General features: G+C 38.1%; 14 protein-coding genes, 1 long non-coding RNA gene and 2 pseudogenes across 23 annotated transcripts; 10 read left to right on the top strand and 7 right to left on the bottom strand.

The window, feature by feature from the left end:
- The first annotated feature begins 14846 nt into the window (after window positions 1-14846).
- LOC143359025 (enhancer of split m7 protein) lies at window positions 14847-17207 on the top strand. The gene is made up of 2 exons (XM_076796643.1): window positions 14847-15533; window positions 15716-17207. Exons 1-2 carry the CDS (start codon window positions 15459-15461, stop codon window positions 16262-16264), a joined length of 624 nt encoding a protein of 207 aa, XP_076652758.1. The 5' UTR covers window positions 14847-15458; the 3' UTR covers window positions 16265-17207.
- A 3772-nt stretch (window positions 17208-20979) lies between these two features.
- LOC143358921 (uncharacterized) lies at window positions 20980-23849 on the top strand. Its single transcript, XM_076796461.1, has 8 exons — window positions 20980-21142; window positions 21618-21812; window positions 21915-22099; window positions 22171-22291; window positions 22465-22672; window positions 22832-23160; window positions 23240-23407; window positions 23510-23849. The coding sequence occupies exons 1-8, from the start codon at window positions 21017-21019 to the stop codon at window positions 23645-23647; spliced, it is 1470 nt and encodes a 489-aa protein (XP_076652576.1). The 5' UTR covers window positions 20980-21016; the 3' UTR covers window positions 23648-23849.
- A 445-nt stretch (window positions 23850-24294) lies between these two features.
- Window positions 24295-26377, top strand: LOC143361623 (mitochondrial 2-oxoglutarate/malate carrier protein). The gene is made up of 6 exons (XM_076801183.1): window positions 24295-24368; window positions 24494-24709; window positions 25073-25209; window positions 25308-25478; window positions 25641-25740; window positions 26179-26377. Exons 1-6 carry the CDS (start codon window positions 24295-24297, stop codon window positions 26375-26377), a joined length of 897 nt encoding a protein of 298 aa, XP_076657298.1.
- A 593-nt stretch (window positions 26378-26970) lies between these two features.
- LOC143361628 (mitochondrial 2-oxoglutarate/malate carrier protein) lies at window positions 26971-28914 on the bottom strand. Its single transcript, XM_076801195.1, has 6 exons — window positions 28844-28914; window positions 28515-28724; window positions 28206-28339; window positions 27869-28039; window positions 27249-27348; window positions 26971-27175 (listed from the first exon to the last, which is right to left on the bottom strand). Exons 1-6 carry the CDS (start codon window positions 28912-28914, stop codon window positions 26971-26973), a joined length of 891 nt encoding a protein of 296 aa, XP_076657310.1.
- Window positions 28915-29604: 690 nt separating this feature from the next.
- Window positions 29605-34643, bottom strand: LOC143361635 (IQ motif-containing protein H). The gene is made up of 7 exons (XM_076801208.1): window positions 34492-34643; window positions 33520-33945; window positions 32634-33135; window positions 31276-32446; window positions 30533-30791; window positions 30041-30236; window positions 29605-29862 (listed from the first exon to the last, which is right to left on the bottom strand). Exons 1-7 carry the CDS (start codon window positions 34641-34643, stop codon window positions 29605-29607), a joined length of 2964 nt encoding a protein of 987 aa, XP_076657323.1.
- A 407-nt stretch (window positions 34644-35050) lies between these two features.
- LOC143358647 (dymeclin) lies at window positions 35051-39425 on the top strand. 3 transcript variants are annotated; one of them, XM_076795945.1, is made up of 12 exons: window positions 35051-35452; window positions 35723-36026; window positions 36405-36608; window positions 36820-37064; window positions 37301-37516; window positions 37624-37799; window positions 37902-38027; window positions 38128-38241; window positions 38327-38542; window positions 38623-38805; window positions 38885-39001; window positions 39159-39425. In XM_076795945.1, the coding sequence occupies exons 2-12, from the start codon at window positions 35740-35742 to the stop codon at window positions 39333-39335; spliced, it is 2061 nt and encodes a 686-aa protein (XP_076652060.1). In that variant the 5' UTR covers window positions 35051-35452; window positions 35723-35739; the 3' UTR covers window positions 39336-39425. The 3 variants fall into 3 exon arrangements, with proteins under 3 accessions (XP_076652060.1, XP_076652068.1, XP_076652076.1); XM_076795953.1 differs by having other exon boundaries at window positions 35051-35315; XM_076795961.1 differs by having other exon boundaries at window positions 35051-35315; window positions 35726-36026.
- A 4631-nt stretch (window positions 39426-44056) lies between these two features.
- On the bottom strand, window positions 44057-76463 carry Cals (calsyntenin 1). Its single transcript, XM_076795934.1, has 4 exons — window positions 76195-76463; window positions 55621-55900; window positions 47845-48656; window positions 44057-47615 (listed from the first exon to the last, which is right to left on the bottom strand). Exons 1-4 carry the CDS (start codon window positions 76298-76300, stop codon window positions 45961-45963), a joined length of 2853 nt encoding a protein of 950 aa, XP_076652049.1. The 5' UTR covers window positions 76301-76463; the 3' UTR covers window positions 44057-45960.
- LOC143358661 (uncharacterized) lies at window positions 72887-74824 on the top strand. Its single transcript, XR_013082984.1, has 4 exons — window positions 72887-73151; window positions 73828-73865; window positions 74333-74445; window positions 74731-74824. It is a non-coding gene; the product is annotated as an uncharacterized LOC143358661 (long non-coding RNA).
- Window positions 76464-79324: 2861 nt separating the features above from the next.
- On the bottom strand, window positions 79325-82947 carry Fer1hch (ferritin 1 heavy chain). Its single transcript, XM_076796631.1, has 5 exons — window positions 82675-82947; window positions 80604-80719; window positions 80356-80514; window positions 80122-80247; window positions 79325-80031 (listed from the first exon to the last, which is right to left on the bottom strand). The coding sequence occupies exons 1-5, from the start codon at window positions 82742-82744 to the stop codon at window positions 79876-79878; spliced, it is 627 nt and encodes a 208-aa protein (XP_076652746.1). The 5' UTR covers window positions 82745-82947; the 3' UTR covers window positions 79325-79875.
- A 47-nt stretch (window positions 82948-82994) lies between these two features.
- Window positions 82995-84841, top strand: Fer2lch (ferritin 2 light chain). 2 transcript variants are annotated; one of them, XM_076796595.1, is made up of 4 exons: window positions 82995-83134; window positions 83699-83829; window positions 83916-84202; window positions 84324-84841. In XM_076796595.1, the coding sequence occupies exons 2-4, from the start codon at window positions 83703-83705 to the stop codon at window positions 84624-84626; spliced, it is 717 nt and encodes a 238-aa protein (XP_076652710.1). In that variant the 5' UTR covers window positions 82995-83134; window positions 83699-83702; the 3' UTR covers window positions 84627-84841. The 2 variants fall into 2 exon arrangements, with proteins under 2 accessions (XP_076652710.1, XP_076652718.1); XM_076796603.1 differs by having other exon boundaries at window positions 83699-83817.
- Window positions 84665-94362, bottom strand: Sl (small wing phospholipase C gamma 1). 3 transcript variants are annotated; one of them, XM_076796140.1, is made up of 20 exons: window positions 94259-94362; window positions 93310-93505; window positions 92389-92538; window positions 92100-92238; window positions 91329-91491; window positions 90710-91023; window positions 90308-90514; window positions 89659-90079; window positions 89277-89588; window positions 89021-89202; window positions 88776-88953; window positions 88645-88710; window positions 88242-88433; window positions 87940-88161; window positions 87659-87865; window positions 87193-87574; window positions 86984-87123; window positions 86799-86906; window positions 86649-86729; window positions 84665-86577 (listed from the first exon to the last, which is right to left on the bottom strand). In XM_076796140.1, exons 2-19 carry the CDS (start codon window positions 93482-93484, stop codon window positions 86709-86711), a joined length of 3579 nt encoding a protein of 1192 aa, XP_076652255.1. In that variant the 5' UTR covers window positions 93485-93505; window positions 94259-94362; the 3' UTR covers window positions 84665-86577; window positions 86649-86708. The 3 variants fall into 3 exon arrangements, with proteins under 3 accessions (XP_076652255.1, XP_076652266.1, XP_076652272.1); XM_076796151.1 differs by lacking the exon at window positions 94259-94362 and adding an exon at window positions 92996-93115 and having other exon boundaries at window positions 93310-93448; XM_076796157.1 differs by lacking the exons at window positions 93310-93505; window positions 94259-94362 and adding an exon at window positions 92767-92962.
- Window positions 94363-95110: 748 nt separating this feature from the next.
- On the bottom strand, window positions 95111-97734 carry LOC143358916 (rac guanine nucleotide exchange factor JJ). Its single transcript, XM_076796448.1, has 9 exons — window positions 97508-97734; window positions 97330-97429; window positions 97127-97257; window positions 96825-97046; window positions 96560-96746; window positions 96060-96472; window positions 95854-95991; window positions 95588-95752; window positions 95111-95510 (listed from the first exon to the last, which is right to left on the bottom strand). The coding sequence occupies exons 2-9, from the start codon at window positions 97424-97426 to the stop codon at window positions 95343-95345; spliced, it is 1521 nt and encodes a 506-aa protein (XP_076652563.1). The 5' UTR covers window positions 97427-97429; window positions 97508-97734; the 3' UTR covers window positions 95111-95342.
- Window positions 97735-97846: 112 nt separating this feature from the next.
- Window positions 97847-233105, top strand: LOC143358792 (membralin). Of its 4 annotated transcripts, none has more exons than XM_076796265.1 (13): window positions 97847-98045; window positions 98856-99274; window positions 99366-99601; window positions 99697-99916; window positions 100621-100759; window positions 100849-101083; window positions 101175-101265; window positions 107509-107566; window positions 131515-131598; window positions 150122-150254; window positions 211878-211977; window positions 222762-223056; window positions 227474-233105. In XM_076796265.1, the coding sequence occupies exons 2-13, from the start codon at window positions 99002-99004 to the stop codon at window positions 227692-227694; spliced, it is 2085 nt and encodes a 694-aa protein (XP_076652380.1). In that variant the 5' UTR covers window positions 97847-98045; window positions 98856-99001; the 3' UTR covers window positions 227695-233105. The 4 variants fall into 4 exon arrangements, with proteins under 4 accessions (XP_076652380.1, XP_076652362.1, XP_076652389.1 ...); XM_076796247.1 differs by having other exon boundaries at window positions 97848-98045; window positions 227468-233105; XM_076796274.1 differs by having other exon boundaries at window positions 97849-98045; window positions 99697-99844; window positions 227468-233105.
- On the top strand, window positions 108415-110545 carry LOC143358663 (cytochrome P450 9e2 pseudogene; annotated as a pseudogene).
- On the top strand, window positions 111861-117939 carry LOC143361644 (uncharacterized). The gene is made up of 2 exons (XM_076801218.1): window positions 111861-113545; window positions 116058-117939. The coding sequence occupies exons 1-2, from the start codon at window positions 112013-112015 to the stop codon at window positions 117630-117632; spliced, it is 3108 nt and encodes a 1035-aa protein (XP_076657333.1). The 5' UTR covers window positions 111861-112012; the 3' UTR covers window positions 117633-117939.
- LOC143358670 (cytochrome P450 9e2-like) lies at window positions 122030-125057 on the top strand. Its single transcript, XM_076795995.1, has 2 exons — window positions 122030-123949; window positions 123983-125057. The coding sequence occupies exon 1, from the start codon at window positions 122099-122101 to the stop codon at window positions 123650-123652; it is 1554 nt and encodes a 517-aa protein (XP_076652110.1). The 5' UTR covers window positions 122030-122098; the 3' UTR covers window positions 123653-123949; window positions 123983-125057.
- An 11345-nt stretch (window positions 233106-244450) lies between the features above and the next one.
- Window positions 244451-246272, bottom strand: LOC143358677 (cytochrome P450 9e2 pseudogene; annotated as a pseudogene).
- Between the last annotated feature and the right edge of the window lie 42086 nt (window positions 246273-288358).

Consider the following 288358-nt stretch of genomic DNA (forward strand, 5'->3'; position numbering starts at 1 on the left):
TTGTCGGGCACGATTTGCGGTTCGGGATCATTGTTTCTAGTGTTTATCGTCGGCTTAGAGCTGGGAACCTGAATCGCTTCGCCGCAAAACTGCTCGTTTTATGCGCGAGCCGATGCAGAGCGATCCTCTAATGCAGTCCAATGGTGTTAGCTCGTGGCCTGGTTTATCGATCTTGGTTTGCTCGGAATTTATTAGCGACGAAACCAGCACGCGTTAACACTCGTTCACTGCCGCACTGTCTGAAGTAATTATGCGACAGTTTTTTCCATCAACGTCCAAAAACGTTGTTACGACATGCTCCTGCGAATTTTGTTAGAATCTTAACCCGCAGCACGTTCCCTCGGATCAAAATTCACGTAAAAGGATCGATCAGGGGTTGATATATTGATAGAGCTGTACCGCTCTCAAAATCACAGAGGGCTGAGGGTTGAATGCTTATTGACCCTTGTACTTTTTTCCTAAGAAACTATTAGGGGCGAAGAAGTTCCGATAATCATAAAAAATTGTGCAGCGTTCAATACGGGCATCGAGTGAAGATGCACCTCCCCCCAAAATTAGAGATGGGGATGCAACTCCCACATTGACTGACCCTTGTACTTTTTTCCGAAGAAATTAGTAGGGAGAAGTGCTAATCATTGTTACTCCGAAGAAAATTGTGCAGCAAAGGGTTAATATAGCCACTGAGTGGTGAAGATGTACCTCCCCAAATATTGGAGGCTTTAGATGGGGATGCAACTTCCTCATTGACTGACCCTTGTACTTTTTTCCTAGGATACTAGAAGAGATCAAAGAAGTGCTAATTACTACGAAGAAAATTGTGCAGCATAGGGTTAACCACTGAGTGATAAAAATGTACCTCCCCAAAAATGATTGGTTTAGGAATGGGGATGTAACTTCCTCATTGACTGACCCTTGTACATTTTTCCTAGGAAACTAGTAGGGATCAAAGAAGTGCTAATCATTATAACCACGAAGAAAATTGTGCAGCATAGGGTTAACCACTGGTAAAGATGCACCTCCCCCAAAAGTGATTGGTTTAGGAATGGGGATGTAACTTTCTCATTGATTGACCCTTGTACTTTTCTCCTAAAAATCTAGTAGGGATCAAAGAAGTGCTAATCATTATAACCACGAAGAAAATTGTGCAGCATAGGGTTAACCACTGGTAAAGATGTACCTCCCCTAAAAGTGATTAGCTTTGGAAGGGGGATGTAACTTCCTCATTGACTGACCCTTGTACTTTTTTCCTAGGAAACTAGTAGAGACCAAATAAGTGCTAATCATTGTAACCACGAAGAAAATTGTGCAGCATAGGGTTAACCACTGGTAAAGATGTACCTCCCCTAAAAGTGATTAGCTTTGGAAGGGGGATGTAACTTCCTCATTGACTGACCCTTGTACTTTTTTCCTAAAAATCTACTAGGGATCAAAGAAGTGCTAATCATTATAACCACGAAGAAACTTGTGCAGCAAACGGGTGAAGATGTACCTCCCCCAAAAGTGATTGTCTTTGGAAGGGGGATTTAACTTGCTCGTTGACCGACCCTCGCGCGTTTCCCCTGAGGAGCTATTAAAGACAAAGGAGTTGTAATATGTAGAGAGATGTATCTGACACTCCCAAAAGAAAACTTAGGGGATCGGGGTAGCGCCCCGCTCGTTGACCCAGCCCACGTACCAAACCCCGAATCACGCGTCTCCGTTCGTCCGGCTCCCTTTCTGGTTTCGTCAACCGGGATCAGAGCTCTGGCTCATTTCTGTTTCTGTCTGACCCTGTTTTTCTCCGTTTCTCTCGACCCTTCTCTCCCGTGTCGGTGGCTCGCGTCGCTGTCCTTCGGCACTCGGAGAGGAGAGGCCGTGCGCCCGTTCCTACACACGCCGTTCCGTCGTCGTCGTCGTCGTCGTCGTCGTCGTCGTCGTCTATCTCATCCGTATTCGAGAGGTTCGCTCTCCGGAGCTCGTGGGAAAATGAGGCAGGTGGTAGTTAGATCTCCGAGTCCAGAAACGAGAGATGTACCTCTCCGCCCGGCAGCGGCATTCATTCCGTGCGGGTATATTGTGTACGTGTGGCCTCACCGCGGTTGTGTGCTCACGGACACACCGGGGCCCGTGTACGGCATTGTGCCTGTAGGCGTGCAAGCGACCAAGCAACCAAGCAACCAAGCAAGCAGGTAGAAGATAGTCTTGTATGCGAGCGAGCTATCGATGAGGGGGCCCCGGGTACATATTTTTGTTCGATGACCAAAGGCCGGGACCAATTAACGGTGGCTCTTAACAGGAGCTTCCGGCACGATTAAAACGAAATTATATGAGCGACTCTTGGCGACGCCTTTTTACAAGCTTGTCACCGAACGTCCGCGTGCTTTAATGCGCGAGTTCACCGCCATATACGGCGCTCCCGAGGGCCATCGGGGGCCCAGGGGACACCAAGAGGATTTACGACGACGCTGGAAACTTGAGAAATTCGGCTTAAGTGGTTCGACGATTACCGATACATATTCACGCTTAATCGTGTCTCGTTCACCATCCGGGGGATTTGTAATTGTAGCCCTCCACCCCAATTATCGCCGGTGTATCGGGGGTATTGTCTTACCTTATCGACGCGTCTCGTTCGAATTAGCCGTTTCACGACTTAATCCCGGGAGTTATGATACGCGTCGTGATATCTTTATTGAAAATTTATTGACTCGGCCGGACGGGCTCTCGCCCCGGCAACGAAGTTGCAACCCGGGCGCAACAGGTGCGATCGAATTTACAACTTTTCGAACCGGTACTTCATTTTTACCCGCACGATATCGCCGGGCGCGCGCGCAAATCTGCTCCCCCGAAATTTTAAATAATATCGCCGCATTAACCGTTTAATGGCAGTAAGCCGCGCGGCGAGCGGGCGTTCAAAAAGTTACAAAAAACGAGAAGAGATAAGTGCGCGGCGCTGTTAATACCATCGCCGGCAAGGTAAATATCGACGATTGCCATCGGACTACATTTCGGTGCGCCGACCGGGCGCAATCGACAACGGCAAAAGTGCGTGAATTACCGCGAATTAAACGCACGAAACGCGCGTTGCAACGCCGCACGATGTATACAGGGTGTTTCACCCAACTCGAGCATCTAAAATATCTCGCCTGTTTTTCATGATAGAAAAAAATTGCAGTGGAAAACATTAGTTGGTTCAGGAGGGCCAAAAGATTTGTTTAAGAATGAATGAATGAATTGAGTGATAGATTTTTATTATCGCTATAGGATAGCCGAGGTCAAGACGAATCGAACGACCTGTAATATTATGACCTTCACGTGACCTTGAGTACGAGACATTCATGAAAGTAGGACACTTGATGTAAATAGTGAAATAACGATGACACGATCCCCCTGGGGTGTCAAGAAATGTTCTTGAACCTTGATCAATGACTGTAAACACGCTCACAATAAATTGTAAACACTGATACAAATTCTTCTCGTTTCGGTGGCTCTAATCAGTACGCTTCAGAAATTCATCACTTCTCTGAAACGATGGTGTACAGTAATGCAGAAAAGATAGAAATGATTTTAGTTTATAGTGAGGCTAAAAGTAACTCGGTACAAGCATCTCAACTGTACGCAGAAAAATACCCTGAGAGAAATCATCCTTCTCTACAAAGTTTTGACCGCATAGTTCAATTGTTTTGTAAAACAGGGAGTATTAAATCACTGAAAAGAAAACGATCAAAGCCTGCTACTGGAGAAGACGCCGAAACTTTTGTATTGGCTACAGTCAATATTGATCCTACTGCAAGTTTTCGAAAAATTGGCCGTCCTTCAGGCATTATCAAAGCAAGTATGTTCCGAATTTTACAATGTTATAAATTTCATCCGTACCATATTTCCTTACATCAGCTTCATGGCAACGACTTTGAGAATCGTGTTGCTTTTTGTACATGGACATTGCAGCAAATACAAAGAAATAAACATTGCTTTTATGACGTTCTCTTTACTGACGAAGCTACTTTTTCTAACCATAGACAACTGAATGCACATAATATGCATCATTGATGCACCGAAAATCCGAAATGACCTCAACAAGTTGAACACCAGCGTCCATGGAGTGTAAATGTATGGTGTGGAATCGTTGGTGATAACAAACTCAAGGTCACGTGATGGTCATAATATTGCACGTCGTTGGATTCGTCTTGACCTTGACTATCATATAGCGATAATAAAAATATATCATTCCATTAAATAAAACTTCGATGACCTTGCAATCTCAAAAAATATAACCATGAACAAACTTGTTTGCCTATCATAATATTTGTCCCTCTGAACCAACTAATGTTTTCCTCTGCAATTTCTTTCTATCATAAAAAACAAGCGAGATATTTCAGATGCTCGAGTTAGGTGAAACACCCTGTATATATATATATGTATGCATGTGTGTATGCATGTGTGTATGTATGTGAGTATGTACGTATGCACGTATTTATGCATGCAAACTTTTTGAACCGACAAGCAAGATGACTTCCTTATAGGGCCCCCGGTCTCAATTTCGAGGAATACTACAAGAAGCATGAGTCAGCCACGCTGGAATTTCGGGGTAAGAAACGGCCACGTCTATCAACCGTGCCTGTGGATATTCGCGGCGTAGGTGGTCCACGGTTACATTTTTCGATGGCCAAGACCACTGTCGAATAAGAAAAAATCGTTCCTAATCTCTCCATCGGTTTTCTTACGAGGACGATCCCTGCGCCATTATTTATTGTTAACGCGCCACCGTGAAATCTGTCGTAACTTCTACTCCGATGTCAAAAGATCTAAATAATCTGTGTCCCGGAACGAGACCTATGCACGCTTTCAACATTTTTAATTTATCTACCCCTGAGGAAAACGAGGACAACCTTAGCAGATTTATAAATCACTACGAGATACTCTTTGCGAATTTTTTATAGTCAGAAAACAACCAAAGTGTCAGAACGTAACTAATGCACTGCGAATCTTTATGCAAAAGAAAAAACTTTTCAAGCGGAGAACGAAAAAGAAAAATGTAAATGATAAATTAAAAAACAATGAAATTGTAAATGAAACTACACCTCCTTTTGCTAACGCAAGCTACTTATAAATAAATCACAAATAAAATACAAATCTACTAATGAACAGGTATTTAAGCCAACAGGATCGCGAAGAAACTAATACATGAACAATGACTATTAACGCACACAAAATTAGCGAGGACCATCGTCGCCGAGAATGTAAGGCTCGATGCAAATAAAAAGTGTACAATGTTAAATTAAGTTTCGCGCGGAGACGTTTCTCGTGTAATTAAATCGAGGAAGATGGCCGGGTTAAGAGCCGATATTGAAAACTAAAGAACACGTGTTTAGCATAACGGACGTTGTAATAATTCGGGTAGGACGCTTTCATTTGCGGGAATCGAAAACGGGAACGATCTCTCGGAATCGTTCGGTTGTATTTCCGCTACCGGCAATTTGTAGTGGTTATCATTCGCCGTGGGAAGAAAGGAGAAAGACGAAAGTGGGCAGACCTTTAATTTCGAATGTCTCAGGCCCGTGTTCAACACAATGCCCCCAGCCCCTTTTCAGTCCTCGGCGTGTTCACCCCTCTGGACGGAGACCGGCTGCGTGCTATACGCGTGGGAAAACCGAGCACGTGCGCAATCTTGAACCTAAGACCCTATAAAGGACGCCTTTGGGGTCCTATCGGGCCCTACAGGGCCCGGCCCCTCTCTCCTTCCAAGATGCTAACCTAACCGACAGGGTCGTTCGTCGATTTTTGCTCTGGTCACGGCTTCCCGTCGCTCTGATCGATCCTTGTTCCCTCATTGAAATGCGCTTGAATGTTCAAAACGATTGACAGACAATAACTGTCCGCATGCACGTTATTAATCATTACGGATTTTATGATAAAAATGAGTTGATGCGATGTAAAATTATAGGCAGATCAAAAGAATTGAATCTTCGAGTTAACACTTTATTTACTGGAAATAAGTCCTTTTTTATCAATCCTGGGAATAATCCTTTTGTTTCTTATAAATTCACGTTTATTCTCTCGTACACGAATTCGAATTTTTAATGTAACTATTGGGCCACCCTGTATCGAAAGGAAGCTAGAATAGAGGAAATAATATTGACGAATAGAATATCTTAGAATACTAAATATAAAAAGCCTTGTTTAAAAATTTAGCTAACTACGCTCCATCATTTCACCATGTTTTCACCCATTTGTACTTGTCGACTCGTTTCAATTGCCCGCACACACATAAAGTTCACTTTAACGAACTTACGTAATTTCTCCCGTACCCAAAAACTGGACACATGTGATACCGAAACACGTGTTTACGATATTAATATCAGTAATCAATGCAGAATCGATTTTTAAAGTGACCCGTGCTCACGGATAATTGATTTTCATTCTATTAATTTTAACATTCATGATGCTTTCAAAATAAGTATAATTAATATAGGCACAGCAGTTGGTACCTCCACAGTGGTGGAGCAGTGGATAGTACCTAGACGGTGATAAAGTTAAATAAAAATTGATTCCAGCCGTTAACAATTTTAACACGACCCAGGGAATATCATCATAAATGCATAAAAATCCGCAGTCTAGATACAATTAAAGAGCGCTAATTAAGAAGGTTCTCAGGTAAACAAAGGATGTTTGGGGATTAGTAGTTGAATTGGCGAGTGGGGAAAAAGAGGGGGGAGGGGGGACGAGAGGAGTCGAAAGTTGCAGGAAGCTAAGCAAGTCCAGCTTTACCGGAAGGTCCCAAGGATGCCGGGGTTGAGGTCGTGTGTACACGGAAGGGATGACGTGTGTCGGTATTGTGAGCACGTGCTACGACGTAGCATTCAATTAAAAACGAGAGGAAAGGTAGAAAAGGCCATTTAAATAGGGCGAAGTGCACACACGGTGCGTGCACACGCCGCCAGGTGAACAACTCGACGTTCCGTGAGAATGCTCTCACTTCTTCGCCTTCTCTCCTCTTCACGTTCCTCGTGGTTGCTCTCTGCTCGAGCAGTAGGTCAGAAGGTCCCCGGCAGTGTTTGTGTTGGGAGAAGACGTAAACGACACGGCATGCAAATTTCATCGTTTCTGAACGGCAATTTCCCGGCCGACTCGGGCCGACTTCGGGCCGACCCGACCCGCGTTCTTCCGTGATCAAACTATCATGCCCCGAGAGTTCGTTTCTTTCGCACAATGATAATTCAAAGTAGCATTTCAACACTAAAATTACCCAGCTCCAAATGCTGGACGATCTATCCGGTGAATGAACACCGCCCAGTTAATGAACATAATTCGTATTAACCATTAGCATTATGCAGCTACGATTTATTTTATTGTTACACAGATTGGAGTTTCATTGACGATCGTATGCCTATTTTATTCTCCAAGGGCTACATAGTGACAATAATAAAATAGAATTTTCTTTCGGTTTAAAAGAAGTTATTAATATATACACTGACTTCGATGAAACTCTTTAAAAAAAAACAGCTTTTAATCAGTTTACCAGATGTAGAAAAAAAATCGTTCAAAAATTGCAATTTGTAAATTCGTCTCGCGTTTTTGTGTGAAATTCGCAGGGCTAGAAATAATGAGACATCATCGAACGAATGCTCGTGCTGCTTAGCAATATTAACACATTGTGAGAAACTCTTTTGGGCACAACCTTATAATCTGTTCTTAATAGCTGTTGATTATAGTAGGTTTGTTTTATTGTAGCTGACGAGTTAATTCGCCAGAAACTGAGTAATCTAATGCCGATTCTCTGGGTCAAAATAAACCCGGCCTTCGCCGTCGGAGGGTTAACAATCCTCGAAACAATGGAAGGGGAATTACCGACGCTTGGACATACCTGGAACAGGAACGGCAAACAATGGGACCCCAAAAGCCTACCCATACGATTCGAGGTTTATGTTGCCATAACTAGCGCCGTGATGACGCCGTAATACCTTTATGACCTGCCATAACGATAGGCGATATTTCTTCTATTCCTTAAGGCTAACTTTATGTGCTCCTTTCCTGAGAAGGTCCCGATTTCACGCCTCTACAACCACCAATAATCTTTATATTTTATGCGGGCTACGTGATAAAAAAAAACAGCGCGTTACATTCAGCTGTTAAGCATCTTTAAATAATGGATCTGTCATTGTACTCTATACCATGCTATCTGTATAGAATCGTCATACCTTTTACTAACTCTCCATTTTACAACTAATGAAGAATCATATTATTTTTTATAAAATCGGAGGTGTAAAGAAAACTAAGTAAAAAGTTGAAACACAGTTTAATGAACATCAATTAGCACGTTAAACGCGAAGTCAATTTCGTCTCCTTCTCCATTTCACATTTTTGAAGCTTAAATACAAAAATATGTCCGTGCATAAACACAAGACTTACTCACATTATTGCTATTTAGTTTAGTTGTTCTATATATTAAGACAGTGTAAAAATATTTTATGACATTATACGAATGATATGTTGTACATTATATATTGACACAGCGTTTATTCTCGAGTAACGTATTAACGCTAGAACTACGGGACCCTACAAAATGGCGGATCCCAAATGTATTCTACAATTACTAAAATTGTAAAGCTGCACACATAGGGAACTGGTCAATGAATTGATTTCTTTGAACATATACAGGGCGTTTCGCCAAACTCGAGCATCCAAAATATCTCGCTTGTTTTTTATGATGGAAGAAAATTTCAGAGGAAAACATCACCGAAACGAGAAGAATTTGTATCAGTGTTTACAATTTATTGTGAGCGTGTTTACAGTCATTAATCAAGGTTCACGAACATTTCTCGAAACCCTGGGGGGATCGTGTCGTCGTTATTTCACTATTTACATCAAGTGTCCTACTTTTACGAATTTCTCGTACTGAAGGTCACGTGAAGGTCATAATATTACAGGTCATTGGATTCGTCTTGACCTTGGCTATCATATAGCTATAATAAAAATATATCACTCCACTAAAAAAAAAAAACTTCATGGTCCTTGAAATCTCAAAAAATATAACCTTGAACACATTTTTTTTTGCCCCTCTGAACCAACTAATGTTTAGCACCCTGTATACTGCAACTAAGAAACCGTTGAGTAAACAAATTTCTGTTATTTCCATGACATCTAGCTAAAATTAAATCTAATAAAATATCTAAAATCTTTATTCTAATTAAATATAATTAACATACATCTACTGTCACCAGCGTAGACCTGCAGTGAATTAAAACCGTAAACACGTACGGAGCCGTCGCGTGTGTCATCGGGTAAATAAAATTGCAAGGGGCGTGCAATTTCTAGGTTTCCGAGTGTCCCATGTTCGGCCACGTTGCAATATATCGGTTTGTTCCGGCGTGGGGCAGAAGAGGGAGACTTATTAGCGAGTACATCAGCTGTTGGAGAACATATGTCGCGAGCCGTTTGGCTCGTGCCAACGAAATCGTGAACCCGTCCTCCCCTATCTAAAATATCGGACGCCCTTTCCCCCCTCCCCTCCCCCCGCCCCCGGGACATTGGTTCGCACGCGTCGATTTCCGCGTGCGCGTACTTAATATCTGAGGGGGGTGAGTTCCATGGGGGCTGTTCATGGGGGCTGCTCGAGAGATAACAACACCGGACGCTTATATTAACTCGGTCGCCCTCCCCGTGAGAACTTTTTTATCTCCGTAGAAACTGTTGCCCGATTCCGCATCGCCCGAGCCTAACCCCTCGAGCACATGTTCCGATGGGAATCGTTCGACCGCGGATCTTTGTGCCAAACAAGCCTTTTTTTCCGCGTTGATTGTAAGGAACGCTGAACGGCAACGTGTTTCCGATTTTGACAATTTTAGTAAGTCGAAAATAATATGACAGCATTCTTGCAGCGCTCTGTCATATAAACGAGACCCGCGGTCTAGTGAGAATTAGCGTGTGGATCTAAAAGTAAAAATTGTATCCAGTTTAATGCTGATCGCTAGACCTCTGTGCAAACTCAAAAATTGTTCGCGCCGATCGCGCTACGCGGGAGCCGATGTTTAATGGATTGGCGAAGATTAAAAATCGCGAAAGACAAATGCACCGTGGTGCGTCATTTGTCTGCTGGACGTGGTGCTCTTCAAAAGGTGCGCATTTGTACCGGGAGAACGGTGATGTAATTCATCAGCGCGCCAGTCCCTTGACTGGACTTCTCTTCCGGTTAATACAGTGCATTAATCTACATGAGCCGCGTACAGTTCCAGCACGTGCGAACGCAGCGCGGAAAGATCGCGAGCGGCGTGTGACCGTGCACGTGGACTAATCGCGTGGCCGGATTAGGTTTATATTAACCGGCGACTCTCGGACTCGGAACTGCGTGTAGCCTGGGTGGAACGTACAAAAACAGGGAACAATGAGCGGCACGTGAGAGGAAGCTGACTCGGGCTGAAATCGAGCCGCCACGTGGCTGCATTAGGTTCGTTTCAGCAATCAGGCTCCGGTGGCGTGTCGGCCGACCGTGATGGTCCTCGTGGGACACAATTTTTTCGGCTAATTCTAGCACTGTTAGGCCACCGCCGATTTTTATGCGAAATTCTACATTCGGAATCGACGGATTAGGGTCCCATAGGTTTAGCTCGCGACTTGATATAATAATATCCGAACAGTGCGCAACTGTTCGAGCTTCAACGTGCCGAAGCTTTCCTTATTAAGATCGAGCATTGATGCCTTTTCACCTGACAGGATACTCATGCAACGGTCTGGTTCTGCGGGGAGGAAAAAGGAACGGAGTGGAAGCCGCTAATAAAATTAATATCACAACGCGATCGTAAAACGTGATCGACACAGGATGGCCGAGTGATCGTCCAGCTCTCGTCGTTTTATTGTAATTAGACCGCATGCTGAAATCGGTTTAACCTGTAATTAAATGGAATTCCTCTCGAGCGGAATACAAAAAAATAATCATCGCCGGGCGCGAGCAGGAGTTTAATTAAGAAAACAGAAAACCGACGAACAACAGATTTTTCGTTTACGAGAACGTTCGCGGGACGGCTGCTACACCGATTGCCGAGCACGCGAAACCGATGGCCGAAGGCATTTCTGATTCGATTTATCACTGTCGTCCGAAGGTTCGTGGGACAACGTCACCAACGTTCAACAAGAAGAACCGAGCCGACGTTTCAACGTTCAACAAGAGGAATCGAGTCGGCGTCAATCGGCCCGTGCGCCACAATCTGACTCCCCGCTGCGAGCCCCTGTCTCTTTATTATGCCAGCAACCGTTGCTCGCTATTAAACCAACCAGAGAGCCTTTGCAAAATCTGCAAAACCGGCCATTCGACTGCGATAGGTTCGGCATTAATCGAGGGGGAGGCTAAAATTAGTGGGGGTGCTGCTCCAGAAAATTTCAGCTTCCTATGCGCGCATGCGCACAACAGTGAAACTCCATGCCGCGGGAACTGTGAAGCTCACAAAGATTTTTCTATCTTTTTATTGTATTAAATGTTATCGACGATATCTAGTGGAAATACAGAGATTTCTCTATATATGTCGTCAAGGCCTGGATGATAAACGTCGCGAAATTATCCCCTCTACCGCGGGGTATACCCCGTGAGGGGTCGCGAAGAACGAGAGGCCTCCTAGACGATATACAAGGTGTTTCACCTAACTCGAGCATCTAAAATATCTCGCTTGATTTGTATGATAGAAAAAAATTGCAGAGGAAAACATTAGTTGGTTCAGAGGGGCACCAGTTCAAGTTGAACACCAGCGTCCATGGAGTGTAAATGTATGGTGTGGAGTCGTTGGTGATAACAAACTCAAGGTCACGTGAAGGTCATAATATTACAGTTCGTTGGATTGGTCTTGACCTCGGCTATCATATAGCGATAATAAAGAAACTTCGATGACCTTGCAATCTCAAAAAATATAACCATGAACAAACTTGTTTGCCTATCATAATATTTGTCCCTCTGAACCAACTAATGTTTTCCTCTGCAATTCCTTTCTATAACAAAAAACAGATGCTCGGGTTAGGTGAAACACCCTGTATGTCTCCTAGGCGGCACACGACGCTGGCAGGACCCGTGTCGTTGACGTATATCGAGAATTCACTGTAGTGCTGCAGTACCATAACGGTCTCCCATAATTGCTAAACAACGCACCGTTCCGAAGACGTCGGACCAACGCGAGGGGCACACTCGAAGCATCGGAGGACACGTTATACGACGCGTTCCGACAAATTTGCCGGAGTCCGTTTATCAAGATCTGACGCGACTTTCATCGCGACATGTTCGCATGTATCTCCGCGAAAGCGACGTTTACGATCTGGCGGAATGACGAAAGGATCGGGCGCCAGATCGTTTCGAACCGGCCGCCGGTGTAATTCGTTCGTCGAAGTGAGCAAATCACTCGGGGGAAACGAGCGAACATTAATTTTGTCGCGGAATCGAAGACGATTCTAGCCGGGAGAACCGGACCGTGTCACCCGGGCCCCGGCGACCCCGTCGAGTTAATAACTTATTTCCTTAAAAACTGAATCGACGGGGACGGACGACGTTCGACACGGCGGATGAAAATAAGGCGAGAAAAGAAGAAGAGGATCGGAGTCACGCGTTATCTCGGCATCGCGTAAGTTTCCACGAGAGAGAAAGAGAGAGAGAGAGAGATGGCCGGCGTCGTTAGGGACACGTGCAATTGGTCTGCTCAAGGGAGCATCGAAAAAAAGAGGAAGTCGAGGAAGGTATGGACAAGAGGAAGAATACGAACAAGAAGAATAAGAGTGAAACGAAGGAGGGGGAACGGGGAGGAAAAGGAGGAGGAGGAGAAGAAGAAGAAGAAGAAGAAGAAGAAGAAGACGAAGGATGGCTCGTAAAGTTGCAGTAGCAAGAAGAGAAGGCGACTGGTCGAGCGAGGACCAACACAGGGGAAGAAGGATGAAACTAGCGTGCGTAATTATTCGGTGCGAACGATGTTTAAGTACTGGACTCTCGGCAGCGGAATAAGCGAGGTAGTTGGCAGGAGGAAGCGAGCCGCAGAGAAAAAAACAAGAAAAAAGGAGAATGCCGGCAGAAAACGAGAAGGATAGAGAGGGCTGGGACGGAGGGGGTACGGAGGGGGGCACCAAGGATATAATTCAGCAAAAGCCTCGGCGAAATTAGTATCTGGAAGTGCTTCCAGCGTCCTCGGGCAGGATGTACCACGTGAACGCGTGCAGAGATATTCATTCGGGACGATGACTACACTGAAACCGAGGGGAACCACGGTCGCGAAATGAAACTCCAATCGGGCCAATCGTATCCCATCTGCGGGGGCCACTTTCGACCAATTTTCGGTAGCAATCCGTTGATCAACGCTGAAAGCCCAAGCTTCTTGCCATCCGCGGGCGCGTTAATGTTGCAAATTAGTTTACTCGTGCTGCGCGAAAAGCATTTTCGGTCGCTCACGATCGCATCGCTCGGACCACTGGAATTGCAGGCAAAAATCAAATTAATTTTAATGGATCGCGTGTGCCACTGGCTTTGCGAAGTCGCGTCTCTTTTTTCCTCGTCGTCTCCCTCTTCTTTTCGGCAACAGAATGATCACAAAACCGGGACAGTGTACGTACTCTGGCCGGAGAGTGATGCTTTCTTCAATAGGCTGTTTCGGACGCGGGCTGTAGAGTTTTTAGCGGATGAAATTGCCGAAGACGAAAACTATGAGATCGAAATCAACATTGTTAACAGGAATGCAGGAAAATTTTTGAAAAACGATGCAACACCTTACTCTCATTTTTGATACACTGTGGACTCGGAATTGCTTTTTAACACATTCTTGCGAAATCCAGAGAACGAACAATAATAATGCACGGAAGTGCTAACAATCTGAGCTTGAAAAATGAATTTACAAGCAAAACTGTATTAAAAAACGATCGAAAGAAGACCATTTCTTCCGACTTCGGAACTTCTTATTTTGTCTAGTGATCAATTTCGAAGCGTACAGGCGTCTTCCTCGAACGGTTACTATCACATTATAAAAACAAGAGGCGAACATTTATTCGGATCACGCGCGCCGGTTATTACGAAACACGCACAAACAAATACGTATGCAGCAATTTCTATGGGCTGGATAGCCGTAAAGTAAAATTCTAATCTCGCCGGCAAGCGTGAAATACGACGGGCAGAAACGAACGATGCCGGGCAAAAAGAGACAGCGAATATAAATCGAGCAGGCGCGTGCATCTCGAGCAATAAGGTGCAATTAGACGGCGGGACAAACGGCGGCGGCTAATTACTAAGTTCGGAAGCGCTGCTGCCGCGGACCCGCGCCCACGCGACAACGACCGGACCATTAGACGGATTCATCACATCCTTTTCAGAACGTCGGGTTTTATCGCTTGATACTTGTCTCCTCGTCTGCGGCGGGTTTCTCACGCGACGGTTAATACGTGCAGAAAATGATTGATCAATTACGGAGAGGAAGCGACAGGAGAGACGAGAGGAAGCAGAGGTTGCCCGCGCGAGAGAGAACGCGGCCGAGTGAACACGCGCGCGCGCGCTCGCGCTCGCGAGCGGAGATATACGCGCGCGGTGTATCGTTTCGCGGTGGCTTGGCAGCATAGACACACGTACCGTGATTCAGTAACGTGTAACTAGCGGGATTGCAATCGGGAGAACGCTGGACTTGTGCCCAGCACGCTCCACCGGGCTGCTGTTCCGACAAGGACGAGACTATGGTGGCACGCCGGGGAGAGAAGGAGACACGGGATCTCGATAAGAAGATGTAGCACGAGTACCCTCTTCGGGTACTAGAATGGAAAAAGAGGAGGAAGACTAGGTGGAACGAGGGAGCCGCAGATCGTGGTCGTCGTCGTCGATCGTTTCTCTCTCTCCGGCTCCCCTGTCGGCCCGGAGCCGAGGAAAGGACGACGATATCGGGAGTCCTTCCGTATGAGCGCACGTTCGTGAAATAGCAAGCCGAAAGGAGCAAAGAGAGAAAGAGAGGCAGACGTTAAGCCGTGCATACCGTGGCACGGCTAACCGAGGAGGATCAGAGGAGGTAGGAAATACGGGTTCAAACGGTAGGTGCAACGAGGACAAAGAAACGGTGACGATGGCTTGGTGTGGGCGCGTGTCTGGCAGCTGCCGCTTACAGGTGGTGTGCTTGCTTGGGAACCAACCTCTACGGACCGTTCCCACGGAAGGCCTGTCCCCCACTAGGGACCCTGGCTAAAGCCCCTTGCCCCACCCTGCCGAAGGGCCCTTGACTATATAAGCTTCAGCCACGGCCGTGCAGCCACCACAATCACTGTGATCGTTCACCAAGTTCGAACAGGAGACGCGTCGGAAGATAGTCGATACGTTTCCAACGAATTTTCGAGTGAACGGCTCTCTAGACAAAATTCCAAAAGGCCTGTAACGCCTCTGTGACACAATCCAAAGGACATTCGAAAAGTGTGCATCATCATCCGTCTCTAAGTGCAGTTTATATCGTTATCGGTGTGTGAGAAGGTACCCTCGCCAAAAGGATTAACCCGACATGCAGATGCACGAGCAGATCATGATGGTCGACGGGCAGGAGCAGCCCATCTCCAGGACCTATCAGTACAGAAAGGTAAGCGTCGTCCTTAGAATCCCTTCTTCGCGACAACCACTTGTTGCTTATCCGAGAAAATTATATATATTCTTCTCTGGCGCTTCTTGTCAGAATCATCAAAGTTCTTCCGATGAATTGTGTGTCACCCGAAGGCAACAACCAACCTCTCTATAACGGCTCCCTCAATTTTTGATTTACAGGTGATGAAACCTATGCTCGAACGGAAACGCCGAGCGCGCATCAACCGGTGCCTGGACGAGCTGAAGGACCTCATGGTGACGGCGCTGGCCTGTGACGGCGAGAACGTCGCGAAGCTCGAGAAGGCCGATATTCTCGAGCAGACCGTGCGTCATCTGCACAAGTTGCAACGGCAGCAGCGTCTCTCCGCGAACCCTGTGATCGACGCCGATCGCTTCAGAGCCGGATACACGCATTGCGCCAACGAAGTCAGCCGCTGTTTGGCAGCCACTCCCGGCGTGGACGTCGCCCTCGGCACCAAACTGATGACCCACTTGGGCCACAAGCTGAACGCCATGGACAAAACTGGCCCTTTGACCATCCACGTGGCCGCGCCGCAGTCCTCTCCATCGTCCAGCAGCGATCTCAGCTCCGACGAATACTCGATGCCTCTGACACCGGCCTCCAGCCAACCTTCTCCCGTCCGAACGGAAATCGAGAGCATGTCTCAAGGACACCAAGGTCTCCTGCAGGTCGCCAAACCTAACGAGCCTATCTGGAGACCGTGGTAATCACGGAGAAGAAGCCAACCAACCTGGCCCTCCCCGACGGAAATCGGTTAGAATCGAGGTTTTTCTTTTTCTCTTTTTCCAACGAACGGATGAACGGACTCCCTGAAAAAGACTCCGGAGAAGAATGATCGGACCCTGGTCGGGCCACCAACCAAGAGTATCCATCGAGCGGGGAAGCCGATACCGGTGTTGCAATTTTGTCTGTGATTCGAGCGAAATGATTCGCGAGCCCCTTCGAAAGCGGGGGCGATCGCGCAAACGCGAAGAAACGTTCTCGAGAAGCTGCGGGGATTATTATTAAATACGCCTACACGGGGTGTGCAAATACGGATTCGTGATCCGAAGAGGAATAGACTTAAGATTTTCTGTTTTTAATTTGCTCAACGAGTGAAACATCGTACGGGGCGGGGTGTTGTAACGAGATGTCGATTCTTTTCGTAATGTCCGCCTGTATTATTGTAAATTCGAATCTCGATTGTCGTCGCGGCAGTCGAAAAACGTAGGATCTCGATGTATAACGATACGCTCGCGTAACAGCGTCGCGCGGCTGAAGCTTTAATCCACTCTACAGATATACATATCTATTCTTTATTTCATACTTTTTATCGAGAAGTTTATTTTGCTGATTTTGGCGCGAGAGGATCGCCGGAGGGTGAGCGACCGTTCGAAGAATGAACACTTCCTTTCGCGAGGAAGAATATTCTTTCGCGCCGACAATGTTGTTATAATGTACATACGTATCTCCTCGGTCTGATGTGAGAGCGTTATACTCGACACGAGAATGTTTATGCTCCCGCTGGGATTGTCGGCGGGAGATTAGTGACCGAGCAGAGAATCTTGTGATAGAGAAACGTGTACCTGTGATATTTACTCTAGACGTAGAGAAACGATACTAGATTTCTAATAAACATGTTTCATTGATCAATCTTGCCCTCTGTCTTTTCACCCTATGCTCACCTATTCACCCTATACTAATGCGTTCCAGACCAAATTGTTAATTAACAGTTTGAGTCTCGTCGTGATACAATATAGATTGCTTGAGATTTTTATTTGCTTGACTTTTTGGAAATGAACACTCGGAGCTTGTATTAATTGAGAAATTTTAGGTGTACTCACATTTTCACGCTTTTCCGAAGCTAAATCGACACATTCCTCTCCCACATATCACCTTCACCTGTAAGGGAACAATTTTAATTTTAATTAAAGAAAAGGTAATAGTATTTATATATTATATACAGCTACTTCGTGTAAGAAAGATATTAACAATGTATATTGTTTGAAAATAATCTTTTCCAAATGTGATTGTTAATATCTAGATCTCAATGTTGATATTTGTAAACATTACAAAATTACGAAAGACACAACTTTGCTTATAAAATAGATAAAAAACAATTTAATTTAAAAATAGTTATTTTAAAAATAATTGTTCTGCAATAACAACATAGATACAAGGTATTTCATAAATTATAATCAGCTATAAATTTTTCATTCTCTGTTTTTCATCTATATAAACAGAAATAGTATTTGATTTTTTCGTGTCTAAATGATTTTCGTATTTTTAATATCAAATTTCTAAAATTCATCCAAGAGAAATTTTAATTAAACAATTATTGATGTATTAAGACAAATTTCACAATAATACTGAAGAAAAATAAGATGAAACTGCAAGAATAATGAAATCCATTTATTTGTTTAATTTTCAAAGTATTGTATTTAAACAACTCGGAGAAATGTCACTAATAAATCGCCAGTAAATTAATATACTTGATATGCGACAATAATTATTTTCTATATCACGATAACCCCATAAATATTTTAAACAATTGATTATTTAATTACTTTCTGTTCATTGACTAATTTCCTGTTTTTCAAGAAATTATGTTTCTTTTGTTAACTGTACAATATCTTGTAAACACACGTTGTACTTGCTGTTACCACATTTTACTTCAAAAGTTGTTTGTACGTTTACATTTTTCAAAATTTTTTTTTAAATTCCAAAATCACGTCACGTATAATTATTTGAATCTAGCAGCCACAGTGATCGAGTAGAAAACGAGATAATTCGAACACAAATTGAATAATGTACTAGAAATTTAAGTACAAAGACAATTTACATAAAGAGTGTCATTGTCGCGACAGCGTAATTAATTTTCCACCTCGATGCACTTTTACAAAGCACAACTAAAAAGCGTGCGCGTGCACTGTGCAAATGCAGTAGACTGATACTGAATTCGGTGGGAAGCATGCGCGGAAATCAAACGAAAAGAACAATGTCACTGCTATGAATTTGACGAAGGTCATCATATTAAATATGCATATCGGATAGATTAAAATCGATAGACATCGGTACGCAATCTCTACCATTAGAATCGATATTTTTAACGTCTTTATTCGCGTATGGCACACTTAGAAATAAAATCACATCCAAAACAACAAATATATATCTCAAATTACACGAACGCCATTGATTGGACAGATCAGGATAAAAATTCGTTTTACGTGCTATGGCGTTCTATTTAACGGATTCGTTAAGCATCCATACTTCGGACGTACGAGTGTAAAGGGTTAGGTTAGTATCGCAGTCATATCTGATTTTCCGTTGGACGGTTTAACAAGAAATATCTGGGCTAACAATATTGTTCCGTTACGATTTTGTGTGACACGAGCGTCTTCGATGAACGAGCACGGGGTCTCTGCCAAGGTTAATTATCAATCTACAATTTACTGCGGAAACATTGGCGGCACACGTGCGAGCGTCGAGTAAATAGAAGATGATTTCGCGGTATACGTTGACACTCGTCGGATTTTGGGCGCACAATTCAAAACACAGCACGGCCCCGACAATGGGCGAACTCCAGGCAGGCCCCAGAAACCGTGAAACATCTTTAGAACACGATTATACTCACTTTTCCGAGATCGAGACCGCCACTCAGGTGTAGCACGTGCTGTCATCACAGGTGCACGACCACGCTCCGCGGCCATCTTGTGGCGATTTTCGGAAGGTACTGGAACTGTAACGGTGTCTTTGTCGGTAAAATGGAATTTGATAGGTTCTGCACCAATTTTGCATTTTGTAAACGGACTGGATACAAATTTGAAAGTTGTTTCTCGCCATAGCTCTCGGTTTTTCAGAAATTTAACGAGAAGGCTGAATTTTAAAATTTAAAATTGCTTTCTGCCTTAGCTGTAAACAAAATGTACAAATGTTTCTTGTGTAGGATGATTCTGTAGACTCCCCTGAGTACAATGGTATATTTTATCAGAAAATATTTAAAAAAACGAGACGTCTGTAATGCATGAATGTTTTGGGATATTTTTCAGTTTATTTTGTAAAATTAAGGATTTCAGATGCAATCGAATTACATCACACAATAAAGTGCACTTTTTTCATTTTCTCAAAAATAATAAATTTGTAACTTAAGCAGGATAATTTTAAATATATTTTATTATTTTTTGGCGATCTTTCACTGATATAATATATACATAAATCTAATTATGTAATGTGCTAAATTTTATACACACGCTAAAGAATTTCGTAGAACGTAATAATGAATTGTTATAAATGTATTACGAATATGTAACGTGTAGTAAAATTGTATTGAACTATTAAAAGATTTATTGTTACATATACATTCAAATTTTATTATAAGCTCACATTTCATTTCTATTTCCTAAACCCGATTGCGATGTATAAATATAGAATTATAGGAAAAATATTATTTCACTTTTTTTGTATATAAATAATTTTTGTAGACCTGAAAGTATGTATGTTTTTTCTTACATTTTTTGACAACTTCATTTAATATTATTCATGCTGAAATTTGTGTTGCACAAATCTATCTTTCGAAAAAGAACGGTAGTATATTCTTTCATGCGGCTAATCGATCGTACGAATCCAGTTTCCAAGACAACGATTCTACCTAAAGTTACCCGCAATGTCATTAAGAAACGAAATCACACGGTTCATCATATCCGTTCTGGTTTTTGCAGCATGTTGTACACGTACAAGTAGACAATTAGTATTATTATTAAAGAATCATATTGTTAGTGCATACTAAAACTGTCCAATTACTGGCATGATATCAAGCCATGAAAAATCCACTGAAGCATGTAATAGTTTTTATCCAATCTCTGTGACACATACATATATATTTTTATTAAGAAATCTTTCGAATTGTTAAAAATTCACAAAATTTTGTATATTTGTTATTCACAGTAACGTACAGTGATATAAATAGTGACATACAGTGATACGTATTACATTTTCGTGAAAAGAATAATTTTCTTCATTTTTCGAACAGATTGGTAAAACTAAAAAAATCAGCGAAAATGATAAAAAGTCGAAAACTTCCCAAACTTCTACAAGTTCGGAAGATTCAATCCATGACATATCGCTTTCGAAAGAATCGATACAATCTTCCTCTAGTTTAAAGGTACATTGTCCGCATATTATTATACTTACAGTGCATATTTATCTTCGTTCAAGAATATTAAATTTCATACAAATTTTTCTACATAATAAACGTATTTTATAACTGTATTTTACGCCTGCTTCGAATATTTCTTATACAGTAAATGTACTTTATTTGCAAATCAGTATACGAAACTTGAACGTTGCATTGTCGGCAGCCATATTGCTCACTATACTTATATTTCACATCGCTTGCTCACTGCTTTATATTATTTACACCGTACTAATTTTGATTATACTATTTCTTCATTACTCTTCCCAAACAGAAATCGACAGGTTGTATGGATCTACTACCTGCAATAGAGTCACAGGGGGTATTAAAAGTCGAAAATAATCCGGAGAAAAAAGAAAACGCTAATGCAAAAAATAAAAAGAATAATCCAAAAAAGTTTACCACCGCCGTAGAGGTATAGTCATATTTTTTACAGCAATCTTGTTGCAATATGTAAACTTAACTAATTAATGTAGAACTGTCTTATAATTCTTGTTCAACATTTTAATATCCCAAAGCTGGATTAACAGTATTAACTGTGTTAATCAATTTGTTAATAAACGATCGTGATCTTATATACTGGTAATACACGTCTTCTGTTTAACAAATTCTATCTAAACCATCTGAATCACATTTTTTTTTATGAAATGTTTTTTAAGAGTGGCTATGAAACAGTAATAACTAATTGCTTCGTTTGATAAATTAATCAGGAAGCAGTCTTATTATTGTGCAACCGTTATCGACAACAGTTTATTTTAATATGTTATTCATTTGTTATTGCATAGTTTCGATTTGAAATAATGTTATTTTGTGTGGCATAAGTTGTGGAAACCAAATGGTTTTAGAATTGCGCGAATACGAATATTTTTACAAACGTATTCACTTGCCAGAACATCAAGAAGAAAAGAATAGAAGAAATATTAGCGAAGAAGAAGCAGGAAGAGGAAGAAAGGGAAAGATTCGTGAAGGAGTCTGCTGAGAAGAAGGCAGCCGAAAAAGCAGAAATAATAAGACAAGCTAAAAGGTTAATTCTGTATAGAAAACCAATGTGCAGGCGCATTAATCGAGCTCTAGTGGTTTCTGAGGTAATTCGTATGGTATTGGTATAGTTCAGTACAGAACTAAACAGTAAGTATGTACTGTTCCGTACCGATTGAATGTGAAGCGATTAAAAATTTGTTTGGCAGTGCTACAGAGAGCTGGACGCTCAAGTGAAGTTTCAAGAAACCATTAAACGCATGGATCAAGAAGAAGAGGAGAGGTATGTGAATTTGATGAAGTCTGACGTAGCAAAGTACGAGGAGGAGGAACGAGAAAAAGCGAGACAACAACTCGAGAAGCAGAGAAAGTATGCTAGTGGATTAAGAGAACAGTAAGTTCGGAAATGTTTGAACGGAAGTTCCTGCGCAATGTTTGTACGATAAAGTTCACCGGCGACCGTAGGATCGAAGAAAACGAGAGGAACGCGAACGAGAAGAAGACTGAAGAATTCGAGACTGGGAAACAGGATCAAATCAATATAACCAAATATCTGCAGGATATAAAGGAGCACGAGGAACAGGAAGTTCGTATCTCTGCTTATTCGCATTCGCGCTACCACTTCAATATAAGATTCTGTTGAAACAAATGTGAAAAAACGTCACAGAAAAAATGGAATATGTCCATCATGATAAATGTCACAGAAAAATTGTTATAACATCAGAATGTTATACATATCTTACTGATATGCATTTGCAGTTGCTGAATAAGAAGCAGAAGCTGAAGCAATTCTTCAGAGACGCCATCGAAGAGAAGAAACGGTTCGATCTGAAGCTCAAGCAGGAAGAAGAGTTCGAGGATCGAGCGATCGAAGCGTATCAGAATGCCAGGACACGAATCAATAAGATGCACAAGGAAATTCCGTTGAAAAGGAAACAGAACGTTGAGCTGAAAGCTCGAGCCATAGGTAATTCTGATCGTTTTACATTAAATTATTTAACACATTAATTGCCGTATCAATCGCGTACGGACTGATTCTTTGACTGGCTCCACAAGCTCCAAGTAGACGAATAAAATTTCACGACTTTTTTTTTAGTAATAAGCGGTATTTGGTTTTTCCATTTAGCGGAGAAGCATCAGATGTTCATGCACTCGACGGAAGAACTGGAGAACAAAATCTTCGAGAAAGCCACGGAGGAGCAGGAGGCGTTGTACAAAGAGAAGGAGAGGAATCGAAAGGATCGCGAGGACCGTATGCGGAAGCAGTTGCAGGATCTTCGAAAAGAAACGGCGCACGCGAAATTGGAGCAATTTCGGAAGGCGAAGGATCTGAATGATTGGGAAATGCTGCAGAGATTCAAAAGGGTGGAATACAACGAGGACTGGGAGCTGAAAGAGCAACGCGCACAATGGGATAAAAAGATGGAGTACGGAAACTCGTTGCGGAGATGTGTCGTGAGTGATTCGAATTGAAGAGCGTCGGTAGTATGAATTCGCTTCTCCTAAATCACTGTAATCGATGGTCTGTTTGTAGAGTCAGAAGGAACTTGAACGACAACAGGAGCAGATTTTAGAAGAGAAAGCTGGAGACTTGACGGAAGTCGTCGAAAAGGAGAACCAGAGAGTCATCGATTACGCGAACGAAGTGATCGATGAATCGAGAAATGTGCGACCTCTGTACCCGATTCTCAAAGCTGTGGAGGTATGGGACGAAATATGGATTATTGCATTTTTCTCCAACTAGTTACGCAAGATAATTTATAATAATATAATCGTGTTGTTACGCGAATGTTAATCATTTTAGGAATGTAAAAAGGAGATGGGTCTGGTACCATTAAGGAAAAAAGTGGAAACGGTAACAGCAACTGGGCCGAAAAGAAGGCAAAGTCGCCTTCGTGTTTGTACAAAGTTCGTTCCGGAGGAACAAATTTGTTATTTATAAGGAGCAATAAAACCGAGAAAACATTGATTAAAATTTCACCGACAGAAATTATCGCTGAAATTTTTTATATAAATCAAGGAATATCTACGCTTGCTCTTTAAAGTGAATTCTATTCAGTATCCCAAAGAACTCGCATAGATTATGTGCAAGTGATAATACTGATAATAGTGTATGACAAAACTATGCTTTTTACGGTTGATTAGTCTGCAGAGTTTATACGTTTATAGAATTTACAAATATGTATACAAAATATCGTACAATAAAAGTTTAAAAATCAATCAATTCAATCTCTACTTTCAATTGAACGCGTTCCGTGCCAGCGGCGTTTCAAAAAAAAAAAAAAAAGAATATCTCCAATGGGAGAAAACCCTCTTCTGTATCACTCATTTTTCGAATCAATATACAATCGTTGCAATGTGAAGTGAACGCCACAGATTATGCCTTTTAGTGCATTAGGTTAACTACTTTTGTAATCAATGTACCCGCTCATGTGTACAATCTCAGGTTCAAATTATTATTGCGAGGAAATTATATTTCGAGGAAATTGTATGGTCGACATTTTTACATGTGCGTGTTGATCTAACTGAAAAATACGAGACGAAAACGCGGCGGTTCGGAAAGTCTATGTCTGTTCGAATTAAGCAGATATGAGCGAACCAGAGAAGAAGCCACCGCAGCGACTGTCACCGGTGTTCACCTTCCTGAACGCAGGACTTTCTGGGTACTTAGCATAATGTTATAAAATTAATATTTCCCTGAACAACGATTAATTAAGGAACAGACCATAGCAATTAACTAAGAGATACGGCAACCGTGTGCTATTAAATTTCCATTAAAATTTCCTAGCATGGCTGCAACTTGCGTGGTGCATCCTATGGATGTAATTAAAAATCGGATTCAACTCCAAGAAGGGAAGACTTCGATTGGTACTGTGATAGGTTCTATAATAAAAAATGAAGGGCTGCTCCGATTCTATTCTGGACTAAGCGCCGGTCTTGTGCGGCAGGCAACGTACACTACTGTAAGACTTGGTATTTATAATCAACTGCAAGAATATTGGAGGCAAGTTGCAAATCGAATTTACTGTGACTTTTTAACGTAAAATATATAGTAGCACTGATTTACGTTGTTTAATCATCGAACCATCAATTTATTTGAATATATTGTGAAATTTCGATTTTTCTGAAGATGACAACTATTCATTTAATGCGATCGCTATAAATTAACTAATCGAAAGACAAGTTTGATACTCCGAGTCAAAGTAGACCCGGACACTGCTGTCGGAGGATTAAATATGTATTTTAATAATTAATATTTGGTATTACCACCTGACTGATTGTGAATCACATTATTATTACGACGCGTAATAGTACCGAAATATAAGAATTGTTTATATTTCCGTTAATTTCTATTTCAAATCGTTAGACAAACACACACTGGTAAACCTAATTTCGGTATACTGTCATTGATGGCAGCCACAGCAGGATCCATGGGGGCATTCGTTGGTACGCCGGCGGAAGTTGCTCTTGTAAGAATGACTGCTGATGGCAGACTACCAAAAGGTTTCCGCATTGTCACTTTCTTAATGTTGCACACATCCCTGAGCTCCTAACAATCAGCTATCTGTTTTAATTCCTCGATGCGTTTTCGTTTCGCGTAGACCAACGAAGAAATTACAAGAATGTGTTCCACGCGTTTGCTATAATAGTTAGGGACGAAGGCGTCACAGCGCTTTGGAGAGGAAGCGTGGCGACAATGGGACGAGCTGTTGTTGTTAATATATCTCAGCTTGCAACGTACAGCCAGGCCAAGTTTTTCATAGCTTCAAAATGTATGATAAAAACTGTATTACTATATATGTTAATTAGAAAACACTTTCCATATTTTCTGTAAACATTGCTGTAAGTAACATTGGCGAGAATTGGTTGTTTTTTTTTGCGTTGCACGATGTAATGCAAGATATAATATAAATTTGAAAATATTTGTTGTGCAGTGCAAATGGAAGACGGTCTAAAACTGCATTTCCTTGCGTCCATGCTGTCCGGATTTCTCACCACCTTCAATAGCATGCCGTTCGACATAGCTAAAACGAGGTAAAACTACATCAGTTTACGTATAAATATATTGTTTGTATATTACAAACTATTATACATACATGCTTTCGAAGTTGCTGAACAAAGTCTCTAACTGTTTGCCTCTAATTCGCTAAAATTTAATTCTTAGATATTAACGAATAAGGAGCCCGGAAAAATAGGGTAAATAGGATAAGGGATTCAATTCCTGTGGGGGGTACCAATTACTGTGCCTATATTAATTATACTTATTTTTAAAGCATAATGAATATTAAAAAAGAGTTACATAATATTGACTGATTTAGTGAAATTGTGATTTAGTGATTTTAGTGAAAAAAATTTAATAACCCTTTTTTAATATTCATTATGCTTTTAAAATAAGTATAATTAATATAGCAACAGTATATGGTATCCCCCACAGTAATTGGGCTCTTTACCCTAGCGTCGTTTCAATTTCAGAATACAAAACTTGAAGAGTACGGGAAAACCGCCAGGCATGTTAACGGTGTTGTTGTCGATAATAAAAACGGAAGGAGTAACAGCATTGTGGAAGGGATTCTTGCCGACTTACTGCAGAATAGGGCCACACACAGTTTTAACGTTGATAATTAATGAACAGATTGTGAAGCTGTACAGGCAGTATTTAGCAGAGAATTGAGTGCTTAAATAAACAAATATGTGCGACGGTTTAAATAGAATATTCAAGCGCTACGTCGTCACGGAAACGTATTGAAACTCGAGTGAGACGGTAAATGACGAACTGAAAATTTTTTAAAGTAAATACCACTGTACAAAACTGTTCACATCCCCCGAAATGTGCAATAAATCAAAAATTGTGGATATAATCCAAGAATATATGTATATGTACCTACATACTCAAATGTTTCTCTACGAATATAATTAATTTACCAATCTACAATAGTTTCATTATACATGATTCTTATCATTTCATGCTTACGAAATTGCAAAAACACCACGCCAAATTTTTAGCAATTTATTGAGTACAAACTTTATTAATCTAAAAATTGTCTTAAATTATTATGTGATAATTCACAGAGTCGCAATTCGAGTACAATGGGGTATTTTATACGATTTTTGGAAAAATTAAATTCTAGTCCTCAAATAATCAACTATGAAAACTTTTGACTTCTCGTTAGTATTAAATTTACAAATACAAGAATGCAAGAAAATCATCGCACTTCAAAAAATATATAAAATTTTTATTCCCCAAGCGGCAATAATATATAAAATTCATTCCTCACGCTGCCAGAATATATGTATGTACAAATTATGTAGCTGTTCAACACTTATCATTGTGAATACAGTATTAGGCGCAGCTCGAGCGTAATAAGGTAAAAATCCTCGCCATAGCGATTTCACCCCCTCTTTCTGCACTATATCGATTATGGTGGCAAAGACATTCGGAGGTTTTGTTGGCCCGGTCCAATTTTGTATTCTATTGAACACAATTATTCATATAGAATAACATTAATGATTCATAACTACGTTCTCAATTAGTATAACAGTACCTAGTTTTAGCTACATCCATGGGAAGCGAAGTTACACACGTCATTAGTCCGGATATCATAGCAGCACAAAATTGCAATAAAACACCATCCTCGAAATGGCCTGCAATTATCAAGATACAGAAACGTATTTTGTCATACTAATAATTAGACTGCGGATCTTTATGCAAAATAAAAAATGTTTGCATTAATTGCTAGACACAGAAGCGAAAGTAAAAATTTTCTTCTTATTTTAATTAGTTTATTAAGCTAAATCCAATACGCGGATGTCCTTAAATCTTTTTAATATGTCCACTGCATTAAATCGTCCTCACCCATTTTTGTCATAAATGCATAAAATCCGCAGTCTACGTTAAATATAGAGAATATAATTTGATACATGAACCCACTGAACCATCAAAGATTATTTTCATGTTTAAAGAAAAATCTATTGTGTCCCTGAAATAAAATGTCCCAGACAAAATTCTAAATAGACAAAATAAAAATGGTTTGCATTAATTGCGAGAAGAGCTACGTGGACATTAATTACCCTTCTTAATAATCTCAATCTGTTGAAAATAATATGTTTGAATTATTTCAATGCTTGTTTTGCGTTATTGGTTGATTTTCAGTTTCAGGAATACCTGTGTCCAACAACATTAATTTGGCCCTGCTGTATGTGCTCAATTGCGTTCCGTTGACAACGCCTCCCCTAACCATAGTTGGCACAGCTCCCCGCCATAGTGAAGTCACGCCGTCTTTCTTTGCGATCTGGATTAATCCGGAAAAGCCATTTCTATAATTCCATCGCTTCTCTAAAAATTGGTCCTTCGGTTTATACACCTTTTTTCAAAAGTTTGCCCGATTAAGAATAGGTCCTACACAATTGAACTGTCTATTGATTCTGCTATGCTATTATTGCAATAAATTATATAACAGTGGCATTATAAACAAAAAATTATAAAAATATTATTAACTCACCAGGAGGTAATTTCATGTCTGCTATCATGCGTACTAAAACCAAATCAGTTGGAGTTCCAACAAACGAACCCACAACGCCGGAAATCGTTCCGATACCGATCATTGTTGGGAAATTCACGCTCCCAAAATGTCGTCTAAATTGCATTAACGAATTAATGTGATTCTACAGCGACTGCACAGGTACAACAAACATGCGCACTCCCCTTAAACTTTTGTATGTTCGAAAATAGTTGTTGAGTTATCAATGAGTATTTCAGTAATCTATATAAATAAAGTAAACGATATAAAAAGGATATTGTATGCACTCACTGGCAAAAATCATATAAACTAGTGTACATTCCGAGTCTAGCTGTGCTGTATGTCAATTGCCGGAGCACACCAGCAGTCCAGCCGACGTAAAACCCACGTGGTCCGACTGTCCGAAAAGTTTCTTGCACCGATGCACCGAGGGAAGCCTTCGAGATCTGCATTCGTACTTTGGTAACATCGAAGGGATGCGTTGTGGTCTGCCCCACGCACCTATTGCAAATAATACGTTTTCATTTTCTAGTTCTTCTTTTTTCGATTTTTCACATAACAGCACCGCCAAGACATATTAATTATCCACGACTGGAATGAAGGTTTAATTATCATTTTACCCGGACACTCCGCCAATGATGAAGTTGACGAAAGTGGGCACTCTCTTGTCTGTATTGGATAGCAGTGACATCGAATCATATTTTGATTTTTATACTTCGTACAATTTGAAAACAATCCTAATAGCAATATGAAAACAACGCTAATACAATTTCAAAAATCCAACTTGCATTTTAACCTTCATTGGGTCCATGTTACATACTCGTGTTGGATTACTACTGAACACAGCAATTTTTGTATCTACAAAATATTTTTTTCTCGTTTCATTTCTTTTCAGTGTCTGTTCTGGAAGATTTCAGTGGAGAAATCTACCCTCGAAAAACTAACGATTATTTATTATACAGCTTCTTTAACAACATTCGTTCAAATAATAACAAGCGATGTTTGGAGTGAGAAATCTCGGAAATAAATTTGTTTCGTAACAGCAGTGTTTGCTTCCCCCTATTTTTAAGTACACTGATTTCTCTATATATGTCGCCAAGGCCTGGATAATAAACGTCGCGGAATTATCACCACTAACGCGGGGTATACCCCGCGAATATATTCTTAACTATGTTAAAAATTAACTTATTTTGAACTATGTCAAAAATAACTATGTTAAACATATTGCAATGTTGACTTTACCACTAAATTTTCAACCTACTCGCAAAGTAGAAAAACCGATAAAGTAAAATTCTATTGAAAAGAAAAAATGTAACGGCCATGGTATGTATGATTGGGACATTTATTTAGAATATTAAATCGTATACAATAATTGAATAATTTATTCGCATGGTTCTGTCGCATAATTCTGATAATCAAGAGATAATTTCATGAAATAGTCTTCGAGTTCGGTTAGATTCGTTTCGACCTTCTTTGCTGCCTTCACGAGAATTTTGTGCAGCTTTGTTAACATATCGTGCACCATGGATATCGTTGAGCTCATGCACGGGCTGACGGCAACCATGAAACCATGAGTTCTAATTACAACGTCGTGTAACAATATGCTCGAACCCTCCTTCGTTTCTGAATTATAAACAATCTGGAAATATAATAGGACGTTTTCGAGCAACTTTTTCCGTTTAGCTCAACTCTTCTACACTTATCTATGCAGACTTATTGAGTATAGCAAAATAATGATCGAAAACTTGACTAAAAAAAAAAAAATAATTTTCTATTAGTTATTGCTGTCAAGAAATTGATAATTGATTCAAACGTACGCCACATCGGTTAAACAAATTCTTCAGTTTTGACCACGAATAAGCAGCGAATCTTGTGTTGTACAGTTCGCAAATTGCTATTCCATATCTCTCCGTTGTTTCGTCCCATTTAGGCGTTTGTTTTGGAACGTCGTAACTGGACGATCTTGTTCGAGTGTGCACCGGAATATTGGCCTTGAAATGATTCTTGTCTAAACTGTGTAAATAACAATGTCATAACTAAGTGATCCTTGTTATAATTATGTGAACAATTACATCGATTTTCCGAAAATTTTGTGTTCTGCCAATTATATTAAAAATAATTATCTTGGCTCAAAATTCTGTAGTTTCATTTAAAACGCTGTGATTATGAAGAGACCGCAAAATAAGGTAAAAAATGTTTTTACAAAAAAAAAGAATGTTTTTACAAAAGAAAAAGAAAAAATTAGAACACTTCGCGCATAAAAATTGTTATCTATTTTCCTGTTTTAAAATCCTCCAGAAATTATTTACTGGTATGTTCCTCCAATTGCAAATTTCATCCAATCTATGTAGCTCTGCACATAGGAATAAAATGGCTCTACATTCTTCACCAAAACCACCACTTTCTCTTTACGTTTGTCCATGTAACAATAACAATCGATGGTCGCATAACCGAAATAGCCTTCATTTTGCATCCCTTTGGCCAATTTGTTTATATCCGGTTCAAGTTTACTATTGTTGAACGATGTTTGCGGCATCATGAAAATGTTCGTCGAGATGGTGCAAATATCTGCCAACGAAATTACTTATTACTTTCCAAAATCGTGATACCTACTCTCCAAATAATCTTCCATACTTCTAATCCTATAAAATAATTCTAATGTTGCAAACAATATTTGTCTATTATCGGAGTCACGAACAATTCGTACCAAACGTTTTGACTGTAACATTGAAGAACAGTGTTGCTACTGTCTGCGATCATTATATTACACTCTTCGAATATTAACAAACGCACCAAATTCGGAATTACAATAATCAACATACTTCTTTTAAAAAATTCCCAGAAGGGGAACTGAGTGAACTAAGAAAATCTGGTCAAAACATTCTAAAAGATGTTACTACAATTATTTCTACCGCTCAATATTATTAAAAAAAAAATAATAATAATAATAATCTGCTAATACTTCGTTACTATGCTACGAAGCAAATCCTAACTCTATCGTTGCTTAGAAAAGGTCAAAACCGGGTGGTTGCAGTGAGACAACAGCACATACCTACACGCACCATGTCAGCGGTACCCAACCACTTCAGCTTCTCTTTAGTCCCTTTCTTGGGAATGAATAAACAAACAGAGATAATTTTAACATCATTCTGAGGTGGTACCGCTTGCACCATGCATCCAAATTTCTGCACGTGAGCGTAAAACTCCGCCCAAGAATCGTACAGCCTGGACAGTCGAGTAACACCGGAAATAACATTCGGCAAATGTTCCTCCAGCTTCGCGAGGAAGTTGTTCCGCACGGTGCAATTCGCGTCCCACTGGTCGCCGAATCTTTTTCTCTCTTTCCGTAGACTCGGCATGAACGGTATACTGATGTGATTAATAAGGAATATACCGCGATGCTTCGAGAACGATCCGAAATTCATTTTGAACACCCACACGCAAACGTCCGTGTGATGAATGATCAAGCGAGCAAGCCCGGTGCAAAGAGTCGCATAGTCGTGTATATCGGCGTGATAAGGAGGCTGCGACAATCCGAACGCGGCGACCATGCGGACTACGTTGGATCTGTGTAAGAACTTGCTCTGAACCTCCATGTCAGGGCTCAATAAGGCAACGCCGAGGTTCCCAGCTAATCTCATGTCGCATTCGTCGATGACCCACGGCAAAAAGTATGCGCGTTTGCCAGCGATCTTCTTTCTGACCTCGTTAAGGGACTCCTCCGAACAGTGCAGAACCCTAGAGATGTTCAACGCGCGTTTCTGGAAGGTGTCCCCTTCGGAAAGAGCGACGAATGTGATCCTCTTCGCGATGTCGTCTTCCGGGGATATCGACTCGATGAAATCGCTGTACATCAACAGCAACTCCCGCGTGGGCTGTATGGGCAGGATGTACACCACTTCGGTGTTCGGATTTCGAACGAAACAGATCCTTAGTATGTTCATGTTTTGCGTCATAGCGAATTTATTCGGGCTATAGCGCTGCCGCAATTCCATAGGGTAGCCGAGAGACGTTAAATGTATAACTACGTGCGGTTTCTTAATCATGGAGCTGAATTCTTTATTCAATTTTGCAGACAGCTCTCGTGTCGCTTGCAAAGACATCAACATGTTCTTCAGATAACGTTCGCGAATCTCTTTCTTCTTCTTCACTGATAGCCAGTTCAGCCATAACACGTTGGCGGCTATGTAGAAATGCTGCGATCCCAGTATTTTCTGACGTAACTTTAACAAATGTTCAAATTTTATTAAAAATGGTACTCGACAATTTTGTATGTGTTCAATGCACATGTATATACAATGTAGGAATATGTATATGTATAGAAGAAAACTATTGTGCTGTTCAAATCTTCGTCCAGACTCACTTCATTTAAACTAATTCAAAATGATTTACTTAAGAAAAATGATTTACCAAATAGCCACGGAAGCAGGTTTGTATAAGTGTCGCAGCTATCCCCTTTCCTAGTTCGGTTTGAAGCTGCAATTTCCAAGATTTCAACCAAACACTCTCTTTATCATTTTGTAAGAGAGATACCAGATTATCCTTCGACAATATAAAGCTCATTCCATTCTCTCGAATATTCGACAAAAAGGTAAAAGTAGCTTTCGGATCGAAGTGTAAAGTTGGTATATGGCGTTTCGATAGAATGTTTTCTATTTGCGGACATAATACCAAGTTCCACTTTGATCCATACTGCTTTCCGTGCAGGTCCAACGTTTTCGTCCAAATAACACAGCTTACGAATTTTCCATCGCTGAACTTTAGATTATTTATCTTCGATAATTCGTGTTCCAGAGAGAACACTTTAAACGAATCGTATTCTTTACGAATTTCGGAAAATGTGTCCGTCTTCGATGGCTGTACTGTCAATCGACGATTCGAACTATCGTATTTGGCATTTTGATCTGATGTTCTAGAATACATATTGCATTGTACTCATTAAATTTAAAAATTAGCATTGCTGGGGAGTAACGTTATACAAATATTCGGTATTAATAATTTCAAGAGAAAATCAAAGTTCGATTTTTTTGGAAAACAAAATCTCAGCCAAAAGAACAGTTTTAATCCTATCTCTCCAAAGAATTTTTAACAATAAAAATCAACCGTATAATATTCAATACATAAATGACATTCGAAACACAGTTACAACAAAAAGAAGTACCTATGATGTGTGTCTGCATTTAAATTAAAACAGAATTTTTTATTTCCCTCCTAACAAATATTTAGTGCTTCATCGAAAAAAGTACCTACTAGTCGTTTAACAAATATTGAGTATCTCGTAGGAAAAATTACCTACTTATGGGTCAGATTTCTGGGCAGAGAAAACATTTTGGATCTAAGGTATATCATGTCTTGCATGAATTTCAAATCAGACTCGTCGAATTCTGTTTGCATGGGCCCCTTCGGTTTAACTAAAATATTCTGAATATTTTCCAGTCTCCATTTCGGTACATTTTCCCAAAAACAGTGACAGGGTATCTCGTCGTTCGTTTCATTGTCCAAATCGTAATAGGGAAACATCTCGCTAACTTTTTTCATGTTCCGCAATGATAAATGAGTTGGTGGTTGCATTTGTCCTTCCGCTGCTGACAGCAAACTGATTTTCAACCATAATAGATGTTCCTCGATCGTTTGTTCTACATCCAGGAGTTCCTTCAATGTGTTTTCATAAAAATTTCGTGTCTTCTCCAAATCTTCCAAGTTGCGTATGTCGTCAGGTAAACTAATCGCGTATAAAATCGGCAATAATTGACCGTACAGTAAAAAATGAATAAATGTTATATAGAACTGTGTGCTTCATATGTGAATACAAAATTAATTTGATTGTTAAAATTGATTTATTACTTGTAAAAATAAAAAAATTATAAATATGTTTTTTTTCATCGATTAAGTAAAAAATGTTAATAAAATAGATAAATGTTAAATTGGTATAATGAAGAGTAGTAACAAATAATGGCAATGTAACAATAAAAATTAAGACTATAGTTTTTTAAACTATACTTTCCAAGGAATTCATATAACATTAAAACAAAAAAAAAAACAAATTCAACCGTGAATAATAATTGACCTTGAAATGACCTACGGAAAAATTATTCACATACGATTGTAATTTCAATTTTTTCCTTAGATGACTCTGAGTAATTATGTTTGTCTTTTGAGACAATTTCTTATCGTCTCTCAGAAATACTTATTTTATATACGTAATGTAACTCTCAGTCACGACTATAAACATAATTACTACAAACGCCGGTGCTAATTAAAAACGCACCTCAGCCGTTTAACAATTTCGCTCCTATGATGACCCAGCAAATGTTTAGCTAGACTAAATTTCCATTTAATTGCTACTAAAGAGTTTTGAATTGCTTCTATGCAGTGCTGATACGGTATTTCCGTTCGTAATGATTTATGAAGTCGATCCATTTTGATAAGTATGGCAGCCTAGTGTGAAGTAAAATTGAATTAAATGAATAGTATATAACTTTGATAAAGTATATTTAAATGAAAGTCTATTTGTAACATTCTCTGAATCTTGCAATTCATGATAATAAAATATTTACAGCTAAATTTATTAACATATTTAGGGTCAAACAGAGAAGAAATTTTCTCTCTGGGTCAAGTGAACATTCAGTCATATTTAATTAAAGTTGTACCTTATATTTCCTTCCCAATAATCTTGTAGATCAAAATTGAGTTTTGTAGTAGTCAATAGGATACGATTTATTTGTTTGAAAATGTATTTCTTTTCGTGCACATATGCAAATGATAAGTAACTTAGGAAACGGATTCGCATAACAGCACACCGGTCATTTGCATGCTTGCATTGATACGTCATCCAAATGTGATGTGGAACCTGTGTCCCTGTGTTGTGACAAGTATACATTGAATCTCATACGTTTTACCACATCTCTAACTAATAAAACTGAATTTAGATATCAATTGACTTGCTGTAAATTGCAAATAGTTTAATATATCTATAGATTTAATCAATCTACAAAGATGGCGCTCATTTTGATTTACCTATATGTTCGTGAAGTGCTTGGTTGACATATGAAGAGGTTATATTTCTTCGTGTCTCTCATTTTATGCCTATGGGTGCGTTATAAAGAAGTTTTATAGTTATTTCATCACGAAAAGCATACAAAACAAAAAGACGATAATATATTGAACCGAACTCCATTATTAGCGATTGTTAAAGAATTACCGAGCTTCTATGACAGTGGATTGTCAAAGTATGTTATTGAATGTTTTAATATTCCTAATCAAATATACAGTTTTGTATTCATTTGTCATTTTATTCGACACTTCTGTAAAAAAGGTGAATCTAGGCTTCAAATAATTATTTCATATTATGTTCATAATCAGACTATAACAATATAAAATTATCAAACGTATAATGCTGTCTCAAATAATGGGAGTAGCTAGTTACTGAACACATTTATCAGTGACTAAAACACAAGAATTTCTTATATTTGAAATTCCATATGTTGCTTTACTTTCAGAAGTTTAAGGGACGGCAATGGGGGCAACACCAAGTCGGAACGACGATCTTTCCAAAAATGTTTATTTGGAAAGATTCTGTGGAAAAAAGAGTATACTGCCAAATGATCCGTTTTGGGATACTTTTCTATCCTATAACATGCGTCCACCTGTTACAAGGAATGATCAAATAGAACTAGACTCTCGTTTGGACTCGTCTTGTCAACAACTGCTTGCCAACAATTTGACCACTGGCAACTTTGGCAGTTTAATACAAGTTGCTCTTACTCGTGCCAGCAACTTGCTTGCACCAACACAGAATCAGAAGTATGGTGTACTCTTTCTCTAAGAATATATACAGTAGGTTCTTGCTTATTGCACTCTCCATCAAATGCTCATTCTTTACACGAACCTCGTCTGTTGCATTTTGTTTGCGCAAGGTGAGGAATGTAGCTTAGTGGAAATGATAATTATTATATCATTGTATGTATACACATTGATCGCTGCTTTGATTCAATAGTGGGAGAGTTATAGGTGGGAATCTTGTATGATTGAGTAGACACCTTTTTCATCGCAATATCTTGTCTGAAATCCTTGTCTGGTTCTCGTGCAACGAGCGAGTACCTACTGTATTTAGAAAAAAAAGTTTAAATGTTTGATGACTATTTATGCCCACAAGTATTTTCATCTAATATTACTTTGTAGAATCATATCAGCATGGCAAACATATAATGCATTGTTTGCGATAAGATGTATATTAAAATATTTAATTGAAACTGTTGGCGAAGAAGAAATGATAAAATACATAGAAGCACCTCAATTACCTGTACCGAATCAAACAATTTCATCTTATAGACTAGAAGACTTTTACGATGCTTTAGCTGATATCATAACAGATGTACCATTATGGTAAGACATTATCTTTTACATTATAACATTTCATTAATATAATACTTCTTAAAATATTAATAAGATCCACTCTAAACTTCATAATCATTACTATAAGCATACATATGAAAAAGAGTAACAATGAACACATAAATGCTTTATATATAATTACTTTTTAGTTAACCATTTATGATAGAAGTCCTATTTTATATCAAAATTTTGTTTTTCACAGTGAATTCACATATGTCGTTCATCTAGAAGCGATAAATTGCTTACTTGTACTACTTTCGGTACAATTATTTTCACAAACTGCGGCTGAATACAGCTCCATTTACAGAATAGCAATGCATTCACATTCTAGTGAACATGCACCAGCAATGGTTTCTACATTATTGCATAATTTTGTGCAGCAAGAACATGCTCCTCCAGGGTTGCTTACTCAACAAGCGGGAGGAAGTATTGTCTTTAGTATAGCGGGTATGTTTGATTATACGATATAGTATCATTAGAGGGTGTGCGAAAACCCGAAAATGTCGGCTCGGGACGGGTTGAGAATTTTATTCAAGGTCAGGACAGGTTCTCGCACACCTCTAATATTGTGTTTGTAAATAGTCTACTACAATGATATTACAAATATTTGTTGTGAAACAAATGTTCTATTTAGTGTACTCAAATTACTACTTACTGTGCGTGACACACAAAATTTATTTCAGCTGGTTTATGGAATGTGATTACAATGGGTATGGGTAGTAGTTTAAAAAATGTACAAGTTTCAAGTAGTAATGCTTCTGAAGCAGAAGAAAGAAAACGTGATACGGAAACACCACTTGCTAGTCAATCTTTATTATTGTTACTGGTTTTAACGAATCATTGTACCGCAACACAGAACCCTTACAGAAATGCTCTCTTCAGTTTTGTTGATATGCAAGGTGAGTACAGTAACACATTAATATAAATTATCTCTAGCATGAAATAATAAAAAATGAAAGAAACGTCTTCATGTGAATAATTTCGAAATAAACGCATGATTTTTTAGAAGATTATTCTGCAATACAAGCAAAAGGTGCATTTAGATTTAATTTAAATAAATTGTACAATACTATATGTAAAATACCAAACACGGATGAAGTTACGTTATTGTTGTATATGTTACTGCATAGAAATTCAAGTGTAAAACAAGACATCATGAGAAGACCAGATATACAACTATTGGTGAATATAGAATAGTTAATTTATTAATAGTATAAGTTGGTACTACAGCAAGTATAATGGAAATAAAAAAAAAATAAATTAGAAATCTCTATGTTTCTACAGGTAACACCAATATTACAAATATTATATCATGCTCCAAACAATACATCTCATCACATTTATATGTCTCTCATCATTCTTCTTATCTTGAGTGAAGATGAAACGTTCAATAAAAGAATACATGAAATAGTAAGTATATTCATGCATGAGCATCAATCAATTTTTGCATTAACTCTCATAATTACACATGAAAAATATGTTGAAGTGCTAATGATGTTATAATTATTAGATGCTTAAAGGTGTAAGTTGGTACACAGAAAGATCAATAAGTGAAATATCACTAGGAGGTCTTCTAATTCTTGTTGTTATAAGGACAATTCAATACAACATGTTTAAAATGAGGGTAAGATTATAAATATACATGCGAATCTAAATATAAATAATAAATGGATACAGGTAACAAAATATTTTTTACTGTCTCATTGTAGGATAAATATTTGCACACAAATTGTTTAGCAGCTCTAGCAAACATGTCTGCGCAATTCACATCTTTACATCCTTATGTTAGTCAAAGACTGTTAAGTTTATTTGAAACTCTTGCGAAGAAGCACGTCAGACTGGAAGCAAAAATACAATCACAACCTTCAATTCCTCCTGACAGCACTGCAATTGCAGTTAATGGGACTACTACAAACACAGACTTGGTATGGTTCAGCAGTACATGGCATCAAATAATTTTATTAAAAAATGTAACCGAGTACAAACGATGTACATTATGTTTCAGATTCAGGATTTAACGATACTCGAAGAAGTATTACGAATGGTATTAGAAATCATAAATAGCTGCTTAACTTACAGGCTTGCACATAATCCAAATTTAATATACACGCTCTTATACAAAAAGGATATTTTTCAACCATTCAGAACACACACAGCATTTCAAGATATTGTGCAAAATATAGATTCTGTGAGTAAAATAAATATTTTTAGTATCTATAGTCGCAATAGTTCGCCAATAAATGAAATAATAACGAACAAAATTGTAGGTCATTAATTTCTTTTCTTATAAATTGGAGCAAAAGGATCAATCTCAACTTGGTGTCAGTCAAGTATTAACTACGATTCAACAAGGTACTAGCGAATGGCCTCGAGATCGGTTAAGGGTAAGCGTAAAATAATTCTATTTGTACAATGTATTATTTTTTCTTCAGTATGCCCCCAATTGCATAAAAATTTAGTTTTAAAATAATAAGCTACTTTCAATTTTTGTTGTATTACATAATGTAATTAGTAATTAGTAGTTACATAATGTAATTACAGAAATTTCCGGAACTGAAATTTAAATATGTGGAAGAAGAACAACCAGAAGAATTTTTCATTCCGTATGTATGGAGTGTTGTTTGTCAAAGTGCTCTCCTGCATTGGAGTGCAGAGAACATCAAATTATTTTCTCCGCATAACAGTGATCAAACAGCGATTATTCTTTGTTTATATTGAGCCACGGACTGCCTGTTGCAGTAATTATAGGTAATTGTAACCAAGCAAGAAATTTGCGAAGCAATATTACATGACGGGACGTTTATTTGATATGGACTGGAACCGATATTTTCGTTATTTATTGTAAAAGTAAACAAAGTTGATGTATAGGAAAAAATTCTAAAAAGTATATGTTCATTTTACATTTGGAATCCATTTAATCGTACTAATATCTTGCCTTCATGGAGATTACGATTAACCATATTAATATTCACTTTTGTAAAATAACTTTCCGTTGTCCATATTTTGCAATAGGTGGAGTAAATACTATTTAACGGTAATAGTGGGTATTAAGAAACACGAAATATTTTAATATTTTTAATTTATGAGCCTAAACAGTAGCATTAATAAGAAATTCAATTTGATATTGTAACGGAGTTCTGTATTGCTAAGACTGGGAACGCAATTCATTATTCTCTGAAGTGCATCATGTCGTATTAAGTATTTATCATAATTAGCGCATGAAAATAACGAAACATTCGACTGAGTGGTTTTAAAAAGCACAGTAAAAAGGTGACCCCTAAATACTAATTATTTCTGCCACAAAAATTCGCTAAAAAAAATGTAAACAAACATTTTCGAATGTCCAGTATCCTAATAAATATGTATGTCATTAAAACATATACATGATTGAATTTTGTATTAGATTTTCTGATCTGGACTAAATTAAAGATCTGGACAAGATTTTTCGTGTTAACTTACTCAAACGCTATTTTGGAGACTACATATAATTATCAAGAAGATTCTAAATATTTTATGTAAAAACGTAGATGAATTCTATTAATTTATTTTTAGGAAAATATCGTTCTATGTCATTATTTATAATAATCACTGATGTTTGTTTACATTTTACAGGACGCATGTTTAATTGTAAATATATAATATCTATTTAAGTACATATAAAAAATATTAAATTAATATCTATTTAATAAAAATTGATAAAATTCCAAAATGCGGCAGCAGTTATATAAACGTGCAATTGATGCTATTGAACGTGTCAGGGAATTTTCATTTGAAAATATATAATGTATAATTTTTAAATAGTATATATGTATATAGTACTCATTATACTATATACACATATACGTGTATACAGAAATAAAAGATTCCGACATTTATAAAGAGTATTAGTCTATTTTATTGAGTATCCTATCTAGAATATTACGAAAAATTAACTTAATATTCCAAATGTATGTAAGATATCACTGAGTAAAAAGTAAAAAATTCTGACAACTATATAAAATGTATTTTTTTCTAAGAAAAATATACAATAAAATAATAATTCAATGCCATAATCCCCGCAGTGTGAAGAATTGGATGGGATATCATAGAATCTTAAAAATAAAATAAAAAATGCCTTAATAACAAATATTTATCGTACACGCGAAATAAATATTTGTTAATAAGGCGTTCTTTGAACAAGCTACAAATGTATAAAATATAGAAGAATGTTCATCTTCCAGAATAGATTATATCTTAAAAAAGTTTGGACCACTGATTTAACAAATACTCTTCAATTGAAATATAATACATAATTCAGAGTAAAAAGGGAGCAATTAATATTCAACTATAATTCAGCCTATAGGACACATTTGGGACAAGACCCAACAACTTTTTGGAATCAGAAACAGAAAATTCGTTGATAGGTAGAACTGAATATAAGTAATATTGTTTAACATTTACAGTCAGCGTTAGAAAGAGATACAACTTCTGAAATTACCTAATCTGTCAAATATGTTTCTTGCGAACCATTTTAGCCGAGTGTCGCAGAAACTGGTGATTTCTACTTCAGTGTATGTCCTCTTGGACGAGATTGTGTCTCATCAACAACGAAATCCCAATGTGTCCCATCGGCTGCAAAGGAACAGTTCATTCGCTTTTTCGAATGTACATCTTTATTAAACAAATACAGTTGACGTCTTAATGTTATTTATAATATGTCGTTATAGATAGTATTTCACTTTCCTAGCCTGTGCAGCGTGTATATGCGGCCGCGTGTTCAGTGTCTTCTGTGTGTATGTCACGTGTATAATAGTCTATTGCTAATATTTTTCTCTGTCGAACGATTCTTCAGGTTGCGGGGGAACAACGATGTTGTAATTTCACGTTTCCGCGCGTCCCGAGCAACTCATCAGCGGTGTCGCGTTGAAACCAAAAGAAATTTTCCGTGTCGTAAACCATTTCTTTCTTTTTCCCTTTTTTGTTCGCGCCTTAGCTAATATACCTCCACGTTACGACCTTGAAACGTGCTTAGCGTACTGATAGTATCGTTATTCATATTAATTAAATTCCTTAACTGTACTATATATCAATTACTTAATCTTATTAGTTAACACACAATCAATCTGCGATGGGAGGGAATTTAGTCGGCCCGTAATCATTTCATTTTACGGCCTAGCTAGTCGGTAGTTGATTTATTTCATTCATTACAACGTCACCGTAGGATCGGCTCTCTCACATTATTTTCCGCTCTTCCCAGCTCGAGAACGTCGAATTTCATCCCGAAAAAAAAAATTACTCGCGGTTACCGCGCACGCGGTATATCATCTTTACCGATTTTATTCTCTTTCTTGTTTTTCTTTTGTTCTCAGACAAACGCGAGATGTATACATACCGCACATTTCTTTACGGATCGGTGGTGAACATATTCGTGTTGCATGTATCTGTCTTTGCGCCCCGGGTGCCCTAACAGAGTCCGAAAAAATCCGAGCAGGTCTCCCGCGGGAACGTAGATCGTCGATCCTCGATCGCGACACAACTGTTCCCACGATCGACGCGGCCCGCGGCTGTGGTGAAATTCAAAATATGTATTCTGCTGACTATTTAGGCGAACGGTACGTGTAAATGTCGAAGAGTATGTATATTCATTATACGTAAACATACATACATACACGGGTACATGTGCATATGTATACGTACACTAGCTGCCTACAAAATACAATAGTACATTACAAATTTCATACCGTCTCGACTCTGTTTCTTTTCATTTTCTTTTTATATCATCATTTGCAAACAGCTTAGATATATTTTTATGTATAATATATATTATAATAGTATAATCTAGTTGGATTTGTTCTGCGTAGTTCCTTTCTTTCCCATAATTAATAATTAAGTACATCTTTAGAGCAAATGTGTACACCTAGTTAGGTTGTAGCGGTGTCCGTTTCTATCTCATCATTTTCTTCTCAATCTTTCTCCATCTTTCTTTCTTTCTTTCTTCCTTCCTTCATTCCTGTTTTACGGATATCGTTGCCGGACGAGAGAGGAGACTACTTGATATCTTCTTCCAAACGACTCGTTAGACCGAGCAACAAAAGAACGCTTTCTTCTCGCCTCCTCGCGATCATCCTCGTCTTCCTTCCGGACTCGCAGAATCCACCGCGATTCATCTTCATCCGACGCTCGCGATAAAGCCGCGGCGGCGCGTTCCTCTTTCTCTTCTTCTTCTTTTTTTTTCTTTCTTTTCTATTTTCTTTTTGTGCAGTTTCTCGGTTTCTTTAGATATCGATACTTTATGCCGTGTAAAAGACTCAAGAAAGGATCCGGCGGTATTGTGCGATCGTGAAGGAATGTCATCGAGTATAATTCCGCGAATACAATCGGACGAACGTTCTCTCAAGGTTTTCGTCGTCGGAACAGGCGTGTTTCTTTTTCGGATGGTCTCCGACAACATTGCACCCCGCCCGGGCGGCGCGGATCATTTTTCCCCGAGTTGTTCCACTGTACATAAGTAAAGTTCTGTATTCGACGGGTCAAACATCGATAGCTTCTCTCTCTCTCTTTCTCTCTCTCTCTCTCTCTCGGTCTCTCTCTGTCTCTCGAGGAGTCTGAACTGAACGCCGCGCAGAAACCGTGAAGCGAAGAGTTCCAAGGTCAAATTAGAGACTCGACAGTGTGTTCGTAGCTTACGTGGTCTAGTCGCGTGGAAGTTAACGAACGAATCGAGATGTGCGAACCGATAACGAGAAAAACAAAAAGCGAAAACAAAAAAAAAACCGAAAAAGACGCAGATAAACAGCGATACATAGTTTTTCTTTCACGCATCCTCTTTCGCCAGAGCGTTAATCTTTCTTTCATTATTTTTTTTTTCTCTTCTCATTTCCCCTCAAAAGCGACATTTGAAACGCTCGAAGTTTGCCCGTTCTCTCTCCTCGAATCCGAGCTCGAGAAACGCGTAAAGATGGCGTCGCGTACCTTTCGTCCGAACGCTAGACTCAAAGAAACGAAAATGATTTGTCGAAGAAGGGGGGGGGGGGGCGGCGATGACGAGAAAACAAAGTCCGCGTTTATGGCAAGTAACATCACGATAGCGAGTTGCTATGTAGGAGCTCTTCACGAAAAGTTTTCAAACTTCCGACGAATCCCTTATAAAAATGATATGATATGCTCGTTGGAAAAATAAATTGTTCATATAGTTTCTATGAATATAGATATCCCGTACACAAACTTTCAGTACTAAATATTCGATCGGTCGGTATAACTCTAAATACATAAATACATACACAAGATCCTTTCATTACTTCGTAGCGAGTATAAATGCGCAGTCAGATTTGCGAGATCATTCGTCGAGATTTAGCTATCCTGCCGGGGGATCATTGCACGTGTTCGATCGACCGAGCGATTTTTCGCGTTCGCAGCAACGGCGGGATTGTGAACGCGCGCGTGCCGAATTTTGGTTTATACGTTTTAGCGACGGCGAGAAAAATCGTCGGTTTCCGCGAATCGGCCGATATCTACTATGCGCTTGTCGCTTAACAACTATGCCGTTTCTAATAGTAATGTTTAAAATACAACAACAGTAGAGCAGTTGCCATCGAGAGCTTACCGAGCGGTACACCTAACATGCGAGATTACTGACGGGTAAATCAGTGTCGAGTTTCGCTATTAAAATATAGAGTAGAATTCAACATACTAATTTGCATAAAGGCACGTAAAAATCAGTTTCTCTATGAAAAGAGTGATTGCACAATAATTATCCTTTAAAAAATAACAAACGATATACCTCAGAAGGTTGATCGCTGCGCATTATTTAGAATAGTCGTCGCGTGTATGTGTGTGTCTGTGTTTATTTTCCTCTTTGTTTCTATTCGTCGCGCAGATGGCTGCTCACCACAGAATAATGATCGGACACTGTATGTATATGTAAGTACACGTGTCCCATGCACATACACATGTACTTCATACAGTCTGTGTACGCAATTGGATTCGCGTACACATCTATATGCATGCGCACACATGTATACAGATATGATATTATACCGTACTTAATGGTGAAGCACTATCATAAGATGCGCGGCAATGTCCTTACTAAGAGCTAAGAGTTTATAGATTGATTAGGAAGGAACATTGTGCAAATTATTACAGGTTTTCACTTACGAAAATCAAACTTGTGAAACTTGGGCAGGTATCATGCCATGGTCATAGGTTCAGCCCGATCCACGCGGTACCGATCCAGAAAGATATATTTTTTTTTTTTTATACAATTTACCCCACCAATGACTACTTTTCCCGTTTTCTTTCTTTCTTTCTTTCTTTTTTTTCGTGAATATTAATCGCGTGAACGTCTCTCTCCAACACAAGAGACACGACCGGTTAGAAAATATACATTTATGAGATCAAACGTTGACTTTAAAATTCATTGAAACGTAAGTAGAGAATCAGTTCGATTGAAAATCAAAAGTTCCAATTACGTTATCGGGCCGTCCTGCGCATCAACGAGAATAATTATAATCAACGATAGCGAATATAGTCGGCGTTAGTTAAATTTACCATAGTAAATAGTGGAATAGAATAAAAATAGAATAAATGTCAAAAGAGACAGTTAAGAGTATAAAAAAGTTCCCTTGTCCTGCTACTACTACCACTAATAATAAAATAATAATAATAATAATAATAATAATAATAGCAGCTGTAATATTATAATAACTATAATAATTAGCAGTAATAAGTGACAAATATAAATTAATTCTTCTCCGTATCTACCGAGAGGACCTCGGTAAATGTTTAAGTATTTCTCTTTCTTTTTTTCTTTCACGTGATTCTCTCGTCTACCAACATCAGCGGCATGTTGTAGAATACAAACTGTTTTAACTATTCGATAAAGCGTCCCGCACTCTTACAAATTTTGCTGGCTGTTAAGAAGAGTACTAACTAGTTGGTGCATTTACGTTTTCACGATGCCAATGTTCATGTGTATGGGGACGGATATTATAATACGACCCGCTTCCGCGGCGGCTGCATAAAAATATCGAATCGGTTTTTATCAAAAATCGAAATATCTTTAAAAGGATAACGCTTCACACTTGCAAACGTTACCCGCGAGAAGGTGTTTGTGGGGAACGATTCGAGTATAATTTACTTGAAGCTCGCTGTAGGCTAGCGTATTATGCGTTTCCATATGAAATTGCGAGAAGCGTTTCGCGCGAGAAAAAGATAGAAAAAAAAAACAAAAGAAACGAACGGAAAGGAAATGAGAGAAAAATGACTATTCGAGAGGGAACAATGGAAAGCAATGGTGAGCTAGTACTCCACTTAATCACCACACAAAGAAAGGGGATGGTGAATGCAGAGGAGGTGGGATTGTAATTTAAACATCACGATGATCCCATTCCAATTCATGAGGCGAAGTGTGGCCACGATGCCGGCCGTTGGCCAGGTCGCAATCGTTCTCGCAGTCCGAGCTATCCAGGTCGTCGTCTCTGTACGATCCATCCTCGGAGTCCGAGCTTCCGGTATCGTCGACATCCTCGTCTCTCTGGCTCGGATGATGAGGGTCGTGTTCCGTGAGCCTCTCCATCGGATTCACGGTGATAGCTAGCGCGGAATCGTCCCAGGCCATCTCAGTCTCGGCAGCTAGTTCGTCGCCGGCGGATCGTCGCCGTTTTGCGGCTCCCCTAACCCTGGCCGCTCCAACAACCGCCATCAACAGCAAGAAACAGATACAAGCGGCAACAACGATCGTCACGGCATGGCTGCCACCTGCACCGAAGCCTCTGGCCCCTTCGCGAAGAACAGTGGTCGCATATTCCTCTGGCAAGTCTGCATGATGAGGAGACAGCTGCGCGTGACCGGCGACAGGCTCCAGGATTCTAGCGATAGGCGGTTCGTCCGGAGTCGAGTGAGGAACAGCGGTGGTTTTCTCTTTCGGATGAATGACAGCCAGCGTCTGCACGTACTCGTTACTTGCAAACCGACCGCTCAGCTCGGAACAGGTCATTTTGAAAACGCGGTCGAGATAGTAAGCCGGCTTGCGGTTCGTGTACATGATCAAACGTATCAATTGTTGATAGTTGTACGGCGTGTCCGCGCCGGAAAGGACAACACCGTCTCGGTCTACACGCGCAGTGATAGAACGGAATCTACGCAGAGCGTCACCAGGCAGACCTAAGCTCTCATGATCGGGGTTCAGACTCGGATAAACGCTGACCGCGCACGCATCCATCCTAGACGTTGAGCTAGCGGTGACACGGGCATCGGGGAACACTCGCACGCCTAAACGGAAATCGGCATACTCCCTAGCTACGTAACCGGTACCGTTCACGGTGATACCCGGATGCGGCGGTATCAAGACAGAGATGTACGATAGAACGGTCGGTACCGGAAGCGGATTGTCCTCGCTGCCCTCGCATACAATCGTTGTCTCTAAACGGAAATTACGGCGGCCTGGGGTCGGGAAATGCCTGGCGTTCGAGTAACCGATACGACGGAGTAGCGTCTCGACGTTGGTGCGATTGTCCCCGTCGATTCGTACCTCGGTCAGCTCGGAATTGGTTAACAATTGGGTACCCGGCTGCAACAGGTCCATCGACGGCACGCGGATACCTTCCTGGCAATGACGCAGGCAAGACAACACTTCCAGTTTCTCGTTTTTTCCAACCAGGACAGCCAATCCGGCCAAGTATCCGCGGTAGTGGTGCTTGGTCTTGTTGTCAGAGCCTTGCCAGCAAGCGCCGACGACCAGGGTCGTATTGACGCCTTTGGCAGGGTGCAACGGCCAGTCGTCGATCACCTCCGGGTTCTTCTCGTCGGTTCGCCATTCTTCTCCGTCGACGTATAAAGTGACATGCGGGAAATCGACCTGAAGGGTATAGTGATGCCACTTGTCGTCGCAAACCTGGCCAAGCTTCCAACGCCATTCTGCAGGTCGGAAGATGTTCGGATCGCCTTCGGAGAAGTCGCGTCTCAGTAGCAAAATCAGTCTGCAGTTTCTGATAAACAGGGCGTAGTGGTGTCTATTCATTTCTGTAATCGGAGAAAGCGATTAGTGGCGGAAACAGTAGAAACAATGGAAAGAGAAATTTAACACTAGAACAACCAAGGGGGGTCAAAACATTGTCTATGGCATGAATGACTTCACGGTTAACGTACAGTAAGTTCGCTTAATATCTATGTGACCGACCCTCGTATATTCTTTAGAAAAATGATAGGCGTCGACTTGAACGCCGACGCAAATGTACATGGTGAAGCTTACTGTGGTCGTCAGCCGCGCACAAGATATGTTCCTTCACGTGGGGGTCTTGTCTGGGACGAGGTCGGTGCTTCATCCAAACGCCGATGCTGAACTTCTGCGCCAAGGTGTGGTCCAAAAGGTGGCTAGGTACAATACCAGCCGTTTCTACACCATCGAATTCGAAGATCTCATCGGACTCCCTGCCGTCGTCGCGGGCCAAAGGCGTTATCCAGGAAGTGTTAGGCCCAGAGGACGGCAGCAAGTCCACGCTGTCGCGAGCTGCGCCGCATATTTTACGTTGGTTGTGAACGCTGTATGTGTCACGGTCGCAACCTTTGCCTATATGGTCGGTATTAAGGCTTAGGGTAGCTCTGACGTTGCGCAACACGCATGGAGCGTCGCAGAGGTCCAGCCTGGCAGAGGGTAGCAAAGGTTGGGAACCGACGCCGGCAGCATAATCAACCCTTTCTGGGATTCCTCTCCAACCAGGTGCGCAGACACGGTTGACCTTGACGGTTACCATCGCCGGCGCAGACTGTTTCATGCCGCAGTCGTACGCAACCACGCTCAAGATGTAATTGTGCGAACGCTCGTAGTCTAATGGTTCGGTGTTGCGGATCGCTCCTTCATTGTCGATGATGAACGGCTGATCGGCGGTCAGGATCTCGTACTTGCAGACGTCGCCGAACTTGGGGGTGCAGTCTCTGTCGGACGCCTCCACGCGGACCACTTCTTCGTACAGGCGACCTTCGTCCACGGTGCTGACGTAGGCTGGTTGCAGGAATTGCGGTGCATACTCGTTGACGTCGACGACAGTAATGTGCACCGTTGCACTAAAAGCAAATTCAAAGAATTCTTTAAGGTTGGTAGGGCAGAATTCGAGTGAAATGTTCATGTTGATGATGTTGCGTTGACCTGTCAGCTGTAGAAATGAGTTCTTTCCACGCAGCCACAGTGAAACTTTTACCGACATATTTGTGACATTTTTCTGATTAAAATGATACCAAACACGATATAGTTCGAAGCATATTTGCCGGTTCTATTGACGATTTAGTAGAACCTCCATTATCCGAACAGTTATTCATGCTCCGCACAATATTCGAGGTTCTATTATATCTTGAATTAAATAACAAAATAGAGACCAAATTGTGTCGTGTTTGGTGTCGTTTCAATCAGAACAATGTTTTACAGAATATGTTGATAGAAGCTTCATAAATAACAATTAAAAACAGGAAAGTCTTTTCACTGGGTTAGCATGTGGTGTGTACATACACTAATAGTCTCTACTTTCAATACAAAAGGCATCGATCATCGTCTTTTTCTTCTTAAAATGTTCCTTGATGTTATTTTTCTTGTTAATCATTCTACAGGTGTCAAATAACATTGCAGAAATAATTAAGGCTGATATGTTCACAACATGTCTTATTCGTTATTATGATATTCAGTGTATATCATGTATATATAAACTTGTTAAACTACTACGAAAGTTACCTTATTGTACATTATAAAATATCTCACTCGTTCCATTCGAGCATAGTTAATTAAATGAACACGAATAAAAACAATTACAAAACCTTTGACGCAATAATATTGTGAAATAATACAAGTATGTTTGCTATAAAAATTATATCAACGTACAAGGAACCCACAGTTTCAGAGAGAATTTCATGGAAACACGTCAGTACAGATTATGAAACTGTTTAAAATCTCTCTGAAAAAATGTGAAAAAGTGAAGATGACAGATTTTTAACTAATTCAGAACAGAGGTAAAATTAAAAACAGTTTACAGAGGTAAAAGTGCAGAATGTAGACATTTTACAACAGAGAACACGTATTTGTTTAACAATGCACAACACTGAAGAAGACACGATGTAGCCTTTATAAATATTAACATTCAACCTTATTTTTTCCTCTGATTATTTGTCTTACCATTAACGGGCGTAATCAGTTAATGCATCATTAAAAATGCATTAAAGCCAACATTGTGAAATCGTTCCAGTCCAATAGAAAAATTGACGCTCAACACGTACCCGACCACATAATTTAAATTAATTACTTTATAATACGAGAGTAGAGAAGACAAAGTTTATCATAGCAATGACTTTTTAAACATTCTCACACCTCATAGACGCTAATAAAATTTGGTTTCATTAGTACATTGAAGGAAAAATTGATTTTCAGGTTTGAAGAAACCGCAATTTACAAAAGAATATAGAAAAGAACAAAAAGTTGATCAGAGACAAATCACTGAGTAGATTTGTGTTAAAGAGACTTTAACGGTCCTTCCGCCTCACATAAAAATTGAAAAACTGTTTGCAAGTCAACGAAGAAAAAGGACTCCATATGGGAAATGTATCATATGGTCTGACGAGTTGAAATTCGAGAGCTACGGGACAAAAAGGAAAGAAGTGGAGTGTCGTGTAAATCGCCGAACCGCTTCAGCATCCGAAATATTCAGTGAGCCGTTAAACAGGGTGTCGGCTCAATAACGCTTCATGGTTGTTTTTCTGTGAAAGGGGTTGTGAATTTAATAAAAGTCGATAGAGCAACGACCGGGGGATGCTATCCATAACAACGCCTTAAATAACACGTTCAACTATTTTTAATTGTACAGTTAACAAACAAATAAAAAATTATGTCTGGCATAAAGATAACAGTGCAAAAAGAACATTCAGGCTCGCGTCGATATTATGCTAGAGGGATGTTTAACATATTGAGTGGCGGACAAATAAATGGATAAGGTTAGTTAAACTTTTAGGATTCTTCTTACAAAAACTGGTTGGCGTATGCTAATCTTCATTAACATTTTGAATATATATTTTATGCACCGTTTTAACTACCATATTTCATTAAAATTTCTAACTCCTTTCTTGTCAGATATATTGAAACACGAATAATTTTTTTACAAATATAAATTCGATTAAACTTTCCTAGTAGGAGAGAGCAAGTGTCAGAAGAAGTTGTAAATAAACGCGTTTACAATGTTATGTTTTATAACAGTAAAATAATAAAAATTACAGTTACTGGAATTAGTAATTATTAGACAGTCGATTTTATGCATTTATGACAAAAATCAGTAGGTGTGATTTGAAACACTAAAAACATTAGAAAAATTTAAAAAATACTGTTATATTAGTTTCAACCTGTTAAACATATTAAGAAAGAAAATAAATTTCTATTTCACCCTGGTTTGTTGCAATTCAGGTAGAGAAGTTTTATTTTGCATAAAGATCCGCTGTACTAAATAGATCAGAACCTTGATCCATTGTGCAATAATATTCTAGGACTAAAAGATTTCGAAGTTTTCAATATACATCTCCGTATCGACTGATTGATGATAACATGACCACACCAATACGTAGCAAACGGTGAAAACAAAGACAAATAAAAATTAATGAAAGAAGAAATGATCCCTGTTTTCTCAACAATGACCCAGCCATATCTGATAATTGTATTTATCAAGAGAAGCCTGCTTTAAGATTGGGTGAAAAATTTATCAGTTAACCATTGTGTGTCATGATTCACGTAAAAAAGTAATGCATCATTTCGTGTTTTGCTTGAACGACTGCAATGAGAACAAAATATATTCTAATAACAATTTCAAAATAGGCGGAAGTGATACAGTGATATAGTTTGTGATATAGTGGTGCAACAAAAATTGATTTGGACGTTTACCACTACAACTGTGCAATACTTTTGTGTAATACGTTTGTGCTAATTTTCACAAATAATTGTTCAGGAAAGTATTGTAACTCCAAATCGAAAGAGCACGCACGTGGAATTCTTTTAATGCAATTGCGTCAATAATTTCAAGCTTTGCATATTTATTGTTCAACTCCCGCCAGAGAAGATCATTGTAAAAAGGTATGTAAAAACATTTATGATTATATATATAAAATGTTAACAAAACAATGACACTTAAAGTGAAGATATTAATTGCTCCGTATTTTATCAAATCAATTAATCAGTTTTTTTACATTTTGTAATAATTTCTCCTGAAAAGCGAAAGATGCTGCAATTTGTCAGAAACAATATGACGGAATTGCAACGGAATCCATGGCAGCGGAAAACTCAAGTTTAAATTAATTTTAATAGAATTATGTAGGATAGAATTAATTTAAGGAAATTCTTCGTAAGTTCGTTCGTTATAAATGTGCACATTTTTTAGATCACAATGTTACATCAACATTTTGGATGTTCAGAATGAAAATCAGAGAATTTAAAATTACCGGGGTAAAGCAACCAAAGGATTTCAAGTTACCGCAAAATTACCAAAAAAAAATTTTTTAAAGGTGAATGAAAGCAAAGAATTTAAAATTGGCGAGAAATTGCAAATGGTGGTGCTTCGTTTATTCGAACATGAAGGACATGATGGTTTCAATAACCGTGCATTTAGTTCATATAGTTCGAGCTCGCCAATTCCCCTCTCTAACTATATACGTATAACCTTTACGTGTTAGTTACGATGAGTTTGTACATCTAGAACTGGACATGGCCTTGTTTTGTTAAATAGAGTACAAATAGACGTTGTTTTCAGGCGTTGTTTGCAAACAAATTATTAGAACTATAGTGTCCTAACAATATTTTCAATGTGATAATATTGCCTCCAAGCGTCACCAAATTTAAATTTGTGAAAACAAACTAATACTTTGGACATTTACTGTATAACTGTGTACAATTAAACAAATTTTTGTCCGACACTATTTGCTCTGTTTTGAGGTGGCAGTATAATTAGTTTGTTCGTAGGTGAACGCATGACGGAAATAGGAAGATTAACTTCATTTCTTCAAAATGGAAACACATAATTTCTTGGGATCGATAATAAGATGTTCCATTTTTTTTAAAGAGTGCAGTTGCATTTCTCCATTTTACCAATTTCGCTTATAGAAACGATAGCATAATAGAGAAAGAAATGAGATACGGTTAAAATTTCTCTCTTTTAAGTAACAATATATAAAAGAAAATAGGAAATTAATTTCTTCTTGAGAGAATACTTTAAAATTTGTCTTCGGTCCGAATTAATTTAGTAAAAAAACCAAAGTGAAAATCGTCTCCCGAAATCTCGTTTGAAATAAACGCGTTGTTTTAACAGATTCGCGGAGTTTCAAATTCGCTATCTCATTACTTAAGGATTAAAGTTATAGCTTCTTTCAATTAATTTCTCAAGTTTGTCATGCAATTCTGAAATTTCCGACTGTAGAGCACCTGCGTTATACGTAAGAACTCTATGAGGAAAAACAGGTTTTATCCTAACGGGCTCCGACTATTATACTTACGGCAAAGTAAGTTCCCCAAAAAAAAAAAAATGTATTTCAAGGAAATCTGCTTACGTAAATGGGATTATTGGTAAAAGTTTCCCGGGATAATATCGAATAATTACACAAAGCGACACTCAAATTACCAAGAGAAAAATGTAAGGAGATTTATTTATCCTTGAGTCTTACGCTTTTCGAAAACTTTTTCCCGAGAGAGGAGAACCATTTTTACAAAGAAATGTTCATGAGCAGCGTGCTGAGGTGTACGGAAAAATTCGATGAAAAGAAATTTGTCGGATCTAATACGAGGTCGCAAATTACTATAATAAACCGGCTGTAAAACTTTGTTGATCACGGTGCAATTGACAAATAATTTGAATTTGTTGGAGATGGAATTCTGCCGAGTTCAAAACAATTATTCGTTCGTCTTACTTAAATTCAAGAGACTGTTCTCGCTAAATAGCGTGAGAAGAAAGCATGCAAAATACTTTCACCGTGATTACATAAGCGGCACACGTGCAGCGTGCATGATCGAATTTGTATTTTTCTACTGGACGGTTGTATATGTGTATAAAAGCTGTTGTTTCGTAATGATACTTTAGAACACAAACGAGTTGTTCACGCCAATGTTCGAGTGCATATTGTAATTCGTTTTTTCGTAGTTATTTTCCTTTTTAAGTATACAAAATGTGCAATTGTAATCGTTAGACTAGCGGGTCTCGATGCAAAAGAAAAGCGTTCGGCATCATTTGCAAGAAGAAGCGAAATAGAAATGTCTTCCTTTCTTTAATAATTTTGTAAGTTCTAAACAATATACAGACGGTTTTTAAATTCTTTTAATCTGTTCACTGTTTTGATTTTACGCATAAAACAAACAAATTTTGGTGATAAATATTACTAGGTCCGTGGTAATTGCCGATTCTCACAAATTTGTGCTACTGATTTTTTGTACATCTTGTAGAGAGTATTAATAATTGTAGTAATAATTGCTTTCAATTTACTCTAGTTTTGAAGACATACAAAGAAATAAGAAACGTTTCAGCATCTGAGAGTATTTTCTCGCCAAAAGATTTCTATTGGGAGATAATAACAGAAAATAATAATAATAACTCAATAATAATGATAATAATATCTCTATCGGGATATAATTTTTCTATTGCAAAAATGAAAACTTTCCGAGGACTAAGAAATGAGAAATTTCGCTGATTCTGTCTCCTATAGCCAGAAATACGAGTGAAACGCAGCAGTGCCACATCTCTGGCGCAATATTTAAAGGACACTCGCGTTTCGTTAATCGGAACGTTCCGAAATTGAAAATAGTCCGCAACGAGAGGGTTTGAGATGATTCCTCGGCTTGGCCGCGTTGAATAAACGAAATAACATATAGAAAGGATAACCTCTGGAGCAAATAAACGGAAAGTAGGACGAACATTGGGGAACTACTGTTCCACTGAAGCAGCTCTTGAAAGAGGGTCTTCAAAAACGCTCCTTTATCAGGGAACCTCGAATCCGTGGAAACGGAAGGTATGAGGAGCTCGTTGAAAATTAAAGTTATATGTAAATTAAAAATCCGGCGCCGGCTTCCGGGCACCTCGATGATCATACGTTAGTGTGTGCGTGCGTGTGTGTGTGGGTGAGTGCGTGGCAAAGTCGATACTTGATGCAGGCCTTAATAGAGCAGAACCTTCGTCGGCCATATGTTACCAGAAGCCCCTTTTGTGTGAGCAAAATGCGCGCTTCTTATCTTCTTGAAGGATACCCCCTTCAACGGTAAGAATTCTGTGTGCATTCAGACGCCACGATGTCGTTAAACCAACAATACGTAATAACATACTATAGTCACATAGTCGATAGAGGAAGGTGAGATGATAGGAATCGAAGTGTTCCAATCGAAAATTGAAATCAGGACACGGGAAATTAACCGTGTCGACAGGAACTTGGTAAACAATCAATGGTGATCAATGTACGAGCACCTTAATCTGCGATAAAATTATGTTTACACGTAAGGATGCTCGACACATGAAGCTAAGATGATAAAGATAAAAGTATCAATGAAAGAGATAAGCAATGTGTTAAATACAATTCAAGTTTAAAAATTACCACGTTGCAATAATCATAAAAAAGAAAAAGCAGGACTTCGAGATTTCGTGGAAACTTTCTTTCTGGAATTCAAGACTGTGCAATTATCAGTGAGTCTACAGAATAAAACCGAAGGTCTTCAGATTTAAAGCTTGGAACCGAGCTTACACTTAACCCTTTGCACTCCCATGTCGAGGCCGAGGCGACATTTAACAAGCGTTTACAAACTTCCGGAATGCAAAGGGTTAAGACTTAAACCTTGGGAATCCTGAGATCCGATGGTCGAAATGTTTTTTATCTCGCGTGCGCGAGATCACAGAATTCTTTGAAACTGGCAAGTTTCGTCGGGGGTTGATGCGACGGGGCGGCGGCAACCGCGTCGGTGAATCCGGAGAAATGTTAGCGGAGGGTGAAAAAAACCGTTCGCGGAAGTTCCAAGAGATTCGTTTCATGCGAGCCATACTTTTCCGATAGTGCGCCGTTGCATCCGACTGCTTCGATGTCGAACTTGTAGTTACGCCGTTTCTCGCAGTTCAGAACTCGCAGCGCTCTCAGCTCCGCGATTCCTTTCTCTTTTAAAACAATGTCGAAGGGTGCATCGCCGTGATGTTTGTTGGCGATACGGAAGGAGCAGACTTTCGCGCCCAAAGCTCGTATCTGTGGCGTGACCTCGACCAGAGTTTCGTTTTCCTTCACCAGACCGTGGTATCCGCTCTCGAGGCTATCCAAATCCAATCGTGGCACTGGAAACACACGTAACAATGTTTAAGCATCAGGAAATATTAACTGAACCGTTATTACAAAGACCATACACACCGGCATGGATATAGAATTTATGCAACAGAAAAATGATCTACGTCGATTGCAAGAGATAGGGGTTGAATGAAAATGCATTCCTTCTTTCAGGAATTTCAATAAATTGCACGAAACGCAACAATATTATTAACCCTTTGCACTCGAGTGGTGACTCTGAAGCACCACTAGAAACTGTTGTGGCATTATTTCAAAGAAATTACAAAAAATATTACGAAATATTTGTTGCATTACAAAATTTGTATTTAATAGATTACTAAACGTTTAAATAATATATGTAGAAATCGGATCAGTTTCATATAAATAAAATTAAAATATTGTAAGACTGAAGAAAAATTTAGTTTTGGATTGAAAATAGCGTACCTATTTTAACTACCAAATGAAACATTCTTTCCGGCCTAGAATATTTCCCTTCTATATATTTACTTTTATGTTATACATACGAAAATGGTACAATTTACTCGTGCAATACTGAATGTTTAGTAATTTATTAAATACAAATAAATTTAAGAATGTAAAAAATATGTTGAATAATGATACAGCAATTTTTAGCGGCGCCTTACACTCGCCATTCGAGTGCTAAGGGTTAATTTCGTCTAATATTAGGGGTACCCATAAGTAATCAATTATTTGCAAAGAATTTGTTTTGCCTTTAGTTTTGCACCGATCGTTGAAGATGAAACACGTATTCTTTTACAGTTTTCGGAAAAGCAGCCTGTGTTCAAAATATTCTAAAAAGTATAATTTTTTTACAACCCTGTAATAACATGGCGGCGTCCGTACCTTCCGAGGATCATATTCGTCGTTGCATACTTTTTCATTTTCATGCGGTATTTAATGCAACGGTAACAACAAAGATAATTTGCGATGTTTATGGAGATGTATTGAAGGTCGACAAGTGTCAACGTTGGTTCGGAAGGTTTGCTGTTGGTGATTATGATCTCTCTGACAGGCTTCGAAGAATTTGATAATGACACCCTAAAATCTCTAGTGGAAGCTGATCCAAAATTAAGTATACAAGAATTATCGAGAATATTGCGCCCTCTAACTATCATCTTTTCAGATCTCTGGTGCATTATTTAAGAAATAAAACATTCATTTCTGTAGAAGTTGTAAGGAGGCTCCTTGAGTCATATTTTGCTTGACGAATCCTGGATTTCTATAAGAGGGGGATTGATAATGATGAAGTCCTTGATAATGATGGAGATTATATAATAAATTAAGAAATAAAAACTTGAATTTACTACAAAGTTTGTTTTAGATTTCGAAATAATTGATTACTTATGGGCCCCCCTAATACTTAGTATTTTAGTTTTCTTCGTAAATGCATGAAAATGCAATTCTAAGAGACGATGAAAATGGTCCTGGGAGTGGCATTGACAGAAATGAATCTGTAGTGACTATAGTGAATTTTTAATATTCCATTCGTTGAATATAAACGCTACATATTTGCAACAAGAGAGGACATTCGTTAGTAGAAGGCAGTCTAGACGGACACTAATGAGGTTGGGTGATCCATTTAGCTGATAAATGTCCAACAGAAAAATTGCTTGTGCATTTTTCAAACGCAGCATACCCCTTCCTCTGAAACCCTGGTTTCACGGTAGTTGATAGCTTCGAGTACCCTAAGATCTGAGGACGCAGGCAAAGACCTTGATACCGCAATAAATAGCTACACTGCGGATTGTTATGTAAAATTAAAGTTGTCTGTTTCGCAAGACGCAGGAGCTAGCATTTATTTATTTTCTTAACAATTCTGCAGAGTTGAAATCTATGGAACACTGTTTGTATATTCTTGAAATATTTTTATTCTAATGATTACACTCTGCCGCCGTTTTGTGCAATTGTTTGTTTCCTATGGACGCGTCGCAATAACTAACATTTTTATCGACTGATAGCATACTTCGCATGTTACGTATAAATAAAAGGAGAACTGGAGAAAGAACTACAACTTCTGCATACATCTAACAAATGCATAAAATCCGCAGTCTAATTATGAGCTTGATTGCTCGCTAAGGCAATTGAGGAGCCCTTTACTTTCACAAAGAAAAAAAAAAGGAAACATAATAGAATGCTTAATTTAACACAATTCTTCGGATCAAGGTGGCTTCACTACAGACGATGTCGTCTTAATTAGATATTAGTTCGTTCGTTTCCAGCACGATTAAAATGGCAAACATTCAAGTTGAAGAACAATAAATACCGAAAGTTGCGACGACAATATCTTGCACGAGTATTTCTTATTTACTTGGAAATAAGAGAGCGCTGTAACGTGGTAAATTGTTGTCGAGGAACACCGCCGGGTATAACATGACCTTTTCACTGAGCAACAAGAAATTTAGAAAAGAATCCACCTACTTATTAATGAACAGCAAACAAGCAGAAATAACAGATCTCTTGGAAACGGAACGGATAACGTTTGCAATAAAGAGCTATTGACAGAAGCTCGAGATGGATATTTTTCAACGAAGAAAACGACAGCCTTTAATAATGCTTAGCAATAATATAAACGAACGAATGATAACGTGAATTTATCATCAGTAGACTGCGGATCTTTATACAAAATAAAAACTTTAATCAAGCACCGAGTAAAATTGAAATAGCAATTACGTAAAGAATATTCAAATAAAACAATAATGAAAATCATTATTATAAAGTACATCCTGTACGTCAACACGTTGTATACACCATTGTATTATTATTATTACTGCGCACCTTTTGTATCGCTTTTACATTATTTATTGCCTACGTTCAATGTATTCAATGTTTAAAACTTTCGAAATTAATTTTAAACGCAATTTCATCGTGAAAATACATTTTTGTTACGTACGCGTTTTATATCGTTTCACAATCTCGGTTTTCCTCTTCCAAATGCGTCTTTGTAGTTTTTAATTTGGTCGAATACTCGTTTTATTTCAAGCAAATACGAAAAATTAAACAAGAGCCTCTAATAAAAGTGCAGTACAGTCTTGATCTAAGCTGCCTCGGTCGCCACTGCATTATAGTGACAACTATATCGGTGTGAACCACTACCAATCCAATCGCAAAACTTCCTTATTTTTCATTATTTTTTTATGGGACTTTCGCCAACTTATTTATGGCATTTTTCTGGTTAAAATTACAATAAACACGATATAATTTGAACTGTATTTAGTGGTTTAATTGACGATATGTAGTGCGTAGTCCATTTCTACGTTCGGCGCGGTCAGAAGAAAATAGTAGCCCTACACGATATATGTCGCAGCACGGACCCGAGGATTGGGCTTAGATCAAGACTTCACTGTATAGGTAAAAAAGAAACTACTTAATTTGCAGCACGAACGTCTTTCTCGCACGGAAGAACAGGTCAGAGGTGTTCGTTTTTATCAATCTGACGCTGCACAGTTTTTAACTTGAAAGAAGAGAAACTTCTCGGTAACTTGAAAAATCAAAAAATGTGTATAGAAGAGGAAAAATGAGAGAAGATAAAATTGCGTATAAAATATGAGCAGCAGCCCGCTACATGCTTCCGTTATTTAATTAGCGTTCCTTGCACTATGGAAAGTCAAGAATATTGGATTTGTATTTGAAGAACAGTATCTCAGAAGTTTTTGCCAAGCACACTATTCTCTTCCCGCGTTGAATGGCGGACTGTCTAAAAGTTAGATAAGAGGAGGATCTGCGTTACGTCTGAGCCACGATAAAATTAACGTTTGTGCATCAAAAAACTAATTTGTCCCAGCACATTCTATCTTATTACTCTCCGAACTTCGTCTTCCAATAAGTTTTCTTCGAAGAAGTGGCATTAATTAAACGATACTCCAATTCCATCATCACATAGCGAAATTTATTTAGAAAAAGTTATTTAGAAAATGTTGACGTAGAAATTTCGGATCTGAGATTTTCCTAAATAAATGAGCCGTTTATTTTGAAAGTGGTCTAAGTCCATTTGTCAATTATTTTTTGTTGCCCGTAATTGCGTGTACAACTTCAAGTTAGCTGTCATAAACAACATTTGCGGTTAAATATATTGAAAGTATATACAATAATTTTGGACACATAAGCATTCGCAGTTAGTTCAATAATTAAAACCATCACTTTGAAAGTGGCCTAAGTCCAATCCATCATTGATAATGTCCGAAGGACATTAAAAAACACATATTATTCACTTAATAATTGCTACTATTTTAATAGGAACTGTAAATTTAACTCTTTTAGATACACTTAAGCAGTATGACACATTGGTATCCTATACGTATATTTTTAATTTTATTGAAACACAAACCCTTAAATATCTCAATTTAAGTATAAGTGGACTCAGGCCACTTTCAAAATAAACTGCTCAAATGTATAAAAACAGAAGCGAAACAGCTATTTGTTTCCACTGCCAGAAGTTTTGTTATCGCAAACTGTAATACTGATCGCATATCTGTGATCGGGAACAAGTGGCAAATATACGTGTACGACATGAGTGCAAAAGTTCCGACAGATTCTCGATAAATGGCGTGATTGACATTGTTATGTGGCAGCAGGATATGTGCAATCTCGTTGAAATGCTCGCGTCTTCGATGCAGAGCGAGTTGTCATTTTCAACAGAAGTTTTGAACAGAACTTCAACGAATAATGTCGTGTTCCAATAAAATTTGAAAACGAACAACGGTAGACACCGAAAACCAAGTTTTAAATGTAAGTTCCCTCTTATATTCAACCGGTTTAAAAAATCCGTTTTAAAAACTGCTATTTAAATAATGTTAAGATTGTTCCAAGCCAATTGTAATAAAGCTAATCTTCCCGAATGAGGATCTTCCTAATGTTCATGTTTAAAACAGCAAATACAAATTGAACAACAAGTTATTTTACGTTTTTTGATATCATGATAGAAAAATTCTAAATGAAATAAAAATGTATATTTTGCGTTATTTTCATATAGAGTATATTTTATCTTGTTATATTTTTTAAATTCCATGTATACTAAATAAATTGAGAAACTTGAACCTCCTACGTCGAGTGTGACGCGATATTTTTAAATTACCCGTTTAAATATGCAGTACATCACTTTATAATATTAATTTTTTCCTAGTTGAATGAGCAGCATACATGTATGGAGTTATTTTCAATCCGCAAAAAAAAATTATTTAAAATCAGTATCATTCAAGGAACTGTCTTTATTTTAAATGAAACCTTTAAAATGGCAGGGTTTTGTTGAAAGAAAAACATTGAAAAAGAATTCAGAGTGGAAAAATATTCAAAATAAAACCGTGCTGTACGGGTTCTGCAAAAGTATCGCAGACACAATAAAACACATTTGCAACGTGTTTGGAGAGGCAGCCTATGTAGATTCCGAGCCGCGAAAGACAGTCTGCCAAATTTAAACGTGGCAATTTTGACCTCGACGATAAACCTCGCTTTGGGTGGCCCCCTGCCACTGATGACGATATTGTGCACAATGTACTGAATGCAAATCCGCGAGTTTCCGCAGAAGCGGTTGCTGAGAAGTTGAACTAGATCAATTGCTAATGAGAGAATCTTTGACCTAGACCAAAATTGTGCATCCTCGTGCCACACGTATTGAACGCGGCACAAAAAGAACACCTATACTTTAATAGAAAATATCGAATTGCATTCTGGAATTTTTACTGGAATTTTCTGTCTTGAAAATGCCACGTGCTTGATAACAGATCGCGAAACTGCAAACGCGCTTATCACGAAACGACATTTTCCAAGTTCGCAGACATATCTTAGAAGCGAATCATCCAATTTATTTCCGACTTGGCAGACATCGTCCGTGGACGTCTCTTTATCGTTTGAACTGGCACTAACAAGTCGATACACGTCAAATTTGATTAGGTCCAGCTGAAAACAAGTCAAAGGGTTCTTGTTAAAATTGTACGCTTCTGTTGCTCCCATTCCTGTATTTTCCAGTTTAAACGACAGTCAAAAAGAAGTCTACGAGTTCTGTGAAAATTGTGCATTCGAGGAACTTAAATCCAAATCATCAAGGAACTGCATACAACGTTCTCCTAAAATGCGCTACAGTAAAACCGTAGGAATAACTTTTTCTAGTGTCATTTGTAACGCGCGAAAAAATTCCTACATGTTCTTCAAAAAAGTGGTCAAACATTCGACAAAGTATGAAATTGGTAGGTTGACCAATCTCGTTTAAAAAAATTCAGAAACACGACACGAATCAGCAACACGCGAAGCAGAGAGTTAAAAGTCGAAGCATTTTTATTTGGCGTACAATTGATTCGTGGCTCTTAATATTAATCGACTGTAAAATCTTGAATTAAAGATGCAGCATAGAAAATGGTGGGCATTATTTTTGAGAATTTAGGTTGTTCGCAAACTGACAGGAAAACGAAGGTACGAATTAACCTGTACAGTTGATAATTCCGATGAAAGCTGGAAAGTGGCTACGATAAAAGAACATGTGTCATAAACGAACGTGGGAACTATCGCGTGTATAGGTGGCCAGCCTGTATTAAAGATTGGATTGCACTCTCGGAAGGTGATGCTGCCTGTGCGGTGGAATGGTGCCGGGAACCTTTTACTGTAGCTCGTCTCGCGGTGGTGAGATAATTAATTCGCTGAAGTACTATCAGTTCGAGAAACTAAGCGAAGAAATTCAAGAAAAACGTTCGGCTCTGGCGCCTGGCAAGGGTGTTATCCTTCATCATGACACTCGCAGACCGCACACTTCCATGTAGATACAAAATAAACTTGGCGAATTGAATTGGACCATTCTGATGCACCCCGTAGTCACCGTTTGTTTGATTATTTTCTGTTCACGCGTTACAAAACCGTGCGAACTTTTATATGCCTGAAACACTTTTATATGCTCAACATGCCTATTAGCAGGGCCCGCTCTAGCGGTTACGACGCCCCGGGCAAAAAAAAAAAACAAATTGCCGCCCCTTTTTAAGCACCGCGCTGAACAGAATGACCTTTTTTTTTTATTTTTTTTTTTTAGCAAAATTGTCTGGCAAGGGTAGTCAGACATTCTCTATTAACTGAATATTTAAAACATCAATATTTTTCTCACACTTGCAGCCAAAGCCAAAATGGCGCCCCGGGCAAATGCCCGGGTTGTCCCCCCCCCTAGAGCGGGCCCTGCTATTAGCGGGCAGGGACGCCAGATGAGGGGAGGGAGCACGCATGGAGGGGAATACAGTTACCCTCTCTCTCTCTCTCTGCCAGTACCGGAGTATGCACGACAGAGATGGAACGCGTCACGTGACCGTTCGCAGCGGAAGCGTGGGGGAACAGCGCGGTAGAAAGGGAAATTAGAGTGGGGGAAACAGTCTTAATGATTTAGCGGAGTGGGGGGTAGGCCGTAGCACAACCGTAGCTTGCTACGTAGACAATGCGTGTGACAAATGCACGCAGCCTTACCCGCAGGGGCGTGGCTTCGCCGTTCTGTGTATGCCCAGGGCAAGAAAATCGTTGCCCGTACGGGCAGGCGCTGATCAGCTCTGCTCTAAAGTATTTTCTGCAGCCAGTATTGTTTCCTAAGCGATCTACGTCGATTAATCGTGCTCTAAATTGTACATTGAAGTCTACTCTCTGAAAGGCTTTCGATCATGGAAACCTATAATTATTTTCCTCTTCTTTGCGTAGTTTCAGCCAATTGTCTTTTTACAATTGTACATGCGATTTTATAACCATGACATAGTCTGCAAATATAATGGCATTTTGAGAAACTTTTATTTGCAGTATAAATTATAGTCTTCAGCAGCTTGCGAATCCTTGAATACGATTATGCTAATACTTTCTACAAACTTGAATGTCCTTGAATACTATAGGAATATCTGGATTCTTTTTGTAATTATTCTAGATATTGCAAGAATGTGTGTAAATGATTTATGATAATTGAAAGAAAGTTTATCAATAAACCGAGTGATACAAGGTTTCCCTTGAAATTACTTGCTTTACAAATACTTTTTACACTATCTGTATGTTACGCTTTGTGAAATCAAACACTGCGGTGTGTTATTCAATGACACAGCTTGCCCACGTACTACTCGGAACGATAAAAGTATTAGTTGATAGAACAGAATTTTAAAACGTAGCATTCGTATCAGAAACAATTAATTTGTACAGGTAATTTGCCTCAACAATTCAGGAGAGGAACGTAATTAATATATTTCTCAGCTCACGAATACCAGCAAATATCCATTTAATTATTATGTTTTAATATTTACATATTGAAAACATTGGTTTTACGCTTGCATTACCAATAAAAGATACTGTATTGAATATTTTCGTAAAAGTGAAAATAAATTTCAACCCATGGTACGTTGATTTTTACATGTATTTTCATGTTTTTTTGAAATGTTTCTATTATAAAGTTCATCGTGTATAGTTTCTCCATCGTTCTCTGTAACATAGTCATACTAACATAAATATCCCCGCACTTGTTTATTTTTGAAGTAATCTGTTCAGTTATTTTATCTTCGAGAAAAACAGTTTTCACTTTGCAAGTACAGCTTTATAAAAAGCATGTGAAGTATTGCTTGAATAATTAACAAAATTAAGTAATCTTTCGGTGTTGCGCAGACGGTGCTCGGGTTTCCATGAAAATTTCTTTGAATAATTTAATCTTTGTACAAAATAAAAACTGCTAGGTCATTTGTAAGAAGCAGAAATTCTTTCCATATTTTCAACCCGTGAAGATAGTGGAATGAGATACAATCTAAAATAGTGTAATGATATCTTGAAACTTTTCTAAAAAGTTCTCACGTTTCAAGTTTTGTTCAAAAATCGTAGCTAGACATTACACGATGTAAATAAATAGGCGAAACAGAAATCTGTGTCAGTTCGCTACAAACCACTGCCAAATAATCGGTAACCAATTCAACACGAGCATCGTCGTCATCGTTTCAAGAAAAACGAAACGACGGTCCGGGTGCGAAACATTATTTTCGTCCACGCACTTCGTGATGTCATCGTTACGCAAGTTTTAAAACTGCATGACTGTACCGAACAAGTATCACGAGCACAAATTGCGTTGCTCTCGATCAGGTAGAAAAGAATAAGAAGACACCGATTGATCTCATTAATAATAGTTGCGTCACTTCCAAGGCATAAAATCGGTCGAGATTTTTCCAACGGGACGAAAATATCTACGCGATGTGACACAATTTCGCAACTTAATCTCGCGGCGTTTTCTTTTCGGTGAAGTTGTTCGAAAAAGAAACAAAGATCTACAGAAATAGACCGGAAAACTTCCCGGAAACTGGAGAACCTCGAGAACCAACCGACGCTAGATGTAATAATTAAACTTTCAGGACGCTTCAGACAAAACTTCGCGGACCGTTTTAATCACCGTGCGAACGCCAACGAAAACTGCGAGTGTTCATTATTCCTACCTTATTAGATTCAGAATAAGATTAATAAATTCACCGCGTTCGCTCGGGGCTGGATCCTGGCGACAGCGATTACTGTTCGATCAACAGAAACAATCTCGTTGATAGAAATTTCCTCGTTGTTCAGCGCAATCTAATTAAAAATCTAATTAAATTTTAGAAACTCGATTAAGCCTGAAATTTCTTCGTTTTTTTTTAATCAGCCTCCGTCCGAGAATATAATCCACTTTCGTCTTTGCTTCTGCATTATATTATTCGGATTAATAATTATCGTTACATTGAAAAATGTATCGATACCCTGTTAATAATTATTCATTGAATTTTCGCCATCTGCAATGCGGATTATTTCCAACTCAACGCCCATACACAGGTTATTATTCGTTTTCGCGTTTCGTGATTTATGAGAAAATTTAATTACGTCTGACCCGATTCCTATATTTTCAGGAATTAATTCAGCCATGAAGTTATGCTTATACGTTTTGTTACACCCATCGACACCTTCTGTTTTCGTTGCGCGAGAGATAAAAAGTGATGAGAACCACGTGGCGTTAGGCAGCCGAAGAAAATGTTGAATATTCAGTACTCGAGTTTATTAACTTTCGAAGGACAAAGCGGCGTCCCACCGAATAATGCGAGGGCTTAACGTACGGTAACATGTAGAAAGAGAAACAAGAATTTACAAAGAACGGCCAGGATTTCTTTCGTTTGTGAACTGCACCATTTTTAAAGGATATTTACAAAGGTAAACGTTGTGAATGAAGGACTTATGTAATTACTGTAGATAATCCGCACTTGTTAATGCTTAATTAGCATAAACGCACAATCATGCGATTTGATCTTTTATTAAAATGGCAGTAACACAATTTGTTTACATAAGTAATATTACTGCTTCACTTCATGATGCTCCAGCAATAATACATTATTTTTAAATGGCCTGTGTGTTGCGGATTTTAAATAATTAATTACGTTCTTACATTGTTATTTATTCGTTTGCGAAAGTAAAAGTAACCGTGTATCACAAAATGATACTATTGTAACTCTTTCCCATTTCTGTCTTTAAAGAAAAAAATTATACAACAAATAATTGAGATAAAAACAATTTATTCGATAGAGATTATTCTGAAACTGTATTTCGCAGGATTCTGTCACTGGCGCTTTTACTATTCGACATAAACCCTCCTAAATTCTGTTATTTATCGTAAGAAGTATAAACATATATGTATATCGAAATAAATTGATGCAATAATAATGTTAATACTCTCAAGAGAAATATTTCACGTGTAATCCTCTCGTTGACGCGCACGTTCTACACAGTTAATGTACAAATCTTGAATCCTCCATTTTACCATAGTTTATAAATAAAGGATCATCAACCGAAATTTTTATATTAAACTTTACAACTATATTATATTATATTATTTTGCAAACGACATTTAAAATGGTTCGTCCGACAGTTCGTTATCTATTGTTGTCAACCAACTGAATATTACTGCAAAATTTACGTTTTTATAGACCAATTTATGAGAACATCAATTAGAGAAGTGTGATTAGCCGAAGAGTAAAATAAAAAGTTTATACAGCTTTATCGACAACCGACATTCTATTATAACTCGCGCATTCGAATTCGCTAAAAACACTGCGAACACGCAGGTTTTAATACAAAACTTCAAGGCAATCATGACTTCCGCCGAACAAATGAAATAATATCTCAGTCGACCGGATTCCACCAATTCATGTACACTCGCTTTTTACTCTCAACAAAAGGTCACATTCTCCATAAAATATTCAGCGTTACGTCAAACGGATTTACTTACTGCTATTCATATTATTCAGCTGTGACTTAAAGGCTGCGATAACAATAACTGTTTTTTAATGACTACGTTGATTTGTGGAAAACCACATTTTCACAGACAAATGCGAGGAAACAAAAATTGAACTAAAATTGTATATTTTTGCTAGTACATTCAACAAATTCAATAAATGACAGAAATTATACATTGTCGATGGGCGGATTTTTATGCAAAGTAAAATAATGTATGTCCCAAATGTCTGGTCTATAATTGTCGTAGTACTTCGCTGTCTTTTTCTACGTTCAGCAGTGGATCAAAGAATACTATCTTCTAGCCGATAATTGTCTGTAGCCAGACCCATGCTTTGGACAATTATCGAGTAGACATTGTACAGTTTTATTCCGATATAAGTCGATTGCTCGGGACCTACTTTCATCTTATTTCGGACGAAGAAGAAGAAGCGGGTATAGCGATCTTCTTATTTGGAAATAAGAAAACAGAAATATATTTTCAAACTCTTTAAATGTGTTTACTGTTTTGCACTCGATCTGCTCATTTTTGCTATAAATGCATAAAATCGTTCAATTAACGTTGTAAATACGTTACCATTTTGTCCACCGGAAGCCTATTAATAATATTATTATAATATTCTTTTGAACAATAATCCTAAAAGAAATGATTAAAATACGTTACTGAAAGTGACTTTTGGATGACAATTTAGATTACAATTGCTGTTAAAAAATTTATTGGGATATCCTGTGAATCACAGGTTTCCAAAGACTATTAAATAGTTGCGATTGGTAATGCATTATGACGTATTCAACCAAGCTTTCTACGATTTTGATGCGCCACGAATGCATAAAAGCCTGCAGAGTTCTAACGTGTTGCAAAAAGTGCATTGGGTCGTCAGTTATCGTTTCGTAAGGGCGCATATTTTCAGTTAATCACGGCTGATTGGATTGGTTTCGATTGGACTATATCGATTTTCTTTGCAGTACATGCAGACAGATGTATATGTATGCATGTACATCGGACGAAATAGTTCGACTACGTCGATGCTGATTTGTTATCGATTAGATTTCTGCGAGTCTTCGGCTGCAAACGCCGGAGAACATACCAACATGAAGCATGCTATTACTTCATTAGCCATAAAAAATTCCGAAATAAATGCTCACATTGAGATTATCTGGTTTCAATAAAAGCAAATAAAAATATATGAATAAAAGATCCCATAAAGATTTCGACAAAACCATTTAAATTAAAATAAACTGTGTTCGAACAATAATTTACCCGGATATTTTGATAAATGTCACCAGCTCGAATCATTTATTAATAACTACATAACGGATCTCTGTGCATTTACGGATTTTAATTCTTCGTTTAAAATGAATGGCGTTTCTTTGTTTCTACCATAAGGAATTTTATTATCTGCTTATCACGGGCTTATTTGCTAATAGATTCTTTCTCCTTATCTCGACCATCGTGAAACCTGTGAAAATGGAAATTTACATGAAGATCCACCGGTTCCGGTGATAACGCGGGCACAATGGTATCGGGCCACATTTATTCGCTTTTGTTTCTCGCCGAGGCGACACTGCAGGAAAATCTGATTATCCTTTAACCATTACGTGTTCAAAAAAAAAAAGCTTAGCACCAACTCGTTCGTTAAAGTACGATTTCACGAACGTTGACCTAACGGTTAAAACAGCTCGAATTACTTGGACTGCGAATTGATTACGAGTTCATCTCGCGTCTATTGATTTAAGAAATGCGCTTGAACTTTTCAGATCTTCTGATTACGTAAATGGAATATTACATTACTCGGAATTCTTATCAAACTGTAATCTCGTTCCTGCCCCAACGTGGAAGAACTTTCAATCGGTTTTTGGTAAGTTGAACACCGCAATATTAAACATTCTTCGATCGAGAGTACGGCTCTCTTAATAAGAGTAATTTCGTACCGGCCTCAGGTATTCCTGTCGAAACCTCCCAAGTGTTTTTAATCATCGAAGGTATTATATCTAGTCCGCGAGTTTTATGAAAATGAGTGATATATAAAACAGCAAAAACTTCAGTTTTCCCGAGCTTATTAAAATTAATGGAATGAGAAATGGATTTTTGTTTATGTGGCTACGATTAGGATTAACTTTAAAGAAATTTTTAATTTTGCATAACAATCCACTACTTGTATCAACTCATTGGTCAATAATATAATACAAATATTTTAACGAATATCTTCCACCAGCAAGTCCATAATTCTCGACAAGGATAATATTCGAATAGTCACGAATATTTCGTACAATTCAGAGTCGAAGCAATAAACCTGTACGGAAATGAGTTTGAACAAACAATCGGATTTCAGATAGCTTTATTATATAGTCCTACTTCGTAGGAATATGGTGGATGATGAAGAAATTACTAGTTTCGTTCACGTTGCAGCCAGCAAACAGCTCTAGATTAATACAAACTGCACGGTGTACGCTTTACGGCCAGGTTTCAACTGATGAGGCGTAATCATTTTAATTATTTCCTTGTAGTCTAATCATCGTTTGACCAATTACTTGGCAAAGTTAAGGGGCTACATGCCCTTCATACAATGGATAAATGAATCTGTCAAAAATTTGTATATTGTGCTAGTGCACAGAACACTTCCTCATGCACCTAAGGGAAACATAATTACTGGCAAGAATAGCATATCAGACACAGCCGCGAAAAACCAAAAAGTTGAAGCAACTTTGCAATGCAATTAAACGAAAGTGTAAAAATGTAAAAATGTCTGGCACCACAAGTGGCGTTTTGCAGAAATCACTTTGGTAAAATGGTTGCCACGTCCTTCCGGTTTGGGACGTTCCGCTCAATTTTTCAGCAAATACTACTTAAACATCACAGAATAAGATGTACATATCGATTTTTTAAAGAATCATAATTTTACATGTAAAAAAAACTTCTTGAATTGACCTTATTTTCCAACGACAAACGGTGTTACGCAGAAATGACTTTGGTAAAATGGCTGCCACGTTCTTTCAGTTTGGGACGTTCCGCTCAATTTTTCAGCAAATACTACTTAAACATCACAGAATGAGATGTACATATTGATTTTTTAAAGAATCATAACTTTACCTGTAAAAAAAACTTCTTGAATTGACCTTATTTTCCAACGACAAACGGTGTTACGCAGAAATGAGTTTGGTAAAATGGCTGCCACGTTCTTTCAGTTTGGGACGTTCCGCTCAATTTTCCAACAAATACTACTTAAACATCACACAATGAGATGTACATATTGACTTAAAAAGAACATAATTTTGTATATCAAAAAAATGTATGAATTTCTCTCTGTTTCCAAGCGTTCGAGGGTACGGAAAATGATAACTACAAAGTAAGGATACAAATTGCCCTAATCGGATATCTACCTTTCAGGTGAGAAACGCACGAACTCTGCGGTGTTTGTCACGGTTGCACTGACGTCAAAATTGACGGACACAGCTCGTGCAACTGCAACCGTTATGCGTTACAGATTGCGGTCGAACAGGCGTTTTTTTGTACCAGGTGTTACGATGGATGCTGCATGTGCATATACGTTTACGTGCACGTAAACATAGGTATGATTACTATAAACAACACCTGAACGTTTCTCAGTTATAGATGTTGAAATCAAGGCCCATGCCATATACATGATTATTATGCCGAGTCGAGAACCATGTCGAGGAACAAAAGCGTATAATAGAAAAACATGCTCGATTCCATTGTTTCTATCAGCAGACTGTTGAAATTTATGCAAATTCGTGTGTTTAACCAGAAAAGAGGAATTAAATCCTCAAAGAATTTGTTTGCTCTGCTTCCGATAAATTAACGATAAAATGGAATTAGGTTAAGTAACGCTTTTAGCACTAATAACCCAACATGCTTCAAATTTAAAATGGCGATAAACAACACTATTTATTATACAAATCAATAATCATCTAGCATTGTAATTAAATATCTGTTTCGTTATGCGAACTCCCATGTTTCCTTGTTGTAGTTCGGATAATCAAGGTTCTACTGTATGTTAATATAAAACAAAAAAAAATATTAGAAAATATTTCAAAATATTTTATTGAAATGTTATAAATATTTTCAAATATTCATGCGTTGAGACGCGCAACGTTTCAGTCTACTGATCAGTACGAACGTGATCTAATTGTAAGCTTGACATCTGCCATCAATATTTATAAAAACGTACAATGAATTGTTATTCGAACGTACACGCAATGCATTGTTGAACGCGCGTTTCGATGAGTAATAAACCGATAGTAGCAGATAGTATGAACTCATTTGACGATAGAAATACCGAGCGACTAGAACAAATTCGATCACAATTTTCTCAAATTACAACAGTACGCTCACCGAAATATGATTTACCGATAATTACCCACCGAAGCAACTTTATGATTTCAGTAATCATCAAATTAAACACCGGAAACGGACCGTTTAGACGGCCGCCGACTGGCCGTCTTTGTTCGAAAAATTGGACTTACGGTGAATTCTTTTGTAAGCAGGAACAGTGAAAAAGTGTTTGAATATTTTCTGCTAAATTTTCTCCGTCAATTAGGGAAATAATAACGTAACATTAAGCCAACATGCGCGGTGTTTCACCTGAAAAATTATTTGAATTTTCCTGTTCAAAGAACGAACACGCTGCGCAGAATATTCTTGTTCCGAGACTCTTTTTTTTCAGCGTAGTTTCGCATAGTTACAAGTGAAAAAAATATTTGCTTGGCCTAAATGAGATGGCTGGTATAATTAATTGGAGATGCAGGAACACGTAGCACAACGCAACAGAAGCGGCAAATAAATATTAATAAAATCCTTTGCAGAATTTTCAAATTATTTTACCAGGAACTTTTGATATATAAATACTAAATATTTTGCATAAACGTTCTCAACGCAATGGTAAATCTATTGCCATACAGAAGCATATACTGTTACATGGAATACTACTATTTCCGATCAAAATTCAGTTTACAATCGATATACATTTACATCCGGCGCGCAAGTATCGAATAGTTACGAACATTACTTAATGTCCGCATAATCAAGTGTAATATAATTAAGAAGCGCTATGAAATTACATTTTATTGTGCAGCGTTGGAACTATTGATTCTCTATTACACCAATTAGCGAAGGTGTGGTATTGAATTATAGCGACGAATCTGTGCAGTAAAATGAATTCCACGTTAAATCTATCAGCGGCGTGCGTCAGCAGAATTTTGTAAATAGTTCATCAAAAACTGTGTAACTATTCGTTTCGTTCGACGCGCGGGTCTAAAATTCATAATTACGTAAACTTAATTATAGGATTATACGGTGGATCCATTTCCAAAATGAAACCGTCTCATTTTTCCCTGCGAGCCAAACTGTGCAATCAACTTTTCTCTTCGTGAGCACCAAAGATAATTTTCGAACAGTACAAATTAGTTGTTGTAAATATTATTTTTCAAATGTATCGACGGTTATGCGTTACGTTTTGATTAATAATTTAATAATCGAGTCTGATACTGATTTCATGCGATGGAACAATTATTTAGATTTTGAACAATTGATCTTCCAGATGATTGGAACTTTAACCCTCCCCATATGTTATGCCGGGGTCATTCATGACCCGATCGCGGTGGGGATAAGCACGACCGTCAATATGTACAATCTTTATCCGATATAAGACGACGCTTGTTTTTTCGAAATAAGAAACTTGCTATCCCCGCTTCCTCTTCTTCTTCTTCATCCGAAATACGACGAAAGCCGGTCCCGAGCCATCGCCTTATATCGGAGGGAAACTGTATTGAAATATCGGCGTGTGTTTGAAATGACTTCGGCATAAGCCTAGAACTCGCAGGAGTCCGAGGGCTAACTAGCACACAACTGACAATATATTTCATGCGAAAACTTCGACATAGTGTTAAGTGACCGCTGCGTTATTTGACAGAATAACGTGATATACAAACACGATAGTTGTCTGCTCTACTCCAAATAAACATATTGTAAGCCTGAAATAACAGGAGTCTAGTGAACAGGTATTACAACTATCATAGTAATCCCTTTTCTTTTTTAAGATAAGCTGAACTTCATTAATATTGAATTTCTGTCGTATAGAATTTTCACAATTTCGTGCATGACATTAATAAACATTATATTTGAATACTATATTGTAATGTACCATTAATATATTATTATTAATACTATATTATATTTGAATACTACTTTAGATGGGACTTGATTCATTCTTTTTATTATTTTCATTCAAAATGATTTTCGGCATCGCTTCCTTTCCACGTCGTCATTATGATAAGTATTTACTTTGGACGTAAAATTTGTAAAAGAACTGACTTGTGAAGATGCACGGGAGATAAGAGAGGAACGGTTAACCCTTTATGTTCCGAGGGTTCTTTAAAGTACCACTTTCATTAAAATGCTGCCGCCAACCAGATATGCTTACGTTTATATACCTAAGTTAATTTAAAGTACCGTTACGTGCATTTCTAACGAATGCGAAATATATTTACGCTTAGCATATGTGTCGTCCAAGTCTTGAAACACTGCGAAAAGAACGGTCATTAAAAGTAAAAATATCAATTCAGGTCACGAGGAATTCGCGAGAAAGTTGAAACAATGGTTTTCACTACACATGATTGAAAGAGTTTCATATAATTTTCGGATTGTATTTGTTCACCTTCAAAATTTGCTTTTCAGTTTTCTGGGCCTGGAAGCCTCGCATTTTTCTGGAAAATGTGAATAAACAACTATAGCTGCAGCATATCGATGCATTTGCCGCAGTGAGTATTACTACATCGCCGGTGGGTCAAAGATGACCCGTTGCGCGATACTGATAACACATCAACATGTAAGGGACTCAATTACTTGTCCTACATTAATTATACTTGTTTTTAAAGCATAATGAATGCTTAAAAAAGAGATATATAACATATATATATATATATATATATATATATATATATATATATATTAACAGATTTTAATAAAAAAAATGTAATATCTCTTCTTTGATATTGGTTATACTTTGAAAATAAGTATATGTAGGCACAGTAATTGGTACACTTACCCTAATGTTTTCAAAGTGTCTTTGAATTTCTGTAATTTTATTTCTGCATCAATCATTTTAAGTATTGCATTCCCTTATAAAAATCAGCATTTTTATCTCGATAAATTCATCAGCTGCCAATTATCCTATTTACAGAACATTTTATTATTTGGGATATATGACGGGAGAGATGAGAATTTGTTGGAAAATATGGTCAACTATGACGGACAGTTATTAATCGATGAGGATTGTTATTTTACTAATTTTTGGTTCGTACATTTAACTAATTGACAACACGTCCATTAATCTTAGTGTATCCTACGAACTAAAAAAAAAGTATAAATTATAAACATTTCAGACCACCCAAAGTTTTTTTTTTAATGTCCAACCTGTTTGGCGAATAATTTTTTAATTGTCGTAACGTAGCCTTTTTGCAAGACGCGTTAGAATTTTCTTCAAAAATACATTCCTGATTTTGTGTCAATTAGAAATCGCAGTATTCGAAGAATTTGTTGAAACACGTATAACACATTTACAAGGACCATATTTTTCAGAAGATTTATTTTCGCTTGTCGATGCAGTGGTTGGCAACAGTAAAAATGGTGAAACTCGTAAATAATTCACGCATCATATATCACCAGTGATCTAGTATATAGGTACAGATCACAAGTGTCGCGTACTTTTCATCGATCATTGATTAAATACTTCATCGAATTTTACATCAATTTTAATTATCGTCCGCAATTCCGAGCAATGTAATTATACTTTTTATCGTTCTCCTGATCGGACAATAATTAAAAATACACACGATACGCCGATCATAATGTGTACAGTCGTATCCATATTCTGTGATTGTTTCCTCTATGTATATGTTCAATCACTCGAGAAACAGACAGCGTATTAATTGATCGGAATGCCCGATTTCACAGCCTCCCATATTTATTATTTACCGAACATGAAATGTAAACAAATTTATCTTCTTACGGCGGAGGTTATTGTTTATATTTGTAAATAACGTGTAAAAATATCGAAATTGTGTATCTGTTTTTGTTTCGAATTAATTATTCCCGAAAAATATTTAATCAGTATATTACAACACAATTCATTGAAAATCGTGCCATTTTTACATTGCAACTTACTGCAACTTATTGATTACGACTTACTGTACTGCAATTATTATTTACCATAAATAAACGTAACATTAAAGTTACAACAATTTTTTCCTTGGACTCACAAACAATAATTATAATCATTTGTTAGCATTCGTGGATGGAGTCGTAATAAAAATCTGTGGAAATACGACAACTGAAAAAATAAATTTTACACAAACATGAATCTTCTAAAACTATGTAACCAGAAATTTCTGATAAACAAATAGAAACTGTTTCAAGTACCGTAAACGATAAAAGATTTCCTATAAAAATGCGTATCGACATTTATTAATACTGAAAAATAATATTATCCACGCAGAATGAAAATATTTGATTATCACAACAAAATATTGCCAGGTAAAAAAATGGCGAACATAATAGGTACTTTTCATAGTATAGAAGAACTTCGCGAGGCGTGCCTAATATCGCGAAAAGCCAGTTAACCCAGTGTTAGAGAAAACCGAGCCGAGTCTAATTGATGTCTGCTTCAAACTTTGTTATCGCGAGGAAGCGTGACTATCTACTGTCATAAGCAGTGATAGTGATACATCATCGGTGTTCCTATCACGAAATTTCTTTGCGGTGTTCATGACACATTGACCGATTCGAGTGCAATACAAACACATCTCGGTGCACCTATTGGGACTAGTCAATGAATTCGCCATAACAGTTTCGATGACTGCAGGTGCTCCCGAAAGTACAATTCCACCTGTGAGTTATCCGTTCGAGCAGCTCTGCACAGGAAAACGAAGCGGGATTCGAGGACGGTGGCGAGAAGGATTCGATATCGATGATTTTTCAAAAATTAGAAGACCGTGCGAGCGGAACAGGTAAATGTAGGACATGAGAAAAGAGAAATGAAATCACCTCCATGATTGTTGAAGGAACTCGGTGTCGACTCGAGGGCTGGGATGCTCGCGTGGGAGAGACCGATGGTCAACCCAAAAAGCACAGCACTAGCCGCCAGTAGCATCGTCCCGTGGCTTCTCTATCCAGAATACTCCGATTATTAGTTCTTCGCCCAACCACACTTGACTTATCACTTCTAAGAACTCCTTTTTTAAAAGAGCATCGCCGTCTACTGCACGACTCGCTTACGACACCACTCACAATCGCGAAGTCAATATTTGAGCAGAATATCGATTCGCCTGAAAATCTAGTGGCGATTCTCGCCGCCAGCTGGCGCGGCCGCTTTAAACTTGTGGCGTCAACCGCGCGCGTCTAATCGACGCCGAAAGCTACACCTAAATCAAAATTGAACCAAACTGATATATACCGTCTAGCTTCTATTATAACGTAACAATTACTTGCAAAATAGTTACTACATATACGAAATGTTTGCGTATAACAGAAATGCGATAACTTGACCATAAATAACGTATTGCCTTGGAAAAAGATTCTAGAATTTTCGAATCTATAAAACACACGATGTTGAAGAAGGCCGGGAGCGAACGAGGGAAATACAGAGAGAAAAGAATTTATTTCACAGTATCCGCAGATGGCACGACGATTACGATGACGATGTACCCATAAATTAAATGTTATTCTACATTCTAACGGAAAGTAAGTCTCGAATGGATGAAATCGTGGCGCGTTTCCAATAACGTTGTCGCTGCATTACATTGTTCAATGGTGCGCCACTGACGCGATCGAGCGACACATCTAGCGTGTTGTATACTTTCTGTAAAAGTATAATACACAAAAAAAAACTAAAACTGCACAGTGCAATATGAGTGTGACAATGAAATTTACTTACACGATAAATTTATTGTTAGAGTATCATATGTTCAAATCGAAAGTATCAAATCCTGGTTAACATATGAAATTTTTATATGAATTATTGTGTTCTTTATATTCGTTTAACGAGCGTTCAATCGCTAAAGCAAGAATTCTCCAATAGCAACACGAATAAACATGAACAGTTTTGTGCGTTATCAGGAGTGTTGCATAAAAATCAATATTTCATCAGATTAACATCAACGGTCTTTCGTCGTTACTTCAGTTTTACAATTTTAATTTGGCGCCACACTAAAATCGTACCATGCGAGCCATCTGTATTTAATATAGCGTACTAAACCTTAAGGCTAACTCAATTGTAACACAACGAGAAAGGATATGAGAGTGCTCAGGACCGAAATTTCGGTGTTCCTGATACAGTGCAGCCCTCTACTCTAATTTTTAGCCTGGATCAGATCCACATCATCTTCTTGCATGGATCAGAACCCACATTATATTTCTAACCAGGATCAGAACGTACAGTTTAATTGTTTTATATAATATATGTAACTAACATATAAATCTAATATACAAAATCTCTAATTAATTTTAATATTTTCCAACTTTTTAGTTGCAAACTTTAGTTGTTGAAAATGGAAAACCCGGAAAAATTCGCACAAATACAGATTTTATATTGAAGTTTAAAAGCGACCATTCTGAACATTAATTTAATAAAGAGGTATTGTCATCAACACTATCTTAAATTTTTTCATATTTTTATATACAGTTATTATTAATTAAAACAAATTTTTCTTTCGTGAATACCGAACAATTTTTGTGAACAAATTTTTTTCGTAACTTCAGTGCGTCACGAGATATTTACGTTTTCAGGTAAACAAAACACCCTGTATAATATATAGAACTAGGCCGTCTTTATATTCGTTCAAACCTATCCGCGCGGTCGAAAACGCGCAGTTTGAACCGCGTGAAAGTTGATAGTTCAAAAAGAGGCGGTGCAGATATGCAGGAGAAAGGTCGAAGCAATTTATGCTGGCACCAGCTGGCACACATCCTAAATGCGCGTAATCCGTCAAACAACTGAATGTTCTCATAAGAACCATAGTCACAGGCTACTCTAGTACCAGAGAGGAAATATGAACGTTAATATGAGTGGCATCAGAAGAATAGAAAAAGTCAGGAATATATTTGGTAGTTGTTTCACGTTTCACAGACGAGTATAGGAGTAGACCAATCACGATTTAGGGTTTTGTGTCCACGATCTGAAATACCGACATCGTTAACAACAATTAGATTTTTTACGCCCTCTACTATGATGAACGAGTTCCACGAGTTATATTAGTTCCACAATATTAGTCCGACCGATAAGATAGCATGTGAGACAGAAATGGTAAGGAGGCTCTAGAGCCCCGCGTACGTGAGACAAAAAAATACATTGGGTCATTGGTCTACTCCTATACCTCGTCTGTGGCTGTTTATAGCATGCTGTCTGAGACCGTAACAGAGAGGACATGAGAGTGCTCACGCTCGGGGTTTTAGTGTCCCCACTTTTCTGCATCATCTTTTTAGCCTGGAACAAAACCTGCATCATCTTCTTAGCCTGGAATAGAACCTGCATCAACTTTTTAGCCTGGACCAGAACCTGCATCATCTTTTTAGCCTGTATTAGAACCTGCATCATCTTTTAGGCTGCATCAGAGCACCGACGAGATATTTAGAAAGACTGCCAGCCTTACGGGAGAATGTGTCGCTCGAAAAATACGGTGTCTTCTACCGCCCTCTAGGATAGATTTTGGCTGGAGTAAGAAACAGAAGGCCAAAGACGGTATCCCGTCTGTGCAGAAGGCCACCAAGGAAAACAAATGGAATGCATGAGTGTAAATGAACGCAACATTTTACTTAGCTGGACTTATCTACAGCTCATATTCATGAGCTCATAGGCTTATTTTCATTTCAAATCATGTAACTTTTATATGGTCATCAAGAAAATTAACAGTAAAGTAAATCCTCACCTACACATTTGCATTTGTTATGAATCATCACTTATGACACATTTAAAAACAATAAACGTTTTTTTAGTATCTTGAGTGTTTTGTAGAAACAACACGTACGATTTATCTTGAGTACGGCTTATTTTTACAAGAGACTAATAAAATGATATTTTATTCGATGCAACAAGCAAGATAAATCTAATGTGCTAAAGTACTATAATCTTCAGTACACAAAATTAGTAATAGTTGAGTAATGAATAAGTGAGAAAGAATAATGAAGAAAAGATTATTTTATTATAACAAATGTTCAAAATGATGTCCATTAACACTAATACATTTTTGTAAGTGACTCATGAAATAAATTACCACAACGTCACAAAACATGGAGAAATGTGATCACAGTTAGTGAATCATTCGTATCATAAGTATGTATGTATTACAGTATAGCATGATAGGGATAACAATGCTATATTTCATTGTTCAACTATTTTGTTTACTCGTAGCATAGAAATTGGATATAGTAATCGAATGTTACATATATACGTTTATATATATATATATATTACATATATATGTTTTTATATGAATCTTAAAATATTGATTTATTCAGTATGAGTAATATATTTATTACAGAGTAACAAACATTTGTAAATATGGTTTTTTTCTTATCTATGTTACAGACCATATTTAGAAAAATATACTATATATAAAACAAAGGTAATGTATATATTTTTTTCAAATTAAACAAATACAAGCTACTCGTTTTATTCTAAATATGGCCATGCATATTTTTTTTAAACAAATTATATTGATCCAAAACAAATTAAATTTCACCATTCAAAAGTTTCTTATCAAATAAGAATTCACCCAACGGTGCGCCCAGTCCATTCATTCCACTTAAAATTGAGATTTTACCAGCAAGATCACGCTGTCCTTTGTATTGCTCGTCCAAGAAGTCAGTAGTGAGGTAGTCTGCCAGCTGAAATCATATAATTGAGCAATTAAAATTTAATAAACTTATTATTACTTCATTTTTCGTAAACATAAAGGTGTAAAGAATTCTACTTACATGATAATCTTTGACTTCTTCACATGTCTTTATGATGTCGTGAATACTATTTGTAACATTCTTTTCCAATTCTAGAGCTTTTTGGAGAGCATCAAAACCGGTTGACCAGGAAGAAATTATGTTTTCCTGGAATTAATATTTTTTTGTTATTATTTCTTTAAATTTTCTTCTACATAAAATTTAAATAAGAATACAATTATTGTAGAAATATTATTGTGATTATAGTACACATACCTTAGTATTCACAATTTGCGAATCACCATCCATCACTTCACCACGCATTAACAAATATTCAATGATTTTTATTGCATGTTCTCTTTCTTCATTAGCAGCATCAAAAAAGAATTTGCTAAATCCAGGACGATGATTTGTATCTTTAGCAAAATGAACGCCCTAAAATAGAAATATATGCAAGTATAATTTTTATTATTACTTGTATAATTCATAGTAACTTGTATTATTATTATTATTATTATAGTTACCATTGAAAGATAAGTTAAAGCAGCATTAATTTCTGTTTTAATCTGGGACTGTAATTTTCCTGTACAAACCTTTTCCATATCTGACAATTCTTTTGGTTCATCAGAGGGATTTTTACCTAGAAATATAAATTGACAATGCTGTATAACAAAAGCAATACATTAAAAAATATATATTAGAAATTTATATGCTAAGAAAGTTTAACAAAATATATTTTCATTATAAAATTTCTATTGTAAGAGGTGATTCAAGATTATTATATCACTCAAGAATATTGCTCAATATTTTCTGGATTTTATCAATAATAGCAAAAATCTTCCGAAATAGATAAGATTAGAATTACGTATCTCTAAAATTACAGAGCCAATTTCAGATTACTTCAATTATTATTTCTTCAACACTTCACCTGTGTGTTATCTTCGGTTCTTATTCTCTATATAATACACGTGTTCATTGTTTTACTTTTATACAAAAACATTTCTTAATACTTTATTTCACAAATATTTTATGAATAATTAACAATAAATCAAACAGTAAATAAGAAATACAAGTATTATTATATGAATGTATGAAATATGTAGATGTATCATTATTCGTAACATGAAATTAGTAGCATACAAGAGGACAATAGTAAGAGTAATTGTTAAGACACAAATTCAATTCTCTTTAAGTTAAAAGTAGTTGGAAACTCATAACAAAACTATGCAAGAGGAAATGATTAATAATATAAAATAGTTATCTAGGTCATCTAACTTCCACGAGCAGTGACTATTACATACACATGCTCATAATGGACTTTAGAATATTCAGTAATCAATATGTTCGCATTGTCATTTGAACCTTATCAAAAGTTATCACTGCGCAAACAAGACCGAATGGTGACCAATAACTGATAAATTCTATAATTTTGAAACTCAATTTAATATAACACTGTATTGTAATTGTGTCTTCCAATGTTTCCAAACTAATAATCATAATATTTTGATTTAATAACTATTACAGGAATGCAATATAATAAGATAATTTATGAGTAAAGTAAAAGTAATTAAATATTTCATTCAAAATTAATATAATCTTTAGTAGCTTCTACAACAAACTGATGAGATATTTCAAACAAATTTTGTAACAGAATTGACGTAAAATTATAAACATTAAAATTAATAATGTAATTCAATAATATCTTTAATATAGAAATTATATCATTTACACCAACGCCACGGTGACAAATATCTGATAAAATCTAGAAATGCAGATAATGGAACAAAGAGACAATGAAATCATGCAATGACTAATAGTTTTTGTCTTTACGAATAAATCACCGCTGATAAAACATGTAAATGGTACCACAGAATTAAAAAAGGGACAAGATAGTGATATCATTTGTGTTCTGTAGAAATGACTAACAGGAAACCCAATATTATAGTTATCATTACTCAGAACTTTATACACTGTGTAAAATAGGATGCGATAAATAATTATAGAAGCTTGCTACATAGATGACTATACGTAGTAAAATGTGAACATTGCACCGAGGCAATATGCAGAAAACTTACATTTTTACAATCGCAGATCGCTAACATTTGCTCCTACGGTCATTCAATTTTTATTCCTTCCTTGTAATATTTGAATTTTATATAACCACATGACGTTTCATTCAGTAGAAACGAATAAAAAATAAAAGAAATATCTATTGTGTGTACATTATATACGAAAGAACCAGTACCGAAGAAAAGTTGTTTATGAAACGTAATGCGTTGTTGAATTTGCATGTTGTGCAACGCGGTGTAATACATACATGCATAAATATTAACGTTCTAACTTAAGAGGTTAATAATAATATTATCATTTGTACCTGGTTATTATTATTAATAACGTGCCTACATATCGAGCACTTTCTTCCTTTTTTTTTTTCATAACATGCGAAGAACAACATCGATCTCGTAAATAGAAAGGATACAGGACAATGGAAAGTATACATAGGAATAAGTAACGTTAACCTCAACAACTGTTTCAACAGAGATACACACGCACAAGGAATATTACAATAATTTAAAAAATATTTCAAACACTTACATTGTAGTTTTTCTCCTAGCGATCCAACAATGAAAAAGAAAGTGACGAATACGACGTAAATCGGCTTCATGGTACTGTAGTATTTATATTTGAAAGGAAGATCACAAGAGAGTAATTATTAAATGTCCGTTTAGGTTGCAACCTTTATACGCACTGGTATAGAAGGTTACGTTTAGAGAAACTAGATAAAAGTTGTACGTGAACTAAACACGATGTACGTTTGCCATTGATCATTTAATAATTGACCAACAAATGCGTATCATTCGTACTTTAATCGACAAGGAGTAAGTGGAATTTTCTATGTATTCCCTTCCTACCGCGCATGCGCCCTGCCTATCAGCTGACCATGACTGCGTTAAAGCTACCAACGGACGGTGTTGTCCAATGTTCATTGTTGGAAGAACGTCGAAACGAGAGTATTCACGTTGCTTCCATTTAAACGAGCACGTCGTTTAAACAGGTATGTAGCATAGATAATTCCACATCGTCGTTCTTAATAACTCGACTAACAAGATTCTATGTACAAAAATAGAAAAGTCAACATCAATAAAATCGCGATATACGGATGTTTGTTGCTATCTTATTACTTTTCTCCGTATATATAAAAGCTACTGCGCATTTCAATGCAACAATAATGAATAATATCACTGTGCAATGTCTGATATCTACAGGCAGTATGAATTTTTTTTTATAGAGGTTCGTGACGTCCATAGATTACATCCCTCTTTAGCAACATTTAGTTTCTATCTTAGATTGCAAGTTATTTATGTAAATCTGTGTTCCTTTTGGTTCTAGCGGTATCATCCGGGAATAGGTTACTATAGATTATTATTATTGGTTAAATACAATTAATATTTAAAATGTAATTTATTGTATGTTGTTTATATTTTAAATTCGTATTTATTATGCCGCAATATCTTCATTTATTGTCCCGTTTTCTGAATTAATGTATTCACAAACCATTATTATTTTGAATAACAAACTGATTTCGATTTAATTGAATTTCTTTTATTTAAAATTGCAGAAAAATGTTGTTCTTCTGTGTATTACCTCTTCTATTGGCAGCTGCGACTGCTGAAAATTGTTATAAACAAATAGGTGAAGATTGTGACACAAAGCATGACCAAGAGGCTAACAAAAAGGGTACCGCTAAAGGTACATAAATGTCAAATATTTTCAAATGGTATTATCAGAGAAAATATTTAAACAATTTAATAATTTATGATTACTAACGTTTCTAGAAAGTTGTACTGCTGTGTATGGAGTATTCTCAAACAATGAATCTAGTAAAACAAGCACATTGACGCTCCTTCAAGAATTACAAGGATTTGCGAATCAGAATATGAAAGAAAGTTTTCATCTTTTATTGATATCTAGTTACTTTGGCAATTATAATGTTCCTCGCGAAGGATTTAAAAAATTATATCGTAAATATTCTGATAAACTATGGGAAGATTCCATTAATGTAATGAAATATATTGCCAAGCGTGGTGGTGTAATGAACTTTGAACAGCCATCGCATTCGGTAGTGAGTAGATTTTTTAATTTCTTGTTTGTTTCTTATAATATCTTCGTTATAGTTTTTATTATTGCAATCAAATATCTTATCGATGCAAAATGATCTCACTTTATCTTATTTTTGTTTAAAGTCCGACAGCAATATACCCAAGAAGATCATTCCATTGTTTGAAATTCAGAGCTTGGCTTTGGTACTTGACAAACAGAAGAACCTGGCTGAGAAAGCATTCCAGATTCATAATAATGCGCTTGCTCACACACATAAGGATCCAGCTATTGCTCATTACATTGAAGAAAGGTTCTTGGAAGCACATACTGATCGTATACGGGATTTGTCCGGCTATATAACTGAATTGAAGAGTTTGTCGCCAGCTAATAACTCTATTTCTTCGTCAATATTCGTATTTGATGAATACCTTCAGAAAAGTTTGTAAATTGCTCTTACCTATAGTTAAAGTCATATAATACAGAATTTTACATTTATTATTATTATTCAAATTTTCTATGTTAACATCTTGTTCACTAAAGTGTATACTCTTATTTCCTAGCTATAAAATGTTCTATATATAAAAATAATGAATGTACCATACAATGTTATTTTGGTTTCTTCTGACAGATTTCATCCAATAAAGATCATACTTTATATTTATTTTCTTTACTTCTTACATTATTAGAATATAAATTAAATATATATGTTCACTCAAAAATTAAATTGATTCTGTGAAAAAAGTTGCTTTTATAAAAGCGCACATTTGAAGAATAACTTTCCAATGAACAAAGAGAATAATTTTCGTTTGACAAAATAAAATTTTCTTGATTTCGAAATAATTGTTACATTTAAAATTTGACATACTTAAACAAATGAAGAAATATCTTTTAGGAGTAAGCTATAGATCTAGTGTGTAAAAATATGAATAGATCCAAACTCTTTTGTAATAAATATATAATAAATATATAATATATATATAATAAACTTGTATTGATATGCAATGTTTTATTTTCGTCTTTTACTTCCACACATTACTGTGTACATTTGTTCAGTTTATCTAATTTCAATTACTATACAAAGATCATTATCTCGATTATAATACAGAGTTAGAGAAACAAAATATATAATTAATGCCAATCATTACATAGGTTTTTCGATAAGCAAGGTACACCCTTTCTGATTATGTCACTATATCAGAAACATTCAGTATATTCAAACCATCAATTCAAAAATAGAGGCACATTAATCAGGTATTATGTATTTAGTAAGTGCCAAATTTATGTATAAAAGGGAATAATTATATTTATAGTTATTAGGCTATTGGCAAAAATGTAGTTTGTAAAAGTTAGATTGGAAGAAGTTAACGTGTAGAATTCAGTATAATGTGGTTAATAAGTAAGGTGTCTATTAAATTATAATTGTACAAAACATTTTTATTATCACTCACTTGCTTTAAACAAGTAACTTATTTCTATCTTAACAACTTGCAATAATCATAACATTGATAAAAAAAGTATTTATTTCATGAAATATAAAACATATCACTTGTACGTATAAATATAGAAAAATGAAAATAATATTCCTATATATTTGTAAAAAATAGTTGTGCAATAATTCATCTTTTTTTGTTCCTTTTGTCATACTGTTGATTGATAAAAATCTCGGATAAAAAATGCTCAGCACTACATTGTCAAACTAAAGCTACTGACTTTTGAAATAATAAATAAATAATATTAACATAAAAACAATATTTCGTCGAAAGTGAAAGAATTGGAAGCACATTATGTATGTTTCAGTCCAAGATAGGTCATAACATAAGGCCTTACAATTTGTTTCTTTTTAACTGATTTGTTCTTCCCTTCGAATTGTAAATATTTATTATTATTAATTATTCCTTATATAGTTAAAAATTTTAAGCAGTTATACTAAGTCACAATTTTTTTCCATTAGAAGTAATTGATTTTTTTTTAATATTCTAAATTAATTATACAATAAGCAATAGATTAGTATTTTGAATATTATTTTGGAAAAACTTGCAAAATGTTTACAGTATAAGATTTACAACTTTTTTAATGCATCACTTTATGATGCAAAATCATTACTGGATCCATAATAACTCTTATAATAACTCTCTTATAAATACATATTAGGTCCATTCGTCGTTCAATACTGTAATAACTATTTTCCCATGATATTTTGGGTATCGTATATGACGATAAAATTCCTAAATTACTTATACAATTGATTGCAGAAGTAATAATATTTCTTCTTGTAATCATAAATTTCAATTTGAATTATAGCCCTTGTACATTGCCAGTCTTCTATGAAGATTTGTTGATCTATGTAAGCTTTTGATCGATACATCTTATGTAGTAGTATTCACATCAATTGGAAACCTGAGCAATGAAATGTTTATTACTATAAATATACAAACGAACTTTAAACTATATTCCAATAAACTATTTACCTCTTTCCAATCCTGATATGCATAAAATATTTTAGGCCTTCATCGCGATTTAGTATTGACTCATAAACTATGCGAATGCGTCTGAAACAATAATATATATATATAGAAAAAAAAATATATATATCAAACGTAATTAACTTTTACGCTTACATTTGATGATGTAATTCGCAAATGTATTAATAATGATGCAAGTTCTAGGTCCTCGCTATAATTATTTTTTAATGTGACACTTCTGTAGCCTGATCGTAAACATCGTACCTAATTACAAAGAAAACATATTTTATCTATATATAATCAGTGATCTTGAAAAAAATACTTTTGTAATTTGTGCATACGGGATATGTGGCTTGCCCAATAAAGTTACTATCCCCAAACATATCCTCATCCTGTACAACAAATCGTATGAATGCAAGGTACGGATTAGCAACTTCAAACTCGCAAGACTCATTCCACATGGGGTTAAATCCGTTATCAGCTACAATTTGAATACAATTTGTATAAATGTCGAAACTGTTACATATACATATAATGTTATGTTACTTACGTATTGTTTTAGTTGCCAATTTTGTACCATTATCAAAATCTGCGCCTATAATTTCAATCTCGACGAATGGACTGGCTATACCTCTTCCCGATCTCATTAAATGTCTTGCGCCAATAATTTTTAAATGAAATTTAAGAGATTCTACACCATGTAAGCAAGATTTATCTTGTGGATTAAAATCGTCCCTAAACATAAATTCGGGTTTTAAAATGTAACCACAGTTGCCATTCTCTCGAAATTTTGTCTGATTGAGCTGCATTGATTTATCGCCAGTTTGATAATTTAATGCTACCATTTGACATCCAGAATTCCATATTGGCACAGGATTATAATTAGATGAATCAATGCGTTGTCCTTTAGGATAGACTCTGCTAAACTGAATCTATAGAATTACACATTTATATTATTGTAGCTTCATTTGACTTTCGAAATTGTAACTCGCATTAATAATTTCGTATCGCTTTACCTGATGATATTTTGAGAAAAATTTGCTCTCTTGTTGACACATAAGTTTCTCAGCCTTTGTTTCAGGAAAGCTGCTCATCTCATTAAATATAAAACCTTTCGTTCTTATCCTTTCTAAATTAAATGCAACTGATCTACAATAAACTATTAAATTTGACATTTCCTTCGCTATTCTCCATGCACGTTCCATTTCTTTGTGCTGATTTTCCTAGAAGAGAGATTGAAAATGTAAGAATATAATTAATCATTACTTTTTGAAATAGCGAAAATATCCATACTCACTCTAACACTAGCATTTTGCGCAGTTTCTTTAATACTAGACATCCATTCTAATGCTGTATCTTTGGATGAAGTTGCGACTTCGAACACTGTACACATACTGGGATTTTGAATTCTTAATATCCATTCTAACCCAGGTCTTCCACCTACTCTTAATTCAACAACAGCGCCCATAATATCCAGCGAACCTTTCTGAAGATTACCAAACATCATTGAATCTGCTGACTGAAGGTGACAATACATTAATAATAATCATTACGTAAAAGTACAAAAAGAAGAATTCATATGACAGGACATGCACTTACATCTCCCTGGTTATCTTGAGGTTCTATTTCCTCTACGTAATTAGCAGGAAACCAGTGCTGTTTTTTACCACCATAATCTCCTCGCCACCAACCACCACTTTCTCGATGTACATTTGTTATTATAGCATGTTTTACTAAGGTTAATTCATCATCTCTTCGGGCTTTGTAATCATAGATAGCTTTCACAGTTACCTTGAAAATAAATTAAATTTAGGTATTACGTTTTTTGAGCTTTCATTTCACTGCGAATTTTATGAATTTGTGTAAAAAATAAGTAGTTGCAACTTGAAACAATAGGCACAGTAAAACAATTGAAAACCTACTCAAATTATTGCAGAACAAAATTAATTTCTAAGTGTTTTCCTTTTCTAAGATCCGCAGTCTATTCACTATTGTGACTTACTTTTGATGTAAAACTTGTAGGATCCATGTAACCGGGAATACCGTAAACAGAACCATCATCAACATCCTGAACGCAAAAGAATAATTCAATAAATATATTCATTTCTGGATGGATAGTATTAAATAACATACCAGTCCCATTCTTCTAATAACATCTTGATTTACAGGATGACTTAATTTAATTTTTTTATACAATGGATTTCTTTCGTAGTAATTGATTAATTCGACTAAGCTTTCAAACTGTACAGTACCAAAAGTATATAAGCGTCCTTCCTGCTTAATTCTACAATGCTTGATCTTTTTCTCTGCTCTGCAGCAAAATAAACAATTTAAGATATTATCATTTTATAAAACGGTAAAACTTTAGGACATTTTACCTGAACGAAATCGCATAAGAGTTGTTTTCTTTTTCACTAGGTCTGACTAAAAATGCACCATCAGTAGGAATACGTTTTAGCATTTCCTCCGCTAAAGTGCGAGTACAATCTGCGTGCCACCATTCTTTCTCTTCGTGTTTATTTGGTTGTGGGACGGGCTCTTGTAGTGTGATTAAAAATTCCTATTATATACACAAGATTAGTTAATTAAATATGTATGTTATCAGAAGCAGAATGATGTATCGTTTGCCCTTACTTGACTCCGCAGTGGATAATTACGATAATGTGTAATTAGACTATATAAACTATCAAAGCAATTTGTGTCAATGAGATAGTATTGTGATTGACCCATCTCTTGCTTGACCTTAATACGACAATGATTCACTTTGCCTTTACGCCAAAATGAAAGACAGTAATCTCCTACAAATGTAACACACTGCCTCACTAAAAAAGTACCATCACCCAGATGCGAATAACGTTGTAGTAATTCCTCTGCTTCCTTTCTGCCTCTTGCTAATTTACCGTGAAACCATTTTTCTCCGAAATGTAATTCATCATTGGGCACACCCTTTATCAACATAAATATTAGAATTTAATTGAGCAACCGTTGTTAATACATTTATAGTATGAGTACATACATCTGTTGACTGTCGAATAATACTTTCTTCGTCATCATCAGGCTCAGTTTCTTGTGTTCTAGAAAACGTATCTGTGTAGAATAACTTTTGTTGAGTGAGCACAAAAAAATGTGGATTCCATTCCCTATCAACAGGATCTTCAAGATAAAGAATACCGTTTGTCACGGTATTTCTGAGATCCATTTCTTGCCTGCTTTCATCATTTCGAACGAGAAACGACGTCTCGTCCACACCATCAGGTAATTTTTTATGTTTTAATATGATTTTTCTTCTTAATGCATGCGGTGATGGCAGACAAGTTTCATTTTTATCTACAGGTTGAGTTAACAGCATGTCACCGAATACTTCCTGCATTGTAATTGCCATTTTACGTTGTTGAGGCAAGGTACAATTGTCCTCGATAGACAAAATTACAGGGTAGCTACGCAAAACATATACTTATTAGAAGGTGTACGAGAACCCAAAAATGTCGGGTCGGGACGGGCTCTCGAAAATTTCGGGATTCGCAAATATTGTTGAGAATCCAAAAAATTCTCGGAAATCCCAATATATTCGAGAATCCCGAAAATTCTAAAAATTTCCGATATATTCGAGAATTCTGACTTTTATCAGAAAATTTGAATGAATAGATAAATTTGTTTACACTTACTCAGAGGTAGCAAAAGCATGCTCTTTAATGGTTTTAATGACATCCAGAAGTTTTATTTTTGTGGTAAGTGTGTGACCATGAAAAATAAATGGCATTCCATCTGGTCCATCCCAGCAATCAAGTTCTATGCATCTGCAACCAGATCTTAAAGCACGTACGTATGCTTGACAACTACTTTCACTGCTAATCTGATCTCCCATTAGATACCTATAGAAACATTTATTTAATTATTTCTCTTCTTCATTGTAATATTTCCAAGGAATTATTTTCTGAACTATTTACTGTTGTATGTTATTCTTTTAAACGAAACTTAATATATTTCGAGAGTTCTACTTGAATCTTTCTCCCAATAGTAAACAATCCAGAAAACAACTATGTTCATTTTAGAAAAAATATTCTTACGTGTTATGCGACGAAGCTATCCAATAATGTGCTAGGGGTTTATTCATGTCTTGGTATATTCGAGAATATTTGGAATCCCAAACAGAATTCTGTTTTGAAAATAAGAAATCGATGAATTCAGAAAACGTAAATTGTGGTTCTTGTACATCTCTTAGAGGATCTTGTAAATAGTCTCTAATAAAACATGAAACTTCTATCTCGTTATTTCCCAGTGGATCCTGCTGTTCAGTCGTTAAGAAGTTTTGGAAGTCATGAACACTAACAAGTGGCCCTGTTTTAGAGTAATTCAAAAGTTTAACCCAATCTGTAAAATTCTGTAAAAATAAACACACAATCTATACAAGAAATAGACAAAGAGATAACATAATAATAAGGAAACTGTATTAGCGCTATCACCTACCAGGAAGTATTTAATAATTCTTCAAACTTTACAATTCATTGCTAAGAATTATTTAATCAATTTTTCAATAGCAACAAGAATTTCTATTGTTATCATTCAAAAGAATACTTTTAAGCTCCTTTTTAATATACTACAATCATTGAGAGTCCTATCAATGGGTTTCTGGTAGGTAAAGTGTTAGGGAATGTATATCAATAGTATGATAATATAAAAACTTACATTTTGATCAAACATAAGTTTCTGGTAAAGTACAACAAAATCATCGAAACCAAGTTCGTTTCTGTTCATTGTATCTATTTCTTGAAAAAGCTCCCGCAGTCTGTTTGTTGCTACTTTACAATTAACTCTGGGTAAAAATGCTTTTACATCCTTCAGTGTAACTCTATGAATGTAAAGTACTAAATTAGACACGTATAAAAATAATAAACTGGTATAAAAACATTGAGAAAAGCTCTGTAAGACAGACACATACACCCACACACAAACATAATAGGGTGCTTCATTTCAATTCATCCATGAAATAATCTTCCAAACTATTCGTTGTAAAATGCAACACGAAAACATACTGGATGTTCCGTTATTACTAGCCAGTGTTTTTCTTGCAAATAATAAATATTAGGAATAAATTAATTATGAAAAAGTAATACTGTTGTTTGCAAGCAATGTAATGGCGTATGTAAATTTGTTGTGTTTACGCTATTTTTTTTAGAAATGAAGGTAACCTTCAATTTTTTAAATGGAATGATATATTTTTGTATCATACAAAAGCATGTGTCACGACAAATTCATTCGTATATGATGTGTACGTCGTTCAAGGCCATACAAGGTCAAAAACCGAAGAAACCATTTTTCGACTAATGAATAGTTTGGGAGATGATTACATAGATGAATTAAGATGAGACATTCTTTCTACATATGTATAATCTAACAGTAAGATTCTAAATAAGTAAAAATCTAAAATTAAGAGTGAAGAATTATAAATATCTTTACGTTTGTCTTGAATTTTCCATTGCATAAAACTCTTTTCTTAGCCATCTTTCAACTTGCAAAGGATATGGAGTTTTTATTGTATCTTGAACTAGACGACGTAGCCCTTTTACCCAAAGTTCACATTCTTTTTCACTAAGGGCTGAAATAAATACATAAAAGCCGGTGCATGCAAAAAATATACTTCGGGTACAATTTATGTATTAACAATAAAAATATAAATACATAAATAGTAAAAAGAAATATTGGGACAGTCATTGACACAGTAACGGATACATAAGAATATATTTACCAGATATTGAGAGTGTTTTAAGTCGGAATTCTGAACCATAATACACAACAAAACATCTAAGATTCTCTGTTCTCTTTGCATCTTCTGGCCATTTTTCAAAGTCCTTAGAATGTTTTCCTACCTTAATTTCCTTAATTTCTCTAATTTCAACTAAAATAAAAAAAAATACAATCTCCTTTAATATGTATGTTGCATACAAAGTAATATCCTTAGATAATACGTATTAAAAACAGGCAGAAATGAAATCTCGGAAGAACTTAAAAATGTAAGAAGACATTTATACCATAGTAAGTATAAAATGTTTCATTTTTTCTGTTTACACGTTATGTACTAAGTACATTGCGGAAATATATGATACTAGAAAATAAAAGTAATTACTTCTATTCCTAAATTAAATACCCATGATGTCCAATAGGGTAGACTTAATATATCAACAGTATCCATGGGCATATTTGTTTGTAGATCAAAAATGAAGGAAATGTCCACTAAGATACATATGATGTAATAGCATTTTATATACTATTCAACTATAGAATTATCAAATTATAGAATATTGCTATATGAAACTCGTTAATTGGTTTAGGTTGTATCTTTGTCTTAAACTCACCCATATACACTATTCACAAGGACCTTTCCTTCACGTTTTTGACCTATAACTAGTATCCTCAGATAATATTTTGCCCATTTTTGCTGTAGATATATCTTCATAACCATGCAAAATGTGTGCCTAGAATGTTAGGTCGTATTTTATTTTAACAATATTGTTACCGAGTAAATGCATATAGCTTAGAAAAAATATTACTTGAAAAGATCAAATGTATAATCTGCTGATAAATAATATCAATAAATATCAGTACAACTACAAATTCGTATTTTCTATTAGATTAATGTTAAATTCTTGAACAGTTTAAATGTTTTTACCTGAACCATCGAAAGGTCTAAATGTTGCACTTCTTGCCCAAACAATTTGTCTAGTTTCTCTTCGTATCATAAGGGTTTTTTTCTCTGGTCTCTTTCTTGGAAAAAATTTTGTTACTATAGTCCCCCTTTCGAGCTGACTGATGACTTGCTCCATTTCGGGAATTATACCGTTCATGTTGGAAATATTTTATGCTCTCTATAACAAAGGTAAATTATTTTAATTATTAAAATAAACAAGCAAAAATTATATATGCAACAGTAATTGATAAAGATGTGGCACATTGGAGGTTGAATATAAATCAAATATTTTCATAAAGCAATCTATTCTTTTATTAATTATAGATAGAAAGGTAGATTGAAAGAATTTTAGATCTTGTATATTCAAAAGGGAAAAAAAAATTCGCTTTTAATAAAAATGCTGCACACAATAAAAAAATTATTATACTTGTTTCAACGATATATTATTTTTATACTTTTTGTTACTCTTCGTAATTATTGAATTACATACATTTGATGTTTTGCCATATGTATGTTTACATACAACTATAAAATACTGTACAGTATTTTTTATCCTTACTTTTTTAAAATGAAATCTATTTTCTTCGAAGCGTAAATATTTATATACGTGTACAATTTTGAAAATGGAATCATATATTTTAAATAAATCAATTTTATTATAATATGTAAACATAACCTGCATAAAATTCACTTGTAAGTTTAATGTAAACGTTAACATATAAATTAAAAAAAAATTACGTTTTCTAACATATAAATCATCTCTATAAATCTACAAATTATGATTTAACATTAAAATTAAATTTCTCTTCGTAATGAGATTATTTGACTTCAGAAAGACTTGACTTTGTCGCATTGATGATTATTATCTTTCTTACGTGCACGTGTTATCTTTCTTATCTATAGTTATGTACTTCTTAAATATCTGTCTTACCTGAATCAGAAATGATATTTTTTTAATTGTATGATAAAAAGTCCGATTCTTTTATCATTTACAGGTATTGGTCATGACTTCGTTTAGACAAGTCTGGGGACTTTTGTTATAAAATGATGTATTTTTATATTCGTCAAAATGGAACGAGCGAGTATCTTTTTGTAATAATCAATACTGAAAAATACATATTATTTGCATTTTTATCTGAATTCAATAACCTTTTACAACGAATCGTAGTACTGTGTCTTTAATCGCACTGACTAGTTATTTGTTTTTTAACATTTCTTACTTGAAGAAATATAGGTATACATAGATATACACGCATTGTTTGTACACACAGTGAAGTACACATATATAAACATACATGTATTGTAAAATGCAAAAATATTCAAATATTCAGAACAATAAGGTACTTATGTTTAACTCTGACATTGTTTGTACTTATATCTCTATTAATTATCATGGAAATAAATTATTATTTATCATCTATCTTGGTTCACAAACACCATATAAAAGTAAAAAATATTTCACTTAACATACATATGTCAGTTTGTGATGTTTCATTGCGAAAGGGAACGATCGTATAATTGTTATTATATTTCATTTAAAATGTGGATAGTGACTGACATCTTCAATCGATTTAAAATCGAAGACCAGAATGTAGCATTTCCGCTAAGCATGTCAACTGAGAATATATAGGGTGGATAACAAATCGTAGTACAGTAATTGTGAAATCGTAACAATTTCTGACCCACCCTGTATATAATAGAAGAAAAGATAATGAAAGTTCACAGACAATATATTCCAACTCAAAAGAATTATGATGGAATGATTACAATTTAAAAAAGTGTTTAATGTAATACAAAAGGTTTTATTTTAAAACATGAATTGTATGTAATACATCACATATGTAAAATACACTACGTTGCTGTACAAATATTTTTATAATTTACTGTATATTTCTTGAATAAGTGAATCATCCTTATTCTTATCTTTGAAATGTTTTTCGTAGGAAATTAGGAAACACACGTATATAAATGAATTGCTTCATTATGACATCATATTAGATTTAATCTCAATTTCGTTATCTAAATCTAAAAAATTCCCGTAATGAAGATCCAATAGATGAAAAAAGTTCAGTGACAGATTTAAATGTTGACGTAGTTTGTTCTTCAAAATTTGAAGATGCAGCAGGAGATAAATATGACGCAGTATTTTTTACAGAATGTTCATTTTCTTTCCCTTCAAAATTCTGTAAGAAATATAAATGAACTGATAGTGCACGTTTCCCTTATTATTGACCAATAATTCTGCTATATCAAAACTTACATAATTAATATTTCTCAAACAGGGTTCAACATATTCTGTGTGATTACCAGTTTTTAATCTCTTCAATTTTTTTAGTAGTACGAAACAATTATTTTCTAACTGGACACCTGCATCTGCTTCTCTATCCTTTTTTAGATACATAATTCTTGATGCATCTAAATTGACCTGTCAATTTAATAACAGTAAAGTTATGTTGATGTGAATTTCTTTAAAAATAGAAAGAAGCACAAAGAACAAATTTTCCAATAAAAGGATGATATATCAACCTCAGTTTCTCCATCGGATCTTTTCCTTTTGCCAATAGCTAGTGGTATATTTTCGGATGGGAATAAATTAAGATTGTTGTGCCTCAATGGTTTCCTTGAACTGCTATCTTTTCGTAAAGTCTGCCTACACTCTGCATACTACAATAAGGAAAGAAATTGCATGTAATTCTGATACGTAAAGTAATTAAGATTATACTTGATTATACCTTCTTTATAGAATTTAGTACTGCTTCTATCCATAAATTACTATCATCTTTCTCAGAATAAAGTAGAAGTGTTTCATTTAAACACGTGACACGGAACAGTCCACCACCCAAAACACGTTCAATTTTACACTTATTCAGTGGTAAAACGCAACAAACAGTTAACGAGTTTTCTGGATCTCCTTTGCAATATAATAAAGTATCACTGAGAAGAACAAAATATCTTCTATATGCAGAATTTCCTCGTCTTGACACTCTCATTAATGCTCCTTGTTTAATCAACTTTCTACCAGGTTTTACCAGATTAATTGGATTTACAATACATTTCTGAAGTTTTAATAATTTTTGCGCTTCCTCGTGCTCTTCGACTAAGGCGTTTATATGTCTTGCTGCTTTTTCAACTTCTACTAAGCACACTATAAAGTTCATTTGGTATATATCACTAAATATTGAAGGAGAACATAGTTGTAAATAAACTATTTTAATTTGTATTTTATATTTACCTTGCAAAAGATTATACTCTCTATGCTTATTAGGAGTATGTTGTAGAACTTCTTGTAAAAGTAATTTGTATCTAGGTACCCTCTGTATGGGTGTAATCAATAATGAAGGTAACTTTCTACCAACCTCTGGTCTAGACTCTTGTTTACTAATAAAATCTTTAAAAGTAAAATCATTTTCTTGTTTCGTCTGAAAAAGATATTTCTTAAATAATGCTCAGCACATACAAATAATTTTCAGTGAAGAAAATTTGAAATAACACGTTACCTGTAATAAAGATAAAATTTGTTCAAAATCATAAGCATAAACAGAGTATAATTTAAAAAATGGTGCAAGTTTATGAAACGCACCAGCAATATTCTGTGGGTCTTGCTTTAATTCCTTTACTAATTCTCCACTAACATTATATAATGTTTTTATATTTTCATACAACGTTGAAAGTAGAATGTGGTCTAACAATTTTCTTTCAATCATAGGTTGTACGAAGAACTGAAAGAACATAAAATTAATTTAATTCCGTTAATAATTATGATCATTATCAAGTATGTATAAATGCGAATAAATTGAACCTCTGTCAATATTTCTAATTGTCGCAAATAAGTAACTTCTGTTGTTAAAATTTCTTGAATAGCTTGATATCTTAAATTCTGTTCCTTTTCTTCTAAATACTTCTGATTATTTTCATTCAGATTATTAAGTACTGAAAACATACACATTAAATTACATATTTATAAATTATTATAGATATATGCGAATAAATTGTGTACTGTACCCTTCATTCGACTTCTCATACTTAATACATTTCTATTGTTTATTATTGCCTTTAATTCAAAACTTAAAGGCGTTTGTGGCGATGTTGGTGAATTCATATTCTAGAAATATATGAAGTAAATGTCTTAATTTTTATGTACGTACATGGTATCTTAAGTCATAAACAAATTTTAATATACCTCAACGATATGTATTTGTATAAAATTATACAGAAATATACTTCATATATATAGTAATACTCTTGCAATAAATTAAAGTAATAATACTTTCAGGAATGTAATATCGGTTGCAATACAAAGTTTGAGGTCCGTGTTGTTGTACATCAGTAAGTTTTGTTCAGTTTTGTTCTCTCGATGTGTTTCGCTTGGATTTGAAATGATCGTATCGTTGAATAGTTTTAGGGTGATCGAATCGCACTATTGGTCAATCAACAATAAAGCGCCAATAAAAAAATGAGACGGAATAGAGATTTTCAGAGTCATCAGTTTATAGAATTTTCTGGTATTATAAAGTTGGCAGCATTACAGAGCTAGGGACTAAATATACGTGTTCCGGAATATCAAAACATATGATGATGAAGTGACAATTTGACGAAAGTCGAATTTCTTATTACTTACAACCTGGATTTTCAAGAATTTGTGATTATCTTTAGTGACATCCAAAGGAACTATATCGTTGGAATATAGCATCAAATTTATTGTTGTGCTTTCAATCAAGGTACGATATGGTTGATTTGTCTTAAAAATTGTCAGCGGTCCCGTGTGTCAGCTGTGAAATGTCATGTCCGGATTTTAATGATTTATTAAAAACCGAATATATGCATAGAAAAATCTACAATAAACAATGTTTTCCAAATCTCTTTGTGATATGTAATTAATATTTTAAACTACTTAATTACGTAACAAAATATTTTGTTGCTACACACTGCTTGTAATAAGTAGTAAATTTTATGCATAATCACAAAAACAGATTAATTTAGTTGAAAGTTGTTATCAGTTTGTAATGAAAAATATAATTGTCAGATAGGTTATGGTCCATTAAATAGCTGTGTTGCAGGTTATGTTCCACGTTGGTTATGATTATGTTCCGAATTTCCTATATGTAATTTATGCAACCTGTTTTACAAAAGTTAAAATTTTGTTTTTGTTCTTCTCACGTATTTAAATATGAAACACTAGGTAACATTGTTTATTTTTTTTCTTGTACAATGTATCCGAAAAAAATAGTTTTTGAAATATTGTACAAAGCAGTAATAAATATGTGACAATCTAATATTTGTTGCAAGTGAGAATGTATTTTTGTTTATACTTTATACTTCTATTGCATTGCAGTCTAAATATATATTCATTATGTCAGGATCCATATTTTGAAATTTATAACTGATATATTTGTAAGAGGAAATCTTCGTTTTATAGTATTCGTCAATTCGTTGTTTATAATATAACGTTTATAATATAAAGCATATATTTAAGGAATATATAAAATATTAAATATTTTATGTTGTATAATCATCTTTCTCTGTTTCAGAATATTATAAAAAAGCGCTTGAATGTGGAAACAAACATGTACATCATGTATATATACTTTTTGAAAAATATAATGGATGAAGCTTGTGCGTGAACAATCTGTTAGATACACCATCACGTATTGAAAATAAATATTATATATTTAAAATGCCACAAGCTGATGGTGGTGCCATACCAGTAATAAATAATCAGAACGGTGCATCTGTACGTAATAACCCTAGTGGTGGTGATACGAGTCGGAGGACTTTAAATAATAATAACATGGATAATAATAATATGAGAAATAATAACAATCTAAACCCACTAGTTAATGTTCGAGACAGATTATTTCATGCAATATTTATCAAGGCAGCATTAACTTATGCGAGGGCATTTCCAAGGCCTGTCAGACGTGTGATAGAATTTATAGTTTTGTTAAAGGTGAATCATCTTTTGCTTATACTGTTAAATTTACAAATAAATAATACAACAGTGATGCAGTTATTATATAATTATGAATTATGTATTTCAGGCTATATTAGCATTTTTTGTGCTGGCTTATATCCACATAGTATTTTCACGTGCACCAATTAATTGTTTAGAACATATAAGAGATGATTGGCCACGGGATGGCATATTAAGAGTTGAAATACTTCGAAATGGAGGAGAAGATTATAGTATAGAAAAAAGCTATGCTAAGGAAGAGAAACTGAGACAAGAAAAAGTTGATAATTTAATCAATGCTTTGGGCATATTACCTACGGATGGGTAAGAGCAAATTCACTCTACAAATATTTAAGAAAAATTTATTGATGTCGGCATTTTATCGAACATACTAATTGTTGCCATTATTTTGTTAATAGATTTATAAATATTGAACCATCTGCCGTTGACGAAGATAGAGATGCTGGTAAAATATCTAACGATGAACACCACGATAATTTACCATTATTTGAGAAAGAAACCGTTACTAAAACTGTTTCTAGTCAGGCACAAGATCCAAATTTAAGTGTAAGTAATACAACAACAAGTCCTTCATATTCAACGAACCTTTGGAATGAAGTAGATACAAACAGTAAGCAAGTAGGTACCAATAATTGAACAACTGTCAGACAATTTACAGTAACTTTTCGAAATATTCGAGAAAATTTCGGATCCGTTATTCGGGCACTTTGAAGCAGGGAATCATTCTAACCAGGTTTACACAGCTTTTTCTAATGCAGAGAAAGATAAAAAACAAGACACTCGAGGAGTAAACGAGATAGGATATTATACGGTAGATGAGCTTGCTAAACGATTCCCAAAACTTCAGATATGAGTTGAATAACCTATTCGTGTACTAATTGCCCAACTGCAATTAGTTTGTTTTATTAAACATTGTTCAAATATTGGCATGCCGATGTTATTTTTATCAGAAAAATAATCTAACAATACATTGATATAGGTAGATGGTGGGCTTTTGTATATTCGGAGCTTTATTTAATAAACCAGCGGAATGAATAAGCAGAAACGCTAAACAATAAACAAATTTCTTACCTCAGCTTTTTCAAATAACATCTGCTCGTGATTCGAAAGATTATATTCTAAATTTATCACTATTCATGTAGGTTTGTTCCTCTTAGGATTGTCTTATCAATTAAAAGATACTCTGTACACATATTTAGAATCTATGTTTGTTGCTGTTGGGTCTAGAGAAATAGTCGAATCGTTCGAAGCGTTACTATGTATTTTTACATTCTTTAGACCCATTATTTTTCATTCATATAATTTCTTACTTAAAATTTCAGACATCCGACGAAAAAATAATACAATTAATAAACGTACTAAACAATACTGGAACAGAAGATGTAAATAAATCTAATACAGAGGATGTTATTCAACCTTTAAAGGAACAGAACTCTGAAACTGATAAAGCATCTAGACCAGGTAGAGTGAATTTATAATAGTAATCATCAGAAGAAGTTTCGTTTGTTTATATACTTGTTATATTTTTTAAAACTACTTACTGTTTTTAGATGATGGTTATATTGTAGAATATTCATTAGAATATGGTTTCTTGAGATTATCGCCTGTTGCCAGACAAAGGTTAAACATTCCTGTCAAAATTGTTACTTTGGATCCTGTCAATGATAAATGTTTTGGCGATGCATTTTCAAGATTAATACTCGACGAATTCTTGGGATACGATGATTTATTAATGGCGAGTATTAAGACTTTGGCGGAACACGAGGACAATAATGGTTTTTTAAGGTACAAAATTTGTGAAGTAATCGTATTTCTTAAATATTTCAACATTTTATGTGGAGTACAGCTCACAGGTTCTTTCACCTTTATTTTACAGAAACGTTGTAACTGGAGAACATTATCGATTTGTAAGCATGTGGATGGCTAGAACTTCGTATCTTGCTGCATTTTTCATCATGTTAGTGTTTGTAAGTATACATTCTCAACTGTAATATATGGAGTTTTGTGCTGTCGTCATGATTTCGACATTTACTTTTTTGCATGCATCGATTGCGTTATCTACCGGTTCAGGAATTTTACACGGTTTTTTACAAATTAGGAAGCCTTTCATTTTCGGCGATGAATCTGGAGAGCTCCTAAAGTTAGATTTAGTTGCATGCGCTACGTGTTTTCGATCCGGATATATTCCTCCCCGTCGAGGGGATGGTATCATACATACCCACGCGACAAACTGGTACGTGTAAAAGGATACGGCAATCAATTCAAAGTAACGCGCTGAGGTAGTCTGCGTTACACCCTCCCAACCCCTGCGTCCTCACGTTCTGCGATCCCTTTGGAGTTGAACCAGCGGGCATAAATCAACGTTATTAGGGGCATCGTATTCGTTACAGAGGCCCCAAGCCGGTAATTTCGTATCAAATTGTCTCCAAATAAGTTGTACTGTTACGTTGTTAGCCAGGATAATGATTGCCAGGTATTTCCAATCAGTAAAATTGAAAACCTTTCACCTCCTCGCATTCGAACCCGATTCGATCGCCTCTAATTAACGCAACGACAATTTATCCAAATTCCCGCTCGAAGAGACAAAAACGTTGATCTATCAAAATGTTTTTTGCTCGCCGGTTAAACGTTCGCTTAGGGCATCCTCGTTAACGGATAACTTTTGCCGTGTAATCAAAGACATAATCATATCAGTGCATTATCGGTAGCCACGTACCAACATAAACAGCGCGGATGCCAGATGGCTCGTGAAATTTCAGGGTATTCCCCGGGTGTTAGGAAGTGATTGGATCATACACAGACCAACGAATAGCTACGCTCGTGTTTAATGGGTTCACACCGTCAGAACAAATGAGTAATACTACATGCCACTAACCATGATTCAAATGCAATGCATTGTACGGCGGGCTACATCTAGTCCATATCTATGTACATATTCACGGCAGATATAGTGAAAAGCCAATTACTCCATGCATGAGTAATTTTACCAGAAGAAACGCTCGAATGTATTGACGAGATGGGAGAGGGAGAAATAGAGAGGGGCGAGGGACGAGAGAGTGAGAGGCAGATTGTTTATTAATCCCGGTTAAATATTCGAGCGAAATACATCGGGTCGCGAGTCGTTCACTTTTACAATCTCGGATTCGAAGCCCTTTAAATTTCGGTGTACAGTAATGTCTCTGTATATGGGAAACAGCTGTACGCGATATTTGTTAAAAATTTATATCCATCGCCGCAGGGTGTAGCTTTTGAGGAAGATCGAGACGAGGTGATCCAAATTTCGTCAAATAATTATGTAATATAACACTGCAGCTATTCAACACTGCACTATTATCCGAAAACTCACGTTTTGTCAATCGGTTCGGATAATAGAGGTTCCACTCTGTCGCGAATAAAACAAGTAAATACGATCGAAATTGTGTCGTGTTTGGTGTCGTATTAATCAGAAAAACGTCACGGATGTATTAACGACAGTTTCACAAACAAAATAATGCAGAACGGGAGAGTTTCCTCACTGAATTAGTATTGTCTCGCGACACCTGCCGGTGCCGACGTTCCGTTTACTCGCTGCCCTCTGCTTCGTTCCACGCGTATCACGGAATACGGTCTGTACCACTGTACAAGCGACACCTCGGCTCTCAAATTTTCCCATATATCGGGGCACTACCGTACAACGCTAGATTACATTGCGCGGTTCATTTAAAATTCAAGCATCTACACGAACAGGGAGTTAGTTACGGCCGTCCACCGTGACGCAACGTTCGCTGCGTCATGATTACGTTGATTGCCCTCGTTACGTTCGCAAATCACGGTTCTGCGAGCGCACCATCCGCAAAAAGCTGAAAGGAACGGTTTTGTTTAGCGTCGGGGCTAATTCTTGCGGGCCCCGGCCGGTTCTACAAGAATTACTAAATCTATCGAACCCCCTCAATTGGATTCTCGTCGGATTCTGACGATTCAATTTGCCCGACAATTATCGTTAGCCCAGTATTTTGAATTAAATACGTTGTTACTCTTTCATCGAGTTTCCGCGTAATATCGCGCGTACAGAGGCCCGGGGAACGCTTTGAATGTACTTGTAGTTGGGCGTGGGGGCGGGTGGAATGGTCGAGGGTCGGAGGGTCGGAGGGTCGGGGACAGAGGGCGAGCCCCGTGCAACAACACGTGAATGTTACTCCAGTGCTTGGAGTGCCACCTGGAACCACCCTCGGTCAACCCACCGTAAAGTCACGTGTACGGCACTGTCGTTATCCGCGGTACTACCCCGTATCTCCTGTGTCATGTGCACACGACATCGGGCCGATCTGTTCCAATACAATCCACCCTGCAACACTATTCTTCTTCGCCTGCCTCCTCCACCGTCCCACCGGCATCCCTTTTTATTCATTGAACTTTTGTCTCCCGTTCCGTCTCCACTTGGAATATTTTCCGCAACCCATATATCGAATGCGACCAGTTCACCGTGATTCGATTCGCTGTAGTCCTCCCGTGACCCGGGAGAACCGGGTGGACCCGAACGTGGTCCCCAGGCTGGCTCGTTTCTTGTATATTAACACTTTATTTACTGGAGGCCTATTAACAGGCTTCTCAATAATCGTGCTCTACCAAATGTGTAGGAATATTTTAAAGGAAACTCCTACGTCCTAGGTGTGACGTAACGGGTGGAGTGATTTCACACCGATTTCACCGAAGTACTTTATTTTACTTCGACAACTCGACTCTCAAACGACAATGTTCAATATCTCATCAACTCACTCTACAGACTCTCTCTGTACTGATTGACTCTCCACCGACTGACCCAACATCCTTTTTTTTTTTGGTTGTTTTTCACTTGTGTGAGGGGTTGTACAGTACCCGGGGAGAAGATTCCCTTCAACCTGTATTAGACCCAACGTTCCTCGCATTCGTCCCTTTTATAATAAGGCTCTCCTTCATTCTTCCTCTCTCGCACTCTCATTCTCTCTCTATCAGTTTCACATCCATTCGGAAAACCCAAACAGTCACGTACGCCCTGCGCTTGGCGCCCCTAAACACTTTACTCTTGCCACCGAGACCCAAACACTCTTCTTTCACACTTCGGCCCAAACAGACTTCCTCTCACGCAGGACCCAAACACGTTGGCGCCACGATGTCGCGTCCACAGTCACTCTAAACAATCATTCTAATACAGTGTCTCATTCACAAGCCTACAAACGGAAGCTTAAAAATCTTGTTTCGCACAATAATTCCAAACAAAATGATTGGATCAATCCGCTCCGCGTGGCATTGTTCTCTAGAGAATATCTCTGGGATATTTCGGAAACGAATCGTGAAAGATGAGCGACGGACATATGTATACGGAAAAGTTGCTCAGAATGTTAACCTTGACAACGGATGTCAAGGTGAAGGTCACTAGAGCTGGGTCCCCTTTCGTCAACATTTACCGGCAATATTGTCCGATGGTTACGGTGTCCTATTCATTGAATTGTTTCTGAACATGCACAATTAATAAACGCAACATACGTGACAAATTAATTCTGTTGCGAAAACATATTTGCACGAAGGCAAATAACAAACGATATCTACGTTGCTTCAAATAATAAACAGGTAATAAACAGTTAATACACGTTACTTGGACAGTGTTTCAATGAACACATAAAAAAGAAAATAACAATTACGTGGGCTTCTGTTTCCTATATGTCGGAAGAGAAAAAACAATAAGTTTAACACAAGACTGAAAATTACTCGATCTTAATCTGAATTGAATTGAATTATTGGAGCTTCCCCTGCAACGATCATTGGCCGTATGATAAATGGGAATTGTTGCAAAAAACAACAGCATTAGGAGAAAAAAAGATACGTTCGTAAGCCAATTGTCGACGGGCAAAACGGAAAATTGGGAGTCGATGCTATTTTTAAATCACAAAAGCCTTGCGACTCGAATACAAATGAAAATTCTACTATCTCAGATCAGAGTAAAACGACTTTGTCATACATGATGGCGCCAATGATGTCATAGAAGACCGTACACATTCGCCGCACTGGCAACGAGCTGTTCAATACCAGCACGAGAATCGTCAAATTACCACGAACGTGGGGTAATAGACAAAGGTATAATTTCGTTCGCTCAAGTACTATCAATTGACGTACGCGGCAGGTCGGAACTCGGTGACCAACAAAAATTATCCGAAGAACTATCGTGTTGCAAACTGTTGCGTCGACAACTGTCTTCAAATATCGGATGTTCGCACGGTGCCCTGTTTCAAAAGCGTTCTCAGCTAAACTCGATGGCAAATTTCGAGTTTACAGGTATTTCTCTTCAAGAGGCGAAGCCAGGGAATAATAGCCAGGGATCGAATCTGTGAAATACAATGTAGGCGAGCATGATTGTTAAAACGTCTACAAAACGGATGTTGCAAATGGTGTTACTTATTACAAGGGGGGCAGCGTTCGATGCGAAAGTAGTTTCGCATAGACCAAACTTTAGAAACATTCCAGCATATGATATTCAGTGAAATGAATGCAAGGAGTCGTGCATTTGACCAAATTCATTGGTATGGTCAATATATATATATATATATATATATATATATATATATATATATATATATATATATATGCATAAAAATCGTCAAAAGTGGTTTAGATACAACGTATTAAGATAGTATAATAATCACGTTTCTCGCATTCTAAGAGTTAAATTTTGATTCCATGTCATCGTGCTGATTGTTCATAAAGGATCGTCAAGGGATTTCAACAATGTTTTTGTGCTTCGTTCGAATCTCTAGAGGCGTGCTATACTTAACCCTCGAACTCCTGCGAGTTCTAAGCCTATGCCGGAGCCATTTCTGACCTACACCAATATATCACTAATACAGTTTTCCTTCGATATAAGACGATGGCGCGGGACCGGCTTTCGTCGTATTTCGGATCAAGAAGAAGAAGAGGGGATAGCGATTTTCTTATTTCGGAATAGAAAGCGTCGTCTTATATCGGAATAAAATTGTACATATTGAGGGTCTCTCGAACGAAGAGTCACGGTGGGGATAATATTTAAAATAAAATCCCTTTTTGAGTGGTGAGGCTATATTTTTTCGTCAGGTCTTTTTTTGCAAATAACACCGGCGCATCTGCAAAGCACGATTAAACGATACCGTCGCTAAGGTCGCTCATTGCAAATAAATAGTAAATTATCGCCGGGGCGTCAGGTGCTAGTTCAATCCGAACCGATCGCAATTCAATTGCACTATTCGCTCCCAACCAAATAACCGTGCGCGTACCGCACGATTCGCAATTTGCCTCGTAACTGTAGCTTTATCGTAATCCCTTTCTTTTTTTTATGAAAAAAAAAAACATATTTTTATTCATGCCGAGTACTGATTTGCGCGATCCGATGACCGGATAATCTCGATCGCTATTACATTTTCGTCCATACGTATTTCAGATCCTAATTCTATTTGAAGAAAATGTTGTGGTTCGTAAAAATTATATACTTCTTGCTATGGCTATTATCCTGTATTAACATATGGTTTGTATATTCAGCTCGAATAGTTCTAACCTTGTGCAATAGAGGTCCATTGCCTAATTTTTATGAAGCAATGCGTTGGTACGTGTTTTCATTGTTCTGTAGAATAGATATAATAAAAAGAAAGTGTACGAAGCGTTTGTACAATTTTCGAAATTAACAAGAGAGACGACAAATATAATACAATTTTCATCGGACTCAAAACGGTTGATTTTACTATCGCCCGTGTAAATTAGTCTGTTCCAACACATAAAACTTCGTTCGCGTGTTATTTGCGAATCTGTTCTTTTCGCTCTTTTCATTTGCAAAATATTTTTTCCGAACAACTCTGCCGTGAAAGCTACGATTTTTTAAAAATTTACGCTCCTAGCTAACAGATAAATCAACGCTTAAATATTGTTTTAAATGCACAGCAATTTTTATTGTATTTGCCTTTGGAATTTCTTTAATAATCGAATCATGATCCGAGCAATATATTGATTGATTTTCGGCGAATGGGATTTTAATAAATTAATGTATACAAATCCGAATTCAGGCAACAGTTACAATTCATCGCTAATTGTCATGGAGTTTTTACTGTTTCTTACAATATTATCGACTAGACACTTAGTAAATAATTTAGAGGGATTTAACACTTAATTCCGATCTAGAGAATTTTACTGTAATATTAACTGTTTACTGTAATATAAAATTATTTTTCTTTCAGACTATCTCCATTTCGATGTTGCTGCGGTATTCGCATCATCAAATTTTCGTGTTTATCGGTAAGTGTTTACAAATGTGTTGATTGTATTAAAAATAGCTTGACGTTCTTTTTAAATTTTATATTTCAAGTTTCAACATTTTCACATTTAATTTCGTTTTTAAAACATGTTATCGTCTTATTGATGAACATTGTTTAATTGTTACTGGTCCATTACCGAATAACAGTTCAATTATTTATAGAGTTATTTATAAACTTTTTATTTTTCTGTATTTGCTAATCTTAGTTGATAAATTGTAATGGATATTTTTTACATTTTTGAAAATGCGATTTATAAGTATGTTTATATATTTATATATTTCAGTAAGTTCAATATCGAAATTTAAAAAGAAATATTAACTGCAACCATACATTTTACTTAATTTTCAACATTTTAGGAGATTCTTTTAAAAAAGCAGACATGATCACTGATCAACCCTGTACAGTTCTTCTGTAATTCTGTAACTTTGAAGTTACATATGTATATATATGTCAATATTTTTGAGTCTAATATATCTTGTTCTGTGTGTCAATTTTTATTTCACACATCTCAGTAAATTCACTTTTTATACAAATGCGAAATTTTGAAATTGCAATGTATCATTGAAGTAGCATTTTCTCATCGATATATCTAATTTCGAACTATGTTACTTGAACTGAAAACTTATCTTTCTGATCTCCTTCTTCATTTTGTTCAAATTGACTACTTTAAACCGGCATAATAAGTTCGACGTGCCTACCATTGGCGCATGCGATAGTTCGCAATCAACGAGAGTAGCAAATCATCCGTCTCGTACGTAACAATAGGGTCAGGGTCTTCACTATACACTGAGATGACGCGTTATCATGTATGTACATATAGTACACGCCCCGTTAATATCTGTCGCGCCTGTGTAATTGTGATCAGTTCAAGAGAGGCCAGCGAGAAGTGTCATAACACGGCTCCAGCCATGGAGTTGATGTCGAATTGGTCCGTGTTCTGGATGCTAGTGGTAACTGTGATCGTCATTTGCTTGACGAAAGTTATATCAGTGATACATCATCAGGCAACCTATTGGAAAAAACGCGGAGTACCTAGCGCGCCAAACGAAACATGGCGAATGTTTTTCCGGCGTGTGACATTCTTGGACATATTCAAAAAACTTTACAACTACCGCACAGACGTCAGATACATCGGGGTGATGGACTTCACTGTCCCAACCGCCCTGATAAGGGACCCAGAATTGATCAAAGAACTGGGCATCAAACAATTCGACCACTTCACGGATCACAGGACCTTCCCAGACGAAAAAGTGGAGCCACTTTTTGGGAAGAACGTGTTCTCCTTGAAAGGTGATCGCTGGAAGAAGATGAGGAACACGTTGAGCCCGTTCTTCACATCCAGCAAGATGAAGTTCATGTTCGGCCTGGTCTCCAAAAGCTCCCACGAATTCTTCGACTATTTGTACAGCCATCCCGAGCTCTGTTCCATGGTGGACGCGAAACAAACGTTCACAATCTTCACGAACGATGTGATCGCTACCTCAGCCTACGGCATCAGTGTGAATACATTGAAGGACCGGGACAATGAATTCTACAGAGTGGGAACCAAGATCTCAAGGTCTTTAGGCTCTCTGAACATAATCAAGCTTATATTGTTACGCACGTTTCCCCGTTTGTCCAAAATGGTCGGGTTAACAGTGTTTCCTCCAGCAGCGATAGACTTCATTCGAAAGATTATCAGGGAAACTGTGAAGAAACGGGAGGAGCTTGGCATAGTCAGGCCAGATATGATACATTTGCTGATGCAGGCTAGGGACGCGCAAACAGATAACAAGATCAGCCTGGACGATATGGTTGCTCAGGCATTTGGGTTTTTCATTGCTGGCTTTGATACAGTGTCCACGGCCATGTCCTTTATGACTCTCGAACTGGCGAATCATCGAGATATTCAAGATAAACTGAGGGACGAAGTAGATCGCTACCTTGCCGAGGATAATGGAGAGATTTCGTACGAGGCTCTGTCGAAGATGGAATATCTGGACATGGTGGTTTCAGAAACGCTTAGGAAATATCCTATAGTTCCTTTTATCGATAGAGTCTGCGTGCAGCAGTACGAACTGCCCCCTGCTGCACCCGGTTACAAAAGTACCACCATATACCCTGGTCAAAACCTTTGGTTCCCTGCTTGTGCGTTGCATTATGATCCACAGTATTTCCCTGATCCGGAGAAGTTTGATCCTGAACGATTCAACGAAGAAAACAAGAAGAATATTGTCCCTTGTACGTACATGCCTTTTGGACTCGGACCTAGAATGTGCATTGCAAATCGTTTCGCGTTGATGGAAATTAAGATTATGATAGTTTATCTGATGCAAAAGTTTGTGATCGAGCCTAACGAGAAGACGAAACCGCTTGTGTCTGATAGAATGAATTTCCAGATGCAACCGATAGATGGGTTCTGGTATACTTTGAGGAAAAGGGATGATTCTCCTTTAGTAAAATAAGTATCTTGTACACTAGTTTTAAGACAACAGAAAGTTTTGATTTAACGGAAGTTAGATGAATGAATTTATTTCTTCTTTTGATACGTTAGGCAAGTCGAAGACAATATGAAAATATTCTTGAATCGATGTCCTTGTTGTCCATATTGTGAAAATTATGTTATTCTTACCTCAAATAATCAGCAAAAAATTTGTAAAACTTTAATATGTATAATTTTTCGGAAAAATCAGTCGTTGCATCAAGGTTTTCAATTCTTCTAATGTTTTCACAGTTTTCTAGTTAGTTTATTCTAATTATCACTTCCGTGATTATTGATTTCTTTGATCGTTATTGTTATTGAGCTAAGATATTCTTAAAATTTAAGAGCGCACAGGTTTGTTTTTTTCTACGTATGATGTCATGAATAAAATTAAGCGGAAGCATTGTGGGTTAGCATGAGTACCCTGTTATGTTGTATCAAGGGAATTGTAAGATTGGAATGTATGTAGAATTTCGAAATTACAATATGTTGGTATACAATCGAAAAGTTATTTATTAATTTTCATTTATTCCTGCGAGGGACATTTAAATTTCTACTTTTTGTGCGACATAAGAGCCTTTATACAAATTTAATGTCGTTCCTTTTTTCTACATGAGAATGAGATTATAGATTGTGTACATTTTCTTTTTTATTTGTAAACCTACTTCTTTGAGATCAACGTTTATCCTTTTATTGCACCCACTATAAATAGTTAACAAATTAAATTGGCTACTCGAGGATCAGAATTTAGAACAAAGTTAGAAATGTCTTAGTTTTACACCCACACTCTAAATTTTGCAGCGTCGATAGTAATTTAAAATGACATTTATCACGTGCTTTGATGTATAACGAGGGAAGTATATTGACGATAATTATACGCAATAACGGACGCGTGTTCAACATCGAGAAGTGTTTACATGCTGATAACAATGATAACTAGATATCTAGATAAACATAATCTTTAATTTCATCATGATTTCCAAGAAATTGAAAACACTTATTGTTCTTTAGGTTTAGAGACGATAAATACTTCAACCCAAAATGATTCATATAGTGTTCTATTATCTGAACACTCATATTCCACTGATTAGTTTGGATATTAAAAAATTGCCCAAATTGCGTCGTGTTTGTTGTCAGTTTTAATAGAAAAATTTCACGAATACCTTGTTAGAATTATCAAGAAAAACTAATTAAAAACAAAAATGTTTTGTCACTGACAACATACGAATCTAGTCTCGACCGAGCAGTATACTATAATAGGAATGTATTTAATTTTCCTGGCTATCTGTGATTTTCAATCGAATAATTAATGTTCACGTTAAGATAAGTAGTTTCCACTGAACAAGTGATTCGCATTAACGTTTTAAACCCATACCTGGAACTGGGCTTGCAAGAATAATAATTTTTTTTATCACTGATCAACCCTGTACAGTTCTTCTGTAATTCTGTAACTGTGAAGTTACATATTTATATATATGTCAATATTTTTGAGTCTAATATATCTTATTCTGTGGGTCAATCGTTATTTCACAAATCACAGTAAATTCACTTTTTATATAGTGTGAAATTTTGAAATTGCAAAGTATCATTGAAGTAGTATCTTCTCATCGATATATCTAATTTCGTACTATGTTACTATGGATTATATATCGAGACATTGATTCAGATCCCTGAATTGAAAACTTATCTTTCTGATCTTCATCTTCATTTTGTTCCAATTGACTACTTCAAACCGGCCTAATATGTTCGACGAGCCTACCGTTGGCGCATGCGATAGTTCGCAATAAACGAGAGTTGCAAATCATCCGTCTCGTACGTAACGATAGGGTCAGAGTCTTCACTATACACTGAGATGGAACGTTATCGTGTACGTATAGTATACGCCTCGTTAATATCTCCCGCACCTGTGTAATTGTGATCACTTCAAGAGAGGCCAGCGAGCAGTGTCATAACACGCCTCCAGCCATGGAGTTGATGTCGAATTGGTCCGCGTTCTGGATGCTAGTGGTAACTGTGATCGTCATTTGCTTGACGAAAGTCATAACAGTGATACATCATCAGGCCACCTATTGGAAAAAACGCGGAGTACCTGACGCGCCGAACGAAACATGGCGAATGTTTTTCCGGCGTGTGACATTCTTGGACGTCATCAAAAACCTTTACAACTGCCGCACAGACCTCAGATACATCGGGGTGATGGACTTCACTGTCCCAACCGCCCTGATAAGGGACCCAGAATTGATCAAAGAACTGGGCATCAAACAATTCGACCACTTCACGGATCACAGGACCTTCCCAGACGAAAAAGTGGAGCCACTTTTTGGGAAGAACGTGTTCTCCTTAAAAGGTGATCGCTGGAAGAAGATGAGGAACACGCTGAGCCCGTTCTTCACATCCAGCAAGATGAAGTTCATGTTCGGCCTGGTCTCCAAAAGCTCCCACGAATTCTTCGACTATTTGTACAGCCATCCCGAGCTCTGTTCCATGGTGGACGCGAAACAAACGTTCACAATCTTCACGAACGATGTGATCGCTACCTCAGCCTACGGCATCAGTGTGAATACATTGAAGGACCGGGACAATGAATTCTACAGAGTGGGAACCAAGATCTCAAGGTCTTTAGGCTCTCTGAACATAATCAAGCTTATATTGTTACGCACGTTTCCCCGTTTGTCCAAAATGGTCGGGTTAACAGTGTTTCCTCCAGCAGCGATAGACTTCATTAGAAAGATTATCAGGGAAACTGTGAAGAAACGGGAGGAACTTGGCATAGTCAGGCCAGATATGATACATCTGTTGATGCAGGCTAGGGACGCGCAAACAGAGAACAAGATCAGCCTGGACGATATGGTTGCTCAGGCATTTGGGTTTTTCATTGCTGGCTTTGATACAGTGTCCACGGCCATGTCCTTTATGACTCTCGAACTGGCGAATCATCGAGATATTCAAGATAAACTGAGAGAGGAAGTAGATTGCTACCTTGCCGAGGATAATGGAGAGATTTCGTACGAGGCTCTGTCGAAGATGGAATATCTGGACATGGTGGTTTCAGAAACGCTTAGAAAATATCCTATAATTCCTTTTATCGATAGAGTCTGCGTGCAGCAGTACGAACTGCCCCCTGCTGCACCCGGTTACAAAAGTACCACCATATACCCTGGTCAAAACCTGTGGTTCCCTGCTTCTGCGTTGCATTATGATCCACAGTATTTCCCTGATCCGGAGAAGTTTGATCCTGAACGATTCAGCGAAGAAAACAAGAAGAACATTGTCCCTTGTACGTACATGCCTTTTGGACTCGGACCTAGGATGTGCATTGCAAATCGTTTCGCGTTGATGGAAATTAAGATTATGATAGTTTATCTGATGCAAAAGTTTGTGATCGAGCCTAACGAGAAGACGAAACCGCTTGTGTCTGATAGAATGAATTTCCAGATGCAACCGATAGATGGGTTCTGGTATACTTTGAGGAAAAGGGATGATTCTCCTTTAGTAAAATAAGTATCTTGTACACTAGTTTTAAGACAACAGAAAGTTTTGATTTAACGGAAGTTAGATGAATGAATTTATTTTTTCTTTTGATACGTTTGGCAAGTGGAAGACAATATGAAAATATTCTTGAATCGATGTTCTTGTTGTCCATATTGTGAAAATTATGTTATTCTTACCTCAAATAATCAGCAAAAAATTTGTAAAACTTTAATATGTATAATTTTTCGGAAAAATCAGTCGTTGCATCAAGGTTTTCAATTCTTTTAATGTCTTCACAGTTTTCTAGTTTGATTATTCATGTTTGTTGGATATGCACGAAATCCGTCAGTCTAATTATCACTTTCGTGATTATTGATGTCTTTGGACGTTATTGTTATTGAGCCAAGATATTCTTATGATAAAATTTAATAGCGCACAGGTTTGCTGTTTTGTACGTATGATGTCATGAATAAAATTAAGCGGAAGCATTGTGAGTTAGCATGAATACCCTGTTATGTTGTATCAAGGAAATTGTAAGATTGAAATCCATGTACAGTTTCGAAATTATGTGTTGGTATACAATTGAAAAGTTATTTAGTGATTCTCGTTTATTCCTGCGAGGGACATTTAAATTTCTACTCTTTGTGCGACATAAGAGCTTTTAAATAAATTTTATGTCGTTCCTTTTTTCTACATGAGAATGAGATTATAGATTGTGTACATTTTCTTTTATATTTGTAATCCTACTTCTTTGAGATCAACGTTTATCCTTTTATTGCACCCACTATAAATAGTTAACAAATTAAATTGGCTACTCGAGGATCAGAATTTAGAACAAAGTTAGAAATGTCTTAGTTTTACACCCACACTCTAAATTTTGCAGCGTCGATAGTAATTTAAAATGACATTTATCACGTGCTTTGATGTATAACGAGGGAAGTATATTGACGATAATTATACGCAATAACGGACGCGTGTTCGACATCGAGAAGTGTTTACATGCTGATAACAATGATAACTAGATATCTAGATAAACATAATCTTTAATTTCATAATGATTTCCAAGAAATTGATAACACTTATTGTTCTTTAGGTTTAGAGACGATAAATATTTCAACCCAAAATGATTCATATACTGTTCTATTATCTGAACACTCATATTCCACTGATTAGTTTGGATATTAAAAAATTGCCCAAATTGCGTCGTGTTTGTTGTCAGTTTAAATAGAAAAATTTCACGAATACCTTGGTGAAAGTATCAAGAAAAACTAATTAAAAACGAAAATGTTTCGTCACTGATAACATACGAATTTAGTCTTTCGACCGAGCAGCATACTATAATAGGGATGCATCTAATTTTCCTCGCTATCTGTGATTTTCAATCGAATAATTAAGGTTCACGTTAAGATAAATAGTTCCCACCAAACAGCTGATTCGCATTAAAGTTTCAAACCCATACCTGGAACTATTAAATCATTTTTTAAAAATTTATTTAATAAAAATAATCGTTTCGCAAGACTCTGGGGATTACCCGAATTGAACGCTTCATATTATTTTGTCAAAATTGTCGCGTTATCGTTTCCTGTTCGCCAATTTATCAATCGATCTATTATATCGCAAGGTGGACGACCTCCGTAGCAGTACCGTTAAAGCAATAGGATCAATTAATCCTCGTGCCTGTTTTAACAATACATCAAATCCAATGTAGTATTTCAAGTATCAAGTTTATCGGTCTGGATCTGGATAAAAATCGTTAACATCTTGGCCGCCGTGCGACACATTGACTTATCTTTTTAATGTAATCGTTGCATCAGTTAAGTACTGTACATTGCTATAACAATTACACTGCGTGTCTTTCTGTGAAATAAAAATTTTCTTTGTCAATTGCAAGAAACAGGAACAAAGTTCAAATTCTTTTGTTTCTTTAATAATTTCAATATGCTGAAGGTAATATACAGCGACGTTCTTAAATTCTTTTAAACTCCACCTAAACGCATAACCACAACAAACTGCTATATAAATGCGTAAAATCCGTAGTAGGTAATTATTTACAAAAGGGTACTCTTCTCCGATTTTGATGACCTTGAAATATGTTGTACGGTAAAAATGTCGCTCTGCCATCGATTTTAGATATTCGCGAAAAAGAGTGTTACGGTGTAACTACAGCAAATTCCGTCATTTCCCAATTAATGGGGTTCGTCCTTTAGGTTACAAAGCCTAAACGTTGGGACTACGGAAGCATCGATGGTGGGGATCAGGACTTTTGGGGGTTTCAGGAGTTTTTTTTCCAGCTCCTAACAGTACTGCCTTTCGGCCTTGTTTCCCGAGATATTAAAAAATAAAAAAATTTTTTAGTCTTTTGCCACCTTTTACCACCTAACATCCTTCTGAGCATGTTCATACCTATTTTAAGAAACGGCGTTAATTTCTGTGAGTAATCGTGGTACAAACTTCGGAGGTCAGTAATCCGATATCTTGTATCAATCCCCTCTTTCGTGGCCAGGCGTGGCTGTGCATACATGCACGCGGTCACTTATAAAAATCGGCAATGAGTGGTCGTCGTTACTGTTGGACATTTCCCACGATGGAGTTTGCTTCAGGCTTGTATGCGTTTGGAATACTGGTGGTCACTCTCGTCGTCGTCTGTTTGACGAAGTTCGCGACATTACTGTACCAGAAACACACCTACTGGAAGAGGCATGGGGTTCCGAACACGCAAGATTTACCAAACTCTGGATGGCGATGGTTGTTCCCGCGAGTAACATTCTTAGAATACATCAAGTTCATTTATACGAATCATACGGAGGCGAAATACTTTGGGATAATACAGTTCTTGCGCCCTACCGTCGTACTAAAAGATCCTGAATTAATCAAAGACATCGCTATAAAACACTTCGACCACTTCACGGACCATAGAAACGTGCTCAACGAAGAGCAGGACCCAATCTTCGGTAGCAACCTGTTCTCCCTAACTGGCAATCGTTGGAGGAAAATGAGGAACACCTTGAGCCCCTTCTTCACGTCCAGCAAAATGAGATTCATGTACGGCCTGGTCTCCAAGTGCTCCCACGATTTCTTCGACTATCTCCACCATCATCCTGAGCTCTGTTCCATGGTGGATGGCAATGCGACATTCAAAAGATTCACAAACGACGTGATCGCGACATCAGCGTTTGGCATCAGCGTGAACTCTCTGAAAGACAGGGACAACGAGTTCTACCGGACAGGAATCGAGATGACCAACCTGATCAAATCGATAACCCCCATCAAGTTCATGATGCTGAGTCTGTCCCCCCGACTGTGCAAGATGATGGGAGTATCGATATTGCCGAAATCGACGAAGAGCTTCTTTCGCAAGACCATTTCGGACACTGTTAGGATCCGGAAGGAGCAAGGTATAGTCAGACCAGACATGATCCATTTGCTGATGCAGGCTAAGGAGGAGCAGAAGCTCGCTGAAATCTCCGTCGACGACATAGTCGCCCAAACGTTCATATTCTTCGTGGCTGGTTTCGACACCGTGTCCACGATGATGAGCTTCATGACTTTGGAGCTGGCGATGAATCAGGATGTTCAGGACAAGCTGAGAGAGGAAACGGATCGCTACCTCGCCGAAGAGAACGGAGACGTCACCTACGAGGCTTTGTCGAAGATGGACTACATGGAGATGGTGATTTCCGAAACGCTGAGGAAGTATCCCACTGTTGCGATCACTGACAGGGTCTGCGTGGAGAAGTTCGAGCTACCACCTGCCGGGCCTGGTTACAAACCTGCTACTGTCTACCCTGGTGAAGATGTTTGGATACCCATTCAAATGCTGCATTGGGACCCGAAGTACTTTCCTGACCCGGAGAGGTTTGATCCAGAACGATTCAGCGAGGAGAATAAGAAGAACATTGTTCCTTATAGTTATTTGCCTTTTGGACTTGGGCCTAGAATGTGCGTTGGCAATCGGTTCGCGTTAATGGAGGTGAAGATCATGATGGTTCACCTTCTGCAGAGATTTGTGATAGAGCCTAACGAGAAGACGAAGCCGGTGGTGTCGAAGAAAAATCTTTTTCAGATTCTGCCGGACGACGGGTTTTGGTATACTTTTAGGAAAAGGGATGCTTAGGGAGGCTCTTGTGCGATTATTGTTGTTCTATCTTGGACTTGGTGTATTTCTGATGAAACTGTAATGGTAGAAGAAGGGATCCGTTCGTTAACCCCTTACTGTACAATTTTTTTTCTTCTAATTGTGTTATTTTACAACTTTTCTATGTGGGCCTATATTGAAAATTTAAACAAATACGTTTTGTAGATCTGTGTCAATTGAAGACTGAAAATTTCATAAAAATTGGTTAGTATTAATCATTGCATAATTTCATCTTTCCGATTATCATGTTTTCTGCAGTTTGTCTCATTGTATCTAATGACTTAGTATTTACCGCATTTGCCTTTTTATAGTGTCGCGTATTCTGAGAAATAAAGACGAACGCAAATAAGTTTTGCTGATTTCCTGTGACGGGATACTAAGTCCTTACGCGGTCTAAGTGCCAGGGACTTTTTGCCCCAATGATACCTTCACACTGCTATCGATATATGAAATAATTATCTTTCAGATAGAAACCAAAGCGTATATAGGTTGCTGAAAGATCTTACAATCGTAGTGTGTATCAGAGTTGGTCAGTAATTAATTACATGAGTATTTAATTACATCTTCAATTACACGAGCAAAAGTGGCCTATAATTTCAATAAGGAAACGGTTAAATGGTCCAAAACATAAAAATTAGTGGTTCGAAAGAACAATTACACTGAAGTAATTGTTGACTCAATTAACTCAATTACTGTAGTCGTGTTAAGTAATTGCAATTACTCCTTTCAGTAATCTCCTATTACTTCTTTCATTGAGGCTCTCCATTACAATTACTTCTTGAAGCTAAGTAATTGCAATTACTTGTAATTTAAATGACCTTGTAATTGTAATTTAAGTCTTAGCAATTAAAATTACATTGTAATTGCAGCAATTAAATTACAAATAACAAAAAAAAAAATTGTCGCATTTCCGCTCAACAACCTCTTGGGTTAAATACATGGGTATCAAAATAAATAGGTATCTAATTACGTTTTTTAGTGAGTAATTGCAAGTAATTGCAACTACCAATTACAATTACTTGTAATTGCATTAAAAATACTTGAAATTGCAGAAACAAAATTACAGTTACATATAATTCTAATTGGTAATTGCAATTAATCTGGCTCAACCAGTAGTTGTAATTGCGGACCACAATTACAATTACAGTGATTCATCAAGTAATTGCGATTACCAATTACAATTACATGTAACTGTAATTTTATTTCTGCAATTTCAAATTACAGTAATTGATAAGTAATTGTAATTGTAATTGAAATTACGTTTTGCCCAACTCTGGTATGTATACTTGTAGTTACATGTCAGCAGCTCGGGTCTTGTCGTCGTCGGGACACTATTCTTTGATGCGGTGTCGAACGTAGAAAAGTGCAGCGATAGTCACCGCCAACACGTCGTAATTCGTGTGTCCTATGAGTTATCTGTCAAAGTCACAGCGGGGAAATGCTGCCGACGAGACCCTGTTATGTTCACACTCCTCGGCGACGGCGGCAGCTCTCGAGCTTCTTGATCCCTCACGGAGTATACCCCGCGGCAGTGGGGATAATTCCGCGACTGCTAACTCAGAAGTCTCGGCGACGTATATCCCGGATTCACTGTATTTACTTCTTACAAGGAGATACAATAAATGCGATTATCTCCAGAACTATTCGTTATTGGAAAAAATGTTTCATACAAGACTGTTTCTGTTTCGAGCGGGATGTAATCCAGTGCCGCTATTTTATTTGTAAGTGTTCGCATGAAGGTGACGTGAAGGTCATCTTTATTTTTTTTTTATGGAACCATATAATTTTGTATGCGCCATTCGATGCATCTCGGTATTCCGAATAGAAATGTATTAATCTATTTATGTCGAAAAACCATTACTTTGGGAGATATTTTAATTTTACGTTAGTTGAAACCCGTAATTATTTTTGCGTCAACCGAACAGTATGACAAAATGAGTTCGCAGGGATGCGGTTCTACTGTGCGAGGTTGTTTTGTATCTAGACACGCAGATAGTGTTGCGCGAGGGTAACGGGACCGGTATTTAGCCGTTTTATATGGTGGTATAGCGAAAATGAAATACATGGGAACGGTGGTATCAGAGACAGTCAGAATGCACTCTCTTGTTGCGTTCATCGATAGGCAATTCACATTGAAATTCGAATTACCTTCGGCTGGATTTGGTTGCAACGGTGTAACTGTACACCCAGGTGAATGAGTTTGATTTTCTGTTCGCGTGTTACACCTGCACCTCAACTATTTGCTTGATTTCTGTGTATCCCGAGCACAATCGAAGCAATAATTTAATTTTTCGCAATTACACGAGCCAATAAATATTCATTTCCATTGTATTTCAATACACTAAAAGTCGAACGTACGAGTAACGCTTGCAAGCTTTAATCAAAAGTATAATAAATTGTTCTGCAATCTCTGCGTTAATTTCAGTTGCATCGGTGATCAGCTGGAATTGGTTTACTACACTGTAACACAGTGTTACGTTACAATGCCAGTTTTCATTATGCCACTGACAATCGTATTCATTATTGTTCTGTCATCCGTATTCGGTTCATACGATTATCGTTTCAAACTCTAGTATGTAATATCGGTTACATAATGTCAACATTAAAAACGCCAAATACTAAACGGAACTGCATTTTAATATGTTTTATAAAAATTTGTAATGTAAGCTTAATGCGCATACGAATAAAGAGAAATTGACTTGATAATTCTCTATAAAAACATGGCTAGTATTCCATTAATTGTAAAATAAAAAACTAAAAATATATACTGACTCTGGGAATTTTACACATCCAGAATGTTATACATTTTGTAAATTTTTTTTTCACAGCTGATAAGATTATATCTTTACGCGTATTATTCATTTAAATATTATTCAACCATGCACGATACAGTTGTATATCGTTACAAAATTACAAACGGGGAAACTCAGTAACATTGAAGCAAAATTTTTCCGATACGTGTTTAATATGATTCGTTTGTGTTGTTTTAAACCTGTATTACAATCGCTTTGTGGTTTATTAATTTGCATAACTTTGTACACACTCGTCTCGCAGAACGGGTGGAATATTGGCGGAGATCATATTTTCAATTTCATTTGCATGCTTTTGCTATTATTTCAAGATCAGTTTTGCAGCACATATCAAGAATAAAATAAAGATAAAATTGTCTGTGACGCATTATTATTACAGTTTAAACGAAACAAGGTTAGCAACAAACAACAATAAATCTACTCGTCGATATAAATTTAAACAAGAGTGACAAAAATCATGTATCGCATGCTCTTCTATGCTTGAAATCCTCGGAGCGTATTGTCAATAACTATTACTTGCATATTGAATAAATTCATTGCCATGCATTATGCACGCCAATTTTGTCGTGAAATGTGGATGATTAATTAAACAGCTGTGGTTCTGGACAAAATAGCATTTCAACTCTTACGTATTCCTTTAAAAATCAAGTATTTGATTAAATCACAATAAGTAGCAATAAAGTTTTTGTAATGGCACCTAAAATCGATACATTGCTGAAAATTTACAGAAAATAGTGGAACGAAGGATTTAAAAAGTTGAAAGATAAAAATTAATTTTATCTCTTTATACACACCTACTCAAAATTAAAATTTTTTTAGAAAAACTGTATAGACAGTTCAGGAACTAGGTGTGTTCTTCAACAAAAGATTGACGAGTTTTTACGATAAATTTTGTTTATACCCAAACGATGTTCACGGCGCCGTGTACATTTCTGTGGACGAATGTAAAATTACAAATCGATCGTCGGGCTCTCGAGTTTCCGAAAAAAACGCGTTCGAAGTTTGAGGTAACGAAAAGTGAAAGTTTTGTGAGACCGAAAGAAGAGGTTTTTGTTAGTCTGCCGTTTCGGCGATGCCACGACGAGCGTTCTCCATTCTTATAAAATTTCTGCAGCTCGATCTGCTCTGCGTCGGAGAGCTTGTTCATCGTGACTTAGCATTGTTACTCAGTTTTCCCGCCGTTGTCAAAGGAAAGCCTAGCCGTCGCGACCGATGCGACCGTTGATCCCGAGGAACCCGAAGAATTCGAAGACGAACGCTATCGACTTCCGCTCCGTCGATAAAACATCGTCAGCCGTCCCGACTGCATCGTATCTTCGCTGACTTCCAAGACGGATTCCGTCTGTGAAAGAAATCGATCAATCGTAACGGATCGGCTTCCGAAAGATAACTCTTTCCGAACACGCCCGTACATCGTGTTTTCCCCTGTGACTTTCATTTTCGCGGCCGTCCGCGAGCTTTTCGGGAAGTATCGATGACAGACAACGCAGATCGTCAAGTGGTTGACGTAACAGTCGTTACTCCCTCCTACGGCAGTTCCCTCGTCCAATGATAAATCCGTGGATATGTTCACTCACGTTTATAACATTGCTCCTAGTCACGAGTTGGAGTCATTCGGTACGCAAACTCGTAACGATGGAGTCACCTTCGATCTCTATATCGTTCAACCTGCTAGTGGTCGGGCTAATAGTCATCGGCTTGGCGAAGCTGATCTCGTTGTTCTACGAGCAATCATATTATTGGACCAGAAGACAGGTGCCGACGGTGTCGTCAATCCCTTTCTTGGGGTCCGGATGGGAGACGCTGGTTCGTCTGATCTCAATGCCGGACATCGTACAGCAGTGGTACAATGCCCACCCTGACGTGAGGTACATAGGGACGATGAACTTCGCCACCCCGTCCGTGATGTTGCGCGACCCAGAGCTGATCAAAGATATAGGCATAAAGCACTTCGAGCAGTTCCCGGACCACGAGAGCTTCATCGACGAGAGGATAGACCCGGTATTCGGCAAGAACATCTTCTCTTTGAAAGGCGACCGCTGGAAGGAGATGAGGAACACCCTGAGCCCGACCTTCACCGCCAGCAAGATGAGGTTCATGTTCGACCTGGTCTCCCAGTGCTCCAAAGAGTTCACCGATTACCTGTACACACATCCGGAGCAGTTCACCTCGGTCGAGACCAAGGATCTCTTCACCAGGTACACCAACGACGTGATCGCCACCGCGGCCTTTGGCATCAGCGTGAACTCCTTGGAGAACCGGGACAACGAGTTCTTCAAAAAGGGTGCAGACGCCACGACGTTCGGCGGTTTCCTCCGGCTGCTCAAGTTCCTCTTCTTCCGTTTGAGCCCCCGGCTCTCGAAGATGATCGGGATCAAGTTCCTCTCGCGAGACACCGGGAACTTCTTCGAGAAAGTGGTTGCCGAGACCGTGAAGACTCGGGACACGCAGAAGATCGTCAGGCCGGACATGATACACCTGCTGATGCAGGCCAGAGACAAGGACAAGCTAACGTCGCACCAGCTGACGATCGACGACATTGTCGCTCAAGCTTTCATCTTCTTTCTGGCCGGCTTCGACACGTCCTCCACGCTGATGATTTACATCGCCTACGAACTCGCTTTGAATCCTGACGTGCAGGAGAAGCTACGGGAAGAAGTTGACAGTCACATGGCGGAAGGGAACGGCAAGATCACCTACGAGGAGCTGCTCAAGATGGAGTACATGGAAATGGTGGTTTCCGAGACCCTGCGGAAGCATCCTCCCGTGGTCCTGATCGACCGAATCTGCGCCCAGAAGTTCGAGCTACCTCCTGCCGGACCTGGTTACGCGTCTGCCACAGTGAATCCCGGTGACGCGGTCACGTTCCCTGTGTTCGGGCTGCATCGCGATCCCAAGTACTTCCCCGATCCGGAGAAATTCGATCCGGAACGATTCAGCGAGCAGAACAAGGACAAGGTCAATCCGTACGCGTATCTGCCGTTCGGCATTGGCCCGAGGAAATGCATCGGTAATCGGTTCGCTCTGATGGAGACCAAGATTCTGATTGCCAATCTGGTGCACAGGTTCGATCTGAAACCCACGGAGAAGACCGCGGTGCCGATCGTATACAGCAAATCCAACTTCTCGATCAACCCTGACGGGGGCATCTGGATCGGTTTGGAAAAGAGAGAGGGCTTGGCTTTTTGAGATTTTAGAGTTCGAACAGAGCACTCGTTCGCTTTTGAAATGATGGTTGACGGGTTCGTTTCATTTGAATACACGGTTGTTCGTTTAGCGAAAAGGTTGAAAATATTGAAAACGTGAAAAGCGGATGTTTGTGTAACAGCACATTTCAACAGTTTTCGCTAAGCATTGAGAGGGTTAAACATTTTTATTTCGTCCTATTTAGAATTAAGTTTCGTTCAGTAGTATTAATAATGTTGTTAATTGTTCCACGACCGGTTATTGTAGTTGCTTTCTATCGAAGTATTCAAAAGAACAGCAGTCGAAACTGAAATACTTGGTGCAAGAATCGAGCAAGTCGAGATGTTGAAAATTGTTTAAATCTTACTTGACACATATTTAAAAACACGTGGAATTTCGGCAGGTACAATTTTCTTTTGAAAAATGGTCTTACTCGGTTTTAGTGTCAAAGTCTACAATCACTGTATCTGGGGCAATTTTTAGTGTAAATAATGTTATTAGCGTCGCTGTTAGTATCGCTAGTTTTTCATGTTTTTGGAGATACACAGGAGATGGACATTCTGCATTTTACAATTATTGTAATTATTCTTGTAAACAAACGTGGGACGTTTCGATAAATGCAGTCTTGTTATTTTGCAATGGCAATACAAATTAGTGACTGTTAATTCTCGGTTGTTTTAGCGTTAAAGGGGAAATATTACACTAATATTATTAGTAATAGGTATTAAAATGGTCATAACATCATTTTGTATATCGAATTTACACATTCAAAGCAGCTATAGCGTGCAGAGTATAAGCAGGTCAATGACCTCTCAAGGGACACTTAACATTATCTCTTAGATAATCGCCAAGGTAACCATAATATTCTACTGAAATGTAATAAGGTTTCCCATGTTCCTAAAGAAGCTACTTAATACATTATCAGGGAAAGAAATTAAAAGTTATTGAACTTACATACGTGCCATTTCTTTCCACTTTCACGCAGAAAGTCCGAACCGTGCGAGTATGTCAGTTTCGTTTCAGTGAATTTGCGAGTCAAATGTGTCGCGTGTCGAAATGGTAATGTTGTGATTTAGTATTTAAAGAGCCGAACGATAAACCGCGCTCGTGATTATGTAATATCGTTCAGGGCATGTCAACAAACAGAGAGTCTCCTTGCGAGAGCATAAATTTCTTGTAAAATTGTATTTCCGAGGACATTATTGTCGAACGAAATAAACGTACACGATTTCTGTTACACCTTTATGATAAGAATTATATAATACAGATTGTTGCATTAACGAAACCGTATGTGCCAAATGAACCGCAGTTGTACATAAAATATCGGATAGGATTATTTTCGTTGAGTGTTACACCAATGCCCATAAAAGTCACACAAAACCAAAGCAACTTATTTAATAACATAAAAGGTGGGAAAAATAAAGTTTATCGTAATAATGATTTTTGTAACATTCTTACACCTCGTAGGTCCTAATAAAATTTGGTTTACTCAATAGATTGCGGTGTAAATTAATTTTCAAGTTTGGCAAAAAGATTTGACCATCGACGTGGCAAAATGTTAACATCGTTTATTTACAAAGGTCGCATTAACAGCGGCGTCATTAGCGACCACGTTGGTTTATATGAAATGAATCAGTTATAAATTAATACATTCGCGTTAACGTTAATGGAAAAATAAATTTCTTAAATTTCGTGGTATGAATCTTTTTTGTAACTTAATTTCATTCGAAGTCAATTTTGGAAACAGCGTCTAATGATATCGACGAATGTGCTTGTTTGCTACATACGAGTATCTTGAACTTCGTCGGAATTGTTACAAACAATGTGTTTATTATCTGTTACAAGGACCACGCGCGTCGTAAATCACAGTTTGCCTAGATTTACGCTTCCGATAGCCTACATAATTCAAGTTCGATCAAGAACGATCAATTTCAACTTGAATTTATTTCGTTTATTGCTATTATTTATTTCGCGCCGGTGGACGATGCTTAGATAGTTTTATAGTTAGCAACGTCGACAATAAAGGACGTACGGACGTAACGACAATCCAGTCTATCTAATCGGAAATAGCGTACTTATGATTTGTTTACGCGCTATATTTTTTCGCTTCCGCGTGACGCTAGTTTGTTTTCCTTGAGAATGTTGCAGTGTATCAGATAGTTGTTTTCCTTGTGTGCGCAGTCATGTTTTCCTGGAACTTCGTTATATGCTCTTATGTAATTCGTCCGTCGCTTTTGCAGAATTGCCGTTAGCAATTATCGCCGAAGAAAATGATATGCACTATTTACATAAAATTATGCAGTTTAAAGCATAAACTACTTAATGGCATGCATACAAACTATATTTAGTACATTATTAATTACAATAAATACAATTAATTTTTTAACAATGTTGATTCGGCAGTTGTTAAACCGAACATATCATATTTTTATTTAGATTTAGATTTAGATCACCAATTCTAGTCGCGACTGCAGAGGAAAAGATATTGTAAATAAATAAGCGATCACTGATCAATAAGTCACTAGATCACTGATCAAATCATTTTAAAGACCATATTATCACATGAGGATTATTTCATTTCTTTTTAGTGTAATAGTTTATCACGTACAGAAGCTACAAAGGCATTTATTTCTTCACTTAATCATCTTATCGAGTTGAAAACAATGCATTTTTAAATGTCTTTGAATGTTTTCACTGTTTTGTATTCGATTTTTTCAGTGTTGTCATAATCGCATGAGATCCGCAGCTCTAATTATTAGTGTTCGTTACGAATTAACTCTTGCTGCAACACGCCTAATTTATACATTAATACTGTCCACGATTATTTGTACTTTATACTTGATTGATTTATACGTGAACAATTTCACGGAAAATACGGATTCGTCCCTTACCATTGTTTCGACGAATCACGTCATACTCTTGGAGCACGATTTAATTTAATTAATTATTATATAAACGCGATCGAGCAATACGCCCACGCACATGCGTGCAGACTTAATCCGATTAAATGCATCAAATTAATTTTTGTTTCAATAAAGTTCGCGTTCTTAACGAACGGCACGTTATTTGCATACGAAGTATCCACGTTTCGCAGATTTTATCGCTGCTTATTATGCCGGTTCGGAACAATTCTGTGCGATCTACGATATGAACAGATAACGCGAGTTCAATGGCTCATTGAGTACTCTTTATTTGAAAGCTTCTAGATGGTCAGCCGTGATTAGTATTGCGTAATCAACGAACTAACTGTCACCAGAAATTTATCGGTGATTCAGCTCCCAGCAAAGTCTCTTATGCTCTGTTGCTTGATTCGGCGAATGCCGCCGATTAATATGCTCGATGAAGAAGTCCTTTGTGCACCGGAACAGATGAAAATTAACCTTTTGCGCTGCACCTGTCTGCGAGAAGTGTAATCGCGATACGAGATTAAATTAATCGGCGTGACGAGGCATTGTTGATTTCAATTATTTTCGTTCGAAACTTTTATCAGCACGTTTGTGATATTTTTCTGATTAGCACTAGGTTCACGGGACCCGTCAAAATGACGGGTTCTAATATTTTTAATTTACAATTATTAAGATTAAGAAAATTTATTCCTTCGGGGAAAAAAATGACTAAAAATTTAGGCAGCACGTTCTCCTTATTTTTATAAAGTAATGTAAAATCAGTCACTTTTATAGCTCCGCAAACCTAGTGTTAAAATCAGACCAAGCATGACACAATTCGAAGTATATTCGCTTGATTGTTCCACGATACAATGGGACCTCGATTATCCGAACCTAATCGGGGGGAAATGCTTGAATCAGATGAAATTGATCAAACTGTGTCGTGTTTGGAGTCATTTCAATCAGGATTATGTCACGAATGTATCGGTAAAAGTTTCATTAAAAAAATCAGTAGTGCAGATTTTTTCGCCAAACATGAGTAGATCAAACGCAAAACCATAAATACGTTTAAAGAATTTACGAACACCGTCGTGCTCTGTTCTAAACATACGTAGTCCACGACAGTTGTACTTACAGAACATGCAAAAAGAAATATCGATTTTTCGAAAATGAAAAACCAGTATGCCCCGGTATATTTGCTCTGGGACAGTGGGGAAACAGTTTGGCGGTACGCTTGGTAGGTTGGTGGTAGAGTTCAGATTACACAAGGCAAGATGGAGGACTGGAGAGTTTTAATGAGCAGTGGGAGTGGCTTAAGTGGGTGATATCTTAAAATCTAAAATTCATTAAATCGAAACAGCAAGGTGGCCGGCGCGTGGAAATGTGTAAACGACGATACCCGGGATGTTATAAAGAAGACACGGCATGCGTCGTCGTTTGGGAATAGCTGAACTTCTTAATTATATTGCCGAGCCTCGATTAAGTTATAGAAGAAAGCACCCTCGCGAAAGTTTTTCAGTCATCCCTGAAGAATTAAGTAACCGGCATACGGGCTCCCGGTAACTAACCCCCGGATGTCAGCCATTTTTAATTTCGGATTCGAATGAGCTACCCGAACACGCGCGGAGCAAGTTTTAATTATACTCAAACATCACCGCTATACTTCGCGCATTGCAAATCGTTATTCAGTATTTCATTGCAGTTAGACGAATTCCGGCGAACAAAGGAGCCGTGCAATCGACGAAGTCCGACGATTGAGTCGGCTTTGTGTCTTCGTTCTCCAAAGTGAAAATCATACTTTCTAAATCGATGTTGGACTGATCGAAAGACCGTTCTGAATATTATTAGTTCGCAAATCTGTACGAAATTCATATCGATGAAAGGTTCCACTTATTTAATTGGTCCTCGAATTTCCATTCTATCGAAAATTCTGCAATTCGTTCCTCCGCATCGTGCTCTTTAAAAAATCGTACCTCAAGTAGTATTACAGATATCAACATGAAACAACCGGAATTACACGCACAAAGGTTGAAAATTTCAGGAAAAAAATACAACAAATTGCACTGTACATTTAAAATTGTTCTAAACAGTTTTCCTTGAGCACAGAGCTAACTCTACTAGGAGCCCCGGATTCTCATTGCAATTTATATCATAACTCAAGTAGTATTACAGATATCAATATGAAACAACCGGCATTACACGCAAAAGGTTGAAAATTTCAGGAAAAAAATACATCAAATTGCACTGCACATTTTAAATTGTTCTAAACAGTTTTCCTTGAGCACAGAGCTAACTCTACTAGGGGCCCCGGATTCTCATTGCAATTTATATCATAACTCAAGTAGTATTACAGATATCAACATGAATCAACCGGCATTACACGCAAAAGGTTGAAAATTTCAGGAAAAAAATACAACAAATTGCACTGTACATTTAAAATTGTTCTAAACAGTTTTCCTTGAGCACAGAGCTAACTCTACTAGGAGCCCCGGATTCTCATTGCAATTTATATCATAACTCAAGTAGTATTACAGATATCAATATGAAACAACCGGCGTTACACGCACAAAGGTTGAAAATTTCAGGAAAAAAAAACAACAAATTGCACTGTACATTTAAAATTGTTCTAAACAGTTTTCCCCGAGCACAGAGTCAACCCTACGAGGGACCCCGGATTCTCATTGCAATTTATATCATAAGTCAAGTAGTATTACAGATATCAATATGAAACAACCGGCGTTACACGCACAAAGGTTGAAAATTTCAGGAAAAAATACAACAAATTGCACTGCACATTTTAAATTGTTCTAAACAGTTTTCCTTGAGCACATAGCTAACCCTACGAGGGGCCCCGGATTCTCATTGCAATTTATATCATAACTCAAGTAGTATTACAGATATCAATATGAAACAACCGGCATTACACGCACAAAGGTTGAAAATTTCAGGAAAAAAATACAACAAATTGCACTGTACATTTAAAATTGTTCTAAACAGTTTTCCTTGAGCACAGAGCTAACTCTACTAGGGGCCCCGGATTCTCATTGCAATTTATATCATAACTCAAGTAGTATTACAGATATCAATATGAAACAACCGGCGTTACACGCACAAAGGTTGAAAATTTCAGGAAAAAATACAACAAATTGCACTGCACATTTTAAATTGTTCTAAACAGTTTTCCCCGAGCACAGAGTCAACCCTACGAGGGACCCCGGATTCTCATTGCAATTTATATCATAACTCAAGTAGTATTACAGATATCAATATGAAACAACCGGCGTTACACGCACAAAGGTTGAAAATTTCAGGAAAAAAATACAACAAATTGCACTGCATATTTTAAATTGTTCTAAACAGTTTTCCTTGAGCACAGAGCTAACTCTACTAGGAGCCCCGGATTCTCATTGCAATTTATATCATAACTCAAGTAGTATTACAGATATCAATATGAAACAACCGGCGTTACACGCACAAAGGTTGAAAATTTCAGGAAAAAATACAACAAATTGCACTGCACATTTTAAATTGTTCTAAACAGTTTTCCTTGAGCACAGAGCTAACCCTACGAGGGGCCCCGGATTCTCATTGCAATTTATATCATAACTCAAGTAGTATTACAGATATCAATATGAAACAGCCGGCGTTACACGCACAAAGGTTGAAAATTTCAGGAAAAAATACAACAAATTGCACTGCACATTTTAAATTGTTCTAAACAGTTTTCCTTGAGCACAGAGCTAACCCTACGAGGGGCCCCGGATTCTCATTGCAATTTATATCATAACTCAAGTAGTATTACAGATATCAATATGAAACAACCGGCGTTACACGCACAAAGGTTGAAAATGTAATGAAAAAATATACGTTTCTCGAATCGTTATAAACAATATTTTTCAAAGCCAGACCTAAGGGGCCACGAAGAAGATCTTCAGAAGAGACGTTCTGTATGAATCATGCGATCGGTTGGCACATGATATCGCATGGGTATGTCACGTTCGACTATTGGAATAATTTGATCGGTTTTCCAATTTGTATTTCCGGGAAACTAACGATTACCACGCGACATGGGATGGTCATAGAAGAGCGAATGAAATAAATTAATCGAGAGTTGTATATGGATTAGGTGCGCGAAGGAGAGCGAAACCTTGCCTCCCCCCCACCCCTGTCTCAGGGCGCCGATCGAAAGTTTGTCGGAACTTAAATCGAGATCGGGGAAGTTTTGAAATTAATTCTTATTGAGCTTTGAACCGACTCGTCGAACGCGACACGATTTCTTCGCGGCTCTCAACTTGTGTAATAACCTGCCGCTCAGAAACTTTTCGTCACTGAGCATCTAATAAATATTAAATTCGTATCGTTCGTCGCCGAGCATAACGATTTCGATACAATATCCTGTCGCTATGCATTCAGCGCGCTAAATATGAAACGAGAATTTTGTATGGATCTCTTTACGCAGACATGTCCACGATTAAGCGCAAATTTATCGTTAGCCCTGAAAGCGTGGTAGGTGCAATATATCGGCGGAGCTGAGCAGCTCATATTTCGGCAGAGACGAATCTCTTTTGTATTATTAACGTGTAGACTTTGACCCATCGGTGCTGACGAAAGTCTCACAAAATCTGAAAAGATAACATTTTTTTTACCAGGTTTTATGCATTTGTAACAAAAATGAGTAGATAAAATATAAAACAGTGCAAGGACTAAAAGGATTGAACATGTACAAATTATTCGAAGTAGAAACAAATATTGATTTGGTCCCTTTAATTAAAAACAATTTTTATTTTCCATAGAAATCCACAGCCTCGTAATTCCCTCTGTACACTTCTTGAATTTTGTAGATTATATAATATTAATATATACATATGAATGTGAATAATGAACGAACAGAATATATACTGAATTGTTGAGATTGTACTCAACCCCAGGAACCAATAATCAATTTTTTCACGTGAAATACTTCTTTTTGCTTTGTTTCAGTGGACTTGCTTCAAATGCTGGAGATGAATTTATCGGTAACCTTCCCGGCAACGTCTCTTCTCACCGTGATTCTGGCTCTAGTCGGTAAGTTATGCAAATCTCATTTTCTCGGCTGAAAAATTAGGCGAACGAATCGGTAAACTTCTACGGCTCCGATTAAGCAACAATTTCAGTTCAAGATGTCTTTATTTTTCTGGAAAATGCAGAATTTTATGGAAAATGTCACCATTCTTACAAAAATCAAGCTTGCGGGGAAAGTAGTAGGTATCGGAAAAAAATACTTGCGAGTTTTTCCTTCGACGCAAATCATAATCTAATTAAACAGTGCAGAATAGAAGATTTTAAGCGTGACACGAATCCTTCATTTTCTTAAATTACTCTTTCGTTCGGAATATGGATCCGCATAAAAAATACGCAGTACCGTTTTCAAAGATTCTAATTAAACAACATGACAATGTATACAGCTATGATATTCAAACTTTTGATTAGTTATTTACTTATTTATTTATTTGGTTAATCATTTTGTTATTTGTTCTGTCAAAATAATTAATCTCCACGACATCTAATCGGAGAACGAACATTACCCTCTCGTTGTATAGCAATCGATACGATAGTAATCGTATCGCCAATACAACGTCGCAGAACAGCGACAGAAAAAAGCGTAGATTATTTTATACAATTCCTCGTCGAGATTAATCGTTGATAAGATTGATTGAATCGTAATCTCAATTAGTCTTACGGGTGTGTAACTCAAACGTCGATAAAGCTAGCTACAGCACCTGCTAATCGCTGAGGTAATTTCGAACGTAGAGACACCCGGTCTACATTCTGGGAATTGTTAAATAAAAATGTGCATTTCAAAAAGATTCAGGGCACCTTAATTTAGCGTGAACCTAACATGGATCTACAAAATGCATATTTAAAGTTTGTAAATACCGCCTTTCTTTTTATTTTTCATGTAATTCTCGTCAATTGCAATTTCTTACAAATCTTTTCTGCGCGTCATTTAGTAAATGAACGCGTTAGAATAGTTTCGTGGGCCAGTGAATATCTCGCAAAGGGAATGCAGGGTTTTCATGGGTTTTCGACGTAATGAAAAGTGAGGAGGTATTCGCGCCTAGGATTATTGTAAAGGCGTGAAGTTTCGCTGTCGCGGCATTAGATCGAAGGTTGAACGCGTGTCAGGGCACCGAAGGTGCAAAATATTAAAGGCCGTTTTACTAAATCAGGGCCTCTCTCGGTTTCGTTCCCCCGCCGATACGACGTTAGCTCAGTTACAAAGCTGATTGCCCGGGACGGTTAACCCAGGATTCTGCATAAATTTCTGATGAAGGCGCAACAGTTGGGTAACCCGCTCGGAGCCCATTTAGCAACGGTGGTGGCGTCGGTGGTTTCCCTACCACGACGCCCATTTCCATTTCAACCTGAATCTCCTCTTCACGCTTCGCATGTCCGTCAGCGCCATCCAATTGACCTGCATAAAGTGCGATATTGCTAATCCTTTTCCGGGCCAATCCGACGTTTCGGAAAATCCTGACGCTATTCAATTTATTGCCCTTCCCCCCCGTTTTATCTCACTGTTTTGCACCCCCCCCCCCCGAAAGCGAATCAACCCCTTAGCACTTGCATTGCCACCCGGACGCCCATTGCAAGATAAACCTTCAGGCTAGAAATCTTAAATACCGAGGCTTTCAAAGAATTTATCTTGTTGCCAACATAAGAGTTAACTCCAAACTCAACACACGACAAACGTCCCTGAAACATGTAAAAATATATTCATAAATTTTGTCTGTAAAGAGTGTTATAATTTTCTTTTTATAAAAGCATCCCCTGAAAGACAAGAATACATTATTCGCTCTAGGGTTTGCCACGTAAGCAGACTGCGAATTTGTATGCAAAATAAACATTTTCCACCCAAGTTGTAAGAAACTGGAGCGAAGTAAAAATTTGATTTCTTTCTGAGTATGTTTAACCCTTTGCACTCGAAGCCATTTTAGCTCTGAAACGAAACATTTCTTCCGACCTAGAATATTTCCCTTCTATATATAATTGTTCATACTATACATACGAAAATCGTGCCATTTACTCGTAGAGTACTGAAATGTTTAGTAATTTATTAAATACAAACAAATTTGATAATGTAAAAAATATTTTGATTAATGATACAGCAATCTTTAGTGGCGTCTTACACTCGCCATTCGAGTGCTAAGGGTTAATAGGTTGAAAATAATGTAACAGTATCTTTAAAGTCCTCTAATCTTTTTACTGTTTTCAATCACACCTACTCATTTGTGTTGTAAACGCACAAAATCCGCAGTCTAGTTACAAGTCCAGCAGTTTCGAAATTTTCCAAACGAAACTCTGGCAGAGCATTCAAGAGTACAAAATGTACCATTTCTGAAAAATCGATTTCCCTTATTTTATTAAAAGTACGTAGCTCCTTACGTTTCATCGCGAAGTGTCCTGGAAATTCTGCAGGGGTGTGTACGGCGCACACATGATCGCAGAGCCCGGGCTCCATACTTTTGACCGGCAGTGTATACATATACAGAGGGCCGAGAAATCGTGGAGGTACTCGCCAGAGAGAGAGAGAGAGAGAGAGAGAGAGAGAGAGAGAGAGAGAGAGAGAGAGAGAGAGAGAGAGAGAGAGAGAGAGAGAGAGAGAGAGAGAGAGAGAGAGAGAGAGAGAGAGAGAGAGAGAGAGAGCTGCAGGATGACGGATGGAGGGCAGGAAACGACACAGGAACCGGAACCCATTACTCCAGATAACAACTTCCCTAAGGCTTCCTTTCCTTCTTCTACATCCACCCGTAAACCCGATATACACACGAGTGTTCCCGCGCGAACTCCAGCCAATCCTTACAGTAGCAAGTACGAATCCGGAAATTTACCACTTCTGTCGCCATTTTACTCGAATGCTGGCCAAGCAACTGGTGGCCCCTCAACGGCATATCGTATAAAACACGAGCCATAAAATAAGAAAACATTGAACGTCCGTGCCACGAAAACTGACCATCCCCGTGGCCACGCGAATCCTGCTATTCCAAAATCAGTGTTTTCTTGAACGTCAACAAGAATTTCGAGAAAACGTTAATCGCGGTCTTAGAATTGACGTCTGTGTTAAAGAGGCACATACTACTGTTAGAGAAGAAGATCAATCTTCTGATCGATCTTTCAACAATTTTCGCCTGTTAGCGTAAACTGTTTAACACTGTCAGACTACAGTTCTACTGTTTTCTAAAAATTACAACATCCCCGAAACTGAATAAATTGACTTCTGTTTAGATTATAATGAAGAATGGACAGGGTGTTTCACCTAACTCGAGAATTTAAAATATCTCGCTTCTTTTTTGTGAAAGAAGAAAATTTTAGAGGAAAGCATTAGTTGGTTCAGAGGGGCAAATATTATGATAGGCAAAAAAATTTGTTCAAGGTTATATTTTTCGAGATTTCAAGGTCATCGAAGTTTTTCTAAATGGAACGATATATTTTTATTATCGCTATATGATAGCCGAGGTCAAGACGAATCCAACGACCGGCAATATTATGACCTTCACGTGACCTCGAGTATGAAATATTCATAAAAGTAGGGCACTTGATGTAAATAGTGAAGTAACGATGACGTGATCCCTCTAGGGTTTCAAGAAATGTTCTTGAACCTTGACTAATGACTGTAAACACGCTTAATTTTGGACAGAGGTCTCCTTATACATTTAAAGGAGTATTTCAGGAAAATTCTGAAACCCCTTAAGAAGGACAAAATAAAGGATTTGAAGTGTAGGCTTAAGTCATTTTGACTCGATGATCCATCATTTTAGCGTTCACAGTCGACTCAGGTGCAGTTTCCCGGTCACTGGCATACCTATCCGGTGATTCATGAAGGTTAGCGTGATTTCGAATCGGATTAGATCGTTCGTTAGTTGACTCTGGCCACGGATAAAGGAAGAACCGACGGAGAATGCGAGTTAGGCGATTCGGTAACGGTTCCCGGCGTGCCGGTACCCCGATAGAAGCAAAGTTATTCCGACGGGGTCGTAAGTAGATAAACGAAATAGCAGCGAGTGCAACGTGTTCTGACCGTCCCTGAAAATGTGTTTACAGCATGTTAGGCGGTTGATCATGCGTTACTGATACGCCGGGGCGCCAGTGACTCCGTTCTTTGACGTTCCATTATGCAAAATCGTCTTGCTCGTCGTTCCCGAGGCCAAATGCTATACGACACGTGGTCGATTTCACGTGAATTCACTCCGACGATACACAGCTTGCGAGAAAATCACGGACGCAACAGCTGTGAACGACAAATGTAACAACGAAATTTTAGAGAGAACACAAAGGGTGGCGCGATAGCAGCGATAAGAACGGTACAAAACTGGAATACGTATACTCGTTGTAAATGTCACACGTTTCTCCAATGTAGAAACGAACGTAATTCGTATTAAATTATTTCATTTGAAATTGATTGAAATTTATACAGTACAGTGATTTCTCTATATATGTCGCCAAGGCCTGGATGATAAACGTCGCGGAATTATCCCCACTACCGTGGGGGCCCCACGAAGGTCGAGAGGCCTCGGACGCCGAAGAGTGTAAACATAACACGGCTCCGGTATGTCTCCTGCACGATACATGACGCTGGCAAGACCCGTGTTGTTGACATATATCGAGAATTCACTGTAATTCTATTGTAAGTTCACAGATGTCTCGCTAAAGTGATTTTCTCTCTCTTTTCTTAAGCTAATTCACTAATAAATTAATTAAGGGTATACCTTGCGATAGTGGGGATAGTTCCGCGACGTTTATTGTCCAGGCCTTGGCGACATATATAGAAAAATCACTATATTGATATATCCGTTCTGAAATTGACTTGATCATAGCGTGAGTTGTAAATTTCAACTAATAACAATGATTAGTAACAACAATTTTCTCTTAAATAATAATCGCAAAGGTGAAATTAAATTTCAAAAATTTGTTGAATCATGAACGAAACTGCTGTCGTTTCTGAACAATTTATTGGGAAGTTCTCGGCCGTTGATTTTCGGCTTTAAAAAGGTTATTGCAAATATTGGTGAAAAATTCAAAATTCCGTTTGAGGACGCGTATCGATTCTCCGGGACAGATGTGAATCATTGAGTCGTTTGGTTTATTAAACCATAACTGTTGTCATGAACACATTTAACGCGAATGGGGAGGAGGGCATCGCATCTCTTCGCATCCGGTGGAAATGCGGCATGGAATCTGGAGTTGTGCAATAGTTACAGAGCAAGTAGTTGGGGTTAGATAGTTGAATCAACATAGAGAGCGTCATTGATCTACTCGTGCTCACAGAGCTTGAAACACGTGTACAATGCGCGTACACGTGTTGCGGCCAAAGCAAACATGCACGTAAACCTGTTTTCCCAGTTTCTGCTTCCTTTGATCATGTCTCGCTTTATATATAATTTGCATAGTTGCATGTGTAGTGAATTGTAAGTGTCAAAATGCAGTGGCTACGGAACCATGTTTCTCGTTGAGCTTGCTGCAGCGATCGATCGACTATGACGATCATTGGAAGTGCCAAGTTGCGCGAGAAAAGTAGTTGCTATGCCAGACCCGGTATACTTTATCCAAAAAATTGGCGAACACGTAACATTTCTAATCCGAACAGACAGACGTATACAGTGTGTTCGCTATAATTTGTAACAGCGGTTTTTTCGTAATGGTAAACATTAGAAACAAACCGAAGAGGAGATAGTTGTACTATATTTTACTAGCAATATGATAGCGTATCTCAATTTTTTGTATTTTTAATATTTTTCTAGGAACAAAGGTGACCTTCATTTTTTAAAATGGAATGCTACATATTTGTTTACAACGGACATTGAGTCAAGGGCAGAAACAAAAGGGCAGAAATAGAGGAAATAGATTCAACATTTCGTAGTATTGTATTTACTTACGTATGTTGTAGTTATAAGACTACATCTCGTGTACACACATACACACAACATACTAGTAAATACAATACTACGAAATGTTGAATGTATTCCTTTTATTTCTGCCCTTGTATGATCCTGAAAACCATAGTATACTGCATGGTTGAACTCGTCTCAATGACCGTTTTCATTTGGTGTAAACACATATATTTAGTTACCTTATTTAGTCACCTTTGTTTCTAGAAAAATATTAAAAATACAAAAAATTCAGATACGCTAACATATTGATAGTAAAATATACTACAACTATCTCCTTTTCGGTTTTTTTCTAATGTTTACCATTTACGACAAAAAAGCTGGTACCAATTATCTCGAACACCCTGTATAGTTCAAAGGGCGTTACATACAATACTTTTGATAAAATTAGCTTATATTAAATTAGTCTCCATGCTGTATTTGAAGTATTACAATTTTTTAAATGATTTTAGAGGGGAGAGTCTAGTATAAAGGGTTGGAGTCCATCAAGAAAAATTACGATCAGATTAATTAGAATATTACCAATTGGATGAAAAATTGTGTCGAATGTCGATTGAAAAGGCGTGGAGGGAATAGCGACAAGAAAAATTGGAATGCGCGAATCCTCATTTTGATTTGATCATAGGGAAATGCGTCCAATCTCGGATTCCATCAAGCTCGAGTGCGCTTAGTATGCTCGGCCAGCAGGAAATATTATGTCCATTAGGTGCTGGATGTTCCGGTTGTCCTGGTGGTCTGCTCGAAATTAGTGTCGGCTAGGCTTTGTTCGATGCCAATGACACGTAAGCGATGGTCGCACACAGTTGACCACTGATTAACCACATTATTAGCAGTCGTTCCTTCAGGAAACGGTATAATTGTGCGTTACCTTTGTTTCGTGTTCCGTTCACCGAGGGATTCTTGCGCAGCCATTTGTTTGCCGGACAAATATGCTTTTGGTATACTTAGCGTCGAGCTGTGAAAAAGGAAACCTGGTTGTTTCGTTGTTCGCGGTTGAAACTGCGGACCTCTGTGCAAAATAAAAGTTGCAACGGTTGCGAGAGACTGGAACCAAATAGATATTTCATTCTTTCACCCTCCGGATGCTATGCCGGAGTCATTCGTGACCCGTGGCGGTGGGGATAAGCCCGATTGACCGTCAATATGTACAATTTTATTTCGATGTAAGATCACGCAGTTTTATTTCGAAATAAGAAAATCGCTATCCCTTATTTTTCTTCTTCTTCTGAAATACGAGGAAAGCCGGTCCCGAGCCATCGCCTTATATCGAAAGAAAACTGTAGCGAAATATTGGCGTGGGTCAGATATGACTCTGGCATAGGCCTAGAATTCGCAGCGGTCCGAGGGTTAATAATTTATGTAGTTGCACGGGGATTGTAACAGGTTCTACACTTTGTTGTTTTGCAAGTGTGTGAATACATATGTAATTTGCTGAAATCGTCGCATATCGAACAAACAGGTCCAAACTATTCCCAACAATTTCCACCAACAGCAATAATTTTATATTGACTTTATTTGGTCACGTTTTCTGAAAATTCCCACGATTTCGCATAGCAACAGGCAAGATGTAGAAATTTAATTTCACTGAAACTATCAAACAAACACGTTCAAACTATTCCCAACAATTTCCACGAACAGCAATAGTTTTATATTCACTTTATTTGATCATGTTTTCTGCAAATTCCCACGATTTCGCATAGCAACAGCCAAGATGTAGAAATTTAGTTTTACTGAAACTATCAAACAAACCCGTTCAAACTATTCCCAACAATTTCCACCAACAGCAATAATTTTATATTGACTTTATTTGGTCATGTTTTCTGAAAGTTTCCACGATTTCGGATAGTAACATCCAAGATGTAGAAATTTAATTTCACTGACGCTATCAAACAAACACGTTCAAACTATTCCCAACAATTTCCACCAACAGAAATAGTTTTATATTCGCTTTATTTGATCATGTTTTCTGCAAATTCCCACGATTTCGCATAGCAACAGCCAAGATGTAGAAATTTAGTTTTACTGAAACTATCAAACAAACCCGTTCAAACTATTCCCAACAATTTCCACCAACAGCAATAATTTTATATTGACTTTATTTGGTCACGTTTTCTGAAAGTTTCCACGATTTCGGATAGCAACATCCAAGATGTAGAAATTTAATTTCACTGAAACTATCAAACAAACACGTTCAAACTATTCCCAACAATTTCCACCAACAGCAATAGTTTTATATTCACTTTATTTGATCATGTTTTCTGCAAATTCCCACGATTTCGCATAGCAACAGCCAAGATGTAGAAATTTAGTTTTACTGAAACTATCAAACAAACCCGTTCAAACTATTCCCAACAATTTCCACCAACAGCAATAATTTTATATTGACTTTATTTGGTCACGTTTTCTGAAAATTCCCACGATTTCGCATAGCAACAGGCAAGATGAAGAAATTTAATTTCACTGAAACTATCAAACAAACACGTTCAAACTATTCCCAACAATTTCCACGAACAGCAATAGTTTTATATTCACTTTATTTGATCATGTTTTCTGCAAATTCCCACGATTTCGCATAGCAACAGCCAAGATGTAGAAATTTAGTTTTACTGAAACTATCAAACAAACCCGTTCAAACTATTCCCAACAATTTCCACCAACAGCAATAATTTTATATTGACTTTATTTGGTCATGTTTTCTGAAAGTTTCCACGATTTCGGATAGTAACATCCAAGATGTAGAAATTTAATTTCACTGACGCTATCAAACAAACACGTTCAAACTATTCCCAACAATTTCCACCAACAGAAATAGTTTTATATTCGCTTTATTTGATCATGTTTTCTGCAAATTCCCACGATTTCGCATAGCAACAGCCAAGATGTAGAAATTTAGTTTTACTGAAACTATCAAACAAACCCGTTCAAACTATTCCCAACAATTTCCACCAACAGCAATAATTTTATATTGACTTTATTTGGTCACGTTTTCTGAAAGTTTCCACGATTTCGGATAGCAACATCCAAGATGTAGAAATTTAATTTCACTGAAACTATCAAACAAACACGTTCAAACTATTCCCAACAATTTCCACCAACAGCAATAGTTTTATATTCACTTTATTTGATCATGTTTTCTGCAAATTCCCACGATTTCGCATAGCAACAGCCAAGATGTAGAAATTTAGTTTTACTGAAACTATCAAACAAACCCGTTCAAACTATTCCCAACAATTTCCACCAGTAGCAATAGTTTTATATTCACTTTATTTGATCACGTTTTCTGCAAATTCCCACGATTTCGCATAGCAACAGCCAAGATGTAGAAATTTAGTTTTACTGAAACTATCAAACAAACCCGTTCAAACTATTCCCAACAATTTCCACCAACAGCAATAATTTTATATTGACTTTATTTGGTCACGTTTTCTGAAAGTTTCCACGATTTCGGATAGTAACATCCAAGATGTAGAAATTTAATTTCACTGAAACTATCAAACAAACAGGTTCAAACTATTCCCAACAATTTCCACCAACAGAAATAGTTTTATATTCGCTTTATTTGATCATGTTTTCTGCAAATTCCCACGATTTCGGATAGTAACAGTCAAGATGTAGGAATCTGACGCGATTCTAGGAGCAAGCTGCAAGGCACACCGATAAAGTGAGGAATCTCGAAGTTCGCCGAAATCGATGTTCACGCATGATTGATCTGCATCACCGTTTCGTGCGCGTAGGTGCAAGACGGTGTAAAACGGATGCGTCGCGCACAAATACGTACGCGTCGCACACGTTGCCAACGGTACATCTATCTTGTCAATCACGACTGCGAATTAGTTTTGATGGTGCCGGGTTCTCGTGAAACCAACGTGGCGGAAATTATAATTATGCGATGGTTACAGGCTGCGCCAAATCTAGGTGACGCCCACGAACCTGATCCTTTCGGCTAGGATAACTTAAGCTTCGGCACAGATTAAACACCCTGCGAACACGAAAATTATACCAGCAAAATGTTTGCTAAAAGCACAGTCCGTCGCAGTTTTTCAATTCGCAGTCTACGTGACAGATACGCGACGTACGAATTTGAAAATGACGCTGTTCTAAGTCTAAAATGTATCCAAATCAAATTAATTGTTCAAACAAAAAAAAAAAAAATTCCCCCAAAAAAATGGTGCATTTTCAACGTTAGTCTAACTCCTAAAGAAAATTTGTGACAATTACAGCGCAGGTCGTATTTATGATAAAAAGGATTGCTCCGATCACGTTGCAAAATATTGTGCAACAACAGCGTCGACAACGTGTTGAAGCTACGATAGTTCCGTAGATTAGTTTATTGACAGCTATCTTATTAAGTGCAGAAACCACCTTGGAACCACTGCAGATATCGTTATCTACACTTGAAAACTGCTGCGACTTAAATTATCAGTTTTTGCCGTCGCAGAGATCATTGCCATTACCATACGCTCGGTTCAATGGCCTCCGCCACTGAGTCAGGATAACTTTTACTCCGGGAGTCAATGAACCCGATCTGGGTTAACGCTTGACTTTTTCAAAATCTCGCTTCGAGGCATCCTGCCTGTATTTGCAAATCGGCTCGGTTGCGCAAGCGAGAACGAGTAAAACGACAACGCGTAATTCTGGGAACTGTGTGCCACCAGCCTAACTGCAAATCGTTAATCCGAGGTTATTCATTTAGTGCGATCATGAATTGTAGATCGACAGCGTGGATCAATTCGATCGAATCGACGTCTTATTGCGTTTATGCGTAAAGTATTCATTTCACCGCGACTTTTTGTTGGCATTCTTTTCGCGATTTATTGCAAGACTGCGCTCACGTTTCTCAGGCGTACGCGAAGCTTGTTCTTAGCTTTTCGAAGTCATTTCGAAGTTCCGACATCTTGAAATCGACGCATGGCATTTTTATTTTGCACGAAGATCTAATATTATTAGAAACGGACGCCAAAGAAAATGGCCCCTTTCGCAGCACATTTCCCGTAGCATGGAAATTTGAATTCCCATGAACGTCTAGCTTGGTGAGAAGCCTTCAACCGGGGGATCAACAGGAGAATGGCGGAGGACAATTTCGGGGGGATCTAACGTCGCAAATATCATGGTTTCGGTAACAACTGGTAGACGCATGAATCAGTTAGAAAACGGGCCTACGCCCCGAAATGATCTTAACGCCGGATAATGCACGGATAATGCACTCATTTAAATGCATACTAGCCGGACATTACCTCAGCCTTCGGGTAAGCCCCCCTCCGGCGGCGAGAAGGCCCTGACCGAGTGTGCCACGACATTTTCCTCTTCCTCTTGACTTTTATAAAGACGTTAAAATTCCTCGAGCAACTGCGACGAACGCTCGATAATCTTGCGCGCCGCTGAAATTGCACGGGGAACGTTCCAATTTATGTCGCCAGCATTTTTCCGTCACGAAAAAACCGATCAAGAGGATCCTCGTTACTTGAGAAAAATTTCTCGGTGTTTCGGGAGACGACGGCGAACGAGTATAGCTCGGAATCCGTGGACGGGGAATTTCCCGACTTTTATGCGAAAAATATAGACAGTTTCCGCCGACCTTAACGGGTTACGTTCACCTGTGCAAAAAAGAATCGATATTTCAGGAATACATTTATGCGAACACGCTATCCCCTCGACTGTGTGTATCCGTAACCGCGCGCGAAACGGTCTTCCCCTTCTGATCCTGTAGCAACAATTTTACTTCCACTTTCACACTTCATTGTATAACAATTATCCTCGCATTAGTTATCGTAATAAATTTCAGACTGCGGATCTCTGTGCAGTCTCTATGCGATCTCTATGCATCCCTATGCGAAACGTTTTGTGCATCAATTGCAGGAAACAGGAGATGGGCATTTATTTCTTCTCCTAATACTAATAATAATAATAATACACTTTATTTCAGCCTCCCTCAGTTTTCTTTGTCTTTTATCCAGTTATTTCTTCTCTTAATAACTTTTACAAGTTTTGAAGACTGTAACCAAATTCTTTAATATTCCTGATATTTTTACAGTTTTGTAGTTCGTCTATTCATTTTGGTTGCAAACAGACTGGATTTTATGCGTTTATGATTAAAACGAATACACAAAACAAATGAAAACGTCTGAATATACAATTTTTATCTAAAAATTTAAACCCTACTTTTGGTAATTGTTGCAGACAATTTTTAAACTTATAGACGAGTGTATAAAATCTTCCATTGATTATATTTGAAGAATTTTACCAGGCTAATTAACTACCGCCATTTATTTCGACTACAAATTTTATAATTGAACGCTTGAAATAAAAAAGATAAGAGACAAATTATTCGGAATATTTTTCGGACAATTTTGTTTATACCTCGTTCGAGCGGTTGTATATCTGTTGTAATCCCCAGTGTATATAAAAGAATGAGGCGAAGTAAAAGAAAATTAAATGGCGCGTCGTATGTGAATGTCATTTTTCTTCCCGCCGTCTTGGAGTCAATAAATATGATCGTAAACCCGATGCATTTGCAAGAGTATAAATATCGTTGTATATATACGCACACTCCTCGTTTCAGGGTGCACACACAAACACACGCACACGCACACGCACACGCACACGCACACGTATACGCGTAGATCACGTAACCTAAACAGTTTAAACTGAAACCGCCTCAAACGACCAGAAAATCGAATAAAGCGCAGTATCCTCGATGGATTATCGCGTGAAACACCGTTCCGTGACACAATTCTCCTAAGTGACTCGATTAATTTCAACGCAAGTCAAATAATAATGGGTAAACCATGAATGTTTATGCAGTTATAGCATGTATTACCGAACAAAACGAAACGAAACACGAGTTATAATCAAATTTCCTGCAATTTCATGACGAATTCGTTTAACGAAATTTCTATTGAAATTCTATTCGGTAAAACTGGAGATTATATTAACATATCCTGCACTGTAATAAATCTTTTATGGTGGATAATTCGTGGGTAATTTAGAAAAATTAGTCTCGAACAACTAGTTAACATATTCGGTTCCAGCCAACGAAACAAGACGACTTTTGCAACTACAATTGTTTGCTACTCGGAGAAGTGCACAGAAAACCATATAAACGCTATAAACAAGTTTTTTTATTTATTACGGAAGAAGTAAAACCTTGATTCACTGATACTATCGTTTTTTCCTTTTTTGTGTATTGACATAATGCGCATAACATTGATACACGAGCGTTGAAGAGTTGTGAGTGGCACGAGATAACTCGGAGGACGATGTTTTTCAAAAACGTTGTTTTTTTAAAGCTTATATAACAGAATGCTTTCTGGTATGCGACACGAATCGTATTCGACCGATAAGAATAGGGTCATTGCACGATAAATGGTCACTTTTTATCACCGACATCAGAAATTTTGTTGGAAATGAGATATGAAAGAGGATTAAAGTCACAATTGGAAGAAAGATTGGAATCATTATCTTGCTCGTTTCAAACTTGCTTCTACAATGCATAGCTTCTAATTTTACAATTTTTATTTACTCTCATGGAGGCGAGCTGCACATGTAAATTTTTATCGAACTGGTAGATCTTTTCACTTTAATCAAAAAGATTATTTTTTCTGGTTTTTTTTTTATTCTAAAAATATCGTTTCAGTCTAAAAATTAATTCAGCATTATCGAGAACTTCAAACATATTTTCATGGTGTACAGTTCGACTTGGACGGCATTTGTCCAACTCGGCAAAAAATTGATATTGGCATAAACATTTGAACGAAGTACAGCCATACTACTCTTCGCCTATAAAGCGGCCCTCGATTCAGGGTAGCGTGAACAAAATTCCTGATCGACAGGAAAAAGTGATCAATTCGGCGTGCAATGAGCTAATATAAAAATATTCGTTGGTTCGCGAGGATGTGGAAATAAATGGGCCAGATGGTAGAGGTTAAATCACGGCCAATAAGCAGCCACATCCCTTTTATACCGTTTCGTGTTTCCGCCGTACTTTTCGTATCAGCGTTCGCTTTATCTTCGCTGGTTAGCTAGACAAGTGGTAGCCCTAATAGTTCCGAGCAAAACGGACAACAAGCGGAGCTTGCGTTACTTATTCCGTCGACACTTTCGTTCTCCAAGTTGCCCATCTGTCCTATGGACCAATGTAATTAACTAACCAGACTGCGCCGGCCAGTAATTCTTCACCCAGCTATTTTCACCGGGGAGGAGTGTGACAGTTCGCGTGCTGGTCGATTTGTACCATTCCCGTGTCGCGTACATTTCGGATGTAAACCGCTGGGAGGACACTCATCAGCATTCCCCCGGCGTTGCGTTGGCTTCTTCTTGTTTCGTCGCACTCTGTCCGATCAAGAAACTAATTATCCGAGGTCACGCCCTCGCTCCACAAACTATTCATTCTGGTCGTCGCGAGCCACCATCGTCCGCTAACATCGTCCTTCCTCTTGCCCCACGTATCGGCACCTATGGTCATTTCGTACACTATCGGAAAAAAAGATCTTCAACACTAAAAAATTGACCCTTTCACATTTCTACAATTTCGTACATACATTATCACGTCGCCATTTACCTTTACGACTCTTCTTAAAGTATCTATACAACGTATTTTTCAGTATTTATTTCTCGTTTCATTTTTTTCCCCAAGAAATATTAGGGTACCCATAAGTAATCAATTATTTGCAAAGAATTTGTTTTGCCTTTAGTTCTGTACTGATCGTTGAAGAGGAAACACGTATTCTTTTACGTTCAAAATATTCTAGAAAGTATAATTTTGTTTACAACCCTGTAACAAAATGGCGGCGACCGTATCTTCCGAGGATCATATTCGTCATTGCATACTTTTTCATGCGGGATTTAATGCCACGGCAACAACAAAGAAAATTTGCGATGTTTATGGAGATGTATTGAAGGTCAACGTTGGTTCAGAACCGCGGCTGGTCAATTTGACCGCACGAGATAATCAGTATAAAAGAAAGTATTCTCCACGTTTCTCACAAATATTATTTACATTTTTGTTTTCACACATACTGAGACATTATTATTATATATAGTCCCTTCCGTGACATTGTGTTTACAGTATACAACATGCCTGCTCATCCCGGATATCTAAGGAGACTGTTCAACAGTTTTATTAATCACCCTACGACCTGTTTCAACTAACTCGCTTTGCGCTTTCGTGACTCGCCTACGACACGCCCTAGGATACTTTTATTATTTCCGACTGGTCTCTTAGGGGGTTTCATATCGTTACAATTCATTAGGAAACGCACCACCGAGCATATGACTGGGTTTTATACCTATTCTTCTAATAGATTAGATCTTTTGCCTGTAATAATGAGTTCAGCACTGTACACATTGCAAATCACATTTTTTTTTCTAAAGTTACTTAACGTTGCCCACCCATTAAATGAAAAAGATAGTATTGTAACATTTAGGAATTCATTGCAGGAAAATTAGCCATAATACTTTTTGCAGTGTATTTAGGCATGAGTCAACATTGCAGATCGACACAGAAAAATTGTATTTCGCATAAATAACTGTATTCTAATTTCCAACAATCCATGTCGATCCACATTTCGGAGCGTCCATTTCCCTTGATACTGTGCTAATTGTTTCAAAGTGGACAGGACCATAATGCCCGGGCAGTCCGTCATCGTCGGCTTCCTAAATTCTCGGTTCGCAACTAGTTCGACGGGAAGTCGTTTCAAGTGAAATAACTTGGACGATGTTTCACCCGATAAGTGAGATTTAACGTTCAACGCCTGCGGAACAATAAAAACCGCCGGCGGAATGCGCTGAACGTACCGTTTTAACAGTATAATGGCCCCTGGGACCGGTATTAAATTTACATGGGGCGAGGTCTTGCACGCTGTACCACGAACTTTTAATTGTGCGGAAAGTATTCGATTAATAGGACAAGCCTGCGGGTTTGATGGCAGACGATTGCGTGTATCGATCCCCGTGAGTTGTTTCGTTATTTTTAAACCTCAAACAACGCTTTTCCTCTCTCTGGCCGAACAATTTTCTGCCCCCACACCCCCGCCCATCTTTTTGCTGTTTTTTTCCCCCATTCGTTACGTGCGAATTAATAATCCCGGCTTTTTTTTTTGCGCGCGCCGCAATGTCAAGTCGTGATAATGAGAGATGGTCTTGCGAAATACCTCGGCAAAGAGATTTTCGGGCTGTTCTAAGTAAGACACGCAAAATCGCGTTTTTATACCGGCTCGGGACGAAGATGAATATTTTTGGAGAATACCAGCAAATGCGAATAGTAATATAGAATATAGAATAATAATATTATCATATTTATAGTTTTATTATATTTATATTATTCTATATTCTATATCACTATTCTTCGCATTTGCAAAATTCTGGATGTATCGCAGTCTAACGTGACAACCACGTGTGCCAACTAGAAAATCGAAGTTGAACAATGTTTCCTCGTGAACGATTCCAGTAAATTAAAGATAATTGGGTCTATTTAATTGGGCTATTTTGTAGAGTTGCACGTTTGCGGGTGTGTATAACGACTACATGTGCACAGGGTATTTTGTAAACAGCTGTTTCACGCTTGCTTTAAGACAGATGATTGCACGTCAGTCTAATTCGGTTTACAATTTCTATCGCATAACAGAGAATATATGCATCCGAGGCTTTAGGTGCCACACCATGTCCCTAAACATATGTGCTCGGCTTGACGCGCGTATATGTATATAACATATATAGCGCACGTTCTCATATGCCCATATAATATATGTATATATGTATACAAGATTCATAGTATTCTTGTATACATGACACGTTTATGCCAGAGTAACCTGTAAGGAACTGCACAAATTGGAGGAGATTTGGAGTAACGATTTTTGTGTGTAAAATATGAACCTCGATATGTCTGTCGTATACGTCGGTCTTGCGGAATTTATTAGTTATTTAGCAACACTGAAACGGAAACATCGAAGCTGGCAAAGATCGTTTAACACCTTATCGTATGATGTCAATTCTACCGATTGGCGTTATATTATCATTCTTGCTTGATTTATCTCACTTTCCTTTCCGCACTAGATCGTATCCATGGTCTTTTCATTTTTTTAAAATAATTATAATACTAGTGGAAGCATATGGATTATCTGACTATACCTTCAATGAATTATATGATAAATCGGGGTACATATGGTTCATTTTATGAATTCAAATATCATCAGTTCGGATTATCGAGGTTCTACTATATCGTGGATTAAACAAACAAATCTGATCCAAACTGTGTCGTGTTTGGTCTCATTTTAATCAGAAAACTGTCGCGAATATATTAATAAAGGTTTCATACAGAAATAATTAAAAACAATACATAAAATATAAAAGTGACTTTTCGGCCTTGAAGTTTTCACGTCCATCATTAGATTGGAGACATTACTGTAACGACGATGTGACAGTTAAGTCGATCGTCTTTAAAAAAAATTTTTTTTAAAATTCCTTAAAAGATTGTCAATTGTTTGTACCGTAAACCGGGTTCGCAAATATCCGAACAATTGCGTTTATTTTACAGGTTACAGGAAAGTCAATATTAGCACTCGATAGTAACCGGTGTCTGGGACCGTAGTTTGTTCTATGCGTGAACTGTTTTGACGTTTGCAACAACGCGTGTAAAATTCACGCTTGCAAATCTCCGGACGCGCGAGCGTAAAAGCGTCTTCTTAGCCTGATTAATCCTGCTTCATGTTCTGCGCCCACGAGATCGGTTCACGACGTGTATAAATTTTCGATTACGACTGAGGGAATTCATAATCTACGAGCACCAGAAAACACAGAAATTCCCCCCTCTATCAGACAATGAACTAAACGTCTCCCCTGTATTACTTCATCCGTCATTCTCACTTTTCTTCTATCTATTGTCCGTATACCAAGAGTTTAGACGCCAGTTCGGATAATCGAGGTCCTACAATGTTGTGAATTAAACGAGTAAATACGATCGATAGTGTGTCGTGTTTAGTGTCGTTTCAATCAGAAAAATCTCGCGCATATGTCCGTCGTAAATCTCTGAACAACCAATTGTTTATTTATGGTTTATGCTATAAACAATGCATTAGGGTGAACATTAGTTAATCTACAAATTCGAAAACCGCTTCTTTCGGAAATATTTCTTTGAAATTAATCTACAAAATGTTGTTACATTAATTGATCTAGTTTTTCCATCATATTTACAACCTTTTACAATCTTTACAGTCGTTTTTATGTCCCATGCTTGGAAAATTCCACTGTGTTTTATTCGAAATTAAGTGAACTAACATACTAAGAAATACTAATTCGTACGCCTAAGAATACACGCAGTATGTTAATATTTTAGACGTTTACGGATTTGTTCGACAATTACAAAAAATAATATTTAATATTTTCACCAAAGTCACCAGATTAAGACTTGCCCCCCACTCTGCCCTTCCCCTTCTGCGACGTTATTCCCCCACGCTTCCGCCACGGCCCGGTCACGTGACCACAACGTCACAATGTCACGTGACTGATCCAGTACTGGCAGAGAGGGGGGGTAACTTTTTCCCCTCGATTCGAGTCAATTCCCCCGATCTGGCGACACTGATTCGCACATTAGTATCGAATAAGGATTAGTTCGACACGATTGAAGACATAAGTGTCTTTACTACAGCAGAATTAATTTTCTGTTACAGGAATGGAGGCGATCATGTCGGAATTCTTCAACGACACCACAACCGCCTTCTACATCATAATGATCGTCTGGATCGCTGACCAGTACGATGCGATTTGCTGTCACACCCCGATTTCGAAACGACATTGGCTGCGGTAAGTGACAGTTCCTAAATTACTATTCGAATAAATTTGCGAAAGTGACATGAAAAATAACGAGAAGCAAAAAAGGCACACTAAATATTCTAAATCATGTGTCGATCAACGATCAGTTATCTAGCATGGATAAAAACGATTTGAAATATTGTATTTCACAGTATGTATGTATTTATGCAATTTATGCTATCAGTGACACCGATGGTAATATCAGCAATAGATCGAAGAATTGTCTACTAAATAAACAAAATTACGTGGAATACTTATATCGTACACAACTGTAAAAGGGTGTAGCCGGGAGGTCAAAAGTGCCCCCAATCCAAATTGAATTTTCCATTCGATAGCTTATCCAAAGAAAATCCTTTGTGCCAATTTTCAACCCTATATATCGACATGGGGGGTAGTAACGGGGTGACAAGGAAAATCAGGTTTTATCGTGATTTCTCTAATCCTCTTCGATTGAAAATTCTGAAAAAAATCAGGCATATTTTAGCTATCAGAACGCACATCTATGAATTTTTTCAGAATTTTTAGCTTCGGAACCGAATTTTAAAAAATAAAAAAAATTTTGAAATGCCGATTTCTCCTCGAATTTACGGAGATATTAAGTTTATATTTTTACAGTTTTAGCATCCCGTTATGGTTGTTAACATATAATTTTATCAGATTTTTCAAAGTGGGGGTACGTAGTTAAAGAACCAATTTTGACCTTCTTATCCGGCTACACTCTTTGGATTTATTAACTTGGTATCCTTTCACGAGGAAGGATACGCAAACATGGTTATCTCGTGAATGAGACCACGGGTGGTTACGAGTTCATTCGTAAAAGTGTCCACGGTCTTTAGGGGTGGGCTGTTTCGGTCAGAACGGAGCGAAAGGATGATCGAAGGAGCATTTAATTAAAGGGGATTAAGCTGTGTAACGGATTAAGTAGCTAGTCACTTGTAGTCCCCGGTACAACGGTAGTCGCGTCTTTTCTCTTTATTCCGGCCTGCTCGTGTCCGGCTAAAACTGAAGCGATCAAAGTATCTGCTGCCGGACGAAAAGAGCCTTTGTTGGACGATGATAAAACGCCCTGCTTGCCTTGTCGGAGCAACTTTGTGAAAGGATCGAGAAGATTTTTGCGCGTCGAGCTGGCTGCCTGTGTGTTCGACGCGCGACACGCGGCGCAACTTCAGACGATGAGTAAAAAGGAAACGATTATCATAATTTTGAAGCTAACGATTTGCAAACTTGGACAGTGTCAGGGCGTGGAAATTACAAAACTTGCTGTTACAAAACGCTTCTGACATTCTTCCATTTTGAAAGTGATGAGTTTATCGCGGATTTTTGTGCATTCATGAAAAAGATCAGCAGATGCAATTTGGAAGAATAGGATGGATTAGAAAAATTCAAGGATATTGATATATTATTTTCAGGTTGATTTAAAGGGAGAAAAAAGTTTCTATTTGGTTATTGTCTCTTACAATTAATGCAGAAAAATTTTATTCTGCATAAAATGGTGCAGCTCGCCACACCACTCGACACTTTGCGTTTTTCTTTAAATACATGTTGTTACAGAGACACAATTTTTTAGTCACTTTACTGTGGCCATAACAACTGTAACAATTTTCTTACTATTGCTTATGCTACAAAAATATCGATGGACACGTTAGTGACCCAATTGCGCTACGGGCTTCAGAGCATTGGAACCCTAATGTGGAAATACTAAACAGGGGCGAACCGTGATATTTATAGACCTTGAGAAATTTCATAATCATCCCATCTCGCATCCTTTTTCGTGGCAATTCAGTTCACGTGAATAGCAGGAGACAAACAGTGTCTCTTTAATTTTCTCTGAACGATTAAGAATTCGCAAAAATAAAAAAGTAGTAATTTGCGAAGAACGAAAAGTTGCCATCCGGTACTGTCCAACTACTCAATAAAACAATTTTGAGGTCTAAATGATTGCTGATAATAGTCAACGATTTTTAAATAGAATAGAATTTTTATTTAGACGAATATTTAGATGTTCTTTTAGCCTAATTTTTATCTTCAATGCGCTGCATCCAAATGTTTCAGAATGATTCTTGGCAAATGATATACTCAGTGGCTTGTTTATCGAAGTGATTTTAATCTTTCTCATAATAAAATATAAATGCATAACGATTTTTTCTAAAATTACATGAATTAAAGTATAGTATAAGGTTCTGTGACACACGTATTATTAAATAATTGCCCGAAAATGAAATGGTATGTGTGAAACAAAAGTTTAAATGTTTCACATTTTTCTAGTTGAGAAGTTCAAGTAATACTGCGATAATTGTGACTGACTGGTTATTTTTTTAAATGTCGATTCCGAACATTCTAACAACATTGAACTTTCTTTATTAGGTGGTGAACATTTCGGAACTAGAAATTCCAGTCTTTGTCACGTACGATTGTGGTGGAATTTGAGCTCCTTAATGGACGCATTCACAATTAATGACGAATACGTACCTTCTATAATTATTAGTGTTCATTGATTATCATGGAACGCTTACATCGTGAGCTCGGTATGCGCGGAGAAATCTTAATTAATCAAACAACGTGGTCTACGGCGCAATAAGCTCACGGGTTCTACTCATCTGTCTATGTGCATTCCAAATGCTATTTGATATATCCTATCGTGCAGTTCATTGTTATATTATCGATCTATGTTTGCACGAAGTGGGTTAGCAAAGGATGAAACGAGAGAATCTGTATCTTAATCTTGTTTGCGTTCTGAAAGAAAAATAAAATTAATGAAATCTCTACGGTACAGTTTACGAAGAAATTTTTTTTATGGATACACTTGCACGTCAATTGACAGATACGATACTAATACGATTTAATCCACAGAACATTTTTAATATAATAATACACTGTTTTATTATGTACACCTATAAGAAATTTTAACTTATTGCTTCATTTAAAATCCGTATTTAACAATAAACCTACCGACACTTCTTGTGTACCTATTTCTACCGTGCACGGTCAAAATGACCGGTCCTTGAAAAAAGTTATTATTAATATAATTAAACGTGGATAATAGTCAATTTGTTGCTGAATGAATTAGCAGATGAACAACAAACAATACAAATTTATTTTTATATAATTTCAATTATATTAAAGAAATATTATATTATCTTAAAGAAAACACGCAATTTTATGCAATTTCTGCTTCTTTCAATTGACTTGGGAAATATTAATTTCGCACAAAGATCCACTGGCACGTTTTATTACACTGTTCCAAGACGATAATTTTCCAAGTGGAGAAAATCAGAAATTAATCTTGATCTATTATTTGCAACGTTGAGGATGGAAATTTAGAATACGAATAGAACGTTTTGGCAGACCTAATGCATTTTTGGTACGCATGTTCGGTTCTTATTTTCCGGAGGATTTTCGTATAATTTCTAGTTTGGCCATTGGTCGTTTCGACAGTTATACGAGGGATGTCAAAGTCGGACAGGGATGAGTTACTCGCAATAGGAATCGAGTTTTACGCTCGATGTGGCTTGCGACGGAGGAAGGGGAGCTGTACTGCAATTTCCTTAGACTGACAAAGGTATAGATCGAGACATTAGGGGCATTAGGTAGCGATTAAACAAAATTGTCGCCGTTGATAGTCCTACTAGCCGGCCTGGATGTTTGAACAGTTCCAGTGACGCGCGAATGAACAGCCACAGCCAACGAAATTGCTCGCGGCTACGGGTCGATACGTTTAAAGCGGAACATTTTAAATTGCCGTGAAACTTTGACAAATAGATCGAACCACCGACGAACGTCCCGGAAATTAGCGAGAGCCGGCCAAGTGATTTTCTCTTTCTATGCCGTGTCGTCGCGCGGATAGAGGGGAATTCGCGAAAAGTATCGCCAGAAAAGTATTTCTTGCGGCTTTCAATCAGTATCTCCCCGCCCCAGAACTAATAATGTTAAACAAAGTCGACTTTCGCTTGCTTTCCCTTTTTATTTAAGCTTATCTAAACCCCCAACTGAGGTTTACAGTAACGTTTCGATAATTGTGAACGAGATTTATCTCGAGCTCCGCGAGGTGCGCCCTTTTAGGCATTTAGAACTTTTTGGTTTTTAATTATTTTCTCGAGAGACTTTGACCAAAATATTCGTGACATTTTCGTGGTTAACATGAGCCCAAACACGATGCAATTTGGATCATGTATACTCGTTTAATCGACGATATAGTAGAGCCTCGATTATCCGAACTGATGATATCTAAATTCTCCGATGCTCGAATTACTGCGATAATCTGTAAATATTTTCATTTTAAACGTGTAAATATCTTATTTGAATTAGTGGAACACTTTTCCGGGTGCGTTGAAGATTAAACCGGAAAAATAGACATTAATAGAATATTATTGACAATGCAAAAAGAATTTAATATCTCATGAACGAGCAACGAGGACATTGTTAAACTGCAGTAAATAGTTTCAGATTCTTTCATAACTTTCAGGAGATTAATAACGCTGCTACACAAACTCCAGCAGGTGTAATAGAATTATAGCTGCATGCAGTCGAAATTTAGTGCCATGGTGTCTCCAAATATAAATTAGAACCGAGAAAGTTGCGTGCATTCCAACAACCTAGGGAACTATTTGAACAATATTAATTGCGCAGGAGCGACGAAATTAGATTAAGCTATTACATTGTGTTACAGAATCTTCAATATTTTGCCAATGAACATGTTTAAACAAAATTGAAATTGTTACTAAAGTTGCTAAAGTTCTAAAAAGAAATTCAAACAAATTCTAAGACAGGTATCAACATGATATTGTACTTTAAAACGACACATGCAATGAACGTATTTAAACAAAAATTGTAAAATTCTGAAAACAATTTTAAACAAATTCTAATATAGATACCGACATGAAGACATTTAAATAAAAATTGCAAAATTCTAAAAACAGATTCTAAAATATTAATATTGCGCTTCAAGACGATACAGTGAACATCTTCAAACAAAAATTCTAAAATTCTAGAAAGAAATTTCAACAAATTCTAAAACAGGCACCTGCAAGTCTAACACAGCAGAAACTGTAGTTCTACTTGCAGGAACTTGACACTATGATATTGCACACAGAAGAAACAAGATGACACCACTGACCCATTTTTCACGGTCCAACCTTCGATTGTCTATCTGCGATAATAAATCCTTCTAGGACACAATGGCGAAAGAATTACCACTCGTCAAACAGCAGCCAACGGCCAGATGAAAGTACGAAATTATTGCATTAGAGTATTATCCGTCCTAATGTCGGTTTTTGCACGAATCCCGCTTGGAGAGGAGGAGCACACGTGTCTTTATGTGCACACTAGCCCGGATAAGTCAGCCAAGTAGAACGCCGAAGGAAGAGACAGCCCTTCCAGGCTCAAATGGGACTGAACGTGCGTTATCTACGAACTGCCGGGAATCCAGACCCACATTATGGATCGAAAGCAAAGTGCACACCCCCCGGCGACGACCCTAACACCGTCGCGTATCGTGAAACTAAGATCCATCCTACTCTTTTCATTCCACCCCCCCCCCCGCCCGCACCCAATCTCGTCCTCTTTTTTTTCGCAAAACCGTATCTTCTGCCTTTTCTCATGTTGTCTTACCCGGCCACTCGGCACCTATTCGCGAGACAGACACGTCATAATTCTGGGGGAAAGCACGATATAACTGCGAATGCGAAAAAATAAAGCGGACTTTAGTGTACAGGGGGTGTGACCGTCTGGTGGTGCAAGCCGCGAGGAGGTGAATGTACGTGAAAAATTAGGTCGAAAAAACCGTATAATCTTTTTTTGTTTAAGGTTTTGTTTTCGAGAAAATCAAGCTTGAGAAGTCAGCGTGCCATTGGATAGTCATTGGTCGATGCGTCTGTTCATGACCGACCTGTACTACTTCCTGCTGACACTAGAGACCTTAAATGAAAAAACTTTTTTTCGACATAATCTTTTACGTAGACTCAGCTGCTTGCGACCTGTAAAAATCTGTTGGGTGTGTACATTGTGATTCGTGGCCCTTTCTTCGTCACGAAGGAATAGAGTGTGCGAACCTAATTTCGCGAAAAGTATGCAAACTTGGTGGATCGTTGAGAATGTGAAAAGGAAGACTGACGTTCGGACCGAAAACGGCCGTCTTAAATGTTCTATGCCGCACTGGACATCGTGTTCAAAATAGTCGTGATTTCTATTTTCCATCGAATCTAATGAATGCAAAAGTTCGTTATTTATATGCGAACAATTAAAATGGAGAAAAATTAGCGGGGTGATAAACTGTTCAATTTGACTTCGAATTGAAATGTTTCGAATCAACAGGCTGAACATCGAACAATTTTGTAATCAACGCGATCCGCAGTTAATTAACCTACTCGGTAAGCGAGTTTCTCAATTCATCAACGGCGGAACGTCGTCGTCACGTTTTTCTTTCTTTAAGTGGCTATTAAAAACACTGTTTTAAGAACGGTGTCGCATGATGAATTAACGTGGAGCTATAATTTCATCCTCTTGACGTGTTTGCGGAAGTAGGAAGTGATATCGAGCTCAAAGACGAGGATATGACGTAATTGCGATAATTTGTTTAAACAGGGAATACTTCAAATATTTGTGAGCACTCGTGAACGGATCATTCCAGTGTCGCCTGTGATGACAATTCACTCGGGGGACCTGTAATACGAAACCATCCACACCCTCGGATCAATCATGCTCGCCATTTACTGTTTCTTTTAACTGGCCACGCTTCATACTTAATTCATACCTGTAAAAATGAGTTTAAAATTTACACGAAAGAGTGAAATACAGCGAAAAAAAAGGACGAAATTCAGGATGAAATAATTAAGACAATTAACAAATACGCTGTACGATTTTAGAAAAATTCACACACTTTGCACGCAAACTATTAATAATATCTTAGCAGTTTAATTAGTTCACTAGGGTACCCAATTACTGGGCTTACCTTAATTACATTTACTTTTAAAGCATAAGGAATATTAAATTAGAGATATATAACTGATTTTAATGAAAAAAATTTAATATCTCTTTTTTAATATTCATTATGCTTTAAAAACAAGTACAAGCAATATAGGTATAGTAATTGGTACCCCCACAGTAATTAGGTCCCTTACCCTAATATACTCGGAACAAATAAACGATTTCAATTGCGTTCCAACGAAAACGAAATGGATTATTAATATCAAATATGGAAGACTTTATAATAAAAATTAACATCGGTCAATTTATATGTTACGTAAAGTGCAGAACGGCGAGCATGAACAATTGCTTGTCTTATTATTGAAAGATTAGAGCACCGCTGTCGCGGGCAATTACGCTTGTTAATTTAAATAATAAAGGTGCCGCGGCATTAAACGCGATTTCTCCGGGGGGATAAAGTTTATTCTTTATCATTCGTACGGGCAACGAAAAGCGCTGTTTGGCGACTCGACCTGAAATTTCCGAATAAACCGGATAGCGAACGTTTAACATCTTCATAAATATTCACCGTATTAACGATCGGCTGAAATTAATATTGCTATTCGCGAATAATTATTTTGTAATTTTCTCTTGCGTTGCCCGCCCCGTCCATCGACTTTATAGTGTACGTGTATGTACCATGTCTTTCGCGTACGTAACGCAACGAACAGGTCAAACAAATAATTCGAGAGGGCCGTAGGAATATAAATTTTACATAATTACGAGTGAGCGTATTTTTAATTTCGCTCGGCCGGAATATATTTCATTCTTTCCGCTCGCTCTACGCCACTTCCGCGTTGCTTTTAATTGCCAAGACGTATCTCTTAATCATCCCTCTTGCTTATTTTTGCGCCGGAATGCGCGAACGCGGTTATGAAAAAAGCCACGATAATAATAAAAGAAAAACATCATTGGATCAACAAATAGAAATGAAATTAAACGAACATTTTTCTCATTATTTTTACTATCGATTGTCCATCTTCGAACTATTAACCCTCGGACTCCTACGAATTCTCGGCCTCTATGCCCGGGTCATTTCTGACCCACACCGATATTTCGTTACAGTTTTCTTTCGATATAAGGCGATTGCTCGGGACCGACTTTCTTATTTCGAAATTCGTTTCTTATTTCAAAATAAAAAGTCGCTCGAGCTTATCTCCACCGCGACGGATCACGAATGACTCCGGCATAGCATACGGAGGGTTAAGAATGATTCAGCGAGGACGCGAGGAATGTTCAAACTAGATTTTCTCGAGAACGGAGTCGCAAAGGAAAAAACAGTTATTCTATTAGGGGTATCCATAGGTAATCAATTATTTGCAAAGAATTTGTTTTGCCTTTAGTTCTGTACCGATCGTTGAAGAGGATACACGTACTCTTTTACAGTTTTCGGTAAACCAGCCGCCAGTGTTCAAAATATTCTAAAAAGTATAATTTTTGTTTACAACCCTGTAATAAAATGGCGGCGTCCGTACTTTCCGAGGATCATATTCGTCATTGCAAACTTTTTCATTTTCATGCAGGATTTAATGTAACAACAAAGAAAATTTGCGATGTTTACGGAGATGTATTCAAGGTCAACAAGTTTGAACGTTGGTTCAGAAGGTTTGCTGCTGGTGATTATGATCTCTCTGACAGGCCTCGAAGTGGACCAGTTGAATTTGATGATGACACCCTAAAATCTCTAGTGGAAGCTGTTCCAAAATGAAGTATACAAGAATTATTGATCTCTGGAGCATTATTTAAGAAATAAAACATTCTGTAGAAGATGCAACGAGGCACCTTGAGTCATATATTGCTTGACGAACCCTGGATTTCTAAAACAGGGGGATTGAAAATTTGCAGGAAAGATGGCAAACTGTCCTCGATAATGATGGAGATTATATAATAAATTAAGAAATAAAAACTTAAATGTACTACAAAGTATCTTTTAGATTTCAAGATAATTGATCACTTATCGGTCCCCTAAATATGTTTTGGGATTCATTTTTCCATAAGGAATCCATGTCCGGTTGTATTATCCGTTCTGTACATGTGAAGTATTATCGAAATTCAATATAGTCTCGCTAGATCGTCAGACAGCGTGAGCGAAAACGATTTGCAGCGGCGGCGGCGAGATGAAGCACTTATTTCATCTCTGTTTGAGGAATCGAGCGTTGAATCGATATTATGCGGGCAAAAAACACAGCTGGGAGCGTTTCAATGGATCACTTTTCTAATTGTTTTCGACAACGAGAACGCGCGCAAACACAGATGTAGCAGCCTCTCCGCCGCGGGTTGCGCAGCGGCGGCAGCAGCCTGCGAACAGCGACCCTTTTAAATCGTTGAACAAATGGATGAAACTCTTACCACTGGGTTGAGGTTTTAACGGGCCGAGCCTGTGAAACCAATTGCTTGATTGCGTTTATTCGCCGCCCTTTAAAAGAAATAAAATCGTATTGCAGATTACTTTTTATGACGACCGGCTAACGCTATCACGTGTTCAACCATCCGACGCGACGGTTTACGCGCCACTAAATCGACCGTCCGGTTCGTATTGGACGTTAATTATTTCTACGTTGCTTGACGAACGTATCATCAACTTCAACGGGATCATTCGATCGAATGTTACCCGCTGGAGACAATAAACTTCTTCCTACTTTATTCGACCGTTTTTTAATCAACTGTGCCGCGCAGACGAGACCCGACGATTTGCATTCCGGAAGTTTCCGCGCTGCGGGGTGCACGATTTCGAAGTTGTTTGCTTTACGTTGTTCCTTCGTGAAAACTTTTGCGAAAACATTCCTGACAGTTTTCCGATTAAAATGACACCAAACACGATACATTTTGGGCCAGATTTACTCGTTTAATACACGATACTTTGGAACCTCGATTATCCGAACTGGTCAGTGGACGTTCAGATTAAATCTTTAGTAAGTTGTACAACGAATCGTTTGGCATATGTATCGCTCTGCATAGAACTGTTTGGCTTGAGAATTCGGATAATGGAGATTCCGTTGAATCCAGGTTCAAATATGCTCCGAATTATGTCGTGTTGGGTATCGTTTTAATTAGAAAAACGTCACGAATACGTTGGTGAAGATTCTATGAAGGAAACGATTAATGTTTCCCCTTTAAATAATAAAAGTGTTTCTCCTTTGCGTCGATTCAATAAGCACGCTTTCTAGAATCGATTTCTTGGAGATTGTACTATCGTACGGGAATGTAGAATCTATTTTCGAATGTAATAGTCGTCGAAGTAAGCGCTAGGTCTAAATCGCCGATTCCACACGACTGAATGAATCAATTAATTCACTCGCAGCTGCGATCACTGTATTTAATTATTAACGCCTCCGCCGCCAGCCGTGACGCGTAACTATACACTCGTGCTTTTCGCGAAGAAAGCAACATTAACCTTATGCATGCTGTTACATTAAGTCGCCCTAATGATCATCAAAATATTCAGAGAATTTATGACTGTTTCTGTGTTGCATTTTTGTTACGGTTCATAAAGGAGTCACGTTTGCATTTCATAAAATGTTGTAACCAGTAGCAAGAGACACCATTCAAAAAAAAAAAAAGAAAGAAGAAAAAAATTAGAAAAACAAATAATGGTAGCAAATAAGCTGAAAGGGTAGAGGATTCTTTTGATCTTTTGCGAAAAAGATGAAAAAGGAACTTTTGTGGAAGCGACACTGGCAGAACGGTAAAAAGACAAAGCATGGTAATGCGAACAATTATAATGTTCCAGGCGAATGTTAGAATATCTTGTTATAAACTGAATAATCTAAATATAAAATCATCAACGTAGTCACGAACACGGATATTTTAATATTTTGTATAAAAGTATGTTAACAGCTTCAATGTTTAGGTAGAATCGGAGACGATCCAAGTGACGCGATATTTGAAAAAATTATTTACGCACAATATAATATTTCATAGAAACTTCTTTTCCGTACTTTGGTGTTTTAAATTGCATTAGAGTGAACTAAAATGATTCATGATGTTGCCCACCCGTTAAATTTTAGTTACTACAACAATAATGTAATTTACTTCAGTCAATGTAGTAACAACGACAATAATGCGATTTAGTAACTATGATGGTAAACCCGAAACTATAAACTGTTACCTGTGACAACCAACTTTATTTACAATAACATGACCATCTTAGTTTACTTTGTCAACGTCACGTTAATTGCTGGAGATAAGCCTATACTATGCAGTTACTTGCTTATCTGAGCATAATTATTGCTAGCTTTAATAAAAAGATAGAAACACCGTGCAATAAGGATCAGTACTCTGATAAACAATACAGTATTTTTTAAAGTTTTAAACATTATCTACAATTAGATATATTGCAATTTGTAAAAAAGTGTGATTAGCGTGAGCTTCGTGGCGACGACTTAGGAGAGAATTATAGATTAGAGCACGTAGATTACGTTCCTATAATTTATCTTGGAAATAATATAGCGCGGCATATATAAGAAGATATACAAAATGCAAGTGGCAGAAGATGCGATCGCGATTAGGAACGTTTATATTATTACCAGACTGCGGAATTTTATGCAAAATTTTCTGGGTCGATGGTAACAAACAGAATTTGAATAAAAATGTACGTGTTCTTTTAACACTTTTAATAAGCCGAATATAATAGGGCCCTACAAACCTAGGTCACATGAAGGTCATAATAGTACACTTCGTTGGATTCGTCTTGACCTCGGCTATCATACAGCGATAATAAAAATATATTATTCGATTTAAGAAAACTTCGATGACCTTGAAATCTCAAAATATATCAAACAATTTTTTTGCCTATCATAATATTTGCCCTCCTCAACCAACTAATGTTTTCCTCTGATATTTTTTTCTATTATAATATACAGTGTGCGATAGAGCTCTCAAATTCTTCTGTCCTCACAGTTTTGTATTTCATCGATTCGGTCTTATCATAAATGCATAAAAGCCGTAGTATAGTTATTTCGGATCGGATTGAAGCATTGAAGGGAAATCAAGGAATAGTCCTCGATAGTCTTCGGTTGGTTCGCGCGCGGAAAATCCTCCGCGACATAGAAGAATCCACATTGCCAGGAGGCAAGCAGGTATTGAAAGTTCAACGATTGCCACCGCCTGATACTAGTTCCTACGCGAAGTTAGGTGTTTTCGAATATTGTCACTTGCTGTTTTTACGCGCCGGAAAATGCAGTCTGGACCCGTATCTTCTCTTTCGTTCCTTCATTCCCGACTTTCGCAAGCGAAACAGCTTCCTGTCTGAATAGGAATCGAGCGGTTCGGTTCTCGAAAATTTTCAAACCCTCCGGATCCTCGTAATTGTCATACGTTCCTTCGGCCACTTGCATTTGCACTCTGGGGACAAGCTGTTATCAATTTCGTTGCTCCAGTTCTAACGAGCAATCTTGAAATTTTCAACGCATAAAATCTGTAGCCCGTTTATGCGATCTCGACACAGTTAAGATCAACCCGGAGAAAATATTGCAACTTCGACATAGTGCAGCCAATGCAGACACTCGAAGGTGGAACTGCACGGTTACTACCGGCGTCAGATCTGCTTAATTGCCGCCAAACATTGGATGTTATAATGATTCGGTAACCGGTTACCCGGTTGGAGGACACACAACCACTGTCTCTTCTACGTTGCGTAAAACGTGCAGTTATACAGACATAATCGTCCTTCTTACATCGAACAAGACAGTTGTGCCAGGTAAGCGTGGGTAAGCAGTATACCGCGGATTTTTTGCATTCATGACAAAAATGGGTGAAAACAATCCGAAGCAGTGGAAAGTTTAACAGAATTGGAGAATATCAAGATATCGTTCACAAATTGATATGTCTACAACAGAGGGAAATAAACTCCTATTTGGTTCCTGTGTTCTGCAATTTTTCTTCTGCATGAAGCTCCGCTTACGTAGATTTCTATTTCTCGGACTGTATCATATATTCAAAAAATCTGAATAAGTCAAAGATAGTACAACAGTGTTTTTTAATTTTTTAACAATACTGTTCGTACGATATTTATATACTACGTATTCTTCGCAAACAATTTGTGTCTCAATGACAGGCTGGGCACGAAGTATTCTCCCTTACCCTCCATTCTGAATCACTTTTTCAAGAATTATTTACTACCTGGTCGCACCACAAGGACAAGCTGTACAAATCGATTGTTCAAATCCTTCGACCACCTTGCAATAAAAGTTCGACCGCCTGAAAAAGTCAGTTCCCGAACAGGCATGATCGCAAGGCAATGATCTCTGCCGGGGTCACGGCGCCATTGTGGTGGCACTGTTGCGCATCTTCCACTTCTGTCCGGACCCGGTCAAAGATCAACCGTCCGTCCGATATCACCTACCGAACCGAATTTCAATCGGAACTTCGGAATGGCAGTGCAGTGCTCTCGGTGCCGCGTCATTTCCGTTCCATTCTACTCATTCCGTATTTACATTTCGCCGGGAACGAATTAACGTGGGCGAAAGGGATCGTCCTCTAGCAGGAGACCGTGTCCATCGCCGGCGTTACGTGTTCCGTACGTTAGCGGGCGTCGACGCTCGCCACGCCATACACGCTGGGAGAGCAGGCACGCCATGCCACGCCATACGCCACGCCGTACGCCAACGTGTCACGCCGTGCCACGCCAGGCCAGGCCAGGCCACGCGTCGCGACGCGACACGGGACGCAACAGCAGCGGCGCGACACGACGCCGGCTCGCAAGTGCCGCGTCGAGTGCTTACAATCAGCTGGGCTTGTCCGCAAATAACACCGGAGGATGATTATGATTGAATAAGGCCCGTAATTGAGGCTATTGAGCAATTATATAAATAATAAGCACATCACGGACACCGATGCACCGGCACACCGCCAGCCGGGGACCCATAAACGCATACCACGAGTGCGGCCGGACTGCCTGGGGTGTTATTTCAGCATGATGGGCGGAGAGGACGGGGGCAGGTGCCACAGGGTGGTCTCTCTTCTCTCTGACTCTCTTTCCGTCTCCTACTCTCTCTGTACAGGACGATTCAGCTAAGTGTGTCACCTAAATTCCTTGTACGGTACTGTTACACTTAAATTTTCACGACCCATCCCCGCTCTTCCCCCACCACTTAGTTGCCTCGAGCTCAGCGGAGCCTTATCTCGGCAGACAAGGGGAGAGAATGAAACTGTGGTGCAAGAGGAAAAGCGACAGACGTACTTCAAAGAGATGCCGCGAACGTAATCGTTAGACAGCGGATGCTTATGCAAAAAAAAACATTTTCGACCCGAATTGCAACAAGCTGGAGTGAAACGGAAATTTATTTTCTCTCTTAATATGTCTAACAGGTTGAAAATAATAGTGTTTTTAAATTCTTCTAATATTTTTACTGTTTCAAATTACGCTCGTTCAGTTTTGTCGTAAATGCGTGAAATCTAAACTAAAGAAAACTTTAAATCGAATATTTTTTGTCTTACTGTTACAAACGTAGTGCCAGGGCAATGTTGAGATTCTTCTGATTAAAATGAGTCCAAACACGACGTAGGTCGCACTAGTATCATAGACTTAATGTAAGTAACAAAATTAGCGGCCGAAAAAAAATTACAAAATAGAAGTGGACGGATTTTGGTCGTGTTTGTGCTCATTTTAATCGGAAGAATCTCAACGACGCACCGGTGGCAAAGGGCCTAGCCGATTAAGATGGTCAAAACTGCCCTTAGAGGTTTTTCAATGATTAATGAACCATTCGAAAGCTGACCCAGAAAAACCCATCTGAGCAAAATTTCAACCCCCTATCTTGCCCGTGAGGGTAGTTACAGGGTAAATTAGATTTCGCGCTTTTCCGCGCATTTCCCACACTCTGATGCTTCCTAAAATTCTGAAAAAAATGTGGCATATTTTGGATCCTAAGACAGATTTTTGAGAATTTTTTCAGATTTTTTTCTTGCAAACTGTGGTCGCAAAAAATTAAAAACCTCAAAAAAATCGGAAAAATGTACATTTCTCAAAAATATGAAAACATGCTATTTTGCTGTTTAGTGCCCCGATAAAGTACCATAACAGGCAGTGTCCTCAATTTTTTTTAGATTTTTTCTTGTGGGCACTTTTTGTCCAGACAAGAAAAACCGAATTTTTTCGCCGTTTCAGCTATTAGGAGGAAAGTTACACTTGTTGGTTTTATCGCAGGTATATATTAAGTCATTTTAAACATTATTACATTGAAACAAGTAAGTGTTTGACCTAAGAAATGTTTTAAGAGAAAAAATGGATTGTATTTTGTGCGGCATATACTAGAATGTTCGTAACGTTTACAAGATCGCCGGTTGGCACAGCGGTTAGGGCGTCGGACTACGGAGCGGATACGCTGGTGTTCGAATCCCGTCGGTGGGAAAGTTTTTTTTCCATACGTCATCTTTATTTTTTCAATTTCTTATATGGTTTATTCATGTGATTTTAACAATATTTTTTTAATGTTTTAAAAATATTGAGGTAACATTTTGAACTAACTTTTATTTATATCACTCCGATTTTACTTCGAATTTAATGATATTATTTTCTTGGATTAGGCAATAAATTAATATTTATATTATTGTGTTCGTCCACGATTTCTGCCTGATATGAAATTGCTTGTGAAAATTGGTAAGATTCCGTGAAAAGAATTTTTAAATCTACTTCTGTCATTTCCGGAAAATCAAGAGTATCTACCGAGGATACTGTTTGAAATGGAGTCTTTTTGCAGTTCCAATTGTTTCCAATTTTTGGAAAGGTTTTGTTGTCTACTTGTTTGTGTAGAAGCTGGTACTTTTGACCTAGTATACTATGAATTGCCTCTGCATCCCACCGAAAATAATGAACTTCCTGATCCGTATCATAAATGTCCACAGAACAAGTCTTTCATTCAAGTAACTATAAACGGGAATTACTTCCTCATGTACCTTACAATAAAGAGAAATGGCTTAGGCTTATTTGTACCTGATACCTCACTTTCAAAATAGTGGTAGTATGTAGCCCTTTTCTCTCAATTTGACAAAAACCAATACTTTGCTGCGTGTTATTTATTCAGAGTTCTTCTTACTTCCTCCCTAATTTCTGAAGACGCAAGGCTTAGAAACTAGATTAATGAATTTTAATATTAACAATGTTAAACAGGACCGCAATGATGAACATATACAATTAGAGAATCGAGGAAATAATAGATACTGCAAAACTATTTTTGTATGTATTTTAGTTAAAAATGTTACCTCAATATTTTTAAAACATTAAAAAAAATATTGTTAAAATCATATAAATAAACCATATAAGAAATTGAAAAAATAAAGATGACGTATGGAAAAAAAACTTTCCCACCAACGGGATTCGAACACCAGCGTATCCGCTCCGTAGCCCGACGCCCTAACCGCTGTGCCAACCGGCGATCTTGTAAACGTCCCGAACATTCTGGTATATATCGCACAACATACAATCCATTTTTTTCTCTTAAAACATTTCTTAGGTCAAACACTTACTTGTTTCGATGTAATAATGTTTAAAATGACTTAATATATACCTGCGATAAAACCAACAAGTGTAACTTTCCTCCAAATAGCAGAAACGGCGGAAAAATTCGGTTTTTCTTGTCTGGACAAAAAGTGCCCACAAGAAAAAATCTAAAAAAAATTGAGGACACTGCCTGTTATGGTACTTTATCGGGGCACTAAACAGCAAAATAGCATGTTTTCATATTTTTGAGAAATGTACATTTTTCCGATTTTTTTGAGGTTTTTCATTTTTTGCGACCACAGTTTGCAAGAAAAAAATCTGAAAAAATTCTCAAAAATCTGCCTTAGGATCCAAAATATGCCACATTTTTTTCAGAATTTTAGGAAGCATCAGAGTGTGGGAAATGCGCGGAAAAGCGCGAAATCTAATTTACCCTGTAACTACCCTCACGAGCAAGATAGGGGGTTGAAATTTTGCTCAGAGGGGTTTTTCTGGGTCAGCTTTCGAATGGTTCATTAATCATTGAAAAACCTCTAAGGGCAGTTTTGACCATCTTAATCGGCTAGGCCCTTTAAAAAGGTAAGACAAAGTATTACTGAATTTGAGCGTAATTTAACAATCAATTTTATTAATCAAAATATGCATATTACGTAGATATTCCTGGCCATGGGAATTAAATTAAAATTGCATGTATGCATTGCCTTAAGTGAATCGTAATTGAGTGATTACATTCCGATCGGGCCTTTCGGGTTTACTAAAAACACTGTCATTGAAATTCAACTTGCGATTCAATCATTTTTTCATGTACCAAATACACGTAATTTGGTTGGCACACTCAGCTGAATCACCCTGTACATCTCTCTCTCTCTCTCTCTCTCTCTCTCTCTCTCTCTCTCTCTCTCTCTCTCTCTCTCTCTCTCTCTCTCTCTGTACCCGGGTCGCTGTCGAACGGGAGCGGCGGCGAGTTGGGTGGAAAATTACAGTGCAAACATAACCTATACCTATATACCGCGAGCCCTCGCCACCTCGCGTTCCTGCGCGCCGTTAGGCGGAGCCGATGATCTCGAATTGCCTTCGTTTCATCCCCTTTCCTACACCCCTCCCCCGACCTTCCGTCTTTTTTCAACTACAGCTTCCCCTTTACCCCCTCCTACGAGGCAGGCTGGAAAATCATGAGCATCCTGAAATTACGTTATAGACCGGGTAAATTGATAGACAGAAAATATCCTGCTCGCTTCCGGGTCAAGCCACTTGAGGGTTGAACGATGAAGTCCGGTCGGCTGCACGATTGTTTGCATGTTCGTCAGCCGGGGTTCTGTATTGTCCATTAACACCGCGTGGCTATTGGTATTGGTATTTTAGGTCACCGCGATTCTCGTTTTCTGCTCGCGGAAAAAGAAATTCATTTTCTACCGTTATTCGAGTACGGAAGTGCCTTGATGCATGCGGAAATTTCGGGACCGAGAAAAACGCGGAAAATATCATAAAATTCAGAAATTCAATGATAAAACTTGTTTATGTCTAATGATCTTTTTTTTTGCCAAACTTTTACCAACATATTCGTGACATTTTTCTGAGTGAAACGATACCAAACACGGCGCAATTTGGATAATATTTACTTGTTTAATCCACGATAGAGTAGAACCTCGATTATCCGAACTCATCAGTGGCACGTGGGCAATATAATTGGCGTGTTCGAACTTCTAACGACGAAACCATAAGCCTAACCATAAACCATACTGCAGAATTCAGGTATCATTGGTTCGGATAATGGAGGTTCTAGAAAATCGTCGATTGAACAAGCAAATCTGCACCGAATTCTGTCGTGTTTGGACTCATTTTAAACAGGAAAATGTCGCAGAGTAGCTAGGAAACTATTCTATTAACCAAACATTCTACTAATTGGTTCGCCTAATCGAGATACTGATGAATTGGTCGATTCATATTTGGTTTGAAAAGTGACAGATCTGGATGTATGAAAATAAATTTCGGAACGGTAACGCTTCTTTGCTCATGGAAAACGAATCACAGTCTCCAATTTGGACGCAACTTCCAGCGGACACGTCGTGTTTTATGATTGATAACGAACGAAAGGGGACCACAATGTCGAAGCCATTGATACAACTTCAGAGTAGAGGTATTAAACATTGTTTCCGTCAAGCCTCGTTGGGATATCTTTAACAGACGAAAAGTTCTAAGGGAGTGAATGTAACTTTCTGATTGACTCCAGTAAACATGGCCGGCTGATGTGTCTGTTTATGGCCGACCAATTCTACTTACCGAGGACACTCGACCATGCGAAGTGACATAACCCGTGGTGGGTTTACAAGTCTGTCTATTCGCTAGATTCTTAGAAATTGCACTATTTTATTGTATATTCGATAGGGGCACTTCAGGTTTGGTTATTTTAATAATAATAAATTCTTTATTTTCTCTCACAGCCAAGAAAAGGACTTGGTTCACAGTTCTAACTTAACCCATTCATTCCATGCTCCTTCCGTTGCTCTTATTCAAAAATTTTCTAATTAATTCCACAAATAATTGTTACATCTCTCGCTCTGTATCAGTCTCTCTCAGCACCCTCTAACCAAGTCCCTAATATTTTAAGTAGTAGTGTATTGATATTTCAAATCAGCGATGCTTTGTTGTGCTCTTTAGCCCTTTGAGGGTACTATAAAATATTTCTTGTTTTCTTCATTATTTAAGATTTTGATACATAGTCTAGAATTTTTGAAAAAATGTCTATAATAATAATAGTTAATTTTATGCCTTTTCATTCGGATGAAATGTCGCAATTTCGAAAATTGTTAAGTGGTCGCAGCGAAGTTAGGTTTACTCTTTTTGACAAGTGTTGCGATTAATGGAATATATGCTTCCCAACTTGTCGTCTTAATTGAAATTGGGATAATACGATGATTTTCGACCGGTTCACCGGAAAACGCTGAGCACCATGAAATTTCGTTACTGCGGTTTAGAACGGTTTCCGGTGTGTGGCACTGATAAATAATGATAATTATTCACGCTGCTGGTATGCGAATTGCGTGTGGTTACGGCCGGTGTTAACACCGCTCGCTGTTTTCAAACCTCTCATGCACGTTTACCTCGAATTTTGTGTCCAAACACGCCACTTTCACCTTATTGGTTTGTATTGCAAAATACCATGCACGCATATTGAATTTCGTTTGAATATCTTCGACCGTTTCGCGCCCATTGTGAACGCGAATGTTTACGCGAGTTCACAGTTTGTAATACGTGAAGTACAATGGTATCTCAGAAAAATGATGGTATCAATTATTTTCGACACTAATCAACGAAAGAGAAATATTTGCCAGCAATTTACAATTAAAAATATACGGGAAACAAGTTAATTATTATTATTACACAATAATAGAAATACTGAGAATCAAAACAAAGGCGCAAACAGTTTTCCAATGCTTTGAGAGAATTACTTTGAAATCAAACTAATTTACAGGAGTGGAATAAAAATCGAAAAGCTCGAGAATAATTCTAACAATATTCGTTCACTCTCCTAGCATTTTGCAGAGCTAAATCACACTTTCTATATTTCATACATTGACGCAAAAATCCAATTACAAATCCCATTCTCTCCTTTTACTGCTTCTGCTTCGGTTACACAACAATAAAATACTCAGCGTTAAATTAATTATTTCTCGTTTCACTTCACTCGATGTTTCACCATTGTGTCGTCAATTTGACGCACGATGGAGGAGGTGGAGGGGGTAAGTTGCGAAAATGGGGGTCAAACAATAGCATCGAAATCGCGCGTGTTTCTGCGCGAAACTGGAAGTACAGGTCGAACAATAGGGCAGCCGGAGTATCTCGGTGGGCGACAGGTAAGCTGATCCGGCTCGAATTTTTCCAGGTACACCGACATCGGTTTCATATCCAGGGCTATCGATCTTCGTAGCGGGGTAAGACGTAAATCCATACGTCGGTAAGGTAAAAGGAACCCCCTGCGGAGGGCGTTTTGGCACCCTGTCGCGCGAACAAAAGCGTTGACCGATCGTATATAGACGGAATGCGAAAGGGCGATTCGTGGAAAATGAAGTCAGCTCTTCGTTCCGGCAGAGCGTCGGAGCCAGGAGCACCGTATACGGCTGGCGCCTGTCTGACGGCCGTTCGCCTCCATGCATCCCGTATCACCCCCCTGCTATTCGAGATACCCGAGACGAACGCGACACCCTGATTAAAACGCCAATTCCGTGTGCATCGAGCTCCAAGTTTCGCTATTTCCTTTGGAAATCCGCCTCCGCGGGACGTACACACATCGGGGGCTGATAGAAAGTAATTATAGCTTCTTGCCGGGAGGCGCCACGTTCTCGGCCGAACAACAGCCGTCTAACTAACACTCGTCGGCATCGATTTAACCCCTTTAAGTTGCCCTACGATTGCCGTCTCGACGGACCACGGTTAACCCCTTCCCGTTTCTTCACGGCTTCAACCTGCACAGTGTGACATTTTCCCGATCTACGTGGACAACCATTATTTCAGCTTGAAAATCGCCTTCTATTCAAGAGATACGTAATTATTGCTAATTCACAACTCAAATTATATTCGTCATTAATTTGACATTATTAATATCATAGTTTATAACAAGGTTATCGGTACGTGACGTATCCTCAGGTTTACGTTGGTTTATCACTTGTTTTAGAAAAGAAATAAACGTATAATATTTATGAGTATATTTACAGTTTTTGAAAAAATAAATAGCATGATAGATGTATACATAATATTGCAATAATACAATATAATACATACAGTAAAAGATAATATAATATTATATATATTAAAATATATATATAAAAATTAAAGATCACTTCAATTCTTTTTAGCTACATTGCGTTTATTTTCATTAATCGATGTAGCTTCGTATCCCCCTTTAAAAAAGTAGTCTTAGGTCGAAAATGGATTAGTTCAGAAGTTATTGATTTTCTGCCGACTGCCATAACAATTCAAACACTGTGAGTAAAAAAATGGTAAAAAAAGTATGATGTGCAAATCTGTGCGAAAGATATTTTTAGTTTTACAGCTCTTGAAAAATAACTCCATTTCCTTGTGTTATTACAGCCTGGTATACTGCACTATATTATTCTACAATTCTATGATTATCTTAAAATTAAATTTCATCATTACGAGTCATATGAAAATGATTTGTTTCGTTGAAACTAGTGAATTAGAATAAAAATATGTTTACTTACCAACAATTAAAATCCAATTAAAGTTTATTTGTGTTGCGTTTTGAATAATTCAAGACCGAAGGGACGGAATTATGCAAAAATATTCGATATCGTTGTGTTCCGCCGAAACGAAACCATAGGTACGTTATTTCCCACCCGAGACGCGTGATTAATCGTAAACAGTGAACGGAAAATTAGTCCCCGCTAAATAATTAGCCAACATAATTAATTTTCTTCACCACCGAGTGCACAGTTCGGAATACTAAACAGAAACTGTCGGTCCGGTTCCGAAAACTGCTTCTTCCGAACGTAACAAGAGTAATCACCATCGTTTTGCCCGGATCTCATTAAATTTATAATCGAGAATCGAATATGAGGCATCTAATGATCGTTTAATTATGAAAAATAAAAATTTTTTTCTTAAATATGTATTTGCTTTCAAAGTATAGGTTTGACACATTTATAAAAGTATTCACACAAGCTTATTTCGTTTTGCACGATTATTTTAAAATTTCTTTTAATTTTCATTTGAACAATCGAAATTTACCGTTTCGCCTTAAATGACTGTTCTTTCCATTTTTGTAATTGTTCCAACAGGATTTACTGTTCATTAGTAATTTTAATTAATCTGTAATATAATTCGTATCATTGTTAAATCTCATTTTAATGGTAGATCTTATAAATCAGCAATTTAATTGTTATTCATTAATGATATGTACAGTTCAAATTATTTGTTGCAAATGGAGAGTCCGCAATATGGCTTCGTTTCGTATATTCGTCATACAATATTAATAATTTTTTTTATATTATCGTAACGTAGTATTGCAAAGTATTACCATAACAATTTTACAGTTTGTTTTTAATCATCATTCTCACTGTAAATTATACTAAAACATCAGATCATGTCATGACTCTGGCATCATTCTTTCACATTGTTATACTGTAAAAAAATTGATCCGTTGTTAATTTAACCAATTTTAATGGTATTGAATATACTTAATACCATGCTTTAATAAATAAATACTAATTGGTGAAAAACCAAAGGAACATGAAGATGAAAAGAATTATAGCAATTATTTCCCAATGCAATGATGATTAAAACTGGTTGTGAGCATTGTAGACTTTTGTCAAAAGATGGCGTTGAAAGTTAACATTGCTGACAGAATTATTATAATTTATATTATCTTTCCCGAGATATCCTGATTACAGCAACATCAGCTTCATTACTTCTTCGATGTAAACGAATTCAAATTGATTAAAATAATCCGTGAGGATTAATGATATAATTTCCTACAAGGTATAATAAAGAACAGAGGAAAAATAACGTCGTTCGGATACGTGTTAATATGAACTAATCACATTTCGATAGAATGATACCTCGAAACGATAAGGTCCCTGCTCACTGATGAGTCACATTTGTATTTCGGCCTCTGGCCGAACCGCAGACCGAAGGAACATCAATCTTCCTGGGCTGTTTCGGCACTTAGTAAGCTGTCTACAACTTCCACCATAATAAATTGTCCACGTTGCATACGTGTATCTTTGTCGTTAGCTTCCACCCTAATAAGATACTTTTCATTAGACACTTTCGTCAGATACTCTTTCGTTTCGTCAGAATGCACTCGTTTATAGAGTGCATTGATTGATCATTGTAGAGATAAATTGTTTGTCACTAGACTACGGATCTATATGCAAAATGCCTATATATACACATGAAAATTGAACCCTTCTTTTACCAGCTTCAATAGGCTTTACTAGCTTAATAAATATTAAATAATTAAATAAATAAAAGTCATGTATTTTTAAATTGACAACAATCAATTTTTAAACGAAAGTCCGCTTACTTTGAATATTTATTATTTTTTATAAAGTGTATAAAAATAAAAAAGAATAAAATCATAAAATATATCATAATATCATGTATCGTAATATGGCATAGCTTTGAAGTGATTATTGAAAATGAAATATGAAATTCATTTCTAACATATTCCATACATTTTTCACATTACATTTACGTGGACCACTCTCGATAGAAAGAGTTACTAAATAACCCCGATTTTTTTTTCACCAATACTGCCGAGCAAATTCAATTTTGCGATCCGTATGCGCGTCCACGAAATTTCAGCGACACTAAAAAAAAAAAAAAAAGAAAAAAAGAAAAAAAAGTATTCTCGCCTTAAGAAGCCTGCTAAGCGCGGTTTCCACGAAGGAATGTCCGATCTGGGTTGTCGCCGAGATGCGCTTATAAAATGAACGGGTAATGAGAATTAACGACGACGATAGCACTCTGCGCGCCATGATATTTTCTTTGTGTTATCGAGCCAGCGCCGCTCGCGGGAGGACCGCCGGAATGAATACAGATTCGCAGTGTTTTAACTCTGCGATAAGGATCGAAAACGAGAAAGTATGCTTGCATTAACGCCTTGAAAAATGCCGAAAGACAAGAAAAATAAATACCGTCGGAGGACCAAAAGTGTTCCATCGGTGAAACTTTACGATTCTCATCACAATTCTATAGGGTAAACCTTTTCAACACTAGATTGCCGAATGTTGCGTATATACCCGTTTTGAAATGATTAAATTTGACTCAAACATCAAAATTGAATTAAAAAAAAAAAATAACATTTTATTTTAAAGAAACTTTATTCAAAACAATTTTTACATATACACAGTGAATTCTCATATATAGAGAAATCACTGTATTCTGTTTTTAATTACTTCTATTTATTTTGCATGATACTTGAACTTGTCAATTCAATCGTTTTTCAATATTCTGTATACAGAGACTCCAACTAATATTCGTACGCTCTTAAAAATCGCATAACTTTGTCAATATTGGACTATGCTACTTGAATATTTTTTGAGAAGTTAGAACAATTGGATCACTACATAACGTGAAAAAAATGTTTGATTAAAATTGCAGAGAAAATACTAATAGTTGTATTTTGCAACTTTTTTATGTGGACTTACATTGAAACTTTAGAAAGTACGATTTGTAGATCTGTATGAATTATACGTATTCTGAGAATTTCACCAAAATCGGCCAACGTTGCAATGAGCTACAGATATTCCAAAATGATCACATAAGGGCGAAATTCCCTGAGAAGGCCAAAATTCTACGACTTTCGCCCTTAAGTTCTCATCGTTAAACGATTGTAGCTCTTTGCGATTTTTAAGAGTGTACGAATATTAGTTGGAGTCACTGTATGTTAGATAGAGGCGTGAAAGTATTTTCGGCTTCATGGTGTCATAGTTACCGCTTAGTTCTTCAGCCAATTGTAAAATAAATTCTTTTCTTGAGATTTTTACTTGTGCGACCTCTTTGTATAAAACATTTAAAAATATTTAAAAGCATTTAAAAATATTTAATAATTTGACTCACATTCGTCAAAATAGGTATAGCACGTATAGACTTTTCGAACTAAGGAGTGGGGAGGGGGAGGAATTAGTATTTGTATAAATTTCATAATTCTATTAGAAAGGAACATATGTTCTAGAAAAATTATTTAAGTTTTTCTATATATATATATAGAAATAAAGCAATATTTCGTATAGCAATAAAATCGTAAATGAGTCAAATTGACTCGCTCCGGAAATCTAGTGTTAAATTACTTCCCTCCAATTTTAAATTCTTTTTAAAATGCATATCGATAGCTATCAAGGTACACGAACTGAACGTAGAACGTATATGAAACGTCTTGCGAACGGGTTAATAATTGTCGCGTATTTCTGTCCCGGAGACCATTCGACACGGTAATTTTATCATCCTTGAAAGTTCGTGCCAGTGACCGGCCCTCTCGGAATTCCGAAGCACCCTCGACAGCACCTGTACTTTAAAGTACCTTTCGTCACTTTTCTGAAAACCTTTAACCGCTCTCGACTGTCTCCTCAAGCGAGCTTCGATACCGTTCGACGAAGAAAAACGTAAAACAAGGGGACACGGGGATCCATCGCGCGTCGCGTCGTCACGGTTTTCCGTCGCGAGCACCAACGATCGAGGAACGTTAATCTTGAAATATTAATATCGTTGGACGGCGGTGATGTGTAAACGTCATTTGTAGAACGCGAAATGAAATAAGCGACGCGGATAGAATATTCTGCAACGAATTAACATTAACCGTCGGATACCAGTCCGTCGTGGAATATTGTTCAATTTTATCGCTAACGCTTGCAACATTTCGTTCGACTTTGTTCCGACTTTTAAATTCGCCCGAGTGCGATTTTCAGTTACTCTAGACGCGGGCTAATTGCGAGGAATCTGTCCACTGTCATTGCCGCTTGCTTGGGTGAATTTTAGTCTAAAAATTAATTTGGGAAATATATTTTCTGCTAGGTTATACGTTCAATACAGGCGCTAATAATATCACCTATCTATTTTTTTAAAAATTCACATATCTATGGGGAAATTCGAATTTTGTGTGGTCCCGGACTTTTGGACCACCTTGTATATTAAATCCGTTTAAAAATCTCTTAACTCTTATCTTCTGATTTTCATTGTTCGGCCGCGAATGTTATTTAATAATTGTAAACAGTGAAGCGACTCGTGTTAAAATAATGTATATTAATACAACGAATTTAAATAACGATTAATCTCAACAAAATTAGAAAATTCTACAAGCAACTCGACTTATCGTACACATAAGTAAAGATAGACGATTGTTGTATTATTTGAAGATTCACGTTCCATTGATTAGTTCGGATAACAGAGGTTCTACTATATCGTGGATTAAACGAGCAGAAATGATCGAAATCGTGTCGTGTTTGTAGTCGTACGAATCGGAAAAGTGTCGAGAGAATGTTGACAAAGGTTTCACAAAAAGATTATTGGAAATTGAAAAGTTTGATTAGTTTATTCGTTTAACGCCAGGCGGCACGAGATTGGAGACTAGTGTCACCACACGATGCAAATGTTCAATTTTCCGTAGAAAATTGCGCTTCATGATAGAATCGCTCGGAATTGGCAGGAACCACGAAATCAGGTAGAAAAAAAAAAATGGAAGAAACAAACGGCAAAAATTGTCGCGCTACCGAATCGTTGTACTTCCGCGCGCGTATATTTGCATTAAGCAGCGCGTATCATCGATACGTTTAAAATAAAGTGGAGAGCACGAACGAAATATGCTGAAGCTATAGTGGGCGGGGACATTAGCGTGATTCGCGAGAAATTTCATCTGATTTTCGGGAAGGGTGGTCTGGGTACGGGCACACGGGCTGTCTCTTTAACGTTTAATAAATCGAAATACACGGGACATATGTAGGTATGTTTGCCGATAAATATTTCGTCGAACCAGTTGGTTGCGCGCGTGTACGAAGCGTCTCCCCCTGAAAAGAGTAATCGTTCGAACGGATATTGCAACATGTCTGCATATTTAATTCGGCGCGTCATTAAAACCTGCCGCGTAAGTTTGGAAATGCGCGCGCGCGCGGGCATGGACAAGTTTTATGGCGTCGTCAAAATGAAATTCCACTTTGTTCACGAGGGTATGCGCGATTCGAAATGGCATTCAGCGTCCTCGGCACGTTGCAAATGTTTATTCCTGGATGTGTTTTTGTCGGAAGACGCCCACCCTTCCGAGAACGACCGTTTGATCGAGCGATTTAAAGCCCCCCTGAATTTTTCAATGCAGCTTGCCGCCCTGTTTACACACGCTAAGCTGCTTAAATTATTCGAGCATACGGAGCATGCGATACAATTTCACCGTACGACGGCTAAACGTTCTAGATCGTTTCCTAAATTAACACCAAACCTGCCACGACCGGTCAAATTGAACTTTTCAAACTTCTCTTATCACATACAGTAGCGGACATAAATTTAAGACGATGATACGCGATTTCGATTATACGCGTAATACACAAGTACTGTCTTTCTATTCTGTTTGATATTTCAAAGTAAGACAGGTATATGTTTCACCTCCTTCATCTCAATGTTATGATCGTCAAATGTACACAATGTAGAAGTTTCAGTCGTTTGTTTCCTCTGAACGTTTGTGCGCAGCGGACATTAGTTTAAGACGATCTGTCTAACAAGCAACATCTATTACGTTCTTTCTATAATTTGCTATATGAATTTTGAAATCGGAGTCTGGCATACCTTTCGTTGGTTGAAGTTTATATACAGGGGAGAAAAGTATGGGTAAAACTCGGAGTTTGCTACCAAACGAAAGAGAGCAAATTGTAAGACTACGAAAAGAAAAAATGATATTTTCCAAAATAGCAAATCTTGTAGATAAATCAGAAACGGCTTGTAAGCAAGGGTGGTACACATTTTTAAAGACTGGTCAATATTCTGATCGATCAAGAAGCGGAAGACCTCGGATAACAACTGCGAAACTGGATCGTCGGATTCACCGCTTATGCGAAAAGGACCGCTTTCGTTCTGCAAGTGATATTGCAGTTGAAATAAACACGAACAGTGACACAAACATTAGTGCTAGAACTGTTAGAAGACGTTTGAAAAACTTCGATTTAAGAGGACGAAGACCCCGGAAGAAACCAATGCTCAGTTCCAAAAATCGGAAAATGCGACTTGCGTTTGCTAAAGCTCACGAACATTGGACGAGTCAAGATTGGCAAAAAATACTATTTTCAGACGAATCAAAATTTAATCGTGTTGCTTCTGATGGGTTACAATATGTAAGACGCCGAATTGGTGAAGATTTGAAACCACAATGCGTTTTACCCACAATTAAACACGCGGGTGGTAGCGTTATGGTGTGGGCGTGTTTCTCTCGCAACGGGCCTGGACCAATACGTCGTATAGATGGAATTATGGACCGTTTCCAGTATATAGACGTGTTGAAGAATACCATGTTACCATATGCACACAATATTATATGACTCATAGTTTCACATTCCAACAGGGTAATGATCCAAAACACACAGCCCGAGCTGTGAAAAATTTTTTTCGTGAAGAAAATATTAACGTACTACCCCGTGGCCTTCGCAGTCACCAGACTTAAATCCAATAGAAAACTTATGGGGTATAGTAAAGAAAAGTGTGGCAAATTATAAACCAACAAATCTTAATGAACTTTACTCTATAATACAAACGGCTTGGAATAACATTCCTGTTGAAAAATGTCAAAAATTAGTAGATTCGATGCCGAAAAGATGTGCCGAGGTGATAAAAAATAATGGATTTTGGACAAATTGTTAAAATAAAACAAATATTTCACACATTTTTCGAATAAAATGTTTCTTTTATACATAGTCTTAAACTTTTGACCATGAAAATATAATATAGATTTGTTTTTCTTTTGCATATTATTACTATTATGCTCAGAAACATAATAAAAATTTTTGTTGTCAATATGTGAACAAACTATTCATCTGTTACCACCAAAACAAAACCTCTGTATTTATGTTTTTCATGTCAATTGAATTATTACTTCCTTCTTTTCTTTTCGTCTTAAACTTTTGTCCGCTACTGTAGCTATTTGTCTTTGCGACTTTTCTTAAAGTATCTATACAATGTATTTTTCAGTATTTATTTCTTGGGACAGTACAATTTTGAAAATTGAGGGGAGTGCATCGCGGTATTTTTTGTATAATTGCAATTATATGAAAACAAATTTGTATCGCCATTTTATGGAAGTTGGTCCTCTACTAATTCATTCAGCAACAAATTGACTATTATCTACCGTCAATGTATTAACAATTTTTTCAAGGACCGGCCATTTTGATCACGCACGGTAGGAACAGGTATACAAGAAGTGTCGGTAGGTTTTTTGTTAAGGGAAACTATGACTTGCTTACCAAATGAATTAAAAATAATTGTCACTCTTAACGACTGGTCTACATTTCCAAAGATGTACATAAACTAAAATTAACCCCTTGCCCTACGACCAATTTTACGGTTTCAGTGATTAGAACTGTTTTGTATTTCGTAATTTCCTAGAAAAAGGAGAAAATTTATATCTCTTGTATATGTTCTTCAATAGCATTAACAACGCCAAAATAGAATTTTATTTCGGTTTAAAGGAAATTAGTACCATACGTGTTGATTGGACTCTGTTCAGGGCAAGGGGTTAATAAGTACTACTTCTCAATTCATCCTAATAATATACTTAACCCTCGGACAGCGGACCTCCTTTGCAACTATAAAATTCGCTGTTTTATTTATCAATCTTTTTGAAACATACCTCCGAAGATATTTCTCGATTAGTCTTTCTGTTGTTCCGAATGTATGTTACTCGTTCAATGTAATGGTGAGAAATTGATTAGCGAGGAGAAGGTTTATGCAGTTTGCAGGATTTTATTAGACGTAGCTCGCGTTTGGTGATGATCGCGCAAAAATGTGACGACACAGTGTCTGTGCAAGCTCTATCGAAAATGCTCGTAGCTTTTCCATTGATTACGCGGGACCGTATTTTTTTTTTTGTTCGTTTCTGGCGAGATAAACGAACGGCGTTCCGTAGGTGCTTTGTATTTTGGATACGTTCGATGGCTCCGCTGACAATATGTAATGTTTGAAATTGTACGCGTATATTTGTACAGAATATTCGCGGAATACGGCGCATGGATTCATGAAATTAAAAATCGCACGTGGTCAAACAACGGGAAAACAAACCAGCAGGGAATACAATACGTGTGCGTAAATAAACTGTAAATCTACCACAGGGAACTTTCGTGATGCTTGTGTTGTCGTTCGTGATCCATCTCTCATCATCCCGTACACACTTTTATCAGCTTTATTCCCTCGCAATGCGCGATTCATTCAAGGTGTACACGACGAAACAAAAAACAAAAAACAAACGAAAAAAGAAAATGTAAAATTTCGCACGGTATAGAATACGCGAAATATCCAAGTTGTCCACGGTCTACCAATATTAGATTCGAAACGAGTTATTCCGCGCGAAATCGCGTTTCGGGTATGGGCCATCGTTGGAAAATGGTAATTAAATGTCGCGCGGGGTTTACCGTGCGACAGAGCAACGAGGAACGTATGTTTTCTCTGTTTTCAGAATTTCATCTGTCCACCTTACATTTTCATTTTAATTATTCCTTTAGTAACCGTCGTTACCTCGTTCTGCCCCGTGAATACCCTTCTTTCCCTTCGATCCTCCTCGCAATCATCGGATGAAGGACAAACGGTCGGGGGTGGGAACGGAGATTTCAGCATACGGTAACACTAGACCTGGTCAAACAAAAGAGGCGAAACTCGTCCGCGGAGAACCGAAAAAGAAGAAAGAGAACGAGGTAGAAGGTTCGCGGGGGTTGGCGGGGGAACGGGGCAGCCATTAGCAGACGCAAAGAGGGAGAGGGGAGAGCGCGGGAAATCTACCCGCGGAGGAATGTCCGTGATGTTTCGTTGCCGGGCGATTCGTCTCTCATCATCTCGTTTATATTTTTATCACGTCTATTTCCGCCCACCCTTTGGGATTCTATGTACGTAGTATACCGTACAGAGCCCGGACGCTCTTTCCCGCCTCCCGACGCCAGGTCCGCCGTCGACGTTGCCGTCGACGCTGCCGACGCTGCCGACGCCGACGCCAACGTTCCCCCTTTTCAGAGGAGGGAACCCGGGTGCGTCGGATCGAGTTTCTGTTTTCGAGAGGCAGCATACGAGCGAGCCGGAGCCGGAGCCGAGCAGAGCCGAGCCGAGCCATATAGGTACTCATTTGTGTACCTGAAATTCCGGCAAATCCTCGGGAATCTGGTTCGCTGCGCAAAAGGCACGCAACGACGTATTCGCTCGATCGCAGAACAAACGTTCGCCACCCCGTCGGTTCATGCATGGACAATTTCATTACCTATATCGGAGCTTGGTGATGGTGTTCCGGTGGTTGTGATGGCGGAAAGAGGGTCGGCCACGGCGACAGAGGGGCAAAGGGGGTAGCGAAGAGAGGGATGGAAGGGAGGTGCAGAGAGGGGGAGAGGATCGGTCGGGTTTCGGCGTGGGTGGCTCGATCAGAGGGCTCGGTCGGCGAGCGCGGCGGCGTGTGCAGGCGAAACTACACTATTAAATGGTGTTCTGACGGGCGCCAGTTAGGTGCACCGGGGTATGGCCCATTCTCGTCGTGTCACTACGAATCTATTTGCATAGTAATGGCGCCCGACCATGCGCCCCCCTCCCCCCCACGCCCCCCGCGCTGGCATCAGCCTGGCCAGGATCTCCGCGTGGCGCCGTTTAACGTATAAATACCGACGCGGAAGCCGTGGCGAGGCTTCCCGAAGGAAGTCGACCGGGTCCTGTTCCTTCATCGAGACAGATTTCGAGCTTGGACGCTAGCCCCGACCAGGATCCTGACAAGTTGCCAACTAACGTTATTCCCGGAGATGTTAGCCGATTCGACACGAGTTTCGAATCCTCTTCCGATCAACCCTTTTTGCGGGCATATGTCGTTCTTTGTTGTCTAAGATATTTTCTCATGATCCGGGGAACGGAAGACACTTTTTTTGGTCGAAAATGCTGTAAATTCCGTGGAAAGATTGAAACATTCTTCTCGAGACTGAAACCACCGCAAATTTAACCCTTGGCACTCGAATGGCGACTATAAATTATTTGTCACTAGACTACGGATCTATATATACACATGAAAATTGAACCCATCTTGTAATAGCTTCAATAGATTATAAGTAATGCACCAGTTACACTAAATTTATCTAATGTTTCTTCTATGCGTTAATAAATATTAAATAATTAAATAGATAAATGTCATGTATTTTTAAATTGACGACTACAAGGCGTCACTAAAAATTGCTATAACATTATTCAGAATATTTTTTACGTTATACAATTTTTTGGACTTAATAAATTACTGAACATTTCAGTATTGTACGAGTAACTTCCACCGTTTTCGTGTGTATAACATGAACAAAAAAAAAAAAATATACACAGGGAAATGTACTAGGTTGGAAGAAATGTTTCGTTTTGGAGTTAAAATATTAGGTCGTCCCATAAGTTCGTGCCGTGGATATGTTTATATTATTCACCATTGAAAAGTATTTCAATGAAAAACCGCAGAAATTTTATAGTGACGGTATGATGTCTTTGCCAAAGAGGTCAGAAGAGCTTGTGGAATGAAAGGGTGATTACATATTTTATTTTTAGAATTTAAATGGTACAAGAGTAAACGGCACGAGCTTATGGGACGACTCAATAGTTTCGAGTGCAAAGGGTTAAAGATTGGAGCTACCCCCTCGCAACATTTGCTTGAAACTTCATCTACGATTTTTTCTGTTCATCGAACTTCTTAACTTAACTTGTTCCCCTTTTTTGTTCTATAAAACAGTAGAAAAGAAATTGTGAATTAAGTTTCAAGCAGTCGTTGTAAAGGGGAATATTCGATCTTCAAATCTGTAATGGATTCATTCCGGGAATTTTTCGCTGAATTTTTTTTCGAATTTTCGACCGGAAACATGTCCTCAGTTTTTCACCTGCTATATCATGCACAAATAACCTAGAAAAAAAAAAATGAATGACGGTGCGCGCAAGTCGAGCGTTAAAATAACTCCAAATTTATTATTGTACTATTTTCTATCATCGGTTCAAATATTGTCAATTTCTCGAGAATCGGAAATTTTGGTGTTCAAGCACTTTTCGGGATCAACGGTATCTGTAACATTGTCGTGGTAACGATAGCAACACCACTGATAGGTATAGCGCTTGCCGACACAGAGAAGAGCACGTAGTTAGTGTTGGTATCATCGTGCACAAACGATATAGTTTTCGAAAGGATTCACACCGACCGATATGGATGGCTTGCACCACGGCACTATCGTGCACTGGTAATACGGGAATAGGTGTTCCAGGATGTTCTGTGTCTGCGAGCATCGATTAGGCGTATCTCAATCCCGCTCTTACGGGGCTGCCTCTGTTGTGCTTAACGGCGGGACAGCTACATTTAATACTATTCGACGTAATGACCATCGTCTGCTACGGTGTCCGCGCAGCGGGCTTCCTGATTCCCACTGATGTAGGCGGCTTACCGGTAACTCGTGGCTCCTTCCGCGTTGCAGCGACCCGAACTGCATTGTGGTCCGGATTCGGGCAAGGCTGAGGAGTTGGTGATCAAAATTCCCCGCTTTGACTCAAATCCACAGTCCCGGATTCGAGAATTTGGTAAACGTCTTGCGAAAAGAATCGACCGCCTCGTTCCAAAAGGAGGATGCAAAAGAATAGACTGCAGATTTTATGCATTTATGACAAATATTAATAGTAAACCCGTTTCTGGACAAACTAACAGAGAAATGAAAGAAAGAAAAATGCAAACTTTATTTTCCAGTCAGAAGTCGATATTTATTTCGTACGCGACACCAAACTGATTGAAAATATAATTGGCATTATATGGTAATAAGAATTCATGTAGCTATGTATTATACAGTGAATTCTCGATATATGTCAGCAACATACTCGAGCCATACTCGAGCCATGTTTACACTCCTCACGTGGTATACCCCGCGGTAGTGGGGATAATTCCGCGACGTTTATCATCCAGGCCTTGGCGACATATATAGAGAAATCACTGTATCGAATAACCATCAACTTGGGAAGTTTTGAATAAAAAACTTTTCCGAAAAGCAGGAAAACCTTTTATTTTTTGATCGGTTCAAAGTAGCTTTTTAATTAAAAACAAGATGTTATCTCACAATATTGTCGAACCGAGTGATTTTGCTATTCTTCAAGTCACTTAGGAACCTAAGTGGATCGGTAATGCCGATTTTTTCTGTATGAAAAAAAGGGCCAATGGTGAACGAAGACGAAGAAAATAATCAGCACGATTTTAATGAGCGGAACGATACCAGGCAGGCATGACGCTAATTTAGTATTGATGCTGTTGCAAATAGTTGTTCAATGAACAGAGTCTGCTCTTCGTTTTTCGTGATGAGACCCTCGAATTATCTGTCTAATAGGATTGCCGTAGCTGAATACGCCGGCTTATGAAGAGTGTATATTTCCTACGAGCTGGCTAATAGTTTGGCGAAATTCTGCACAAGCTAAAGGAGCACGGTAATAGTATCAGGAGTTTGCTGTTATTCCAAGTATTCAGTAAGATTCTGTCGAAAGTGATTACCAAAGATAATGTATACAGGGAACGGAGGTATTGAGTTGTTGGTAATTGCGTTGATACATTGATACAGTTCTCTAATACTATTCAGTTTGATGTCCGTGATCTGCCCTCCTCATACCGAGCGAGTCCAAATTACCAGCGCATTAAGCATCCTATACGTAAAATCTCAAAAAGACATATAAACGCTTCCTAAACCGTTACGCTACCGGGAGGTCGACAAAATGAATTTTTTTCTCTCAAGAACTGCAAGACACATACTTTTTTAATGTAGAAATTTACTGAAAATAAAAATTATTTACTTTAAAGAGTACCGCATCATTTTTTAATTTATTTGTATCAATTACCAAGTAAAATACTGTCAAGCAGATTTTTCGTTTTAGATATTTCATATAGAATTATTGGGATGCTTAAATATGTTATTAGTAGGACAGCCAGAGTGATAATGATCAGTAGACCGAGGATTTCATGCAAAATGGAGGAAACATCGAATAAATTTAATATTACTGGTAATTACAACCTATGATTAAGAGAAGAAATAAATTTTTCTGTGACTCTCTTCGCCTGCAACTGACGAAGACAATTTTTATTTTGCATAAAGATCCGTCGACATGCAGCTTAAATGCTCATTCGCTGGACAGGTCACTCCGGTACGTTTCTACACGAAGTCTGTTAATTCCGACAGATGATGCGCGTCTACAAAACTAGCCTAACAAGCCCGGAACACCGGCCATCATCTCAGGCGCGAGAAAGAGTGATCCGTAAGGGCAATTATCGCGCTCGACGTAATTTCCTCGAGAGCCTTTCGAAACGGTATCGCAGTTTACGTCGACGTGGGGGAGGGGTAAGCTAGTGAAGTTATATAAATCCAGCGTAAATGTGAATCTTCGCGATAATTAGGATTTCATTGTGACCCGGCACCGGTTCTCCCAGGTTAGAGGATAATCGGGGAGTCGGGTTCTTGAAGCTCGCTTGAGCAACGAGTTGAGATCCCCAATTATTTGTCATAATCCTAATTATCTCGTTCACCTTTGATTCGCCCCGCGAAAATCTGCGATGTTGTACACCGGGGATGCCCGTGGAAATGTATATCTTGAGACGGCGTTCGCGATAATTAGGAGCCTGCTCGGGAAGCGTAAGACGATTACGACACGAAGACGCCGTAGACGAGCGACAGGGGGTGGATCCGCGTGGGGGTGGATCGGAGCGGAACAGGAGGCGATGGACTACGAAGATATCTGCTGCTTTCCATTAGAAGAATAATAAACTATCACCGATACCTCGACCGGCTTCCTAGGAAACCGGCAACTCTATCCCACTCGTGGACATCCACGGACAACGGGGTGGCCGGCGGGGGGTGGGAGGGAGGGAGGGTTGCTCTGGCTCGGGGAACGGGTGGGTAACAGAAAACTGCCGTAATGGAGGTTAATTACGAAGGGGTGATTGCGGAGAGGGAAGATTGGTGGAGGTAAAGAGAACATTGAAGGTCCTCCTTCGTCTCCTCCAACCCCCCTCCTTCTCCTCCTCTTCCCTCTCCCCCACGCCTTCTTTTCCTTCCCGTTCTACTCTCTCTCTTTTTCAACTTCATCCTCTCCGCCCCAGCCGTTTGGCACTTCTCGCAGCCCTTCTAAGGTTCTGCGAGAAGGCAAAGGCCTCGCCCGGTTGCCAGGACACCGGCACACCCAGAGTGTCGAAGCTTTCTTCAATTATAAGAATCCGGTTGTTTTCCGCCCTGTAATTCTGCAAGCCTTTTCCTTATTCTTGCCAGCGGAAACATAGTAATCGCCGACGAACCCCGGACGCTGGGCGACTTCTCGTCGGACGATGTCACTGGGACCGAATCCCCTCTTCGACCTTGGTCTTCAACGGAGCGTCTTTGCCATTGGACATTTAATTTTTCAGATTTTGGGATTCAGATAATTGCATGCCTACGTGTTCTCCGATGTATGCACAACAAGATAGAATTTTATTTATCATTATTATGTTATAGCGCAAGGGGTTAAGGAAGTGTCCACATACTTTTGAGTGGCAGTGTTACCATCCAATATTTCCAGCTTATTAACCCCTTGCCCTACAATATCGAGTCATACTACGTGCTCTCCAATGGATGCACAACGAGATAGAATTTTATTTCTGTGTTATAATATTAATATTATTATGTTATAGCGCAAGGGGTTAAGGAAGTGTCCACATCTTTTTGAGTGGCAGTGTCGCCATCCAATATTTCCAGCTTATTAACCCCTTGCCCTACAATATCGAGTCATACTACGTGCTCTCCAATGGATGCACAACGAGATAGAATTTTATTTCTGTGTTATATTATTACTATTATTATGTTATAGTGCAAGGGGTTAAGGAAGTGTCCACATATTTTTGAGTGGCAGTGTTACCATCCAATATTTCCAGCTTATTAACCCCTTGCCCTACAATATCGAGTCATACTACGTGTTCTCCAATGTATGTACAACGAGATAGAATTTTATTTCTGTGTTACATTATTATTATCATGTTATAGCGCAAGGGGTTAAGGAAGTGTCCACATATTTTTGAGTGGCAGTGTCACCATCCAATATTTCTAGTTTATTAACCCCTTGCACTACAATATCGAGTCATACTCATGAGCAGAGTCTAATAAACATGTATGCCATTAATTTCCTTTAAACCGAAATAAAATTCTATTTTGGCGTTGTTTGATGTACAGCTATCGAAGAACATATGGATATAAATTTTCACCTTTTTTTAGGAAATTAAAAATCGCATAAAAGTGCAAGGGGTTAATGTCATTAGAGGAAGAAAGAAATTTCTGCTTGGTCCCTGTTCCTCGCAATCGACGTACACAATTTCGATTTTGCGATCGCGAGCAAAAGGGAGACGCGTTCGTGTTCGGAGGCAAAAATTATAGAAGACGGTTGCTGAAATTGTTCGATTTCCTTCGGAGATCTGCGATTCGAGACCCTTACGAGTTCGTGTCGGGTAACGCGTTCAAATCCGCCCACTCTTTCTCGAATATCTCACGGCTTGCTGATTACCAGGAAGTTTCGTTCTTCGTCTCTCGCTCCCCCTCCCCCTGCCCCTCGTCATCTCCCGAACCTCAACACCTTAGCGGATACCAGCCGAGCAGCGTTACCATGGGACCCGGATCGTCGTTGTGTTTGTACATCGTTCAAATGCTTGTTATTTTCTTGATTTCTCGCGTAATCGCGACGCGCCTGACCGACCTCGTCCTTTCTCACCTATTTATACCGGCTAATGATCGATGCTCTTACCTGGAGCGAAGCAAAAAAAGTCCGTTGAACCGATCAAATTAGCCGACGTTCCGCACGTTCCACGTTGTCTCTCGTTTCCTAGAGACGCCGCTGTTTCTTCTAGCGTGATCATCGACACTTGGGGCAGACCTGCCAGATTAAGACTTGTCTCCCCACTCTACGCTTCCCCCACTCTCCCGCCACGGCCTGGTCACGTGACGCGCTACGTCTCTGTCGTGCACGTGACACAATGTCGCGTGACTAATCCGGTAATGGCAGGGAGGGGGTAACCTTTTCCCCTCGGTTCGACTCAGTTCCCCTGATCTGGCGATTCCGACTCCAGGAGCTCGATCCTTGATTGTTTTATCACCTAACCGGCTCTATGATTGTCGCTGCAAGTTTCTTGGCTAATGGTGGAGGAGGCGGGACGTTGAGTTACAGTTGGATCTTCGTTACGTGAACTAATTGGGGGGTCTGCAAGCATTTAACAATTATTATGTGAGGCTTATGAAAATGTAAAGTACGGTTTCGAATTTGGATCTTCTATCAACTGAAATTCATGTTCCATAAGTTATCACTTATGATACATGCTGAATCGACAATTCGGTTTCACGATCTACAGATAATTATTTTCAATCAGTAGTCGCTTGTTGCACGTGGATTGTCTGATTTTAGAATGCAAATGTTATGAAGAGTTTCGATCTAGAAATTATTATTTATTATTATTTATTATACATCGTTTTGAGGTAGTAAGAACATCGATATTATTTTCAAACGATTAAAATTGTCAGAGCATTTAAAAGTCAATTGAGATATCAAGAAGCGTGTTTTCGTTGTTCATACGAATATAAATATATTTATAAAATATATATATTTATTTATTTATTAAATATATTTATTTGTATAACAGAATCAAATTCCAAATACGATTTATATTTGTACCACGTATTTATATTATGTTAATACGATCCTCTAGAAAATTTTATACTTTGACGTTTATGATGCAGACCACTGAAATCGACTATTTTCGTAGATTTCATTTCGTCTAGTTATCAATTAATTCGTATAACCTTCGGACGAGTAAAGAACGCCATAATGGTTATGGACGTAGTCGTCTCACTGCATGATACGCACGGCCACATACAGTTAGTATAACGAAACGTACGATAATGGACCTCGGATGGGTAGTTCTCTTGCATCCGCCATATTCCCTAGTTTCTCCTGATTTTCACTTATTTAAATCAAAGTATAGCTCTCTTTGACGAGGATGCTTATACCTTTAGAACGACAAAAATTAGCATCCACGCATAGGTTGATGATTTTACGAAAAATAAAATTATTTATACACTGATGTATTGAAAAAGAGCCGTCTAAATGTCTCCTTTAGTTGTGACGTAAAATCTAACTGATTAATATTACGTTTCCATGTATAAAAAAGATACAGTTTTTCATTTTCCTGATGCTCAAAATCGATGAACGTAATTATTTCCCCCTATTTAATAACTGTTACTAGACTATGGATTTTTGTGAAGAATAAAAATTACCTGCGTCAATTACTACAGTCCTGGTACAAAGTATTTGTTCAAACAAATTAAGCATTTAGGTCCCCACCATCAATCAGTCCGTTCCCCCACTACTTAAGCCGCTATTACTGCTACTACTACTGACGATGTGAAATCGATTTGCCATGAGCAGATGGAAAGAAAAACCGTGCTGTTCAGGGGGTATGGTCGTGTCAAAAAGTGGGGGTCATCACTTCGCACCTAAGCGGAAAAAGGAAGTTGGACAGGCCTGTTGCAGCAGTATCTCCGTAACTGTCGTATCGTCGGATCTGCCCAGCAACAGTTCCAGCATAGATGCTACATTCTGTATAGTGTGCCGAATGTAGAGAAGGATAGCGATTGAAATAGAGAGAGAGAGAGAGACAGAGAGAGAGAGAGAGAGAGAGAGAGAGAGAGAGAGAGAGAGAGAGAGAGACTGTAGTTCGACGCTTCGACTCTCTGCTTCTCTTTCTTTCCGCTCGCCGTCCTCTTCCACGATCGACACTTTAATCGCTTATTACACAAGTAATTATGATCGTAACTATATCGTGTTTGGTGTCATTTTAATTAGAAAAACGAGCCGAATAGGATGGTTAAAGTTTCATAAAAGAAATGAAAAATTAGGAAAGTTGCAATCTTTTGCTTCCCTTGCATTAGTGCGAGTCTCACCGATACTCGACCCTTCGCTGGCTAGGTCGTCGAGCGTGTTTACCGCTTGATTGGTTCCAAGGGGGATACCCCCAGCGGTGGGGATAACATTATGACAGTTACGGTAGAGACCTTCGCGACAGTTACGGAGAGAATACTGTACTATACGAATCTAATGAGTAGACTGCGGATTTTAATGTGGGTGTAATTTGAAACAGTATGGAGATTGAAGGAATTTATGAATATGAACACATTTTTTACAATTTAATGAAACCACTAACGAGAGAGTTGATGCAAACAATTTTTATTTTACATAAAGATCCGCAGTCTAGCGATGTTATAAAACGAAAAATCGTTGAAGTTCGAGAAAACCGTAATTTTTGCTGCATCAACATAACAGATGTATCGGATTCGTGTGCTGATAATTGTGTACGACAGATTTGAAGCGCGCCGCGAAGAGATGGAGATTTTTAATACTGCCTGTTTTTTTTTCCTCGTCGTGTTTGAATTTCCGTCGGGGCGAGTTCTGCGAACCAAATAGGCGTCGGTGAGCGTCGAGCTGGAAACGGATGATCTCTGCAAGTTAATTTGTAACTTGAGCATTCCGTCAGGGGGATTGGGGTGGTTTCTGGAAGTGGTTGACAGGGTGGAGGCAGGGTACACGGTACCTTGGGGTTGTTTGTTGCGCTAATGTCTAATTAGAGGAGTGGTATCGTGTCGCAACGAAAGCCGTTGTCGACTCTGTTCCTCTGCTCCGTCGTCATGAAAATAGCTGCCGTTGCAACCTTCACAGGATGCACGGGCATTTCTTATCCTTCTAATTTGCGAGTGCTCTTATCGCTATGAATAATGAATTAATGGCTGAGAACCTGAACGATGACCTACGATTTGATTCCCTTTGATGTATAAATTTTCTGCGGAGATGCAAAATTTACTGCGAATCGCATCGTCTAACGCGTGGTGCCGGTGTTTTCATTATATACGGTGCTCCGTAAGTTCGCGAACGGATTTTTCTGCAGCCGAAAGTAATCAAATGCTAAGAAGAAGATACATTCTAATAGTTTCCGAATTAAATATAATAGTTTTTTTTCAGTTTTTTAAAATATCGGGTAAGGTAAAATAATCTTTTTTTTTTAGCTAGACACAATTTTTTAAATGACACAGATATTATACGGATCACTTTAGATTTTCTTGCACGACTCGTAAACTATGTCTGACAACAGACAATCCATTTTTCCTTATTTCGGTTTCGCTTCTTCTTCGTAACTTGGACGCTCGCTCGGAGTTCAGTTTTTCAGTGTGTACTGAGTTTAAAATTCTGACAAGTATGAATGAATCTTTACCAAATACGCTGCATGCCTTGCAATAAATAATGAAATAAAGAATTATTGATCAGAAATGGAGAATAAAAATTAGTCTGACGGAGATTTAGGGAAAATGAAATTAATCAAATATGTAGTTGTATAGGGTGTTTTATAATCAACGGTATATCTCGAAAAATGTTAATCATATAGAAAAAATAGGCTGCCAATGTACAAACTTGATTTTTGCTCGCTTGTAACAAGTCGAAACAGAGGATAACGAACAAACTTAAGCAAACTATAGTTGATTTTTTAGAATTTCTCGTTAATTTCTTTTTAACCTAAAATCGTAAGATAATGCTCAAAGCATCTGATTTTAGGAACCGACGCGAAATTTTGTTTATAATTTGTAGTCTCTGCGTGGCTTGGCGAACGTGACAAGTTTTTCGTAGACAGCATCTGCGGTGCTAGAAACACGACTTTCAGGTTTTATTTGGAAACAGAAACGAAACAAGTTCTTGAGAGAGCATGAATAAATTTAGCATTGGCTTAGCTAATTATTATTTTATTTATACAAAACGCGACCATACCTCGAAGTAGGACAACCGGGATATTTTGTTCATATTTCATTTTCTCAGAAATATTCATTTTCTCTTCATTTGACTGCGAATTTTGTGTTCCAAATAAAATATGTTTGTACTAGTTGCAAGATGCAGGAGCTACGTGCTATTTCTTTTTTAAATAATTTTACCGTGTTGAAAATAGCACAACAGTATTTTTAAATTGTTTTAATGTTCTTACTATCTTGCAATTGCTCTACTAATTTTTCATTTTTCTGCATAATTTCGGTTGAATTGCCTGTTACAATAAAGGAAAGATTTATTTATCCGGTGCAATTGATTTTAACGATCAGTGTGCAGACAGTAACGATTGAAGCAAACGTATCGTTCGTCGTCAGACGTTATATCGATTTCGTGTATCACGTGGTCAGCGTTGAGGGAAGTTTTGAAGGCGCGACTTAATGCACCATTCATGTCATACCGTATACCACCCGGTGATCAGCATTTTTTAATGCATTTCGACACTATATCGCGCCATAAATTCATGCATCCATTAATAAATTTTTTAGCAGAACGCTGCTTGAGTCACGTGAAAATTATGTAGCTGTAACATTTAAAAATTTCAAACTATCTGAGAGTGCTATAAAATAAGTCAAGATACAATATCTTTTTTTGCTTGAAACATCCTTGAAAAGCAACATGTTAAAACGTCATTGCTTTATTAGCCGTTAATAATGCGAATTATTTTAATATTACCTCGTTTATCTCTTTTTTCATTTTAAACGAAGCAGTTAAGAAATTCAATTATTTAGCTTTCATATTAATTTTAGAAATTAATCATTACGTGAATATGACACCAAAGAATAAGTTCTGAAAATGAGGGATGAATGAGGGTTAATAGTTTTGTACAACAATGCAGTTAGGTATTTGAAAATTTAATATATTCTGGAGGAGAATAATTCAGAGATATTTTTATTTTGAGTATGACTTTTTTTTTTATTTGAAAATTATATATAGGTGATATATTTAGCTATATTTCACATAAATAATAGGATAGTACACTTACTATTTATACTAAAAATATTACTGCCAAAATTCCCATTCCACCTTATCGATGATACAGTCAATGTAGCTGGAAACCGTATTATATACGAATTAATCGCACAAATACACAAATCGCAAAGAATTTTCATAAGGTATCAAACACCGAACGAACGTTCTCGAACGGTGAAATTCGTAGAATCATAGTCGAATGAAAAGTTCTCGGTTCCTTTTCAATCAAGGAATGCTTTATAAAATACACTCTACCCCGCGGTAATAATCTGAGAAGTTTCAGAAAAAGTTTCATATTGTTCGGAAGATCGCGTTTGCGGCGGTATCGCGGGAAACATAGCTGGCGAAACTTTTTTCGCGGAACACCCTGTATATGCCGCGACGACCATCGACAAATCGACGTGCTCCGACTTCGAACACGGCCGCGTTAAATTCGTTCGGATGTTCGGGAGTATTTACAATCGTTTAAGAGGACATGGAAACTCGCCCAATCCAGACCATTGGCGGTTTGCACGAGCAGCTTGCCAATAGCTGGGGCGATCTCTTAAACTCTAATTCAGTCGCGGCCGGCCTCCGGAAAGTGGTCAGTGCGGTGCCTACAAAGACGCGTTTTATCGAGCCGCTGACATCGTATCTGGAAAATAAGCAATTCTGTTTTTACTCTTGGACATCCAGTCTGATCTGCGAGGATATTTCGACACCTGCCTTCCACCTCCAAGCTGACAAAACCTCGCGACGTTTGGAAATACACTAACGTCTCGATACACGTGGAAAAAACGTGACGCGGGATTAGAATTATCGGTGAGAACATTTTTGTTCTGAATTATTTTTTTTGCGAAACTTTTGCCAACGTATTTGCGACATTTTTCCGAGTAAAATGACACCAAACATGGCACTATTTCGATCGTATTTATTTGCTTAATCCACGTTTTACCAGAGTCTCGATTATCCAAATTGAACATTATTGAACGGTGATATGTGAGTTACATACGAAGTGTCACAATGAGGTCAACCTAAAACGATTTACAGTGATTTCTCTATATATGTCGCCAAGGCCTGGATGATAAACGTCGCGGAACTATCCACACTATCGTATACCCCCTGAGGGGCCAGGAAGCTCGAGACTTAATCCAGCACTGTAACACCTCTAACTGTTCTATCATCCGAACACTCAGGTTCTACGAACCAGTTCGGATAATCGAGGTTCTACATTGTCGTGGATTAAACGAGCAAATGTGATCCAAATTCGGTCGTGTTGGGTATCATTTCAATCAGAAAAACATGACGAGTATGTTGGTGCAGGTTTCATGAAAAAATCATTCGGAAACAAGCTTTCGAAATTCATAAATTCGGTTCTTCTCAACGAATATTCAGTTTCTTTAACAAAAAATTCCATAAAATCAAAATTTGGTACAATGAATATATTAACGTAAAAATTCATTTTAAAACCTGGAGAAATAATTCCGTCACCCACATATGGGTGACATGGCAGTCAACGTGTTAAAACCGTTTCAAAAACTGAAATCGATATTATAACAGGTTCGAAGTGTTCTAAAATGTACTCTCGATTTTGAAGAATTTGTTGCAGGCAAATCGCCGTTTAAGCGGTTCTGCGACCGGTATTGTAAGAGATTTTTAACGAGCGCGTAACGCGTTAAATATCGCATGAACGAGTGACGTCTTCGATCAGAGGAACCGTGAGCGCGTGACCGCAAAGTTTCTCGACGTGGCACGATGAAATATTAACGTTATACCGCTCGGTTATCGGATCATCGAATCGTCGGTCTTCCCGAATTTGCTTTGCGACCGTCACGAGTTCGTAAATGCGTGTGGGAGCGCTCGTTCCCAGGCAATCAATACGATCCTCTGGGACGGTTGATTACCATCTCGTACATTTTAGAGAAAGTTTTGAGTTCCGTGACTATCTTACACGATGCTGCTGCCGGCTGCCGTTCCTGATGTCCATTTCGATCCGATCAATTTTAATGTCGCTTTAAACGCGCCGGAGTTTGCTCGCTGCCAAGTTCCCATCGCCGCACATCTTGATCGAGTTTAACACACTGGTTACCGACGGCACATGTGTCTGACGACGCATGATCCCGCATTCCCCGCGATTGGAGTGCAATTCACTTTGTGCACATCGATATTTCATTTTTGGGCCGCTACAAATGAGCCGTTTATTTTGAAAGTGGCCTAAGTCCACTTATACTTAAATCGAAATATTTAAGGGTTTGTGTTCCAATAAAATTAAAAATATACGTATAGGATACCAATGTGTCATACTGCTTACGTGTATCTGAAAGAGTTAAATTTACAGTTCCTATTAAAATAATAGGAATTATTAAGTGAATAATATGTGTTTTCTTACCAAATATGGAGTTAAGCCACTTTGAAAGTTAACAACCAGATTCGTTGTAAAATTTGAAAGAGCCCAAGTCCATTCGACATAATTTGAAATGCTTCAAATTGAAAAAAACAATACTCAATTTACTTGATATAGTTTTACAACACTTCAAAAATACAATTTATACAATTCAGGACATTTTCTAACTACATAAATCACATAACAATTCACTGCTCATCTACATTTTGTGTATGCGGGAGGGATTTGAGGAAGTCATAGTGCTCCGGTGGTATGTATCATAGTAAGTCCATCATGTCCTTGTATATCGCTGTTGAAATTCTCAAATTGAAAAGTGATGTCAATACAATATTTTCAAACTTTCTTGCTCTACCCCCACGTGGTATTAAATTCAGGATTTTAAACTTTGCATTCTCATCCATTGATATTTTATAGAAAATTGTATATGGTTCATTTCTAAAAAAAACGCATCCAGCATATTTTTAACCAATTTATTGTTTCTCCGTTAGAATTCTTTACCCCTTTAAAAATTGCGACCTCCAAAAATTTTGTTGATATGAAATACTCTTGTTTCATTTCATTTAGAATACAGTTATTACCTTTCCGGCACTTTTTGATAATGTTCCTCGGATATTATCAATAATGGATTGGACTTAGGCCACTTTCAAAGTGATGGTTTTAATTGTTGAACTAACTGCGAAAACTTATGTGTCCAAAATTATCGTATATACTCTGAATATACTTAACTGCAAATGTTGTTTATGACAGCTAACTTCAAGTTGTACACGTAATTACGGGCAACAAAAAATAATTGACAAATGGACTTAGGCCACTTTCAAAATAAACGGCTCAAATATTTATTTTCATACTTGCGGGCTAAAATCGACGCACCCGACGCGAAGTACATTATAAACGCATGAAGCTGTGCCCACACTCGAGCGACAACTAGATGCGATAAAAAAGATTGCAATGATTTTATCCCAGGGTTTGTAGAGTGTCCTAATTATGGAGATCGTTGACAAAAGCGACGATGGCGCCGGGCGTGTCGTATTTTTGCTCCGCTGCTTGTGCTTGTCCGGAGTTTTTGGTGAATAAAGCGGAAATTAACAATGTTTTCTGAGTGTGTATACTGATTTGTGAGGATCTATTCGTATTCGTCGTTTGAAATTCCCCTCACGCGCCACTTTCGCGGAACAAACAAGTAGCACGTGTGAATCGACATTCCGTGAGACGCCTTTGGATCTCATTTCCAAGTCTAAGAAATAATCCGTTTATTCTCTGCTAAGATTATTACATTTGTCCATTTGCGTTCTTTTAAAGGGCGCGGACGGCCGAGGGCTACGGTCGGATAGTCGACCACGCTTATGGCGCAATATAAAAGCAAATCAAAAGTGTGGAATAAAATTCTGGTGTACGAGCTGGAGCTTATAAAGCAACCGACTTCTGAGAAAGCATGCTTTTTGAATTTTTATGAAAAAACAAAGTCTAATGAGAACAGCATAGAATATTTATGCTTGTTCCACAAGTTTTCAATTTATTCCATATTTATCAAACCACAAAAACATAAAATAAAGTACAAAATTGAATACACAAAAAAGCTAAGATGACTAAAATCCGTACTATGTTTGAATTTATTTAAAATTTATTGGATTACAAGAATATAAATTTTTATTTTGTTTAGTGTATTTTTGAAAATCGAAAAACCCTAATATAAACATTAATTCTTGAGTAGAATCATCTTATTTATTTGTCACAAGGATGCAATGCTACGAAATTTTTGCATCGGTATATGAAATTTATAAATTTTAATATATATTTCTATATATTTAAGAATTTAATATGTTTACGTCATTGAATACGTAAATCTCAAAATCAATGATTAAATAACTTAATACATTCAATTATAATATTAATGTCGGTAATTTATAAATTTTAATTTACAAATTTGTATGTTGAATAATTCAATGTAGTAAATTATTGCGGCCAGCAAATGATATGTTGTTACACTCATTTATTATTTAACCCACAGACGCTCCTCTGAAATAGTCGTGTAGTACATCGCGGAATAATACTTCACCGGTTTTTATTTCACATTTTATATCAGCAAATTATGTTTCATTTATAATGTTACATTTTAAGAAATCAATCACTAGTAATCAGAATTCATAACTGCGAGTATAACACGATTAAAAAGACAGTTTTTAAAACGATTAAAGTTGTTGCATACGATACTTTCGTTTTGAAAAAGTAAAATTTAATACATTGTTGCACACGCCCGGTCCCGTATAATACAATTATCTAAAATGTGTCTGACCACTTGTGACTATTTCTACTTGCGACCATGACTAGTTGGCACATATCAGACCGACCAATTGTGTCTTTAATTTTTGTGTTCTTTCTTATATTTTCTAATAAATTATGATTTCATCTTTCGTTAATGTTCGTCGATTATTTTAACGCATATCGATTTAAAGGTCTTATAGATGTTAATGTAAATACGTTACCAACATATTTTATATTTATAAATCTATAATTACTGAGAGAAATAGGATTGATAATATTGTCAGTACGAAAGTAACTATACCAAAATGTCCTGCTGATAATTTCTCATTAGATTAGCCTAGATCTCCAATGAAGAAATCCCATTGCCATAAATTACAACTATGCTTTTATTAATACAATATAGATTTTGTACATAACTGGCATAACGCATGGGGTATACTAATGGCCGGATCAACCGTATTATACGTACAATAAACAGGCCCTAGCTTTGGAAGAGTTCTCTTTGTATGACCTTTCTTTTCTTCCTCCCTTCAAATCTCGGTTGTGTCGGACACGTTGGTCTACAGCTGCAATCGCGTGATTAATGATTTCTGCTAACGCGTTGCCTCTCCAAAGCACTAGAAAGAAATCATACTACAACCCTCTGAAAGCCCAGAGTGATTCAATATATGTGTACATCTTTACAATGTTGAAAAAAGAATTTTATTTAGAGGATGAATTTTTTAGTGTTGCTTTTAAATTTCGGTTGCTCTGTTCTTCTATTCGTTCAAAGGAGAACGAGAATCAACATTATTTATGGAATCGTCTGAGAAACAGAGATTGAACGTGATTCGACTTGTGCATAAAGTAAACTTTACATTTCGTTAAACAAGAAAATTGTTTCCAACAGTATAAATGGGACGTCTCTGGCTTTTAACGATGAAAGAGAAGAAGACGTAGTTTACAATGTCGAGGTAAATGCTAGCCAGAAATGAGAAATAAGCCTAAATTTGCGTGGACGAACAAAGTATGTTCAATACCTAATTTGGTAAATTTACACAGAAACATTTAAGCATTTAAAAATAGGGAGAAATAGAGCTACAATCTATTGTCATAAGTAGACTGCGGATCTTTATCCATTTATGACAAAAATGAGTGTCATTTCAAACAGTAAAATCATTAGAAGAATTTAAAAGTACTGTTTATTTAAATGTATATGTATATTAATAAAGAAAATACATTTCTAATTCACTCCAGTTTGTTGCAATGCAGGTAGAAAATGTTTATTTTAGATCCGCTGTCTAGTACTAAGAAAGTAAATAATTCCTTCAAACTTAAAGGATTACAGTTTACGAAAAACCTGAAAATATTTTCAGTTTTGATTCCAAATAAGCCATTGCGTAAACTTAGTAATATTAAATGAGATCACCTTATTCGGAAAAGTCCACAGAATATTGTCATTTGATTTAGAACTGTATTGCTGTCGTCGTCAAAGTACAAGGTTGGTTCAAAGTTGAAATTTTTCGTCGAAATCGATTTCCTCGAAAACTAATAGAAAATTAAAACAGCTGATTGGCTTACGAAGAAGCGTTTCGCCAAATTCTCACGAAAAGTTCAGACCAGCGTCGGGGTTTGTTGAAATTTCGCGAGGATGGCGATCGAATTTAGTAAAAACAGGCGAACAGGAAGCTACGGGGAAGGAAAGACAATAGGAACAGTTTTGCGCGGCTGGGACGGGTCACGGCTTGAGATTCTGTAAATACATTATCCAGATTTGCTATCCGTTTCAACCTCGAAAAATCTGTGGTGTACAAAGAGCTTTGCCACGTGTTAGGATCCCACGACGTGTCTCTCTTCTATTCTTCTACTTCTCTTCTTTCCAATTTCTCCTGGTGCGACCCCGGTCGGTTCCTCCACCGTTTTTCTCGTCTCCCGGCTCTCCTCCTTTTCCCACAGTTCCGTGGTAAACTCTCTTACGTATTTATCCACGGTCTTTTTGGTGTTCAGTCCCGTGTGTTTGCGTCGATATTATTTCATTTTCCGCTAGTCCGAGCCCACCCTCGTCGACGTTCGCGGGGGAGAGAGAAACTTCTCATTGGGTCACAAGGGGCGTGTAACCTTATTTGCTGGTGCATGGGCCGAAGTCATCTACGTTATTCTGCCCGGATAGGACTTATTTCCTCGTGATGCCTCCTATCTTCTATCTCCTGTCCACCCGACACCCGACTTAATCAGTCTCTTCATCAACAACTTTGTTTGGACCGCACCACCGCCATATGTGCCGTTTGCTTTCAACCCCGCGCCACTCGAGGCCGGCTCATTTCCCAGCCGCGTTCCTCGTCCTTGCGCTTCCTTTCTAATATCATCTGGTCGCTCGTTTCGATCGAAATACACCGTTATCCCCCGCCCTTGAAAATATTAGGGGTACCCATGAGCAATCAAATATTTGCAAAGAATTTGTTTTGCCTTTAGTTCTGTACCGATCGTTCTTTCACAGTTTTCGGTAAAGCAGCCTGTGTTCAAAATATTCGAAAAAGTATAACTTTTTTACAACCCTGTAATAACATGGCGGCGTCCGTACCTTCCGAGAATCATATTCGTCATTGCATACTTTTTCATTTCCATGCGGGATTTAATGCGTCTTTTTCTTCTTGATCCGAAACACGGCGAAGGCCGGTCCCGAGCCATCGCCTTATATCGGAAGAAAATTGAATTGGTGAAATAATGGTGTGGGTCGGAAATGATCATTGCCATCACTGGCAGAATTTTTGTCGCGGTGAACTACAAGTGGCCCGGCAAATTTTTAAACGTGCAAATTTGAGAACGAATGGCATCTCGCAGTTGCTTCGGCCGTCTTCGTCGTTGTCTGTACCGGCGGTCAGCCCGATATATTTTCCCAGCACTTCGGGCTCCCCGTGAACAGAACACGTCACCTCCTCGAGGACACCCAGGTCTTCCAGCGACATTTTCAGATATATCCTAGCATCGGCCATATCCGTTCGGTCACGCTGAGTTTCGCTATACCATATACGCGATCACATCCTTACACGTATCCCGAACTCGTCCACGTACACACACGCGCACATAAACGCGTACACGTATATACACGCGTGTCTATAAGCATAGGTATAGGCACCGGGCAGGAGTTTCGTTTCATCCTACTTGTTGGGCAGGGTCCTTCGAGTGGTCAGAGTAAAGGACTTCTCCTTTTCTATCAAGTTCCCTCTCTCGCTCCATCCATCTCTCAGGGAGCGAGAGGGGATTGTTTGCACTCTCCGCCCTCCCTTCTTCCCCCCTCTCCCTCTTTCTCTCTCTTCCCGCTGCTTTCTCCCTGGAGCCACTCTCCTTTCTCTGTTCGCTGGATCCTTAGCTCGATCAGCCCGTCCACGCCCCACGGGATCCCGCCACCCCGTCGACCGAACCTCAGATTGCTTTTATACCGTGGATTGATTGACAATATACTTACGTTAGTCGAGTGGACTGTACAGTTATGGAGACGGCTACATCTCCCCGCTCCTCCCCTTTTTCCTTCCTTCCTTCCTTATCATCATCTTCTTCCACGTCGTTTCCTTCTTCTTCTTCTTCTTCCTGCTCCACCTTCTTCTTCTTCTTCTTCTTCTTCTTCTTTTATACCTTTTCCTCTGTTGGCCCTTGCCACCGACTAATACGATCCTCTTTCCTGTATCGGGACGTCGCTGCAGGATATTCTTTCCCTTCTGCTTCCTCCGCTTTCGCTTTCCGAGCTTCTTTTTTCAGCTTTCGCTAAATGCACCATTTTCTGGTAATATACCGTGTCCCAGCAAATACGCCGGTCAGTGGGCACGCTGAATTGTTTTTTCGACAAATTTTCGGGTCCAAGGTGATTTCAAGGGCATGCTCTTATAAATGGACGAATAATTACACTGTGGATTTCTGATGCACTCGTGACAGAAATGGGTAAGTGAAATATAGAACATTGAAGGCGACAGAAGTATATAAGAATATTGTTATTCGTCGTTTCTGTTTTGTATGTAAATATTTAGTCAGGGTGTTTTATCGTTTGGGCAAGAACGAGGATTTTGTATGAATATAAATATCTATTAGATAGTGAATCCAGCCGGTAGGTTCGACCATCATGAATCGTGCCCTCGAAGAAGGTGAATGAAAGACAAAGTATCCCCTGGCGAATCCATTTCGTGTGATCTCGAATGCCCAGAGATCCCTATATTGCATCGTAAATCTTTCCGCCTCGGGGAACGATGAACTGCAAATTACAAATTTCGTATTGTAGCTTTGACACGATTACATCGCCGTTTAGTCACGGCGCGCAGGATAACTTCGACGAAGCACCGATTTCAGCTGCGTTCATTTTCAGACGTTCGATGTAGCAGTTTTCACCTCTGTGAATAAATTTTCTGTCAGAATTGTGCGGCGAATGTGCCTTAAAAAGAACATGAATTTTAGTAATGATTCGATAACCTAGAACATAACTAGAGCATTAATTTATTTCACTGATGCACTCGATGCAATCGATGCACAGTCTAGTCATCGTTAATAAATTGTTCTATCTATGCATGTAATAAAAATCAGGTTCAAATATTCCATATAATAGTAACGAGTGGGGCGGTGAATAATTATTTATATTAATGTAACTATTAAATTTAATGGGAATTATTTTCTTAGTATCCTATATTATACATAATAATAATAATAATAACAACAACAATAATAATAATAATTATATATATGAAGTGTTAATATGAAATATTATATACAAAAAAGAATTTTCTAATCTTATTTGTCATAAAATGACACGATCATGTTTACTCGTTATATAGCTAATAGAAGTTAATTATGTTAATATCATAAACCGTTATAGTTCATAAAAAGCACAAAGAAAACGTCTCTTATAAAATTGTTACAAAAATTAATTAATTGTGAAGCATATTCATACAAATTTGATAATAATTCCGTACGAAGAAAATCGATTTGGCAAACGCGTCGTTATCATGTTATGCCAATACAAATTACATCTCCTTTAATAAACGTTAATAACTGTTTATAAACGCTAACAACGATGTAACATCATGACTGTGGAACAATAATTCGACGTAACTCGATACGTTGAAAAATAATTAAATCAATGGCAGAACGGCTATTATCTGATCGCCATAAACGTTCATTCCAAGCAGAAATAGCCATTAATGAACAAACAAATTAATCTGTTACAAATTAATGGAGGCAGCGGATTTCCTCAAGAACGATGTTTCGTTACCGAAGTCATAGTACTTGATATTCGGTTGCATTACAGATTACGTATCATAGAATATAAAAATCTCGGTATAATAATTGAAACCAGGGATCGAAAAAGTTATAGAGCTTTTTGGTAAGAATTTTTTTGGAAAACAACGTTTTGTTGTAAGCTAAAATTCTAGACAGTAGTAATTTTAGTTTGAATAGGATTTGCAAAATGTAAAAATATAAATTTTTCTACCCAGGCAGATATTTCTTCCCACGTAGATGTGTGTATAGACCTATAAATAAATAACTGCGAATCTTTTTGCAAAATAAGAATTGTCTGCACGAATTGCAAGAAACAGTAGTCATATCGACGATTCTTTCCTTCCTTAATAATATTGATAAGTTGACAACAATATATTGGCATTTTCAAATTCTTTTAATTTTTTCTATTGTTTAAAATTGCACCAGTCTAATTATAAACGTTCTACTTACGTTTTATATCTGTAGCAGCCAATCTAAATAACTATTTATATTAAGTACACTAAAAGGATCCATGCTGGTCTGAAGTAGGTGGGTTGAAAAATTCGCGAAAGAAAATTGATACGCGAGGATACGAACGGTTTATATTTTTAAAAACGACACGTTTGTTTCGGTTCCTGATTAAATCTAAAATTTCGCGAATGAAGCTTGGGATATTGCAGAGGATAGACCGGAAGTTCGAAAAATCTTCCTCGTAGTCCGAAAGTATCCTTCGCGAATCAAGAGGGAGGGACAGCACTATTCAATGAATTCAGAATGCGTTTGGAGAGTCTCCAGTCCCCTCTTTACCTTTTCCATTCTCGGGAAAGACCTATGAATCGTCGTCGGATGGTTGTGGTTCCCCGAGCGTGGGATACTTTAGAGGCTATGTCTTCAGAATACGTAACTCGGGATTTTGAACGTGCATTCCTTCTCATCCTTCTTTCCTCTGCACTCTATCCCCCTTTAAACCACCCTCCCCCCCAACCATTCGGCGTCTTTATGCTTCTCTACCACTTTTTTTGTCGTCGCACGCCGTTAAAATCAAGTTTTCTCATTGTCAAACGCTCTATTTCTCTTCAGTTCTCTAATACGGGTCTCTCTGTCTGACCATATCACGACCAATTCTACTGTACTCCACTGCATCATCCAACGTGATCGTTCTAACGTACTTTCCTGAAAGTTTCAACACGAAATCCGAAGTATTAACCCTCGGACGACGGGCCATTCTTAGAACTGTATAATTGACAATGTTTAGGACTATTCACTGCTTTATTTATAAATATTTTGAAACATACTTTTCACATTAGCTAACACATTAGCCTAATGCCGTCTAATTTAACCGATTCGTTTAATGTAATCGCTAGGAACTTGAGAATTTAATGGCAATTTTCATATTCCGGGTCAAAATAGACCCAGTCTCCGCCTTTATAGGTTGTGGTGGAGGTTGCACTGTTTCGGTTGCTGAAAAAATGGTGTATTTTTTAGTATTTTAGAAGTTTTTCGTAGGAACATGTACCATTTCTACGTTTATTTTTTTAGATTCCATTGAAATGACTTCACTTGGCATCATAAAATATTTTTTAGAGTTTCAACTTTGATCGTCGAAGACAATTAAACATCTAATAGGATATCGAATAATTATATTTGAAGAGGCGTTTCGAAAGGTTTATTAACAAATTTTTATTTGTTATAACAATCCACGAAAAATGTCTCTCTCAAACGTATGATTTACTCGTAATATTTAAAAGTAAATAACAGTAACAGTTTAAAACTGTACTCGTACTTTGAGGAAAATTTCAGTAAAGCGTTTAATAATGGTGAATATTGTTTTTACTTCGAAGTTGATCACCAGAATTGTTGGGGCACCTCCACCGATGATTATTACATTGTTTTATAGTTGTTAAAGGGAGAAAGGTATCGACTACGGCTTTTATTCGACTTCAATGTACATAGATGGCTATTTTCCGTTTTTAATATGCGCGCAAATAATTCCTACAACGATCTCGTTCACGATTTTTGATCGAATACTTTATACCAGATGTGCTATTTGCACGTTTAGACTTTTGTCATAAAATATGATATATTATATGTGAATATTCCAATGAAACCTTTCAGTCAAACAGTATCTGTTGTTTTTGTTTCATACTGGCCATGGACGGTCAATATTGCATAAAAAAAAAAGGCAGTGCGTAACGTCGCCTTGTGGAAATTGGAGTGCAATAATTACATCGAAATCGAAGATATATTTTCCGTACATTCTCTTCTTATTGATTATTAGAAAATTTTAAAAAGTCACTTGCTCCAACTGCAAATGAGATTGACATAAAAGAATGTTAAATTGTAGTAAAATTAGAACGAAAAATTTGGATTTTAGAATTGTTAGTCATTAACAAATCATGTTTACAGTTGCAGAGCAACACAAAATTTTTCTTCTGTACTATATCACATTGCAATATTATCTTGACTTTATAAAAATTTATATTTTTATTGAATTTAAAATACAAATACAAAAATAAAGTAAAATAAAATATAATACACATAAATAAAATACAGAATTTACCATTTCTTATTCAAATTTGTGTTTTATAATTGCTTGAGGAGTTTCAGACGCTATTTATTTTATATTTATATACAAACTCATCCTAATTTAATCTAATATATTAAATAATATATCCGTTTCAAATAACAATACATATATGTGATCATTAACTATTAAATATTCGAAAAATATAACATTGTTTAGTTGTGATTATTAACTATTATACGTTAGCGTACTAGACGCATAAAAAATGCCGTGCTATCATGATGAACGTAATTTTTCATGGAAGTTCAGACGAAAGTATGAAATGAACTTTTCCCATTTGAGTTGCGTTTTCGAGTAAAGGGAAGTTGAATAGTCGATGAATGCTGTTGAATCGAACTCGGTTAATTTGTCTATTCATGGCTAATTGTCTTTACTTTCTGTTCATGAGTGTAGACGTATGAGATCCATTTCCAAGTTTGATCATCTCGAACATGAAATCTGACACAAGGAACATTGTATTCTTTCGATTTATTATTAATGACATTTTCTCGCTATATTCCACATAATTCTATTTATCACAAGTGCATAAAATCCACGATATAAATGTTAATAATCATTTGTAATCTGACAAAATCAATAATAATAACTTGTCCGTATTACACACACGATCGCCAAAATTAAAAACGAAAATTGATAATATGTTAACTAGTATATTATTATACTAATACATTATTATACTAATATATATTATACTAATGTGTACAATAACGAGGTTAATGACGCGGACGAGCGAGATTCAACACGGGTCAGCAGCGTCGTTATTAAATCGAATCGTAATTGGTATCACAGAATAGAAATATTAATAATGCTATCAAATCGAAGTTTTTTTTTCGGTTAATTAAAACATCATCGCAGCTTCAATATTTAAATTGTAATCATTGGAATAGTGAAAAAGGTATTCGGTTTCATATCCAGTATAAAAATGTGTCAGCACGAATATTAATCGACTATAAATTCGTAACACGTTTCAGACGGTATTTGATGTTTAATTGCTTTTTGTTGGTTTACTCAAATTACCCAAAATTGGAGCTGCCGCTTTATTGCAATATCTCTTTTAATCACAAAAAAAAACCATGTGCATATGTTATTGAAAATATAATTTTAATTTGATTTGTCACCAAATTTCAAATAAGTAGTAATTTCGAATTGTTCATAATAATTTGATTATTGTGTGTACTTGGTTTTACTGCTCCATAGATCTAGTGCCGAATAGTTTTATTTTACGTCGGTAAGGAGTCGTAGAGGATAGATTTATTACAGGGGGGAGTTGCCTAAACCTAAACTATCTTCGGTCTGATCAAAGCTCGTCCCGATCTACTGGATGTTGGCGTAACACGTGCACCACGCCGAAAACGGAATATAGACCGGACGCCTAAACTACATTTTACGACTGACAGCATCGTAAAACGTAATGCAGAAACGCTTTCGAACTGTTCCTCGACGGACGTAAATTCGCACTGTGTAAGATTTCGGGTGTATTATGCGCTCCAGACCTCGTTGCACTTTACACGACGACTGTGATCCTGTTCGCACAACCCACTGCCATATTCTTCTATCGTCGCTTTCGCTGCCATGTCATATTTGATTGTCAGAATTATTCGTCTGAAATTGAAAATTAATTTTTCGACCGATAAATTCAAATATCAGGTTGCCCCAAAAGCAGGGATCGGATATAAAACTTTCACGAGCAACATGCATTTTCTTCAGATTTTTCGTGATTTAAAATTTTCTGTTTTAAATATATATATATATGTCCTCATGGAATTTTTATGGAAAGAAAAGCTAATTGAATAGATATTTTATCAAATATCCGTATAAATGCAGAACGTTTATTAAAAATGGGGTAGATATTATTCTATCTCATTTTTGTGGTTGCCGAGCCGGTGGTCGACACGTTAAAAGAAAAACATTATTAATCAACTGTGGATGGTTAGGGTACGTAAAATAAATACAGCAACAATTTTTTATTTTTTTAGTGAAACCTGCGCTTGTATAACTTCGTACAATACTGCGTACCTTTTTAATTAACAACGTTATTCAATTAGAAGAGAAATTCGGAATCATATAGTTACTTTAACGGTTCTTCATTTGTTTCTGTTTTTATTATTTAAACACTTAAAAAAAAAAAAAATGGTCACTATAATGAGCGATACTACTACAGTATGGACATTTATGGAAATTAATTTGGTAATACAGCGCAGCGACAGTATATTAATAATTAAGAATAAGTTTGCTAGAATCTCGTAATCATGGCAAATTAACCTAAATAATTGTGTAAGTACAGTTTCAAAACTTTTCCCTATTTCGTCTTTCTGGTGTCTAGCTCCGGCCAGTATTAATAACATCTGCGTAAAATTGAATGCGTTTAATATTCGTACGGAACGTCAAATATAATTATGCAACAGTTGCGCTGTAACTCGCTTATGTTTAATATATAAAATTAGTTGCTGCAGAATTAAATTCGTCATAAAGTTTTCATTACACCGCGCCGAAGGCGTAGCGATAGTCGGTCGAATGTAATAAACACGCTCACCCCAATATTCCTCCGTTTTATTTGCTAAGAATAAATTATGATAATAATTCACGGACGGGTTAATGCAGATTATGCGACAAAAAGCAACGATGGAAATTTACAAACTGCGGTGCCGCCATCGACCGAATATACATTTTTAAATCGAAGTTTTCAGCTTCCTCTGAAAACAAATGTGCAAATGAAAAATTCACTTGCATCAAATGCTAGATAATAGTCTTACGAATTTTACGGCAAAATTTTATCGAAATTAGTTCAGTATTTTTGCAGATATCTCCAGTATCAATTTCAAGAACTTAATTTCGAGAAAAACGCACTTAATGTTGCACCTATCTGTTGACACTATGCAACACGACTGCACTTTTGTGGCCATAAATTCAGCCATCCAAATGCATTCACAAATTTCCAAATAAAATTTTGTGAAAGTATGTATGTATGTATGTATGTATACACATAACACGTTTATGAATTACAGAGAGTGATCAAATTATTATGAACACTTCGACACTACTACTTATCTGAAATATTATGACAAATTGAATTAAAATTATACTTGTAGTACTATCTCTTTTTGTTATATTTCCAATGACAGATGAACATGATTTTATATATAGACATTTTTTTTATTAAAAGAGATTCTGCAATAAAGAGACAGCTTTTGGGTAATTGGAGGAAAGCAACAAAAAGCAATTAGACATCAAATACTGTTTGAAACGTGCTAATTTATAGTCGATTGATATTCGTGTACATTTTTATATTGGATATGAAACCTAATACCTTTTTCATTGTTCCGATGAAGACAATTTAAATATTTCAGCTGCTTTCTTGTTGTGCCAACGTAGAAAGAAAAAAATAGAAAAAATGTTTCAACGAGAGTATATTTTATTTTAATCATCACTATAACGAGTAGTATACTTAGTGTGATTTTTCCATCTGTTCATAATAATTAGATCACCTACTGTAACACGTTTACACGAATTACTATCGGGGCATGAAAATTTGTCAGTGTCTGTGCATCAATCCTGACATAAACGCTACAGGACGTGTTCTAATTTACACTGAAATAGTAATTTCAACTTATAATGGGTCTTGTGGGCTTCTCATTTGTTCCAATTTGTTAGAACGTTTGCAAGTCGTTAAAGATGGCCGATTTGTCCGGACGCATTTACGGTGTAATGAAACATTCTCCCTTTTTTCTTTTTTGTTTAACCGGCGAAACTTTCCGATTCCGAGCCTCGAAAAAATCGTGAAACTTCCTCTCATCGCGGTAGGAATTAATCCACCTCCGCTTTATGGTAAATAAAACGCGGAAACAGTTTATCTCTTAATCTCCTTCTAACTTAATTACTTGTTACGGTATTTCGTGCCGCCCCGTTTGATGAACAAAGTCGCAAAGATTTCCCTCCGTAACCGTTCCACCGAACTGTTAAAAGCAACACCCCTCTAACCCCTCCCCTTTCTCATCCCCCACTCGTTCAGGTTTTCAAAGAAGACAGAAATTTTCCTGAAAATTTCCTGTCCGACGAAGGAGATTTTCGGATTGTCTGTTGGATTTAAGAATAACGCATCGATGATAAAATCGCACAAATCTCCGATTTCCAACCCCTTTTCCACTGGATCATCCCCTCTAAGAACATCGTTAAAAATTGCTACACTATAATTTGACATACGTCGGTACTGTGTTTGTTATTTAAAATTCAGAAGCACCTATTGCGTTCATACTACAAAACAACAATTAAATAAAAGATAATACAGTCAGCGTCATGTATCGTCCAGGAGACATATCCTAGCCGTGTTATGTTTGCACTCCTCGACGTCCGAAGTCTCTCACGAAGTATATCCCGCGGTAGTGAGGATAATTCCGTGACACTTATCATCCAGGCCTTGGCGACATATATAGAGAAATCACTGTAGAAATGACAACACAACAGTGAGTGATCAATTTATCATGGACACTTCGAAATTACTGCTTGCAGTTTGGTGTACATTATTGTTACATTCTTTTCATCGCTCACTGTATCATCGTCAAGTTGTTAAACATCGACGAGAGCCGAATCATTAAGTATCATTCGGCCGTCCGAGGTGCACGCATTGATTATTAACGGAATTCGGCGAGGTTATACTGTAAGAAAGGTATGGAACGAGGCTGTACAGCGTTAAAGTTGAAAAAAAATCGGGGGTTAAAAGAGAACAATAGCCTGTGCAAACTTCGGGCCGGGCCGAATTCCGCGTTTTACTCAATGAACATAAAAAAGCCGTAAGATGACTTTTTTTTTTTACTTTCAGCCTCATCTTATGGGAACCCTTAAGGTGATAAGGGAGGGGTTGTAATCAAGTGATTTTTACGAGTAGCTGTTACGGGGTTGCCAATATTTGCGGATCAGGGTGGAGTTCAGACTGCAACACCCATCTCGTAAGAGTGAAAAGGGTGGCCGGAGGGTGTCCGACGGGGGGGAAAAATGGGTATTGTGTATCCCCTCGATAAGCAAGGTGACTAATTTCCTAAAGTATACGGCGAAACTTTCTTTCATTTAACTTTTCGAGCGCGGAAGAAGAAGCTACAAATTCTCTATTAAATACAAGATAGGTGAGCATTTAATAGAACAAATTTCCCTGCTTGGCGAACAACCGATCACGCCTAAGGGGCTGCGTGCCTTTGGTTAAATAAACAAAATCGAGTATTCAGAAATGCTAGATTTCGTTCAATCCTTCTGGGATATTCTAACGATGGAACATTGTTTTATTGTTGGGAGAAATATTACTTCAAATTGTAGAAACAAATAGACTATTTAGATTAGACAATTGAATGGACTCCTTTCAATAAAATTTTCTATAGAAAGTAAAATCTTCGTTGCAGCTGGCTGTAATGATCACTAGACTGCGGATTATGATGCATTTCTGGCAGAAATTAGTGGGCAAAATTCAAGATAGTAATGACGTAAAATTAATTTAAGATTGTCGACGCATTATTAGGCGTACAAATTAGTTCAAGTGATTAAATGAACAACAAACGAAGACAAAATCACGAATTAATTTCTACACCTAATATTTCCAGCTTACCAGAGCTATTAAAGAAGGAAAGGAAATTTTCATTTGGTTCTTGCTCGTTGCAAATGGTACGAACATTTTTAATATTGCCTAGAGATCCGCGGTTTAGTCGCGATAATTAAAAACTTCCGGATTAAAAGAGCATTGCCAAGGATTTTCGAGATGATTCAAGACCAGTGAAATATTTCCGGTGCTAATGAATTTTCTGTCTTACTAATGACTAGACGGCGGATTTTATGCGTTTCAGGGAAAAATGTGTGGATCGAATGCAAAGTGCTGGAAACATTTAAAGAATTTACGAATATCGATGCGTTCGTTCCAACCGATTGAAATGATTAAGCATAAAAATTATTTTCTTGCAATTAATGCAGACTATTTTCAATTTGCATAAAAACCCGCAGTCTACTGATGACAATCCGTGTGACGCGTTAGACGCAGTATTTCAGTAGGCAGGAACCTGATACGATCTGATCGATAAAGGGTCCATGTTGTTGCATGACCACCAATATACCACGAAAAACGTGGTGGGAGGGTTACGTAGTCGGTTAAGTAACTTTATTGGCACTTCCAGCCGAAAAAAAAAACAATTACCGTTCTGTTATACGAGGAACCTATTTTTTTGTTTGTTTCAGGTTCTTCTTTCTTTATCACTTCTCTTTCTATGCTTATCATTATCGATTCAACGGGCAGTACAGCAGTTTGGCGCTGATCACATCCTGGCTGTTTATACAGGTAAATTTATATATTATTATTAATATTATTATATACCGCCTTGCCTCTCGGCTCTGGCGAGTACTCCCCTTAGCCCTTGTACAATTTTATACAATATAACATAACCTAATATAATATGTAATTTTATATAATCTTGTGCTTCCTAAACAAACTATACAAACTGTCCACTAAATTTAAACAAAATTTAACTCGAAGAGATCTCTGATTGTTCATGTATTGATATGTTGTTTCCCAGCCAGGTAAGTTAAGTTCTTCTATAGAAATATTCTATGATGATTGTTGTTTTCCACGGTACATTAGGTTTGTCATTATTAGTTTGCAGAATAAAAATTTTGCTGCATCAATTGCGTGGCACAGTTTTAATAAGTTGTATGCGCGATACATCAATATTCTTAATTAATCTGTCTACTGTGTTAAAGATCCACATTTTTATCCCAACTTCATAAAATCCGCAGTACAGGAATCAGTTTAACATTAATTATATGTCATTGTTTGCGTTAGTAACGACACTGTTGCCATCAGAAAGTGACATTCGTACAAATGTTTTCGTATATTTGCTGGTAGTAAATATTTTTGCAGTTAGTTGTCCTTTATTTATACGATTTACTTTCGCGCGACAGTCTACACACTACCGCATTGGCGGCTTATATTTTATTAAAAACTTTTAACTAGTATCGAGAGCACACTCGACAACGCCGGATTGGTTGTCAAAAGATAAATCAGTTTTATCCGGTATTTGTGTGACAATGTCGTTAGTGGAATTTACGGTGCTGAACCTTTAAAAACAATTTTATTTTGAATAAAACACTGACCCTACAGACTAGATTTTGTTCTATAGGCTTTGCTTCATTTTTAATTTAGTATGTACTGTAATACAGAAATTTCTAGACTCAAACGTAGAAAAGCAGAGTAAACGAAACATCGAGCATACCAGCGAAACAATACTAATCTAACGACAAGACTTCCTTATTTCTGATGATTTTCGTTATGGAACTCTTATCAATTTACGCGCGACATTTTTCTGATTAAAACGAGACCACGCATGACATAAGTCGCAGCACGTTTGCTTGTTTAATTTACAATACAGTAGAACCTCGATTATCCGAACTAATCAATGGCACATAGCTGTGTGAAACGTAGCTACAGCGTTAGAGTACATTTTTACTGATTTATGCATTAAACACATTACATCAATACAGATGCAATCTATTTCGTAATGAGGAAACAGCATTTTTAATTGTTAAGTCATTAATCACTCGAGGTGATCAAATTATCTGAGACACCATACTTTCGATCTACATACAGAAATATACATCGCGTGTGGTGTTATTTTAATTCGGAAAACGAGACGGAAAAAATGGTAAAAGTTTCATAAAAAAAAAAAATAAAAAATTAGAGAAATTGCAATCTTTTGCTTCGCTTGTATTAGCGTAAGTCTCACCGATACTCGACCTCTCGCTCGCTCCACGATCGCTTGACTGTTTCCAAGGGGAATCCTCTCAATGGTGGGGATACCATTTTGACAGTTACGGTAGAGACCTGCGCGACAGTTACGGAGATATTACTGTGACAAACTTTGCGCGATTCCATTATCAATTGAACGGTGTTCCGTGTGTAATATATTGATTTTTCCACAGTCCTAGACCAGAACACCAGCGAAAAATAATGTGGGCGCCATCTTCTTTTTTCTGCGCGCGCCGCGCCGTTTAACAAATCTTCTTTCCCGGCGAATTCGCGATAATTCCTTAATAATGAACCGTCGTGTATGGTCTTGTTCCCGTTCGAATAAATGGTACTGTTCAAAACCAGCGGGAAATAATACGCTGGGATATTTCGTTCCCGGGAAACGAGGAAGGGTGGGGGGTGGGGGGTGAGGGGAGGGTGGCGGCGGTTAGTAAATGTGTACTTGGATAAAATGTTTCGGGATTAAGACGCGGCCGGCTGTTTGCGGATGGCGAAATAATTGTCCGCCGCGTAAGCACTCCGACGGGAATACAAAAGTTTCCGCGAGAAGCGTTCGCTCGTTCGCGCTGAAAATGAGCATTAATCAGAAATACTTTGCGACCCACTTTGAGAATGCTCGAGAGTCGGGAACAAATATGTTCCCGGGACGGAAGTTAGGAGCGGCGGGCGTGCTGCCCGACACTTATCAAAAGGAACTCCTCCTCAAACAAGGGGCACGCGTTTGGAAATTATGTCACGGAGCAGTTTTCCCTTCGGTTTCTCTCTCTTTATCTCTCTCTCTCTCTCTCCCCACTTTTTTCTCTCTCTTTCGTTCGCGGTCGACCGATCAGTCATTTCTGACATCGATCGCCAGGAATTTCTCAAGGGGGCCGCAAATGTGTTTGTCTTTCAAATTGCTTGGATCCGGATGTTCGGGGTCTCTGTGTGAAAATATGTTTACCCGTCCAGTGAACTCGTTCGATTGAACGTTCCCGGAAAGTCGAATCGAATCGAATCGATAGGTGAACATTGTGACTTACTCCCCTCCCTTTTCTCCTTCTACCGATTTTCGTCGAACAATCTGCAGAGATCGGAGCACACAGTTATCTTTCATTTTTAAGACTAGAACAACCAAATCATCACTCATTTTCAGTACATTTTGTTTTGTGAAAGTTTGTATGACTTTTTCGAAAATATGTCAATAATTAATTCTGTAAAGCAGTTTTTCTTTTTTTTTTGTCTTCTTGTTGTCAAATTTGATGTAGTACACCCACATATACCGAGACGAGTCATTTTGACCCCCACTTCTTTTTTTAATTTCTTCATGTTGTTCCATGGCCGTAACAATATTTTCGCTTGTATATAAAAACATGTAACGGCTGTATATATTGACATGCCTCTGTTTTCGATGCCCGTGCATTGCAGAAAGTGTTTCTCACTTAGTCAGAAAGAAACGTTATTTTGCGCCATAATACTTTCAGAAAATCGGAATTCTATTTTTTCTCGTGATCTGCAGCAATAGTTTAACCCGTAAAATTACTTTGAAACTATGGGAAAATTGTCACAAGTCATTTTGACCCCTCCGGTACAAGTAGGTATACGTCAATCGTCGGTTGTTCTAGTGTTAACCCCTTAACGCACAGTTTTTTTTTTTTAAAAACCGACCAAAAAAAGTCAATTTTCGATATACTGCGCTTTTGTTCCATGGAAAAAGGCTATAATTTATTCTTGAATAAATAAGTGTTATAGCTTACAATCCCGTGTAAATGATAAATATCAATGAAACGATTCTTTTTCTTTGCTTTCACGTTGTTATTTTCAATGCTCGATTATATTCGATTGTGAAAAATTATAGCAGTATAAAATACAACGCCGCTCGAATTATCTCGAGTGTGCACAGTTTGGCCTGTTTAGGGCGCTCGAATTAACTCGAGCGTACAAGTTAAAGGGTTAAACAAATATGAATCTCACAAAATAAAAATAGTGAATTTTCACCCGGAGGAATCTATGAGGGTTAAATCCGATTTCTCGTTTGCCTAGGAAAATTCGCGATCGGTTTAGAAAGTCGTGCGAACGGAGATCAGTAATACATTAATTTCCATCGGAGGCTGCCTCCTCTTTGCAGAGGAGAAATTTTTCAATTCAGCAAGCAGTAACGAACGGGGAATTATAACGAAGGGATTCCTTTGGTTATCAGCGGAGGTCCTGTTATTGATAGTAACAGCGGCGAATGAAGAGCAGTCGGGTCAGCTGTTGCTTTTACCGTCGTGGACCTGGCGTCGCTTAAACTTAAGTTACGTAAACGCAGCCGGGACAATGTGCATGACAGGTGAATCGATCAGAATAATGCCGACCAAGGATTTCATTGAGCGAGCATAAATACCATTCAATTGTAATTCCATTGTATCAGATCCGTTTCTCGATGTCTTTTAATTATGTCATATTGTCTCAGCGAATCCGCTTGGCAGCAAGTTGATTTCGATATTCCTTTCATATTACGCGAAACGCTCGGTCCTCGTCACCGGTAATGTCTCGTTCAGGCCAGTCTTTATCGCATTCCGTTCGAATTAGGTGCAACAAGGAAATCACACGTTACGCAATGTTATCACGTTGTCCATTAATCTAGCACCTATCGAATTCCTACAGAGTTAATTGGCCAGTCTCTGTTTAACGCTTTAAGCGACCAACGAGATTGGAAAAGCGTTGAAAAATTACGATCATCCCTTCTTCATGCGCCAAAGAAATAATAATGAAAAGTTGATATTAATTGTCATAATTTTTAATTCTATTTAATTGGCTCTTCAAGAAAGTCCTCAACCCAATATACTAAAAAAATTCAGTTCAAGTGTATTCATAAATCTGACAGAATGGATTTTTCTGCATAACTAAATTTGATTTCCTGAAAATTTGGAGTGCAGAAATGTTTATTTAGAAAATTGAAATTTGTCGTTGCTGACGTATTGTAATTCTAATTTTTCGTAAAAATGGATCTGTGGAATTGCATTTTTCAGCGACGGAATTTGTTTGTAGAAGTTGTGAGAAATTACGCGAATCACGTCTGGTGAAATATTCGTGAAGAAAAAAATAAATTTTTCACCGCGTCAATTATACGCCGAGTGATCCGATTCGATAGCGTACCTTGATAATCGAATGAATCGTAATTAGATCATCGCGACGAGCATATTAACAGTTATTATTATAATGGCGTTACAATAGGCAGCCGTTGCGTTAATTGCGTTCGATACGTACGGTACATATTTTGCGTGGAAGAATCGAATACCATTAAAGTGTAATGGAACGGCTAATTAGCTGATAAAAGATTCGAATGTATAACAGATTGGATTGTTATGCGCGGCGAAGAAATACAATGTTTTACGGTAACCGTGCCTGCGCGTATCTCTACGTAATATGCGAACAGCCTGCACTAATAATTAAAGCAACGGGCTTGTTGCACATTTATATGTGTTCGAATACACCCAAGTGCAAATTACATATCGCGGTAAATACAGGACCGTGAATTGTATCGCATTTTTCATAATGAAACATTCTGTACACTCACTTGAATTGTCGTGCAATGATCAAGGAATTTCCATTAAAAAAAGAAAAAACATAAACTTTTAGGAAAAAAGGTACATTATGTACTTCAAATATCCACGAATAGCGACATTCTAATGCGTGAAGTTAAATAGTTGTGCGGAATAAAATTGCTACAAATTAGTTTGAGAAGAAAGGCATTCGAAACCAGAATAAATGAAATCTTCATTCGACGTTCCTGGCAATTCGGAACAGCTATAGTACAGAACAATGGACGTCTCTTCATTGCGTAATCATATCTTTCTACAATAGACCAATAGATACAATAGTTCTGGCACAACAATCTGACATCGTGACAAAAATGAGTAGGTGTATTTTAAAGATACCGTTACATTATTTTCGAGTTAATAAACATATTAACCAAGAAACTAAATGTCTATTTCGCTCCAGTTTGTTGCAATTCGGAAAATTCTCATTTTCCATAAAGATCCGTTGTCTAGAATACATCCAATAGACCAATAGATACAATAGTTCTGGCACAACAATCTGACATTGTCACAAAAATGAGTAGATGTATTTTAAAAATACCGTTACATTATTTGCGACCTAATAAACATATTAATCAAGAAACTAAATGTCTATTTCGCTCCAGTTTGTTGCAATTCGGAAAATTCTCATTTTCCATAAAGATCCGCTGTCTAGAATACATCCAATAGACCAATAGATACAATAGTTCTAGCACAACAGTCTGACATTGTCGCAAAAATGAGTAGGTGTATTTTGAAAATACCGTTACATTATTTTCGACCTAATAAACATATTAATCAAGAAACTAAATGTCTATTTCGCTCCAGTTTGTTGCAATTCGGAAAATTCTCATTTTCCATAAAGATCCGTTGTCTAGAATACATCCAATAGACCAATAGATACGATAGTTCTGGCACAACAATCTGACATCGTCACAAAAAAGAGTAGGTGTATTTTAAAGATACCGTTACATTATTTTCGACTTAATAAACATATTAAGCAAGAAACTAAATGTCTATTTCGCTCCAGTTTGTTGCAATTCGGAAAATTCTTATTTTCCATAAAGATCCGTTGTCTAGAATACATCCAATAGACCAATAGATACAATAGTTCTGGCACAACAATCTGACATTGTCACAAAAATGAGTAGATATATTTTAAAAATACCGTTTCATTATTTTCGACTTAATAAACATATTAATCAAGAAACTAAATGTCTATTTCGCTCCAGTTTGCTGCAATTCGGAAAATTCTTATTTTCCATAAAGATCCGTTGTCTAGAATACATCCAATAGACCAATAGATACAATAGTTCTGGCACAACAATCTGACATCGTCACAAAAAAGAGTAGGTGTATTTTAAAGATACCGTTACATTATTTTCGACTTAATAAACATATTAAGCAAGAAACTAAATGTCTATTTCGCTCCAGTTTGTTGCAATTCGGAAAATTCTTATTTTCCATAAAGATCCGTTGTCTAGAATACATCCAATAGACCAATAGATACGATAGTTCTAGCACAACAATCTGACATTGTCACAAAAATGAGTAGATGTATTTTAAAGATACCGTTACATTATTTTCGACTTAATAAACATATTAAACAAGAAACTAAATTTCTATTTCGCTCCAGTTTGTTGCAATTCGGAAAATTCTCATTTTCCATAAAGATCCGTTGTCTAGAATACATCCAATAGACCAGTAGATACGATAGTTCTGGCATAACAATCTGACATCATCAGAAAAATGAGTAGGTGTATTTTAAAGATACCGTTTCATTATTTTCGACTTAATAAACATATTAAGCAAGAAACTAAATGTCTATTTCGCTCCAGTTTGTTGCAATTCGGAAAATTCTCATTTTCCATAAAGATCCGCTGTCTAGAATACATCCAATAGACCAATAGATACAATAGTTCTAGCACAACAATCTGACATCGTCACAAAAATGAGTAGGTGTATTTTAAAGATACCGTTACATTATTTTCGAGTTAATAAACATATTAACCAAGAAACTAAATGTCTATTTCGCGCCAGTTTGTTGCAATTCGGAAAATTCTTATTTTCCATAAAGATCCGTTGTCTAGAATACATCCAATAGACCAATAGATACAATAGTTCTGGCATAACAATCTGACATCGTTACAAAAATGAGTAGATGTATTTTCAAAATACCGTTACATTATTTTCGACCTAATAAACATATTAATCAAGAAACTAAATGTCTATTTCGCTCCAGTTTGTTGCAATTCGGAAAATTCTCATTTTCCATAAAGATCCGCTGTCTAGAATACATCCAATAGACCAATAGATACAATAGTTCTAGCACAACAGTCTGACATTGTCGCAAAAATGAGTAGGTGTATTTTGAAAATACCGTTACATTATTTTCGACCTAATAAACATATTAATCAAGAAACTAAATGTCTATTTCGCTCCAGTTTGTTGCAATTCGGAAAATTCTCATTTTCCATAAAGATCCGCTGTCTAGAATACATCCAATAGACCAATAGATACAATAGTTCTAGCACAACAGTCTGACATTGTCGCAAAAATGAGTAGGTGTATTTTGAAAATACCGTTACATTATTTTCGACCTAATAAACATATTAATCAAGAAACTAAATGTCTATTTCGCTCCAGTTTGTTGCAATTCGGAAAATTCTTATTTTCCATAAAGATCCGTTGTCTAGAATACATCCAATAGACCAATAGATACAATAGTTCTGGCATAACAATCTGACATCGTCACAAAAATGAGTAGGTGTATTTTAAAGATACCGTTACATTATTTTCGACCTAATAAACATATTAATCAAGAAACTAAATGTCTATTTCGCTCCAGTTTGTTGCAATCCGGAAAATTCTGATTTTCAAGATCCGCTGTCTAGTCAGAATACATCCGACCGAGTAATAGCATCTCCCACAAATTTTTCCATCGTGTCGAAGAAGTATAATTTTCGCGTAACGGTGTCCGATTCGAGCATACTTCGTTCGGCTCGGTTGTATTCAATAACTGGCAAACACGGTAACCCGGGGTATCGGGAGTTTTGACAATATTCCTCGCCGGGCAAATTAAGTTACCCGGTCCTGGCCCAGTTACGATTAACATCTGCCGATGGTTAAACGTGGCTCGTTAACAAGCGCGGCCAGCCAGCCAGCGAAGCGATGATCGACAATTATTTCGCGGGAACGAGTTTACGAATAGAGCGGGCCGCTGGAAAATTCGAAAACCCGGAGGGCAACAAGACACGACTGGATAAACCGGATCGTTTTGATTCCTGCCACTGCTTCCCCCCTCTCTCTCTCCCACCCCCTCTCCCACTCTCTTGCTACGGTACGTTTTTCTCTGTTCAACCTACGGTCTCTGTCTCGCGTCCCTTTCCCGTATGGTCAGAGTTCAGGCGATTAGCCCCGCGGCGTGATTATATGCCGGCCGATATCGATGTCATCGGCGTTGATTATCCAGCAAACGAAAATCCGATTTCCTCGGTAACCTGTTTCGTCGTAGCCATCATTTTAGCCCGGCTTCCTTTTTCAACGGTCGACGGACCCATCGCTCCTCCTCCTCCTCCTCCTCCTCCTCCATTTCTCTTTCCCGTGATTCAACTCCTCTGATCCACCTCTGGCTCCGTGGAGTGTCGTCTTCTTTTTCTGAAACGATGCAGATTCGTTCCGGTACACCCGACGAATCACCGTGGATACCATTTCCTTCATGTCGACGACAGGTGCTCGGTCTCGAGATATCTATTTTCCATATTCAGCCTCTCCGTTTTGTTCGTTCGTTCGTCCTTTCTTTCTTCCTTTCTTTCTTGCTTTCTTTCTGCCGTTTTCATCGTTTGCGCTCTCGAGCCATCGGTTTGCGCGTTGCGTTTCGACGTTGTTTTATTTATTATTTTCCATCCTGTTCTTCAACGGCTTGTTCTCCTCTTTTCCGACGTGTCTTCGAGCTTCGAACTGGACCCCGTTGACACGTGCGACGCTGGCCGTTGCTGAGTTTTCGCGTCGTTCTGCCGACGCACACGTTTCAGCAATCTGGCTTTACTTTATGAAAAAGAAGAAAGAAATGAAGTTAAATGGGTGCATTATATTACAGTAAACATAATTTGTAGAAACAACTCCCACCTCAAAAGTGCATAACTGGGGAGCTAGGGTCTGTTCTGACCAGGACTGTCAGGATCGTCAGTTAAGAACTCGATTCCTGACGATTAACCCTTTGCACTCGGCGCTATTCTCATTCTAAAACAAAATTTTTCTTCCGTCATTTCCACATATATTGTTTCAATGTTTAGTAATCTATCAAATACAAATTTTGTAATGTAACAAATATTTTGTAATATTTTTTGTAATTTCTTTGAGATAGTGCTACAACAATTTTTAATGGCGCTTCAGAGTCGCCGCCCGAGTGCAAAGGGTTAAATTAAATGAATTTTATTATTTAATTAAAAATATGTTTAGAAAACTGGATAAATAAAATTGCGAATGGTATTAAGCATCATCTATTATGATTGTAATGCAGGTCGGCAGTCTAAAAGTTGAAAAAACAAAATTTTATAAGCATGTAAGAATTGCTGAATCTTCTGATTTTAGAACCGATCAAAGGTCCTAGGTAACTTCTTAAGAAGATGGAGAGATTGTTCGAAATTTTAGTTTGTCGAAACGCGTGGTACTTGTTGATAGATCTAATAACAGTTCCGCCACAACCGCCATCGAAGGCGGTGCACAAAGCCGGTGCACAAAGCCGGTGCCGGTGTATATAGCCTCACGATATCACTTGTTTCCACGAACGGCGTGTATGTCGCTCGTGGCCAGCAAATTTATATGGAAATCCACCAAATTTGTTCTATACCATTTCTCTCGTTCTCTTCGCACCCTTCGGAAACCCATGCGGCAATCTGACTTTCCTTCTCCCTCTTCGATTTGCTACCGAACACGCCGCGCCGATCGCAATACCCTTATTCGCCGTAGTTGCAAACAGTCTACACGCGCATGTGGGGTATGAATAATTTCCCGTCGACGCGTGGGCGGACAAAGAAATTTTGGAAATTGTTGAAACAAGACTGAAGCCACCGAACGAAATTCTGGTCCGAGAAATAACGAATGAAATGCAGATGCGCGCGAGAATTTGCTATTCGAATTTTTGAAATAACACGCTCCGAAAGAGGGAAAAAGAGCACGTATGTATACGAAAAACTTGATGTACGATTTTTCTTAGTCGTTTTATGCGGTTTCACGTAAAAAGCGTACAATCAACTTTCGTCATTTTCCTTCTATGAAACAGTGAAAAAATATCATACATTAATTTTTAAGGTGTCGTTGTAAAGTAGAGGCTTCGGTCTTCAAATCTGTGGAAGATTCATTCACGAATTTTCAAAATCAATCAAAAAATTTCTTCCAATGTTTTTACAAAAGTTTCGCGCATTTTCGGTTTATTGAATTTTTAAGGAAATATGGGTTTTTCATCTGGGTTACACCATGTAAAAATATAAAAATATAAAAAAGTAGACTTTTACTTAAGACGCGTCATTTTGTAATAATACAGTTCTCTTTCGATGTAAGACGATGGCTCGGGACGGCTTTCGACGTGTTGCGGATGCGAGTACCTATACGCATTGCTCTTGAGTGGGCTGAGAGTTTATGGGTCCCATAAAGTTGTCCAACTTTTTAAAAGAGTAAGAGTCTTATATCGAATGAAAACTGTTGACCATCGTTGACCGCTAACCGCGACTACCCCCTGTTCTCCCCTAATGATCGATCCCGGTTCTGTTCTGATTCCAGCACTCGATGGTGTACTTCTTCCACCATTACGAGCTGCCTGTGATCCTGCAACAGGCGCAGTTGCAGAGCCTCCTCTTCCGCAACACTCTTCGTGGAATCCCCGCGCCGAACTTCAGGAGGGGTGCACCCCCCATTGAGTTCTCCATAGGGCTGGATCCGGGGCTACCACGGATGACTACGTCATCATCGAGTCCGACGCCTGCCCAATCGGACTCCGCCGCACCTGAAGTTCAAGAAGAACAAGCAAGAAGTACGGAAGAAACGACTGCAGCAAGTCAGGAGCAAAGCAACGAAGGTATGGTTCCAATATCCTCGTAAGAGGGTCCCGTCAAATACAGTGTGTCCCACGAACTCTGTCCACTTGAATATCTTGGTTATTTTAAACAATACTTAACTATATAATATGGTATAAATGATATTCTTGCAAGTGGAGGCGTAGAGAAGATATAGAGGTCACCTTTGTTTTTTTTAATGGAGTGTCCAATATTTTATGCTCGATTTCGATAGATTGCCGTATTCTGAGTATAAAAGTACTAAAGTGTATTTGTCCTAAAACTTACCTTTGCTGATATATTTGACTGTTTACATTTTATTACTTTCATTATGGAACGTATTCCAGGATATGCTCGCTACGTCAAATGTAAACATTGGTAGGCTTTCGACGTCTCTCAGTGTCAGTCAGTTTCTCAGTTAGTGAACATAAGATAGTCAATATGAAATTTTCATTCGAAGAACAATTAGAGATGCTTCTAATTTATGGAGAAAGTAAGAGAAACGCAATTGTGGCTCGAAATTTGTACGGCGAAAGATATCCAAACCGCATATGCCCTCCACACAAGATTTTTGAAAGATTGTGTGAAAAATTAAAAGAAACTGGAAGTCTCGCTGTTCGTAATATGATTCGAGAAAAGCCTGTATGTAGTGATGAAGATAATGAAATTAATGTTGTTGCAGTGGTACATCATAATCCTCATATCAGTGTACGTCAGATTCAGCGCGAATCTGAAGTCAGCAAAAGTGGTGCATCACGAATTCTCACTCGTCACAAATATCATCCGTACCACATTAGCCTTCACCAGAAATTACATGACATGGATCATGCAAATCGTGTTAGATTTTGTGGATGGGCTCAAGAGCAGCTACAAATCAATCCACTTTTTTTCTCTTTAATACTATTTACCGATGAGGCTACTTTTACCAGCACTGGGCGTGTTAATTTACGTAACACGCATTATTGGTCAGTACAAAATCCTCCCTGGCTACGAGAAATTGATCATCAAAGACGCTGGTCCATTAATGTGTGGTGTGGAATCACAGGGCAACAAATAATTGGGCCGCATTTCATTGACGGCACTTTTACTGGTTAAAAATATGATACGTTCTTAAGAATTACACTGCCAAATTTATTAGAAAACGTGCTATTAAACGTTCGTCAGACAATGTGTTATCAGTATGATGGATGTCCAACACACTATGCTCGAAGGGTGAGAAGTATACTTAATGAAATATTCCCAAATCGATGGATAGCGGTGGCACTATTTGCTGGCCAGCACGAAGTCCAGATTTAACACCCCAAGATTTTTTCTTGCGGGGAACATTGAAAAATGTTGTGTATCGAGATGCACCAACAACTCCGGAAGATATGAAGCAACGAAGTATCGCAGCGTGTGCTACAATAGACGCTCCAACAATAAGACGTGTAAGAGACGCAACAGTTCAAAGACTACAACGTTGCATCGCTGCAGATGGCCGACATTTCGAACATTCTTCATGAAAACAGTCAAATATCTCAACAATGGCAAGTTTTAGGACAAATACACTTTAGTACTTTTATACTCAGAATAATCTATCGAAATCGAGCATAAAAAATAGGACATTCCATTTAAAGAAACAAAGGTGACCTCTATATCTTCTCTACGCCTCCACTTGCAAGAATATCATTTCTACCATATTATGTAGTTTCTTAAACCCTACAACTTCTGTAAGTAACTTTTTCTCGTATTGTTTGAAATAACCAAGATATTCAAGTGGACAGAGACACACTGTATAAGCCGGACTTTTTCTCTAATTTCGAATTTCAGTGGAATTTCTTCGGGAATATCACCGAGCTATTTTTCAATGATGACGTTTGCGGTTATAGAAGGTTTAATTTGTCAGTCTATTAATATATTAACCCTTTCGGTGCGAGCGCCGGATATATCCGGCATCCATGTGACAGCCTGTATGCACGAGCGCCGTCTATAGTGACGAATTTTATATAAATGTCTCTTAATGTTAAAACCAAAAACGACACTTGCTGGAATGAACGTTGTTTTATTAAGCACAGTTCTTATTTAACGCTTAGGAAGATCTTCGTACAAAAGAGGACTGACCAGGCTCTGTGTGCGTTTTCGGAGCTGCGCCTCGTACAGCGGGAGTGTCACGGCGGACAAAGCGCTCGTAGCGAAAAGGTTAATAAGGAAGTAAAACACCTTGCTAATTACTACGATTAAGAGCGATGAAGGTTAATACAGTTTCACCGGAGTGACACCTTTGTAAATATTTACAGAGAAACTGAACGTTCCATTTATAAAGGGGAGGTTAAGTTAGAAATTTCTGAATCATCTACAGACAGGAAAAAAGTGTGTGCGGAAATTCACGCAATTTAATCTCTTCAGGGACGAATTTGCAACAAGCTAATAGGCACGATCATTTCAGGAGAGATACGCCACATTTTGTTTTCTGTTCATGAAAATTTGATTGAAAGTAATTGGAAGTATAGACAGGCATGGTTTAATTAGTTATTTAAATGTCTGTAATAATATATGACGTTACACGAGTAACACTTTTATTTTAATATATTAATATGCTGTTTAAAAAAGTTCGAGAAAGTGCATTTCTCCCTAGGGCCTGGGGTTAGATGCACTCCTGATTGGGGATAGACGCACTCCTTTATTTGTATTCTTTTTTTTCTCTACCACATATTACACAAAGGGGAATAAAGTACAATTGCACAAAGTACAGTGTTTTCTTTATATATGTCGCCAAGACCTGGATGATAAATGTCTCGGAATTCTCCCTACTATCGTGGGGTATACCCCGAAGCTCGAAACGCCTAGAACGCCAAGACCCGTGTTGTTGACATGTATCGAGGATTCACTGCACTTTGTGCAATTTAAGTAGGTGTCCATCGAACAGGAGAAAAATTAAAATAATTGTGAATGAGCGCCATATAAAAATCAAATTAGGCGTACACGTATTTGTCAGTATCCTGGAAGAGGTTAACATACTTGTCAGATAACAAAGATAAATCCGATCGAAAGCAACGTTTTCACCGTCGAAGCAAAAATACGCTTCCACCGTTTCCACGGTCAGTTTTGTTTCGAATTCCAACGAGACGATCCCCGGCCGGCTCGAATCATTTTACAACGTCGATTGTGCACTTTGTAGAACTTGTAACGCCAACACTCGTCTGACGAACGCATCCGCGCATTGTTTGGCATACTATACCTTCGGATCCCCTTTCCGGATTCCCATTGCCGCACGCTCCCGCCGATTATTTTCCCCGTTTTTAATTCCGGCCACCCTTGCACGCGGCGATCCGCGCCATCGATAATCCTTTTAACGATGGAAACGATATTTCAAAGGATTTAGAGAATTTAAAGTGGTGGTCTGACCTCAATTTAGAGCGATTGTCATTCGAAACCGCGCCATTGAAGCGGTCTCGCGTTCACTGGAGTAATTGTTTGTCCGGTGGACGTTTGAGCAATCGTATTATTGAGAAAAAAAAAAAGAAGAAGAAACGGTCCAAACGTGTCCCGAAAATTCGGTTCGAAACCATCCCTACGAAATTGTGTTTCTTTCTACTAATCGTTCTGTTTACAAATCCCATGCACACCAAACGATCGCGAATGATGCGTAAATTTTATTATAAGCGCTACGTTGTTTCTCTACATTCATCCTCCACATGTTAAATGTTTTATTAGGGTCACCCTGTACAACTTCGTCCCTTAAGAGCCCAAGAGTCCGTAGATTCGCGATAAGGTAGAGTGACCACGTTACCGACAAAAATAGGCGAGAAATGGTTTTACGTGCCTCAACTTTTTCGTCCTTATATGATAATATTTTTCGCTGGGAAAGGGCTCATTCGAAGGAGGAAGGTCCAATCTAGCGCGCGCTGGTCATAAGCTGCCGAGATTATGCAGATATTTGGTAATAGAAGCGTTAGAAGTAGGCCAAAAATTAACGATGCGCATGCCATGGAATGAAAGCATTTTTATGCCATTGGATGAGTTTTCTGGATGAAATCGAGAGTAGCGCGCGCTAGAAAATATCTCCAGCTACGAATCGCGCTATATATTGTCTTGATTCTCTGCGAAACAAAGCCAAAAACTTGAAGCACGTTTCCGGCGTCAGAATTCATAATATCGATAACACAGAGCAAAAAGCGTGACAAGTTTAGTCACAGACTTAAGACCCGTCGGATCAAGACCAAGACGGATCTTAAGTCTGTGTCTGAACGGAAATGATACAGCAGTTGCCGACCAGCTAATTCTGCAAAAGTCACGTGACTACTCTTGGCCCTTAACCCTAGGAATACTGGGAGAGGGGGGACCTCTCCTCGGACCCCCAGGTTTACGGGTGACGGGCCCACGGCTTATTATTCCTAGGGTTAATCTCCTAGGACCTGAAATCCCTAGATACTGAATCGATCCATTGACTGTTAGCCACAGATAAGGCCTCGGCGTCAACCACGGATCCAGGCACGAGTACGAGGCCGACCACGATCGATGAATCGCCGCCGACCTCCAAGGCATCGGACAACGAGAGTTCCTCATCGGTCGACACAGAGGACACCCGATGCTCGACCACTGTCTCAACGACCGAAGGTTTCGAAGTGATCGAGGCCGCCGAGGCGAGTCGGAAAGAAACGGCGTCCTGCCAGGACAAATAGGTTATCCGTATACAGGATATCCGATCGCCTCGAGTCGTGCCAGTCGTTTAAGCGGACATCTTGGAAGCAGGCTGTCGCCTCAACGCGACATGCTGCGTGTCTCAAGGCCGACGAATCTTGAGGCTCTCGCTTATAATCATCTGGACTGGGGTCTTATCCGTTCATTTGTGAACCATTCGGACGAGCATCGTTTTCACGACCACGGAAGAGGAACGTTCCATTCGAAGCGTGCTGGGGACAAGGTCGTCTCGACGGTCCTCCGTTGGCCGCGGTCCAGGTGCTAACATCGATCAAGCGATCGCGAAACACTGTCGAAACGGGACAACAGGTAACTTGGCTTCATCGTGTTGGGGACCAGGTAGCTAGAACACACGCGATCCCGTCACGATCGAGACGATCACGCGCGCGACACCGTTCCGACAACCCTGTCAACGACGGAACGATTCGGACGTTGATAGGGGGACGCGGTTCAACGAGGATTGCGAAGACTGCGATTAGATTAGAGCTCCGAACTAGCCCGAGACGCTTGCTGGCACCTATCGATGACGTTCAAGACTGTTTTTAACCGTTCAGACGGGCGACTGTTCGCAGAGTTGCCTAGAGTTTTTCCGAAGAGTTTAGGGGACGGGGGTAAGATCGCGAAAGCGTGGTACGCGTCGAAACACGGTTGTTCTCTTCGGAGCAACAAGTTGGAGCGTTTCCAGCGAATTTCTTTTCCACTATTTGCCTGCGTCAGGTAGAAGATCCCGTTTCGAGGATTGATCTTGGCACGATGAACGACGGATCGTGTATAGGGAGAGAGAGAGAGAGAAAGAGAGAGAGAGAGAGAGAGAGAGCGCGCGGTTGCCGCCAAGGTGAAACACACTTTGCTCGCTTTTGTCCTCATCTACGCGTCGCAGGGTTCCGTTTATATAGAGCAGCATTGTCCACGGGCTCCTACGCACGCTTTCGACACCTTGCGCACACCTTTGCCAACAAAGGACGACCTCACCGGTGGTAAAAGACAGGGGACCTCGAGGTGTACCCGTTTCATGCAGATGGCAGTTGACGACGTCTCTCTTGGTTAACGTTTCGGGTTTCTTTGACGACAGAGCAAGTGTCGCTCGATTTTCGGCGATCAGGCGCCCGCGTGACGATGATGTCAACGTGTTGCTAGGGCCAGGGAGAGTGAAGAAGAGTCAGTTGCGATGGACCAGGGAGAGATCTTTTATCTATGGAATTTACGGTAGACTACACTGTTATTATGTCGATCGCGACAACGAACTATGAGCGACTCCGGTTTCTGCAGATCGCGGTACGCAGACGTTTGGATTTGTGTAGATATCTGTGGTACAGTTATGGCAACGTTCACAGTTGTTGGAATGATTGCGAAACTTTCTGGTAATAATGATGCCTGATGAATGGACGTAGTATTTTTACATATTTTTCAAGATTAACGAAAGATGGCGTAATTTGTGATAGCCTTTGTGCAGAAAATTAAGTGAGCGTTTCGTTGAAATTCTTGAAGGATAAGAGAAGAAAAAGTATAAATTTAATAAGATTAATTTCCTGACGAAGCAAGATTGTGAGAAACAAGAATATTATTCAAGAAGTATAAATCCAATAATATTGTTGATTTTTTCTCACAATTTTACATTTCTCACAGAATCACATGTTCTTGTGTTTAGGTGTGAGAGTGATTGTTAAAGAAAAAAATAGTGAACAAGACTTGCACTGTTTGTGTCTAATTTGTGTAACAGAAACGTTTGTTTCTCCAAATCCACGCGTCCAAGTAGTATGCATCCAGAGAATGTTTATACAAATTCGGAATTCTTCTCGCCGCTCTACAAAAACAGGAAGTCGACGTATTTCGTTTTTTTTTTCTTTTTACAGAAGATTTCTAGGGTTTTGAAGTGAAGACTAACTTCCGAAAATTTTTGGAAAAGAGAGTACACACAATCGATAAATCTCTTTTAAAACGATGGAATTATCATATAATAGTTCGCAGGATTAGACTCTTCGTTAGACAGGTTTTATTATTGCTGAAGACAGCAAAGGTATGATTGAATCAGTTGAATGGTTAGGCATAATTGTCGTAGAAGGGTGTATATAAAAATGAAATACGATTTAAGAAAATTATTTAATGAATTTAGGTGACATGATTGTCAGGTTTGAACTCGGTTATATATATATATATATATATATATATATATATATATATATATATATATAAATCGTACTATCATTGTATCGAATAGATTTAATACGCTATTTTTCTCTTTATTACAGCAGGTGTAGGTTTTATGTTATCGAAAAAAAATTAACTAAAATGATTTTGAAAAAATTTATAATCATTTCTACCGTAAGTGTAAATAAATTTTTAATGTTATGTAGCTATATAAAGTGTGCCTATCTTACTTTCATTCAATACGACGTAAATTCTTTCTTACTAACGTTTGAGCGAAAGTTTTTTTTGTTATTAAGTTTTTATTTTATAAAGAGAATGAAATTGAGAATTATTCAAGCATAGGAAAATTGTTTATAATTTATTTAGTTCTTCGAATTCCCAGGAACTTGTCAAATTTATGTTTTCACTTTCTACGCCTCGTAGGGGAGGAGTTTTCAAATAAAGATACTGATTGAACGAGTTAATTAGTAGTTACTATAGTACAAGCACACGAACACATTTTGTAAATCATGGAAGGTAAGTTAAACTATAACAAACAATCTAGAGTAAATAGTCTAATTTTTAATTTAACATTAGCTAACGAATTTTAACTTTCCTTTAAATATGCTGATGAACTCCACTTTAGGCCACTTTGCAATAATCGCTTTCCAATCATGTAACTGTCAGACGGCAGATCTTCTGAAGGCACATGTCAATGGTAAATATTGTGTCGATCTTTTTCAGTATAATTTTCATCGATATATGAAAATTCAATACTAAATCATTATTTCTTAATTTTCGGTTAGCTCACCTCGGCAAATCGATGTGACAAAACCTAAATTCGACCTTACATTGTTAAAATGATATCTATTAACAATAACTCCGCTGTCCGACGGTTAAATGTCGACATATGTTCACGACGCTTCCCACCAATTAACTTATTTCAACTTCAAACAGTTGGCATAGCAAGTATTTATACATGGATGAACTTTGGGTAAAGCTTTGTACAATTATAGTCTATTAACTAATTTTTGTAAAGCGCTAAGTCCACGCATACATGCGTATAATTCGCTTATAGTAATAATAAAAATTGGATTCAATGCTCGAGTTGCAAAAAATGGGATCATGTTTGAAAATTATTTTTGTTTTTAATTATTTTTCTGTCAAAACTTTTACCAACATGTTCGTAAAATTTTTCTAATTAAAACAAGCATAACATAACTCGGGTTACACTTGCTTCTTCAATTTACAATTCGGTAAGTGTTGCATATTCCACTGATTAGTTCGGATAATCGAGGTCGCACTGTATCGTGAATTAAACGATTGAATACGGTCGAAATGGCATCGTGCTTGGTGTCATTTTAATCCGAAAAATGTCCCGAGTATGTTGTTAAAAGGTTCATAAAGAAATTGCTTTCCAAAAATCAGTTAAGAAACCTGAATTAATGCGAAGGTTTGCTTGAAATTGATCGATATATCAACTCTTTCTACAGTTTCGAATGTCGTCTTCGCGCTTGCTCGAGAATCTCCACGATCATCGACTGTGGAGCCAGATGTTGTATCGATGACGCCATTCGTGTGTACAGAAACGACCGTGTACTTCATCGGGAGCGTGTCATTCGCATCTCGCGGTGGCTCTCCTTCATTGTCCTTAGGCTTAATTAATTAAGTCGTTTACCTGGTAATTTAGCCCGCGGTAATTGCAGGGCGCTAGGCGTGTCGTTATCGCGAACGAATTTCGCACGTTGACGTTCGAAACGATGGTTGAAGGTGTACATTGAAAACAATCGAGTCGGAACGAGTCAGCATACGGTCGCATAGTGATCCAAAATGCTATTCCACTGCTCTAAAAACATAACACTGAAAATTCATTATTTCCTGCAGCTACACTTCCCGTTTCGTTTCGCTCAGTTGCTTCGTTGGCATTTGATAACGCGCATTTGCAAAATTCTTGCTATTCTCTTTCATTATCTGTAATATGGAATCCTTGGCTAAACTTCACCTCAGGAAACCAGAAATTTGTAACATTTTTTAATGTAATCCTGTAGATTTTAGCGAGCAAAAGCCGAGAACCCAAGTTTTAATCCTAGGTGATCACTAGTTCGAAAGTTATCTGCTTTAAACACGCATAACTTTTGAACCAGTGAATTCCTAATATTAAATCTTAGATTTTCGGCATTTTCTCGCCAAAAGCTAGAGGATTGCATAAAAGATAGTTAAAAATCTCTGGTTTCCTGAGGCGAAGTTTAACCAAATCCTTTAATTATTTTTGAAAAATTGGCCAAACTCTTATTCGAAGCATCGTGAATGTAACAAGGAGGTTAGGAATGGAAGGTCGGAAAATCGTTTTTCGAGTACTGGAATGGTATTTTGTGGAACGATTTGCCGGGTCGCCGCGTGAAAAGTTGTTGCCTGAAGCTTGGCCGCTGATCTTTGTAAAATAAGCTTTATTGTAACATACATACGTCCGAGACGTTTCTCTTTTCTATGTATTTCGTACGACCATACTCTCGTCGCGCGTCGGTACGATCGATTACCACGAGATAGCGTTTCGTAGACTAATTGATCGGCTGGCGGCGGGACTTTTTCTAAAAGGATACTTACTGCACATAATATTTATTCATTACTATCAATGTTCTTCTATCGATGTGCGTGTATGCCAGTTGTGTCGTGGAATCGGGTTCGGGTCGAGTGTTATGCCGTGTGTCCACACGAGAGCCATTATCGAGAGTAGTTACGCGACAGTGTTCAATTGAGAGCGGACTGTAGCGAGCTATAGTCCCCGAGGGTAGAACGGACAGACATCGAACAGAGTCAGTTTCAGCTCCTCTAGGATAGTTTCTATACTCTTGATACGAATTGTTTCGGTGAAATAATCTCAAAGTGGAAACGTAGCGTTAAACCGATGTTTCCTCGAGCGCGAGACTAGATGATCTGATGCTCTCTTGATTAGTATACGCTTCTCTCGTCGCTGTGTGAATGATCGACGGGTGAAATTCGAACGGTTGTAAAGAAACGCGGATCGATTGTTGTTTTTAAATGTCTCTAATTCGAATTTCATTGATACCCGTCTGTGTAAAATATTTTCGTAAGCCACTTACCTTGTAAGAGTTTCTTTTTAGTTGTACATAATACTGCGTCATATTATTATTATTATTATTATTATTATTATTATTATTATTATTATTATTATTATTATCATTAATATTATACTATTGCTGTTCTTACCGATAGATTATAAATAAAGGTAAATAAACGAATAAACGAGCAAGGATGTTGATTTGCGTGTTCTTTCCCTTGTAATATTAATTGTAAAAAGAGTCGGAAGAAGGTAAAAAAATCATTCAAATACGATTATCCAAGTTTTTCAGTGAATTTTAAAATTTCTTAAAATTCTGTTTTTGAAGTATATTTTTAATTGAATTTTTGCTCGCGGATTTCTTAATGATTGCTATGATAAATTGAACTTTTTTTTAGTAAGAATATTTTCAGAATTATATTTCAAGTAAAATTTTCAAAAATGCAGAATTTGCGAGATTCAATTTCTCAAACATGCGGTACGGTACCATAATTGCTGCTCATTCGGTTTTCTGCATGGCCGCACTCTTCGATTACTCGTACTACTGCCTGCGCTACAGCAATTAGGCCGCACCCTCCGGCCAATAAAGAATTAAAATTGTCTAGCACTTTCGAGAACTATTATCTCTGTATCAATTACTGTCGTTTCGAGAGATGCCATATTGTTCATGGTTATTGAAACGACAAAGGTTTTTGCGCTTATTCTTCCATTGAAAGGTAAGTAAAAATTATTCTATTATCATTATTTTTTAATATAATTTTGATTAGAAACGAGTCCTTATTCGAATACTTAACACATTTTTTATTATTCTGTATAATGATTAAATAAACTTTAAAAATTTTTTTGGAAAACTCTCAGTCAGTGGATTCTAAGTATCTTAAGCATATAGCTTGCGGATTATATACATTTATGGCAAAAAGCGGTGTGCTTTCAAACGATAGAAAGGTTCCAAAAATTTATCGAATTTATTCGACAATTTTTTTTATTATCAATACAATTCTTACAACTGAATAAAACCTCTAAAGGGAGAAATGAATTTTGGTTCCTATGTGTTGCAATATGACCCGGTCTTGGTAGATTCGTGATAAGGTAGAGTGACTACATTACCGTCAAAAAATGATTTTACGTGCCTCAAGTTTTCGTCCTTATATAAGAATATTTTGTGGCTGGTGAAGGGCTCATTCGAAAGAGGAAGGTACAATCTATTGCGCGCCGGTCAGGAGCTGTCGAGATTATGCAGATATTTGGTAATATAAGCGTTCGAAGTAGGCCAAAAATTGACGATGCGCATGCCGTGGAATCCAAGCATTTTTATGCCATTGGATGAGTTTTCTGGATAAAATCGGGAACAGCGCGCACTAGAAAGTATCTCCAGCTACAAGTTGAGCTAATTTTGTCTTGATTCTCTGCGGAATGAAGCCAAAAACTTGAAGCACGTTTCTGGCGTCAGAATTCTTAATATCGATAATACAGAGCAAAAAATGTGACAAGTTTAGTCACAGACTTAAGACCCGTCGGATCAAGACCAAGACGGTTCTTAAGGCAGTGTCTGAAGGCTGTGAATGGAAATTATTAATTAAAAAGTCACGTGACTATCCCGGGGCCCTTAAGGGGGCCGGCATGGTTTGAAATCCATATACGTATGCAAGGGTCAAAACCTTTTCAAACTACCGCTTCAATATTGCAATGAGCAGTTTAGAAGTGGTCAATTGTGTTTCCTAAAAGTCCAATCAACGTCTGTACAGAGCCCAAATTGCGAATTTCTACCTCATCGTGGAGTAATTTGTAATATTCGGCAGAAAATTCGAATTCTGAAGCAAGTATGACGTCACAAGATGGCTGCCGCTGAGAGATTCTCTTAATTTCGAGAGATTTAGTGTTCGTATCGAAAAAAAGGCTCTATACAGACGTAGCAAAGACATGTACAAACACGGTGGTATGCATTTTTAATTGATTACTTACTTATTTAAGACGTGAAATGTCTAGAAAAAAGGCACAGCGTAACATAGCGTGACTGTCAAGGCCAAATGCCTGCCGGCCCCCTTAAAGCAAACACTTTATTTTCACCGAACACGTCGATCAAAAAATCCTGCACTTTCCCCTCGACTGATATCTCGAAAGCGGAAAAAAAGTGTTTCAAAAATTTTGAGAAACATGTTTTCTCGGCAGGAGGATCGCGGCCGTTGCTTGAATAAAATTTCAACATTTCAATCGGAACAGAACAGGAATAACGAAGGGGCACGACTTCCAATGGAAACGGACGAACGCCGTATCGCAGTAAATATGATCTCGCAGGCGAGCGAGAGACGGAGCTAAAAATTGATTCGACGGGCCCGGTCGATCGCGCAACAAGTCAACAACAGAAACTATCACGGTAAAGATTATCGCTGCAGGCATTCGACGTTGTTCGAGTCACGGGGAAACGCGTCCGTCAACGGAAGTCCCAGACGGACACCGGGGTCTCGGGGTGAAACACGGAAAATGCAAGATTTAAAAGAGATTTCCGTGAAATTGGAATTGATTGTTCAAGCGGGACAGCCCGGCCGGGGGTGAGCTTCAGGGTACAAGACACGGAGGTTGAATCCTGTCGAAGAGACGCGGAGACGAGGGCGGCGAGGAGGGGTAGGGCGGGGAGGGGAGGAAGACAGGTTGGGTTGTAGAAAACGGCCGAAATAGACAAATAGATAGCGGTGTACCTCGGAGAGAATCAAACAGGTGGCGCGTGGAGCCCGGAAGAAAACGAGCAGCCCTCTGCTCCGCGCAGAAGAGGAAACGGAAGAGGGAGACGATTTGCGAAAATGTCCAAAGAGACGCGCCGCGCCGCCCGTACAAATGCAACGATTTATTTTCATTACGACATAATTAGGAACGGGAGCCGAGATCCGATGTCCCCGCCGCGCCGCCATGCTTCCGTCGACTTCTGGAACGGCCACCAACACGTACGCACATCTACGAGCTCTGGTCAACCGGTTGCGCGAGCGAATTCCGTCAATCGATACACTCGTGGACAAAAAAGAAACAAAGACAGCAGGCGGGACGAGTTCGCATAATTTTCTCGGTTCGTTGTTACAACATTCAAACGTTTTTCCAAGCTTTAAAATTTGTCCAAGTTTATGGCTGTACGATTATTTGCTTCAGGGAATCACAACAGGTTAAATAATTTCTCGAGAATCAGAAATGTTATGTATTTTTATATTTTTTAATGAATTTTTGTACTGCTAAACGAAATCAATAATTATACAGAAAAAATTTTACTCGGACGCAAACGGACCCAGGCATCGCCGTCCGGGTGCTGAAAAGGGAAACACAGACCCGATACAGTGAATACTCGATACATGTCAACAACACGGGTCTTGCCAGCGTCCTGTATCGTCCAGGAGACATACTCGAGCCGTGTTATGTTTACACTACTCCTCGGCGTCCAAGGCCTTTCGAGCTTCGCGGCCCCTCACGGGGTATATTCCGCGGTAGTGGGGATAATTCCGCGACATTTATCATCCAGGTCTTGGCGACACGTATAGAGAAATCACTGTATCTAGTCATGACCCGTTGGTTGAGAGACGCTGGTTCCCTTTATCTCGCGACAATGCCGCGACAATGAAAATATATCGGCGCCGACGACGCGACGTTCGCGGGAGGGCAAATTTCTCTCCAGCAAAGTGGCGCACAGCATATTTTCGCAAGTGACTCGACCGCCAAAGTGGGGGTGGGGGAATGGGCGAAAAAAGGAAGGAAATTTCGCCGTTGTTTGCACAGCCAGTCGATGCCCGGAGTCGGAAAAGTATTACAAAGATTGAAGCCCCGTCTTACTCTTCTGCGGCGTAGATCCGATTCGAGATGCAGAAGGAAATGTCCTAAGAAGGCTCAAGGGGTTCTCCAGCGTGGTCTGCGGATCGAGGACCATTTCTCCGGGACTATTTTCAAGGAAAGCGAGAGGAAAACCGGGGTCAAAGGGGAACGCGGATAGTGGGGAACGCGAAGAGCCTGGAACAGAAGAACAAGGAGGGAAACAAAGGAAGAGCCGTGTGAAATGAAACTAAAAGATCCGCGTGGAAGGAAATTGAGAGAAGCGGACGAATGGAGAGAGAGAGAGAGAGAGAGAGAGAGAGGGGAAAAATGAAAGGGACTAGTGGAACGAAGAGGGGAAGAGAAGCGGTCGGTTGGAAGCGAGAAGGGAAATACGGAAATGTACTTTCGCGTGGACTCGTCCGTGTTGGGGTTGAAAGTAACCCTGTGGGCAGCCAATCAAATAAAGTAGTCTGAGGTTGCTTTGCCGGATGCAAATTCGGCTCCCGTGGGCTTTCTGTTTTCCCCACTCCCTCCCCCCGCCCACGGCTTTTCTCTTACTGCGGACCCTGCTCGAATCTGTGCACGAGCTTCCGGGACACACGAAAATCCTCTAGCTGCCCACTGGTAATGTATACTCCCCCGCATTGTTCCCCTCGACCCCCTACCAATTTCGATCTATGAAAAAGTATTCATCCCTCCTCCGGCGAGATCGATGCTCCAGGCTCCGAAGAAACTGAGGAAGAGACATTAATCTTTTTGGAAAACGATCGAAGTGCTCCTAGCCCTTGAATCTACTTATAGGAACGTGACCAGTCTTTAGATCTTTACGAAGAACAAAAATTGTCTGGAAATGCATAAAACGACTAAAAAGAAATCGTACATCAAGTTATTAGGGGGACCCATAAGTAATCAATTATTTTGAAATCTGAAACAAACTTTGTAGTAACTCCAAGTTTTTATTTCTTAATTTATTATACAATCACCATCATTATCAAGGACAGTTTGCCATCTTTCCTGCAAATTTTCAATCCCCCTCTTATAGAAATCCTTACATCGTCTACAGAAGTGAATGTTTTATTTCTTAAATAATGCTCCAGAGATCTGAATCAGAGGGAGCAATATTCGGCGAGTACGGGGGTGCGATAAAACTTCCCATTGGAGTTCTTTGATTTTTTCCTGAGTGAGTTTCGCAGTATGGGACCGGGCATTGTCAATTTGCAGTATTACACCCTCTTTTTCAATAGTTCTGAATACAGCCGTTGTAATTGCTGACAATACAACTCAGCAGTAACTGTTTCTCCAGGTTTCAACGACTCAAAGTGAATCATGCCACGACAGTCCCACCAAATTCACAGTAACACCTTTCTAAGTGATAAGCTAGGTTTAGGGGTTGATATTGCGGTTTGATTTGCAGAAACCCATTGCTTGGAACGCTTTATGTTATCACAAAGAACCCATTTTTCATCTCCGGTAACGATTCTGCTAAGAAATGGATCTCTACGAAATCTGGACAGCAATCAAGTGCAAATTGATCGACGAATATTCTCGTTGGTCTCAGAGATTTGATTCGGTACCCATATTCCTTGCCTATATGCCTTTCCCATTTCGTGTAGGTGCCTTTGTATAGTCGACCATGTAGACCCAAGGCTTCTCGATAATTCTTGTATACTTAATTTTGGATCAGCTTCCACCAGAGATTTTAGGGTGTCATTCTCAAATTCAACTGGTCGTCCTCTTCGAGGCCTGTCAGAGAGATCATAATCACCAGCATCAAACCTTGTGAACCAACGTTGACACTTGTTGACCTTCAATACATCTCCATAAACATCGCAAATTTTCTTTGTTGTTACATTAAATCCCGCATGGAAATGAAAAAGTATGCAATGACGAATATGTTCCTCGGAAGGTACGGACGTCGCCATTTTACTTTTTAGAATATTTTAAGTACAGGCTGCTTTACCGGAAACTGTGAAATAATACATGTTTCCTATTCAACGATCGGTACTGAAGGCAAAACGAATTCTTTGCAAATAATTGATTACTTATGGGTCCCCCCTGTGTCATTGGATAATGGATGATTCATTCGCGACAAAAATTTTCCATTGTGTCTGGATAAATGTGTTTTTTTGGACCGTGTTGTTGCGAAATCGTGTAAAAAAAGCGGCGTACTAATATTTGCGCGGTCGCAAGCTCGGAAATTTCTGCGTCGTCGAAGAAACTAGCCAAGGAGGATCGCGAAAAGACGGGTAACGCTGAGACACTTTACCCGGCGAAGTAAAAGTCTCTTAATATCGAGTAGAGCAAAGTAGATAGACGAGCACGTCGTCGTGGAAAGGGACTTGCCGGTGCAGTCCCGGTGCTGCCTCGCCGGACACGCTGTCGCTCTGCAAGCGACAGTCCATTGTTTCCCGGATAAGCCGTTTTTATTAAATCGGATGATTATTCCGACGTCGAGCATCGCCGATGCACAGAATAGAAATCGATCGGTGTCTCAGGCGGCGTAAACGCTAAAAGGAAGGGTGTCCACCTCGTCGCGTGTTTTCCTCCTTGCACGCCGTTCCAGAGCCTTCGACGTCCGAACTTCATAATTGCCCCCGCAAGCTTTCGGTATTTATTATACGTCATTCCATTCGTTTCGACGCGCCGGATACGAATATGATCTTCGTTTCCGACGGAAATTCCAAGTTTCCGGGAATCCCGCACATAAAAGCGAGTCTGTGCTTGTAAACTTTCCTTCAGGAAACCAGAAATTTTTAACTTTTTTTAATATAATCCTGTAGATTTTGACGAGGAAATGCCGGAAATCCAAGCTTCAATCCTCAGGAGATCAGTAGTTCGAAAGTTATGCGCGAAGAGTGAATATTAGAACTTCGTTTCGTATCCGAAATACAGGCTAGCGACACAAATGAAACGAGAGGACACCGTTCCTGGATATTCAACGAACGACTGAACCGGCGAACGATTGAAACCTAAATCAATAATCCTGGAACAGTTATCATCGATAATTCCCAGCAGCTGCGACACCTCGGTGCTCGCGGAAGCTGTTCTATCTTTTTCCTTTTCTTCTTCTTTTTTTTTTCGGCGAACCAGCTTCAAAACAACGAAAAGTTCCTTGCCGGAGAAATATCGAAGTTTGAGAGAGGAGCAAAGCCAACGTTGACTCACCTCTTAAAAAGGATACAATTCTACCGTCGATCCTCATCGTCGCGACCCACTTCAGCATCTAGTTAGGTGTGCCGGTGCGAGAGAGGTTGTTCTTATTTCCTTTCTACGGCCCCGGGACTCGAATTTAATGCTTTCTAATGGAGGAAAAGTCGTCCTCCGGGATCCGGCTGCGATCCACGGGATTTTTGCGTCGCTCCTTTAGCGAGGACCGAGAAGGAAGCGCGAATATAATTGCTCGAACTCGAAAGGTGGAGACGACGGAATAACAGAGAGACGAATGTGGCCTCGTGAAAAGCTCGGAAAGGTGTTGACAAGAGAAAGAGAGAGAGAGAGAGAGAGAGAGAGAGAGAGAGAGAGGCGTCATCCGTTTGATGTTCGAGTATGTTGCCAGAAGAACCCGCCTATTCACGGCAACGGTGGAAAAATACTGCAAAGGCGAGCCACTCGGTTCGACACTTAAATCGACTCGATGCTTTACGAACGTCCCTATCGATCACGATAATTACTTACACGGGCTGCAGGCACAATGGCTGATTGTTCATGCGCGGCTGACAAGTCGGAAATGAACTATGAAGTTACTGACCGGTTCTGACGCGAGTGTGCAGATCTGAGTTTATTAACGCATAAAATAAATCATTTTCAAGGAATCCCATAGCGCCGGTCACCGATAACCACCATGACGTGTTAATTAAATAAATAAATATTTTGTAAATGTTTCATGCCGACGTCATGACATGACGTCTAAAAATTAAATAAATATTTTGTAAATGTTTCCTGCGAGGATACGAGGCTACACGATACAGTGTTTACTCGATATATGTCCTACACACGGGTCTAACCACGGACATATATCGGCCAGGAGATACTATTTTTTCGAGAAGTCTCTCGAGTTTGTTGGCCTCTCACAGGGTATACTCCGCGGCAGTGGGGATAGTTCTGGGACTTTTATCGGCTAGGCATTTGGGACATATATAGAGCAAACACTGTATTCGCGACTTATTAAAATGATTGAGAAAAGAAATTCGCATTTGTCGTCTATGTTCGATACAAAAAATCTTAACTTTTCAAAGAGATCCATAAATCACTTATAGTTAAGTAGACTGCGGATTTTATACATTTATGACAAAACCTGCGAGTTCTAGGCCTATGCCGGAGTCATTTCTGACCCACGCCAATATTTCACTGATACAGCTTTATTCCGATATAAGGCGTATTTCGGATATAGCCTACGCAGGGTTAATCCAGCGATTTTAATTTGTTGAAATTGTTAAAAAAAAAAAAGAAGAAACATTCGTATCCAGCTCCTGTTTCTCGCGATTGCTGCAGGAAATTTTGCTTTTGTACGAAGTTCCCAAACAGGAGGTAGACGAACGAAAGACACGAGTTCGACGTTATAAACGCGCGTCGATGTTGTATTAAATAATAATTGGAACGTTCGTAGCCGGCGATAGAAAAATTACGAAATGGAACTGGGAAGCCCGTCTTCCAGCGATAAACCGCAACTGCAAAGTGAAGCGATTCCGAGAAAGCTGGATTACGAATATGAAAGACGAGACCTACCCCAGCATCCACGCCTTTGCCGAGGCAAAACTCTGTTCAGAGGCGCGTGCTAATCGGTTTGATGTCTCCGCGAAGTTAATTACGAGCGGAGATGCAGGTCGTGGGTGTTAAATTTGCGTTAACCGACCATTTGACGGTGTAATTGCAATATTGTCGAAGCCTCCTCCGTGCTAAGGAGAAACGGCGGCCAAGAATATCGTGCAACTATTTCGCCGGTTCATTTCTTATCGCGTTTCGAAGCTATAAAACATTTTCCATTTCCCTTAACCGCTCCCTTAAATACTTTCAAAATTGTCGAAGAACAGTGTTCCGAACGAAATTTACAATACTTCCAGAGATTTCATAATTGTTTCATTTTTCAAGTACGTCGTGCAATTCATGGTGTGTCCATAAAGTTTGATATTTTTTACATACCTAGTTCCATTTATGAATTTACTACGGTACTAGGTAAATTTAGACTAAGCGCCCTAGTTTTCTTGTTGCTGAACGTTCATTCGTTGTTTAGTATTCTGTCACAATTGCTTGATTTTATATATTGTCACGATTACAACAGTACACAATTACACGTCACCGTACAGAATTTTTGGCAAGAAAAAGCGTGACTCTAATTGACTACCTATTCGTCAGATTTGGCAGCTGATTTCTCTGATTCCGAAAAATCAAATTGCCAATCAAGGGAATTGCCAGTTGATACAGATATCGAAAGAGGAATTCCCCAAGGCTTCCAGAGCACTGTATTAAAATGAATAAAATCATTTAAAATAATGAATACAAATTTTTGTTACACCAGTCTTGGAAATTTCTTGCCATGCAACTAGGGTAAACATAGGTTATTTCATCCTGCTGAGAGTCAGCCATTCCGAAAGCGGACTGCTTAGAAATAAATAACTGCTGGTAGACTTTTATAAAGAAAATAGTGGAAAGGGTTAAATAGTGCTGGTAGTCGAGAGTTAGAAAATCAATACGCGATTGGATGAAAGTTGTCGCGGCCGCGATACGGGATTGAATCCCGAAACGAAAAGTGTATCGCGCACATAAACTGAACAGTAAATCCGGGGATAGGTGGTGGTAGTGTATTTACTCATTCTTACAGGGACGGAAGTCTATCAGCGGAAACGTTTCAAGTAATTGGTCACTATTAGCGCACACATGTGAACGAACCGTTCGACACGGAAGTATCGACAGAACGCGCGACGAAAACGGATCGTGTGTGAAATTAGACATTCACGCGATTTAATTAGATTGGGAATGGATTAATTCGATCAAGTGGAACCCAGAATGGAGGTACGAAGTTGCCAACCTCGAGTGGAAATCAAGGGGAGAACCCTTACCATAGGCGTAACGCGTAACCAATAAAGAGACAAATATCACGGAAATTTCACCGACGCAGATTTCACCGACTGTGTAATAAACATTCAAAATCTCATTTCGCGTTTCACATTTCTGTGCAATCTGAATTTTGATTGCGTGCCGCTCACCCTCGATCGAACGTCCAAATTCTTCAATTATTAATCTACTTCAGTCTTCATTTGTTTCTGGAACTGATCATTTTTTATTTCTATTTTTGTATGCGCATAGAACGGATAAATAAAGAGACACCTAAAATTAGTTCAACGTTAAATGTCCTAAAAAAAAAATTAACGCATGCACTTCCTAAAATTTCATTCGTTCGTATCATCGAAGAATAAGTTGTGTTCTAAATAAAATCATTCTAATCAATGTCTCGTTATCCTTTGCAAGTGATTGTAATAAACATTAAAAAAAAAAAATTAAACGAGTATATCGCCGGTCTTGCCAAGTATATCAAGGATACAAATATGTATAATATATTGTAAGAAAATGTACCGTGTTGCTAATGACCTTTGATGTTGAAACAACATTAAACAATTAAAATATATATATATAAATTCTCTAATGATAGAAATACTTAAAAAAAAAAAACGCACAATATTTTCCATCGCATAAAAATGGCAGTCCCTATAACCTCCAGCATCCATGCACTTTATGAAATTATACAAATATTTGCCACACAAAATTAATTCTATCTACCGATTCCATATATTCAAATTGCAAAGAAGAAAGTTTAGAATGAAAAAAATTCAACACACCTGTGTATAATTAATAAAATATGTCGTATTATTTCGTGCAGTTAATTTGTACAATGTATTGTGCAGTTCTGCGGATGGAGGAAATTTTTTCTTCGAACAGAGAGGAGAAATTCTGCAGCAATTTCAGTTGATTAGAGCCGTGGTGTTATGAGACCCGGAAACTTGGTTACGCCTATGAAGTCTCAGCCCACCCTTCATCATGCAGGGTTTAAGCCAGGTCGTATTTCTATTTAGTTTCGAATAAAGATAGATCGCGGAAAACAGTATCGTTTCAATTCAACGACCCTGTTGAATCTGGCCTTCACAATTATCGACTGAAGTCACGATTCAGCCGTCGATTGAAATTCTCCGATCCGCTTGCACGAATACGCTTTGCGATCCGCTTGCACGAATTACCTGGCAGACATCGCGTTAATCCGTCGCTAAGAACCTTTACGCAAAATGTAAGTTGTTAACATCAATCGCGAGGGACAGGAATCAAAGAAAAATCCGTGTCTTTACTTAAAACTGAAGTGTACTCTTTTGCAGCGATAGCAGGATTGAATGTGCTCAGATTTTTATAGTAATATGTACTTGAGCAAAAAAGTATATTAAATAAATTCTGTACTTTCCATATTTGCAGGAGAAGAAATCTGAAATCCGCCATTTTGACGGGCTCGGTAGCTCTAGTATTAATCGTCTGAATAAGTGGAAACCACAATGCCTCCGTTTCATTTTATTCGTGACACACAAAACGGCAAACCGGTGCGCGATAAAATTTTTATCTCGGCACCATAACGATAACGATAAAAAAAAATCAATAATTACGGAACTGATAATTAGACTGCGGATTTCATGCATATCTATAACAAAGACGAATAAGCAAACTAGAAAACTGTGAAAACATTAGAAGAATTGGAAACCTAGGTGCAGTAAACTTATATTTATTAAAGTTTTACATATTTCTTGCCGATAACATAATTTTCAAAATCTGGGCTCATCCAATTTTCGCAACAAGGACTTCAATTTAAGAATATTTTCATATTGTCTTGGACTGGCCAACATTATCAAAAGTAGAAATAAGTTCGTCCATCTCGCTTCCGTTAAATGAAAACTTTCTGTTATCTTAAAACTATTGTACAAGATACTTATTTTACTAAAGGGGAATCATCCCTTTTCCTCAAAGTATACCAGAACCCGTCTATCGGTTGCATCTGGAAATTCATTCTATCAGACACAAGCGGTTTCGTCTTCTCGTTAGGTTCGATCACAAACTTTTGCATCAGATAAACTATCATAATCTTAATTTGCATCAACGCGAAACGATTTGCAATGCACATTCTAGGTCCGAGTCCAAAAGGCATGTAGGTACAAGGGACAATGTTCTTCTTGTTTTCTTCGTTGAATCGTTCGGGATCAAACTTCTCCGGATCAGGGAAATACTGTGGATCATAATGCAACGCGTAAACAGGGAACCAAAGGTTTTGACCTGGGTATATGGTGGTACTTTTGTAACCAGGTGCAGCAGGGGGCAGTTCGTACTGCTGCACGCAGACTCTGTCGAGAAGAGGAGCTATAGGATACTTCCTGAGCGTTTCTGAAACCACCATGTCCAGATATTCCATCTTCGATAGAGCCTCGTACGAAATATCTCCATTATCCTCGGCAAGGTAGCGATCTATTTCCTCTCTTAGTTTATCTTGAATGTCTCGATGATTCGCCAGCTCGAGAGTCATAAAGGACATGGCCGTGGACACTGTATCAAAACCAGCAAAGAAAAACCCCAACGCCTGAGCAACCATATCGTCGAGGCTGATCTTGTTCTCTGTTTGCGCGTCCCTAGCCTGCATCAACAGATGTATCATATCTGGCCTGACTATGCCAAGCTCCTCCCGTTTCTTCATATTTTCCCTGATAATCTTTTCAAGGAAGTCTATCGATGCTGGAGGAAACACTGTTAACCCGGCCATTTTGGATAAACGGGGAAACACGCGTATCAACATGAACTTGATTATGCTCAGAGAGCTTATAGACCTTGAGATCGTGGTTCCCACTCTGTAGAGATCATTGTCCCGGTCCTTCAGAGTGTTCACACTGATGCCGTAGGCTGAGGTAGCGATCACATCGTTCGTGAAGATTGTGAACGTTTGTTTCGCGTCCACCATGGAACAGAGCTCGGGATGGCTGTACAGATAGTCGAAGAATTCGTGGGAGCATTTGGAGACCAGGCCGAACATGAACTTCATCTTGCTGGACGTGAAGAACGGACTCAGAGTGTTTCTCATCTTCTTCCAGCGATCGCCTTTTAAGGAGAACACGTTCTTCCCAAAAATTGGCTCCACTTTTTCGTCTGGGAAGGGCCTGTGATCCGTGAAGTGGTCGAACTGTTTGATGCCCAGTTCTTTGATCAATTCTGGGTCCCTTATCAGGGCGGTTGGGACAGTGATGTCCATCACCCCGATGTATCTGACGTCTGTGCGGCAGTTGTAAAGGTTTTTGATGACGTCCAAGAATGTCACACGCTGGAAAAACATTCGCCATGTTTCGTTCGGCGCGTCAGGTACTCCGCGTTTTTTCCAATAGGTGGTCTGATGATGTATCACTGTTATAACTTTCGTCAAGCAAATGACGATCACAGTTACCACTAGCATCCAGAACGCGGACCAATTCGACATCAACTCCATGGCTGGAGCCGTGTTATGACACTGCTCGCTGGCCTCTCTTGAAGTGATCACAATTACACTGGCGCGACAGATATGAACGAGGCGTATACTATACGTACACGATAACGTATCATCTCAGTGTATAGTGATGACCTTGACCGCATCGTTACGTACAAGACGGGTGATTTGCGACTCTCGTTTATTGCGAACTATCGCATGCGCCAACGGTAGGCACGTTGATCTTATTAAGCTGGTTTACAGTGGTCAAGTTGCAGAAAATGATTATGTACGAAGATCAGAGTGGAAAATTTTCAGTTCATCGATCTCAATACTAAGCCTACCGAGGCTTAAAAGTAACTGGTACATGTTCCCTTATAAAAATGACAAGATCGATTTTGTTTAGACTTTGTGCGGCTCCTACTGTAATGCATACTCGACTAAAGATATCTATACAATCATTTATTATGTAATAATTTTTATTATTTCAATAATTGTAAAATAAAAAATCTGGAACCGGTCATTTTGACCGGTTGTGGTGGTAGGTTTAGTGTTAACCAATGTCTCGATAGTGTATAGTCAACCGGATTATGATACAGACGAGACAGATATTTAAAATTGTGGGAGAAGAGTTCAGTTTTTTGAGTTAGGTAAACTCAAACTTTCAGTGGACTTTTCAAACCAGAAATTAGAGACCTGTCAATGCATACGAAACCAATATGTTTTTTTTTCCTTAAGAAATTAAATAAATAAAAGAATTCTTTTTACCATTCTGCTGTCTTAACATATATAATACATTCCCTTTGAAAAACTTAATTAAAGTACATTTTCGTGTAGCGATCGACAAATACATTCCAGGACGAGCACGTCGTTATTGATCGAGCTACGTAGTCTAATGGGGATGGAAAAATGGTTGTTTATAAAAGTAGAACATGGGACGGCATCGATTCTTGAAATGCTGGGGGCAGAGAAACATTCTGACAGTGAATATATTATAGCGATTTCCAGTTAAGTCTGCCTTTTGCGGTAGACAAGCAGAAGTTACCGTAACTCAATGCGGGCAGTACTAAAGCTTTATGAGAAAGGACCAAAGTTCAAGATACTACCGCTACAATGACTCGAGAACTATTATTATCGAGAAACCATTAAGTTCTGTGGGTAACCCCATATCCGTGATGAACATGCATAATGTACGTCCTCCCGGCACGAAGCCCGTTGAATTAGCGCTTCGCATTTCAACGTCGTTCGTAAATAAAACGCAGTAAAACATGCCGATTATCCGGAACGAAATTTGCGATCGTAATTGCTTAAAATTTCCCATCGAATTGTTTTTGAATACATCATCTGGAAGCTGTTCTATTTAATCATGCAGGAACACGTTTGCGATACTGTTTATGTCTTTCATTCGACAGGGTGTATCGGATATTCTTTGTTCGTTTTTAATTATGGTCGCGTCGACATCCGTTACGAGATATTAACTCTTCGTTAAGCTAACAGAGAAACTTGAAAACTGTTCCACGCACGTTAATGTAATAACTAATTTTCATTTTAGAATTTCAGATACGACTACGTTCTTTTCTTCTCCTTTTTTTTTTATTGCACGTCGCTCCTTTTTAAACTTTCACGAGCTCGAATATTTTCTTAAATCATGCGTCGTATTATAATACGTAAGCGGGCGTACAGAGGTAGGTTGACCATTAGTTAATTAATAAAATATCCTACAGCGATACTCGCGCAGCTTAAAACGTGAAAATAGCCCGCTTAATTCTCTTCGTCTTTCTGCCTGGAAAATGTGTGTTCCGCTAAAACGTCTAACGAGACATTACAGAAAAAAAAGAAAAAGTAAAATGAAATATTTGCTAATGTATTAAAATTAAAATTAAAATGTATTACGAACTTACCTGGGTAGAATCTGTTTGTAGTTCGGCATACGCGGAAATACCTGATATTCACGCGCGCAAAACATCTAAATGTGCTTAATTAATATTGCAAAAAATATATGTGTACAGTTAATGCTGATTTTGACATAGTAACGAAGAGTTGAATTTGTCACAAAAGTATCTGAGAGATTCGGGTCAAACCGTTAGGGTTAATGTTCGAAGCAACTTGTATTATTTATACGTTCAACAAAATCAGTCGAACTTCAATGTTTATGTGACTCTGACGCGCTAATGTGCACACAAAAACTACCCTCAACGATCAAGAAACACTGTTACGGTCTACAGGTTTATTATATCATACGTACATATATCATTTTAAGTATTCCAAAAATATGATAAACGAGAACACGACCATGATGTTGATTTTCAATAATAAAACGTCTCGCCGAAATTATATTTTTAAATCTATTATCGTAATCTCATCGGAATGCACAGTTATTCCAGTTCTCTGCTATAAAATGAATTAGAAGGGAATTTAGTGCTTTCCCAGCATTTCTTTGTTTATATTTTAATCCCTATTTGGAAATTTGATACGATATTCAGTTTCAAAAGCTGTCCGCAGCCGTGTTCCCCATTTTTCATTGTAGCTACGTTACCAGGATATAACAATCTCTATGTATAGTGGGAGGATTGAATTTCATGTCATACTGATGAAGTTGCCAATATTTTCCTTGATCACATTTTCGTGCATATAATAAATATTTGTACAATTTATTATAGTATATTATGTATAATATTATTATAGCAATATATTATAGTATATTACTATTAGACTGCGATGCTTTATGCAAAAAGAACATTTTTATAAATTAATTATGAGTAGACTGCGGATCTTTATGCGCTTATAGTAAGTGGACATTTTGAAAATACAAGAAAATGTTCATGATAAGAGAAATGGAACTTGCTCCTCACCCTGGTTTTCATGAAACAATGAAATTTAGGATTTGCATGAAAAATCCATAGTCTAATGATAAGAAACCGGAGTTAAATAAAAATGTATTTTTCATCTATTGTCAAGCTTTACTTATGTTTCCAAAAATGTAGTTAGCAATTTTAAGTAATTATAGTGATATGGGTTCTCTCATCCGTAATACGTCGAAAGCCGCCCCGAACAATCGTCTTATTTCGAAAGCTGTACTACTTGAACCATTCTTGTATCCTTTGCGTCCGTATCTGTTATTTATTGATGGAGTTGAATCGCAAACGTTGATGTATTAGTTTAATCTTAAAAAAAAAAAACATATGTTTTTGCCTGTCATTAGGTTTGCTTCCACGAGTCAGACATTTTCACCGTTTTTAATGTTTTAAAAGGTGAAAGATATTTGAAACGAAGGAATTTCGTTGGACTTAAAAATTAAAAATTAGGGTGCTAGGGGGATAATCTGTTCTCGTTTTATGACGCGGTGTTCGTCATCCCTCTTCCCCTTCCTCGAGCCATCATTTGTCCTCGCAGGATTATTCGTTTATTGGCTCATTGTGGATTCCTCCGGTCCTTTATGAGCGGCGTTTACTTTTCTTGCATGCTAAACATCCATTTCCTGTGCTTCGGCCCTTCATTCTTTCCCCTCCCCCAAATTTTTTTTCCTTTTTTTTCGTCGCACACACTTTGACACCCTCGCGGAATCATTTATCCGTGCAGCAGGGCGCAGGAGCTATTTACTGATTGGTTGCCCTCTAATTCACCGTAACGCGTCTGTGATAATTAATTTTGTTCTTTGGACAGAGATCGCTCGCTCTCCAGTCGGATTTGTCGTAAATTTTACTCGCAGCGATTTATTCTGCATGTTCAGAGCACAATTAACAACCAGATTGCGGATTTTACGCGCTCGCGAGAAAAGCAGGTCGATTAAACTCGGAATGGTAAAAACGTCAGAAGGATTTAAGAATACTACTAGACTATTTTTAACTTGTAAAAATTATTAAGCGAAGAAATAAATTCCTATTTAACTCTCCTGTCTTGCAATCGACGCAGACAATTTCTATTTTGCGTTTAAGGTCTTTGTGCATACATGTCAACGAGAATGACAGCATTTTTCTATTATTTCTGCGATGAGGTATTTTTTGATTGACGAAGAAAACTTTTCTCAAAATTGTTTGCTGTCTGTGTGGAGTATTTGACACCTTGTCTAATGATTTCTTTCGCAATTGTGCTCATTAGATAACTAGTTTATCGTTAATGAATTTTCTAGAAGGAACGGGATCTCTATGTTCATTATAAAGTTCATGTTCACTCCGAAGGTGGAATATTGATAACAAAAGGTAATATTTCATTTCAATTTGCTGTTATGTTATTTCGTCAAACATTTTGGAAACTGCTGTAGTTAGAATTGGGTAACACAACTCATTAATATTATAATATAAATAAAATATCATTGCTTCAATTTTTATCGATGTTTATTACCTATTCTTTTATACGGAGTTAAGAGTTTTTGTATGAAGTGTTTTTATAATGTGAAAACAAATGATAAAAAAGAAAATAAATAAATTCAATAAAAAACAAATTCAATATTTTTAGGTCCCTCAACTGTAACTGATTCGTTAATTATTATCGTTACATATGGAATATACTGTTGTCTGAACTATGGTTGCCAATATATTCTGCTAAATGGAGTTTTTACGTATCAATCGTATCGTAAATTCAAAAAGGTAGAATTCCATATTCATACATTTTTTTAAAATAATTTGAACGTAAAAAAACATTGAATATGTATCCCGACGGTTAACACGGTCTCATCAATCGATGAAAAGCAAAACATTTATAAATATTCCACCGATTTGGCCGATAGAAAAGCAAACAGCTTCTGGCGATTATACTATTATATTTATTAATTGATTATATTAATAATAATTTGTATTACACACACGCACACGCACACAGCCGACATCACAATAGAAGGAATAAACGTAACGATCTGTATGAAGGTTGTTTCAATAAGTCAGGGGTAAATTAAAATTAATTTAAAAATGCCGACCAATTCATCCCACGATCTGTTACAATTAATTGGCAAACCAATCAAACTAACAAATGTATCTTACAATTGATACATAAAAATACATTAAAATATTCTTTGCTTATCAATTGTAGGTAATTTCTTTTTTTGCTCGGTTAGTTTATAGTCGCATCATAGGTTGTTAGCGATTGTTCTACCAATGGATTCCACATTTTTTCTTTATTGTATATAATATATTTCAGTAATCACCCTCCTAAATGATTGTAGTTGATCAAGGTTTTGAAAAAGATTTCACAAGTTCCAAAAAAATCAAATATAATTCTCAATTTCGGAATGTTCGAATATATTTAACCCTCGGACTCCTGCAAGTTCTAGGCCTATGTCGGGGTCATTTCTGACCCACGCCGATATCCATCGCCGGACCCAGGCGATGGCTCCTGAAGAAGAAGGGATAGCGATTTTCTTATTTCGAAATAAAAAGCGTGGTCTTATATCGCAATAAAAATTGTAGGTACTGACGGTTGCTCGAGCTTATCCCCACCGCTACGGGTCACGAATGACCCCGGCATAGCATACGGAGGGTTAAAGCTATGATATAAGTAGAATTACATATTGTGTCCTTCGTCCCCTCGGATAAGTGTCATTAAGAAGAACAAATTCCTCAGCTTCTGGCAAGCTGTTGAAGAAATCTTCTAGCTTCAAGCCTCCAGCTTTTGAAGAAAATTTCAAACAAGTACAGAAATTTTCGAAACACTCGAGCTATAATATAATAATCCGATGATTTTTAACTTCATAAATTGTCTAAACTGGACAGCTCTCGATGGGAATACCATGTTTCCGGCAAAGTATGCGATTTAAGTAAAACCAATTCGCCGGAAGTGGGAGGCACCCTTTTTAAAAACGATCGGACGCGTTCTCTCGGTTGGTAAAGTCGTTCGGAGCGTCGGGAGGCGCAATGAGATTATAAATTCGTATCGTCGATGACAAATTATTAAATCCGACGAGGTGTTCGTCAAGGAACGGATAATGCAATTTTTATACGCTTCAGTTGCACCGTACCATTATCGATTCGCGTCGCTTCTATTCGTCCCCGTTCCCCGTTCAGCTGTTGCCTCGATCGTGTTAAAAATTATGCGACAAATTTTTATATTTTCGAGGACACACCCGCGCGGTGGACCGAACCCTGAATGAAAAAGCAGGGACTCCGCGGGTATTTTCCATATTTATGATCTGGTTAATAATCGTCCCTTGTCTCGCCGCCGTTCCCGCCATATTTAATTGAACACCGGATCTATTCACACAGTCCGCAATCCCCCATTTTCATAATCTATTACGCCCGTATAAATCTGCTCGCAAATCAGCGTAGACAATTTTATTTTTCGGCTATATTTCCTGCTTAATTTTATTTACTTACGCATTGTGCGTGAAAAATCGCATGCAATTCATATACAATTTTTACCGGCTAATCGGTTTTTTAACATCAAATTCGTGCCTAGTAAAATTACGCTTGTAACACACTATGCAAATGTTACATTTTCATTGAACTTTCAGCATAAATTTGAAATTGCTAATGAACATTTCAAACTTTCGGATAAACTGACAATAGACTGCAAAATCTTAATGGACTTATAAGCACTGAAAATTTTCAGAAAAACGGTGGAATCCAAAGATAAACTATACAGTTTTAGGTTCGTTCTGCTTGATCGAAATTGGTACTAAAAGAATTCAAATTCTTCTTCATTCTGTAATTAATATAAATGTAAAGTGTTAAATATGAAATAGTTTTAGGAAAAAATGAACGATGCTAAAAGTATAAGACTGAAGCTTTAAAATTAGGATTATTATTGCACTATTTGTTTGACTGGGAAATTTAGTGTTTAAATAGTGTTTAAATGTTTGGATTCACTGTATATACGTACGTATCTTGTTTTTTTTTGGCTGCGTTATTTCAAAATCATATAGAAAAGGAGTGTAAACTATCTGGAAACAGTTTATCCGAAACGTACACAGATCTGACAGCACAGTTACGAAAACGACGTCGGCAGGGCGGATTTTCAAATCGAAAGAAGCGTCGAACAACAGAAGCTCATGGTACGTCCGTTGAATAATGTTAATTTAAAATCAATCAGACTTAATTGCTTTCCCGTGGATCCCCAATTAATTCGAGGTCTCGGTAAACGATTTTCAGATGGATTCACATCGCGGAAATTAAAGGCGTTCATTAACGTTTGAGAGCGGCCGATTGAAAGGGAATCTCGCGCGAAAACATAGGTGCAACCCGGTTGGTTTTCATACGTGGCGGTTTAACAGAGAGGAAAGAGAGTGAGGGAGGGGGGTGCGAGGGTGGAAGCTCGGCCCCGAGATTAATATTGACAGATTCACAAAAGACGAGTTACCTTCATCGCACACTTTCCCCACTTTCGATACTTCGCCGGAAATCTGACAGAAGCATAAGCGGAACTTTTGATCTCTTGCGGGCCGTGTTTGCGGAAATTTCCGCATGGGAAACCCAGGTATGATCCGTTAAACGCTTTCCATGGAATTTCTCCCATTCCCCGGGCTACTTCTGATGATGTATTAATTATTTCTTGTTTACGTAAGCTGCACGATGGCTGGCGTTCGGAAGTTCAGAGATTTCGAATGTATTCTTTCGAAATACCGGTTGAAATTTAATAACCGTTAATACGACCGAAAAAAACGCGTTAATGTGACACAACTATTGAATATAAACGTGGTTGTCACATAAATTCAATATGAAATCGGAAGTTTCAATTTTTCGGAATTTTTTAAAAATCGATTTTCCAGTCGAAAATTCGGAAAAAATTCACAGTCGTGTGTGCTATCCGGTAGGATGTTCGTGAATTTTTTCGGAATTTTTTGTTGAACAGAATAGAAGAAATAGGGTATAATTCATTAAACAGTGTTTACCCCATAGCTACCCTTGTGGTAGGGGTGCCGACTTGAAATTTGCTACAGGGGGTTTTCTTTAGAAAAGAAAGAAAGATCGATTTGGTTTGGGGGCACATTTCATCCCCTTATCCGGTTATACGTCAATTGAAATCAGAAAGATTTTTGATCGCGAAAGACTTTATACTAAAAATATTTTCGAATTTAAAGCTGATCGAAATTGCATTTAACTAATCGGTGCAGCGTGTATATTATGATTAGCCTGCCGATTTATATTCAGAATAAAAATTGTCCAAGTCAATGATAGGAAACTGGAATTAAGGAGTCTTAAGGAGTCGAAAATAAGATAACAATGTATTTGAATTCCACTAATATTCAATTCTGCTAAATGCATAAAGTCCTTCGTGAATTTACTGATTATTTACAAACAACAAACTCAATGCATCTTCAATATGTTGATTGCAATATTGGAAGTCAACGTAAAATCACTGCTCGTGTATGCAAAGCCGTTGCATCGCAAAATGACATTTCGAAGATCCCTGGAATATAAATTGTTTTATTGTTGCGAGCCTCTGAAATTGGAATTTCCAAATGTCTCTAAGCCGTGTATGTGTTCACGTGGAACACGAGTCTTTCGCTAATCTCTCGACAGGAGCTGATTCCTCAACAATACCCTAGTATTAGAAAGGAAGCTTTTCATTCAAATTGTTGCGTGGCGAATAACACAACTATGCACGCAGTGGTACAAATGAATAAGTTGTATGAAGTAAATAATATTTACAAAATAAATAAATAATTTATGAAATCAACATTAAATCCTTTTTCACTTGGATAAGCAATATAAAATCGGCTATTTAGCTGTCCATACAATTTCAGCTTCTCATATAATTAGTAAAAATAATTGTTTCTGGAAGTATATTCTAAATAAAATATTTAAAATTGAATTGTAATAGTTAGGTAAATCAAATCCATAGAGGTTGATGAAATAAACAATAATAATTGAGACATAATTGTAACAAAATTTGATTGTAAGGAGTGGAAAATATAAAAGAAGGAACAGAGAAAAATGGTGTCTTAAAATACGTCTTAAAATTGTTCATTGTCAGCTGGGTCTAAAAATCGGTTAATTTCTGTAATCCTATTTTCTTCGGCCGAGAAAAAAATTTGGTAGGCCGGGGTGGTCGCGTGACAGTGAGATCTCAGGGGGTTTCCAGTCTTTCGTTGGATGAGCGAGATATTATAATCACGTTGTACTATCGATTGACGTGTGCACAGAGGGTTGCACGGCAGTCTGGTATACAGGCTGGGAAAGGGGATAGCAAGAGAAGGAGAGAGAGAGAGAGAGAGAGAGAGAGAGAGAGAGAGAGAAAGAGTGAGTGTTAGGCGGAAGGGAGGAAGCAGAAGCTGCCAGGGAGAAGACGCTGCCTAATAGAATGCCAATATGATTATGTGTGCCATGCTGCATCCAAACCACGATCCATGCTGCAGCTACCCGTGCTCTTGAATGCTCGTAGCCAATGTAATCGACTATCGCAGGAAACGATGCCGCGGACGAAACTGAATTTGTTTCTCCTACACCCGATAAGAAATTCACGGTTCCTGTCTCGTCCCTTTGCCAACTTTCCTCCCTTTCGTACCTGTCGACACGCTCCTCTACTCTCTGTACAACACGTCCCAGAACACTCTAAAATTTTCTCGTTACCCTTTTCTTTTTCTCTCTCACCGACGCATTGCTTGATTCCTTCGTCCGAAAGGACAAATCCTTAACCCTCGAACAATTGACAACGCTGAGGACCGTTTACAGCTTTAACTATTAATTTTTTCAAATATATTGCAAGAGTATTTCTTGTTGCCAAGGTCTGGACGATAAACGACGCCGGGCAAGACCCGCGTTGTTGACATATATCGAGAATTCACTGTACTTGGTACAACAGCTGTTTGGTTTGATTGTCAAGGATTGAGTGCATACATTTTGATACTCCGGGTCAACAGAGACCCGGACACCGTCGTGGGAGGGTCAACAGAGGTAACACGATTATACTTGATTAATTGTAATTTAATGAAGAAAAACTTTCGTGCGAACGTTCAAACATATGAGATGATTTTCCGAGCACGTTAATAATTGTCTAAAGACAGTCCAGAGAATTACAAAATGGGCGTCGGTAAGGAAATTACTTGATGTTCTCGTCGGTGATTATTTCGTGGACGTTGTTCGATGTAGAACGGAACTGGATCTGCGTTCGATGTCAGAATATCGTGGCAAGTGGGAACTTTCGATTTATAACGTTTTCCAGTCAAACGCGTTGTATCCATCAAGTGCGCGTTTATCGGAAAATCAAGCAGTCATGTGCATCGGGTGCACTGTCTGTGCATTAACTCGTACATTCGAGTGGAAAATGGCATTACTTAGCCATATTACCGCTGTATCATACAGTTTAGGCCATTTCTGTTTGGTAGCGAGCGAATATTAGCGTCGCTGATAAATTCGCCGGACTTCTATTTATAATGATTGAATTAATAATTAAGGTATACACGAATCGTGATCAGCAGAGATTACTCTGTTATTAGCAGTCCGATCGAAAATGTTTTTATCAGCTTTTGTATGGTTTCAAGAGAGCTTTAACGTGATTTAAAAAATTATTTGTCAACTCTTTTTTTCTGTTTTTACAAGGTCACCTTGTATTCTTTGCAAATAAACATATAATTTTTTTACGCCTGTCTGTTAGAGAATTTCAAGACGAATTCGGCAAATATCGGAACATAACTTTTTTTTCATCTGGATCGACAAAACAATTAAAAACTTTGTATTACAAGGAGTATCAAATATGCTACGCCGTTGTAAGCGTTCCAATGTTGACCTTCAAAAAACATAAAAAAATAAGGTTGACAAATAATTTTTTATAATCACATTAAAGCTCCATTGAAACCATGCAAAAGCTGATAAAAACATTTCCCATCGGACTGCTGATTACAGAGTAATCTCTACTGATCACGATTCGTGATTCACCCTGTACACATGTTGGTTATCCCTCCGTGCATAGTCCTCCCCTAAGTTGATTTCGCAGAAGCCTCCGCTTAAGTGTCCGCATTCGGTCCCGACTGCGGACGCTTAATTGTGCACTGTTGCAAACGCTCCAGGAGAATATTTTCGAAGGATTATAGAATCGATTTACGTGTAGAAAAAAAATCGATTTTTCAACCAGCTACATTACCTCTTAACGGAGGATTAAAGCGAAAGGGGGGGGGGGAGGAGAGTACGTTTGTTGGACCGAAAAGCAACCAATAGATGGAAAATATAGACTCGTCCCCAAACATATCGCCGGTAGTTTGCACGTGCACATGTTCCGGGACAGAAGTGCAGCAAAAGGGGCGTGTGTGTGTGTTTGTTTGTGTGTGCGCGCGTGCGTGCGCCTGTACACGGACGTCTGTGGACGTTCACACAGGGACAAAGGGGTGCGTGATATACGGAGTGCTCACACGGCTTAACACGGTCGGCCACGGCAGTGGCTTCGCGAAAGGAAAGGAAAGGAAGGCAGAGATGCCGCGTTATAAATAAAGCGCCACCACCTGCTACACACTGATAAACCCGAAAGGCTAGCCATGCGCGAAACAAAGGTTAACTTTGACGCACGCGCTACCCATATACAAGAGTATAGGTGGAGAGGCAGCAAGCGTGATGGAGCAGCCGAGAAAGAGGACGCCGTGATACCGGATGTATCTTTCGATATGTATTATAGGCGCTTTCGTTCGACGCCATTAAAGCACTTCCTAGCGGTCTCCGGTCGATCGTGTTCGGGCCCGTCACTGAAATCGTTCGCTCGCGCAAATTCTGATGTATGCCGCAGAGCCGACTTTTAATTCCAACAACACGGATCACCGACTACGGTAACGCTCGCTTAAAGGGTATAGCCGGATAAGGGGATCAAATGTGCCACCAAAGCAAATCGATCTTTCTTCAGACCATTCCATAGGGCCCTCGAAGAAAACCCTCTGCGACAAGTTTCAAGTCGGTACCCCCACCACAAGGGTAGTTATGGGGTAAACACGATTTAATGAATTATACCCTATTTCGCCTGTTCTGCTCTACAAAAAATTCTGAAAAAATTCACGAACATTCTACCGGATAGCACACGCGGCTGTGAATTTTTTCCGAATTTTCGACTGGAAAATCGATTTTTTAAAAATTCCAGAATCTTAAAGGTTCTTTAGTTTTGGAGGTATTGATCTTTAGGTACTGTTTTCGGACTTTCTGTTGGTATGTTGCGAATGCCAAATGTTTTTACATTTGTTTCTAGCGTTAGTCAAATTACTTCGAATATTTCCCAATATTTGGAGGGATTTTAATCGTGATGACTAACTATGTAACGGTAGACCAATACGGTATTTGATGGTGTTATTGGCGATAAATTGGGAGCAGGTTGATATTTACCAGCGCATGTGTTATGATAATAGATATTACGTGAGATATTAATTAATGACGAATCAATATTAGTTAATAACGGTTTAATCAGAACGAATCATTTCTTTTCTACAGAAAAATCGTCACAATTTTCTGGCAATTCTCTGAAACTGATTTATGTGCATCAGGTTTCCCACTTACTGACAAGTTGAGCACGTGTTAATTTTTAAAAAATAATCGCTGATTTCTTCTACTCGTTCGTTGTCACACAATAAATCTTTCCTAAAGCTTACAATTCGATCGTTGGCAACACACATGCAGCGCGAATGTACCAGTGTGGTGAAACGTTGAGACCGTGTCGGATCTCGAAAAACTTGGGCGTTTTCGCAGGACCGATAACTATCAGCGGAATTTTAATAAATCGCATAAAGTATATTAAAAATATCCGCCTTTTTTAATATCTGCCGCGAAGCGTGTTTCACGAATGATCGCCTCCGAATATACAAACAGAGATTGAAGTATTCATTCATGTAGAAGAAAAATGTCTTTCAGTGCTTATATTAAAATCGTCTCATATTCATGGTTGTTTGTTAGGAATTCGACAAGCATAAAAGTCGTATCTGCGACAGAGGAGAATTGTGTGCGTGTATGTTTCCTTGAGGGACAGAGAAAGTAAGAAAGACAAAGAAAGAGTGAGAGAGACAGAGAGAGAGAATGGGAGACAGAAGGGTGGGAAATGTAAAAAGAGCAGGGAGGAAAATTATTGTACTTATTACCGACGAACTATAGGAAACTGGAGGTCCGTCTTTTCGGGTACATTGTCTTCGGTTTAAAACGGGTATCGAAAAGGGCACAAAGATGAAATTCTTAGCGAAGCAGGCAAGAATAGAAAAGCGACGCCCGTCGAGAATGGCAGAATTAAATTTATTCAGGCAGTGCCAATAAGTCGGAAAAGTCGTGCCCTAAAAGCCGGAATCCGCTCGGCTGCGCCCCATCCCCAATTCTCCTTCCTCTTTACCCTTCTTCCATGCCGTGTCTCTGTTTTATTGTGAACCGAACCAGTCGTTCCGCCGAAACGACGCGATCCCGCCGTGAAAATGTTTAATATTGTGTATGAGAACCGGCTAGAGCCCGAAAAGGAACGGGTTCGTCTCTACGGTCGCTTGAATCAACTACCTTGCCAGCTGAATGCTCCTTGTATCGTCTAACTACATCCCACGAACCACGGAAACTATAGTAATTGATATTAGCGACAACCGTGGTTACTTTGTTAGAAGCACTTAATCATATACCCACCTTATATTAAATATGTAATCTGCAGAGATATTTTTACAATTTAAAAATTTATTTTATAAACGTATATTGAAATGCTTTTCTTCACATGATGTTATTAATTTTCCACAATAATTGAATATAAATTAAATGTAACATGGTAGACAGAAATAAATAGTTTCGCGCCTGTGTCGGTATGCTTTCCAAGTAGAATAGTCAAGCTATGGTCAGACACACTGGCCTGTCACTCTTAAAAGTATTATTCCTGAAGCATGGTCTATCATTGTTCTTCTAAATTCGATTGCTTTACGTTTCCACTCTAAATACATACTAATATAAAAAAATATAATACTACTTCCGCCGATTAATAATTTCCAACGCTCTCATGTTTCAAAACCTTCGGTTCAGAGCAGCGCTGTAAACGTTTGTACATGAAATTCATATTCATGTCATACCATATTATGAATGTTAATTCTATATAAACATTGTTAGAACATGGTAAGATAGATGAGAAATAACTAACCCCTTAACTATCTCGCTGTTCATTTCAAGTGGAGTAACCAAGCTATGATCGGACATTCCAGCTAGTGATTTCTGAAAGCGTTGCTTTCGAAAAATATTCCTCAAGTAAACTGCTCCGCGCTAAAGTAAGAAATAATATTAGTGCCACTGCCTGAATTCATAGTTTATAGAAAATGGTCTATAAACTTATTCTAACTAGCGAAAAGTCCTCTTTTCCGGTTTCCCGTGAAAGAACGAAATGACTTTCCGAACGACCTAATATTATTTGTTAAAATCAGGTTATTGTATGTGTTTCATGGTCTTGCCGTACTTTTGAATGGTCGAACCTCGAAATTTTTGGAACCCTTGAGTTTTGGGGATATTTTAATTGGAAGGTTCTTTAGTTTTGGAGGTATTGATCTTTAGGTACTGTTTTCGTACTTTCTATTGGTATATTGGTTTTCGAAAAATATTCCTCAAGTAGACTGCTCCGCGCTAAAGTAAGAAATAATATTAGTGCCACTGCCTGAATTCATAGTTTACAGAAAATGGTCACTCGTCGCCAAATATAAAACCTATTCTAACGAGCGAAAAGTCCTCTTTTCCGGTTTCCCGTGAAAGAACGAAATGACTTTCCGAACGACCTAATATTATTTGTTAAAATCAGGCTGCAATCATCGATGCGCTGTTTTCAACGGGGACAGGGTACTTTTACCGGTTTGGAATAAATTCTGGGTAATATCAGTTTCGACCAATAATCAATGCGGAGTTCGCCGGGTTGCCCGCAAAGGCGGCGTTGCGCTGTATAATTGGCCTATTAGAGATAACACCGGGTCGTTTCGAACGACCTGTGAATCAAGTTGACTCAATAGGAACAACGACGATAGAAAGTTCCACGTATCGTACATACACGGGCCGGGCTTAAGAACCGTGTTTCGCCGGTGTGTTCCATTTATGCGGAGGCACTCTTCACCGGGGAAGGGAGACTCAAAGGAATTAGACCGCGTATCTTAGGACCGAGCCGGGCGCAGTTACCGCTATGTGTTAATTATAATTATCGTGATGACCGAGGCGCATACGGCTCAATAGCGGAACTCGACGTGCCATTGCTAATTGCGAGCACATCGTCTGGATTGTACGTCGTTGGAAATAGCTTTACGCATGTAACGAGGACCTTGAATGCGAATGAGGACCATGTTATGTTAGTCCTCCTCTGTCTACGGCAGGAATAACTGTGGAATTAGGCTTCCCCGTGGCCCCGCATAGGACTTCTCCGCTAATTAAGCGCTTTGCTGCTGCAATTTTCAGGTATTTGCCGTTCTGGTTGCTTTTGCTTGTTTAGGCTATTCCGCCGGTTAATCTTCGGCGTGTTATTGTTCGATTTTGAATGCGATCGCGTTGATGAACCTGTACACACGATCCCCGTGGCCGTGCGCAAAGCAGGAATCGCTGCCAGTGATTCTGTGTTTGAATTGTTTGACAGCTGCGAGATTCTGCCCGCTTTGACCCTCCGTGTGCTATGCCGGAGTCATTCGTGACCCGTCGCGGTGGCGATATGCTCGAGCGCGACCGCCAATGTGTACAATTTTATTCCGATATAAGAATTCTTCTTCTTCATCCGAAATACGACGAAAGCCGGTCCGGAGCGATCGCCTTGTATCGAATGAAAACGAGATTTCAGAGTGGGTCAGAAATGACTCCGGCATAGGCCTAGAACTCGCAGGGTTAAGGAGGTAGACCGGTTTGATTATTTCAAAATGATTCCTAAAATATTTTTGAAAGATAATTAATAAGTGAAAAATTCGGTACAAATATTATTATCATAACTCTTAACGTAACTGTCCATTCTTCTCAGCACAAAATTCAGGGAAGACAGTGTCTATATATTTTATTTTGTCCGGATTTTTTGTGACATGCTAAAATTTGCATAAAGATACGCAGTCTAGTAATTAGTGATTTCATGACAGGAGATCGTGTAATTTGAATGAAAAGAAGGTGAGGGAATAGTGCAGCCGGTATTAAAATTACATTTTCGGCTGATAGATAGGTTCGCAGGTAGCTCGGGCTTTGATAAACTATCACTCGCGGCGCAATCTATCCGTGGATGTAGCCCATCGCTCTGTTCGACTTTTATTAATCAAACCTTGCTCATTGTATTATCCAGACAGCGTAGTATGCATCTCGTTTTTACACGTTCGCGAGCGTCTTGGATAGATAATTGGTTGTCAGAAGGTTCTCTATCAGAGGGAGTCCGGCCGAATGCCTCGAAGCAAATTGCGAAGGACTGGCTCTCTGTCCATTGCAATTCGCCTCCAATATATTATCTTTTCCTGAGGCTTCATCCGGACGGGGAAGCGGTCCGACTACTTCCTTAAAATTACTTTTATCAACGTCTTTTTTTCCCCCCACCGATCACCTTTCGTTGCTGTTTACAACGCAAAACGTATTACCAACTTAACCAATTTGCTTCTCTAATTATTTATTTCTCTATTCCTTCAGTTTCCAGTTTCTTGATTTGGTTTGAGTTCAAAGTGTTAATGGTATGACAAGTTCTCTATGCCATAGAATGAAGTTTTATCATTGTAATAATAAGAACGCGGATTTTTGCATCGATGACGAAAATTAATAGGTGCAATTTAAATATTAGACAGATTAGAAGAATCGAAGAACCATCAATGTATCAGTTTCAGCTCACTAAAATTATTTAGGGAAGAAAGAAAGTTCTATTCGAGTCAATTGTTTTGTAATCGGTGCAAACAATTTTTATTTTGTAGAAAGATCCGCAATTAGACTGCAGATCTGCGCACAAAATGAAGCTTCTCTGTGTCAGTAGTAGGAAAATAAGTTGAATGTTATATAGATATTTTTTAATTCCTTCAGTGTCCTTACTGTTTTACATTTCGTCTACTAGTTTTTGTCATAAAAAGGCGTGATAAACTAGGGAAAGTTGAGATGATTGTGCTAATTAAAGTGACAAATTGCGATGGAGATAACAGATGAAGAAAGGAGTAGAAGAGGGTGGAGATAGAATGGAGAAGCAGGGATTCGGCCGAGGAAGATTAAATTAAGAGATAAGATTGATCGAAAGGTACCAAAGATTAGATACAAATTAAAAAAAAAGGAATAGTTACTCTAATTGTATGGACAGATCGACGAAGACAGATTTCAAACTTGTCCTAACCGTTGCTTAATCCTAATATTCAGCCTCGCAACTACTGTGCACATAAAATTATCGTTTTATAAAAAATTTACATCGGCTAAAAAGTAGAACGAGTGATATTAACGAGGAACTCGGCAGATTTGTGAAACATTCGAAGATAAAAATACGTGCCCATTCAACGTTCTCGTGACTACCACTTTAGATCACTATAGCTGAACTATAGGCGATTAGGTATCCGTGTAACAATTTTCCGTGTTTTTCTAAAAATATAAAATCACAGTGAAGGTTCATTCTTTGGACACTTATAATAATTAAATAATATAATTTAAAGATGATTTATTTAAAGATGATTAATTTAAAGTAATAAATAATTGATTTGAAGATTATTTATTCAAAGATAATTAAGGATAATTTAAAGATTTATGCATTCGATCGGAAATGCTGAAGCTTTGAAATTCCTAATTTGGTTACCAACGTGAGGAATTGCCAAACGTGTGCGCGCAAAAATCGCAATCCGGAATCGACATAGTCAGTTCCACGCGTTCCACAAAACCAATTCGTAAGGTTCTTATGGTGCACATTTTGTCCTTCGATTCTGTATTCTTCAACGTCTACGCCGCCGGACGAAAGTTCCCTTGCTCTACCGAATAACAAGGACGAAATAACGACATTACTCGTAACACGGCGGTTCCCTGGTTGCGACGCTGCGGCCGGATGTTTTGCGTCACTGAACTATGATTAAAACGTAAGGGATACGCGCGTTCGCTACCCAACCGTAACTCTATTTGCCTAATGAACATTACGAACATTTGCTACGCACAGCGCATGAAACGCGTGTAATGAGGAAGTTGCTCGAAGAACGCTTTCCGATGGCGAGGATAGCTAAAATTGATCAGTGTGTTCCCCGACGAAACTTGACAATTTTACCCGAACGAACGAATTTTTGAAAATTTATTGTAACTGATGGATCCGTACCAATCCTTTTGAAATTTTCAGGCTATTCTACCACAGTGTTCGAGTCACTAAGAATTTTTTTTTAGACAAAAAGAGCTACACATGTAGGAGTTACGGTGGTTTATGTTAGATTCGGGCTAGCTCTTCCCCTTCGTCGCCGCGCGACCCCCACCAATTAGTTTGCCGGTTCTCCCACTCTTCGGCACCACTCCTCCGACTTTATCTCCGGGCCCCGGGAAATTGGGTCCATCGGGTCGCACACTATTTCTTTCATAGGATACCAGCCGAATACAGGCCCAGAGTCGCCAGATCGAGACTTGTTCCCCCACTCCAACCCCCCCCTCTACCGCGCGATTCCCCACCCTTCCGCCGCGACCCGGTCACGTGACGCGTCCGTCTCTGTTCTGTATACTTCGGTACTGGCAGTGAGAGAGAGAGAGAGAGAGAGAGAGAGAGAGAGAGAGGGGAGAGAGAAATTTTTTCCCCTCAATTCGTGCTCCCTCCCCTCATGTGGCGACACTGGGACACGCTGGTAGACACTGAGAACAGGGAAAAGAAACAGTGTGTGGCCCACAGGCCCAGAGTGGCCAGATCGAGACCTGTTCCCCCACTCTAACTCCCCCCTCTACCGCGCGATTCCACACCCTTCCGCCGCGGCCCGGTCACGTGACGCGTACTGGCAGAGAGAGGGTACCTTTTTCCCCTCGATTCGTGCTCCCTCCCCTCATTTGGTCACACTGGGAGACGCTGATAGGCACTGAGATCAGGGGAAAGAAACAGTGTGCGGCCCACGGGCCGCTAGTTGCCCGGCTCTGGCTTATGTATATGCAACGATACCTCGACTCCTGCGACTGGTTTCATTTCTGCAATCGAAAATGCAACCTGCATTCTCCTTTCCTGTTACAGTTTCTGAGGAAAGAGGGTCCACATTTTGCCTCCGATCTTAAATTTCTGAATTAATTTGAAAAATGCTCGAAAAATACTTCAAGAGAGTTTCGTTCTCTTTAAACACTGTTTAAAAATATTTAAAGGTTTGTGAGGATGTAAAAAAATTACCATCACATTTGCAAGAGTCTACAGACCCGTTCTACTCAAGAAACATTCCTACGGGCTCTGTGGTTAAAGCAGGAAAAATGTTCAAAGTGAGAAATGAAATTTCTGAAAAATTGGTGGTAACGTAGGTCTCTGTAGAAATGGTCTACCGACAACGTGAAATTAATATCGCACAATGAGGTCTCCGCGTAAATGATTACTGTCAAGTGACAGACGGGTAGAAAGACAGCGTGGGGTGTCACAAGGGTTCGGTGTCTATGAAAGTTGCCAGCTCTTTGATGTCAACCGATACGTCTTTCGAGCGATTAAACGAAACCGGTTGTTTTTCGCGGGCGCTCGCTCGTCTAGTTTCTTATCCGACGGTAACAGATTGGAATCTACGGTTGCCAAATTGATTGTCCGATCGATCACGAAGTTCGCGCCGGATCGAGTGGCAAGATATTTGTTCGAACGACAAAATACATCGGGCGCCGCGGATATACTTGGTCCGCGCGCGCGATCGATCATCGGCCGAGCAGATGATCGATACGTTCGCCGCCTGCTGGGAAGGAAGTTCACCCTACCGAATACGACGTCTGATTAGACACGAGTTTGACACCTCGTGTCAAGTATTTGCCAAATGACAGTTGAACTGTCGCGCGGACGTCGCCGTATCGCTGCCGTCGAATGGACGCCTCGATCGTCGCCATCGCGGAACACTGGAGAATTTCCAGCTTTCTTGTCTTTGAGTCTATGCATAAACAATTCTTTAAAATTCATCAGCCGCATCGTGCATGCCCCATCAACACCATTTTGCATTTCCTGTGAGCTTAATTTTGCGACTGTCTTTACTCGAGGTAGCAGTCTCGTATTACGGCTGGAAAATGCAGGTAACAATTTTCGTGAACTTTTCTGAAGGCGATGGTCAATTTTATAATTTTCTTTCGTAATTTTGATATCAATTACCCTCTCTGTCCCATAACAATAGTAGCAAGTGAATATTTAAACGGGAATTATTGGCGAATGCAGCTGTAAGTTGTTTTAATGTTATTTGTTTTGTCACATCTTCCAATTTTTAGGTGAACCTAATTATTACGAATTAGAACTATTTTTCTAATTGTATCCGCTGATCGAAATCAATTGTTTCATTTCAGTTGAATAACAACCCATTGTAAAAGTAAGATGAAAAAAAGAGAGTTTGGAGAACTATGGTTCCAATAATTTTAAACTCACGCATATAGGGAAAGCAAAGCATCGCAAGGGATCCTAGGGAGAGCTAAGGGATCCTACCTACAAGTTTAAAGTGCAGTAACGAAATTATTGAAAAGCCCAGAAACTATCTGAGCACTGAAGATAAAAATTAGGAGTAATATTTTTAATTTATTGTTTAATTTACTCTAGTTTTTTTGATAATAAATGTTCTATATTTATTTTGTTTCTCGGTTCCATTTCGCGTAGATCATTACAGACGTCAGGGCGGACAGAAAAATCACGGCACTTTAGAAATCCTTTTACTAAGAAGACACGTTGCATTAAAAATCAATGTAAACGGGGATACTTTGCAATACCCGTGAGAAAATGAATTCTTGCGACAAGGATTTTTCTGTAATAATGCCAGTCAATCGATAGGCTGTCGATTGAACATCCGAGAGAGCGGTGGTAAATAAGTGTTCGCTATGCCGTGGACGAAACGAACAGAATTTCGAGAAAAACGACGCTGTGTGTCGGGGCGCGCGTTCATTATTTCCTGTTGACGGCGCCTAATCAGATTTTAAACGAGCCCGGAAATAGATTAAAAATAAATCGGTTAACTCCGTCGGGATGCTGCACACGTTTCGCAGTCCCGTCCGACGCAGCTCCGACTGACTTTCGGCTTTTGTTTACGCCGAGGGCTGCAAGACGAGGGCGCTTAACGAAGAAATTAGAGACGGAGGACAGGACGCGGAACTACTTCTCCCTTTTGCGTTAAGCTTTTACGATGCACTCGCGAATAATGCCGTGCAGCTTCGTTCTGTAGCACGGCTGTGACCTGATAAACCGATTTTCTTCGAATTACGTCGTCCCGTTACCGACGGAAGCAGCTCCATTCTGTCCTCCCAGTTATATCGATAATTAATTACTTCCGAAAGAGGATCAGCAAGTGAAATCGTAGTAAATGTTGCACAACTTGTTTAATTCATGCGACTTCCGCGGTACGTTTTTTCCCCTCCGCTATATTTTTCAACGCGTTTTCATCGAAGATCCCGATTGGAAATTCATGGACGCGATGAAGCTCGAATGCAATTAACCCTCCGACTTGAAATTTCTTGCATCACCGGATACGTGAAAGTTATTTAGCCGTCAGTCATTTTCTTCGTGAAAAGGAACATTTCAAATTTATAGCAGATAATTGTAAAACTTTAATGCCTCTACGAGCAAAATCAATTTTCCCTTCCGTGAACGTACACTGCAGAATATTTATATTTAGCAGACTCGATTAACAATTTTCAGCACGTCTACAATTCAATTGTATATTACAAAGGCAATTTTTTACACATTTCCTCTTGACGATGATCTAAATACTCATTGTTTAATTATTTCGAATTTTCAGGATGATAAGTAAATTTGGGTTACGTAATTTCGTTGTTTAAAAATTAACTCTTCATTACAAAATACAGTGAATTCTCGATATATGTCGACAACGCGGGTCTTGCGTCATATATCGTCCAAGAGACATACCTCGAGCTTCGTGGCCCCTCACGGGGTATACGGTAGTGGGGATAATTCCGCGACGTTTATCATCCAGGCCTTGGCGACATATATGGAGAAAACACTGTATACATGTATATGCGAATGATACCATGATACGATGATATTGTTAGTAAGCCAATTAATGAAAAAATGTTTACGTTACTGTATTACTATACTGTGTCACTGTATATGTATTATTTTTATTACAATTTTATTGAACAATTATTGTAAAATGTTCTATTCAATTCCATTTCTAAATCTGAATCCCATGGCAGTTTTGTTAAAATATGTTTATCAACAGTTTGCAGAGTGCAAATAAAAATTGATGATTTATGACGAACAAGCAGCAAATGGAGATTGTTACGAAGTTTTGCGAATCGTCTCCCCGCAATTTCAGTTAAAGATAGCTCAGTTAAATCGGACATTTACGATTCATAAAGTAGGTTTTTTGAAACAATAGTTGCCAGTATCCACCAGAAGGGATTGACTATGCTAAAATCATAAATTACAACGATGTTTATGCATTTTCAACGCGAATATGTTACGGTCTATAAAATGCTTATTATTTCGAGCCAAAGGATCCGCTGCGAGATGGCCATAAAGTTTATTACGTGCACTTCACAACATTGCTGCTCCGCTAATTCCATAATACTTTGCTCGGCTGCAATTGCACCGTTTTCGAAAATAAAATCTCGTCGGAAAACATTTCCTTCTTGTTTTCGCTTAACTTTATTTCATTTGAGCTTCGAAATTGATGCATAGAGTGGCTCCAAAAATTCTTTGAACATCAAACTTACGACGTTTTCGAAAACATCGATGCTCGACCGATTCTCTCGGAATTTTATTTACCTTTTTCTGTTGTGATTTTTTTCTTTCTTTTTTTAATTATATATTTATAAAGGTCGCATTAACATCGAGGTCATTAGCGACCACTTTTGGTGTTCAATTATAGATATAATGTTTTGTTAACGCAATAATACATGAGTGTTGATATAATTAAATTTTGTGGTATACCGAAATGAGTTCCATAATGTTACTTAATTCGAAACTAGCTATAAAATATGGGACCTTATATTTGTGTTTTTGATACATAACGAGTTAACATCGTGAAATAGAATTTGCTGAGTAATTAGTGCTGTGAAAATTCACTTAAAGTGAAACCAGTTGCAATAAACATAATTTATAAAAATGATTAACTTCAAAGATTTAAGGTTCTGCGAAAATTGATAAGCAGACAGCGAATATTTATGACAATTCATATTTATGAGTATTATATTCACTACCTAGCCATAACAATAAATAGATACAAGCTCTATTGGATTAAGGTGATTATGAACTGCACGTGCAATTTCATTAATAATTTCGTTTTATTGTGTTTGATGCAAACACGCCTAAATCCATCTATTGATTAGATATAACAATTTATTTGATAGGTTTCGGATAGATATACAATGGACCCTGTTTTCTTTTTTTTTTTGCAAGTTCGCAGTTGTAAACGTTTTGAAATTCCGAAACCGATGAATTTTATATCCGGGTATACTAAAACTCTTTTGTTTAAATTGACGAGTGCAACATGCTTTTGATGTTTGCTAAAAACTTTTCTCAACGTTCTGCATATACATATGTACGTTCTCGAAAAATGAACGCTCACGCACGAGAGGAGTATACATATAAGCTGCGGTACACAAAGCATGAGAAGTGAAAATATACGAAAATATTGCCAGTACCAAAAAGTACTGACCACAGAAATTCTTTAATGTTTTTACAGGCAATTCAATTTTCAGCATGTTCGAGAAAAAACAAGTCTCCAGTGTCCTATTCTCTGATCGGGTAAAAAAAAAATTCATAGAAAAATGAACAAAATTAAAACTGCTCCAGTTGTATTCTCGTAACGATTTAACGTATCTGCACTATATACACTTTATCACGGCTAGACGTTTCTTCAAAAACTTTACAAAAACTTCGAAAATAGCAGGCATTAATAAAGAACTTCTTGAACGATTTTTTTATATCTTATCTGCTCTTTCTTCAGGTCACAACATTAATTTTCTAAATTTCGAGAAATTTGTTCGCGAAACAAAAGATTTATATTTAAATTTATATCCTTGGTTTTATATGTCCGTTACAGTGCACAAATTATTATTTCATAGTGTAGAAGTAAGTAAATCATGCCCATTGCCAATTGGCATGGTGTCTGAAGAGACTCAAGAAGCTCGCAACAAAGACATAAGAAGGTTTAGGATTGGCCACACAAGGGAGAATTCGCGTGTATCTACAAACTACGACTTAATAGCAATGCTGTTAACTACTTCTGATCCCATCATAAATTATTATAGGGCGAACTTTCGACTAATCCCATAAGTAACTTAGTTGATAGCGACAGCGATATTAGCGAAGAATCGTTTTTATATTGTTATATTTAGATATTATTGTCATTCTTATTATGAGGGGATAGGCGAACTGACTAAGATCGTGTAGCTCCATTCGGCTTAGATCAAGACTTTACCGTAATCGAATTTTCAATAATTGTGTCGTACCAAAAGAAAGCTTAAAAATCGATTGGATGATACGGGAGAGGGAGGGGGTACTTGTTGGTCCACAATTAAAATAGTTGTTGCCATTTAAAAATTATTTAGTCACGACCCGTGGACTTTTAAAAATTATGGAATAATCGCCGGTAGGTAATGCGTTAATTATCAACAGGTATGTAAATAACACAAGTATAAGAAATCTGAAGTGATCGTACCGAAACATTGATGAGGGCAGTTGGTCTTGTTCGACATTTTCCGAACGACTCCTTAATTCCCATTATAATGCGGGAAGTTACGTTAGGCAGGAATTACGGTAATAAAGAGAAACTTATCTTCCGCCAGCTTACAACTAATTTTCTTACGGAAAATCTGCACAGTCGTGCTAAACTTTTGCACTCCCGCGTACCTTAGAACAATGCTACGCGACGTTGCTTGTTTATCGAGACTAACGAAGGCAAACACTAATAAGCAGAAATCTTGGTAACGACTCTCTCTCCCTCTATAATTAGATCCGCATCAAACTTTAACATAACGAGAAAACTCGGGAATAAATAGGTCATTCGCGTACCGCGCATCGGGACATTTATTTGTTAATCGTAAGAACGAAATAACAATATCAACCGGCCGGCGAAACTTTCGTTGCCTCCGCGAATACAACGATCCGAAAATTAATTAAATCTAAGTATAGGTAGAAACAAAATCGTACAGATAATGCACATTATGCATTAGCTTCAAAAGTTTATCAATACTCCCTTTGTATTGTATGTTTTCACAATAATAAGATTACTATTGCTAGTTAGAGACTTTTCAAGAAATTTATTTTCAGGAAAATTGACCTTGAAAATTGTATTGCCAGAAATATGTGCACAGAAATAATATTAATAATGTATGTAGTGCAGTACCTCAACAAATTTAAAAACAGTCTCTTTCTTACGTAATTATATTTACAATATTTAAGATCAATTTTCGTAACGGTAAAATAGGAAAACAGGTAATACTATGCTGTTGTGTATTATATTATGAGGTAGAATTGTAATAATTATAATTCACCATTTATTTGCATACTATTAATCGTATATCAGTCGTTCTAAATCCATTCGAACAATCAAACCAGCACGGGATAATGATTTGTATTGATTTTTCAATACCTACATTTACAATATTACTGTAATCAAACATTTATGTTTCCTGTAATCAATTAATCAACGTCCGCCAACACGCCGCCAGCTAAATGAAAATTAGCTGTCTAAACGGCTGCGTGTGTTTCAATCGCTAATGCGTAAACTGTAAAGTTCATAATTTTATAGTTAACTGTTTCACGGAACGGCTTAATCCATACAATTAACGAAATAGTCAGATCCAATTTTGATCGTTCAAATAGAACATAATCTAGCAGTGTTAACAGACAGCATAACGCAATTAGAATATGTTATCACATGTCATACTTATGTATTATCAACAAAATGTTCTTAGGTGTAGATCACTAAAGATAGTTAGTAATGTCTTTTAATAAATATTACATGTATTCCATTGACAATGAGTTGAAAACGTCCATGCACTTTCACATTTTTGCCAATAATATTCACCGAATAATTTCAATAAATTAACAATTCTAATGTTCATAATTTAGTGTGTTGTATTACATAATATGTTCTAACATAATAAAATGGAAACCTCGCATACATATTTATATTATTAATAAAGCCTAAACTATATTTTCTATACAAAATTATTTATAATAACCTCAGGAGTTTGTCTAATTCCAGTTTCCATAATTTCATATATACTGTGACACAATAATAATTGAACGCAGCCCAGCTGCATATACGATAAATATTCATTGTTTCAAAATAACTCACTGAATGTTATTCCACATTTCAGCTAATTGCATTTGCGCTAGGCGCAAGCGTAAATTCCGCTACAAACTACAAATTACGCGAAAGCACATAATTTTTCTTTTAACGAACGACAGCCATTTACAAAACGTCCCGGTAGGCTGATCAATCGAGGTAATAGGCAGGTTACCATCTAATTCCCAGGTTGATAAATCAGCGATCGGAGGTGAGAATTTGCATAAACGTCCGTGCGTCTCGCTAACGAGTAATTTCGCGAATCGTTTCAGAGGAGCTCGGCCGCGGCGGCGTCGGCATCGGCGTCGGCGTCGGCGTCGGCTTCGGCTGCGGAGAGAGTGGATTTTTATTAATTACTTTATTGTTCGGCATATCGATCAATTGTAGGATGTACGGTATACAACCGATTGTTTTGCGGGTGATTGGTTGTTATGTGCAGTAGCGCGAAACCCAATAGTCGTTGTTTTTGGTGTCTCGAGGCTGATGGATGGCGGATATCGACTGCATCGCTGCAGGGGACTGGGTGGCTTTCTCATTTCACAAGCCGAGAGGGACTTCCGCCGGAACCCGAGCTCCCAAGAGAGACACTGGGAATTCGCTTTAGCCACGGCATCAAATGTCACCGAATTTTCTGTCGGTGTAACCAATTTTGCTACCGTGTCTCGGTATTTCTGGTGGACCTTCCTCTCCCTCTCTCTCCCTCTCTCTCTCTCTCTCTCTCGTCGTTTTTCCTGTCTCCGTCTGTTTCTCCACATGGTGCACTCATTGGAAAAATATGATATGCAGGGGAGCGCTGCACATTCGAGCATAAAGCGTTCGATAACTGAAATTTAAATTTCTCAAGCTTTCAGAGGTAGTGTTTGAATAGGAAGAGCCGCTACGGCGCCATTCCACCGTGTTAAAACGCGAACGTTCATGGGAGAACAATGTTCTCAACGCTTTCCCTACTGAAAGTCTACTAACCCCTTGCCTTACAATTTCGTTCCGAGGGTTCGGATTACGCTACAGTGAATTCTCGATATATGTCGCCGAGGCCTGGATGATAAAGGTCGCGGAATTATTCCCACTACAGCGGGGTATACCCCGTGAGAGGCCAAGAAGCTCGGGAGACCTCGATCGCCGAGGAGTGTGACATAACATCGGTGTGAGACCAGGAAACCACTGATAATCCAATAACAAAACTTCTTTATTTTCCATTATTTTTTTATGGGTCTTTCACCGACATATTCGTGGCATTTTTCTCATGAAAATGATACCAAATATGACATAATTCCGATGATATTTACTTGTGTAATGGACGAGGGAGGATAAATGACATCAAGACCCGTGTCGCTGACATATATCGAGAATTCACCGTATGCCGTTTGACGCTCTGAATACGCGTCGAGGGAAAATAATTTGTATCGCTTCAAAACCAATGTCCAACGATCAGGTTGCGTGTGTTACGTTATTATGGAAAGTTAAAAATAGTCGGCGTACGAATCTCATGACGTCTCCGTGACGCCATTTCAACCCTTATGTCAAAAACTATTCTAAATAATTTAAAATGCCCCATGGAAGACAGCTAAATGAAAGTGAAATCAGTTTGACTGAGAATTTAATAGATAAAAATTATTATATCTTGAGCTAAAAATTGTAAGTGGCCGTAATATTTTGGCCAATTTTCAAAAGAAGAAAAAATTTTTTAATACTTTTTATTCATCCCCTTATATGTCACCGAATCTTATAGTAGCGGGGTGTAGTATACAGTGTTTACTCGATATACATATGTGTAAAACACGGGTCTAACCAGAGACATATATCGGCCGGGTGATACTAGTTTTTTCTGGGACTTTTATCAGCCAGGCATTTGGGACATATATAGAATAAACAGTGTAGTCCTCGTAGAGTTCTATTCGGCTGTGTCTCTTTACTGGTAGAGCACGTGATCAACGTCGAAGCCGCAGCCGCGTTTAACGAACAAACGCGGAAAGAAGACATCCATAATTATCTAAATGCCCGAGCAGGGGAAAAAGGGACGACGAAGAGGAGGAGGAGAAGGAGGAGGTGGAGAGGGCGAGCGAGCGAGCAGGATGACATTGAATAGCGAGGGCATCGACGACAAGGCCGGCGTCTGGTCGCGGAGCAACAACGGCTCGAGGTATGGCGGCGCTAACAAAGGCGACATAAGTTACGTAAAGTGGTCCTGTACGCCCCCGCGCGACTGGCTATTCTTTACAGACTAGCGTACACACCGGAAGGCGGCTACGTAGCCGTTGAAGGACGCACACGTGAGCAGCGTCGACGTCGAGACGCTTCCTTGTCCTCCTCTTCGTCGTCCTCTTCGTCGTCGTCGCCGTCCTCTGGAGCTTGTACAGGGCGTTCCAGCTAACTCGATTACCTCGAACAACTATTAAACCGTACCGTTCACGACCATTTTAAAACAACATATCCTAGTCGAGGGACGCCGAGCTGGTTTCCGGATAGTGAGTATTCACAATTATTTCGATAATATCTCGTGAACAATTAGGCGCGGGACGTGCGAAGGTCAATGCGTTTTTACGCAGAATTTGATACTCGACATCGTACTGTGACCTAGCGGCTTCGTCGAGGGGTTGAAGACGCACCGAAAATAATTCCACTAGGGCACGGCTTAACCCTTTGCCCTTCGGAATTTTGTAAACACCTGTGAAATGTCGAGTTACGAAAAGAGTTAAAGAGAACTGTTTCATACTCTATCGAATCGCGAGAGGTTTTTGAATATTGCGATTTCTCTGCGCGATTGGCTGAGTGATCCTGTCACGCATGATTGGTTAGTTGAATGATCTGCGTTGCGTGATTGGCTGACTGGCGGATTCAGTGTGATCGGTTGAGTGACGTGGTTGCTGCGCGGTCCTTTGTTCGGTTCCTGCCCAAGCATCTTGAGTGCATAAGCGTCTCGGGTTATTGTAAGAAATTTTCTGCGTATTATAATTTCATAATTAACCCTTTGCACTCGGAGCTATTTTAACTCCAGAACGAAACATTTCTTCCGACCTAGAATATTTCCCTTATATATACAGGGTCATCCGTTTTGAAACGGCCAAACGTCAACCAGCTATAGAGGACCCCAAATGAAGCAACTTTCACCCCTAACACTTTTTTTGATTCGGTCTTGATTTTTAGATAATTGCAAAAACCCGTCATTTTTTGCGTTCACTTAAGATTAAATATATTAGGACTGCAATTACGTATCTTGATGATTTTTCCTTTGTTTGGTGTAAAATAAATAGGGGCATCTTTTTTATTAAGTCAACTTTTTTGTATGACCTTTGGATCTTGGTTTTTTTGACATGGGGCACAGCGTGGAGACTGAATGAAATAACTTCGAATCAAAAGAAGTGTTAGGGGTGAAAGTTGTTCCATTTCGGGTTCTCTATAGCTGGTTGACGTTTGGCCGTTTCAAAACGGATGACCCTGTATATATTTTTCATGTTATACTGAAGTGTGGAGTAATTCATCAAATACAAACAAATCTAATAATGTAAAAAATATTTTGATCCAGCAATTTTTAGTGACGCCTTACAGTCGCCATACGAGTGCTGCAATCTGTATGAAAATAGACGATCCTAACCCAGACCGTGAAAAAAGTGGTGATCAGAGCCAATTGAATTGAACGTTTCGAAAATGTTCGTAAAGCGTACATGGTCCAGCAGTGTCCGCGTGAGTTAGCTGGAACACCCTGTAGAAGCCGGCGCACAGGTGAAGCGCTCCGACAATACAGTCACGGATGGAGCCGAGTAATCCGTGTATATGTATGTTCGGTATATATACAGGGTGTAACGCCGGTAACGAATGTTATTGATGTCCGGCACGATAGTACAGGATGGCACGCCCTTATTGTCATTTTATACGATACCTGCTTCCATTTTCGGTCACAAATATCGGATAACGGCGCAGCTCTGTCGTACAGGACGTCCCTTTTTTCGGTGCCGTCGTACACGACGACGGCTATTGGCTTCGTACGGCAAATTGGACAACGACGGATCGTTCTCCCGTAGGAAAATCTGCTCCCGCGTCGACTGGTAACGTCACCCGCACACCCCTCCGACCCGATGCCTGCTTCTTGCCCATCGTTTACCATCTTTTTTCCTGCCCGATTTTTTGCCACCGACCGATTGTTTTACTCTGCGATTTTTGCTCTGCCCCTGGGTGCCCCGCGATAGTCCGTCGTCGTTGGTCGCAAACGAATTTCAGACTGCGGCCCCGAAAATTGATTCCGGGTCGCCTAAACGCTGGAATATTGCAGTATTAAGGGGGGATTCTCGCGTAACTGGTCCGAAAAATCTGTCACAAAATTCTGGAAATCAGTGAAACGACCAAGTTAAAACGTTTTAGATATTTTAAACTGGTGTGCGGGACAACTCAATAACTAATTGACTAATCCTGTTCAACCCTTATACGTTTTTCCAGGGATTATACATGTGTAATAATTTTTCTATTCGCGTAAATCTTTCCATTGTGAAAGATTAACACTAAACCTGCCGAGCCTTAAAAGGAACTGATACATGTTGTCTTATAAAAATGACGAGATTGAATTTATTTGGATTTTGTGGATCATTTCTAATTTTAGTAATTGTGAAATAAAAAATCTGGAACCGGTGATTTAGTGTTAATTTTTGCTTTGAATGCGCAAAACGTGTCTAATTTTCGTATTAATAATGAGACAATCGAGTTTCCATCAGTTTACATTTTCACGGATTTGCTTGTGAAAACGTGAGGCTATTGGAAAATTTATTCGTTCATAATTTGTTCGTTCGGATTTCTGAACGAGGTATGCAAGCACTATTTATAAAGTCGCATGTATTTTAATTGTGAAAAGGGAGCTCGATTTGTTCGGTCCATGCAGCACCGGTGGCAGTGAAAGCGTATAATTTCTTTGAACAGGCGTAAAAAAACATGTTACTGTACTTTTCGCTTCTCGTTCTCAATAATGGCGCACTTTTCATCGGCCGACGTTTTTCATATCCATTCGACAATCAATCCGAACGGGTCGCCGAATGGCCAGCCACTTCCTTTGCACGCTTGAAAGTAATATGCTTTATGAATTGTTTTCCATCAATTTGTCCTCTTCAAAGGAAAATTGTTTTCTGCAAAGGGTTGCCGTTGAAAGAGCTAAAGCGAAACCTGCTTTCTACTGATTGCACACGAGTATTACATTTTACACATGATATTCTTCTGTTGTGCATCGTCGTCGGCTCTTAAAACGGCTCTCAAAGCGCAGCATAGAACGTTCAACTAGGTGAAAAGGCAAAGAAAACGATTTCCTAAAAATATACGTACAGTCTTGAAATGGGGTCCTTAAAAAATTGAAAAATATCATTCGTGAACATGACAATTATTTTATTTTGAAGGTATTAGTACTGCTGAAGAAAGCGAAGAATTTATATTTAATTCTTATTATACAGAATAGTCTAACATCACTGATTGAAAAATATATTCTTTTTAATTATACTATACATATACTATACATGTACAATATATGCACTATATATGTTCTATATATATACTATACTATATTATACTATACTACATATAATGTATATATACTATATAAAGTATTTTCTGTTCATTATTTATGCTTCACATTGGTTTCAAATTTATCGTTAAACGTGACAATTATTTCATTTGGAGCATAGAACTTTTAATGAAAGTAAGGAATTTTTATTTAATTTTTATTATATGAAATAGTCTACCAAGATGTAATAAGAAGTACATTCTAGTAGTATGTTCTAATAGTATGTTCTGTTATTTATTATTTTTTAATGCGAGTTTTTATCTAATTTTATCTATCTAATTTCTGGAATCTACTATTTCTACTGTTTTATTTACCAGCTTTTTATAGTAATTTCTACAATGTCAATTAAAGACGTTAATAGCCATAAAGACTTCTAATGAAAATTCATTTCGTTGAACGTGTAAAATTCGATATTGTGAGGGGTTAGAATATTATTTTTTTAAGCTGCAAGATGTTTTTTCAAAAATGTATCGAGCCTCTCCATCCTCTAGTTTCCAAGGCGTTAAAATAGTGGACGTAATGGCGTGTCCTGTGTAAATGCGTTATCATGTTCCCGTTTGATTTTAATTACCATGTTCTAACGTAGTTTCGGAAGAAGAAGCCAGGGTCAACCGATATCTGGAACGTCGTTAGATAATGTTTTCGGGGTCTGCTTCAGCCATGCCGGGTTCCTGAGGAGGCGGCTTAAAAGGCGGGTGAATAATCCGTTTTCGCAGTCTAACGCATTTACTCGATCCGCGGTTATGTTCACTCTCCTTCCGAGATTACTCGGGATAAGGAATTCGCGCGAAACAGGAGATTCTTAGGCGCAATTGTCTCCCATTGCGTCGCGAACGCCTTAACCCTGCAAAGACTAACGCCTCGAGACTCAGCATCATAATCTGCGTATGAAATCACTGCTTCACGATTATGAAGCTGGTCTAAGTAAAAATTCCAAACACATTCATCCATTTGATCTGTCGTTATGCAAAATAAAACTCTTCTGCGTCAATTTCAAGGAGCAACAGTCGAGACAAACATTGTTCCTTTATTTAATAATTATAATAAGTTGCAAACAAATTTTTCTACTATTCAACTTTTTACTCTTAATTTTTCTATTATTTTCAATTGATCTTTATACTGTTTTACTATTTCACATAGTATTAGGGGGACAATTTTTTAAATCAGACATAGAAATCTAAATGCCTCGAAGAATACATGATTTAGTTCGCTTTCATAATTACCGGTACACTGTGTTTCGGAGATTAATATCCTAATTAAATTAAATACAATTCTTCGTTACTAGACAATGGGTATTAGAATAAATAATGTGACTTTGTTAGAAATGTGTTTTGCGATTTGAGGGTTCTAAAAATATATTTTTACTTTACATATAAGGAATATGCTTTGTACAATTTATGTTTAACGGAATATGCATTAATATATTGCACATATTGTTTTCACGTTGCCGTGCTTATGTAGCATATCTACCTTTTAAATCCATTTCGTTTATCAGTAAATTCTTGTATCATAAACGACGACTTGTAACAGTGGAGTATTGATAATAATATGTAGTCATTGCTAATTATAAGTTTAATATGAAATCATGTTTTTGTAATATCGAATTTGTAATTGAGCATTATACATGGCGGTTTGTGTTTGGAATTTAAATAGCCCAGTTTGATTATTGCAACTAACAGAGTTCATACTAAATAGTGAATGGTATAATTAAGTGAGCACTTAATTACAATGTACTTAAAAAGCTTTAATAACGTACAATATAATAGTGTAGTATGATATGGTCGCGAATAGTACATAGTATACATAATATAGTACGCATCGTATAGTATAGCATATATGGAGTATACATAATATAGTATAATATATAATATAGCCAAAAATTCCAAAAATTAAGAAAACCATTGCCGAATTAGATCGGAAATAATCCTAATATTTATTATTAGCGAAAACGATGACATTTATTACCAAATTTGCAATGAACCATGTACAAACAACACATAAGTAACAGTACACGATAATCAATATAAGTAGCACAATAATTTAGATAGGCAAATGCCACCAACTCGCATCACAATTAGAAAAAGATGCTGATATTACCAGCACCATGTTTGGTAACATGAAATACATAATCATGATGGAACTATCGAAAAAGATTTTTATCACAGTTTGTAGCCGAGTCAAACGTGTTAAAACAATTCAGATCAATCCGAAAGCAGACACCGTAACAAGAAACCTCGGCATTTTTTCCCAGGACCCTAAAACGGCGCAATCGCGTCTGGAATAACCCCCATTTCGCAAGTTTAACCCCGACTTCAAATACTCGATAAAGAAGAAAATATCCCCGCGAAGCCCGCCATTGCACGGGCACCTCCGTAAAATTCATAAAAGAAATTTCAAGCTGTGTCCCCGGCCGCAAAACGGTCGTCGCGAGAACGGCTCAGAGAGTCGGTGAGAAATAATACGTCTCGAAAGAGCAACCAGACTAACGTCCGCCAATTATCATCTAGCCAGCGCTACGTTCGCATAAACGTCCCCGAGTACAGTCGGCTTCTGAAAAACTGAGCAGGCACATATACCTACTGTGAAACCATGAGAAAAATAACTGACCCAGCCATCTTCCTTGTTTTTTTTTTATTAGAATCGATGGAATTCAATTTTCTTTCGTACGAAAAATTATTTTCGACAATGTTATCTTGCTTCAAGGGGTGCAACTGAGAATTTTCTATCAACATGTTCTTTTCATCAAAATTTGGTCATACGTATTCTTTTAAAATGTAACTTTATGTTTTCACTACAACTATCTTATCCACACATTTTCTCTCTCTCTCTCTCTCTCTCTCTCTCTCTCTCTCTCTCTCTCTCTCTGTATAATTAATATCAAGGACGTTACGCTAGTCAATTTACCGACATTTGTCCCCAGCGGGTTTAACTATTAGGGGTATCCATAAGTAATCAATTATTTGCAAAGAATTTGTTTTGCCTTTAGTTCTGTGTCGATCGTTGAAGAGGAAACACGTATTCTTTCACAGTTTTCGGTAAAGCAGCCTGTGTTCAAAATATTCAAAAAAGTATAATGTTTTTTTACAACCCTGTAACAAAATGGCGGCGTCCGTACCTTCCGAGGATCATATTCGTCATTGCATACTTTTTCATTTTCATGCGGGATTTAATGGAACAGTAACAACAAAGAAAATTTGCGATGTTTATGGAGATGTATTGAAGGTCAACAAGTGTCGAAGTGGACGACCAGTTGAATTTGATAATGACAACCTAAAATCTCTAGTGGAAGCTGATCCAAAATTAAGTATACAAGAATTATCGATTAAGCCTTGGGTGCACATGGTCAACTATACAAAGGCACCTACAAGAAATGGTAAAGGCATATAGGCAAGGAATATGGGTACCGCATCAATTATCTGAGACCAACAAGAATATTCGTCGATCAATTTGCACTTGATTGCTATCCAGATTTCGTAGAGATCCATTTCTTAGCAGAATCGTTACCGGAGATGAAAAATGGATTCTTTATGATAACCTAAAGCGTTCCAAGCAATGGCTTTCTGCAAATCAAACCGCAATATCAACCCCTAAACCTAGCTTATCACTTAGAAAGGTGTTACTGTGCATTTGGTGGGACTGTCGTGGCATAATTCACTTTGAGTTGTTGAAACCTGGAGAAACAGTTACTGCTCAGTTGTATTGTCAGCAATTACAACGGCTGTATTCAGAACTATTGAAAAAGATGGCATCTTCAGTCCACAGAAAAGATGTAATACTGCAAATTGACAATGCCCGGTCCCATACAGCGAAACTCACTCAGGAAAAAATCAAAGAATTACAATGGGAAGTTTTACCGCACCCCCCGTACTCACCGGATATTGCTCCCTCTGACTATCATCTTTTCAGATCTCTGGAGCATTATTTAAGAAATAAAACATTCACTTCTGTAAAAGATGTAAGGAGGCATCTTGAGTCATATTGACGAATCCTGTCCTTGATAATCCAAACTGTCCTTGATAATCATGGAGATTAAGAAATAAAAACCTGAATTTACTACAAAGTTTGTTTTAGATTTCAAAATAATTGATTACTTATGGGTCCCCCTAATATATCGCCAAACGTTCAAGAAAATGGGCGTTTCGTTCCGAGATACGGCGCGGTTCTTTTTCGCGATAGTCAGTCACCCTTATTCTCGGTTTAAGAATTAAATTAGCCGATACGAAGGACGACACTCGACGAGGAAGGGTGGCGTGGGCGCAACGAGGAGGAGGAAGGGAAAGAAGTGATCCCCCGATGTCTACTGGAGTCACGAACGAAGAAGAACCTCTCGAGAGTGTCATGAGGGCCGCGATTCCGTACCTCGCCGTCGACCATCTATTTTCCCTTTCTCTTGCTCTCATTCTCTCTCTCTCTCTCTCTCTCTCTCTCTCTCTGGCAGGGTCTAGCTCCCTGGTGGATCGTACGGGTGGTAGGCAGGCAAAGCACAAACCAGGATATTGAAATTTCTCGTGGAAGAAAGTATTTTTCTTGTTCAATTTCTCCCGTGGCCGGCCGCGTACCTCTTCTGCCCTAGTTCGGACCCCGGTCGGATTCCCAGTTGTCCACGAGCCGCCGCGGCTTTTCTTCCAGGTTAAAAGTCGTTAAGGAGTCGTAGCTTTAACGTGTCGTCGACGATAACATTGGGGACGGTCTCGTTTTACAGTAGTATCTCCTTAACTGTCGTATCGTCGGGTCTGCCGAGCGACATTTCTAGTAGAGGTGCTACATTCTCTGTAGTGTGCCGAACGCAGAGAAGGATAGCAATTGAAAAGAAAGGGGGACTTCGGTTCGACGCTTCGACTCTCTGCTTCTCTTTCTTTTCCGTTCGCCGTCCGCTTTCACGCCCGAAATTTTAATCGCTTATAATTATAATCGTAATTATATCGTGTTTGGTGTCATTTTAAATAGAAAAACGAGACGAACATGGTGGTAACAGTTTCGCAAAGAAAAATCTTTTGCTTTGCTTGCATTAGTGTGTCTCACCGATACCCGACCCTTTGCTGGCTCGGTCGTCGAGCGTGTTTACCGCTTCACTAGTTCCAAGGGGGATCTCCCCAGTAGTGGGGATACAGTTTTCACAGTTACGGTAGACCTTCGCGACAGTTACGGAGATAATACTGTACTGTTCCATAATAATACTGTTCCATAACTGTTTCAGTAATATTTTTTATTTAATTGCCCCTTCAAGAGTGCCCATATTATTCGATTGGATTTAAATCTGGGCTTTGTATTGGTCAGTTTAGAATTTTAGGTAGTTGAGAATTTAACGATTCTTAAACTATCAACCTAATAGAATTAAGTTAACACTAACCGTGCTGGGCACAAACTGTGGCTGATATACGTAGTTTTATAGAAATTATAAAAATGAATTTATTTACATATTTCACAATTTTTATAATAACATGTGTCTCAACGAAGAAATTTATTTAATAATTTGGAAGTGTCTTTACAATTTCAATAAACTGGCCGGATTTGAATATTTGACCGGATGTGGTACAGTATTTTAAAGTATCCTTTTGCGTTTTAACCATTCCTCCATAAACTCTTCAGTATTTTTGTATGAATTTCGCAGCCCCGTTGGAAACGCGTTGTGCTCAATCAATGATTATAATAATTGATTATTAAAACATTTGTTGGAAGGCGAAATTACCGTGGCGCTTCTTCGAAAATAATTAAAACGCAGACGGACGTTCTCTACGTGGAAATGTAATCGATTCCTTTCGTACTCGACTGGAGGGAACAGTTTCAGTTGAATTTAATGAAATTCGTTGGAAAAGGTGATTCGAAAACGTTGTTTTACGTTTGCTTTAATTTTAATTCTCTCCGGGTAAACTGCGATTTAATTTTCCATTCAGCGGGGCAGCCTGATCGTTAAAATGAAAAGCGTACCTATTTCCGGTAAAAATAAAAACCGTCGTGCCTTGTGCTTGCGTTGCACCCCACCGTAATAAGAACCGATTTGCTCCATATTATACCCCACGTTCGCCCGTAGCAGTGAAAGTTCACCTAATAACGAGGAACTTACTCTTCCGCGTGATACTAGATTAACAACGTTAGACTATGCGTGCGTGAAGCGTTCTGCTCTGCAACTTTCACCCCCGTGTGCGAGGAAAATTTAGGACACGGTTTACAGCTCGCCCTCTGCTGCAATATCGTGCCAATATCTATTTGAAAAAGGTATCGCGAGAAAACTATGCGTTCGCGAAATATACATTTTAACGCGAACAATCATTCCATTGTTTTGCTAGTTTTATTTATTCGATTCTGGAGAAATTGTAATTCTCATTGTCTGCGAAGATAAAACAAGCGGAAGGGATTTGTAATTTGCAATATGTAATCACTGAGGCAGCCGATCTTACTGTTTGCACATTTCTCATTCATTCATCTTGCTAATTTTCGCGGAATGATCGAGCATACAGTATTTGTGATTTTATTCGTTAATTTATTATATTATTAAATGGAACCTTTAATCGTGGCCGAATCAATTTTGATTATGCGTGTTCGCTTCCGCGAAACTCTTCACAAAGAAATCTATTTGTATTTTACCTATCGACGACTCCACGGCAACCATAACTGAACCCGTTCGAATCTGTACGTAGCAATTTTCTTTTACATATTTTTCAATCTACTTCTTTCAGATTCAGATGCTTTAGCTAATGCTTGCAAACGACTAAAAGTAGAATTCGGAGTGTTTGTAACTCTGGGTCAAACTTGACCCAACTCCTTGCGCTCGAGGGTTAATTCTGTTCAACGTCGTTCCGAACGATCAACGTGCTTCGAACGGCCATAACTTCGTTAATTTTAGGAATTCATGTGTGGAATTTTGCACATGTATTTCTGAGATTATGTCCTTTAAGAAACATAATCCTTTTACAAAGAGGAAAAATCGATTTTACCAAACGTTCACACTAGGATACGTTCTGTAACGTTGATCTCGAGGAAGTGGTTTCGAAACTATGAAAAAGCAGATTGTAACGCGAGGATCTCGATGAACCTAGCTATGGTTGCGGCGAATTCGCCGAAAGCGTTCGCGGTTTGAGTTAACAAACAGTCGATCCCTGGTATAAAGAGAGAGAGAAAGAGAGAGAGAGAGAGAGAGAGAAAGAGATATCAGACTGTTTCCCGTTGAAATGCTCGCGAAGACGATTACTTAAAGAAAGTGAATACTTTTATTGGCTCGTTCCTCGAGCGTTTCCTTCGTCCGGACGTCTCCATCGCAAATGCTTTCGACTAAAGTACCATTAAGCGGGGGTTTCATTGAACTCCGGGTACCATCGCGATCTCGAAAACACAAGGAACGACGGAGACAACGGGGAAAGAAGAAAATTCGTAGTCCGGCAGGACAAACACACGCAAGACGGAACGGGATGGCCGAACGTAAGCGAACTATGCGGATCGAACGCTACCAATGAGCCGTCATGTTGTTTCTGGTCCGGTAATAAGAGAAGTCCCTCCCCCTTCGGCCGCAAATAGACTAGAAAACTCTAATGAAGACGTGCCAAGAGTTTATCTTGGAGGCTGGTACAGCGACGATTGTTCGATCCCTCAGGGACGATGATTTCACGTTTCTGTCCTCTTTCTTTCTTCCCGCCACCAGGATCTGTTTCGTCCTCCTCTAAGGACCTTTCTTCCCCCGACCCGTCGAATCTTCTATCTTAAATTGATTTACTTCCGATTCATGCCAAACCCTCTAACCTCCATCCTTATAGTGTTTGTCGGACGTTTGGAAACTGAAGCGGTTTCGTGGGATTTTCAGGACAAAGATTTATAAATGACACCATTTGCGACCATTGCACCTATAACCTTCGAAAACATGTTTACTATGTCTAGGGTCTGCAACTTATAATGTTCAAAATGTCATCTGTCGTTTTCATCGCATTTCTATAGCCTTCCAAGAATTTTTACCATTTTTACTATGCTTAAAATGTCATCTGTCGTTTTCATCGCATTTCTATAACCTTCCAAGAATTTTTACCATTTTTACTATGCTTAAAATGTCATCTGTCGTTTTCATCGCATTTCTATAACCTTCCAAGAATTTTTACCATTTTTACTATGCTTAAAATATCATCTGTCGTTTTCATCGCATTTCTATAACCTTCCAAGAATTTTTACCATTTTTACTATGCTTAAAATGTCATCTGTCGTTTTCATCGCATTTCTATAACCTTCCAAGAATTTTTACCATTTTTACCATTTTCACTATGTTCAAAATGTCATCTATCGTTTTCATCCCATTTCTATAACCTTCCAAGAATTTTTACCATTTTTACCATTTTTACCATTTTCACTATGTTCAAAATGTCATCTATCGTTTTCATCGCATTTCTATAACCTTTCAAGAATTTTTATTATTTTTACCATTTTTACCAATTTTTCACCATTTTTATCAGTTTCACTACGGCAAATGCTTACCACTTATGCTGTCCAAAATGGCACCAATCCTCACCACTGTATTTCTACAACCTCCAAAAAATGTTCACCATTTGGCAAATATGTGTGAGATAAAATAGATACTGTTCCACGGGAACAGTATTCTCATATCATGATTTGTTCCTTATAAACAGAAGAAAAGAAGCATAGTACAAACATTCGTTTAGTAATCTATGACTGCATATGTCCTACTTAACGGTTCTACTACCGAAAGTGTAAATAGAGTTAATATGTTTCTTTCAAAAGCTCTCTGTTCATTGAAGTTCATTAAGAAAATTACCGTGACTATATGCGACCCACCTTTTCGAGAGTGATGCCGTTCGACAGGTGGAGGTGTATATGTTTGATTACTCGGTAACAAATAGAATCGATAGAACCGCGAATCGAATGAACAACAAAGCTGAACTTTCGTGAAAACATTAGCCACGCACGCACCGAATCGCAGATGATCTACGCTGATGAGCGTTGAAGCGGCTGCAAATCATACGGCTCGGCGAAAGGCAACAAAAAGACTGAAATTTCGTTCCATTGTTTCCGATACGTCGCGAATCGAATACAGAATTAGTGTCCACAATTACCCGCGCGAAATGTCGTGCAATTTATGGCGGGCATGAATCGAATCGCTCGCATTTATAACATATGGAAATCAGCGAGCTTTTAGACCGGCACGAATCTGCGAAATACAATCGTATATCAATGGGCCACATTTGTCGCGAAAACAGTAGCTTAAACGGAGCCGGCGCGCCGCACAGGCTGATGTATTCCTGACAAATTATCTTCTGATTTTGACCGGCGAATAATCGCGCGAAATCCCTTCTCCCATCGGGTAAGGCACGCTAATAAATAACTAGTTGTGGAGGGAATTGAAACGCGTTTCGTTCGCGAACAGCGGGGAGTCGTTTGATTCGACGAATTATACCGTACACTGTTTTTGAAATTGGAAACGGCGTAATAAATGTGCCACATTTTTGCTCCCCCTAGTTCGCGAATCAAGGGTCATTCGGGACAGCCTATTCTACAATGGATCCCTGATTCTAATAATAGAGCAATCTTTGAACCCTCAGATGCCGGACCATTTTCATAACTGGTCAATTTTTTTCAAACAGATTTTCCTAGACTCTTTCTGGACAGCGTTTCTATTGCTCCGAACGCAACAGCTGCCAATCCCAATTATTTGCCAGAAATTGAGCAGTAAAAAATCGATTTTTGTCGAAGGGTCAACCTTACGATAGGGTTTATATAAAAAATTTTATTTGAGCAATATGAATTCGTGAAGCACAAAGTGAATGTACTGCCACATAGAGTAAATAAATCTTAGTGTATACACAGCAGCATTAATTTAATTTTGGAAACAGTAACAAAAATGTAATAAATGTTGCTATCTTCAATGATTCAAAAGACGTCTTTGAAACGATTAATTTGACATTATTAAAATATAAATATGTAAAACTATTGAATTATAAACAGCACGATTTATGGAATGAGCTGATATCAGTATAGTCAGAAGATATTTTAACAATTATTTCAGTTATAGGCCAGAATTAATTTCCTTATAGTCAATAATCCTGCAATCGTGGTTGGGTCTATTTTGGTCCAGATTCTCAAAAGCTTCGACCAATGGCGATTGGTTTAAGCCGGCCATTTATTAGGTTTCAGCTAATTAGGCGATTTATGTGTCTCGGGCTGAATTCAGCGGGTTTGAATGATTTTGTAATGGAAATTCATGTAAAATACTGATTAATCGCATGGAATACATACGTCATCGACGAATAGCATCATATTTTGTATTTTGTAGTGAAGATACGTGTGTGTACAAATGTGCTCCGAAATATTAAATATTTCTGTAGTATTGAATTTCGAATGTAATAACATTTTCTCTTCAACAAAACACGTCGGAACAAGGTATCCATTACAGCATCAGATTTGCTTCGTTACTCGAATTA

Source organism: Halictus rubicundus, chromosome 1 (genome assembly GCF_050948215.1).
Source record: "Halictus rubicundus isolate RS-2024b chromosome 1, iyHalRubi1_principal, whole genome shotgun sequence".
Lineage (NCBI taxonomy): Eukaryota > Metazoa > Arthropoda > Insecta > Hymenoptera > Halictidae > Halictus > Halictus rubicundus.

Excerpts from the sequence above, each read along its gene's own strand:
- LOC143359025 (XM_076796643.1), top strand. The coding sequence starts at position 15,459 with ATGCAGATGCACGAGCAGATCATGATGGTCGACGGGCAGGAGCAGCCC. Across the intron at positions 15,534-15,715 it reads GGACCTATCAGTACAGAAAG|GTGATGAAACCTATGCTCGA; the intron begins GTAAGCGTCGTC and ends TTTGATTTACAG.
- LOC143358921 (XM_076796461.1), top strand. The coding sequence starts at position 21,017 with ATGGATCTACTACCTGCAATAGAGTCACAGGGGGTATTAAAAGTCGAA. Across the intron at positions 21,143-21,617 it reads AGTTTACCACCGCCGTAGAG|AACATCAAGAAGAAAAGAAT; the intron begins GTATAGTCATAT and ends TTCACTTGCCAG. Across the intron at positions 22,292-22,464 it reads AGGAGCACGAGGAACAGGAA|TTGCTGAATAAGAAGCAGAA; the intron begins GTTCGTATCTCT and ends ATGCATTTGCAG.
- LOC143361623 (XM_076801183.1), top strand. The coding sequence starts at position 24,295 with ATGAGCGAACCAGAGAAGAAGCCACCGCAGCGACTGTCACCGGTGTTC. Across the intron at positions 24,369-24,493 it reads CTGAACGCAGGACTTTCTGG|CATGGCTGCAACTTGCGTGG; the intron begins GTACTTAGCATA and ends AAAATTTCCTAG. Across the intron at positions 25,741-26,178 it reads TTCGACATAGCTAAAACGAG|AATACAAAACTTGAAGAGTA; the intron begins GTAAAACTACAT and ends TTTCAATTTCAG.
- LOC143361628 (XM_076801195.1), bottom strand. The coding sequence starts at position 28,914 with ATGTCACTGCTATCCAATACAGACAAGAGAGTGCCCACTTTCGTCAAC. Across the intron at positions 28,725-28,843 it reads ATCATTGGCGGAGTGTCCGG|GTGCGTGGGGCAGACCACAA; the intron begins GTAAAATGATAA and ends TATTTGCAATAG. Across the intron at positions 27,349-27,868 it reads ATTAATGTTGTTGGACACAG|GCCATTTCGAGGATGGTGTT; the intron begins GTATTCCTGAAA and ends TGATAATTGCAG.
- LOC143361635 (XM_076801208.1), bottom strand. The coding sequence starts at position 34,643 with ATGGATCGACTTCATAAATCATTACGAACGGAAATACCGTATCAGCAC. Across the intron at positions 30,792-31,275 it reads CGCTGACATGGTGCGTGTAG|ATATTTGCACCATCTCGACG; the intron begins GTATGTGCTGTT and ends TTTCGTTGGCAG. Across the intron at positions 29,863-30,040 it reads ATTTGTTTAACCGATGTGGC|ATTGTTTATAATTCAGAAAC; the intron begins GTACGTTTGAAT and ends TTATATTTCCAG.
- LOC143358647 (XM_076795945.1), top strand. The coding sequence starts at position 35,740 with ATGGGGGCAACACCAAGTCGGAACGACGATCTTTCCAAAAATGTTTAT. Across the intron at positions 36,609-36,819 it reads ATAACAGATGTACCATTATG|TGAATTCACATATGTCGTTC; the intron begins GTAAGACATTAT and ends TGTTTTTCACAG. Across the intron at positions 39,002-39,158 it reads GGCCTCGAGATCGGTTAAGG|AAATTTCCGGAACTGAAATT; the intron begins GTAAGCGTAAAA and ends ATGTAATTACAG.
- Cals (XM_076795934.1), bottom strand. The coding sequence starts at position 76,300 with ATGCTACTGGCGGCTAGTGCTGTGCTTTTTGGGTTGACCATCGGTCTC. Across the intron at positions 55,901-76,194 it reads TTCCTTCAACAATCATGGAG|TGCCACGATTGGATTTGGAT; the intron begins GTGATTTCATTT and ends GTGTGTTTCCAG. Across the intron at positions 48,657-55,620 it reads AACGGCGCACTATCGGAAAA|TGCAACGGTGCACATTACTG; the intron begins GTATGGCTCGCA and ends ATTTGCTTTTAG.
- Fer1hch (XM_076796631.1), bottom strand. The coding sequence starts at position 82,744 with ATGAAGCCGATTTACGTCGTATTCGTCACTTTCTTTTTCATTGTTGGA. Across the intron at positions 80,720-82,674 it reads GCTAGGAGAAAAACTACAAT|GTAAAAATCCCTCTGATGAA; the intron begins GTAAGTGTTTGA and ends TTATATTTCTAG. Across the intron at positions 80,248-80,355 it reads CGCAAATTGTGAATACTAAG|GAAAACATAATTTCTTCCTG; the intron begins GTATGTGTACTA and ends TATTAATTCCAG.
- Fer2lch (XM_076796595.1), top strand. The coding sequence starts at position 83,703 with ATGTTGTTCTTCTGTGTATTACCTCTTCTATTGGCAGCTGCGACTGCT. Across the intron at positions 83,830-83,915 it reads CAAAAAGGGTACCGCTAAAG|AAAGTTGTACTGCTGTGTAT; the intron begins GTACATAAATGT and ends TAACGTTTCTAG. Across the intron at positions 84,203-84,323 it reads AACAGCCATCGCATTCGGTA|TCCGACAGCAATATACCCAA; the intron begins GTGAGTAGATTT and ends TTTTGTTTAAAG.
- Sl (XM_076796140.1), bottom strand. The coding sequence starts at position 93,484 with ATGAACGGTATAATTCCCGAAATGGAGCAAGTCATCAGTCAGCTCGAA. Across the intron at positions 91,024-91,328 it reads AACTTATGTTTGATCAAAAT|AATTTTACAGATTGGGTTAA; the intron begins GTAAGTTTTTAT and ends TTATTTTTACAG. Across the intron at positions 86,730-86,798 it reads TGCGAATTACATCATCAAAT|ACGCATTCGCATAGTTTATG; the intron begins GTAAGCGTAAAA and ends TTATTGTTTCAG.
- LOC143358916 (XM_076796448.1), bottom strand. The coding sequence starts at position 97,426 with ATGAATTCACCAACATCGCCACAAACGCCTTTAAGTTTTGAATTAAAG. Across the intron at positions 96,747-96,824 it reads AAATTTTATCTTTATTACAG|ACGAAACAAGAAAATGATTT; the intron begins GTAACGTGTTAT and ends TATCTTTTTCAG. Across the intron at positions 95,992-96,059 it reads TACTAAATTCTATAAAGAAG|TATGCAGAGTGTAGGCAGAC; the intron begins GTATAATCAAGT and ends TCCTTATTGTAG.
- LOC143358792 (XM_076796247.1), top strand. The coding sequence starts at position 99,002 with ATGCCACAAGCTGATGGTGGTGCCATACCAGTAATAAATAATCAGAAC. Across the intron at positions 101,266-107,508 it reads TTTTCATCATGTTAGTGTTT|ACTATCTCCATTTCGATGTT; the intron begins GTAAGTATACAT and ends TTTTTCTTTCAG. Across the intron at positions 131,599-150,121 it reads CGTGATTCTGGCTCTAGTCG|GAATGGAGGCGATCATGTCG; the intron begins GTAAGTTATGCA and ends TTTCTGTTACAG.
- LOC143361644 (XM_076801218.1), top strand. The coding sequence starts at position 112,013 with ATGGAGTTGATGTCGAATTGGTCCGCGTTCTGGATGCTAGTGGTAACT. Across the intron at positions 113,546-116,057 it reads ATGATTCTCCTTTAGTAAAA|AAATCGGCAATGAGTGGTCG; the intron begins TAAGTATCTTGT and ends GGTCACTTATAA.
- LOC143358670 (XM_076795995.1), top strand. The coding sequence starts at position 122,099 with ATGGAGTCACCTTCGATCTCTATATCGTTCAACCTGCTAGTGGTCGGG.